Source organism: Castor canadensis, chromosome 16 (genome assembly GCF_047511655.1).
Source record: "Castor canadensis chromosome 16, mCasCan1.hap1v2, whole genome shotgun sequence".
NCBI lineage: Eukaryota > Metazoa > Chordata > Mammalia > Rodentia > Castoridae > Castor > Castor canadensis.
The window spans coordinates 27,694,021-27,940,512 of NC_133401.1; the positions used below are offsets into that span (position 1 = coordinate 27,694,021).

The 246,492-nt window shown below is 48.4% G+C and overlaps 12 protein-coding genes, 1 long non-coding RNA gene and 1 pseudogene across 35 annotated transcripts; 2 read left to right on the forward strand and 12 right to left on the reverse strand.

Moving 5' to 3' along the window:
• Window positions 1–10,481: 10,481 nt before the first annotated feature.
• LOC141417918 (leukocyte immunoglobulin-like receptor subfamily A member 5) lies at window positions 10,482–21,626 on the forward strand. Its single transcript, XM_074057378.1, has 7 exons — window positions 10,482–10,515; window positions 10,611–10,746; window positions 12,371–12,505; window positions 12,886–12,949; window positions 15,362–15,506; window positions 20,663–20,959; window positions 21,472–21,626. The coding sequence occupies exons 1-7, from the start codon at window positions 10,482–10,484 to the stop codon at window positions 21,624–21,626; spliced, it is 966 nt and encodes a 321-aa protein (XP_073913479.1).
• Window positions 18,336–18,456, reverse strand: LOC141418248 (U2 spliceosomal RNA; annotated as a pseudogene).
• An 11,300-nt stretch (window positions 21,627–32,926) lies between the features above and the next one.
• On the reverse strand, window positions 32,927–36,987 carry LOC109696276 (uncharacterized). Its single transcript, XR_002213302.2, has 3 exons — window positions 36,649–36,987; window positions 36,418–36,453; window positions 32,927–33,153 (listed from the first exon to the last, which is right to left on the reverse strand). It is a non-coding gene; the product is annotated as an uncharacterized lncRNA (long non-coding RNA).
• A 6,347-nt stretch (window positions 36,988–43,334) lies between these two features.
• On the reverse strand, window positions 43,335–66,125 carry Rdh13 (retinol dehydrogenase 13). 3 transcript variants are annotated; one of them, XM_020179277.2, is made up of 7 exons: window positions 65,920–66,125; window positions 61,954–62,072; window positions 59,397–59,552; window positions 54,762–54,866; window positions 50,896–51,108; window positions 49,802–49,903; window positions 43,339–48,731 (listed from the first exon to the last, which is right to left on the reverse strand). In XM_020179277.2, the coding sequence occupies exons 1-7, from the start codon at window positions 65,982–65,984 to the stop codon at window positions 48,502–48,504; spliced, it is 990 nt and encodes a 329-aa protein (XP_020034866.1). In that variant the 5' UTR covers window positions 65,985–66,125; the 3' UTR covers window positions 43,339–48,501. The 3 variants fall into 3 exon arrangements, with proteins under 3 accessions (XP_020034867.1, XP_073914367.1, XP_020034866.1); XM_020179278.2 differs by lacking the exon at window positions 61,954–62,072 and having other exon boundaries at window positions 43,335–48,731; window positions 65,920–66,091; XM_074058266.1 differs by lacking the exon at window positions 54,762–54,866 and having other exon boundaries at window positions 43,337–48,731.
• A 10,366-nt stretch (window positions 66,126–76,491) lies between these two features.
• Eps8l1 (EPS8 signaling adaptor L1) lies at window positions 76,492–87,154 on the forward strand. 5 transcript variants are annotated; one of them, XM_074058276.1, is made up of 20 exons: window positions 76,518–76,622; window positions 77,082–77,137; window positions 78,499–78,539; window positions 78,900–78,958; window positions 79,551–79,712; window positions 79,987–80,136; window positions 80,649–80,731; window positions 81,130–81,391; window positions 81,715–81,841; window positions 82,047–82,135; window positions 82,224–82,298; window positions 82,402–82,550; window positions 83,200–83,341; window positions 83,453–83,481; window positions 85,241–85,373; window positions 85,467–85,598; window positions 85,810–85,918; window positions 86,071–86,245; window positions 86,568–86,700; window positions 86,787–87,154. In XM_074058276.1, exons 2-20 carry the CDS (start codon window positions 77,121–77,123, stop codon window positions 86,871–86,873), a joined length of 2,154 nt encoding a protein of 717 aa, XP_073914377.1. In that variant the 5' UTR covers window positions 76,518–76,622; window positions 77,082–77,120; the 3' UTR covers window positions 86,874–87,154. The 5 variants fall into 5 exon arrangements, with proteins under 5 accessions (XP_073914376.1, XP_073914377.1, XP_020034868.1 ...); XM_020179279.2 differs by lacking the exon at window positions 76,518–76,622 and adding an exon at window positions 76,629–76,735; XM_074058275.1 differs by having other exon boundaries at window positions 76,492–76,622; window positions 83,200–83,481.
• A 2,456-nt stretch (window positions 87,155–89,610) lies between these two features.
• Ppp1r12c (protein phosphatase 1 regulatory subunit 12C) lies at window positions 89,611–110,242 on the reverse strand. Of its 7 annotated transcripts, none has more exons than XM_074058271.1 (22): window positions 109,820–110,242; window positions 106,085–106,215; window positions 105,887–106,005; window positions 98,250–98,409; window positions 95,231–95,375; window positions 95,068–95,142; window positions 94,192–94,265; window positions 93,986–94,113; window positions 93,633–93,706; window positions 93,221–93,379; window positions 93,075–93,142; window positions 92,390–92,521; window positions 92,085–92,175; window positions 91,781–91,864; window positions 91,648–91,708; window positions 91,409–91,494; window positions 91,292–91,332; window positions 91,102–91,174; window positions 90,862–90,966; window positions 90,531–90,581; window positions 90,335–90,385; window positions 89,611–90,256 (listed from the first exon to the last, which is right to left on the reverse strand). In XM_074058271.1, exons 1-22 carry the CDS (start codon window positions 110,138–110,140, stop codon window positions 90,170–90,172), a joined length of 2,316 nt encoding a protein of 771 aa, XP_073914372.1. In that variant the 5' UTR covers window positions 110,141–110,242; the 3' UTR covers window positions 89,611–90,169. The 7 variants fall into 7 exon arrangements, with proteins under 7 accessions (XP_073914372.1, XP_020034858.2, XP_073914373.1 ...); XM_020179269.2 differs by having other exon boundaries at window positions 91,102–91,204; window positions 91,790–91,864; window positions 109,820–110,241; XM_074058272.1 differs by having other exon boundaries at window positions 91,409–91,491; window positions 109,820–110,241.
• Window positions 110,243–114,915: 4,673 nt separating this feature from the next.
• On the reverse strand, window positions 114,916–128,223 carry Tnnt1 (troponin T1, slow skeletal type). 5 transcript variants are annotated; one of them, XM_020179259.2, is made up of 14 exons: window positions 126,949–128,223; window positions 125,477–125,519; window positions 125,353–125,366; window positions 125,011–125,037; window positions 124,742–124,774; window positions 123,882–123,903; window positions 121,295–121,358; window positions 120,970–121,086; window positions 120,711–120,788; window positions 119,455–119,568; window positions 119,087–119,196; window positions 116,359–116,449; window positions 116,220–116,260; window positions 114,916–115,050 (listed from the first exon to the last, which is right to left on the reverse strand). In XM_020179259.2, the coding sequence occupies exons 2-14, from the start codon at window positions 125,506–125,508 to the stop codon at window positions 115,005–115,007; spliced, it is 789 nt and encodes a 262-aa protein (XP_020034848.1). In that variant the 5' UTR covers window positions 125,509–125,519; window positions 126,949–128,223; the 3' UTR covers window positions 114,916–115,004. The 5 variants fall into 5 exon arrangements, with proteins under 5 accessions (XP_020034848.1, XP_073914369.1, XP_073914368.1 ...); XM_074058268.1 differs by having other exon boundaries at window positions 123,882–123,900; window positions 125,477–128,223; XM_074058267.1 differs by having other exon boundaries at window positions 125,477–128,223.
• Window positions 128,224–128,365: 142 nt separating this feature from the next.
• Tnni3 (troponin I3, cardiac type) lies at window positions 128,366–132,260 on the reverse strand. Its single transcript, XM_020179276.2, has 8 exons — window positions 132,101–132,260; window positions 131,805–131,817; window positions 131,597–131,683; window positions 131,150–131,191; window positions 130,824–130,955; window positions 130,020–130,109; window positions 129,334–129,510; window positions 128,366–128,516 (listed from the first exon to the last, which is right to left on the reverse strand). The coding sequence occupies exons 1-8, from the start codon at window positions 132,109–132,111 to the stop codon at window positions 128,433–128,435; spliced, it is 636 nt and encodes a 211-aa protein (XP_020034865.2). The 5' UTR covers window positions 132,112–132,260; the 3' UTR covers window positions 128,366–128,432.
• A 740-nt stretch (window positions 132,261–133,000) lies between these two features.
• Dnaaf3 (dynein axonemal assembly factor 3) lies at window positions 133,001–140,071 on the reverse strand. Its single transcript, XM_020179248.2, has 12 exons — window positions 139,652–140,071; window positions 139,482–139,586; window positions 139,060–139,202; window positions 138,551–138,644; window positions 136,449–136,606; window positions 136,010–136,192; window positions 135,781–135,906; window positions 135,554–135,676; window positions 135,134–135,251; window positions 134,210–134,321; window positions 133,978–134,052; window positions 133,001–133,898 (listed from the first exon to the last, which is right to left on the reverse strand). The coding sequence occupies exons 1-12, from the start codon at window positions 139,800–139,802 to the stop codon at window positions 133,505–133,507; spliced, it is 1,782 nt and encodes a 593-aa protein (XP_020034837.2). The 5' UTR covers window positions 139,803–140,071; the 3' UTR covers window positions 133,001–133,504.
• Window positions 140,072–146,666: 6,595 nt separating this feature from the next.
• Window positions 146,667–153,665, reverse strand: Syt5 (synaptotagmin 5). 4 transcript variants are annotated; one of them, XM_074058279.1, is made up of 9 exons: window positions 153,496–153,665; window positions 152,375–152,509; window positions 151,776–151,948; window positions 149,864–149,983; window positions 149,569–149,736; window positions 149,054–149,221; window positions 148,674–148,788; window positions 148,278–148,411; window positions 146,667–147,601 (listed from the first exon to the last, which is right to left on the reverse strand). In XM_074058279.1, exons 2-9 carry the CDS (start codon window positions 152,451–152,453, stop codon window positions 147,401–147,403), a joined length of 1,158 nt encoding a protein of 385 aa, XP_073914380.1. In that variant the 5' UTR covers window positions 152,454–152,509; window positions 153,496–153,665; the 3' UTR covers window positions 146,667–147,400. The 4 variants fall into 4 exon arrangements, with proteins under 4 accessions (XP_073914380.1, XP_073914379.1, XP_073914378.1 ...); XM_074058278.1 differs by having other exon boundaries at window positions 148,674–148,791; window positions 152,375–152,504; window positions 153,496–153,663; XM_074058277.1 differs by having other exon boundaries at window positions 148,674–148,791; window positions 153,496–153,663.
• Window positions 153,666–154,170: 505 nt separating this feature from the next.
• Window positions 154,171–175,693, reverse strand: Ptprh (protein tyrosine phosphatase receptor type H). The gene is made up of 20 exons (XM_074058281.1): window positions 175,544–175,693; window positions 174,675–174,708; window positions 173,981–174,247; window positions 172,505–172,771; window positions 171,426–171,692; window positions 170,059–170,325; window positions 168,691–168,957; window positions 167,612–167,878; window positions 166,246–166,512; window positions 163,968–164,234; window positions 162,634–162,709; window positions 162,496–162,543; window positions 159,047–159,137; window positions 158,084–158,174; window positions 157,723–157,799; window positions 157,476–157,610; window positions 156,379–156,501; window positions 156,081–156,241; window positions 154,945–155,080; window positions 154,171–154,859 (listed from the first exon to the last, which is right to left on the reverse strand). The coding sequence occupies exons 1-20, from the start codon at window positions 175,592–175,594 to the stop codon at window positions 154,710–154,712; spliced, it is 3,309 nt and encodes a 1,102-aa protein (XP_073914382.1). The 5' UTR covers window positions 175,595–175,693; the 3' UTR covers window positions 154,171–154,709.
• Window positions 175,694–186,011: 10,318 nt separating this feature from the next.
• Tmem86b (transmembrane protein 86B) lies at window positions 186,012–190,650 on the reverse strand. The gene is made up of 4 exons (XM_020179251.2): window positions 189,876–190,650; window positions 189,204–189,450; window positions 188,118–188,515; window positions 186,012–186,580 (listed from the first exon to the last, which is right to left on the reverse strand). Exons 1-3 carry the CDS (start codon window positions 189,921–189,923, stop codon window positions 188,133–188,135), a joined length of 678 nt encoding a protein of 225 aa, XP_020034840.1. The 5' UTR covers window positions 189,924–190,650; the 3' UTR covers window positions 186,012–186,580; window positions 188,118–188,132.
• Window positions 190,651–190,804: 154 nt separating this feature from the next.
• Window positions 190,805–219,303, reverse strand: Ppp6r1 (protein phosphatase 6 regulatory subunit 1). Of its 3 annotated transcripts, none has more exons than XM_074058282.1 (24): window positions 219,195–219,303; window positions 208,485–208,717; window positions 206,157–206,343; window positions 205,936–206,073; window positions 205,789–205,854; window positions 204,584–204,696; window positions 204,385–204,498; window positions 203,953–204,115; window positions 203,708–203,860; window positions 203,498–203,632; window positions 202,914–202,978; window positions 202,674–202,789; window positions 202,491–202,576; window positions 202,286–202,375; window positions 202,098–202,195; window positions 199,260–199,317; window positions 198,997–199,172; window positions 193,006–193,139; window positions 192,742–192,913; window positions 192,543–192,613; window positions 192,345–192,426; window positions 191,808–191,918; window positions 191,643–191,714; window positions 190,805–191,556 (listed from the first exon to the last, which is right to left on the reverse strand). In XM_074058282.1, exons 2-24 carry the CDS (start codon window positions 208,709–208,711, stop codon window positions 191,553–191,555), a joined length of 2,631 nt encoding a protein of 876 aa, XP_073914383.1. In that variant the 5' UTR covers window positions 208,712–208,717; window positions 219,195–219,303; the 3' UTR covers window positions 190,805–191,552. The 3 variants fall into 3 exon arrangements, with proteins under 3 accessions (XP_073914383.1, XP_020034838.1, XP_073914384.1); XM_020179249.2 differs by lacking the exon at window positions 219,195–219,303 and adding an exon at window positions 218,726–218,853; XM_074058283.1 differs by lacking the exon at window positions 191,808–191,918.
• A 3,339-nt stretch (window positions 219,304–222,642) lies between these two features.
• Window positions 222,643–242,099, reverse strand: Hspbp1 (HSPA (Hsp70) binding protein 1). Of its 2 annotated transcripts, none has more exons than XM_020179272.2 (8): window positions 241,912–242,099; window positions 241,284–241,582; window positions 238,084–238,288; window positions 235,528–235,752; window positions 229,032–229,187; window positions 228,844–228,940; window positions 228,207–228,318; window positions 222,643–223,093 (listed from the first exon to the last, which is right to left on the reverse strand). In XM_020179272.2, exons 2-8 carry the CDS (start codon window positions 241,485–241,487, stop codon window positions 223,019–223,021), a joined length of 1,074 nt encoding a protein of 357 aa, XP_020034861.1. In that variant the 5' UTR covers window positions 241,488–241,582; window positions 241,912–242,099; the 3' UTR covers window positions 222,643–223,018. The 2 variants fall into 2 exon arrangements, with proteins under 2 accessions (XP_020034861.1, XP_020034862.1); XM_020179273.2 differs by having other exon boundaries at window positions 241,284–241,585.
• Window positions 242,100–246,492: the final 4,393 nt, after the last annotated feature.

Consider the following 246,492-nt stretch of genomic DNA (forward strand, 5'->3'; position numbering starts at 1 on the left):
AAAGATCCACTCCACCCCTGTTTCTCCACCTGGACCCACTCTGGTGTCCTGAGCTCAGAGTTGGGCTCACGCATGGCAGGGTGGATCCTTCTCACCAGGTCCTTCTCTATTTCAGTGTCTTTTCTGGAGCAGAGGACTTGGGCATTCACTGATGAGTTTCTCCTCCTTTCTAATCCTAGGCAGGTCTGCATTTGTTTGGTTGAGTGAGGGAGGATTTGAAGACCCCCTGTGCTGATCTGGAGATGAAATTTGTCCTCCTGTGCCATGCACCCTCTCTCCACTTTGCTTTCAGTCCTTGGTATTGGATTCTCTTTTGGGTTAGGGATTCTCCCCAGCACATTTAATATTGTGCCAATAAACATCTGAGGTAGAAATTGACAATTCAGTCACAGAAGACAAGGGATGCTTGCACAGATCCATGTCTCCTGAGAATGTGGACTTCAGTGTGTCTTGTGTCTTTTTCCATCTACACTCACCTTGGCTGCTTCTGAGTCTCTTACTGATGTATCTCCTGAGGAAAACAAACTGTTTTCAGGACAGATTTGAAATGAATGCAGACCTTAGCTGCTGTGATTTTGTGACCCTCTAAAAGCTACCTTTTTTTCCTCCTCTGAGCCCAGTTCTTCCTTCTTGAATGGCAAAGTAACAAAGTTTTTCTCAGTGAAGATAGAATGTGTGTGCAATGGGAAGCAGTGCTTTCCTCCTATGATTACTGTAGTGCAAATTTTTCAGTTGTTTGATAGGATCATTTGTATTTTCATATTTTCATACACTATTCTTAGCTCAATATATATATGATATTCATTTTCTTTCTTAAACTTCTCCTAGAGCTATATCCATTGCTATGTAATTTGTTTGAGACACAGTCTCATTATATATTCTAGGCTGGTCTTGAACATATGATCATTCTGCCTCAGCCTCCTAAGTGCTGGAATCACAGGTGCATGCCACCATACTTGATTTCATTACTTCTCTTCCTCCTTCTCCCCCTTTGCTCTGTTCCTGAGGATTGAACCCAGGACCACATGCTCACCAGTCAGTTACTCTACCACTTAGCCATACCCCACTCATTTTGCTTTTAGTTTGTTTTTAGATAGGGGCTCTTGCTTTTGCTCAGGAGGACCTGGGGCCATGATCCTTCTACCTCCAAAGTAGTTGTTACCATTGGCATGCATCACAACACCTGGCCATTCATTTCTTCGTGGTACAGGTGCTCTGTCATGTGAGCCACACATCTAGCCCTATTTCTCCTTAATTTAAATATATTAGGTCCTGGCTTTGACCCAGATTCTTGTATGTGCACAAGATAGGGCCCTGATTACCCAGAAACACTCTTATCCTCTAATGGAAGAAAAATAACATTAGTAAGATGTATCAAAATATTCTTTGCCTGTACTGGGGTTTGAATTCAGGACCATGCACTTCTACACAGGCACTGTACCACTTGAATCACATACCAGGCCCTTTTTGCTTTAGGTATTTTTCAAATATAGTCTCTAATTTATACCCAGGCTGGCATAATTTATCTGTGATCCTACCATTTTTGCGTCTTCTGTGGCTGGAATGACAAACACATGCCATGTCCAGCTTTTTTTTGGTCAAGATGAGGTCTCATAAACAGTTTGGCCAGGGCTGGCCTCGAAATGCAAACCTCCCAATCTCTGCCTCCCCAGTAGCTGGGATTGCAGGCATGGATCACTGCGCTTGGCAAAAATGCATCATTTTGATGTGCTGTGTGGAGAATGGTGAATGCTAAGGAGAAATATAAAAGTGGAAAGGTCATGGCAGTTTGTGGGGTCGGGGGACAAACTGCAGTAAAGGGAGGTGTTCCAGTCCTGTGAGTTAGAACAATGTCCAAGGGGGAGGCTGGAGCCATGTGGAGGAGCACCACTTTGCAGGGAAAGGAACCTGACAACGTTGGTGTGACCTTGACTGGGGCCAGTGTATGTGTAGTGATGGCAATGGGAGAGGGATGAGGTCGGAGGTCACACTCAGCCACACAGCCAATGCTAACTTTGTGAATGAGAACAGAGCCATGGAGCTATGGGTGAAGGGTGGAAGTGATTTACTTATTCATATAAGATCCGAGGCCTCAGTGTGAGAATGGGAATGGGGAGGAGGTCAGGGCTATGTGGAAGAAGGTGAAAGAGTAAGACATGGTTAGATGATCAAATAAGATGCAATGTCCATTGCCCCAGAACACTAGGGACAGAAGAGGTGACAAGAAACTCCACCCACAGGTCATTCCCTGGCTGGATGGGAGAAGAGGAGAGAAGTCAGTCAGCAGAGTGCCCTGCATTGGCAAGGAAGGCTGAGAGTGGGTTAGGTGTTTTAGAATATTCCAGAAGTTCAAACTTGAACATAATTAATTGAAACTTCTCATTGGAGGTGACTGTTTCATACTTGCATGAACTTGTGTGAAGTCAGGTGAGGGACGTGAACACATAGGTGGATAGATGAATGTATAAACACAACAGGTAGATACTTGGCTGATAGATGTAGGTGAGAGATAGTCAGATGATAGATGTTAAATATGAAAATAGCTAAAAGATAGATGACAGACAGGTGATAGATACATGACACATAGATGATACACACCGTTGGGATGACCCAGGATGGTGTATTTGCAAAAAAGGTACACAGTTGGAGGTATTGGGAGGTATTGAGCCCAGAGTCACTTCACAGTGTGTGGTTAAGAGTTGAAGAACAAAGCCAGGAAATAGAGACAGAGCATCTGCTGGGGACATTTAGAACATGGCTCCTAGAAGATAAACCAAGGTCTCACGTGTTAGTCTGTGTGCTGCCACAAACTAAGGTCTAATAAATGACCCCCCCATCTTCCAGGTGAAGGGTGGGTGCACCTCTATTGACCTCAGTCACCAGTCATGGTGTGGTGTGGTCCAGGTTCATGCCCAGGGTCACAGCTCAGATCCTGGCCTCTAACCCAGCACCGCAGGAGGAGACAGTCGAGGGCCCCAATATGAGATGATATTTGATATTTGATATTTGAGTTTTTGTTCTATTTCTGTTCAGGGTTATCATCACAGCCCTCCATATGGGCACTGCCAGGAAATGCGATTTTAGAGAACAGTCCTGTGACCATCTTCTGCAGGTTTCCTCCAGGGGTGACTCAGCTGGGTCTACATCATGCAAAATCAGCAGGACAGAGTTATGATCCAACCCATGTGGAGCCAAAGAGGTGGCCAAGTTCTTTTTCCAGAATGTGACAAGGGACAAGTCAGGGATTTACCACTGTGACTACTGGAAGAAAGAAGCCAGGTCAGGACACAGTGACCCCATGTCTCTGATGGTAACAGGTGAGTGACAAGTCAAGGACAATGTCTCCCAACCCCAGTCTCTATTGTCAACCTCACTGGACCAGATGGGTCCATCACAGGGCCTGCCAAGTATCTCTGTCCCCTGTGTCTGGGTCCTACCCTCCCTCTGTGCTGACTGTGGTCCCAGCTCCCTTCAGCAAGGCAGCTACAGCCCCTAGGGGATGCAGCTCATGTGTATAGAACCCAGCTTTCCTTATGTACAGTCAGCCACTTTCTGCTCCTGGCTCATGGAAAAGAAGGCAGATGTGTTTTTGTCCTTGTGATCCTTGTAAATGAACAAGGGTGAAATCCTTCTTGTCTACATCCTTCCGTCAGTCCAGACCTTGAGAATGGTGGTTATTTAAATAATGGTTTTAATAATAGATTTCATTCACTCCCAGGTATCTACAAGATCAAACTCTCCCTGACTGCTCATCCCGGTTCCCAGGTGGCCTCAGGAGGTACCGTGACTCTCCTTTCTCACATATCTGATTCCTATGATATCCACTCTGTGCAGAGATGCAGGAGCTTCTTTCCTCCTGAACTGCTCCAGTCAGTCCAACAACACATTCCTCATTTCTCCTGTGACCCAGGACCAGAGGGGACCTATAGATGCTATGGCTCTTTTACTACCAACATGTCCTGGTGGTCATTGCCCAGTGACCCCCTTGAGCTTTCAATCACAGGTGAGTAACTCTCTGGCTGGGCACATCAACTAAGTGTCAGAAGGAGAAGTGAACCTCAGGGCCTGTGTGCTGAGTCTCACCTTGTACAAGGTGCTGCATGAGATGGGCTGTCCTGAGTACTGTGAGCCCAAGACCCTTTGTGGTCCTCACCACACCCTTCCCAATGTGTGTGCCTACAGACATGGTGGGTAAAGGGAACAGGAGAGGTCCTGGCAAGAGGTTCTTCTCTCAAGACACATTTGTCCTAGAATGTTCTGTGTCATAGAAAGTTGGCAATGTTGCCCTCTATAACTTACCGTGATTAACCAAGTCCAGGGAGGGGAGAGTTGGACAAAAAATGACCAAAAGTGACTGTCATGGATTTTGTCATCCATTGAATTATCCTATAAGAATATAAGGTCATATGTGAACATTCAGTATTACCTTACCTGCTTTTATACCTGGGGTTGCAACTCTAGGTTAAGTATTCTATTCTGCTGGCATATTTACATGTGAGTAATAGTCTTTTGTAATGACAAGAAAATAGCACTATACAGAAAATCTAAAATATGAGTGGTTGTGTGGATAGGGAAGAAGAGGAAGGAGTTGGTGATAGTGAAGACAGGAAGGTTACTTATTGTAGCTGGCTAAAAATGGTTTAGGTAATCATAAGATGAATAAACGCTGAGAAAAAGTACATATTGAACATGTAAATGCTCCTGTGCCTTCTGTGGATTCTTGGATATGTATGAAAATCCCAGAAACCTTATATTCAAGATATATAACAGTTAAGAAACATATATTTTCTATTTAGGTTCTGAAATCCATGGCTTCTGCATTTTTGATCCTAAAATATTAAAATGTTAGTATATAGTTTTAATTGGCTGACTTCCTTCTTTTTGTCCCTATATAAGATGATTGTGCATTAGTGGCTCCTATGTTGGATTTCAGTGAATGGATTCATAAGTTTACATTGTTAAAATTGTGCTTTTGATCAACAAAATCTTCCTCTTAAACATGGTGCCCCTTTCTGCCCCATGCAACCTACTGTTAATCAGTAAACAAATGTTTTAATTTTTTAAATATATATTTTTGATTCTTCATATGTTAATAACATGATAGGATTTCATTGTGATAATTCCATGCATGCATTCAATGTACCTTGAACAAGTTCAGCCCCTCCATTATATTCCCATCCTCCCTCCTTCCTCTCCCCATCTTTCAAACAGTGTTCGGTGGGTTTCATTTTGCTGTCTTCATCTGTAGATACGTAGTGTACTTCTATCCTCCTCACCCTTCACTATCCTTTCCTTTCTCCACCCCCTCCTCCCATTGATCCCCCTCCAAGAGTCCCTTACATATAGTCATGTCCCTTTATTATGTTATTATCATCATCATCCTTTTAGGTCTAGTTTCCACAAATGAGTGAGAACATGCAATATTTGGCCATCTGAGCTTGGCTTAGCTCACTCAACATGATAATCTCCAGTTCCATCCATTTTCCTGCAAATGACATATTTTCATTTTTCTTTATGACTAGGTAATATTGCATGGAATATTTTCTTTATCCATTCAATGATTGTTGGGAGCCTCGGCTGATTTCACAGTTTGGGTATTATGAAGAGAGATAAAATAAACATGAGTGAGCAGGTGTTTCTTGTGTATTGATTTACAATCCTTTGGATATATGCCTAAGAGTGGTATAACAAGACTATAAAGTAGGTATAGACCTATCAGTTTTCTGAGGAACCTCCATACTGATTTCCATAGTGGTTGCACTAGTTTACATTCCCACCAACAGTGTATGAGGGTTCCTTTTCCCATATCCCCACCAGCATTTGTTTGTTTTCTTGACATTTGCCAATCTGACTAGAGTGAGATGGAATTTCAGTGCAGTTTTTATTTGAATTTCCTTTATAGTTAAGGATTTGAACATTCCTTAATGTATTTATTACCCATTTGTAATTTCTTCTTATAAGAATTGTCTATTCAATTCATCTGCCCATCTGTTACTTGGATTATTTGTTCTTCTGCTGCTTAGGGGAGTTTTTTAGCTGTTTATATGTTCTGAATATTAATCCCTTATCTGCTGAGTAGCTGGTGAAGATTTTCTCCCATTCTGTGAGTTGTCTGAATCTTTTGATAAGAAGATTTGATGCAGTACTATTTGTCAAGTCTTGCTCTTATTTCCTGGGCAATTAGAATCCTATTCAGAAAATAATTACATATGTCCATATCTTCCAGAGTTTTCCCTATTTTTTTCCTGCAGTACTTTTAATGTTTGAGTTCTTACATTAAGATTTTGATCACTTTAGAGTTGATTTCCACTCTTCTGCATGTAGGTAGCCAGTTTTCCTAGGGGCATTCATTGAACAGACTGCTTTTTCTCCAATGTCAGAGATCAGATGGCTATCGCTGTGTGGTTTTTATTTCTGGGTCTTCTATTCTGTTTTATTGGTCTTCAAGTCTGTTTTTGAATCAGTACCATGCTGTATTTTTTTTCTATGGCTCTGAAGTATAATTTGAAGTCTGCTATTGTAGTACCTCCAGCATTTCTCCTTTTGCTCAGGATTACTTTTGATATTTGAAGTCATTTATGTATGAATTTTGCAATTGCTTTTTCTATTTCTGTGAAGAATGACAGTGGGATTTGATGGAAAATGCATTGAATCTGTAGGTTGCTTTCTGTAGGATAGTAATTTTCATGATATTAATTCTGCCAATCCATAAGCATGCAAGAACTTTCCATCTTCTAATATCTTCTTCGATTTCCTTCTTTGGGGTTTTACAGTTTTCATTGTAGAGGTCTTACCTCCTTGGTTAAGTTTAATGCTAGGTATTTTATTTTTAAAAACTATTGTGAATGAGATTGTTTTCCTAGTTTCTTTCTCAGACTGTTCATTGTTGGTGTATAGAAAAACTACTGATTTCCATTTGTTGATTTTTATATCCTGCTATATTTCCAAAAGTGCTTTTCAGATTTAGGAGTTTTTTGCTAGAATCTTTAAAATCTTTTAAGTATAGAATCATATCATTTTCAAATAGGGATAATCTTGACTTCTTCCTTCTCTATTTCAGACTCTTATTTCTTTCTTTTACCTTACTGTTCTGGCTAGCAATTTCAATACTACATTGAATGAGAATGGGAAGAGTGTACATCCTTGTCTCAATCCTGACTTTACAGGAAATGGTTGAAGTTTTTCCCCTTTAATATGGATGTTGGCTGTAGACTTGTCATATATAGTCTTTATTATGTTGAGGTACATTCCTTCTATTCCTGGTTTCTTCAGAGGTTTTATCATGAAAGGATGTTGAATTTTATCAAAGGCTTTTTCTACATCAATTGAGATGACCATGTGATTTTTTTTTGTCCTTCATTCTGTTTGTGTGCTGTATTACATTTATTGGTTTAGGTTTGTTGAACCATCTTTGCATCTTTGATCACATACAACGTGATCATGGTGTATGATTTTTTTATTGTGTTGTTGGATTTGGTTTGCAAGTAAAATACTTGAGAATTTTTTGAATCTATGTTCATTAAAGAGATTGGTCTATAATTGTCTTTTGTTGGTATTTTCTTCCTGTCTGGTTTTAAAATGAGTGTAATACAGGCTTCATAGAATGAGTCTGGCAGTGTTCCTTCCCTTCCTTTTTCCTAGAACAGTTTGAGGAGTGTTGTTAGTTTCTTTAAAGGTGTGGTAGAATTCAGCAGTGAATATATCAGTCCTGAACTTTTCTTTGTTGGGATGCTAATTACTACTTCAATTTCATTACTTGTTATAGTTCCATTTAAATGTTTCAATTTTGGTAAGTTAAATGCATCTAGAAACTTATCCATTTGTTACAGATTTCCTAGTTTGGATATAGGTTTTCAAAGTATTCCTTCATGACCCTCTGAGTTTCATTGATATTTGTTGTAATACACCCTTTTCATATTTGATTTTATTAATTTGGCTCTTTTCCCTCTTCCTTTAAGTCAGATTGGCTAAAGGTTTATTGATCTTTATTACCATGCATTTTTTTCTTCACTACCACCCTGTAAATTAGGCATTTAACACACAAGGAAGCAATCACCAAATGTAACACAAAGCATTTGGACCCTTTAGTTATCTGAAATTAACTGAGGGCTTCCTATTCCACTCCGTGAAAAGTAGAAATGGTAAAATTAGGAAGAGATTTTCTTTGTAAGTTAGTTTTCATAACAAAATTGTGTTAAATCAATTTGTGTCTAATTGAAATTTCTGCGTTCCTTTTTTAATCATTATCATCTCTGATCTGTATTCCCTTCTATCAACTAAAAATCAAGTTGAAATTTTTCTTTCAAAAAAATTGAAGTTAAAACATCAAGAACTTCAATGTGCTATGGAGGGGTTCCATTTTGGTCATGTCTGTTTGGAGTCCTAGAGAACTCCTGTACCAAGATGGGCTCCTTGTTTTCAAGACCTCCAGAGTACCTCAGTCTCAATCAGAAGACCCTTTCTCAAGATGGTGCCTTATCACAGCTCTCTGAGGTATAGAAAATGAAGGGTTGTCTTGTCTGATGCTGACTGGACTATCACACTGGAGAAGTCACTGCCCTGTCAGATTCGCACACTAGGGTAGAGGTTTGCAAGTAGTATGATTTTTGTCCCACAGCTAAGCTGCCTAGCTTACCTTAGGGTGGAGGATTTGGGTTCCCCGCTCCTGGGGGACCTGGGAATAGAGCTGCAGAATGTTTCTTAGTCTACTCTGTCGCTTTTCTGTTTCACCATATTTTTCAGCTGTCCTGTCCCTCTTTTGTGGTTCTTCATGCTCTTCCTCACTTTTGCTCTTCTGTATATAGTGTCCTCATTTTATAAAATAATTTTATAATGCGAATAAAATAATTTTAAAATGTGAATTCTCTCCTTTTTCTATTCTTCCTGTCTTCCATCTTGCCATAGTTTTCAAAGTTGTCCTTCTAGTTATATTCTTCTGTATCTTCTTTAATATCACCAGTAAAATTCTTCCTCCCAGTTAGAGGGACCCCAGGCTTTCAGAACTTCTTTAGAAATAGTTCTTTGGGTCCACTACACACCCATCAACCTTGTATAGTCAAGCACATGTTGCTGCATGCACCTCCTCGACACAAGAGTGAGTCACAAAACAAAGCTCAGGAATTTTTTTATTGGGGGGAGCTCTCATTACCAAACAACTTATGATTGTTCCCCATGTCTCAAAATGTTCTCTCTTTTAAAAAGTTTATTAGTGTATATTAACTGTACAAAGGGGTTACATTGTGATATTTCTGTACATGTATACAATGTACATTGGCCAAATTCACCCCCCCATCACTATTATTCCCCTCTCTTCATTATTTTATAATCTCAGTGGGCTTCATTATGCCCACTAATGAAGTGTATGTGTAAGTATCATACACATAAGGTACTTCCATCGTATTTGGAAGTACCAAATTCCAAACTCTCTTTTTTGAGAGAGTTTTTATTCCATCACTCTTTTTTTTCTCACTACCACCTCCTGTTCTTGCTCTATCTAACAGTCCCCTTTTTAACATTCATGTATTATTATTATTATTATTATCATTATTTAGGTTTATACTCCCCATGAAAGAAAACATGCAATATTTGTCTTTCTCAGTCTGGTTTACTGTGCTCAACATGATGGTGGTTGGTTCCATCCATTTTCCTGAAAATGACAGAATTTCATTGTTCTTTATGGCCAAATAATACTCAATTGTGTGTGTGTGTGTGTGTGTGTGTATCACATTTTCATTATCCACTTATCATTTGATCCACCCACACTGATGCCATAGTTCTGCTATTGTGAATGGTGCTGCTATAAACGTGGGTGTGCAGGTGTCTCTATTGGATGCTGACCTACACTTCTTCAGATATATACTTAACAATGGCAGGGTCATGATGCAGGTCTGCTTTTAGTTTCTTGAGGAACCTCCATACTGATTTCCATTGTGGCTGTAAACTGTTCTTTTAGACTCTCACCTATAGTGTCAAAACTCAGAACATCAATAAACAGCTTTCTGACCTGATCTGATCCTTTGGATCATGGCTTCCTCCCACTCCTGCTGGTGGCAAAAGCCACCTCCAGGCTGGGGGTGACCAAGCAGTGGTTTTATCTGCTTTGGTTTTTGTATTCCTTCTGGACTGTCAGAGAAAAGTTCTCACAAGTACTTTTTGTCTTTTTTTTTACTAGCATGTATTAATTGTACAAAGGGGCTTCATTGTGATACTTCCACACATAATGCCCTCTATTTCTCATACATTCTTAACTGGCATCTTCTCAGATCTTACTTATCTCCCAAATCTATGTTTCTCTGAACACAATCCAGAAATCATGAAAGCAACATAGTCGGCTGGCTCTGAGAGCAGGATGGGCCCAAGGCTGTACCTCTTCCTGTGATTGTCATGTGACATCCTGGAGATAAAATGCTCTTCCCACAGACTGCCAGCATACCCTATGCATGATCTCTGTCCTTCTGTCTGTGCTGGGCCCTGGTAGAGCCATGGTCCACACCTTCTTCACCCTGTTCTACCTTGGTGAGTGCTGGGAGAGACAGTAGGTGGGAGCTGAAGTGACTGTCCCTGACTCTAGTGTCTGCTTTTACTCAAGTGGTCATCCTCTTCTACTCCAGCTCTGCGCTGGCCCCCAGATACCAGCTCACAGACCCAGCCCAAGACTGTAAACCGGGAGCTGGGAGAAGTCCCCATCACCAGCCTTTCTCTCTCTTTCAGGACTGCATCTGAATCATGGAATCTGGGCACAGGATGGTAAGTCCATCTCCCAAGCCCCTGGGTCCTTCTGTCACACAAGGTAACTTGATCTTGCCTGGCCAGAGGAACTGAAGGGGCTTCAACCTTCAGCCACAGGGGCCTACAGAACTCACAGCCTCCTTTCCCAGCCAGACTTGGGTATCCTCTGGCTTCCCTGCACCACATAGGCAGTGTCTGGTCAAGACAGGGAGAAATCGCCTGCCCTCCACAGTTCTACATGGACAGCAGGGGGACCCCCAAAATGCCCTCAGGTTGAGGGAAGGCAGGACTGAGGCTGACACAGGACATAGAGATGTGGATGGACCTGCCAGTCAGATGGCTCATCTTGGCTGCCACTCTCCTCTCTGTGTCTCCAAGGGACATGTTCTTGTGGGGGAAGGTGTTCTGGCCCTGAGGGCAGATGTACATGGAAGTTTTGGCTTCACATTTGCAAATTGTGAAGCCCTAGCAACCCAGTAGTCTGATTGGATCCTGGCCCTGCATTTCATGATGGGATGATGTTTGGGTGGGACTTATGATAGTGCTTGTAAAACTTTTTTTATCAGTTCTGCAAGTCATGTGGGTAAGGAATGAGGTCTGGGTTGTTATAGCAATGACCAAAAATGACCCAATACATCAAGGTCACCATGACAATTACTCTCAACGTCTGTAGCTCAGGGCTTGTATTCCAACCAAAAGTTTGGGCCAACATTCTGTCTTGACCATATGTGTCTCCAATTCACTTAGGATGAGGAGTAATTTTTAGATAATGAGTATACAATTTATTTAACATTCATGCTTCATTAAGATATGAGCAATATGGCAATTTTACTGGAGAGAAGGATTGACGCTACCTAGAATATGACTGCTTGCTGGGATTTAGCAATAGAGTTTAGTCACATGTATCAGTAATTAAGTACTTTATCAAATAAAAAACAGCAAATAAAATGCATTCAAATCAAAAGCCATTTTGTTCAGAGTAGTGACACACAATACAGACATATGTGCTGGCTTAACATAATTGGCTGATTTTATACATCACTTATGTCTTATAATCCACAAGTATACTATTAAATGATAGAGAATGTCTAATAAAACCAATTTTGAAGAACTAGCAAACACATTTCTAAGAAAGATTTTACAGACCCACATGTTTTATATCTAGACCAACAGTGTAAATTGGGATTCATTGGCACACAAGTGAGTATTGAGGACAGGAAACAAGCTGAAGTCACACAGGGCTGGTACATGAGCTGCTGTGGTCTGAGAACTGAGTCTTTCAGTCACTGCACAATTTAGATGTTGGGGAAATGAGAAGAACACAGAGAAGGAGCACCCAAGGAAGCAGATCAGTAAAAGCTCATGGAGTCCAGGAACACAACAAAGACAGTGTTGCATGGAGGACTGATCTATTGTGTCAAATATTGCTAATGCAGGCAGGTTCTACCATTATTCCCATTTTATAGACAAAGAGCACAGAAAAGAAAGTTCTTGACCAAGATCCCAGACATAGGAAATGGTAGAGCCAGGATTCAAACCTGAGAAGGGTGTCTCCAGTTCCCAAGAGCTGATCCACTGCTCAGAACAAAGGGGAGTTCCTGACATCCAGATGTTCTGAAATGCTCAGTTGTCTCTCTTCCAGGACTCCATCCATGCCTTCCATCTGGGCCACACCTGGTCTTGTGGTTCTGCAGGGGAGCTCTGTGTCCATCTTCTGTGGAGGACCTCCTGGGACAACCCAGCATCGTCTGAAGCAAGCAGGCAGCTCTCGAGAATGGTACAAAGAAGATCCAAAGGAATCCCAGGACAAGGCTGAGTTCTTCTTTCAAAATGTCATGTCTAGCCATGCAGGGTCTTATTTCTGCCAGTATGAGAAGCAGTCTAACTGGTCAGAGAGCAGCAACCTACTGTAGCTGAGAGTCACAGGTAAAGACTTCACCCCATCCTTATCTCTGGAGCTGAGACAAGGGTAAAGTACATCCTACCCTGCCCTTGTCTCTGGTATCTGCTCCACACATGCCATGTCAGTTCTCTTCTCCCATCCCAGACTCCCTTACTCTCTGCCATTGCTCTCTTACTGTTGTCAGCTACCCTGTCTTCCTCAATGCCTGGCCCCATTTTGGTCATGAAATCTCTGGGGAACTGTGCTTCTTGTAGGCATCCTGGGGCACTTAAGTTCTCAGCTCAATACCAGGATGCAGTGTCAGAATCGGGGTCTTGGGCAAGTAGAGACAAGTGAGGGAATTTCTGGACCACTGCCATCATTTTATGGTGGAGGTTCCCAGAGTGAGGTCCCCAGACCACCTGCAACCACTTGTTAGAAATGAAGATGGGGTAAATTAAACACTTTCTGCACAGAAAAAGATACAATCACCAGTGAAGAGACAGAATAGAGAAAGTCTTTCCTGCTCTTCATCTGACAAGGGAAAAATATCCAGATTATAAAAAGAGCTCCAAAAATTAAAGAACAAATAATCCAACCTGTAAGTGGATAAATGAATTGAGTAGACAGTTCTCAGAAGTACAAATGGGTAATAAATACATGATGCAATGTTCGACATCCTTAACCACAAATAAAATACAAACAAAACCACAATGAGATTCCATCTTCCCCCAGAAAGAATGGCTGTTATCAAGAAAACAAATAACAAAAAATGCTAGCAAGGATATGGGGGGAAAGAAGCCTCAAATCCTATTGGTGGGAATGTAAATTGGTGCAGTTGCTATGGAAATCAGTATGGCAGTTCCTCAAAAAACTAAAAAAAGAACTTCTATATCATCCTGCTATACCACTCTTGGGCATATACCTAAAGGAATCAAAGTCTCCATTCATAGAGACACCTGAACACCCATGTTCATAGCAGCATTATTCATAATAACCAAACTATGGAATCAGCCTATAACGGAAATGTGACATATATACAAAATGGAGTACTATTCAGCCATAAACAAGAATGAAATGATGTCATGTTCAGGAAAATGGATGTAACTGGAGATCATCATGTTAAGTGAAATAAACCAGACTGAGAAAGACAGATAGCACATGTTTTCTCTCATATTCAGAATCTATATTAAAACAAAAGACATGAAAACAGAAGGGAAACGACTGGAGGGAAGGAGCAGCAGGAGGAGGGAGGGGGACAAGAGAAGGTGACAAGGGAGAAAAGAAGAAAGAGAAATGAGGGGGCAAATATGATTAAAGTACCTTATATGCATGTATGAAAATCTCACAATGAAACCCCTTAATCTGTACAACTTAATATATGTTAATAAAAATGAAGATGCTGGTATACGCCCTGAAGAATTGAAAGCAGAGACCCAAATCTATGCATCTCTGTGTTCACAAAGGCAAGCTTCCAAAACTTGGGAACAAACCCATATGTCCATCAACACCCAAAAAAAGGAATGAAATAAATAGCACAATGAAACCCACTAAAAACTGTTTTTATAAAGGTGTGGGAGAGGATGAGAAAGAGTAATAGAGGAATGACTTTGATCAAAGTACATTATGTGTATGTACAGAAATATCACAATGAAACACTTGTGTACAATTAATTAATCTACAGTCATGAAAATTTTTTTAAAAGAAATGAAGTACTGACATATGCTGTGATATGGATGAAGCTTGAACCCAACAGAGTGAGTACAGGAGGCAGAGGAAAGAAGACTTGGGTGATTCCATCCTGTGTGAAAAATCCAAAATAGGAAACTCATAGAGACAGAGGCTGATTGGTGGTTGCCTGGGGCCAGTTGCCAATCAGGAGTGGATGTTTCAAGGGTACAGAGTTTCCTTTAGGTGATAAAAATAGTTTGGGACTGGAGAGGGGTGGTTCATGTAGGATATTGCAAATGTACTAACATGCGACTGAATTAATCACTTTAAAATGATTAAGTTTTTGCTTTCTTAATTTTTTTTCTTGCTGTGTACCCCAGGCTTCCCTCAAACTCAAAACCCTCCTGCCTCAGCCTCCTAAGTGCCAGGATTGCAGGTGTGAACCATCATGCCCAGCACTAATTTTTTTTCCAGTACTAGAGATTGAACCCAAGACCTTGACCATGCTAGGCAAATATTGTGCCACTTGAACAACACCCTTAAACCTTTTGCTTGTATTTTTGTTCTTGAGATACAGTCTCACTAGACTGCAAACTCATGATTCTCCTGCTTCCACCCCCCGTTTGCTGGTATTACAGGCTGCAACACCATGGCCAGTTAAAGTGGTTAACTTTATGTTGCGGGAATTTCGCCTCAATTAAGAAAAAAGAAATGTAATTATTGGACTTCCTCTAGACCTACTGATATGGCAACTCTTGAAGAAGCCCTAGTATTTGTGGTTTAACATACTCCTCAGGGGTTTCTGAGTCTGGCTCAGGGCTGACACTGACCACTGCTGTGGTCATGGAAGGAGAGAGGAATGTCCCCAGCCTCAAGCCCTTTGCAAATTCAATCCCTGTCTCAGCCCTGTTACAGGAGAAGATGGCTTCCTTGTAACACCAAGTTACTCCTTACTTCCAGATGTCTTCAAGGACAAACCCACCCTCTCTACCCAGCCAAGCCCAATGGTGACTTTAGGAGGAAATGTGACCCTTCACTGTCACTTGCAGAACATCTATGAGACATTCATTCTGTCCAAAGAAGAAAAATCAACCTTTCTTCGAGTCCATCCAAGAAGGCCAGGAGTTCCTCATATCCCCCGTCTTCCAGGCCCATGCAGGTTTGCTCAATGGCTCCCGCCATGAGTGGTCAACCCCCAGTGACTTCCTGGAGGTGCTTGTCACAGGTAGGAAACTGCAGTTCAACCCAAGGCCCCTGAACCCAAGGACACCACGTGGGTCCTCTTCTCTGGGTGATGCTAGGCTGTGTTCAATGCAGGTTTTATTATTCAGGTGTAGTGAGGCTAAAGGATCAGGAAATATTTCCACAGAGTTCCTAGGGAGAGGAGTGGCCATGCCATCCAAGGCCACATGTGGAGGCAGGACTGGTCTAAATGTGGAAAAAGTCCACTCCTGGGCATATATCCAAAGGAATATAAGTCACATATAATAGAGATACCTGCACATCCATGTTTATAGCAGCACTGTTCACAATAGCCAAGCTGCGGAATCAGCCTAGGTGTCCATCAACTGATGGATGGATGAAGAAAATGTGGAGTAGTATTCAGCCATAAAAGAATTAAATGATGCCATTTTCAGGAAAATGAATGGATCCGGAGTTTAGGTGAAATAAGCCAGACTGAGAAAGACAGATAGCACACGTTCTCTCTCATAGCTGAGTCTAGACCTTAAAAAAAGAAAAAAGTCACTCCCACCCCAGAGACAACCTGCTTTCAGTCTTCATTGTTACTGTTGTTTGTGGGACTGGGGTTTGAACTCCGGACTTTGCACTTGCAGAGCTAGCATTCTGCCACTTGAGCCCCACCTCCAGTCCATTTTGCTCTGGTTATTTTGGAGGTGAGGTCTCTTAAGTAGCTAGGATTACAGGTGTGAGCCACTGGTGCCCAGCTTCACTTTCAGTCTATTAAAAGTGTATTCCTTTCCTAATAAATATTACCATCACTTTCATTAAAAAAAAAGGATGACACAAGGGGACTGTTTGAGAGTGGGAACTAGGGGCAAGGAGGGAGGTGAAAGGACAGGATGAAATGAAGAGTGGATTTGATTGAAGTTTTCATGCACATGTATGAAAATAAAATAATGGAACCTGTTAAAATTTGTTTTAAAAGGGAGGATACAGGGACAAGAAAGAGTAACCAATTTGATCAAAGTATATTGTATGCAAGTGTAGAAGCATCACAATGAAACCCATTTGTACAATTAATATGAGCTAAAATAAAAAAGAGAAGTAAAAATGCAGAAAGAGTGAGGGGGAGCAGAGCTGGACCCTTTTCTGTGGTTTCTGTGGGAAATGTAGGACAAGCAGCCTTGGCTTGTTCCATTTGAATGACTTTGTGGACTCTGGGGTGCAGGGGCTGCCCCGAGTAGTCTGGCATCTGGCTCTCGGGTGGATAGGACAGAAGAATATTGCTACCTGAACTGAGTGTGATGTCTGGTGGGGGGAATGGGCTCTTGATTGGTTAGATATGCACATGTGTTGTTTGCTCTCTCTAAGAGTCAGTCAGCAAACCTGGGAGGAGCAATGTCCCCAGGGTGCATCAGGCCCACAAGCTGCCCAAGCATCAAGAACACAGAAGATAAGAAAACACAGTCGATATTCAAGCAACAGAGCTGCCCTTCAGGCTCTCTCAGACAAGCATGAGAGGGACAATAAAAGCAATGAAGTTTATGCCTCCACAGGGACACGCAGCTGAGTGGGTTGGGGACATCAGAAGAGGTTTCCTAGGCAAAGTGGGTCTTGAGGGATGAGTAGGAGTTCATGATAAGATGAGCAGGACCCACATCAAGGAAACCACCAAGAAAAGGCAAACAGAAGAATTACCCCACAGCTAGGAAGCCACACTGCTGGGTGAGTGGTGAAAGCAGGAAGTGGGAGGGTTTTCAGGAATGAGTCTCCAAGTCAGGAAGCTGCTTGTGACAGCTGGGAAGACTACGTGTGGGTGGAAGAAAACGTTAGATAGTTGACAGGTACCCACCACTACATCCTAAATCTAAGCTGCAGCCAGGAGCTTACCCCAGGGCCCCATGCTGTACGCCAGTTTCTCAGCTCTCAGTCAGGGGGAGATTGGCCCCATCAGAGGACATTCGACAATTTCTGGGGACACTTTGTGTTGTCATGACTAGGGTGCCAGACTGGCATCTGGTGGGTGGAGGCACAGCACAGTGATCCAAGCCCAATGTTTTGTTTGACATTTCAGTGGACATCAAACAGGATTTTTTTATTGTACAAAATGATGAGTTTCATTATGACATTTTCACACACGTATGCAATGTACTTTAATTATTCACCCCCATCTCCCTCTCCTGTCCCCCCTCTCCTCTCCCACTGCCCCTCAGTTACCCCCTTTTGGACTCATGTCTTCTGTTTGTTTGTTTTTAGATCTAGATTCTGCATATGAGAGAAAACATGCAATATTTTTCTGAGTCTGTCTTATTTTGCTTAACATAATGATCTCTGGTTCCATCCATTTTCCTGAAAATGGCATGACTCATTCTTCTTTGTGACTGAATAATACTCCATTGTGTATATACACCACATTTTCTTGATTCATTCATGCATTGATGGGCACCTAGGCTGATTCCATAACTTGTCTATTATAAATAGTGCTATGATAAACATGGGTGTGCAGGTGTTTCTATTGTATGCTGACTTTCACTCCTTCAGGTATATGTCCAGGAGTGGTATAGCAGAATCATATGGTAGGTCTATTTTTAGTTTTTTGAGGACCCTTCATACTGACTTCCTTAGTGGGAAATGTAATTCAGCTTCCTACCAATAGTGTATGAGGGCTCCTTTCCCCACATCCTTGCCAGAATTTGTTGTTATTTGTTTTCTTCAAGATACCCATCAAATAAGATTTTCTAGCTTAATTCACAAAGAGATCTTTATCACCCCCAACGCTCATCCCCCAGTCGTCCCTTCTCAGCAGACGAAATCGCCATTCCTGAGCTGCTCAACTTGGAACAAGAGAAGTCCCTTTGGATGGCTGTCTTTCAGAAGTTACATTTTTTTCTCACCTGTTATTCTGAAAAAAAAAAACCGTTCATAATCTACTTTTATTAAACTGATAAGAACAGATACTACACTTGATCTTAGCCAAAAGGCCAAGAAGCGATATAATCTACTTTTATAATTCACTGTCATCAGGCATGGGCCCTGTCGATTATTTCTGGTGATGGTTGGTTGTTGATTCAGTTTTATGATTGTAATGAGTAGTCATGAACCCAGGGCTCAGCTCAAAACCCAGGACCTTGCTTCTGCCCCTATCCCAAGAGAACCCAAATCTCCAATCCATTTTGCCCACTTGTTTGCTTTTCTGTTTATGTAGTTTTTTAGCATCTGTGGGGACCCTACCACACATACATTTGGAGGTGACCTTCACTTCATAAATAGGGTATCATGTGTCTTAGAATTTTTCATGTCATATCTCATGGTCAAGACCCACGTTTACTGGAGTGATGTTGTTTTCAACATCACTAAGTGATGCTAAGTGCAGTTTCTTTTTTAGTTGGTGGTGGTGCTGCTGGGATCGAACCCTGGGCATCACATATGCAAAGTACACGCTTTACCATTGAACTACACCTGGTTTGGAAAAACTAAAAAAAAAAGGAATAGAATAATATTTCATGGCATGTAAAAAAATCATATGAAACCTAAGCTTATTGTCCATGAATAGGTATATTGGAATATGGCCAGGCACATTCATTTACATATCATTGATGGCTGGTTACTCACTACAAGAACAGAGTTGAATAGTCATGACAGAGACCACATAGCCTATAAAGCTTAAGATATTTACTACCTGGTACTTTCCAGGAAAGCTTTGTCCATCCCTCTTCTGGAATATTTCACAGTACACCTAGCATCTGTGAAGAAGCCTTTCATTTCTATAAGATTTTTTAAAGTTTCTGTTTGAAAGGGAGCTTCTTCATCCATTTTGATTTTTTTTGACTATTCCAAAAGTTTATTTGACAAAAAGTTGAATATAAAAATGTACATGACCCAATTTTTACATCCTAGTGAAACAGATCTTTTGGAGAGGGGACATGGGTTTCCCTGCTGAACAGCAATTAGATTCATACCAGGACTTCAAACACAAAGATAGTATTTCCTGGTATTACTATCACTCTAATTGTTCTATTACCCATATTTATCCATCACAAGAGTCATAAAAGGACCAAATACCCGCAATATTCCTTGAATATTTTTTTGAGACAGAGTTGTGCTATAATAGCCCAGGTTGGCCTCAAACTCCCAAGGGATTACAGATGTGAACCACTATACATGGCTTACTCCATTTAATTTCAATGATGTCCATAAATTTTTTCAGATAAGGAAGCTGACTTTGCTCGTGGTGTCCACTCAGCAGTCTCAGAGATGCACTGAAACTGAATGTTGTTTTTGAGCATAGTGTGAGGTAGGGATTTCAGTGGGTATTTGTTCTACTGAGGAGGGACACAGAGGCAATATGTCATGTGGTGCTGAGTGTTTTGAAGAAAGACAAAGCAAGATAAGGAAATCAAGCACAATGGTGGTGCTTTTTGATTCAGTGGTAAGCAAAGACCACCACCACCAATAAAGTAGTTACTGAGCTAGGGAGCGTGTAGGGAAATGACAGGTCAGCAAGAGACATGCAAAAGACCAAGGGTAGACTGTACTTGGTATATTCAATAAAGAACAGGCCGACAGCCTATTCATTCCTGGTGAAATAGAACATTCCTGAAATTGGCTCAAATCCCTACTGGTCACTTACCTGTCTGGAGATCAGGACACACATGAGGGACCCCAGGGAGATCACAGAGGTTAAGACAAGGAAGTTCAAGAATCACCTTCTCCCATGGCTGGATTATAGACTATAAAGTCATAGCAGCAATGGAGTAACAGGACCTTGATTGTGTATGCTTATGGTCACCATGGTGAGAACAGTAGAGAGTGGAAGGGGGGGTAAGAGAGGGGGAGAGAGAGAGGAGAGAGGGAGAGAGAGAGAGAGAGAGAGAGAGAGAGAGAGAGAGAGAGAGAGATGAAGAAGGAGGAGGAGAAGGAGGAGGGAAGAAAGAAGAAAGAAAAGAGAAAAAGAAGGAAAGAAAGAAAGAAAGATGAGGAGGAGTAGAGAGAGAGGGGAAGGAAGGGGGAGGGAGGGAAGGAAAGGAAAGAAGGGAGGGGAGAGAGAGAGAAGGCGAAAAGGAGGGGAAGAGGGAGAGAGAGACAGAGAAGCAGAGAAGAGCAGAGCCTCTGAGTGAGAGAAGACAAAGCACAAGAGGCCAGATACTCAGTGAAGTGAACAACTGCACCACCAACTCACCTTGGCCTTCTTTCCCACAGGAATGTACAAAAAGCCACAGCTGTCAGCTCTACGGGGCCCCTCCATGACACAGCATGAGAAGATCCTGCAGTGTCACTCAGAGACTTGGTTTGATGTGTTCCTTCTGTCTCGGGATGACAGCACAAACTATAGCCAGTGCCTCAAATCTCAGTATAAACAAGGGTTCTTTCAGGCCAACTTTACCTTGGGCTCCAAGTGGAAGACCCGTAGGGACACCTACAGATGCTACGGTTCTCAAAGCTTCTTCCCCTCCTTGTGGTCAGACCCCAGCAAGTCTCTGACATTCTTGGGAAGAGGTGAGGAGCCCAGACACTGCCCTGTGTTCTCTGTAGGTTCTTAGGCTGTCCACTCACTGTCCTATGTCCAGAGGAAACCCTGTGGCTGAGGGGTTAAACAGAGCCCCAGGAGACAGAGTGAGGGGTACACAGTAGGATGGAGGGGTGACCCCTCAGAAGTACCAGTGAAAGTTACCTTGGGCAAACCAGCTGTGGGAGAAGATGGTCCCTGACACTCCCTGTCTAACTCCCATGATTTTCCCTAGTTCCTCATGTATGTCCCAGTCCCCAGACAGATAAATGACAAGTAGGGATTTGGGCCAATTTCAGCACCTATTCACCCTCTTGGCACAAGAAGCAACCTACACAACTGTACATGGCAGCCTGGGAATCAGAGAGGGGGGTCCTTACTGGAGGCATAACCAGGTTTCCATGTTTTGGTTCTGGAGCATTAATTCTCCTACCATTCTCTCTCTCTCTCTCTCTCTCTCTCTCTCTCTCTCTCTCTCTCTCTCTCTCTCTCTCTTCTGCAGGATCTGTCAGAGTGAATGTGGTCAGACTGAGCCTTGGTGCTATGTTTCTGCTGCTCCTAATGGGGATCATGGTGGAGGCCTGGCTCAGCCAGGAGGACCTCCACAGAGCAATCAAGAGACCCCCTGCACTGCCTGGTTGGGATGGAGTCTTGTGATGGATACTTTCACATCAACTTGACTGAGCTATGGGTGCCCAGATTAAACGTGATTCTGTCTGTGTCTGTCAGTGGATTTAGTAATGTCCATCACCCTCTTCAGTGGTGGGCACCATCCAATCCAGCAAAGGCACAGACAGACAGTGAATTCCTCTCCTTTTCTTGCCTCACTGCTTGAGATGGGACATCTTGTCTCAACTTCTCTAATTTCTGGACTTGGGTTTATAAAATTGGCTTCCTAGTTCTCAGGTCTTTGGAGTTGGACTGAATTACACCACTGGTCTTTCTGGGTCTCCAGCTTGCAGAAGGAAGACCATGGGAGTGTTAGCCTCCATCGTTGCCTGAGCCAGTGCCTCTCAGTAGACCTCCCTATATTTTCTATTGGTTCCATTTCTCTGGAGAATACTGACTAATATAAGCAATATGATCATATCGATTGATGTAGGAAAAGCACTTGGCAAAATTCAACACTTACTTGTGATAAAAATTTCACAACCTGATGAAAAGCCATCTACAAAGCATCTACCACACAGAATGGTGGCTTTCCCCCTGCCATCAGGAATAAGACAGGGATGTCCCATTTCTGTTCAACATTGTACTAGAATACTAGCAAGAGCAGTCAGACAAGAAAAAAGAAACAAAAGGCATAAAAACCAAAAAAGAAGTAAAACTATATTTTCAGATGACATGATCCTATAGAAACCCCAAAGACTACAGCAAGAAAACCTGTTTGAACTAATAAATGAATTCAATAAAATTGAAAGATACAAAATCAACTTACCAAAACCAGTTCATTTCTATACATGAATAACTTATCCAAAAAAGCAAATCAAGACAACAATCCCATTTATGATATCACAAAGTATTGAAGAATAAATTTCACCAAGGACAACTGGCAGAGTGGCCCAAGTGCTACAGTACCTGCCTAGCAAGAGTCAGGCCCTGAGTTTCAAACCCCAGTACCACCAAAAAAAAAATAGAACCTTAAAATTTGACCAAGGAAGTGAAAAAGATGCACACTGAAACCCTAAAACCCTAATGAAAGAAATTGAGGGAGACAGAAGTAAGTGAAAAAGATATCATTTTGTGGGGGTAAGGGGGTCAATACTGGGGATTGAACCCAGGGCCTTATGCTTGAGCTATGCTCCCAGCCTGAAATATATCCTTTGTGAGTTAATTTTTGTGTGAGGTGTGAAGTGTAGGTTGAGGTTCTTTTTATTGCAATGGACATCCAACTCTTTCAACATCATTTGCTCAGTGCATTCTCCTCTTCTCTAGTAAATTGTTTTGGATCCTTTGTCAGAAAATCAATTGTCCCTCTTTGTATCCACTTATTTTTGGACTTTCTTCTTTCAGGATCTATGCGATTACCTTTCTCGCGCACACACCGCACTGTCTTTTTTTTTTTTCATTTTTCTTTTATTATTCATATGTGTATACAAGGATTGGTTCATTTCTCCCCACTGACCCCACCCCCTCCCTTACCACCCACTCCGCCCCCTCCCTCTCCCCCCCCCCAATACCCAGCAGAAACTATTTTGCCCTTATTTCTAATTTTGTTGTAGAGGGAGTATATGCAATAATAGGAAGGAACAAGGGTTTTTGCTGGTTGAGATAAGGATAGCTATACAGTGAGTTGACTCACATTGATTTCCTGTGCGTGGGTGTTACCTTCTAGGTTAATTCTTTTTGATCTCACCTTTTCTCTAGTACCTGTTCCCCTTTTCCTATTGGCCTCAGTTACTTTAAGGTATCTGCTTTAGTTTCTCTGCGTTGAGGGCAACAAATGCTAGCTAGTTTTTTAGGTGTCTTACCTATCCTCACCCCTTCCTTGTGTGCTCTCGTTTTTATCATGTGCTCATAGTCCAATCCCATTGTTGTGTTTGCCCTTGATCTAATGTCCACATATGAGGGAGAACATATGATTTTTGGTCTTTTGGGCCAGGCTAACCTCACTCAGAATGATGTTCTCCAATTCCATCCATTTACCAGCGAATGATAACATTTCGTTCTTCTTCATGGCTGCATAAAATTCCATTGTGTATAGATACCACATTTTCTTAATCCATTCGTCAGTGCTGGGGCATCTTGGCTGTTTCCATAACTTGGCTATTGTGAATAGTGCCGCAATAAACATGGATGTGCAGGTGCCTCTGGAGTAACAGTCTTTTGGGTATATCCCCAAGAGTGGTATTGCTGGATCAAATGGTAGATCGATGTCCAGCTTTTTAAGTAGCCTCCAAATTTTTTTCCAGAGTGGTTGTACTAGTTTACATTCCCACCAACAGTGTAAGAGGGTTCCTTTTTCCCCGCATTCTCACCAACACCTGTTGTTGGTGGTGTTGCTAATGATGGCTATTCTAACAGGGGTGAGGTGGAATCTTAGCGTGGTTTTAATTTGCATTTCCTTTATTGCTAGAGATGGTGAGCATTTTTTCATGTGTTTTTTGGCCATTTGAATTTCTTCTTTTGAGAAAGTTCTGTTTAGTTCACGTGCCCATTTCTTTATTGGTTCATTAGTTTTGGGAGAATTTAGTTTTTTAAGTTCCCTGTATATTCTGGTTATCAGTCCTTTGTCTGATGTATAGTTGGCAAATATTTTCTCCCACTCTGTGGGTGTTCTCTTCAGTTTAGAGACCATTTCTTTTGATGAACAGAAGCTTTTTGTTTTATGAGGTCCCATTTATCTATGCTATCTCTTAGTTGCTGTGCTGCTGGGGTTTCATTGAGAAAGTTCTTACCTATACCTACTAACTCCAGAGTATTTCCTACTCTTTCTTGTATCAACTTAAGAGTTTGGGGTCTGATTTTAAGATCCTTGATCCATTTTGAGTTAATCTTGGTATAGGGTGATATACATGGATCTAGTTTCAGTTTTTTGCAGACTGCTAACCAGTTTTCCCAGCAGTTTTTGTTGAAGAGGCTGCTATTTCTCCATCGTATATTTTTAGTTCCTTTGTCAAAGATAAGTTGCTTATAGTTGTGTGGCTTCATATCTGGATCCTCTATTCTGTTCCACTGGTCTTCATGTCTGTTTTTGTGCCAGTACCATGCTGTTTTTATTGTTATTGCTTTGTAATACAGTTTGAAGTCAGGTATTGTGATACCTCCTGCATTGTTCTTTTGACTGAGTATTGCCTTGGCTATTCGTGGCCTCTTGTGTTTCCATATAAATTTCACAGTAGATTTTTCGATCTCTTTAATGAATGTCATTGGAATTTTGATGGGAATTGCATTAAACATGTAGATTACTTTGGGGAGTATCGACATTTTTACTATGTTGATTCTACCAATCCATGAGCATGGGAGATCTCTCCACTTTCTATAGTCTTCATCAATCTCTTTCTTCAGAAGTGTATAGTTTTCCTTGTAGAGGTCTTTCACATCTTTTGTTAGGTTTACACCTAGGTATTTGATTTTGTTTGAGGCTATTGTAAATGGAATTGTTTTCATACATTCTTTTTCAGTTTGCTCATTGTTAGTGTATAGAAATGCTAATGATTTTTCTATGTTGATTTTATATCCTGCTACCTTGCTATAGCTATTGATGATGTCTAGAAGCTTCTGAGTAGAGTTTTTTGGGTCTTTAAGGTACAGGATCATGTCGTCTGCAAATAGGGATATTTTGACAGTTTCTTTACCTATTTGTATGCCTTTTATTCCTTCTTCTTGCCTAATTGCTCTGGCTAGGAATTCCAGTACTATGTTGAATAGGAGTGGAGAGAGTGGGCATCCTTGTCTGGTTCCTGATTTTAGAGGGAATGGTTTTAATTTTTCTCCGTTAAGTATAATGCTGGCTGTAGGTTTGTCATATATAGCTTTTATAATGTTGAGGAACTTTCCTTCTATTCCTAGTTTTCTTAGAGCTTTTATCATGAAATGATGTTGGATCTTATCAAAGGCTTTTTCTGCATCTATTGAGATGATCAAGTGGTTTTTGTCTTTGCTTCTGTTAATGTGGTTTGTTACATTTATTGATTTTCGTATGTTGAACCACCCCTGCATCCCTGGGATGAAGCCTACTTGGTCATGGTGAATAATCTTTTTGATGTGTTGCTGAATTCGGTTTGCCATTATTTTGTTGAGGATTTTTGCATCAATGTTCATTAAGGAGATTGGCCTATAGTTCTCCTTTTTGGAGGTGTCTTTGCCTGGTTTTGGGATAAGTGTAATACTGGCTTCATAAAATGTGTTTGGCAGTTTTCCTTCCCTTTCTATTTCATGGAACAGTTTAAGGAGGGTTGGTATCAGTTCTTCTTTAAAGATCTGATAGGATTCAGCAGAGAATCCATCAGGTCCTGGACTTTTCTTTTTGGGGAGACTCTTGATTGCTGCTTCAATTTCATTTTGTGTTATAGGTCTATTCAGGTGATTAATTTCCTCTTGGTTCAGTTTTGGATGATCATATGTATCTAGAAATCTGTCCATTTCTTTTAGATTTTCAAATTTATTTGAATATAGGTTCTCAAAGTAGCCTCTGATGATTTCCTGGACTTCCATGGTGTTTGTTGTTATCTCCCCTTTTGCATTCCTGATTCTACTAATTTGGGTTTTTTCTCTCCTCATTTTAGTCAGGTTTGCCAGGGGTCTATCGATCTTGTTTATTTTTTCAAAGAACCAACTTTTTGTTTCATTAATTCTTTGTATGGTTTTTTTTGGTTTCTATTTCGTTGATTTCAGCTCTTATTTTTATTATTTCTCTCCTTCTATTTGTTTTGGGATTTGCTTGTTCTTGTTTTTCTAGGAGTTTGAGATGTATCATTAGGTCATTGATTTGGGATCTTTCAATCTTTTTAATATATGCACTCATGGCTATAAACTTTCCTCTCAAGACTGCCTTAGCTGTGTCCCATAGGTTCTGGTAGGTTGTGTTTTCATTTTCATTGACTTCCAGGAACTTTTTAATTTCCTCTTTTATTGCATCGATGATCCATTCTTCATTAAGTAATGAGTTATTTAGTTTCCAGCTGTTTGCATATTTTTTGTCTTTACTTTTGTGGTTGAGTTCTACTTTTACTGCATTGTGGTCAGATAGTATGCACGGTATTATTTCTATTTTCTTATATTTGCTGAGGCTTGCTTTGTGCCCTAGGATATGATCTATTTTGGAGAAGGTTCCATGGGCTGCTGAGAAGAATGTATATTGTGTAGAGGTTGGATGAAATGTTCTGTAGACATCTACTAGGTCCATTTGATCTATTGCATATTTTAGATCTTGGATTTCTTTATTGAGTTTTTATTTGGATGACCTATCTATTGATGATAATGGGGTGTTAAAGTCTCCCACAACCACTGTGTTGGCGTTTACATACGCTTTTAGGTCTTTCTGGGTATGTTTGATGAAATTGGGTGTGTTGACATTGGGTGCGTACAGATTGATGATTATTATTTCCTTTTGGTCTATTTCCCCTTTTATTAGTATGGAATGTCCTTCTTTATCTCGTTTGATCAATGTAGGTTTGAAGTCTACTTTGTCAGAGATAAGTATTGCTACTCCTGCCTGTTTTCGGGGGCCATTGGCTTGGTAAATCTTCTTCCAGCCTTTCATCCTAAGCATATGCTTATTTCTGTCGGTGAGATGAGTCTCCTGTAAGCAACAAATTTTTGGATATTCTTTTTTAATCCATTTTGTCAAACAGTGTCTTTTGATGGGTGAATTAAGTCCATTAACATTAAGCATTAGTTAGGTATGTGGTGATTCCTGCCATTTAGTTGTCTTAGTTGTTTGAAGGTTTGATTGTGTGTACCTAACTTGATGTTACTCTCTACTGTCTTGCTTTTTCTTATCCTGTGGTTTGGTGCTGCCTGCCTTTTCATGGTTAAGTTGGGTGTCACTTTCTGTGTGCAGGATCCCTTGCAGAATCTTTTGTAATGGTGACTTTGTGGTCACATATTGTTTTAGTTTCTGCTTATCATGGAAGACTTTTCTTGCTCCATCTATTTTGAATGATAGCTTTGCTGGGTAGAGTATCCTGGGGTTGAAGTTATTTTCATTCAGTGCCTGGAAGATCTCACTCCATGCTCTTCTTGCTTTTAATGTTTCTGTTGAGAAGTCTGCTGTGATTTTGATGGGTTTACCTTTGTATGTTACTTGTTTTTTCTCTCTTACAGCCTTAAATATTATTTCCTTAGTTTCTGAACTTGTTGTTTTAATGATGATATGTCGTGGAGTAGTTCTATTTTGATCTGGTCTGTTTGGTGTCCTGGAGGCCTCTTGCATTTGTATGGGAATATCTTTCTCTAGATTTGGGAAATTTTCCGTTATTATTTTGTTGAATATATTACGCATTCCCTTCGCTTGCACCTCTTCTCCTTCTTCGATGCCCGTGATTCTCAAGTTTGGTCTTTTGATGGAGTCGGTGAGTTCTTGCATTTTCTTTTCACAAGTCTTGAGTTGTTTAATTAATAGTTCTTCAGTTTTTCCTTTAATTACCATTTCATCTTCAAGTTCTGTATTCTGTCTTCTGTTTGTTCTATTCTGCTGGATTGGCCTTCCGTTTTGTTTTGCAGTTCTGTTTCGTTCTTTTTTCTGAGGTTTTCCATATCCTGGCAGTTTTCTTCTTTAATGTTGTCTATTTTTGTCCTGAGTTCATTTATACATTTATTCATTGTGTTCTCTCTTTCACTTTGGTGTTTATACAGTGCTTCTATGGTTTCCTTTATTTCTTCTTTTGCTTTTTCAAATTCTCTATTTTTATTGTCTTGGAATTTCTTGAGTGTCTCCTGTACATTTTGGTTGACCCTATCCAGTATCATCTCTATAAAATTCTCATTGAGTACTTGTAGTATGTCTTCTTTTAAATTATTCTTGTGGGCTTCATTGGGTCCTTTGGCATAGTTTATCTTCATTTTGTTGGAGTCTGGATCTGAGTTTCTGTTCTCTTCATTCCCCTCTGGTTCCTGTACTAATTTTTTGCTGTGGGGAAACTGGTTTGCCTGTTTTTTTCTGTCTTCCCGTCATTGTCCTTGGTGTTGTTACTGTCCCTGTACTGTGTGCAATTAAGTACTTTCTAGCTTGTAATAATAACAATGGTAATATTTAGAATAGAAGGATGAGCTGAGATGGAAAGCAAGAAGTTAAAGAAAAGGGGAAAACAAATATACAGACAAGAGGGAGAAAGCAGAACAAGGTATCAGACAAGAGAGTTTCGAAGGTATAAACAGGGAGTGTTAGTGTACTAATCGACAGTAAGCTGGTCCGCGTCTTCCCAAGCTGTATGGGCGCTGGCCACTGGCGGCCCCGGGGGCCCTCCTCGTTTCTCCGTTTAACGTGAAGTGGAGATTCTCTGCACCGGCTCTAGCCGCCATCTTGGAGTCTCTCCGCACTGTCTTGATTACTGTGAAAGTTTGTAGCAGTATCACTTATAACAGCAAAAAAGCAATGACATTTCCTAACATCTCAAAATAAACAACCCAAATGTCTATCAACTAGCATTTGATTGTATCAGTCTGATGGGTTATAATCACATTTGGGTATACCTCTACAATGGAATTTAACCAGACAATAAAAAGAAATGTAGCATTTCCTCAAAATTTTAGAACAGAAACTGGACATGATGTTCAAACCTGTCATCCCAGTTCCTCATGAGGTAGAGGCAGGAAATTGTGAGGCAAGACTAGGTGAAATTAATGAACGCTGTCTCAAAATCAAAATACAAAACACATCGTTCTTGTTCTCACTCTGGAGACAACTCACTTTTAGTCTCTTGAAAGTGTATTTCTTTCTTAATAAACATTACTATTACTTTGACTACAAAAAAAAATACTAAAGAAAAGGGCTGGGGTGGGGCTCTAGAGGTAAAGGACTTCCCCAGCAGGTGAGAGACCCTGGGCTCAATCTCCAGTACAGCAAAAATAAAAAATTAAGAATAGAATTAGTAAGAGAAAAGAGACCTGGTGTTTAAAGGGTGTCACAAATGAGCAAAATTTCAAATGCCTGTACAATTTGATTCAGTGACTTTATTTCCAGGAAGACATCCAATTTACACTGGAAGAAATGCAAAATGAACCCTGCCCAAGGCAGTATAGTAGCATTATCTCTAAGAGAAAATGATGGGGGACTACCTACCACTTTTCTCTGTTTTCAAAATATATATACATATATATGTGTGTGTGTGTGTGTGTGTGTGTGTAATCTATTTTGTATTAATTATTGGTTTTCCTAGGAGCACTGGGGTTTGAACTCAGGGCCTCATGGTTGCTAGAAAGGAATTCTACCACTTGAGCCACGTGGTAGCCCTTTTTTGCTTTAGTTATTTCTCAGGTAGGGTCTTGCACTTTTGCCTAGGGCTGGCCTCAGACTGTGATCCTCCTACCTATGGCCTCCCATGTAGCTGAAATCACAAGCCTGCACCACCACACCCGGCTTATTGACTGAGATGGAGGTCTTTTGCTAATTTATTTTGCCCAGTCTGACCTCAAACAATGATCCTCCTGAGTAGCTGGGATTACAAGTGAGTCCCTACACCTGGGCTTAATTATGGTTTTAATTATACAAGTTTCCATATTCTTGTGGCATTAAATTTGTTTGATTAACACATGATAATTGGACATACTTATGGGCCACATTGTGATGTTTCAATATATGTAATGATCAAATCAAGATAATCACAATAATATATTTTATGAATAACCAGAAGAAAGGAACTTGAAGGCTCCAATCACAAAGTAATGATAAGAACAAGGAAACAAATTTATTTGGAAGTTTGCCTCTGTGAACACAGAGGTGCATGGATTTGGTTCTCTGCTTTCAATTCTTCAGGGTGTATACCAGCATCTTCATTTTTATTAACATATATTAAATTGTACAGATTAAGGGGTTTCATTGTGACATTTTCATACATGTATATAAGGTACTTTGATCATATTTGCCCCCTCATTGCTCTTTCTTCTTTTCTCCCTCACCACCTTCTCTTATCCCCCTCCCTCCTCCTGCTGCCTCTTCCCCCAAATATTTCCCCTTCTGTTCTCATGTTTTTTGTTGTAATCTAGATTCTGAATATGAGAGAAAACTTGTGCTATCTGTCTTTCTCAGTCTGGTTTATTTCACTTAACATGATGATCTCCAGTTCCATCCATTTTCCTGAAAATGACATCATTTCGTTCTTGTTTATGGCTGAATAGTACTCCATTTTGTATATATGTCACATTTCCTTTATTTGTTCATCATTGATGGATACTTAGGCTGATTCCACAGTTTGGCTATTATAAATAGTGCTGCTTTAAACATGGGACTGCAGGTGTCTCTAATGTATGCTGACCTCCATTCCTTTGTGTATATGTCCAGGATGGTAGGATATTATGAAAGTTCTACTTTTAGTTTAGGTTTTCATAGTGGCTGCACTAATTTATATTCCCACTAACAGTGTATGAGGGTTCTCTGTTCCCCCACATCCTCACCAGCAATTGTTTTCTTTTTTCCTTTTTGGTGGGGGGGTGGCACTGAGGTTTGAACTCAAGGCTTCACACTTGCAAGAAGGCACTCTACTGCTTGAACCACATCTCTAGTCCATTTTGCTCTGGCCATTTTGGAAATGGAGTATCAAGAACTATTTGCCCAGGCTAGCCTTAAACTGTGGTCCTCCTGATCTCAGCCTCCCAAGTAGCTAGGATTAAAGATGTGACCCACCAGTGCCTGGTTCCAGCTTGTTTTCCTGATGACAGTCATTCACTGCAGTGAGATGGAATCTCAGTGTGATTTTATTTGAATTCCTTTATGGCTACGGATATTGAGCACTGCTTCATGTATTATTAGCCATTTGTACTTCTTCTGAGAACCGTTTGCTCAATTTATTTGTCCATTTATGCATTGGATTTTTTGTGACATTTTGGAAGAACTCAGCCTTGTCCTGTTATTCCTTTGGCTCTTCTTTGTATAATTCTTGAGAGCTGCCTGCTTGATTTAGATGATGCTGGGTTGTCCCAGGAGGTCCTCCACAGAAGATGGACACAGTGCTCCCCTGCAGAACCACCGGACCAGGTGTGGCCCAGATGGAAGGCATGGATGGAGTCACTGGAAGAGAGACAACTGAGCATTTCAGAACATCTGGATGTCAAGAAATCTCCTTTGTTCTGAGCAGTGGATCAGCTCTTGGGAACTGGAGACACCCTTCCCAGGTTTGAATCCTCATTCTGCCACTTCCTATGTCTGAGACCTTAGTCAAGGACTTTCCTCTCTGTGCTCAGTCTCTTTGTCTATAAAATGGGAATAAAGGTAGAACCTGCCTTCATCAGTAGTATTTGACACAATAGATCAGTCCTCCATGCAACACTGCCTTTGTTTTGTTCCTGGACTCCATGTGCTCTTGGCTCATCTCCTATTTCCCTGGATGCTCCTTCTCTGTGTTCTTCTCATTTCCCCAGCATCTAAATTGTGCAGTGACTGTACCACTGAGCTACATCCCCAGCCCTTAGTATTTGTCATGCAGCCCTGGTTGGTCTCAAACTTGTGATCCTCCTTCTCTGCCTCCTGAATGCTGAGATTACAGGCATGTGCCACCACACCTAGCTTCTTTTAGTTTTTTGACGGCTGTGATGATGCTATCTGAGGCATCTAGACAGGGAGTCCTGGGGTGACTGGTGGGGTTCACGAGTAAGAGGATAGGGCACGTGCCCTTGGTCGTATGGACTTCCTTCCCTTTGGAGCAGGGCAAGGTCAAAGGAGAACCCAAGTGGGGTCTTCTCAGGAACAGGTACCCATATTCCTGAGTCTATGAGCAGGGCACAGCTCTACCTCATGGCCTTTGCATTTACTGTTTCCTCTACCTGGAATGTTTTTCTCTAGATACCCTTTTTTTTTCTTTTGAAACCACAGCTTCATGCATACTAAGCAAGCACTCCACCACTGAGATACATCCTCAGTCCTCCCTTAACTCCCTGTGTGGCTTGCTGCTACATCTTCTTCAACTGTTAAAAGAATTAGTCAGCCCTTCAGGGAAGATTTCTGTGGTTCCCTTTTTCTACATGCACATCCTCACACCTGGGAATCATCTTTCGCCACCATGTTTTTCTTCATAGCACATAACAACATCAAACTTATTTGTCAAGCCATCGCTATTTCTCTTATGGTCCGTCTCCCTATAATTACAATTCAAGCTCCATACTTGGTAGATAGTACTTTATCTTATTCACTCCTGTGCACCCCAAAAAAGTGTCAACCTGAGCTACATAGTGAGACTCTATCTTGAAACATATTTTAAAACCAAAAGAGTAAGTGCTGAGTGTCTCACAGGAATGACACAGAGATTAAATGGTGTATTTCCATGTAATGGGCTTAAAATAGTGCCTAAAACATGGTCAGATTTTAATAAATGCTACTTGGTAATTACTTTTATAAGTAAACACACAAATAATAAATATTCATGGGGAGAAATAAGATTCACTTGATGTGGATCTCTGAGACTAATCTTCAGTTGCCTGGCAATGAGTTTGTTGGAACTGATGGTCACCTGGCTCTACAGTAACAGAGTCCTGCTGCCAAACTCAACTTCCCAGTTCTCCATGTACCAGTGGCTCTCTCAGCCCTGCTCTGAAAGACAAGGTCATGAGTGAAATCATTTTGGTGCAAACAATCTGTTCATTGGGAACTCAACACCATTCTCAAGCTTGCCAACATGTATTATTGGACTGTATGCTACAGCTGACACCAATGGCCTATCCAGACACCTCCCCAGAGAACACCCAAGAAAGGGAGCTCCTGTGTCCATTGGTTTTGTGCTGGCCAATTTCCACCTTCTCCAGGAAGTTTCGTTGTTGTCTGAGTCCATTATGCTACTCGGACGACATGTGTGCAGGATGCACAGACACCTAGTAGTGGAATTTTTTTAAACTCCTCATCTCAAAGGATAAGGAGACATGAACTTGGCTGACTTTCTTTAATTCCTGGGATGAGATGGTTTTGAAGGCAGCTCTCGCTGTTGCTGAATAGGACACTCACAATATACATTGTGCTTGTTTGGGAATATTTGAACCTTGTCCTAATGCTCATAACAGATCAGAAATACAGATTTTTAACAACATACAAGAGAGACACCTGCACATCCATGTTTATAACTGCACTGTTCACAATTGCCAAGATGTGGAATCAGCCCAGGTGCCCAAAAAATGCTGAATGGATAAAGAAAATGTGGTATATATACACCATGGAGTATTATCCAGCCATAAAGAATGAAATTCTGCCATTTGCAGGAAAAGGGATGGAACTGGAGATCATCATGTTTTGTGAGATAAGCCAAGCTCAAAAAATGCCAAATATCATGTTTTTGCTCATATGTGGAATGTAGATCTAAAATTATGATGATGATGATATTGATGATGATGAAGAAGAAGATAATGGCATTTGAGTATAAAGGAGGGATTGTCTGGAGAAGATCAGTGGGGGAAAGGAAAAGGAGAGAGTACTGGAAGGTGAAGAGGCTCAAAGTATGTATGAAGATACTGTAATGAAATCTACCAAATACTGTTTGAAAAGGGAAGAGAAGGGAGGATGTTAAGGGAGTGCAGTGGAGGGGGTAAACTTGTTTTCATCTATGAATCTTTTATTCATCTATGAATATTGTATTCATCTATGGAATTATCACTTTGGGTTTGGTTTGGTTTGGTCTTATCATATTATTATTAAACTGGGGGGGGTCCATTGTGACATTTACAAAACTGCTTGCAATAAATCTTAGTCAAATCCACCCCCTCCATCATTCAATGAAACCATTTGTACTATTAAAGTATGCTTAATAAAAAATAGTATAAAAAGGAAAAAGAAATACAGACTTTGGTAGCAAAGCAATGTTAGTTGTGAGGTCTCATGAGAAAAATCACAGGCTTTGTCCTCTTTAGACTGGGTATAAAGCATGGGGTCTGCAAAATCTTCCTTGGAAATGTGTTTGCTAGCTTACAAAAATGGTCCTGTTAGATTTTTGTGGTGGCACTGTCTGGCTAGACAGGTGCTCTACCACTTGAGCCACTCTTCTAGCCCACGTTAGATATTCTTTATCACTTGCAGACTAAAAGATATAAATGAAGCCCTGAGTTCAAACCCCAGTACTACCAAAAATTAAAAATAAGAAACAAAAGTGCTGTATAAACATCAGCCAATTACATTAAACCAGTATATCTGCCTTTACTGTGTGTCATTAGCCTGAATAGAAGGAACTTTGAAGATTTTTTAGAAAGCATTTGAATGAAATTTACTTGGTATTTTATTTATTTGATAAAGCACTTAATTACCTCTGAGTGTGACTAAGTACTGTTGCTAAACCCCACCAAGCTGGGGAGCTTCAACCCCCTCCCCAGTAAAATTGCCATAATAGTCATATAATGAAGCCTGAATGTTAAGTAAGTTGTATATTAACTTTCTACTCATCCCAAATGAATACAAGACACGTGTGGTCAAGACAGAACATTTACCCAAATTTTTGGATGGGACACAAGCCCTGGGCTACATACGTTGAGAGTGATTGCCACGGTGACCTTGATATATTGGGTCATTTTTGGTCATTTCTCTAACAACCCAGACCTCATTCCCTATCCACATGACTTCTAGAACTGATTTTAAAAAAGTTTTACCAGCCAAGATGCCCCACCACCGACGAATGGATTAAGAAAATGTGGTATCTATACACAATGGAATTTTATGCAGCCATGAAGAAGAATGAAATGTTATCATTTGCTGGTAAATGGATGGAATTGGAGAACATCATTCTGAGTGAGGTTAGCCTGGCCCAAAAGACCAAAAATCGCATGTTCTCCCTCATATGTGGACATTAGATCAAGGGCAAACACAACAAGGGGATTGGACTATGAGCACATGATAAAAGCGAGAGCACACAAGGGAGGAATGAGGATAGGTAAGACACCTAAAAAATTAGCTAGCATTTGTTACCCTTAATGCAGAGAAACTAAAGCAGATACCTTAAAAGCAACTGAGGCCAATAGGAAAAGGGGACCAAGAACTAGAGAAAAGGTGAGATCAGAAAGAATTAACCTAGAAGGTAACACCCACGCACAGGAAATCAATGTGAGTCAATGCCCTGTATAGCTATCCTTATCTCAACCAGCAAAAACCCTTGGTCCTTCCTATTATTGCGTATACTCTCTCTACAACAAAATTAGAAATAAGGGCAAAATAGTTTCTGCTGGGTATTGAGGGGGTGGGGGCAGAGTGGGTGGTAAGGGAGGGGGTGGGGGCAGGGGGGAGAAATGACCCAAGCCTTGTATGCACATATGAATAATAAAATAAAATAAAATAAAAAATAAAAAAAGTTTTACAAGCACTATCATAAGTCCCACCCAAACATCATCCCATCATGAAATGCAGGGCCAGGATCCAATCAGACTACTGGGTTGCTAGGGCTTCACAATTTGCAAATGTGAAGCCAAAACTTCCATGTACATCTGCCCTCAGGGCCAGAACACCTTCCCCCACAAGAACATGTCCCTTGGAGACACAGAGAGGAGAGTGGCAGCCAAGATGAGCCATCTGACTGGCAGGTCCATCCACATCTCTATGTCCTGTGTCAGCCTCAGTCCTGCCTTCCCTCAACCTGAGGGCATTTTGGGGGTCCCCCTGCTGTCCATGTAGAACTGTGGAGGGCAGGCGATTTCTCCCTGTCTTGACCAGACACTGCCTATGTGGTGCAGGGAAGCCAGAGGATACCCAAGTCTGGCTGGGAAAGGAGGCTGTGAGTTCTGTAGGCCCCTGTGGCTGAAGGTTGAAGCCCCTTCAGTTCCTCTGGCCAGGCAAGATCAAGTTACCTTGTGTGACAGAAGGACCCAGGGGCTTGGGAGATGGACTTACCATCCTGTGCCCAGATTCCATGACTCAGATGCAGTCCTGAAAGAGAGAGAAAGGCTGGTGATGGGGACTTCTCCCAGCTCCCGGTTTACAGTCTTGGGCTGGGTCTGTGAGCTGGTATCTGGGGGCCAGCGCAGAGCTGGAGTAGAAGACGATGACCACTTGAGTAAAAGCAGACACTAGAGTCAGGGACAGTCACCTCAGCTCCCACCTACTGTCTCTCCCAGCACTCACCAAGGTAGAACAGGGTGAAGAAGGTGTGGACCATGGCTCTACCAGAGCCCAGCACAGACAGAAGGACAGAGATCATGCATAGGGTATGCTGGCAGTCTGTGGGTAAAGCCTTTTGTCACCAGGATGTCACATGACACTCACAGGAAGAGGTACATCTTGGGCCCCATCTTACCCTCGGATCTAGCCAACTATGTTACTTTCACAACTTCTGGATTGTGGTCAGAGAATCAGATTTGGGAGATATACAAGATCTGAGCAGATCCCAGTTCAGTTAAGAACCTATGAGAAGCTGGGCACCAGTAGCTCACATCCGTAATCCTAGCTACTTGGAAGGTTGAGATGAAGAGGATTGTAGTTTGAGTCCACCCAGGACAAATAGTTTGTAAGACCCCAAAATAACCAGAACAAAATGAACTGGAGGTGTGGCTCAAGCAGCAGAGCACTTGTTTTGCAAGTGCAAAGCCCTGAGTTCAAACTCATTTCACCAAAAATGAGAAATGGAAGGGGTGAGTTTGATCAAAGTACATTATATTCATACATGGAAATATAGCAGTGAAGTCCCTATGAACAATTAAAAAAACTATGAGAACTCTGCTTTGACAGGCCAGAAGGAATTAAAAGAAAGAAAGAAAGAAAAAAGCAGAATAGAGGTAAAACCACTGCCCAGTCACCCCCAGCAGCAGCAGACAGAGGTCACAGTCCAGAGGATCCAGAGCAGGTGAGAAAGCTGTTTATTGGTCTGAGCTTTGCAAGTAAGTCCTCAACTTCAAATAGAATGAGAACTCAGAGGGTTGGCAGCTAGACCAAGCCCTGTGTAGGACTTGGGTTAAAATTAATGTCTTGGAATTTCATAGAGGCAGAGAACAGAGGTTCCCAGGAGCTGGGAGGGAGGAAGGAACAGGGAGATAGTGTTTAGTGGGTACAGAGTTTCTATTTGGGATAATGAGAAAGATTTGAGAACAGATATAGTGATGGTTGCGCAATCTTGTGGATTACTTAAGACCACAGAGGTATAAACCTAATAATGTTTAAGATACTAAATTTTATGTTATGTATATTTTAAAAATAAATTTTAAGCCAGGCACAGGTGGCTCATGCCTGTAATCCTAGCTACTCAGGAGGCAGAAATCAGAAAAATATCAGTTTGAAAGTAGGCCAGGTAAATAATTCGTGAGGCCCTATCTTGAAAATACACAAAAAAAGATTGGTGGAGTGACTCAAGTGGTAGAGCACCTGCCTAGCGAGCATGAGGCCCTGAGTTCAAACTCCAGTACCACAAAAAAAAGTTACACATATGGTAAATTTTATACTCACAAACATCCTTCTATAATAAAAGTGTAACATATATTATCTATATGTTATTAAATAAATGTACACATATTGGACACAAATCAAGAGTCCCCCATTCACACATGATCCTGGTTCTCTTGCATTTACTTCACATCAAACCCAAGGTCTTGCCTGATCCAGAAACCCTTCCCTGTCTGGACTACACCCCATCTCCAGGCCTACCTCCTCAAAACCCATAGAGTTCATCTCATCCCTGCAGGGCAAGTAAAGGTCAAAGGACAATCCGGAGCCACAGACCCAGCTCCACCAACTCAGATGGAGTAGCTCACCACTCAGCTTCAAATGGCTCGTCTGCATGAGGCCCGTGAATAGCCAGGGGGGTGGAGCCTACCGTGAGCCTCCTGCAACCAGAGCAAGGACAAATATTTGCTCCACAATGGAAGAAGAAAGGTCAGTCCAAGGATAGGAAGCACTGTGAGTAAAGGCAGAGAGAAACCAGGGGACAAACGTCCAGCAATCCAGAAACTCTCACTTCAGCAGTCTCCTAACACTGACCTCTCACCTTGGGCCTCTCCTGCTCTAAGCCCATCTGTGGCTCCCAGGTCAGAACCCAGTGCAGAGACAGAAGTAGACATGGGGCTGGTGGAGTGACTCAAGTGGAATAACACTTTCCTAGCAAGTGTGAGGCCATGAGTTTAAACCCCAGTACCACCAAAAAAATAAAAACATAGAAAGAAAAAAAAAGTAGACATGCCAGAGAGACCCAGGAGTCCTTATTATGGCATATCATGTGACTCCTGAGAAAGGGAAATGGTTCCTCCTTCCAACCACATCCTACCAAGCCTGGCTCTGGCCTCCCCATGCCCTCTGGTAGACTGAAGTCTTCACAGTGCTCTCTGATGGCTGCACTGAGTGAGACGAGAACAAGGAAGTGTGGGAGCTATGCAGACTCCAGTCACATGTGCACATCACAAGAGACCCTGGAGGGGAAGACCCTGCCTGGTGGTCCTCAGCTGAAGGTGATTTTGTTCCCCCAGCCCCACCCCCACCCAGGGACATTCAGCAATGTCAGGGAGGGAGCAGAAGGTCATTTGAGTTGTCAATTTTTGTTCTTCTTTGGTATTTTGTTTTATTTTGTTTTTCATTTGTATATATTTGGGGCAGCAAAATTATGGGTTTTTTTTTAATCAGGTATGGTGGCACATGTTTGCAGTTTCAGCACTTGGGAGACTGAGACAAGTTCAAAGCTAGCTGAGATACATAGTGAGTTTGAGGACAGCTTAGGCTACATGGCAAGACTCTGTCCCAAAAGTAAATAAATAAAGCCAGGCATGGTGACTCGAGCCTGTAATTCCAGCTACTCAGAAGATGATCAGAAGGACAGTAGTTTGAAGCCAGCCCGGGAAAAAAGTTAGTGTGACCCCATCTCAATCAATAAACTGGGCATGGTGGTCATATCTGTGATTCCAGCGACACTGGAGGACATAGGCAGGAGGATATTGGTCCCAGCTGGCAAAATCATGAGACCCGACCTGAAAAATGACCTTAAGCCAAAAAAGACAAAGGGTGTGGATCAAGTGATAGAGCGCCTGCCTAGCAAGCCAAGATCCTGAATTCAAACCCCAGCCCCACCCAAAAAAAAAAGAAACAGATTTACATCACGATCTGGCCAATCCACTCAAATGAATTTTGAGGTTCTCATTCTTGTGTCATTTTGTGGCAGCGAATGATAAAGAATGATTTTATCTATTATACATTTCTGTTAAGCCTGAAGTGTGCTGATTTGCACATTTCTTATTAAATTCACTACTAAATGTGCAATGCGCTAAAAAAATTTTCAATCCAAGGGTGCCCTCTACTGTCGATGCTGTGAACTTCAGTCTTACCCCACGACATCTCTGAAGGGACTGTGTCCTTGATTTTTTTTGTTTTGTTTTGTTTTGAAATTTTCTAGGGCTGGAGGCATGGCTCAAGTGGTACAGCATCTGCCTAGCAAGCGCAAAGCCCTGAGTTTAAATCCCAGCACTACAAAAATTAAAATAAAATGTTAGCAAATCAAACCCAAGATTGAAATTTTCTAAATTTCTCTCCCTTTCTCTTTTCCCTTCACCAGGCAATGTTCAAAAGGTGTCTCTCATTGGCTTATAGCTCCATGTTTCTCCAGACACTGCCGTCCTCCTGACTGCATATCTATAAGCCTTTCCCTGCAGTCTGCTCAGGTCTCCTGGATGCTTGTTTCCACACACCTCAGGTGGAGTTCTGCCTTCTGGTGGTGGTGTCAGGACAGCTTTAGTCTGGCCACTATGGCCTGCCTTCTGTCCTTCACCCAGCTTTTCTCAAAATGTTCCTGTGGTAGCTATATGATTCATCCATGTAATGAAATCATAAAGAGGCATCAAAATGCGTCAGCTCTCTTTGCAGTAATGTGAAACCATCTTCAAGATCTACTGCCAGCCACTGGGAAAGGAAAGGGGGAAGGGAGGATAAGAGAGAGTAATGGAACAGGAGCCACCAGTGGTTCACACCTGTAAATAGGAAAGATTGTGGTGTGAAGACAACCCAGTCAGGTAGTTTTTGAGACTCCCCCCACCCCCATCTCAATCAATTGCTGGGTGCAGTGGTGCACACATGTCATCCTAAGCTACATGGGAAGCTGAGATGGGGGGGATGGCATTTCCAGGGCAGAAATATTTTCAAGACCCAATCTCTCTATGTGGGGGGGGGGGTCATCCAATCCAGGCCAGCCTGGACAAACAGTGAAACCCTATATCCAATATAACCAGAGCAAAAAGGGCTAGAGGTGTGATTCAAGTGGTAGAGTACCTGCCTCACAAGTAAGTGAAAAGACCTGTGTTCAAACCTCAGTACTGTCAAAAAAAAAGTGGGGGGGAGTGAACATGATCAAAGTATGTTATATGGATATTTGAAAATATCACAATGCAACTCCTTACTTTACACAATTAATACATACTAATAAAAATAATAATTTAAAAGTATAAAAACAAAAACAGTCTATTACCAAATGAAAATAGCAATAGATATACCATATATCTACATATATATAGATATAGATATCATGCAAAAAGTGAAATCCTACATCCAAAGTAAACAAAATTCCTCTGCAGCTCTCGTTTTTCTTGGCACAGTCTCCCTTGCTCTTCTTGACCCACCCGTCCCTTTTCAATTCAGCCTACTACCAGTTGGCTAAGGAATGGCCTTTTTACTGTCCTTTTACCTCCTAAAAAGTTGTCAAGCTGACCTGATGTCTAGCCGATGAGATCCTCCCAACTTCCATGTCCACATCTCTTGCCGTCTGTGCCAGGATCCCAGCCAACTCTCAGCGGTGTCCATTTCTCTTTCAAGTTCCTCTTGTCCCCACCGTGAATTACATCAGCGCCACTGGGGGTGGGGCCAAGTGACCTGGGTTGTGCTACTGCCTGGTCCAGTGTGTTGGGATGACAGGCATGGATTGTTCAATGAGGCAGTTGGAAGTATAAATAAAATAATAAATCACACCCTGTAAACATTTTCAAGTGAAAATCTATTCTCTTCATTAATATTCTATTCTAATATAGCTGTCTGCTTTCCAAAATATTTCATATTTATTTATTTAATCTTCAGTGCAACATATTTAGCCATCTAGAATTTTTACTCACTGATTAAGCATTCATTATTATGTGTGTGTGTCCCTCTCTCCCGCCACCTTCCCTTCTTCTCCTCCTCCTTCTACTTCCTCTCTCTATAGTTCCTTCTCCTCCTCCTCCTCCTCCTCCTCCTCCTCCTTCTCCTTCCTCCTCTTCTTCCTCCTCCTCCTCCTCTTCCTCCTACTTCTCTCTCTCTTTCCTCCCTCCTTCTTTCTCTCCCTCCCTCCATCTCTCTTCCTCCCTCCCTTTCAGGGTCTGTGGAGCCCAGGCTGTCCTCAGACTCTCTGTCCTCCTATCTCCACTGGAATTATAGACATGCATCATCACACCCGCTATTAGTGGTTTGCAACTGAAGGTTATTTGGAGCTCTGAGGAACAAGTTGCAAAGCCTGGGGAAATTTGGGGTAGTTGCACCTGGGAGGGGTATTGCTACTGTCTCTAGAATGTAAAGACCAGAGATGCTGCAAAACATCCTACAATGCACAGCACAGGATTGCCCAGCTCTGAATGTCCATAATGCCAGTGGAGAAAGTTGGCTTTAATTCCATTACCTCTTGGCATTGCCTGGGGAATAGTTATGAGTTTTACGATGAGCACATGAGTTAGGACGACTCAATCAAGTGGAAATAGGAGTGCTTCTCTCCCACTGTTCTGAAACCAGAAAGCAAGTGCCCCAAGTTGACTCTGGACCCATATTGTGACCCCAAAGACATGGCATTAACTTCCTTTAGCTGTTATAACAAAATACCATGAATCTGACTGCTTAAACAACATACAATTACTCTCTATATTCAGTTTCAGGAGACAGAAATCTGAAACTGAAGTGTCCAGAGTATCACACAGCCTCCAGAAGCCTCGGGGGAATCTGTTCCTTCTCCTTTGCAGTTTCGGGAAGATCCAGGTGTTCTTTGGTTTGGGTCTGTGTCACTTTGTCCTCTGCCTCCATTTTCACATGGCCTCCTCCTCTGCCACCTCCACATCTACTCCTTTTCCATTTCTTGTAGGAACACTCGTGCTATTGCTCTACCCAGACACTCCAGAATGACCCCATCTCAAAACCTTTCATTACATCTTGCAAAAAGCCTTTTCCATACTAGCTCACCTCATTCACAGGTAACAATGGTTACTTGTCCTCCTCCTTCCTCCCATTGGCCCCTCCCTTCTGCTTACATGTCTTTTTGGCATATTATTCAGCCATACAAAAATAACAAAATTGGCCAGGTGCAGTGATTGGCACCTGTGATTCTAACTACTGAGGATTGCAGTTTAAGGCCAGTCTTGGAAAAAAGTTAGCATTTCTCCATCTCAGCCAATAAGCCAGGCGTGGTGGCGTATGCCTGTGGTCTCAGATACTCAGGAGGCCATAGTAGAAGGATCATAGTCCAAGGTGTGCCCTAAGTAAAAACCTGAGAGCCTATCCAAAAAATAAAAGCAAAAAAGGGCTGGTGGCTCAAGTGATAGAGTACCTGCCTAGAGTGCCCTGAGTTCAAACTCCAGTACAACCAAAAAAAATTATGTCATTTGCAGGAAAATGGGTGGAATTAGAGATTATCATGTTAAGTGAAAGTAGCCAGACTGAGAAAGACAAGTATTTATTTTTCTCTCACATATGGAATTTATTTAGAAAAAGAGAGAAAGAGAGAGGAAGGGAGGGAGGGAGGGAGGGAGGGAGGGAGGGAGGGAGGGAGGGAGGGAGGAAAGAAAAAGAATCTTGAAGATGTCACAGAACCAAAAGCCTGCCTTAACTCCTGACTTCTACTTTCATGAACTAATGTTCCTTCTGACTTGAGCCTGTCATGCTATTCAGTATTTCACCATCTGTGAGAGGTGCACCCTGGTCCATTAGAAGAGATGATGGTAAAAGGACTAGACCAGCTTAGGAGGCTCCCAGATGGACTGAGCATTAACCCGTTAGCTGCTGAACCATGGAGGGGTCTAGGGAGGAGCCAAGGAAAGCATTTGGTAGGCTTAAGGAGAGCAGCTACTTAATTGGATGCAAGTCAACCAAAAACACGTTACTATCGTTCCCATTCTATTGGCTGGGCTCTATCACATGACTTCATGTGATTCTGGGAAATGTAGTTTATCATTTACTAGGCAGCTTGTGCATGGCTAAAAATTCTATTACTGGAAAAGAAATGAAGTAGGTTTCATCGTATTTTGATATTTCTACAACTGGTGAGGCCATACAAATGCATACAAGTTAAACATCAGCCCAACTTGTGCCTTCTGCGTGTCCCCTGTCACTGGCAGCACAAGACAGCTGCACAGAATTCCCAGCTCCAAACTGTGAGGTTGTTACTGACTTCCCTTCCTTTCGGTGATGAGCCAACACACACAGTCTTTTCATGTTTGGCTTCTCAGTCTGTTGCTTTGTCACAATCTCCTCTCTGGACTTTTTTTTTTTTCAGGTAGATTTTACCTCTTTAATCTGCTATCACTAGGTTTGCAAGCCACCTCAAAGCTTTCAGGATTGTGCTGTGAACGGTTGTCTGTGGTATTTGGGGATTCTCAGTTTGGGAAAGGAAGTGGATGTTGGTCATTAGGGTTTGTGGTTAGAATCAGCCACATTGCAGAAGTCTGCACAAAAGACAAATCCTTGTGCGATCAACTGCCCGGGTAGCCTGGGCTCCATAATAATTTAGACGTATAACCCCCAAGACAGTGGGTTTTGGATGACTTGAATTCCAACTCCCCTCTTACTAAAATGACCCAAGTAAAATAATAAGTAGGGAGTGAGGAATTAGTGACAGAAATCTGTTTGTTTCAATTGATTTGACAGCAAAAAACATTGGTGGAAATAACCAGATGTGATGGTTCATACTTATAATCCCAGCACTTGGGATGCTGAGGCAGGAGGATCATGAGTTCCAGACATGTCAGTTTGGGCTACATAGGGAGACCCTGTTTCAAAAAAAAAATAGTGGAGTTGATTCACCATAATTTAAGCAGATCAGAATTAATAGGAATTATATCAAGAAAGTTCAGCAAGTCAAGGGGAAACTTTAAGAGGCAGATTTCAAAAGGCACAGTGTGGTAGTCAGAACAACAGCCCATTCCAACAGTATCCACATCCTAATATCAAGAACCTATGAATACATTACTCTACCTGGCCAAGGTGCCAGATGTTGATGGGATTAAGGTTTATGTGGTCAGCTGACTTTAAAACAAGATTTTTGTGGATTATCCAGGTGAACTCGAGATACATAGAGTCCTTAAATAGGAATGAGAAGGACAGGAGGGTCAGAACCAAAGAGACAGCATCACAAGAAGGACTCGATTCAGTGCAGCCACGTACGAAGATGGAGGAAGAGGCTCCAAGGCAAGGACTGCAGGGTATGGACGACCTCTAGAGGTCCACAGTTTTCCCTCTCCCTGGGAATCACACAGGATGCTCCCAATTCCTACAACAAGGAAGAGATTCTTTATGGGAATTACATCACAACTATAGAGGCTGAGAAGTCCCTGTGAAAGGCAAGCTAGAGACCCAGGGAAGGCAGAGGTGGGTGCAATTTGGTCCAAAGCCAAAAGCCTGGAAACCCAATTTTACTTTTTTTTTTTTGCACTGTGTATTTTTAATCTAATAAATCACAAGTTTACACACCCAGGTTGATAGCACCGTTATTCACAGTAGCACGAACAGGGACACAACCCAAGTGTCCATCATGATGAATAAACACAATGTGGTCTCTCCATACGATGGATACTACTCAGCCCTAAGAGAAATGAAAGTCTGACCCTTACTGCAACATGAACCTTGAAGAAGTCATGCTAAGTGAAATAAGCCAGGCACAAGGACCAATGCTATAGGATTTCATTTATATGAGATGCCCAGATGAGTCAAATTCACAGAGATGGAAAAAATGTTGATTACCAGGGGGTGGGGGGGGAGAGAAGTAGGGACAGAGCTTGAGTTTTGCAAGATGAAAGAATTCTGGATATGGATGGTGGTGACAACTGCACAAGGAAGTGATTTTAATGACACTCAGTTTCACAATCTAAAATGGTAACAATGTTATGTTTACCACAACTAGTGTTATAATAAATCAACCCCCCAGTTGAATCCAGTGTGTTCAGAGAGCCTGGGGTTTTAAGGTTGTCCTCTGCCTACCTGTGTGGTAGAAGTGTTTCTCACACTTTGCTTTTCAATGATCCCATAGTCAGAAATAGATAATTTAGACAGGAGAAAGACAGATGGTAGACAAATACAGAAGCATACATATGATAGATACATAACAGACAGATGATAGACAATGACAGATGCAGAGATACAAATATATAGATATTTGACAGATGACAGATATAATAGATATATAGAGATACACAGCTAGATATTATAAACCATTAATAGATGATGAATATGATAAATGCATAGGTAAGATAGAAAGGTAGATTAGATATTTGACAGACTGATGGTAGATATATAGATAAGTTGATAGATGAGATAGATGACAGAAAGATAGGTTATCATAGATGACAGATTGATTGATAGATGATATATCCATACTGTCTTGTGGTGGACCAGCTCTTAAGGGAGCCACTCATAATTCCCATCTTCTGGTGTTCGTACTCTGGAAGTCTGCTCCTCTTAGTTGACCCTACCACTTGCTCCTAACTAACAGAAAACAGCAAGTTTACTGGCATGGTTACTGGTATGAGTGATTCAGTTTCTCCCAGGTCACTGGACTAAGGGTCCTAGTCTCCCTGGTGACTGGCTTCTCCATGGGACAGCTCACCCAACAGTAGCTGTCCCATCAGAGGAGCTGAGAGGGCAGGAGAGGGCACCAGCAACACGGCATTCCTCTCCTGTGGATGCATTGTCCCCTTTGCCTTGTCCTAGGTCCTGCCCACATGCACAGGGAGAGAGCGGTAAAGGGCACGAACACAGGGAGGTGGGCATTGCTGGGAGCTTTGTGGGGAACTGCCACCAGAGTGGGGGCATCCCAAGTGCATCATGGGCCACTGTGGTATAACAAGGTAACAAAAAGAAAACAAGCTGCATTTATGAAGTAGTGAGCAAGGAGTTCAATTTCCCCCCTACCACCACCCCTCTTCTCAGCACAGTGGACATATGGAGTGGACCATTCTCTGGATTTGTCTGGGGTTGTAGGATGAGTTACACCCCTGGCTTCCATGATAACCCAAAGTATGTTTCTGTATCTTGATCACTGACCTTTATGGAGGCCCTTCAATTCTGTACCCCAGCACCTCACCCCAATCCCTACCTTTGCTTTTTTTGGGGGGGGGGCAGGGGCAATATGGGATTTGAACTCAGTGTCTCAAGCTTGCTAGGCAGGTGCTCTACTACTTGAGGCATGCCTCCACCTCTTTTTGCTTTAGCTCTTTTCAGATAGGGTCTCAGGTTTTTGCCCAGGCTGGCCTGGACCACAATCCTACCTATGACCTCCAGTGTAGTGGGAATGACAGGCACACACCACAATTATTGACATGGGATCCCACTAATTTTTTGCCTGGGCTGGCCTCCTAATCTCTGCCTCCCGAGCAGGATTACAGGCAAAGTCATTGCACCTGGATCCCTGCCCCATTTCTACAGATGTCTCCTGAGAGACCCAGACTTCAGTGATCACTGCCATGTGCACAGAGATGTGCCTTCCATCTGTACAAAGTCTGAAGAGCTGCTGGTTTGTTGCCTTGACACTATATAGGTTGACATATTGGTTTCCTATAAGGAATAACTAAACCAGTTATATGTTCTGCTCATTGGCACTTCCCCACTCATGGAGGAAAAAATAAAACCAATGACTCAAATAAATCTGGGATTTTATCATTATTATTATTATTATTATTATTACTATTATTATTATTAAAATATAAGTTTGAAAACCTGAGATTAAAATTGCCACAGGAAAAAGAGGGCAGGTCATGATCCCTGGTAATCCTGGTCCTCAGTGACAGCAGCTGTGGATTTCACTCCACATCTTCCTGAGCAATTTGGTGGTAACAAGGCCAGGATCAGTGTCTCCCAGCGCCTCAGTCCAGGGCCTGGCACACGGAAGGTCCTCGGTAAACATTTGCCAACAAGGGACACAGAGCTGCCTTTCACAGAGCTCATTCATCACCACACCATCCATGAGGTGGTAGTTATTCTGCACAGTTTACAGTTGGAGAGCCCAGGCTCAGAGATGAGACAGACGTGTACAGGTCCCACAGGGAACCATGACTATCAGACAACCTGTTCTTAACAGTGCACCAAACACTCCACCACTATCTCTCCTGACATTGCCCACAACCAGAGGGGCTGATGCCACTCTTGGTCAGTCCCCTTAGACTCCAAATGGAGGCCCCTGATGGCCCAGCCGCCCACTGACAGCAGGGTACATCATGGCAGCCACCCGGAGTCAGGGACCCTCTGGCAATCCAATTTGCTGCGGCCAGCTAACAGAAAGAGGGGGCCACACTGCCCCTACAGGGTAATGAGGGCATGGCAGTCAGCATCCTTGGTCTTCAGATTCATAGTGCCAACGCTGCCCCTAGAGGATGAAGAAGAATGGCATCTAGTATCCAGTGCCCTTTGTCTTCAGGCTCACACAGTGCAACACTGCCCCTAGAGGATGAGGGTGAGGGCAGAGCAGCCAGCACCCTTAATCTTCAGGTACAGAGGCTGTGGCATGCAGCTTCCTTGGTCTTGAGGCTCACATGGTACCAACACTGCCCCCAGAGGATGATAAGGGCACGGGAGCCAGCATCCTTGGGTTTTCAGGTTCACAGTGTCAACACTGTGTGAACAGGATGATTACGACCTGGTACCCAGCATCCTTGCTCTGGAGGCTGGGTCCACTCTGCCCCTTAGAGGATGATAAAGGCATGGCTGGCAGCATCCTTGGCCTTCCTTGCAGTCCCATCCTGGGTCAGACACAGATGGCTTTCAAACCTGTTCCAGACATTATCTGGGGAGAGCCTACCCCTTCACAGAAGATCCACGGGACACATCCAAGCCCACCAAGCGAGTACTTTCAGCCCAGAGCCTCCGGGCTATCTCCTCATCTTCAGCCTCAGGAGCTGGAGCCTTCTCTTTGAGTCCATCAAAGTACTTTCCAGAAACACCCTCCAGTTCCTCTGCCACCGCCAAGTAGGTGCTAGGCTGGGCCGCCAGTTGGGGGCTCTTGAACAGCAGCCAGAAGAAAGGCCCTGCAATCAGCACAGAGAACTCAGTCCACCCACACTTGGGAAGATACAAGAGCCCACAACACTGTCAGGGAGCCCAAACCCCAAGGCCAGAAGCTGCGCTGGAGTCCCCCGGAGCCCACCTCCAGGTCTTTGCCCTTCCCTGGCAAATGAAGGGAACCTGGAGTTCCCTTCCCTTACCACACCCAGGCACATCCCTCCAAATGCAGAGACCAACCCAAAAGCTGCCTCCCCCAGGAAGCCTTTATGGAATCTCCCAGGAAAATGGAAGCTCTTACTCCTCTGGGTCAACCCAAGCCCCAAACCCTCGCCTACCCCATCCTTCCTGGAGATAATGTTTACCTCCTGAATGCATCTGGTGGGACGCAGCCTAGAAGTCTTGACACCTAGCACACACCCACTAAATGTTTCTCAGTGTGGTAAATACCAGTTACAAAAGTCTATTTATGCAGCCTACAATCTGGGCCATGCACTTGTGGGCCCTTTCACAGGAGGTCCCACCTAATCCTAACAGGTGGGTCCTATTATGGCTCTTGCTGTGCAGATGAGGAAACTGAGGCTCAAAGAGAGGAAGGCAGTAGGGCATGGTGGTACATGCCTGTAATTCCAGCACTCTGAAGGTGGAGGCAGAAAAACTGAGTTTGAGGCCAGCCTGGGCTATGGAGCAAGTATGAGGCCAGCCTGGGTTGCAGAGCAAGACCCTGCCTCATTAAGTAATTAATTAGAAACAAAGAGGGTAGGGCATTTCCCTGGGTGGCTCAGCTAGTTTGGGGAGAAGCTGCAGTTACCCTGAGCATAGTCTGGCTCCAGGATCCAGCTCTATGTCTTTCCCCCTCCAAGTCATGGCTTCTCACAAACCAGTGGGGCTCTGACCTATTTCCTGGGCATGTTACAAGGCTGGCAGACCAGATCGACAAACAAAAGTGACTCATTCTCTATAGCAGAAAGACACAGGGGGGGAGGCAGAAAGAAGTAAAGCCAGGGACAGTCTCTGGGTGAGGGTCCTGGGCCCCACACTGAGAGGACAAGGGTAGAGGGTTCTATGAGGGACTCCAGGCTGGGAGGGGACTTACCAAGCATGAAGCTGGAGAAGGCAGAGTTATGCATGCCAGTATGTCTGCCCAGCTCTGTCCTGGCCACACCAGGGTGCACAGCATTGACGGTCACACCTGTGCCTGGAGAAAATAAAAAGAATGAGGGATAAGAGGCAAGCAGATGCGAGTTCATTCCTTTCCTGGGAGCAGCACCCCACACCAAGCTCTGGTCTTCCCCATCCTACGCTGTTTCCAAAACTGGAATCCACACCACCCCTCTTGCTCTGAAACCCCAGAGTCAAGTGGATTCATCATGCAAGGCAGCTCTGTTGCATGGCTGCCCTGAGAACAGGGCAGCCTGTTGTAGAGGCTTGAACAGACCCACGCCACTGGGCTTCATCACTCCGGCCAGAGTCTGAAGCAGTGGACCAGGTGGCATCTGATGCTGCAGTTATGACCAGCTCCCAGGTAAGGCTGGCACTGATGGCCACAGACCACCTCTGAGAAGCAAGGGCCTAAGGCAGCTCTCTCAACCTCAGCACAGTGCACACTGTGGATTGGAGACCTGGGCTGCAGGGAATGGAGGACCTGTGCTGGAGGGGATGCGGACCTGGGCTGGAAGAGATGGGGACCTGAGCTGGAAGGAATGGGGGACCTGGGCTGGAAGGGATGGGGACCTGGGCTGAAGGGGATGGGGGACCTGGGCTGGAAGGGATGGGAGACCATCCTATGCATTGAAGGACATTGAGCAGCATCCCTGGTTCAGCCCACTAGAAGCCAGGAGCATCCTATCCCATCCTGCTGTGATAACCATGTCTGCAGACACTGACATATGTCCCCAGAGACCAAAATCACTCCCAACTGAGAACCACTGGCTTAGAGCACCAGAGGCTAACAAGCCTGTCCAAAGTAAGCAAAAAGGAGCCTGGTGAGGGAAGGTCAACTAGAAATGGAAGGCAATCATTAGAACAGTGATGGATTGGCAATGTCTGCCTCCAGCATGGAACGGGGCAAGGTAGTATGAGTGCCATCCTTTTGACCACACTGTCTGGAGCTACTGCTTGCCCAGGGTCACAGAAAAGCTGCTCAAAGGAAAGGGAAGAGGGAAACCTACAAGTTTTGCCCTCGCACACCTTGCAGCTGCCGGCTCAGCTCCTTGGTGAAGAGGACAACAGCCATCTTGCTCTGGCAGTAGGCTTCTTTGGTATTATACTTCCTTTTCTGCCAGTTCAAGTCATCGAAGTCTATATGCCCAGCAATGTGGGCCAAGGATGAAACATTGATGATCCGTGAAGGGGCTGAGGCTTTCAGCTTGTCCAGCAGCAAGTTTGTCAGAAGGAAGTGACCTGGATGAAGGATGACAAGAAAAAAAAATTTTTTTTTTGCAGCACTAGGGTTTGAACTCAGGGTTTTTCACTTTGAGGCAGGTGTTCTATCACTTGAGCTACACCTCCATACCAAAAGTGGTTGTTCTGTTCTATTTTTTGTTCCCATCAGTAACATATGAGCCTCCTGTTTCTCTAATAGTGCTTGTTATTATCTTTTTTAATCATAGACATTCTAGTGAAGGTAAAATGGCATCTCTTTATGGTTCTAATTTGGTTTGTTCAAATTAATTTATTTTTAAATGACAAATTTTTTTTTTTAGTACTAGGGTTTGAACTTGGCCTTGTGCTTGCCAGGCAGGTGCTCTACCATAGTCACCATGTTGTACAACACGTCTTTTGAACTATTTCTTCCAATCTAACTGAAGTTTTGGTCCTTTGCCAATATATCCCCATTCTTACACACACACACACACACACACACACACACACACACCAGCCTCTGTAACCACCATCCCACTCTTCTTCAGATGTTCAACTCTCTTACATTTCATAGACAAGTGATATCAGGCAGTATTTGCCTTTCTGTGCCTGGCTTGCTTCCTGTAACACAATGTCCTCCAGGTTATTGGTGTGGCCAATGACAATGTATACATTTTCCTTACCCATGCATCCATGGTTGATGACCAGTTAAGTGGGCACAGTGCTGCAGTAAGCATGGGGGTACAGATGTCTTTCTGACAGACTGATCTCACTTCAGATACACAGTGGGATCACTGAGTTGGGGTAATTGTTACTGAATATTCACTACATACCTAGGACCAGACTAAGACATTTTACCCTCCCCATGATTGACAGTTCTGCTCTCTAGGGACACTTGTGTCTGTTGACACTATGGGTTATCACAACTGAAAGAAAATGGGGCTGCTACTAGTATCTGGTGAGTAAAGGCCAGGGGTACTACTAAGTACCTAAAAAACACAGGGCAGTCTCCACCACAGAGAATTACTTGGTCCCAAATATCAAGCCCTACAATAAACTCTATTGGACAAGAGACATCCTGTCTCCCAAAATCCTTTCTCCATTTCTTTCTGAGGAATAGAATTTTTAGCCATGTACAAGAGGCCCAGTCAATGACTGACTACATTTCCCATACTCTCTTGCAGCAGTGAGATCACCTGACTGCACCCAGCCAATAGAATGTGAGTGATAGAAACATGTTATTCATTGAACTGTGTCTACCCCCCCACCCCCCAAAAAAATGGAATTCTAACCTCTACTACCTCAGAATGTGACCACATTAGGAAACAGGGTCTTTACAATATTTAAGTTAAAATGAGTTACTTGGAGTGAGCCCTAATCCAGTACAACTGGAGCCTTTATACAAAGGGTTCCCCTTTTGGAATTTTTTTTTTCTTTTTCTTTTCAGTGCTAAGGATAAAACCCATGGCATTCCATATGCTAGCCAAGCTTGAGCTACACCCCCAGGGCTTTAGATTCCCTCTTTTGGGACACAGACCCTCACACAGGGAGAAGCTAATGGAAGAGAAAGGCAGGTATTTGGGTAATGCCTTTGTGAGCCAGGCAAAACTGAAGAAATCCAGAAACCCACTGGTAGACAGGAAAGAGGCCTGGAACAACCCTCAGAAGGAACCATTCCTGCTAACACCTTGATTTTTAACTTCTCACCTCCAGAACCATTACAGCAAACTTCTGTTGTCTAAGCTTCCCAGTTTGTGGTGCTTTGTTGTGGCAGCTCTAGAAAATTAATCCACATGGGCAACTTTCAGTCCACAGCTTTTCTCCCACTTTCCTCCTTCCCACTGGCAGGAACAAGGACTTGGAAATGAGCCATCTAAGTCCATGGGACAGAGACAGCTTAAAGATACCAAACAAGGGTGTGAGGAGTCTAAAACCCAAGAAGTTCAAAGGGCCAACTCCTCATATGGCGTGGACTTCCAAGAAAAAAATGACCTGTTTTTTGTTGTTGTAGTTGTCACTGTTGTTCTTTGGAGGGTTAAACTCAGGGCCTTGCACTTGCTAGGCAGGCGCTCTACCACTTGAGCAGCTCATGTTTTTGCCTGGGACTGGCCTGGAAAGCAATCCTCTTATTTAAGCCTCCTGCATAGCTAGGACGACAGATGCATATCACCATGTCTCATGAGTAGCTAGGGTTAGAGGCATGAGCCACCATGCCTGGATTATAATCTGTCTTCATTAATCCCCCCTGTTGTGGGATCATCAGTTCAGCAATTGAACCCAAGTGTCCTGTATAACTAATCTACAGATGCTAACAATTCCAACTTTGCAGATGACAGGGAGGAACAGAAATGCCAGGTCCTTTCACCTTGGTCACACAGCTCACAAGCACACAGTAGGAATGCAAACTGGCCCCTTTGATTCCAGACCCTACTTCCTCTGTGGAGCAGCTCTTCCCATTGTACCCAGTAGTATCTCCTGGGTGCCCACTGTGTGTTGAGCGTCATGCAAGTTCTAGAGACAGAGCACATAACAAGACAAATCCTGGTGCTCAAGGAACCTGCATCCTGGTAGGGCAGACAATCAAGAAAACAAACAATGAATGAAACAGATGGGATGGAGAATATGCAGCAGATCAGCTCTGCAGAAGGCAGCCAGCAGAGGCCACACTAGGGGAAAAGCATTTGCCCTGGGATCCAGGTATACAGGGACCCAGTAAGGCCACCTCAGGCAGAAATAAAGGCAAAAACAAGGCTGTGAGACCTCAAGAAGAAAAGGGTTGGAGGATGGAGGAGAGGGAGGCAGCCCAGGGTGCTGGAGCACAGGGAGGTAGGCAGGGCTGGGAGAGGAGCACACAGAGGGACACCGACCAGCAAGAGGGCCTGTGGACTGTCAGGAGTCACAGTTCTCTCATGACTGAACCCAGCCGCCCACCCAATGTCCATCTCCCCTCACCCTAAAAACAGAACTCCAGTGTCACCAAGGATGACATGGACAGACTCACAGAATGAGTGAAAAACAGACTGAATGAAATCACCTATTATTAATATATGACAAATCAAAAAAGTTTTTTAAAGACAGTGGGACAGAGATGGAGGACAGATGGATGGATATTGTGGACAGATGGTCAGAAACTAAGGACAGACTGATGGATGGAAACATCATATGGTTCTCTGGACAGAAGGACAAAAGGCCAGGGGGCAGATGAAGTGTCAGAATGACTGAGCATCCAAACAACAGAAGGACAGGAACCTGGGCTGCCATAATCCACGAGGGACTGCCCAGCTGCCTGGAGAATACAGCAAAGTTGCCAAACATAGTGGCTCACGCCTGCAATCCCAACTACTCGGGAGGCAGAGATCAGCAGATCACAGTTCAAAGCCAGTCCAGGCAAAAATTTCACAAGACCCCATCTCAACCAATAAGAGTTGAGTGTGGTGGTGCATGCTTACAATCCCAGCTATGTAGAGAGCATAAATAGGAGGATCACGGTGCCGGCCAGCCCAGACATAAATGTGAGACTCTATTCAAAAAATGACTAAAGGGCTGGTAGAGTGACTCAAGTGGTGGAGTGCTTCCTATGGTACTGAGTTCAAACCCCAGTACCATAAAAAAAAAAAAAAGAACGGAGCAGGGTCCCCCAGAGCAGGTGAGTCCCCCACAGAGCTCACTCTCATCCTCAGCCTAGAACTCACCCAGGTGGTTGACACCAAACTGCATCTCAAAGCCGTCCTCGGTGGTCCAGTGTGGGCACCGCATCACAGCCGCATTGTTGACCAGAATGTCCACTCGCTCCTCCTCTGGAAGACAGAGGTGAGGACAATGCATCAGGCCAATAGCAGTCCACACCAACCTGAGGGCTGGACAGTGTCCTGCACATTCCTGTCCACCTGGAGCCTGGGAAGGTGGCCTATTTTGGAAAACAAGGTCTTTGCAGAGATAATCTAATCCCATCAGGATGAGTCAGAGTATGGGCCCTGATCCAACAGCACTGGTGTCCTTCTAAGAAGGGAAACCACACAGTTACAACCCACTGGAACAAGGCCTCGTGACAGTGGAGGCAGAGACTGGAAGGATGCAGCTGCAATCTCTGGATCCACAGCCACTACCAGAGGCTAGAGAAGCAGTAAAGGATTCAGCCAGAGGCTCAGAGGGAGCATGGCCCTGCCGACACCTTGAGGTCACAATTCTGGCCTCCAAAACTGTGAGCACGACCTCCCTCACCAGGATTGAGCATGCAGTTTGATATGGAAGCCCCAGAACACTTGCAAACACACCCTTTCAAGCTTGGAGGTCTGCCTGCATGGGTCTTGGAGCTCAGGCAGGGGTTACTCACAGGAGCCCAAGCTACAGGCAATGGTGCCGTCCTCAGCCCAACCCTAACCCTTCACCTGTGCGAATGGAGGACACTCACAGGGGGAGCCTCAGTTTCCTCATCTGTAGCCTTCCCTTACCCACTCCACCCCCCATGCCTGTAGACTGGAGTCTGCAGTCTTCTGCTCCCTACCACCCCATGCCAGTTTGCATGAACAAAGGCTGCAGGAACAAAGAACCACAAACCGGAAGCTCAAACAGCAGCAGCTTGTGGTCTGGGTTGCCAAGGCTGCAAACCCAAGGTCAAGGTCAGATGCGGCAGGACTGGCTCCTGCTAAGGCTGAGGGTAGATGGCCAACTTCTCTCTGTTTCTCTTCCCATTGTCATCCCCTGTGCACAGCTATCCGTTCCCCCTTTTTTTTTTAATTTTTTTTTTTTGCAGCAGGCCCTCACATTTAAGTCCTCTACCACTTGAGTCATATTCCAGTCCCTTTGCTTTTAGTTTGTGTTGCAGGGAGGGGGTCTCAAGCTTTTGCCTAGGCAGCTGGCCTAGGACTCCATCCTGTTAGCTATGCCTCCCAAGTAACTGAGATCACAGGTGTGTACACGTGCTCAGCTCCCAACTTCCCCTTTATGAGGACAAAAGAGATATTGAATATGGCCAACCCTAAGGAGTTCACTTCATCCTGATTACCTCTAGAGAAACTCTGTCTCCAAACAAGGTCACATGCTGAAGTACTGGAGGTCAGAGTTCCAATGTTTCTTTGGGGTGAACACAACTGAACCCATAACACCCCCAAAGAGGTTATCCTCTAATGGAGATGAGAAATTGGGTGTCTAGCACCTAACAGCCAGGGGCTACGATCTCCTTCTTCACTTGGGGAAAGGGCAGTACAGCACATAAGTCAAGAACACAAGGACAGGGCTGAGGGTATGGCTCAAGTGGTAGAGCACCTGCCTAGTAAGCACAAAGCCCTGAGTTCAAACCCCAGTACCACAAAAAAAAAAAAAAAGAACACAAGCTCTGGAGTCAGCCAAACAAGGGTTCAAATCTTGTCTACTCCAACCAGCTGTATGACCCTGGCCAGGTCACATATCTTCTCTGTGACTTAGTTTCCCCTTTGTTTAAAAAAATAGGGTAATAGCACCAGCCTGATAGAAACATATAATTATTACTAATCCAACAAGTATCTTCTAAGCACCTGTTATCAGGCACTGGAAATACAGGGTGGACAAGACAGCCAAGGTCCCGGCCTTCCTGGAACAGGCATTCCAGCATGGCTGAGACCAAACACACAAGAGAATGCTCCAGTGATAAGAGCCGTGAGGAAAGCAAATAGTAGGTATGACGAGAACGCTAGTGGTGCTGGACAGGAGGTCAGGAGATGTAGGACCAGAGGATGAGACAGAACTGGCCTTTCAAGGCCCAGGAAAGGCAGTCCAGGCAAAGGGTATGGCATAAGCCAAGGTCCTGTGGCCAGGACAAGACACCAGGAAACCTCCTCAGATTTGTTCCATTGTGTTTTATTTGGGAATAACTTCATTATGCCTCATTTTTTAAAGCAGGAGATACACATAAAATTTACCATCCTCCAAGACTACTCACAGAGAAGTGGTGAGAGCAAACAGTCAGCCAGAGCCCCGTGGAGTCCAAAGCAACCAAGACAGGATAGTAAGCTGTGTGCAGCAGTCTCCGACACAGAATGGGGGAGTGAACGGGTTGGGGGGGCAGCAGAAGGCCAATGACATTCTCCCATTTGTATTTAAAAATGGAAGGGAAGTCAGGCATCAGTGGCTCATGCCTATAATCCCAGCTACTTGAAAGACAGAGACAGGAGGATCACAAGTTCAACACCAGACTGAGCAAAAGTAGAGGTAAGACTATCTCAAAAAAATAAAATAAAAATTAAAAGACTGGGGGCTCAAACAGTAGAGCACTTGCCTAGCGTGCACAAGGCCATGAGTTCAATCCCCAGCACTGAAAAAAAAAGACTGATTGGAGACACATATACATGTTTGCCTTAAAAATACTTAAAGTATCGTCAAAAGGACACACAAGAAGCTGGTATGCTGAACGCATTTTGAAGTTTCTGACATTTGTTTAATCATGGAGACGTTCCTATTCAAAACACTGATGTGTAAACAGCTTCGATGGCATCCAGTAGGAAGCAAAAATGTGCCTCGGTGTGACAGAGGGGCAGAAGACACCAGACCCGCCCCAGGTGTGGAAACAGGACACTGCAGAGAACAGGGACCTCCCAGGACTCCATCCTCTGCCTACTGGTCCTCCATCTGCACAAGTATCATCCATGATCTGTGAGACCAGGTTCTCCTGACTCATCTGTGTCCCTGGCACCACAGACACAGGCTGCCAGCCAGAAAGCCTCAAGAACAACAATGGGTCAGAGTTCCCGCCCTTGTTCATGTGCCCACCTCCACCCTCCACCTTCAGAGTTCAGCTTATCACTGAGGCCTGATGTAACCTTGCTACGCCACTCACCCTGCCACTTACTGCCCCAAAGCACCGTGACTGTCTCCCTGCCCCTGACTCTGAGTCCCTCTTTTGATTTCTGTCTTCCAACCAAAGCACATGTGCCATGTTTTTCTCACCAAAGTATACCCACTACTTAGTTCACCATCCTGCACAGGTGGGCTTTAGCATCAATAATCTGCTATGAGTTGAACTGCAGCCCCCAAAAAGACACGGGGGTGTGGCTCAGTGATAGAGCACTTGCCTAGCATGCACAAGGCCCTGGGTTCCATCCCCAGCACCACCAAAAAAACAAAAATTTAAGGAACCTCTGGAAAAACTGGAGACTGAGTAACTACAGTCAGTCCTGTGGGGAACTCCAAATCCACATGATCGACTCCCCCCTCCATGAAAACCCTGGACACAAGGCTCGGTGAAACACCGTGGTTGGTGATCCATCACTGCTGATGGAAGTATCTATCCAGATACTTTCACACAATTCCACTGGAAGGGGAGCTCCACTGGGAGCTCACACCTCTTCCCTCGGCCGATCCTAAGCCGTGTCCTTTCCTGCAATGGACTATAATGCTAAGTGTAACAGCTCAGTTCTCCCTGAGTCCTTTCAGGCAATCATCATACTTGAGGGGGGTTCTTGGGGACCCCCCAACAACACCTCTGGGAATCCAGGCTCCCAGACTCTGGCCAGAGGCCAACTCACACGCAAGTTTTCTACAGACAGCAACCCCAAGCCTGCGTTTCCTGCACACCCAATAAATGTCTTGCAATCTGATCCCAGCTTGACTTCCAATTCTGGTGTGACCCAAGCTAACACAGAAGGAGCTCTCAAGAGTAGGAAGCAGCGAATGTTTCCTAAAAAGCCCAGCCAGCAATATTGATGCCTCACAGGCCATACAGCCAGGCCCATCCTCAGGAGGACAAGAGCAGCCACAGGCAATATGTAAATCAGCAGCCGTGACTATATTCCAAAAAAATTTTACTTATGAGTCAGGCGGCAGTGTCTCATGCCTGAAACTCTTGCTACTCCAGAGGCAGAAATTGGGAGGATCAAGGTTCACAGCCTGCCCAGGCAAAAAGTTCAGGAGCCCACATCTCAGCCAATAAAAAGTTGGGCATGGTGGTACACACCTGTCATCCCAGCTACATGGGAAACATAAATAAAAGGATCAAGGTCCAGGCCACCCTGGGTATAAAATCAAGACCCTGTATGAAAAATAATTGAAGCAAACAAGGGCTGGCAGCATGGGTCAAGTGGCAGAGCTCTGAGCTCAAACCAAAGCATCATGAACTTTATTAGTGGACACTGAAGTCTGAATTTCATATGATTTTCACCTGTCATTCTTTTGACTTTTTTCAATGCTTTAAGATGTAAATATGAAAATGTAAACTAAAACTGAAATATTCACTCACAGGCTGTTCAAAATAAGCTGTGCTGGTCAAACCTCTGCTCTAGGACTCATCCAGAGCACGGCCCTAGGCGCCAGCCACCCCAGACCTCCTCTAGCAAGGCCAGCATGCCCCCGCCTACCTTTGATGATCTTCGCTGCAAACTCTCGGATGGACTTGAGGGAGGCCAAGTCTAGGTGACGGGCATTGACGCGGTGGTTGAGTGTCTCTCCACGAATGTCCTTCGCTGCCGCCTCACACTTCTCCATGTCACGACAGGCCAAGATGATGTTGCCTCCTAGAAGTTGAGGATAAGAACACATTTTAAAAAAAAAACCTATACCTACCTACCTACCTAAGAACTGTAAAAGCATACACCCACACCAAAATGCTACATGGATGTTCACAGCAGCATGTCACAGTAGCCAAAAGATGTAAATAACCCAAACACCCATCCACACAACAGTGGATACGAAGAATCAAGGTATGGTGGTGCACTTCTGTAATCCCAACTACTTGGAAGATGAAGGTAGGAAAAGGCTGCCTTGAGCAAAAAATGTGACAACCTCCCTGAAAAATAACTGAAGTGTAAAGGCTCAAATGATAAAGCAAGCTCAAGGCCAGTACTGCCCCCAAAAAAAAGAATGAACCATGAACACAGGAAACAAATGAAATTATTACACTCAGGGACAACCAGGCACAAAAGCCATGTACTGTATGGCTGCATTCATGGCAAACATTCAGAACAGGCAAATCCAGACACAGAAAGCAGAGGAGCCGGTTCCCTAGGACGGAGCGAGAGTGTGATGGCCAGAGTAGATCAAGGTTTCCTTTGATGTGATAAAAATGTTCTTAAGTTGCTTGTGGTGATGGCTGCCCACCTTGGAAATATACAAATCACTGAACTGTACATTTAAATGAGTGAATTGTGCAGGATGTGAAGTAGACACTCCGAGACTTACCATGGTTTCACATCCTGATAAACCCATCGTAGACTGAAGATGTCACAGGTTGAAAATGCATTCGACACCACTCACCTCTACAGCATCCTTCCTGAGCCCAGCCTACTGGAGCATACTTAGAGCACATATGGGCAAAATCACCCCACACAAAGCCTGTTGTATAAGAAAGTATCCAATGCCTCATGTAATTTACTGAACACTGTACTGAAAGTGAAACATAGAAAGCTGTGTGTGTACACTCTCAAGCTACTGTAAAACTGAAACTCATCAAGTCAACTCATCCTAAGTAAGGGAGCACTTGTGTACCTCAATAAATCTGTTATGTTGTTGTCACTGTCTTTGTTGTTTGCACTTTTAGGGAATGAACCCAGGGACATGAGCTTGTAGGTAAGTGTTCTAACCACTCGAGATATGACCCCAGCCCTAAAATTCTTTTTAATTAGAAAATAGAGACCAGAAAACAGGCTTGAGCAATAGATGGAAGGCCATAATCTTGTCACTCTGAATCTGTGTGGTTTTTTTCTACCCACAGCTGGACCTGGCTGCCTCATACACACCCCGCCAGTCTTTCACACAAACCATGTCCAAATTGGACCTCAAAGGACTGCACACACCCCATCAGCCCTTCACTTGCTGAACCCCACCCTCAGGTCTGCTCATCCACCCAGGGCAGCCTGACCTGGGACAGAGCTGTTGTCTCTGCAATGTCCTGCTCGCCTTTTCTTACAGTCTTTGGAAGACTCATGGCCCCACACCCCGTGTGATGCTGTGGGACTGTCCATCACGGTCCCCCAGCATTGATCTCAGATGGACAGGCACCTCATGGTCAGGTCATCAGAAACCATTTCCCTCAGCACCCTTCCTCCATGAGCCCACAAAAGGTTACCATCTCCTTCCAACTCCCAGCCTTCTGCCCACCCAGTACCCAGCTGATGGCATCTCTGTCGTCCAGTGGATCAAACTAAAAACCCAGACTCCTCCCTTCCCAGACCTGACCCAACAAGGAACCCCATGGATTCTAACTTCTAAAATGCCTGACCAGTAAGCCTGGAACAACCTCAGGTCAGGTCCTGACTCGTGACCTCCAACCCTCGCCCCTACCAGACCATTAGGACTGAGTCTGACTGCAGGAGGAAAGACAGAGAAAAACCAACTGTATCCTCCAAGACCCCTCAACCATCCCTCATCTCTCCAGCTACAGGAGCCCTTTTGGCTTAACCTAGTGTGTTTGGTTTCTGCTACTTACAACCACAAGAATCCACTGACCTCAACATCCCATAGAAAAGCAAACACTCTACCTGCTGATCCTCTTGGTGATAACAGAGTTTGAACTCAGGGCCTCACACATATTAAGCAGGTGCTCTACCACTTGAGCCACAACCCCAGCCCTTTGGGTTATTTTTGAGTCAGGGTCTCACATTTATGCCCAGGCCAACCTGGGCATCACCCTTCCATTTGTGCTTTCCTGAGTAGCTGGAAGGACAAGCACATACCATTACATCCAGCTTTTATTGGTTAAGATGGGGTCTCATTTTCGTGTCGGGGTTATTTCACTTAGCACAATGTCCTCGAGGTTCACCCATGTTGTTAGAATTTCCTTCCTTTCTGAGGCTGAATAATTTTCCATTGTCTGGATGGACCACATTTTGTTTATACCTTTGGCTACTGTAAACAATGCTGCTATGAACACAGGCATGCAAGTATATTTCTGGAACCCAAAAGTAGGTGGGATTTTACCTCTCTTAGCCAGTTCCAAGGCAGTGTATTTCCCAATGCCTGTGTTGGCACCCGTTACAATGACCGTCTTCCCAGGTATGGTGGACTTGCTAGGGCAAACCCCGCCGGTGACATAGTCCCTGGAGGCAAGAAACACAACATTCAGCTCCATCTGTGTGTCTACTCTCACCCTATGTACAACAAGGGACTGTGTGATCTCAGCCAAATGACCCCCCAAACTCACATCACCCATCCAAAAGATAGAAACAACATATAACACGTAGGGTCCTTGTCATGTTCTTTGTAAAGGACTTGACTTAGGCAGGTATAGTGGTGCACACCTATAATCCCAGCTACTTGGAAAGGAGAGACTGGGAGGCTCATGGTTCAAGGCAAGCCAAGGGAAAAAGTTAGTGAGACCATATCTAAACCAACAAGCTAGGTGCAATGTGCGTGCCTGTCATGCCAGCTATGCAGCAGGCATAGGTAGGAGAATCGTGCTCTGTAGGAGGCCAGCCCCAGACAAAACCACGAGACACTATCTGAAAAATAACTAAAACAAAAATGGGCTGAGGACAGCCAGATGCCAGTGGTTCACACCTGTAATCCTAACTACTTGGGAGGCTGAGATCAGGAAGATCGTAGTTCAAGATCAGCCCAGGCAAATAGAACCCATCTCCAAAATAACCAGAGCAAAATGAACTAGAGGTATGGCTCAAGCAGTAGAGCACCTGCTTTTCAAGTGCCTGCTTTGTGAGTGTGAAGTCCTGGGTTCAAACCCAAGACCCACAAAAAAAAAAGAAAAAAAGAGGCCAGGGAACAAGGCTTACATGGTAGAGTACCTACTTAGCAAGTTCGAGGCTCTGAGTTCAAACCCCAGTATTAGCAAAAAGTGGGGGCTCATCCTGGTATGAAGGAAATCACCATGAAGAGACAAGCACTGTATGAGTGTCCTATAGTTGCTGTAACAAATGACCCCAAACTCAGTTAAAACTACACAAATTCATCATCACTGTTCTACAGGTAGTAAGTCTGAAACAGGTTTCACTGGGATGAATCTAGGTGTGGGCAGGGATGGTTCCTGCTGGAGGCTCTGGGGACAATCTGCTCCCACATTCCTCGGCTCTCAGCCCCTCCCCCTCTTCAAGGTACACCACTATGACCTCTGCTTCCATCTCTCCATCTCCTTCTCTGACACTGGCCCTCCTGCCTCCCTCTTATAAGGACCTGAAAGATTACATTGGGCTTTCCTGATAATCCAGGATAATCTCACAGTCTCAAAATCCCTAACTTAAAACACACCTGCAAAGTCGCCTTTGATCCATTAGGTAACATATCCACAGGTTTTAAGGATTAGGATGTGACATTTTTAAGGATATTCACACCCATATTCCACAGAAGCAAGCTAATGTCCAGCAGGAAAAAGTTAGCCAACAAACCACCACCACAAGCATAAAAAGAAGGGCACTGTAAAAATATGGTGGCTACCAGCCCTTAACTAAAGGCTAATTTTTCTTTAAATTAATTAAAAGTTTACAGGCATTCTTGATGCTCCATAGTCAATTATGGTCAGTGGCTATTACAGTGGACAGATAATCCCCACCATCACAGAAAGTTCTTCTAGACAATGCTGGTTTAGAATGCTTGGGAGCTGCTGCGTTTAGTGGCGCACGCTTCTAATCCCAGCTACTTGGGACATAGAGACAGGAAGATTATGGTTCAAGGATGAAAAACCAAAAGCGCAAAGGACTAGGGCATGGCTCGAGTGGTAGAGTGCTTAGGCAAGTGCAAGGCCCTGAGTTCAAACCCCAGTACTACCAAAAACAAAAAATTTACTCTCAATGATTTTTAAGACCACAATACATGGCTATTAACTATACTCACCATGTTGTATAACAGATCTGGTCATTTAGTTCTGATTAGGAGATATATTTATCTGTTGCAAATTTTAAATCTCAAAATCTTCCTTTCACCTGTGTCCCAGTTAACCCACTTCCTATGTCTCCAACAGACATTGCTAGGCTTTTGTTCATTGTTTTTGAACTCTTCTTTCTTTCCAGTTGTCTTTATTGTATAAAGTATACAGCACACAAAATTTGCTATCATATCCACTTGAAAAATGGATAGTTAGGTGGTATTAAATATATTCCTAATCATCACCACCATCTCCAGAACTCTTTCCCCTCCCTCCCAGGGTCTCACTGTGCAGTCCTGGCTGGTCTAGAACATTACGATCTTCCTGCTCACCCTTCCAAGTGTGGGAACTACAGGCACCAGGCCAAAACTCTTCTCATCTTGTAAAACTGAAGCCCTGAGTAGAGTATTGTGGCACACATGGAGGCTAAGGCAAGAGAGTCTCAAGTTCAAGCCCAGCCTGGGTTACAGAGCAAGACACTGTCTCAAAAAAAATGCCTAAAACCTTATCCCCATTAAACACTAACTTCCCCACCTGCCACCATCCCATTTCTGGCAACCACAACTCTTTGGTCTCTAGGAATGTGTCTACTTCACTTATTATTCTTTAGCACATTAGTGACATCACCAGTCAGCAAATTCAGTCAGCTGCACTTATCCTATGCACACCTGCATGCCTTTGGAGCATCCTTCGTGCTCACCTTGGTTACACCCTCCATCTGGGCCAGAGAACCCACTAAGCACATTTATTCTCATGCTCAAAACTCACAAAAGACTTCCACCAATGTCAAGTGCAACACTTGATATGGTTCATCTGTCTCCTGGAACACCTGCACCCTGGCCAGGTCCAGTACATAAGAGGCCTGGGGAAATAGCTAAGCATATGAAGACTCTGTTTCCAAGATACAAAAAGTAAAATACAAATTGGTAGAAATACTACTTGAGTCACTCCACCAGCCCTTTTTTGTGTGATGGGTTTTTTCGAGATAGGGTCTCAGGAACTATATGCCTGGGCTGGCTTCGAACTTCGATCCTCCTGATCTCTGCCTCCTGAGTAGCTAGGATTACAGGCATGAACCACCAGTGCCCAGCGGAAAGATTTTTTAATAAGGGCTTTTTAAGGGTTAGGGTTAAGAAATCAGCCCTTGCCTAAACTATCACAGGAGAGTCTACTAGTATTTGCTCATGGTGATCTAGCCTTAGGTTTTAAAACTATAAGCTTGCATTCTCTCTGGCCCACTTGTGAACATTGTTTCTATGTGCTAGTATATATCCATGAGTTACATTCATTCAGTGCTATTCCTAACTGCAGAAAGCAAATAACCTAATCAATAGGACAGATGGGTTACAGTGTAGCCACAGAATCAAAGTCTCCAACATCCAAAGTCTGCAAGAACATATATAGACACTCACACTTTGATGCTAAATGAAAAGCAGGAAATGAAACAGGATTACAAGTGTACACAGTAGTGGACAAACTGGGTTCCTAAATCAGAAAGTCCTGGGATCCAAAGAGGACTTCCCATTCACCAGGAACAAGGAAAGCGATTTTCCCTGGTGCAGAATAAATGTTAGTTACTATTCTGCACATTCAATATAATCCCAAATATCTTAGGAAGAGAAGAAAAAACAGGAGGGAAGAGGAAAGGAAGACGAAAAGATATATAGATATATACATACATACACACACATATATATAATAACTTTTCTTTGAGTTGTACAAACCTATTTCTTTAATTTTGGATTAAGTTTGGGTGACATTTTCCCTACTAGGCCAGCAGGTAACAAAGGAAGTGTTTAATAAATATTGGCTAAATGAACTGATTGATCAATTAAAGTCAGGAAGGAATGAACCAAAACGCTCAAAAGGGCCTGGCCCCACCCCTTCCTCTGAGTGACCTTCAGCCAGTGACCTGCTCTCCGCAGGCCACTAGCGGAGAGCCGCTCGCGTCTGGAAGGACATTGCTGGTGGGTGGCAACGGGACTCCAGGGCTAGTGAGGATGGGCGACCCTCCCCACTGTCGTTGTCCTTCCGCTGCCCACCAGCGCGCACCGGTGCCGGCCGGTACTCACTTGAACAGCACGGCGCCACCCACCATGGTGCCCAGCACCGACACCGGCAGCAGGTAACGGTTCATGCCAGGCAGAGGCCAAGGGCGCCCGCCGATGTGTCAGCAGGCTGCAGCCTGAGGTCTCCGAAGCAGAGCGCGCGGCTGGAGATCGAGCGACAACGAGCAAGACCCCACGCGGGCTCCAGAACCCGGCAGTGCGGGGCGTGGTCTGAGCCTGGAGGCGGGGCCACAGAGACTCGACCTATGTAGGCGGCCCTTTGGGCTCCTGGGAATTCTGGGAATTGTAGTTTTGGGAGTCATGGGTGGACAGGATCAAATGACGTCAGTTCTGGATTTTAAAAAAAACTGTTCCGTTCCCGCCGCCTCCCTTGCCAGACTGCAACCCTCAGGGACTATATCAGCCTGCTTCCTTATCTAAAACTTTGCTAGTAATTGTACCGTGCTCATAGATTGTGGGGAAAATGAGAAGTTCCGTGCTCAAATACTGAGAACTAAGTGCGGAGTTGGGGGTGGGGGGGAACGGGGTGCAAAGGGGGTGTGGGGACATCTGTAATCCCAGCAGAGGCAGAGGTTCGAGAGTTCAAGGTCATCCTGAACTGCATAACTGGTCCCTGTCTCAAAAAAAGACATAGGAACAAAAGGTATGGGGCGTGGCCTAGCACTAGCCTTCAATCCCCAGTGTTCCGAAAGTGACCAAAAACAACCTCTGACCTAGTCAGGGGTACAATGGAGGAGGGCCGGGGCCTGAACCTCTGGGTCTGAGGGAAGAGGGCTGGGATCTGCACCCCTACTTCCGAGGGAGGAGGACTGGGTTCTGGACTCGGGTCTGAGGGAGGAGGGCTGGGGTCTGGACTCCTGTGTCTGAGGGAAGAGGGTTGGGGTCTGGACTCGGGGTCTGAGGGAGGAGAGCTGGTACCAAAACCCCTGGCTTGAGGGAGGGGGGCTGAGGCCTGGACCCAGGTCTGAAGGGGGAATACCGTGTCATTTAAAAATAGTGTACTGAGCGGGGCACCAGTGGCTCATACCCATAATCCTAACTACTCAGGAGGCAAAGATCAGGAGGATTTCAGTTCAAAGCCAGCCCAGGCAAATAGTCTGTAAGACCCTATCTCAAAAAAACCCATCCCAAAAAAAAGGGCTGATGTGGCTCAAGGTGTAGGCCCTAAGTTCAAACCCCATTACCACAAAAAAAAAAAAAAAATAGTGTACTGGGTTTCCTTCCAGCCCTGAAAAAGGGGAAGGATTAAAAGGAAGGATGGAGGGAGGATAAAGAGGCAGGGCATATCTCTGAGTGGTGGAGAGCTTGCTGGTACTCATTCAGACAGTGAAGAGAATGTATATCAGTTGTCCACTGGCAGAGTTGAAGGTTGTGACAGTGCCTGGTGTGGTCAGACATGGGAAAACTCCCCGTGATGGGAGTGCCCACTGAAACCCATCCAGCTACCTGTCTCAAAACGACCCATGCATATGTTTGACCTAGCCGTTCCCACCATGTAAGAATTTATGCTAAGGGAGTATGACTGGTCATTCAGAAGCATCCATAGGAATGTTCCTCAGTCTTTATTATTATTATTATTATTATTATTGCACAGGGATTCATTGTGACATTTACAAAGGTTTTACTGTATATCATAGTTGAATTCACCCCCTGCATCATTCTCCTTGATTCTCACAGTCTTATGTCTCCCTTGCTCATACTGAGATACAACTGGCAAATAAATCACCCTCAATATCCCTCTGTAGGCAAGTGTTCACTCAACTCCTTCCAGCAATTATTTAGCACCCACTGTATCCCAGACACTAAGCTAGGCACGGGCAACTCAGGAACAAGACAGATGTGGTCCCCACCCTCGCATATCCTCTGAAGATAACAGTAAAGTTTAAGCCATCTGTGTGTGTTTTACACACACACAAGCTACAGCTTCAAGGAACTCAAAATTTTAAGAATTTCTTTTTCTTTTTTTTTTTCCTGTGTAAGGAGTTGAACTCAGGGCCTTGCACTTGTTTGGCAGGTGCTCTGCCACTTGAGCCACTCCCGCAGTCCTTTTTCCTTTAGCTAGTTTAAATAGGGTCTCACATTCATGTGCTAGCCAACCTGGACCTTGATCCTCCTATTTATGCTTCCCTCATAGCTAGGATACCAGGCACAAACCACCATGCCTAGCTTTTCATTTGTTGAGATGGGATCTCATGAACTTTTTTTTTTTTTTTTTTTTGTGAGACTGGGGTCTGAACTCAGGGCTTCACATTTGCAAAGCAGGTGCTCTACCACTTGAGCCACAACTCCAGATCATTTTGCTCTGGTTATTTTGAAGATAGGGTCTCTGGAACTATTTGTCCAGGCTGGCCTTGAATCTTGATCATCCAATCTCAGCCTCCCAACTAGCTAGGATTATAGAGGTGAGCCACCAGCACCTGGAAAAAGCTTAAGAATTTCTCCTCACAAACATAAACCCCTGAGTTTAAACACCATACCCCCAAAAAAAGAAAAGAATTTCTATGTGTCTTTTCATTTACCAACAATGCAAGGGGAAAAGCAGGCTGACTTTAAATTTATTTACATGCTCACATGGATATTTTTATAGAGTGTAAAAAGACCACTAAAATATTCTATGTGAGTTATTTGCCAGGTAGAGTGATGGTGATTCTGTTCTTTTTCACACTTTGTTCATCTCAGTTTTCTCCTTCTTGGATAATGGTTTCTTTCAATTCAGGTGAAACCATCCCAAGAGGTACTGAAAGGTCACTGTTAAGAAGCTGGGTGCCACAACCCATAGTCCATTGATAACAGATGGGCAAATAAGATGTAGACTCTACAAATGGTGAAATTTGGGGGGGTTGGTACTGGGATTTGAACTCAAGACCTTGTGCTTGCTAGGCAGGCACTCTACTACTTGATCCACATCCTTCAACAATCCCCCTTCTGATCTATGTCTTTTGTTTTAATCTAGATTCTGCAGATGAGAGAAAATGTATATTTGTGTTGTTTCCTTAACATGATGATCTCCAGTTCCATCCATTTTCCTGCAAATGACATAATTTCATTCTTGTTTATGGCTGAATAGCACTCCACTGTATTTATATACCACTTTTTCTTAACACATTCATTTGTTGGTGGGCACTTAGGCTGATTGCATAGGTTGGCTGTTGTGAATAGTGCTGCCATAAACATGGGTGTGCAGGTGTCTCTATTGTATGCTGACTTACATACATACAGTGGAGTATTACCCAGCCTGCCTGAAAAGGAAATTCTGACACAAGCCAACCACATGGATGACTTGTGGACCTTTTAAGTGAAATAAGCCAGTCACCCACAGCATGATCCCACTTCTTTTTGGGTGTGTGTTCAGTACTGGGGATTGAACTCAGGACCTCAAGAATGCTAGGCAAGCACTCTAAGATGTAAACCACAGCCCTAGGACTTTGTTGTTGTTGTTGTTGTCTTGTCTTTAGTTTATCCGGGTAGGTGTCAAACTCACAATCCTCCTGCCTCTGCCTCCCAAGTAGCTGGTATTACAGGTATGTACCACTCCACCCAGCTTTGGTTTTCCTTCTGTGCAGTACCTAAAGGAGTGAAAATCACAGACAGACACCAGGGTGGTGGTTGTCAGGGGCTGTCGAGGGGGAGTTAGGGTTTATGGAGTGCAGAGTTCTGAGATGGAGGGTGGTGAGGATTGTACTCAGTGCAAATGGGCTTCACACCACTGAACGTACACTGAAGATAGTTATGGTAGGAAATTTTATGTTCTGTGTCTTGTACCACACCTAGAAATAAAAAAATGCAAGAACTAAATACCACACACATGCGGTTCTGGTGCTGATTCTCTGTTGGTGGTACTGCAGTTTGGACTCCGGCCTTTGCACTTGCAAGGCAGGCACTCTGCTGCTTGAGCCACGTCCCCAGCCCTCAGGTACAGATTCTCTTGATGCTGAGAAAAGCATCTTCCACCCCTCTTGGTACTTTTTTCTCCTTTTCTGTAAACTGGGGCCCTTATACCATATACTTCCAGGCAGAAGTCAACAAACGTTTTCTAAAAAGGGCCCAGTAGTAATTTCTGCTTTGCTGGCCATTCAGGTGCAGCCTCTGTGCTGTAGAAACTGGAAGCAGCCATAGATGATATACAAGCAAATGAACATGGTTGTGTGCCAATAAAACTTTATTTAGAAAAACAAGTAGGGGGCCAGAGTTTGCTAGCTCCTCTCATAGAATTTAAGAAGGATGACATGAAATAATTCATGAGAAGGACCTAACCCAAAGTGAGTGCCAGAGCATTGCTGGCTGTTAACTTTGATGTTAAACAGAGAGTGACACATGTAAATTCCTTGCTCTGAAGGCCTCCTACCCAATTCCCAGACACACCCAACCTGGTTGCAGTGTCTGTTGGGGCTCCTAGTAGGCTGCAACTTTGATGGTGTTAACAGGTGGTAGGTGGGTGCTGTCCTGGGTGCTGAGAAGATTCTCCCACACTGCCCTGTGATTTCCCCAACAGATGGAGCAGGGTACCCAGGTCTGTCTCTCTCTCCTTCTTGCTCTCAATCTCCCTCTCAGTCTCTCTCTCTCCTCCTCCTCTCTCTCTTATCTTTTTTATGATTATTTTTTATTAGCATATATTAGTTATATAAAGGAGTTTCATTGTGATATTTCCATACATGCATTAAATGTTTTCAACCAGACTCATCCCCATCACCCTCTCTTATCCCCTCCCCCTTCCTACTGATTCTCCCTCCAACAGTCCCCCCTTTCATACATACATGAAATGAATGTATATATATGTGTGTGTATGTATATATAAATATTAAATGTAATATATACACACAACAAATTATATATATATATATATATATATATATATATATATATATGCACACGCACACACACATTTTTCTGTCTAGATTCTGCATGTGACAGAAAACTTGATATTTGTCTTTCTGAGTCTAGCTTGTGATGCTTAACATGGTGATTTCCAGTTCCATCCTTTTTCCTGCAAACCATATAGTTTCATTCTTCTTTATGGATGAATAATAGTCCATTGTATGTGTGTATATACATATATATATATATGTATCTCACATTTTCTTCACCGTTCATCTATTGATGGACAGCTAGGCTGATTCCACAGCTTGGCTGTTGTGAATACTGCTGCAATAAACCTGGGTTTGCAGGTGTCTCTACTGACATATACACATCTTGAGAGCCTTTTGCTGACAGGTAAGCCTTTTGCAGGACAGACTGGGTAGAAATAAGGACAGGTGGCCAAGGAGCCCATTGTCCTTGACTCCAGCGGTTCATTCCTGGCCAGACACTGACCCTGATCACAGTATTAATATTTGTACCCTATTTTTTTAGGGGGTGGGACTAGGATTTTAACTCAGGGCTTCTCACTGACAAGCAGGCACTCTACCACTTTAGCCACACCTCCAGTCCATTTTGCTGTGGTTATTTTGGAGATGGCATCTCTCCAACTATTTGCCCAGGCTGGCCTTGAACCTCAATCCTCCTGATCTCAATCTTTCAAGTAGCTAGGATTACAGGAGTGAGCCACCAGGACCCACTTATTTGTGACCAATTTACAGAGGAAGAAACTGGGGTTCAGAGTGCTTGGAGCCAGGGCTGGAGGCATGACTCCAGTAGTAGAGCACCTGCCTAGCAAGCATGAGGCCCTGAGTTCAATCCCCAGGACTGCCAAAATGTGAGTTGACTAACCCAGGATCCACATTCACGTCTACTGGGGTCCTGCCTCCTTCACTGCCCCTGGCCAGGCTCTGGATCCTCCAGTTTCAGGAAGGGGCTGAGGCGCCAGCCCACCCTTGTCCCTCCCAGAGAGCAAACAGCTCCCCCACCACCACCGCCCCGAGCCTGCTCCTGGGCCTCCTCATCTTGCACAGCCGGTTCTCAAGGCCAACGCCCCATCTCCAGACTCCAGGGGAAACCTGCCCTGTCCCTCAGCCTGGTGACGGGACCTGCTCCCTCCTGCCTGAGAGACCCCACCCCCGGGCACCTGTCTTGCAGCCTGCTTTGGTCTCCCCTCCCCAATCAGCCAGGAGCACCCTGACACTCAGGCTTGGGCCAAACCCATTTGAGCAACTCAGTTGTGACCGTCATGTCCACAGCTGCTTGTCTCCCTCAAGCCACACCCCTGCAGACTGTCCAGGTCTGAAATCCTCTCCACATTCTTCAGTGCTCTCCAAATCCAGGTCAAGGCTCCTGTGCCACCTCTGAGGAAGCCTTCTGGAGCCACCCCACCCAAGTGCCACCTCTGCCCGTCCCTTCCTCACTCCATTTTTTTACCTCTGCTTCCTTTTCTCCCAAAGGCTCACCGCCATTTGTTTATGTTCCTTGTCCCACCACACCCAGTTCGATGAAATCACAGGGGCTCAGTTCTCAACCACTGAGGCAGCAGGTGTCTCCAGCATGATTGGCACACAGTAGGTGCTCAGCTATTTATTACTACTTTGCATATGCCACTCCCAATGCTCAAGGTGTTGTCTTTATCAAACTCCTATGCATCCTTCAAAGTCCCATCTAGTTATCACTTAGCCAGGGAAGGCTTCCTTGCCTCCCACACGCACCCTGCATTAAGGGCTTTATCTGAGGATAACACGTCATGCCCTGTGTCACCTCTATTTGTGCACAAACTCCAAAAATCACAACTGTGCACATCGGCAGAGTTTTGTTTCCTTAGTAAGTCTTGCTTCTTCAGAGCAAAGAGTCAGGCACAAATTAGGTGTATGTATTGAATGACCAAATTATATGTATATATAAGTATACATATGTATATGTATATATATAACATATGTATATGTATATACATATGTATTATGTATATATAAGCCAGCCCTCAGATTTTTTTTATAACTTCCACCCTCCTTCCACAATATGTCATAACTCCCATTTGTAGTACATTTGATAGCTCTCCTTGTGGTAGAATTTCAGTTCCACAGTCTGGGGAATGTAATTTGGCGGGGTGGGGGGGGTGTCCTGGGGATAACGGAGGCCAGGGGGGATACTTGCCGATATAAAGAAGATCGGTATATTAAGTCTATATGTCGTTTCTAGAATTCCCAACCCAGAGGAGGAAGAGCCCAACTCCTGAACCAAATCCAGGCTGGGCAAGGAGGGAAACTCAGACCCAGAGAGTTCTACCTGCACTTGGCAGGAGGCCCTCCAAGCACAATGGGTAGGCACAGGGTGAAAGAGAACAGCTGGCCAGGACAGATTTCCCTGAAGAGTTTCCAAGGAAGAGATTTACAGCTGCCACCCTGGACAGACTGAGTCAGGGTGTGCAGAGCTGGGCCCCGCAGATATTTGGGAACCAAAGCTACAGTCTGGAGAGAGGGAGGGGCCCCCATTGTGGCCAGGCAAGGAGGAAAGAGGCTCAGGGCCAGGAATGAGGGCGGAGCTCGGGTTTCAGTATCAGCTCCTGTTCCAGAGACTAGTATTGCTGGGGAGATGAGATGGGGACATCAGACATTGTCCCCAGTGAGAAGCTAGGGCTGTTCCTCCTGCCTCAGCTCAGGGGTCCAGACTCCAGTTCCTCCTCCTTTAGATCTAGAGGTCCAGACCCCAGCCTTCCTTCTTCAGATCCCAGGATTCCAGACTCCAGCCCCCTCCATCCCTAAGATCCAGGAGCCCAGCCCTCCCTCAGACCCTGGAATTGGATCCCTGACTCACACCACACACCTCTGCTCATAACGACCAGGGCCTGGGTTCACCCAGACCTGTATTTGTGTCACAGCACCGGGCCACTCTGACCTTTGGCTAGGGCTACTCACCCTGAGCCTGTGTTGTTTCCTCTGTTGGAGTTCGGAGTGGTTCTCTGCCCCTTCCTCTGTGCATGTGGTTGGAGCCTCTGCTGAGTGCATAGCACAGCAGGCTCAGACCCCAGTCCCTACCCTTCACTGTCTATCCCCTTGGCACCCAACCCACTGTTCTGGGTGTGTCTGACCCTCCTTTCCTGGGATTCTGCTCTCACCCTCCCAGCTCTCAGGACCTCTGCAGCACTCTGTGTCCCCATTGTCATAGCTATAAGCAGAACGGCCACTGGTTCCATCCTTGCTCACAGTAATCTGTGCTTCCTCTTTGCAGGGCACTGTGGTAGGAGCTCTCAGGAGCCTAATGAATCCTCCTCCCGACATAGGGTTTGGTTTACCTTTGGGGTCCTGGGGCACAGAGAGACGTAATTGTTTTCCCAGGGTTACACAACTGGCACAGGGCAGGTTCACAGAGTGGTACAGAGGGCAGATGAGAAGGCAGAGGGTCTACATGGTATGGCACGTGTCCAGCCATCTCCTTCCTGTATTAGTTGTGTGACTGTAGACAGGTTACTTCGTTTGTGCCCCCGTTATCTCATCTGCAGAATGGGGATGGTTGGATCCTTTTCATAGCATGTCGTGAGGATTATGCACGTGCACCCACTTATAACATCCTAAGAAGACAACATCAGAGCACAATAACTGTTATCAAACTCTTAAGTGGTAAAGCAAGGGTTCAAAGGCACATCTGCCTGCTGTATGTGCCATTACACTACACCATGTTTGTTTCTTTGTCCTTGTGCTTTTTGTCCCTGTCAATCCAGAGCAAGAACGTGCCTCACTCGGCATAGACTGTGTGTTGAATGAAGCAATGAGGCACAAGCTCACCAAATGCCCAAAGCTCAGTGCTAACCACAAAGCTCACTCTAGCGTGTTCTATGTGCCCATTCCGTGGGCTCCAGGTAGATTGGAGAATGAAACAGACCAAACTTTTTGCCCTTCTAAAGCTGACACTCTGATTGGGGCAACACAAAGTAAACATAATGAACAGGAAGACAGTGTTAAGGTAATAAGTGTTCTGGGGATAAATAAACCAAGGAAAAGGGAAAGAGACAACAAAGAAGGGGAGGACAGAAGATGCTGTGATTTAAAATAGGATGGCCAGTCAGACCTTTATGAGAAGGTGAGCACCTGGAGGAGATGAGGGGGCAAGCCATGAGGATATGCTGCAGAAGATAGATCCATGCAGAGAGAACAGCAAGTGAAAAGGTCCTGAGGCAGGATGGGGCTTGCAGTTCAAGGAGCAAGAAGTGAGACACTGATGAGGGCAGAGGAGGAAGAGACAAGGTCAGAGCTGTGTCTCAAATCTTAGTTAGATTCACCTCCTCCGTGGTTCTCCTCCTTCCCCTCCCCCTTCTTAGAATAATTTCAACAGGTTTCACTCCTCGATTTTCATATATTCATACAAAATACAGCCACCATATTCACCCTCATTCTCCCTTTCCTTGTACCTCCCTTTTCCATTGATCCCCACTGGTCTTCTTATTTTTAAGTATATATGGATGATCCAAGGGAGTTTTGCCTTGGTACTTCAGGCTGGTATACATCGTGCTTTAATAAAATTAACATCCTCACCATTACTTACTCATTATCATCATACTCCCCTAATATTCAACAAGTTACAGTACAGTGCATTATATTATGTTCATATATAGATGGATTGTTTCAGTACTTTTCATTCTGTAACATTTTCTTTACCTCTCCTGCCTCCTATAGTCCCCTCAAAACAGACTCACAAATACAATTTTGTTCTCTCTCTCAATGTGTGTGTGTGTGTGTGTACATATACATATGATCATATATGTATCTGTATATATTTAACTTACAGGCCTAGCTTCCATATATGAGGGAAAACATGTGACCTTTGACTTTTTGAGCCTGGCCTAACATGAAGTTCTCCAGTTTCATCCATTTATCTGCAAACAACATAATTTCATTCTTCTTTATGGCTGAATAAAACTCCATTGTGTATAAATACCACATTTTTTTTAATCCACTCATCAGTCATAGGACAAGATACCCATTTTTATCCAAGGAGAAGTGAGGTGCCACTGGCAGATTTTGAGCCTAGGAACATGAGCCACAGGACTGAGGCTACAGGCTGGGGTTGGGTACTGAGCAGAGAGAAGGCTGTCAGGTCCAAGACAGAGAAAGCAGTGGCCACATCCAGGTGGGAACCACTGATACTGGGGAGGGCTAGCCTTGGACCTGAGAAAGCTGCTTATTTCTGTGAAGTACCTGGAGCTGGCCAGAGTACTTGAAGAACTAAATTTTAGCCAGAAACACTAGGGAGCAATTTGTTTGCTTGTTTATTCTGTGAGACATGGTCTCCCTATGCAGTCCAGACTGGCCTCAAACTCCCAGCCCACCTGCCTCAGCCTCCCAAGTGCTCAGATTACAGGCGTAAACTATCACACCCAGCTACCACAGACAATTTTTGAGGGAAATTTTCAAAGGAAAAGGGAAGGGGATGAATGGGGTCCAGGGTCCCTAGAGATAGTAACCATGGACAGGAGGAGTCCCCAGAGCCAGGACAAACGGTGGCCCTGGAGACAAAGTCAGTTTGACATCCCCTCTTCCAGCTCACTCCCTGTGAGCAGGCATAGTGAACAGTAGCCTAACCTATCTAGATTTCAACTTCCTCCATGGGTCAAGTGGAAATCAAACCTCCACCCCACGCCCAGTTATTAGGAGAGCACACAGGAAGTATTTAACTCCTGACTGATGTGTGAACAAGGGTGACATCAAATTATTGTTGTTGTTATTGTTTTGTTGTCACAACGGACACAAATTGGACACAAATCATTTGCCGGCTCCCCCGAAGGCCTACCCAGCTCCCTCTTAGGACTATCTGCCAGCCCCGCCCCTGGGCCAGCTCAGCCAGGCAGCCAGGTGAGTGCTCAGGTATGCGGAGGCCTGACACACTGGGAGGGGGCAGAGGAGGGGCTGAGTCTGGAAGGGAGAGAGAAGCAGAGGGCTGAGAGCAAAGCAGAATCTGAAGGAAGGTGAGGAGCTCAGAGTCCTGTGGGGACACACTGGGGTCTGGAGCCTTGGTTCTGAGGGAGGAAGGCTGAGGCCTGGACCCCTGGATCTGAGGAAAGAAGGCTGGGCCTGGACCTCTGGGTCTGAGGGAGGAGGGCTGGGTCTGAGGGAGGAGGGCTGGGATCTGGACCCCTGGGTCTGAGGGAGGAGGGCTGGGGCCTGGACTCCTGAGATGGAGGGAGCAAGAGATGGGTCTGGAACCCTGGGTCTGAGAGAGCTGAGCCTGGATCCTAGTCTGAGGGAGGAGGGGCTGGGTAGGGACTAGGTCCCTGAAGCCAGGTCAGGCGCTCACATCTTCACTGGCTGCAGGGCACTTCCAGGTGGACAGGAGCACTCCATCTCAGCACCATGAGCACCACCACAGGGTAAGTGCTGCTTCCTCTTGCCCCCAGCAATCCCTCCCCCCCCCCGCACCTCCCCCACACCTGCAGATCCTGTTTCTGCAGCCCAGACTGTGGACTCTAAGGAGGAAGGAGCTGCCCAGCTTGTGTGGTTAGGAGTAGACAGAGCAGAGTTCAGATCTCAGAGCTCACACTTAGCAGGGGTGTGACCCTGGCAGGGGGCTGTCACCTCATGGAGCCCCCATCTCCTCCTGTATGAAACAGGGACAATTTTGAGATTTGACAGGATAAGACATGTATAGGACTGAGTAGAATGTCACTACAACAGGTGCTCAGAGGTTCCTGTGGATACCGCTTTGGTTATTGTCCTTATCTTAAATATTGACCCTTCACTGCAAAATCAGGGCTATTGTAATGAGACTCAAGTCTCCCAGAGGAAGCAGGGAGGACAAAGAGAGATGCGTTGAAACAGCTGCATGGGACAGAGGGAGCTCTCCACCCCATGAGGTCAACAAATTGTGAGGATACTTGACAAGCAGGAGCAGGGCAAAGGTCAGAACTTTAGCTAAAAGGACATCTTAGTCCATCTCACCCCGACATCCCAGCTCTGAGCTTCTGATTTCCAGAGAAATGAAGATTTAAGAATTCTTGTAATGGCCAGGCACTAAGTGACTCACACCTATAATCCTAGTTACTTGGGATACTGAGGTCAGGAGGATAGTGGTTCAAGGCCAACCCCGGCAAAGAGTTTGTAAGACTCCATATCCAAAATAATCAGAGTAAAATGGACTGGAGGTGGGCTCAAGTGGTAGAGTGCCTGCATTGCAAGCATGAAGCCCTGAGTTCAAACCCCAGACCTACCAAAAAAAAAAAAAAAAGAATTTTTGCAAATGGTGACCTTAAAGGAATTGGGGGACAGGAGATAGAGAAGGATTTGGGGTGGGAGGGGAGGAAGATAATTTCCTGCTAAAGCCATTATATTAATTCCCATGTATTGAGCAACCGCTGTGTGCCAAGCCCTTTGCATCATCATAACAAGGGCTGCAAAATCCTCCACCTGTACCATTGGGTTGAATTTGTGCAACAGCCCCACCAGACCAATGCTATCTTACAGAAAGAGAAACTGAGGCCAGAGGGATTAAGTTTCCTGCCCAGGGTCATCTGACAAGAAAACACAGAGGATTAGAGCCCAGGACTGCATGACAGTGGAGGCCACACTCCCTGTCATATTAAACATCAGCTTTGGCCCTGCCCTTCCTGGCTTGCCTTGAAATCCTACATGGCTCCCCATTACCTTCTAAGGAAATCTGTGCTGCTCAGCCTGGCATTGTGCAGAATCTGCCCCTCAAACCCACAGTATTCTCACCTCTCCTTTCCTTCACCAGCCCAGAAGCTGCTCCCAAGCCAAGTGCCAAGTCTATCTATGGTGAGCTGGGGGTCAAAGGGCACTGAGAACCTGAAATGAGAGTGTTGGGAAAAGAGGGGCTGGGGTTTGGACCCCTGGGTGTGAGGGAGGAAGCTGGGTTCTGGACCTCTGTGTGTGAGGAGGAGGCTGGGATCTGGACCCCTGGGTCTGAGGGAGGAGGCTGGGCCTGGACCCCTGGGTCTGAGGGAGGAGGCTGGGCTGGACCCCTGGGTCTGAGGGAGGAGGCTGGGCCTGGACCCCTGGGTCTGAGGGAGGAGGCTGGGCCTGGACCCCTGGGTCTGAGGGAGGAGGCTGGGCCTGGTCCCCTGGGTCTGAGGGAGGAGGCTGGGCCTGGCTCTCAGTCCATTCTGCCCCCTGCAGAGCAAAGGAAGCGTTACTCCACTGTGGTTATGGCCGATGTGTCCCAGTACCACGTCAATGTAAGTCTGAGGTCTGTGTTTTTGCAGGGATCTCTTGAGGGAGAGCTCTGTCTGTAGAGTAGAACTGTTGAAAACAGCAGGGCCAAGCCTGTGTGGCTGTTCACACCTGTAATCCCAGCACTCAGGAGCCTGAGGCAGAAAGATCATGAGTTCAAGGCCAACCTGGGTTACATAGTGAGACCCTGTCTCAAAAAAAAAAAAAACCACAAAAATCCACTGACTTTTCCTCTGGACCAGCTCCTGCGATGAATGCAGGGACAAATCAGCTGCAATCCTGGAACAGTCGGGGGGCAGACATGGCCCAGAGGTACTGGAAAGGGTGGCAGGTCTAAAGGAGACCAAAGGAGGCACAGAACGGGACTAAATATAATCCAGACGGGTGTTCTCCCTTGAGAAGCCTGCAGTCTTGGTGAGAAGACAGCCCCCAATGCCAGCCTCTCTGATGACAGAGGATGCTGGAGCAGGGGCTAAATTGGGAGCAGGTAGTCAAGGAAGGCTTCTTGAAGGAGGTGCGATTAGTCTGAGGCTGGAAATCTGACATCAAGGGTCTGCCACCATCTCCGTCTCACTGCTTTTTTCCCACTGATGCCAGCACCTAGTGACATTCTGCCTGGGCGAGGAGGATGGTGTGCACACTGTGGAGGATGCCTCCAGGAAGCTGGCCGTCATGGACAGCCAGGGCCGCGTCTGGGCACAGGAGATGCTACTGCGAGTGTCCCCTGACCATGTCAAGCTGCTCGACCCTGTCTCCAAGGTGCCAAAGGGGCACGTGAGCGGGAAGGGTGATTGGGCTGAGGTCTGAGTGTGAATTTTCGGCTCCCACACGTCCTTCCCCTGGGAACTTTGGCATGGGCTCCTAGCCCTCTTTTTGAGCCTGCTAGCCTCACCTATTAAAGGGGGTGTCACCTCCTAACCCCCTCTCCTCATGAGGTTGCCCTGCCCAAATTCCCCGTCTCCTGGGCACTGCTGAGTCATTTGGTAGTATTACCGACCTCAGGCCTCCGTTTACCCTGCTGTCCCACCCGCAGGAGGAGCTGGAGATGTACCCGCTGGGTGCCATAGTGCGCTGCGACGCGGTGGTACCACCAGGTCGCAGCCGCTCACTGCTGCTCCTGGTGTGTCAGGAGCCTGAGCGCTCGCAGCCGGACGTGCATTTCTTCCAGGGGCGGAGCCTCGGAGTGAGTGGGCGGGGGCTCCCGGCGACAGTGGGCAGGGCTTCTTGCTGGGGGCGGGGCCTTGGGGCAAAGGGGGTAGGGGCGATGGAAGGGGGCGTGGCCTAGGAAAGGTTCTGGAAAGGAGTGGAGTTGGGCGGGGCTTCTGTACTCAGGGCGGGGCCTGGGGCAAACGCGGGGGTCTGCGGCAAGGGAAGGGGCGTGGCTTAGGAAAGAGTTTCTGGAAAGGGATTTGCGTACAGGTTGGACTCTGCACCAAAACAGAATGTGAGTGTGGGATGAAGACGACACGAACAGAATAAGGGAGGAAGGGTCTGGGGAGCCGGGGTGATGTCGTCTAGGCGAGGAACCACCCATACTGAATCTGCATGAACAGATTTAGGATGAGGGCGCGTGTCCAGGCATGCACATGCATGGGTCCTGGGCCAGTGAAGCTGAGCCAGTGAATTGATCAGGGGCGTAACCTGGGAGGGCAGTGGGAGGGGCCGGGATGTGTGGCCTAACAGTGTGATTGGCAGGCGGAGCTGATCCGAGAGGACATCCAGGGGGCTCTGCACAATTACCGGTCGGGCCGCGGGGAGCGCAGGGCGGCGGCGCTCAGGTGAGGAGCCTGGGCTAGAATCAGAATGGGAGAGGCAAAGGGAGGCAGGGGTCTCTGGGAAGCGGATTACCCCTCTCTGGACTTCAGTCTCCTCATTTGAGAAAGAGGTTTATACTAATAGTCTAAACAGAACGAGTTTTGAATGGAGGAGGGGATCAAGCAAGCCCTAGTCAGGTCTTACCTGTACCACCCAGACATGTTGACTCCTCCCCAGGACTTACTTTCTCCTGTCCTGGTCCTCGGTTTCTCCTCCCCTGTCCGTTACCCTTCCCAAATCGGTTTTCTCCCTACGATTGACATCTTCGAACCTCAAGTGTCTCTCGTACTGACCCACGAAATTCTCCCTCCATGGCCCCCCTTGGTTGATCCAGCCTTAGTTTCCCCTTCTCCCTCCGCAGGGCCACTCAGGAGGAGCTGCAGCGCGGCCCCTCGCCCGCAGCCGAGACCCCACCTCTGCAGCGCCGTCCGTCGGTCCGCGCAGTGATCAGCACCGTGGAGCCGGCCGGGGCCCGAGGGCGACCCCAGGTGGAATCCATCCTCGAGGCGGAGGAGGCAGGGAGACCTGGCCCTGCGCGCACCGCCAGCATACCCGTCCCGGCCTCCCCGGACCTGGGCCCGCGAGGTCCTGAGCTGTCCAGTCTGCAGGCTGAGCGGGAAGTGGTGAGAGCGGCGAGGCCAGCCTCGGGGGCGGGGCTAGACGTAGGTGGGACGGGTTTGGCAGAGTCCCACGTCAATCAAATCGGATCTGGGGGTGGAGCTGGGGAATGTCGAGGCCTGGTTAGCAGTCGAGGTGTTGGGCTCGGGGGTGGGGCTCTGCTTTAAGGGCGTGGTCAGAGTCCTAGGGGGTGGAGCCTGTCAGGGGACCTGGTCCGACCTAGGGGCGTGTCTAGGCGCTTAAGTGCAGGGCCTGGACAGATAAAAGAGTCTGGGACTCAGAGTCGCTGCGTGTGACTCAGGATCTCCACGTATGCCCTCCTCTTCAGGACATCCTGAACCACGTGTTCGACGACGTGGAGAGCTTCGTATCCAGGCTGCAGAAGTCGGCAGAGGCAGCTCGCGTGTTGGAGCACCGGGAACGCGGCCGGAGGACGCGGCGCCGGGCAGCTGGGGGTAATGGACTCCCCGTGGGATCCCAAGCATTCTCTTTCTAATCACCCCCAAATGTCCTCCTTTTCCGGGGCCTCCCTCCCGCCGCCTGCAAGGTCTGATCTCATGGCCCTCTCTCTGGGTGTCTACCCTTCTCCGGCTCTATCTGACGCTGTCCCGGTGCCCCCCCAACACCCCCCCCACTACCGCATCTTTTCCCCACTCACAGAGGGCCTGTTGACGCTGCGGGCTAAGCCGCCCTCGGAGGCCGAGTACACCGACGTGCTTCAGAAAATCAAGTATGCCTTCAGCCTGTTGGTGAGAACGCGTCCACCCCTGGGCTTAGGGGGACTACAGGACAGTGACCCTGACCTGTCCACACACTAACAACCTCTCTCTACCAAAGGCCCGGTTGCGCGGCAACATCGCTAACCCCTCCTCCCCAGAGCTGCTGCACTTTCTGTTCGGACCTCTGCAGATGGTGAGACCCGCCTACCAGAGCTCAGGTCCTCCTGCTGCAGAGGAATGGTGGGGTTCAACTTCTAGAGGGTCTGGTGGCAGGCTCACGCCTGGTCTCCTGGCAGATTGTGAACACATCAGGCGGTCCTGAGTTCGCGAGCAGCGTGCGACGGCCGCACCTGACGGCCGAGGCCGTGATGCTGCTGCGAGACAATGTCACCCCTCGTGAAAACGCGCTCTGGACCTCGCTTGGGGACTCGTGGACCCTCCCAGGGTAAGGGGCGGGGCTGAAGGACAGAGGATATGGGAGGTGGAAAGTGGCGGGATTAGGCCTGGAAAATTAGATGCGGGATTTATCTAGGGTGTGGCTAAAGAAACTAAGGAGGGATCGGGACCTAGGATGCAAATGCCAGGATTCGATTGGAAGAAAAGATAGAAATTAGCGTGGAGACCACGCTAACCAGACAATCAGATTGGAAGAAAAGGCGGGACTTAGAGAAATACACCTGAACTACAGGAAAGAGGGCGGGGCTTAGGTGAACGGGGCGGGGTTCCATGGAAGACACAGGGTTTATAGAAGGCGTGGCCTATAAATTAGTTTGGAGTCTGACCTTGGAGGTTTAGGGGTAGGGGTGGAGCCAGAGAGCCGGCAAGGTAAAAGCGCAGGGTGTAAGTAGCAAGAAAATAATTAGAAACCCGGTGTGGCATCAGAGGTGAGATTTACAGGCTGGGCGGTGCACTAGAATGGGATGGATGTATTTAGGAACATAATTGATGTCGTAAGTGGAGCTTAAAGGTAGGGAAGGGGCAGGGCTGGGCGAAGAGGGGCGGAGTTAGGGGAAGAGGGAAAAACATTGTGAAACCAACCAGCCAACCACAGTTCTAAAGCCCAGCTGAACCATTGGTCTGGTCCCTGGCTGCAGGCTGGAGCTGCCCCTGGAGGAAGGAGCCCCATACAGCCCCGAGTTCTACAGCGGCTGGGAGCCCCCGGCCACTGACCCTCAGGGCCGCGCCTGGGAGGACCCAGTGGAGAAACAGCTACAACACGAGCGGCGGCGCCAGCAGGTGAGGCTGAGGCTACCAGGGAGCACTAGGCTCCTCCAGGCGACACAGCAGGGCCCGGATCAGGAAGCCCAGGGCGCGGCCTGCCTGACTCCAAGCTCTTACTTCCCGCAGCAAAGCGCCCCCCAAGTCGCTATCAATGGGTAAGTGTTTGTCCCACAGTGGGCAGGGGCGTCCGGGAGGGGAGCGTCCCGGGGGCTCCCGGCGCTGACTCCGCACCCCTCTTTTCTTTCTTTTTCCTTCCATCTTCCCGGCTCTTCGCAGGTGGGTGAGGTGGTGAAGAGGCGGGGTCGGGGCTGGGATGGGTGGGGGAGGAGTAGGGAGGGAAGAAGTGAGCCCAAACTTTTGGGTCCAGGGGAGAAGGGAATGGAGGCCCAGATTCTTAGGGCTAAGGCAGGAAGGGGTTGGGAGTGGGTAAGTTTGAGAGCTTGGACCTTGGGCCCTCAAAAGGCTGGAAGAACGCAGTTTTGGTGTTCTGGGCCTGGGCAGCTCCATGCAGAGGACAGAGCCCTAGGTGTTAGGGAAAAGAGACTGGGTATTAGGACGTTTTAAAGAACTCAGATCTGGTGCTTCAGACCCTGGAGACTCAGACTGAAACTTCAAGGGTTTAGGGCAAGTTTCTGGGAAAGTTAAGAAGTAGTGATGTCTCAGGGCCCCTAACAGTGGTAAAGGCTGGAGGTCGAACTTTTGGTTTCTGGAAGGCTTAAAAAAAAATTATATATATATGAAATCCCTGCTGGGTAAGGGCTGGGAGGCTGTCCCTGATAAAAGAGTGAGAAAATAGAAGTTTGAGAACTAGATTCCTGCCTAGATCCCTGGAAAGGAATGCAAATCTATGGTTCGACCAAGCTGTGGGACTCAGGGTCTTGGGGTGGGGGGCGGGCGGGAAGCAGAGGCAGGTAGAGTCTCTAGGGTCCTTGGACAAGTAGGGGGCAGCGTGGAGGCAATGTGAGATGAGAAAAAAATAAACCAGTGAGGCTGGAGGTGACTGGGGGTCTGGGTGAGGGCCCAAGCAGAGGGTCTCAGCACCAACAGCTTGCCAGGACCTGCTGGCCTCACACAGGGGGCGCTGCGGCCCTGAAGACCCCCCCTCTCTCCTGTTCAGGTAGGCCTGATCTGAGCTGAGGTCCCTCTTACTCGGGGGTTCAGAGCCAACTCTCTCCCAGGCTGCCAGGTGTTGTGGCAACCCCTCTCTGCCCCTCTGTGCTTAAGAATCTTGAGCTTCACACCTGTAGCTTTTCACTCATGTTCTTTGCCAGGGAAACAGGAATAATCATAATCCCTCTCGGGAAGGGTGACAAGTTTATGATATCATAATGGGTAGCTAGCAAAGAGCTCAGGGCTGTGGCCCAGCATTGGTTCAAATGCAGCAGTGTGCACAGCAAGGCAGAGTTATTCTGATGTGGACTGCCTGGAGCCAGTCCAGCCATGCCTCTCTCTTTCTCCTGACTTTTGTATCACTGTGCCCCAGCCTCCCCCCTATGCAAATGGAGACTATAATGAGGACTGGGGCAGAGGGTCACGTTTATGGTTCAGGAGGATCAAATCAGCTAATATATACAACAGATCTTTTACAAGGCTCACCATGTAGTTCTATATAAGTTTAACTATTATTTTCACTATGCTCATGAGTAACCCAGCAGATGCTCAGTAAATAGCATCTAGCTATATGTTCCTAGATGAGGTATAAAACGGAAGTGATGATAGTATATCCCATCATATGCTTACAGCACAGTGCCAGGTAAGGAAGGAAGAAGCAATCTCAAATCTCTATTAACACGTTAACCTTGACTCCCGCTATGGCCCCTGCTTGACTCTAACCCCTGCTCACACTGGCACCTTATAGCCCAGACTAGCGAGGCTGTCTGACTCCTTATCTCCATCCCTCCCAATTCTCCTCAGTCACCAAGATCCGGAGCTGGAAGCTGAGCCCCAGCTGCAGCCAGAACCAGCAGGAAAGTGGGTCCTATGTAATTATGACTTCCAGGCCCGCAATAGCAGTGAGCTTTCCGTCAACCATCGGGACGTGTTGCAGGTCAGAGGTGTGGGGGTCTGAGAGGTTGCAATCAACCAGTCCAGCCCTAGCAGCAGACCCTGAACCTGAATTTTCTCCTCATACCCCACTCAGGTCCTGGATGACAAGCGCAAGTGGTGGAAGGTTCGGGACCAACAGGGCCAGGAGGGATATGTACCCTATAATATCCTGACACCCCACCCTGGACCCCGGATGGACCGCAACCAAAGCAATGCTCGAAGCCTGGTGAGCCATGGCAGATTCATGTCTTCAGGGAGGAAAGGCTGCGAGCCAGATCTGAATCCTGGAAATGAGGGATATGAAGATCAGGTGTCAGAATATTGATGGAGGAGTGGACTGGAGGTTCAGAAGTTTAGGGGGGAGGAGGGGGAAGCAAGGCGGGGGGAGGACTAGGAGTCCTCTCCCTGACCCAGGTACTGTCCCTATCCCCTTTTAGGAGAACAGCTCTCTGCCTCCCCCACCAGCCCCTGCTCCGCCCCCTGCTCAGGTTCGGCCCCACTGGACCAGCTGCGACAGTCTCAACAACTTGGACCCCAGCGAGAAGGGTGAGTGGTGGGGCACCCCTTCCGGGCAGTGGTCTTTGACCTTCTTTGACCTTGCTTTCCAGACAGGGAAGCCGAGGCACCCCACCTTCTGCCTCAGCACCCCTCGCCCTGAGTGCATACTCCCTCCCTCCCTCCCGGTTTCCCGGCCACAGAGAAATTCTCCCAGATGCTCAGTGTCAACGAGGAACTACAGGCGCGCCTGGCCCAAGGCCGCTCGGGGCCTAGCCGCGCAACCCCGGGACCCCGCACCTCAGAGCCGCTGCTCAGCCCGCGCTCCGACGCCTCGGAGGTCCGCACCTGGCTGCAGGCCAAGGGCTTTAGCTCGGGGTGAGTGGGACCAGGAAGCAGTTCCGAGAGAGATACGGGATCTGTGAGAAGATGGGGACTGTGGAGACCATGGAGAGAAGGGGTCAGTTGGTCCAAAGCGGAGTCTGGTTGCAACACCCAATGACTGGCTGCAATTGGAGTCCCCGGGGAAGTTCCGCCCCTTTCTAAAGCCGACTTTGGCAGCGCCCTACTCCAGCGCGAGAGCTAGGATGCTGTTTATTGGACAAACGGCTAGGCGGGTGTGATCTGATGGGTAGGGTTGAGGGGGCTTGAACGCTGATTGGCCGGCAGGCCTGACCACGCCCCCGCTGCCCTTGTTCAGGACGGTGGACGCGCTGGGCGTGCTGACCGGCGCGCAGCTTTTCTCCCTGCAAAAGGAAGAGTTGCGTGCAGTGAGCCCTGAGGAAGGGGCGCGAGTGTACAGCCAAATCACCGTGCATCGTGCGCTGCTGGAGGTGAGCGGGGGCCGCTCATCCCCGGGCCGGAACGGGGTTCGCCGAGGGCTGGGACGCACAGGTCCTGATTTCCACCTGTCCTCCAGGACAAAAAGAAAGTGTCAGAGCTGGAGGCGGTGATGGAGAAGCAAAAGAAGAAAGTGGAAGGCGAGACCAAAACGGAGATCATCTGACCCTTCCCGGCCCCTTCACACGAAGTGATGAACTAGCGGGTTCCCCGCGCCCCGAGGGACAACAGACGCCGGACTGCCCCCGCCAGTGGAAGTGGATTCCCGCAGGGCCGCCGGCCTGTTCCCGCCCTAATGCGCAGACTCTGCAGCCCTCGGGAGCCGTGCGGACCCGCGGGGTAGAGAGACAATTTGTGATTATGGAAAGCACCTAGGGGGCCTGGAGAGGCTCGCCCGAGCGCTGCGCATTGTGATATGCTGCCCAGTCTATAAACAGCCCCCTCTTAGCAGGCCGTGTCACCTGCTGTCCTCTCTAACCGGCCAGCTATCAGGAACCTGCCGCACGCCATGGCCACAGCCTCAGGGGAAGGGAGAGGCCCCAGCTTCTCAGGTTTCTCTCTCTGAACCCTCCTCCAACCCGGAAACCCCAACCCAGGCTTCCTCCCGACCTCCTCGCCGCCATTCTGTCCTCCAGCTCAGCCTGCTCTTCTGTGCATCCCTTCCTGGCTTCTCAATGCTCCCTTAGCCACCCATAGCCTTGCTTTGGGTCCTGGAATGTTTGCCTCCCAGCCTCTCTTGCCCCATCGCTCACCACCTTATTCCCCCCGCATTACGGTCCTGCTCTTCTCCACTCTGAACCCTTCATTTAGCCGAGGGACTACGCACCTGCTGCTTCTGCTGGTGGGAACAGCTTTTCTCTGCCTGATGAATTCCTATTCAGTCTTCCTGGCCCAGCTCAAATACCCACTCTGGGGAGCCCTGTCCTCATCTTCCAGTCTACTATCCCAGCACCCACTTCTGTCTTATCCCAACCTTCTACCAGAGGTCTAGCCATGGACAACTGGCTGCCTCCTAAGCATGCCGCGGGCTGCTAGCCCTATGAAATACTACCTGTAAACTTCCTGCCCCCTCAAGAACTACTAGCTCCTTTTCCCTCTGGCAAGCCCAACGACTTGTCATATCCGGGTGGCTGGTGAGGGCTGGTTATCTCTGGATCCCACCCTTTTTCGGTCCTCCAACTTAAGGAAGAATGGCCCTTGCTCTCCCTGTCGTGGCCCCTCCTGGGTGCATCCTGGTAGCACCCACCGCCCAGGCCCCACCAGCATCAAGAGTCTCCAGCACCTCTTGGCGCTGTTTTTTACCTGTGCCACCAGATGGCACTCTCCCAAGATCAGACAGAATCAGAAACAGCCTGGGACAGACAGGAGCCTCATTCAGTCCCCACATTGATGCATTTCCCTTTCCCTCTGACACCCGGGCCACAGATCTCCAGGACTCCTTCTCACATCAGTGCCCATGTCTCTTGACTTCCTGTGACCCATGAGACGAAATCTAAGCTCCAGCACAGCAGTTGATGGCCTGTGACTGCCAGGCTCCAGCCATCTGCTTCCTGGAGTACCCTGGCTTTGTGGTATTCAATCATTGCCTGGGGTGCCACCCCTCACATCCTCGTTTAGTTTTGGGGGTCTCGCCGTGTAGCCTAGGTTGGCCTCCACTTGGCAATCCCCCTGCCTTGGCCTTCCCAGTGCTGGGATTTGAAGGCATGTCCCATCATGCCCAGCTGCTACCCCTCATTTCCAGTAGAAAAAGCAGAAATGCAAGCGGTTCCAATGCTCTGCCTCCCCAACAAGCCTCTCTGGCTGCCATAGTCCAGGCACAGATGAGTGACCTAATGAACACACAAGCCATGGAAACATCCCAGTGTTCCTGGGTCTGACCTCTTCTCACCTCTCCATTGTGGCTCACAAGTCTGAGCCACAATCTCTTACTGGGATCTCACCCTTAGCTGGTCAGTCTATCCATCACCTGCTACTCCCAGTCTATTCTCAGTGCAGCAGCCAGAGGATACTGTTAAAACCCAAGTCAGATGAAGGCCTGGTAATCAAGCCTCAGAGCTCCAGTTCCTACACAGCAGCTGTCACTTATTTAACTTCATCCCCTGTTACTTCCTTCCAGCCAGTATGGCTTCCTACTGCACCTCAATGTCAGGCCCACTTCTGCCCCACAGCCTTTGCATATGCAGTTCTCACCATCCAAAGGACTTCCCTCACTCCCTGTCATTCAAATATCTGCCTGTACCAGCTTTTCCTTGAGACCTACCTGTCTCAGACCATCCTGCACAAAATACACACATGTGCATGCACACATGTATACACACACACACACACACACACACACACCTCCCTATCCCCTTTCTCTGCTGCTTCTCCCATAGCACTACCACCTGAAATGTGTCACTGGCTGCATCCCCTCCTAGAGTGCACTAGATCTGGGTCCATCTTGATCCCTACAAAACAGCAGTAGGTGGACCAGGACCTGGCTGTGGAGTACGTCCACAACTACTGAATGGGTGAGCGATGACTGCTCCTCCTGCTCTACTCCAGCCACTGCTGCCATGCAGAACTGAAGCCCTCCTATTGCCACAGCTTCCTGTTTCCAAAAGCCAAGCTCCAGATCTTTCATGCAAATTATCCCAAATGTTAAATGTCAGCAATTGACTCCCCTGCCCCATATTCACAGCCCCCATGGTCCAATAGTCCTGTCCAGCTGACCCTCCTACCTCCCCTGTGATCGCTTCAGCCTGGCTGTGGGCCTTTGCTCCAACTGGTTGCTTGTTCCAAAGCCCCTGCCCCCTACCTGTAAGCAAACTCCTTCACCCCTCCCAGACGGCCCAGTAGTTTGGTCACGGACACACACAAGCTGAGAATCAAAGAAACAGCACCCCACCCCTGGCTGGGGATGATGTCACTGAGTGGCAATGTCATGACTTTTATTTGTGGCGCCTGTGCTTTACCTCGAAAATACCTTCTCCCCCTCCTCAGACAATGGGTGGGGAGGGGGCAGCAAAAAATAGAAGACATTCCTCCCTATTGCACATGGACCCTATATACAGGCCCACCTGGCAGAGGCCGGCGGGACTCTTGGCACATCCTGGAGCTCTGCTCAGGAGGGGAACGGTGCTGGGGTGGTATCACATGTGAGGTGGGACCCCCCAGGGCAGTACTCTGGTCCTGGCTATTGATCCTTGCACTTCTTGGTCCTTGCTTCCTTCCTGGTCCCATCTCCATCCCTGGTCCCCTTGGCAACATCCCCCTACCTGGCTCTGCCTCCCACCTCCTTCCTGGCCTCAGAGGCCCCATTGGATCCAGGGGACTCTGCTTCCTTCCAGATCCTGAGGTCCCAAGAGGTGGTTATGGCTTCTCAGCGACTTCCCCCAGAACCCTGTCACTCGTTCACATGGGGGAAGGGGTGCGTGTGTCAGAAGCAGCTGTATAAATACGGGTGCGGGGACTCCTGCAGAGTCACTTGGATAGTTTGCTGATGACACGGATCAGCGCTGCATTCTCATCCTTGAGCCGCTGGTTGTCAGCCCGGAGGTCAGACAGGGCCTGGTGCACAGGACAGGGTCAGCTAGGCCATCTGGGGCAGGCTAGGCCCCACTCACAGCCCCCCACCTGAGCACCTACCTTCAACTCCTCCTCCAGCTCTGCTGCCTTGCGCTCCAGGGCCCTGCGCTCCTGGAATGCACAGGACAAGTTCAGAAGCCAAATGTAGCTCGAACTCAGGGTAGGTAAAGTCAGGGGGCATAGTGGCCCTAAAGTCCAGACCCACACAGGGATAATCTGGGGACACAGTGGCCCCCACCCAGCAGCCCCAACTCACAAATCTCTCTAGCTCCAGGAGGGCAGGCCTTTCAGCGAAGCGTTCCTGCCGCTGGAGAGTTCAGAAAAGGAACAAGGTCAGGACAGACAAGCCAGCATTGCTGTGAGGGGCAGCCCAGACTCCTGGGACAGACCTGCCTCACCCACCAGTCAGACCAGAAGCCCAGCTCCACAACCCATACCCACCCTAAAAATCTGAGACCAGCTGGAACACTCCATAGCTCAGGCCCAGCTACCCAGAGTCCCTAGTCATGTCCCTTACCACTGGGCCTGGCCTCCTGGAGGTCCGAAGCATGGCCAGCTCCTGGAGCTGCAGGCCTCAGCATCCCTACCTGTGTGGCCCGCTCAAGCTCCACCTTGAGTTGCGCCAGCTTCAGCGTGGTTTCCGTCAGAGCCTCACGAAGCCGCTCATTCTCTTTGCGCAGCTCTGCATACAGCTGGTGGTATGAAGGTAGGCAGGGTAAAGGACGGCCGGGAAAAGGGCAGGACATGGGCCTCCCGCAGGTGGAGCCATGGAGCAGCCCAACAGTTAAATGAGGCTGGCAGGGGGGATGTGGGGTGGGACCTTGCACCTTCCTGAAGCCCCCATCGGGCTGTTCGGGTTCTGGCTCAGGTTCTAGGCAGAGGTCCCGCTGTGATCGCTGCCTGCGGGCCAAGGGACCACCATCAGAAGTGCTGTACAGAAGGCATAACAGATCAGGTACTGTCAGGTACTCAGTCAGTCCCAACTGACAGACCCAGGCCTCCCCAACCCCAGCCTACCTGCATTCAGGGCTGCAGTCTGCTGGCTCCGCCTCCTCACCCTATGGAAGGTGAGAGGGGTCAGCCCAGTCCCCATACCCACCACCCCGCCAGCTCTGCCCACCTGAGTGCCCTCACCTCTGCAGGCCCCCTACGCTCCTTGCCAATCTTGCGGTGCTCTCTGGACACCTGTGGTCCCTGGCCCTGCCCATCGGGCGCCTCTGCTGGGGAACAGGCAGGAATCAGCCCAGACACCTCTAGAGAGGACCCATCTATGATGTGGGGGCCTCCCCATCTGGTGTGGGGGTCCTATCCAGGCCCCCAGGAAACAGGAAGGGTGGATCTGGGAAAACAACTTCCCAGAAGGTGGACCTCACCTCTCTGGGCAGGGCCCTCAGAGTTCTCCACTCCAGGGACACGAGGCCTCCTAGAAGGGTCCTGCAGGAAGGAGGAGCGTGGTCAGGACCAGGGGCTGGTACCACACACTGCCCTTCACCTGATCCCACTCACCAGGCTCACCAGGGACAACTTCTCTTGCTCTGGGGCCTTTCCTGCAGCCTTCTCTGCTTCCTTCAGGTCTGTCAGAGTCACACCCTGGCAGGGAGAAAGGATATTCAGGGGACAGGGACTGGCCTCTGTGGAGACCCAGGACACCAGACCCCAACCCGCCTCCCCCAGAGGTCCAGGCCCCAGCTCTCCTCCCTCAGACCCAGGGGTCCAGGCCCCAGCTCTCCTCCCTCACACCCAGGGGTCCAGGCCCCAGCCCTCCTCCCTCAGACCCGAAGCCCAGCCCAGCCCACCCCACCCCCCACACCTGTGTGGACCTCCGAGACTGGCGCATGAGGCGGGAGCGAGCTTTCCGCTGGGATTCAGACTCCTCATCCCGCACGGGCATCTGGTAGGACCTGAGTGAAGGACCCAAAGTCAGGGAGTGTTCCTTGGGACTCTGCCCCCTCCAAGGATTCACCCTCCAGGATGGTCTCATTATGGAAGACAGGATGTCACCTCTCAGCAGACCTGGACAAACTCCTGCAGGAGCTCACCAAAAGCCCCGGGGACCCCCAAGCAATGTAGCTTATCTCCCTGCTGGGGGCCAATACTGCTGTCCTGCCACTTTACCTCCGACGGTCTCGGGAGTCTGCTAGGGATGCAGCAGAGGCTGTGGGGACATTTAGCTTCACTGGGGATCCAGGCTCCTTCCTGAACGGAGGAGTGGAGCTCTCCAGGGGAGGAGGCTTGGCCATCTCAGACCTGTGTGGATTCAGTCATTCATTCAATAAATACTACTCTGGCTGGAGTTATGTACCCGGCACTGACTTGCTGCCGAAAGCAAAAGAAACATATAGTCTATTTCTGCTGCGACAGTCAACTCTGAGCACAAGAGACACATAAACAGCTGCCATAAAATGGTCAAGTAGTGCAGGGGGAAGATAAAGCACTTTGGAAGAAAAAAGCAGAACAAGGCTGGGGAACAGGAGGGTGTGCACATCCATCAATGGGAGACAGCCAGTCACGGTAGGTCTCAGAGATCTTAACAGACCCGAGGGAACAGGAAGGGATAGAGCTGGCCCCCAGGTGTGAAAGGGACAGAGCAAAGGCCCTGGGGCAGGAGAGCAAGGTGGGAAGAGGGGGTAAAGGGAGGCCATCTCTCTGTGGCCTCTGAAGTTTTATTGTGGGCACTTATTTGATGCACCAAAAGGGCAAGTTTGACACTGTGGCAGGAGGGAAGCAGATGGGTTTGCTCAGGATCATGCTGCTAGCTGAGCCCAGACCTGCCACCACCCTGCGGGACCCTGGTACTCACAGGGCAGAGGGCTCTGGCACCCTCCGGGAGAGGGTAGGGGTAATTCTGGCAAGACGGGGTTCCTTGGCCTGCAGGGAGAGAAGAGTAGGAAAGGATATTCTCCACCTCAAGGCAGGGACTAGGCCCTGCCAACTCACCCCACCCACCTGACTGGAGGTCCCTTCCAGCCGAGAGGAGGAAGCTGAACGCTGCAGCCCAGCTTCAGAAGCTCCTTCAGCCCCCTGCCTTTCTGGGGGACCGAGGGAACCAGAGCTGCCTGTCTTCTGGAGGCCAAACCGCCTGGAGAGGGAGGCCTCTTCTGGCAGCTGCAGAAAATGGAGGCTGCAGTCATGGAAAAGGTACCTCTCCTCAGAGAGGTCAAGTGCTAACCCAGAAGTTCCACACCAAGTCCAACCTTACCAGCCCCAAGGAAATACCCCAAGGAAAGGCGCTCATTTGTCTGGGAAGACCTGGGACCCGAGCCCTCACCGTGCCTTTTTAACAGACAGTGAAGACCTTCCAGTACCCCTCTCCCCCACCTCCAAGTTTCACATAGTCTCTCAGTGCAGTTGGACTCACCACTGAGCTCTTAGGGCCAGGGGACGGCAGGGAAGAAACTCCATTGAGGGCTCTCAGTTCTGTATGGAGTTGTTCTGTGGTGCAGGAACATGGATGTAGGTCAGTATGCCAGCTGCCTCTGAGACTCAGAGACCCCAGTACTCTTCCTTCAGACCCAGGAGTCCAGGTCCCGCCCTCCTCCCTCAGACCTAGGAGTACAGGACCCAGACTTTTTTCACCGACCCAGGGGTCCAGACCCCAGCTCTCCTCCCTCAGACCCAGGAATTCAAGACCCAGTCCTTCTCCCTTAGACTCAGAGGTCCAGACTGCAGACTTCCTCCCTCAGACCCAGGGGTCTGGTCTCTAGCCCCCACCTGTGGGGCCTTCTTCTCCCTCATCCTCATCCCGAATGGAGAGCTCCCCTGCCCCACCAGGCCGGCGCTCCTTAGACAAATCCTGGAGGGAGATCTTCTCACGGCTGCTCAGGCGACACACAGAGCTCCTGGGGGAAGGACAGTGTGCTGATGTCCAAGTCTGGGGGCCTCCAGCACCACCCCCCCCAGTCCAGGGCTCCTCGTACCTCCTGTGTCTGCTGCTGGAGGGTCCCTGGGACTCTTGGCCTCTGCTCTGAGAGGCATCCTTTTGGTTCCGAAGCTGGGAGAAAGAAAGGGGTTGCTGAGAAGGGTAGCATACACAACCTGTCCTGGTACCCTGGTGCCACCACACACAGCTATCCTGATCACGCCTTGTGTAGGACACACTGGCCATAGGGAGGTCAGTTCCCTGGACAGCACACAGGGCCTGTAGCCATCTCAAGTATTCCCAGCCTAGTCAGCACCATCTGGAAAAGGTGTCCTAATGCAGCTGCCCAAAGCCACCACACGCAGTGACCCATACGTCATCAGCCTCCAGTCTCATCCTGAGAGAAGCCTGTTCACCTCCCAGGGCCGATGTGCTCAGCCCTCCTCCCTAAACCTCAATGAACCCAGGATGCAGGTAAGCACTTCGCTGCCCCAAGTCTGGACAGCTGGCTGCTTGCTTCCTTACAGCTTGCTCCCAACTCTTCACTTTGTTTCCAAACCTCTGTGCCTTCCAACAGCAGTGCCCACCAGGAATGCCACTCATCCTCCCTGTCCCAGCACCTCTGGGTGCCTCAGGACTCATGTCTGCTGGCAAGTGCCCCCGCAATGGCCTGGCTGGCTCCCAATCCAGGCCATCTGCCTGATGGATTCCAGGGGTGACAAGTCCAGCCTGAGTCTGCTATGTCCTCACTGGGCAGGCAGGAAGCACTGTGACCAGTCCACCCTTCCAGAGGTGCCCCTGTTCGCAACCCTCTGCTGAGGTTGGGTCACTAGGCAGGAACAACAGGTCCTTGGGGCAGAGGATGTCAGGAGACAAGGACATCCCCTCCCCTGGGAGCTGTCAAGAGAAGAGGGAGCCTGGTCCTGAGACTTACATCCTCCTGTTTCCGGGCCAATTCTTCCAATAGGCTCAGTACTTCCTCGTCAGCCAGGTCACAAGGACGCTGACCCTGGATGGGGGAGGATTGAGAAAGATGATGAAGAAGGTGCAGGAGCTTCTGTCCCCCATCCCACCCTGCCACCTGGCACCACCCTCACCGCGTGGGTCAGCGAGTCCATGCCTCCACCATGCTCAGCCAGCAGGCGGCAAGCATCCTCCACACCCCAGTGGGCTGCTGCGTGCAGGGGGGTCCAGCCATCTCCATCCCGAAGCTCTGGGTCATAGCCAGCTTGGAGGAGCAGCCTGAGGGCCAGGGGGGCTAGGGTCAAAGGCCAAGATGGGGTATCTGGGCCAAGGGCTGATTGTGGCCAGCCGGACCAGTTGTTACAACATTTGAACATTCCTAGATTGTCTAGTCAGAGGTACCACCCCAAGTTCCTCCCACAAGTGACTCTTGGGCCACCCAGCCTTGACCCTCCCTTGGACCAGCAGCTAAAAGCTAAGCCCTAGCTAGCAGGTGGCCTCCAAAACCTGTTCGTCATGTTCACAGGGGCCAACGCTCAGGATCAGCCTGCTTATGGACTGGAGGTAGCAGTAGTGGGAGGCAGGAGGTGGATGCCCAGCCCCTAAGACTGTGAAGAGGATGAGACCCCAAAGGGTTCTGGGACCACAGCTGGCCCGGAGTGGTGGTGCTCAGCAGTGTCATGCTACCTGTCCCTGGCCCTGGAGACATGTCTACTCTTCATAACTTAGGAGTGGGCACTGATAGCATCTAAAGGGTGGGGTCAGGGATGCTGCTTAACATCATACAGCACACAGACTGGTCACACCTCAGCATGATCCGACCCAAAATAGTGATGCTAAGGGCCAGTAATGCTGGCCCTGCCGACTCTCTGCCAGAAAAATGACCAGAACCTTAAACCATTCAGTGTGGGAAAGGCAGAACAAATCCAGGGGGCTCTCCAAACTCAGCATGGGGAAAGACGTGCTTATTTTCAGGGAACTACAATGAGATCCTATATCCATGAGAAAAGACCCTCATAAGCACGATGGGCGGATTGCGATGCCTCCCAGATATGAGAGACACAAGGTCATCCATGCGGCCCTGCAGCCTCCCTCGCCTCTCCCCCACTTCCTGGCCATCTCTCCATGTGCCCATGCCTCTAGCCTCTGCATTAGATGTTCTCTCTGCCTGGTGAGTGACCTTGGGCCCTGCGGCATGTCACATGGCTATCCCTAATCACAGTCACCACATCCTCACCCAGCTGTTTCCTGACCACTATATCTCTCACAGGCCCTCCCCACCACCCTCCTTTTCTCCCATCACCCTATCGACACCCTCCCGAGCCCAAAGTTCTCAACTGGTACACTGTTGCCCCAGGGACAGTGGCAGTGTCTGGAGTCCTTTTCTCACACCTGGGCAGGGTGCTCCTGGCATCTGGAAGGCAGAGGCCAAGGATGCCACTCAGCACAGGACAACCCCAAAACAGAATGGATGACCTGGCCTAACACATCTGTCCCCGATGCGGGTATGCATTACTTGTGGGCCCAGATCTGTCTTGCTTGACACTGTGCCCCTAGCACCTGCCAGGTGTCTTCACCTCTGCTCCCCCTTATCTTTAATGAGGAGGAGCCAAATGTATCTTACACACAGTCAAAACTAATCAATTAACTAATAGCAAAGTGGTCAAGAGATCTTAATGTAAACACGAACCCATACAGTGAAATTTTTCCCAGGGCTGGGGACAGAGCCCAGTGCCTCATGAATTCTAGGCAAAGTGCTCTATTATGGAACTACATCCCCAGCTCCTTGGGGAGTATTTCTAAGTCCGAGGTGCTCCAGTCTGTGACAGAGAATGAGGCTGCTGCAAATATGAACATTTTCTCCCTTTAATAACAACTTTTGGCTGGACACAGGGTCACCTGGTGGCTAAAGACTGATGTCCCAGTGTCCCTGCAGCTATATGGTCAGATGACTAGGGTCTGGTAAGTGGAATGCCAGCATTAAGGGGTCCATGCCACTTCTGGACAGTTCTCTTAAAAGGGACAGATGTCCATCCTCTCTCACTGCTGGCTGGGATGTGGATGCAATGTCAGGAGACAAGGCAGTCACAGCGGACTTACAAGTGGAAGCCCTGGTGAAGGGCACAGCATCCACGCTGGTCATCAGACCACTGAACCTGGCCACTTAGAGTATCCTGTCCCCCTGGCCATGGGATGGGCTCAGGGCTGGGCATCAGACCCAGAACTTTTGCTGGAACTATAGAGGACGGAGTGCTCTATGCCAGGAACTGGGGCTAATAAGCAGCCCTCACAGCAAGGCTACAATCCTGGTGCTGGCAAGGGTGATCTTAATCTCCCCCAAGAAAACCTGCCTATCACTTGAGCCATGCCTCCAGCCCTGAAAACCTGCCTAAAAATTAATCAACACAGAGGTGAGCAGAGAGATGGAGGGCTTTGTCTTACCTCCTTTTCATGCTATATAATAAAATGCAACATCACAGAAGAGGGCAAAGGGAACTGAAAAGAGAGTGGGGAGCTTGAGGATGGGGCCTGGAACCAACTACTCCACCACAAAAGGAAAAGACAGTCAAACGGGACAAAGTAACACCTAAAATGGAGGTGACAATGACCGGAAAGGATTATGGACTATAATATTTAAAATATGTGCACCAAGTAACCTAGCTTTCAAATATGTAAAATAACTACAAGAACTCAGGGAGAAACAGGCAGTCACAACTGTTTCAAGAAAGGCTAACATACCTCTCACAGTACCTGACAGAATAAGCAAAGGGAATTTGCCAGGACTAAGAGGTTTCAACAGCAGTTACAAAGGTGACCTAGTAACTACAGGGAATGCTGCTCCTGACACCATTCTCTTCCAGCTTAAATACACTGGGGTGTAAAAAAAACCTCCACAAATTCAACAAGCTGTGATCACATCACCCATCTTGACTGTAACACAACCAGTAATGAAATGACAAGTAGAAAATCCCATACATTTGAAATTAAGGTCATACTTCTAAATGATCCTTGGGTCAAAGGTCACTGATTAAAAAATGTTTTGTGCTGAGTGACAATGAAAAGGGCAACATGTCCATACTGTGGATTTGTCTAAAGGTGTATTTAGAGGGCTACATAAACCAAAAGGAAAGGAAAAGAGCAAGATCTGCTCACCTCATCACCTCAATGTAGCCCTTGGCAGCGGCCACATGCAGGGCAGAGGCCCCAGTGCGGGGGTGCCGGGCCTCTGGCATGGCACCCCCATTCAGCCAGCACCTGGTGTCATGAAGCAGCAACTCTTCCTCAGCCCGCTTGGCTGCCTCCACATCCACACCTGGGAGGATGAACAGGTTACAGGTGGTTCCACCCTGTGCTGACCACAGTTCAGTCTCTCTCACTGTGTTCTCCTCTGGAACTTGGAAGGCCTGGACAAACCCAGTGTTTCCCAACTGTGCTCTGTGCAGACCTGGGTACCACTAAGGATCTCTGAGACACTGCTCAAGGCCGCAAGAATTTTTCTTAGTGGTACTAAGGTTTGAACTCAGGGCCTCACGCTTGCTAGGCAGGTGCTCTACCACTTGAGCCACATCTGCAGCCCTTTTCTGCTTTAGTTATTTTTCAGATAGGGTTTTGTGGTTTTGCCCTGGGCCAGCCTCAGACTGCAGTCCTCCTACATATGGCCTCCCTTATAGCTGGGAATAAAGGCATGAGCTACCTCACCTGGCAGGGATCCATCTTTTATTTTTTTAAACATAAAACCTAAAGTGCATTGAGCAAATCCAGCATTTGACTGCATTGGACTCTTCCTATCACTATCAATACAATCTGTAACCTTGCACCTTCATACACGTTATCACTGTGTCACCAATACCCCTCCTGAGTAGGACTAAGTACTCATGTCATTAGGGCAGCATGTTCTCTCCCACCCAGTGTGCTGCTACCTGTAGCCAGAACAGCAGCACTCACTCTCCAGTCATTTCCATCATGGTACGTCACCACTGCGCTGCACTCAGATAGAACAGGCAGGCTATGACCTACAATCAAATCCAAGTTCATTCTGGATCAAAGCCACTGAGGCTGAAGTCTTACATAACCATCAACTTCACTGAGAGTCCTCCCTCCTCTGTGTGCTGTGAACCATTGAGACAGGAGGCAAAAGACTCCTTCCTAGAGAATGTTTGCTCCATTCCCTCCTGGGAAGGTTCGTATTGCTTTTCTCAATCGTGAGGCTTTTCACTTAACAAAGTGCTGCACAGAGCTAAGCTGTCCTATACAACACCTGCCAGCATGAGCTCCTGAAGTGGAGCTGGTGCAAACCAAGATTCTACAAGTGGAAAATGCACACTGGATCTTGCAGCATGGACAAGCAGGGGAAAGTGACCTGGGAATCGTTTTTCTACTGATTACATGTTGGAATGGATATACTGTGTTAAATGATACACACCTATTTTGGTAGCATATTAATAAAATTAAGGCTGGGGATATAGCTCAGTGTACAGGGCTTGCTGAGCATGTGAAAGACCCTGGGTTTGATCATCAGTACCAAAAAAAAAAAAAAAAAAACATTAATTTCATCTCATCTGTTTCTTTTTTTTTTCACCTGTTTTTTTTTTGTTTTCAAATCCATCAACTTGATATTTTTTGAGACAGTCTCACTGTAGCCCAGGCTGGCTTAGAACTGATAAGCCTCTTGCCTCCTGAGCGGTGGGATAACAGGTATGTACCACCACACCCAGTTACCAACTTGAAAAATTTAAACTACATTTGTAGCTCACATGCCAGTGCTCATGTAGCACTAGCAAAGAGCTTTAGGTACCACCAGCCAGTTTTTAAAAACAAATGCAGATTGCTAGAGGCATGCCTCGAGTGATTGAGCGCGCCTAGCAAGCATAAAGACCTGAGTTCAAATCCCAGTTTAAACTTCTATCATAAAGTTATAGATGGGACCCGAGAAACACAGTCCTGAAAGCTGAGTTAAGTGTAGACAGGGCTGCAGTTTGGTGCCACTTGGGAGCACCTATATACTATGGCTTCAACTCCAAAGGGATCACCACTAGGGCTCCTAGCTGGCTGGGAGGACCTGGCAATTCCAAGTCTGGGCAGTGACAACCCATCTCATGGACCCCTGAAGAGCACTGGGACAGACTGGGATCCCACCCTCATCCCCCCACCCCCCAATACTTCCTTAAAGGATGCCAACTACAGTTCCGTCCAATTACAGCTGAGTGTGACTTCGCAGAGGGAGAGGGTATTTTCTGACTTTCAGTGTTCTTTTTGGGCTTTTTTGGCTTTTTGTTTTGCAGAACTGGGGCTTGAACTCAGGGCCTACACCTTGAGCCACTCCACCAGCCCTTTTTGTGATGGGTTTTTTCGAGATAGGGTCTCACCAATTATTTGCCTGGGCTGGCTTCAAACTGCAATCCTCCTGATCTCTGCCTCCTGAGTAGCTAGGATTACAGGCAAAAGCCACCGGAGACCAGCAGACTTTCAGTGTTCTTGTACGTGTTCATGTGCACCTTTCTGCAATCTGCTGTGCCTTTGACATGTGCTGAGGTCTGTCTGTGTTTATAGATCACACTCCTGACTAAGGGCTGGCAAAATGCAGTCCATAGGTGCTGGGCTACTTATTTGTGCTTTTACTTTGTGTTGAAGTGGTGGTAAAACAATCACAAAACAAGAATTGGGGATGTAGCTCAGTAGCTGTTTGCCTAGCATGTGCAAGGCCCTGGGTTTGATTCCCTGTACCACATACACACACACACACACACACACACACACACACACACACACCACAAAACACACACACACACACACACACCACAAAACACACACACACACACACACACCACAAAACACAAAACAAACTGGCCACCAGTGGTTCACAACTATAACCTATTCAGGAGGCTGAGATGAAGAGGATCATGGTGTGAGGGCAAACAGTTCTCAAGACTCCATCTCCAAAATAACCAGAGCAAAACGGACTGGAGACGTAGCTCAAAGGTAGAGTAACTGCTTTGCGAATGGCTGCTTTGCAAGGACAGATCCCTGAGTTCAAACCCTAATCCCACCAAAAAAAACCTGATAAAATTTAAAAAAACACAAAACACAGCAATCTCACCATTTGAAAGGGCACAATCAGGCCGCACTTAGGAATCTCATAGTGCTGTGTGACCCTCACCATTACCTACCTCCTGAACTTTTTCACCATCCCAAACGAAAACCTTGCACTCCTTAGGCCAACCTTCCCCAGCCCTGCATCACAACCCTGTTCTAGAGCCTGCCTGTTTCTGAAAAACAAGATCTTTCTTTTTTTTTTTCAACTGGGATTTGAATTCAGGGCCTTCACCTTGAGCCAGTCCACCAGCCCGTTTTTTGTGCTGAGTTTTTTTTGAGATAGGGTCTCTTGAACTATTTGTCTGGGCTGCCTTTGAATCATGATCCTCCTGATCTCTGCCTCCTGAGTAGCTGGGATTACAGGTGAAAACAAAGTTCTCATGGCATTCAGCCATGCTGTTCTTTCTCATACTGTCCCCAGATGCTTTCCCTCCACAACAGTAGTAGTGGGCAAGTAGTAGTATGGGGCAAGTAGTTGTGATAGAGGCATTGTGTCCCTGGTTGCCTGAAAGTCACTGTCCAGCCCTCTACAAGGGGCTCAGTTGAGCCCTGCTGGGATCACTGCCTTACTAGCCCATCCACACGGGCAGAGACCTCTCAGTGCCATAGCCCCTTCAGACTATTGGGGAATGCACCACTAGAGTAAGAAAGTGGCTGTCACTGGCAACATTCAACCAGCCAGAAATATGCCTTCCACTACTGCCCTTGCCAATACTTAGAACTGACAGTTTGTGCCAGCCTTTAGTGTTGTACCCACACCCATCTGCCCTGGACAGTGGGACTCCAAGTGGGGCTGTTTGCATTTTCCAGAGGCACTTGCTACCCAGTTCCATATCCTGGTGCAAAATGGCCAGAAAGGGTCCCTTTTCCACAGGCCCTGGTGCTCAGGACTGTCCCAGGGCAGGTGGCACCTGTAGGCAGACTGGCCTGGACCTGCTAGCACCCATTCTCCCCTCAGTAACCACAGCTTGACTTTCTCACCCACTTTTGCCCCACTTGGATCCAATGGGACTCTGCTCAAAGCCTGGTCCAGCATGGGCACATCACCAGGCCTGACCATTCCCTTGCCACAGGGATGGGCTCAGGCTAGCATGCGACCAAGGTGTCCTAGTGAGCATCAGAGAAAGGACTGAGTGTCTCACCTGGGCATGAGCCTGCACATAAGGAGCAATGCTATCGCTTCTCTAAAAGAACCTGCCCCAGAACATAGCCAGGCAGTCAGCAGTGACGGGGAGGGGCTTTTGACTTGTGCTCCTGGATCAAACTATGCTGGAAGCCCACATAACTCCCTGTGGTTACCTAACCCTGTAAACTGTCATTTTAAAAGAACTGTGGCAAAACAAACCATGATTTACTATCTTAAACATTTTTAAGTCCACAGTCTGGTGGCATTAAGTAGTCACAGTGCTGTGTGATCAGCACCACCATCCATTGCCAACTTTTTAATCTTAAAAGACTGAAACTCTGCCCCCACTAAATAATACCCCTATCCCCTTCCCCCCAGCCCTGGTGACCACCATTTGACTGTCTCATTATTTTTTCATTTTGTTTATCCATCCACTGATGGACTTTTAGGTTACTTCACCTCTGGGCTATTGTACCTTTCTCTTTCTTCTTTTGTTTTTTTTGTTTGTTTGTTTGGGGGCACTGAGGTATGAACTCAGGACCTCATGCTTGTTAAGGCAGGTGCTCTTACTGCTTGAGCCACTCTGCCAGCACTTTTTTTTGTGTGTGTGTGTGACACTTTTTTTCAAGATAAGGTCTCACAAACTATTTTCCCAGGCTGGCTTTAAACCAGCCTGATCTCTGCCTCCTCAGTAGCTAGGATTATAGGTATGAGCCACTGGTCCCCGGAGGCTGTACCTTTTATCTTTATCTGTGACTCTGAGGCTGGAGCCCAGGGCCTCGCACATGCTAGGAAAGTGCCCTGCCACTAAGCCACGCCCCCAGCCCTGGGCTACTGTAAATATGCTTTGAATACCCAGTGCACTGCCTTTTTTTGGCCTGAGTCAGATTGGAATGAGCCTCTGGTACTTAGAAAGAGCTGTGCCTAACAAGCAGTAGAGCCAACTAGACCAGAGGCCTTGAGTTGAACAAGAAGCAGGCTGCAGGCCCTCTCACCCAACAGCAGACTCCAAGACAGTGTTGAGATAGGGACAGGGACACCCTGGAACAGACACCTATCTAGATGCCCAGCACCCTGGGGACTCTCCATCTGCTAGCAGTGCCTGTCCCTCTGGGGGCAGGGGGGGGGGGGCGCGAATGCCTGCAATCCAGGTCCTTCTGACCACACCCACACCCACATGAAGTCAAGCATTGTAAACAGAGCAGTGGCCTTGAAATCCAGACCGTGGTCTCCACAGTGGCATCCACCCTATCCATGCTGAGGGTCTTCCCAGCAGTGCCACTGGCCTTTATTCCTGGATGATCCTTCATGCCAGGGGCCCCCAGTCATACCCATCCTCGGCCTTCTCCTTGCTCTCACAGAAGGGGAACAAAACCAGTCTGAGAGGCTGATGCCAGCTATAAGCAATTTCTACAGAAAAACATAAACAACTGAGAGTCATGGACCACCTGGAGGCCATTCTCAGGCCCCCCAAGTCTGGGGACACCAAAGCAGCCTCAAAGCTCCATCATGCAGACTTCTTCTCCAGCACCACAAATAAAACAAATAAAAAATACAGTGCTTAATCTTTTTTTTTTTTTTTGGTGGCACTGGGGTTTGAACTCAGGGCTTCATGCTTGCAAAGCAGGTCCTCTATCACTTGAGCCACACCTCTAGTCCATTTTGTCTGGTTATTGTGGAAATGGGGTCTTGGGAACTATTTGCCCAGGCTGGCCTTGAACCTCATCCTCCTGATCTCAGCTTCCCAAGTAGCTAGGATTACAGATGTGAGCCAACAGCACCTGACGCAGAGTTGACTCTTGTCACAAAAAGAATACCCAGGTCCAGGCTGAGGAATGGCACAGGCTGGCAGGCTTCACAAATGCTGCTGTGCAGAGCTGGGTAGGCAGGCAGGAGCTGAACCACACAGAGAGACTATAGACCCAGGAGAAGCCACCAGAGCAGTATGACCTGAGGCTGCTGCAGAACCCAGAATACCACCTCCCCTTCCTGCTGTGGGCCGTAGCAGCACAGCCCTGCTGTAGGAGGTGCCAGCAGAACATGACAGGCAAAGTTAGTGTCTGCAGCACGGTCTTCAAGGGTCTTGGGAATGGGAGGGACAAAGGGAAGAAAAAAATGACATGTGTCTGTGTGCACGGGAGGAAAGGAGGAATAAGACGGCATGACAGCCAGACCAGTCTGCACAATGTCATTCCACCACCACAAAATGTCCCAAAAAGACAAGGCAGATCAATGGCCATGAGGGCTGGGGAGGGGGACAGCATGCAGGGTTCCTTTTAGGGACAATGAAAGCGTTTTCATATCATTGTGGTGTTGACTGCACAGCTGGGAAGCACCACACACCACTGAACCATTCTCTTTAGCCAGTGAGCTGTCAGGGTGTGTGAGATGTAACTCTAAGACTGCACCAAAAAAAATAACCAGTAAGCCTTGGCAAAAGTCACACAGGTATTCACCATACTTCTGCTGCAATTTTTCTGTAAGCCTGAAGTTTTTCCAAAATAGTCAGGAGAGGGGAAACGAGGGACTGTATCCCAGGAGGGCTCCCAACCTCTAATCTCTACTGCCTGGCCCACAGCCACCTGACATTCAACATGCCAACACTGAGCTCCTGTGCCTTTCCACCCTAGGTAGCAGTGTGGGAGGGCAGAGGAGCCAACTCTGGGCGACACTTCCCAGGATCAGCTCTTCCTTGGCCTCCCTCACCTGCTCACAAGTCCTCCAGGCTGCCCCCCAGGCACACTTCCCACCCACGCCCAAGGAGCCCTGACAAGGGATGGGTATCATCTGTGTTTTATCACCTAAGGAACCTAACCTTCAGGAACACACCTACTGCCAGATGATAGTCACCTGCAGTGCCAGAACTGAACCCACCAAGTTGGCTTCGGAAGCCACTTGAAACCCAGGGCTCTTCCAGAGAGTCCCACTGCTGTGCCTCACTCCCAGAGGTCCACGAAAGCCACTCAGCTCCCCAAATCCTGTCCTTCTAGACCCTGCCCTGGAGAGCTGAGAGCCTCCAGTGACACACCACTAGCCTTGGACGTTTATTTGTACCCCAAGAGAACCTGCTGTAAGCAACATATCCCCCCCAGGAAACAAACACTGCCACACAAACTGGGGGTTCTTGGACACCAGTGGAAGCAGCCCAGAGGTACAGGGGCCCGCGGAGCTCAGAGAGAGCAGTCCTGAAGCCCCCTGCATGCATGCTTCCACTCCACATAGTAAAGACCCCACTTCCCCACAAATGCAATGGAGTCCCATAGTACTGCTCAGGCCTCTTGGACATGCCCTCTCTCTTGGCATCAGACCTCCTCAGTTACTCAGGGGTGAAATGACAACTCTGAAAGATCTGCTCTTACTCTGTGCCCAGCTATGTCACGAAAGCTTTCTACAGTGACAATTCCCTTTCCTAAGGTCTCAGCAACCCTGGGGTCAGTGTCTCCACACCTGTTTCATGGGGGAGGAAACCAAGGCCCAAAGACAATCAGAGTCCTAGTAAGCAGTCTAGGTCATGGAGCCCAGGTGGCCTGATTCCAAGCTCTGGACCTGCATCTGACAACCAGAGGCTCACCTCGTTGGGCAATCTCTGCCTTCAGCAGCCCCTCCATGGCATCTGACTCGGCCAGGTCCAGGGGCAGGTCCCCATCACTGTTGACAGCGGCGATGTTGGCCCCATGGCTCAGGAGGTACCTGGGGGCAAGGCGAGGTCAGGCTGCCAGGTCCAGGCCGCCACCCAGCCAAGGCCCTGCCCACCCCACCCTCACCTCACCTGGCAATGTCCAGGTACCCACAGGAGGCAGCTACATGCAGGGGTGTCCAGCCTTCGTTGTCTGCCTGGTTCACAGTGGCACCCTGCTCCACCAGGAAGCGCACCACCTCCAGGTTCTCATCGATGCAGGCCTGAAGGTGGGACAGGCCTGTGAGCTCTCCCCTCGTCCAGGACTCCCAGTAACAGGTGAGGAAAACAACCCTGATGGTCTCTAGTGCCAGCCCTGAGGCCCCTACAGCTACGGCTATTTAAGATACCCCTGGCTGCCCCATGGTTAGATCAGCTGGACATACGGAGTTTAGTGGAGACCTTGAGTGGACTCCAGCAACTGAAGAGGGAAGGGATGAAGATTACTTTTATTTATTTATTTTTATTTTTATTTTGTGGTTCTGGGGTTTGAACTCAAGGCCTCATGCTTGCTAGGCAGGCACTTTAACTGCTTGAGCCACTCCACCAGCCCAAGGGATAGAGACTCTAAACATACCTGAGATAGAACACAACCCACAATCTACCTGCAGAATGGGACTTCCAGTGCTCAGACCATGAAAGAGGCTCTTCTTCCCTCAAGCTAGCCAGGTCCTTTTAAGGGGCAGGGCTGAAAAACACATCCTCCAAGACAATCCCTGGGGAGAGCCCAAGGCTATGCAGGGTTGTCAAGTCCAAATTCAGGCTGAGTAGTGATAGTACGTAGCATGCAAGACACCCTGAGTTCCACCCAAAGCATGACAAAAAACAAAACAAAATAACAATGTGCACATATAAACACACACACATACACACAACACCTCTGGGTCAAAGCAAGGGCATGGGGCAGGAGTAACAAGGAGGGTAAGTGGGCTGTGTTCCCTGTGCCTAGGGCCTGAGCAGTGGAGCTCTCAAGCGCTGAGGGCCTACTAAGCACAGGGGTTTATTATACCATTTTTTCTAACTCCCTGTCCTTGGGAACTGAAAGCTCAGGGAGACAAAAACCCTCACCCAAGTTGGCACAGGGCTCAAGGTGGGAGGAGAGAGTCAGCCCAGGTCCCTGTGGAGTGGCTAGACTCCTGGGTTCTCAGGATTAATTAACCCCCCAATTCCCTCACTACCCCAAAGCCACCCATCTGGAGAAGGGGGGAGGAAGCTACGAGGGCCAAGAGCATGAAGTCATGGAAACTCAGGCTGAGAGGGGGGTCACACGTGCCCTGGGAACGGGATGAACTCTGGGCTCCGTTTATTTCCACCCTGTTGTCATGGCGAAGGGGGGGGGGGACGTGCCAGCGGCAAGCAGGGATATGGGCCTTTCCCTTTCAAGGACCTGGCCCAGCACAGGCATTCATGTGGAAGATGCCTAAGACTGGGCACCAGGGACCCAGGAATCCAGGCCCTCCTACCTCAGACTCAGGAGTACAGACCCCAGCCCTCCTCCCTCAGACTGGGAGTCCAGGTCCAGTCCTCCTCCCTCAGACTCCTGAGTTCTGGCTCCTCCTACTCCAGACCCCAGACTCCTAGCCATAAATGCACCGGCAACTTGAAAAGAGAAGAATGTGCCAGCTTTGCCCCAAGTTGGGGCCTGAGGACTGGGAACATATCATAGCAGGGGGCTATGCTTGGCAAATGGCCTAGGATTCAGGACAGAAAATGCAGCCCCAGGTAGAGAAGTCAGTTGAGACTCTGGAGTCACCAGACAGCATGACCACTGTTCCTATTTTCCTGGGACTGGAAGTCCCTGTGTCCAGGGACTTTCAATGTGAAAACCAGGCTCGTCCCAGGCAATCAGCATAACCCAAACCTGCACCACACCACTCTGCCTTGCTTGCTGGTCATATGGGCTTAGGCAGAACTTCTCCCCTCTGAGTCTCAGACCGCTCCAAAACTTCAGGCCTCCTTCAAGGCCCTGGAGAATGACTTTGCCAATGTCTCCTTAAGGTGAGAGCAGAGTCCCATGTGGAAGGCCACCTGACAGGCAAGCCAGAGAGACCTCTTGCACAATCTAGGTCAAGGAAGTGGGACTAGGAGCCTCCAGGAGTGCAGAGGATGGGGTTCAGTGAACACCAGGGCCAGGAGCTCCTGCAAGGGAAGGCAAGGAGGGCCAGAGGCCTGGAGAATAGTAGAGGAAGGGAGGCACCAAAGCCTGAGACCCAAAGAAAGGCCTCAGGAGGAAAGAACCTAAGTAGCGGAAAATGTCCCAGACGGCAATAGGGCTTCTGTAGAAAAGGGATCAAGGTAGGGAAAGAAGGGGGCAGGGCAACATCTCCCCAGCGAACACCTGGGACGCATCAGGGCCTGGAAGGGAGTTTTCTACACATGACCCAGAAAATGGGAGTTTGCCACAGTGGAGGAAGCTGCTCACCAGGACCTGGGAAGTGAATCAACACTGGGAGGCAGGAGGCAAGGCCTGAGGATGGAGGCTCTTCTGTGGGTAAGCTTGTTCCCAATGGCTCCAACTGGAGGTGAGGGGGGGTACATACAGAGAGAGCCCTGGGAATATGAGAAGGCCATTGCCTGGGACACAGGAATGTTGGAGGCAGCAATCAGGGTATCTTGGAGGGGACATGGGGTTGTGGAAGGGTTTTAGAACCCTTGAGGTGACAGGACAAGGGGCTAGGAGACAGTACATAAGTCTTTGAGAAGGGGAAGTTACCCAAGTCAAAAGAGTAAGAGGTGACCCAAGGTCGGAAGAAGTAGTGAACTCCTGTAATCCCAGCACTTAGGAGGCAAGAGGATCTCAAGTTTGAAGGCATCCTGGGCTCCACAGTGAAACGCTGTCTCAAGAAAAGCAGGTGCCCCAAATCCACAGAAAGAGATGATGTGAGGGGGTGTGTGGGCAATAACACTGAGAGGATAGAGAAGTGGTCCAAAGTCTACAAGAAGGAGTGCTCTGAGGTTGGCCAGAAGGGCCCAATGTAGGCTGGGGATGTAGTTCAGTGGTAAAGTGCTTCTCCAGCATCCCCGGCACAGCCAAAAAAAAAAAAAAAAGGGAGGGGCGGAGAACAAAAAGAAAAGAGAAAGGTGCTGATACATGCCTAGCCAGGGGAAAGGAAAAGAGAGAAAAGGAGAAACATCTCTGTGAGAAGGTCCATGGTGGAGGCCAGAGACAAAAGACTGAGTCAAGAGGGCATCAGGGTAAGGGGCAGGAAAGAGACAGATCTTGAAAAGACCAACAGGGATAGCACCTGCTTCAAGGAATAGAGAAAGAATTGGCTCAGCAAAGATCAGCCTTTAGCAACACCAGATAGCAAAGGTCAAAGGTGTGGTGTGCCAGAAGAAACCTGAAGGAAGTAGCCCTGAAGGACCTGGGCCTAGCCAAAGAGGTGACCCAGGCCAGACTACGGGAGAAAGAGAACGGGGTCCAGTGACAGAGAAGGATTTATCCTAGTGACAGAAGTACCTGCTTGGAGGCGGAACCTGAGCCAGTGTGGGCAGAGCTGTAAAAGGTAAGTGGTACCAACACAGGAAAGAGATAACAGCTGCAGAGAAGAGGTGGCAAAGACAGAAGGAGTAAAGGCCTCTTGAGTTCTGGGGGAGGGCAGCGCAAAGTGACAACGGCCAGGACCAGTGGGACGGACGGACCACAGTAAGCAATAAGAGATGCTTGGGGTCCGGGAGAAGGCAGTTCGGCGTGGCAGAGACCACGGCCAGGGACAGAGAGAAAGGAGTTCCAGGTGGGATAGCCACGGGGGTCAGCACAGGACATCAAAGCCTGGGGCCCGGGGACGACGGGCAGCGGTGGCGCAGACCGAGGGGGGCGGCGCTGACCTGATGCAGGGCGCTGATGCCGTCGGCGTTGGTGGAGTCGAGCACGGCGCGGGCGGGCGGCGAGGCGGCGGGGTCGGACTCCACGCCGGGGCCGGGATCCGCCGCCCGCAGCATCAGGCGCGCCTCGTCCAGGTCTCCGCCTGCACAGGCCGCCAGGAACTCGGCGGCCCTCTCGAAGCGGACGGTACGGGCACGCCGCTCCCCGGGGCCCTGCTCGGCGCTCGCCCGCACTCCCCACTGCCGAAGCTGCTCCTGCCGCCGCTCCCGGGCGGCTGCTGCCGCCGCTCCCGGGCCTGCCGTCGGGCCGTCCTCCCCAGACATCGCGCCGCCCGCCCGCCCAGCGAGCGAGCTAGCGAGCTCTCAGCGTCGAAAAGCCGCCGCTACTGCAGCCCGCCCGCCCCGAGGGCCGCCGGGAACTGCCGTTCTTCTCGTACCGCCCAGGGATCTCCCGGCGCCCGCCCGGCGTGGTGATGTCATGACACCGCCCCCCACAGTGCTCTGGGAAATGGAGTCCGCAATACCAAGGGAATACTGCCTGACAGATAGGCTAGGGGCGGGGAAGAAGACCGGACGCAGGGAGCGCTGGGAAATGTAGTCTATTAAGAAGTTGCTCGCTATATCCCTAGGCACATTAGGAAATCGGAGCTCCAAGGCATCAAATGGCTGCCCAGGGCATTCTGGGAAATGTAGTGCACTATATGAGAGACGGAAAAGCCGATTTCCCCACCCCACCTCACCCTCGCTTTCGCCCCGCAACCCCTTCTTCCCAGGCGAGCCGGGAACCGGCGAGAATGACTGTGGGGAGGGGGGGGGTGGAGAGATTCTGAAAGATATAGAACTACATTCTCCTTACATTTTATCAACTTTCCATAGACTATATATTTACTTTATTTGCCCCCCTTCAACTAAATGCAAACTCTACGAGAGCGGTGATTTCTTGTCTTCTCTACACTATGTATTCTCAATGCGTAAGACTGAGCCTAGATTATTGCGATAGAAAACGTTTTCTGGAATGAATAAATGAATTGACAACCTAAGACGTGAGAAACTCCAGGGCCTATGGGAAATTGAGTCTTCAACCCAGAGCCATTAAAGACAATCACTTCCAAGCAGGCCCGGACGACTGCCCACAGTATGTTGGGTAATAAAGTTCGCGGTGTAAATGTCAGGTCAATCCGCTAACAACCTAGCACTCTGGGAAATGTAGTCCTCAAGGCCACACCCCTAAAGGCTCAGCTAGGTAAGGCCCAGGATACCCCGGGAAAGAAATGCCCAGAGTCAATAATACCTCTTCTGCACCCACCAGGGGCCGTGGAGCCCTCTGGGAAGTGTAGTCCACGCTCTAGCACACTCTCACGGCATACTGGGATTTGTAGGCACGGGCCAGGTGCTCCAATAGGTATGCAAGGCCAGTCTTAGATATAAGCACACCTTGACTTTCATATTAAGTACCGTTCACCTAAATCCAATTTGGGAAAGTTAGACACTTTGCAACAGGAAGAGACCTACAAAAATCACAGAGAAAACCCAAAATCTGGACAGAGCCAATAAACTTTTTCCCAAGAGATATTGAAGCGCCCTATTCCACTCTTAAGTCCTCAGAAAAATAAACTACAAATGCTGTAAGGCCTGAGGAGGGCTGGCCACAGTTACAAAGGGACAGTTCTGTGGATCTTGAGATCCACGCACTTTACACACACAGCAGCAACCTCCTTCCCCCAGGAAGGAAAGAAGTGTGTTATTGTGTGTGGTGAATTCTATGTGTTTCTCTGCCTCTGTAATTAGGACACAAAATTGTGTGTATTTGTGATCTTGGCTGTGACTGGGGTGTGTTGTTTATGAGGATTTGCTTTTATGTTTGTAAATGTTCGTGTAAATATTCCTTTGTATATTTTCGTGACTGTGATTGTTTATTTTCGAGTAACAGTTTGGGTTATGTGGTCAACCCATCCAATGATCTGTGGGATGAGCTCTCACCATAAGCTCTATTAGCGACCATAAATGGCATCAACTAATCCTGCTAACTTTAGGACTACTGCTATTTTAAAATCCTATTCTATTATAATGGGTAGGAATTCTGAAATAGATGATAGGGATCCGCCTATCCCTGGGACTCTGGGACAGGTATTAAGCATTGTTAAATACTGTCAAAGTACTGTTACTGATAAACCTTTGGATTTTTATTTTTCCTTTAAATGTTTTTGAAATATTGGGGGCTAAGGATACTTTACTCAGTAGTTACATCTGCTAGACCCTTCCCTGGGACCCTGGCTCCCTTGAACAAAGGATTGCCAGTTAGGCAGCCAGACTGCCTTCATGCCAGCACCACCCACTTTGAACCCAAAGCACAACTCAAGCTCCAGAAGACACTGCCCCAGCAAGAGGCTTGCATCACACTTTTGCCACCACAGCAGCCACTTCCACCCAGGTGTGTGGGGTGGGGAGCACTTCCTTCCTCTGGTAGCCCAGCACAAGACCTGTGACCAGTGCAAACAAAATCCTTCATTTGCAAAAGGACTGGTGATAGGAACTGTGCCATGATTGGTGCAAACACAATCCCTCATTTGCATGAAGGGGCTGCCATCCTTGTCATAACTCCTAGCTATATAAGCAGCTACTTAGCTCAGTATGTGAGCAGCTGGGAGGACCCTCCCCCACCCCTTCCTGTGCTGCTCCTCAGAGTTGCAACATTTGGTCTCAATGAAGACTACTTTTTTTTTTTGTAGTACTGGGACTTGAACTCAGGGCTTACAACTTGAGTCACTCCACCTTCTATTTTTGTGAAGGGTTTTTTGAGATAGGATCTTGCAGAACTGTTTGCCTGGGAATGTCTTCAAACTGCAATCCTCCTGATCTCTGCCTCCTGAGTAGTTAGGATTACAGGCATGAGCCACTGGCACCCAGCAAAGACTACTCTTGAGTTCTCTTCCTCACCTACTTTTGGCTTTCATCATTACTAGAATGGCTGAGCTGGTGATATGAAGAAAATGCAAGGCTGGTGACTGATATCATCCAGAGGAAACTGACAGGAGCAGCCAATGGGGCAGGCAGTGAGTGGTGAGAGTGAAAGTGAGACTGACATAGGAACTGGAGGACTGGATTCCCAAGGGAGGCAAGAAAGAGCAGTAACAATATTTAGTGAGGCCTGAGGCCAGGAACACACCCCGCAATGCTACCCTCACTGTTGTCCACTGCTGCTGTTGACTGCAAGCACCTGCTGAGGGCCCAGAATAACCAAAGGACTTCTTGTCTCCTACCCAGCCACCTGGCTTGTGACAGTTCCAGACAGTTCCAGCTCTAAATCTGAATTTTTTTTTTTTTTGGCAGTACTGGGGATTTGAACTCAGGGTCTTGTGCTTTCTAGGCAAGTGCTCTTACCACTTAAGCCACTCCACCAGCCCTGTGTTATTTTCGAGATAGGGTTTCATGAACTATCTGCCTGGGCTGGCAAGAACGATTCTCCTGATCTACAGGCATGAGGCACCAGTGCCTGGCTTGGATTTGAATCTTATCTCTGGCCACTTCCTGTCTCTGTGACCTGGGACTAGTCTGTGTCCCTGCCTCTTAGAGTTGTAGAGATAAGCCTTCTGAAGGGCGGATGATGTCTGCTGTGTAATGCATGTTGTATCCCACTGAATAAAATTTTCTTAGGACCTCTTCAATTTACAATAGTGAAGGGTTTTTTTTCACTTTTCAAGCCTTCTGTCTTTCCTCGACACAAGAATTTTGGTGCTTAACCTTGGAACTGCAGGCCCTTCTCACTGGTGAAAATAACCTCAGAAAGATAAAACAAAGAAAATGTCCCCTTGTCCCCTGTGGTGGCAGAAAAACAGGCACTAGTCTGCAACATAAAGATGGTTCAGATAAGGAGGTAAACAGAGAACATCTTCCCCAAAGAAACCAGTGCAGAGAGATAAGCTAATCTGATCTGCTATTTTAAAACTGTCCTTCGAAGAGTTATTTGCACAAATGTACAGCTTTAATTTAAGAGATAATTATTTTAACAAGGACACCGATGGCTGGCCTTCCTGTGACCATCACTATACTAAAACTCGGTCCCCAAAGTCACACCAACGGGAAGGAGACCCTGAACCTTGTTAGTCTTTTGAAGAGTGACCTCGTCACAAATGTCACCCTTAGCTATCAGGACAGAAAGAAGCCCTCTTCCAAGGGCAATGTTGGGCCACAGCCATTACAGAAAAGGGACCGTATCCCAGTGTGTAGGACCGCATCTTCCAGATCTGTTAGCGTAGCCTGGTTCCTACCCAGTGTCTGACATACACATCCCTGTCCCCTCTTTTCCAAAGGGCAAATGATTATTATCTTTTAAATGAACTCTTTAATCAGATGAAGTTTAATTCATTCATTAATTTTTCTGGCGGTGCTGGGGAATCAAACCCAGGGCCTCAAGCATGATAGGCAAGTACTCTACCACTGAGCTGTACCTCCCTCCATATTATATCATTATTATTATTATTATTATTATTATTATCATACTACACTTGTCCTCTTTCTTTTCCACCATTGCACTTAGACACCAAGAACTTTATATGTTTATAGGATGCAAAACCATCCTATAAACCCTGACTAATAGGTCTGCTCTGACCTTAAGAACCTGGTCTGAGCCTGGCGCCAGTGGCTCATACCTATAACCCTAGCTACTCAGGAAGCAGAGATCAGGAGGATCACAGTTTGAAGCCAACCCTGGTCGTGAGACCATATCTAGAAAAAAAAATCACAATAAAGGGCTGATGGAGCAGCTCAAGTGGTAGAGCACCTGCCTAGCAAGTGTGAAGCCCTGAGTTCAAACCCCAGTGCCACAAAAAAAAAAAAATGCTTCTGTAAACAGTGGAGGGCAGGTGTTCATGTAGGTGTGTTTTGTTTCTCTTGCACTAGGAGAGGAACTGCTAGAGCTTTTGGTGGCTCTGCGTCACCTTTTCAGGAGCTGCCAGACCGTTTTCCAAAGCACTGTTCATATCACATTCCCACCAGCAGTGTGGGCAGTGCCAACTTGACACCATTTTAGGGAGTGTCGATGAGGTCAGTAATGTGTCAGTTCCCCCGCATGTCCAGTTCACAGTGCTAACACCACCAAGAACTCAGAAGAGCATTTATTTGGAGCTACAAATGGGACAAACTCGGGTGGCTCCTGGGGGCCTCACAGTGGGCTGGGGTCTTGGCCTCCTCACTTCCAGCGGCCTCCAACACGGCCCTTCCCAGCCCCCTTGCGGCTGTGGGAGAAGAAGCTGGCGTCAGGAAGGGGGGTCCTCCAGCACCCCCACTCCAGGAGGGCCAGGATTTAATTCAGCAAGTCCATCCCACAAAGCCCTGGCCCCAGCCAGAGAAGGCAGTGAGCAGAGGGCGTCAATGTCACCTCTTTTAGGTTCAGTGATGGGTAGATGGTGGGTGGCACATGGGGTTGACATTTGGGGGTGACTTCAGGATGTTCATACTGGCTTATGAGTATAAGGGGTCAGATGGGGAAAGAAGGATAATGGGAGAGTGGATGATAGCCTGTAATCCCAGCTACTCAGGAGGCACAGATCAGGAGGATCATGGCTAAAGGACTAGCCTGGGCAAAAAGTTAGTGAGACCTCCTCGTCTCAACCAATAAGCCAGGCATGGCAGCACACGCCTGTGATCCCAAGTATGTGCAAGGCTGTAGGTAGAAGGATCATGATCTGGGGCCAGCCCTGAGCAAAAACAAGAGACCCTATCTGGAAAACAAGTAAAGCAAAAAAGGGCTGGAGGTGTGGCTTAAGTACAAAACAAAAAAAGGAAGGTAGGGGATGAAAACAGAATGAAATAGGAGTAGATACTGAGTGAGAAGCAGAAAGAAGGAGAGAGAGCCGCTTTGTCAAGCAAGGCTGGGCCCTCAAAGTGGGTTCAGTGCATTGAGCAGCACCCCTGGGCTCTGCCCACTGGATGCCAGCATCCCATGTCCACTTGTGACAACCAAAGATGTCCCAACAGGGCTGGGGTGGGGCTCAGTGGTGGAGGGCTTGCCACTCACAGGGCCCTGGGTTCAATCCCCACCACTTCAAAGGAAGGAAGAAAGGAAGGCAAGAAGGAGGGAGGGAGAGGGGATGGAAAGTAGGATTGGAAGGGAGGGAAGGGAAGGGAGGGAAGGGAAGGGAGGGGAGGGGAGGGGAGGGGAGGGGAGGGAAGGGAAGGGAGGGAAAGGTCCAGCAGCTCCAAAGGTCCCTGGATCAAGATGTCTGCTCCCACCCCCAGGAGAGTCACAGACTTAGAAAAGGGACTGAGAGCTAAGAGACAGAGCAGAAAGAGAAGGACAAAGTTGTGTCCTAGAGAAGCGACGAAGACAGGAGAGGGGAAGAGACCCAGAGGGCCTGGGCAGGAGGCCAAAGAGGGAGGGGAGCCCGGGTGGGAGCACACTTACAACTTCTGCGCATGGCTGATGCGGTTGTACAGCACGTTGATCTGTGGGTGGAGAGAGAGGCTGGGACTATGTGGGGACAGCGCCCATCCCACCCTGCCGCCCTGCTGATCTGACCTCAGCAGAAGCAGGTCTAACACACCTCATATTTCTGCTGCTTCAGCTTCTCCATCAGGTCAAACTTCTCAGACTCCAGCTGGTGGATCCAGTTGGACAGCTCCTGGGCCTTCTCCCTGGCAGGGCAGGAGGGCTGTGATGGGGAGGAGCCAGGCCATGCCCTCAGCCCAGAGAGGTCAGATCTCAGCTGCTAGAGGCCAAACATATTCCTAACTGATAAAAATTCACTGTATCAAACTGTCATGGGCTGAGGTAACCCCTGCACAGCATACAGAAAACACTTGGTGAAGCTGTTACTGCTCATCTTGTTATTACTATTATTGGTGGGACTGGGGTTTGAACTCAAGGCTTCACACTTGCAAAGCAGGCGTTCTACCACTTGAGCCACACCTCCAGTCCATTTTGCTCTGATTATTTTGGAGATGGGGGGTCTTGAGTACTATTTGTCTGGGCTGGCCTCAAACCATGATCCTCTCAACTTCAGCCTCTTCAGTGGTACCGGACTTCATTTTATTATTTTTAGAAAATTCTCGTGGTACTGGATGTTGAATGGAGTCGCTCTCTCATGTACTAAGCAGACACTTTACCACTGAGCTACATCCAAGCTTTTCTTGTTTTGTTTGTTTTTTGGCAGTACTGGGATTTGAACTCAGGGTTTCACTCTTGCTAGGCGGACACTCTTACCGCTTGAGCCACTCTGCCAGCCCCCTTTTCTGGTTCTTTGACACCTGGTCTGGCTATTCAGTCTGGACTGTCCTTGAACTCACAATCCTCTTGTCTCTGCCTCCCACACACTGGGATTACAGACATGTACCACCATACCTACCATTTATATTCACTTTATTATCACTAGTATACCTTATTTTCTTTTGACCACTTATGGCTTTCCAGTGCCCTCTCTCCCCTCCATCAAAGGGTTTACCCATCCAAGGATTCAACCAACTGGAGATTTTAAATACTTGAAAAAAAAAAACCCTGAATTTATAGTGAGCATGTACAGGTTTTTCTATCACTATTCCCTAAGCAACACAGGATTGCCACTATTTATATAGCATTTACATTATTCAGCACTGTAAGTCACCCGAGGTAATGTAGGGCACACAGGAGGACATGTGCAGGCTCCATCCAAACACTACCCCAGGCTGCGCAGGCCACCTGAGCCTGCATGGGTTGTGATATCAGAGGGAGTCCAGAACCCAATCACCCATAGATACTAAGGGACCACTGTATTTTATCGAAAAGTAATGCAGGTGTTGAGTGTAGTGATGCACATCTGTAATTCCAGCACTCAAGAGACTGAGGCAGAGCCGGCTCATGCCTGTAATCCTAGCTACTCAGGAGACAGAGAACAGGAGGATTGCGGTTCAAAGCCAGCCTGGGCAAATGGTTTGCAAGACTCTATCTCAAAAAAAACCCATTATTAAACAAAGGGGAAGGGCTGGTAGTGTGGCTCAAGGTGTAAATCCCTGAAAAAAAAAAAAAGGAGGCAGGAGGATCTCAAGTTGGAAGTCAGCCTCAGCTACATAACAAAACCCTGTATCAAAAAAACAAGGGCTGGGCTAGGCACTAGTGGTTTACACCTGTAATCCGAGCTACTTAGAAAGCTGAGAGCTGGAGGACTGAGGTTGGAGGCCAACTCGAGGAAAATACTTTGTGAGACCCCATAACCAGAGCAAAATGGACTGGAGGTGTGGCTCAAGTGATAGTGTCTGCTTTGCAAGCAGAAAGCCCTGAGTTCAAACCCCAGTCCCACCAAAAGAAAAGAAAGAAATGCATTGTGTCCACAGTAGGGAGACACATAGCTGAAAAGACTCCCAAGCACCTACTGTGCAAGAGTCGCCCCAGTGCTGCATTCAGCATCCCACTCAAGGAGTTTGATGTCAACATGCTATGAGTGCATACACCGTGGCCGTGGGCAAGCGCTGAATCTTCCCCTGTACCAGCAAAGCCAAGAGATGGCCACACCAGGCAGCTTGGGTTCCAGTCCCACTCTTACTACATTTGCTCACTGTGCAACCCTGGAAAGGTTACTTTATCTCTCTGTGTTTTGTGTTCTTCCCTGTCAACACGAGGATGTTAATAGTATCTGCAAGTTGGCCATAGGAAGCTGCTAGCTATTCTGACTGTCTCACTGACCCCGACAATTCTGTGAGGTAGCTTTTGATATCATATCTGTATTTTACCCATTAGGAACAAGAGCCCCAGAGAAGTTAAATTAAATGCACGATGTCAGAGTCGCTTCAGAGTTGAGTTCTGAGTGTGGCTCCCAAACTCAGGGGAGTTTCTGATGTTTAGAGCTAAGTCCCAGCCAAAGGACATCAAGTCACAGTGAGGTCCCCAAAGGAGAGGCCAGTGCAACATCCCTACCCATGAGAGGCAGGCTGTCCTGGTAACTGGGCAGGAAGGGGACAGAGTCCCACCGGACAGGGGCCAGCTGGAAAATTCTCAGACCTGGCATTCACTTAGATAAAAGCAGGGCCCATTCTGAGCACCTATAGCACATCAAGTGACACAACTGTCTTCATCTGGGGAAACCAGTTATCTGGCTCCCTGACTCTACAGGCCACACCAATCACACAAGTGGGTCTCCATGCTAGTGACATATTTCACACAGGAGGCATTAAGGGCCCAGAGCCAGGGTGCCACTTGCCCAAAATGACAAGGCACAAGGTGAGAACTCAAGACATCACCCACACACATGAGTGACAGCCCGTGAACACTCAGGTCACTGTGCACTGAGCCCTGGCACCTACCTGAGCTGGTCCTCCCCCAGGTAGTCAATGTTCAAAGGCTTCTTCCGCTCAGACAAGATGCGAAGTTTCATCTCCCGTCCAGTCTGCCGCTTCCCACGCTTCTGCTCTGCCTGGAGGGGAGGGGACTGTGCTGAGGGATGGATCTTGCAGAAACCCCACTAGAGGGGCCGGAGTTCCTCGTTGCCACATCCCCAAATGCAATGGTCCAGACCCCACAACCCCTCCCTCAATTCAGGAGTCCAGGCCTCAGTCCTCCTTCCTCAGACCCAGGTGCCCAGACCCCAGCCTCCTCCACAAGACCAGGGGTCTGGGTCTGCATTCCCTCCTTCCTCAGAACAAGGACATCAGGCTCTGTAGGCCAATCTCACCTTGACCAGGTAACCCCCAAAGTGGGCGCCCATGTTAGACAGAACCTTCTTCTTCTTGGCGTCATCCTCCGCTCTCTTCTTGGCTTCCTCCTCCTCCTTCCGCATCTTCTCCTCCTGGGGGAACAGAGGGCTCACCAGTGGGCCCCTCCAGGACTGAGGGAGGAGGGCCCTGTGATGTGGTATGGGGGCTCAGCTCTGTCCTGAGTGAAGTTAGGGTGATGCAGTGTCCATCACACTCCATGCCCAACAGCAAGTATTGGGGAAAAAATGCAGGATTCCCCCTCCTTGCCCTTCTAGGACTGACTGCAGGACCACCTTTGAGCTCCTTCCCCTCTATACAAAAATTAAAATGTAAGGTTACTAGGAAAGCAGACTCACACCTGTAATCCCAGATACTCAGGAGGCAGAGTTCAGGAGGACTGTGGTTCCAGGCCAGCCTGGGCAAAAAGTTTGCAAGACCCCATCTCAACCAAAAAAAGCTGAGCATGGTGGTGCATGCCTGTCAACCCAGCTATAAATAGGACGACTGTAGTTCAGGCTGTCCTGGGCATAAACATGAAACTCTGTTGGAAAAATAACTAAAGCAAAAAGGGCTAAAGGTGTGGCCCAAGGGTTAAAGCACTTGCCTAGTAAGTGTGAGACCCCTGGATTTAATCCCCAGTACCACAAGAAAAAGAGCGGGCAAGTTTGAGTAAGGACCCATCTCTTTTTAATTTTTTTTCTGACCCTTTCTTAATTCCAGCATGGGTTTTGTACCTCCAAGAGTCAAACCAAGGTGTTCTAACGTCCTCCCCCAACTGGCCAGGGACTAGCTCCCTGGTGAACAGGATGCTCCCAAGATTTGCCCAGAAAAGAAGACTTCAAGGCAGAGTTTCTGGAGGCCACCCTTGTGGCCAGCCATTGTAACTTGCCTGGGACCAATGAGGTGCAGGATTTTCAGAACTAAAACCAGGGAAGTCCCTGACAAATGAGGACTTGGTCACCTGAGTATCCTCAGGAGAAAAACTCAGTCTTTGTGACAGCATTTGAATCCCTTGATCCAGCCATGCCTGAAGTAAGCCCAGCCCTGAATATTTTATTTATATAAGCCAATAAAAATCCCTCTCTCCTGAATCCAGTAATGGTTGGGAATTCCATCCCTTGCAATAGAAAGACCCTTAAGTAACACTTCACAGGGGCTTTCTCAAACCCACAGAGAATATCAGAATTAACGACTGAAGTGACATTTGGCCTCCCAGGGCTGTGGAGGCACCCACCGCCAGTTTAGCCTGGCGCTCCCGCTCCTTCTCAGTTCTGAAGCGCTGTTGCTCTGCTCTCTCTGCCCGGCGCCGCTCCTGGGGGATGGAAGAGAATAAAGGGGGTGCAGAGACCAGCCCCCCCACTCATCCCTCCCCACCTCAAGCAGGTCAAAAGCAGAGGTTTGAGGATTGGTGGATTTCCAAAAGTATCCTTCAAGCTCCAGAGCAGGGCATGGGGTGCAGGAGGGATGTGGGGACCCCGGGCTCCCCCACTCACAATGCGATCTTTCAATGCAATGAGCTCCTCCTCCTCCTTCTTGCGTTGCTCAAAGTGCACATCAATGAGCGTCTGTAGCTCCAGCAGGTCCTTCTCCATGCGCTTCCTATGGATGTCCTGCAGGAGGCGACCACTGTGACCCTGCACAGAGCACCACCCTCCCCTCCCCCCCACACCTCTGTACAGGGTCACACCCACCCCCCAGCAAGAAGCGATGATTGAGAGTTTCCAGCAGGTGGCTGACATGGGGGACTATTGCAAGCACAGGCTTCCCAAGCCAGAGTGTCTGTTCCAATGGGCCTGGGTTGGGACAGCTGTCACTTACATCGAAGTCCACACGCTCCCCTTCTGGGATCTTGGGGGGGATCAAAGGAGGCACCACAGGACGGCTGTGTGGACAGAAGGAGATGAAGGCCCTCAGCAGGCTGATCTACCTAACCCCAGTGGTAACCCCACACACTGTGCAAAATGACACCCGCATAGTCACCCAGGTGCCTGAGCCCCTGGATGTACTCAGTCCCCGCTGAGCCCAAATGTCAGTAAAACACACAGGGCAGATTCCAAGGACTTGGTGCAAAACAAGAAAGATGTTCACTAAACATGCTTTGGTTTGGGGTTTGGTTTTTTTGTTGTTGTTGTTTATTTGTTTATTTAGTTTGTTGGGTTTTGAGACAGGGTCTTGCTATGTAGTGGTCCTCCACCCCCAGCCTCCCAAGTATGGAATCATGCCCACCCAACATGTTACATGTACGATAACATTTGGATATATTAGGTTGAATAAAATATGCTATGATGAGCCACCTCACGCCTGTAATCCTAGCTACTTGGGAGTCTGAGATCATGAGGATCATGGTTCAAGACCAGCCTGGGTAAATAGTTCTTCAGATCCCATCTCCAAAATAACCAGAGCAAAATGGACTGGAGGTGATGCTCAAGTGGTAGAGCACCTGCCTAGCAGGCAAGAGGCGCTGAGTTCAATCCCCAGTACCTCCAATAACAAATAAAAACCTGGGCTAAGCACACACTTTCCTACTGAGCTACACCCCCAGCCCCTCCTATGCACTTTAAATCATCTGTACATAATTTATCATCTCTAACACTATGCAAATGCTATGCACCTGGGGAACAACAAGAAAAAAATCTGCACATGTTCGGTACATGTGCAATTTTTTTAAGGGTTTTTTTTTTTTTCAGTACTGGGGATTGAGCCCAGAGGCTTGCACCTGCTAGGCAAGTGCTCTACCACTTGAGCCACACCCTAGTCCTTTTGTTTGTATTTTGATTTTGAGACAAAGTCTCAGTAACTTCCTAGGCTGGTCTTGAACTCATGGTCTTCCTGCCTCTGCTCCTGAGTGGCTAGGATTACAGGCGTGTACCACCATGACCAGCTCACATGCAATAGTTTTTGATCTCTCTGATCTGAGGTTGGTGCCATCCATGGATGCTGAGCCTGTGGATACAGAGGCCACTGTACTGAACACACACCAAGTCCATCCCCAGCCCAGACACTTCCTGAACATGTCACACCTCCCACACCCCACACCCCAGTGCAGCTCAGCAGTTTCTGCTAGGTGGAGGGGCATCCACTGTCTATTTTGTTCCTCACATGCTCCCTCCTTTCCCCAACAGCTCAACAATCCCACCTGCTGTTCCTCTTCTGGAATCTCTCCGTTTGTCCCCTCTTTTCCATCCATGGTCCCTTCCCTAACCCAGGCCTCTTTCCCTTGCACCATTCTCCAGCCTCCTTTCTGGCCTCCCTATCTTGTGACTGCCTCTCATTCACCTCTGACTCCAGAGACACCTTCCTAAAACCCAGACCTAACCAGGTGGCTTCTCTGCTCAGAATTTTTCCTCAACTCGGAAGGAAGTTCATGCCCTTCCTTCTCTGGCTGAATCTCCTCTCTTCACTGAGGAGACATTACCTGTCCATGTTCTGTGCTTCCCCACCCCTGGGCCTTTGCACATGCTATGTCTCTGCCTGTAACATCCTTCCTGGACACATGGCACCCCAAGTGGCCTCAGCTGCTCCACAAACCTTCCCTGACCCCCAAGCATGTCTGTGCTCTCTCACAAAGTCAGAGCCTGCACCTCCACTCCTCAAATCCTTTCCATGGCTCCCTAGTACTTGGTCTACCACAGCCCGGCCCCTTGAACCTGATACTCTAGCTACAATGAAATTAGCACCACTGCAAATCTGGGCCCAGGGGATTTCTGCTTTCACTTTTCTCTTGCACTTGGACTGCTGTTTCTTGAATCTCCAAACTTTGGCCCCAGTAGCACCTCCTCCAGGTCTCCTCTCAGCCCAGTGAGCTCCCACAGCCTCCACTTAGGATCTTCGTCATCGCAGGGACCCAGGTTTGTATCTGTGGCCTGGATTGTTTTATACGCAGCCAGGAGGTATTGCATACAACACACGGCTTTCTCTGCTAACAGTGTCACTGCCACTTCCTTCAGGCATCACATCCTCTGGGAAGCATTCATTGATTGTCTTGGTGTGGCATCTGGGCTCTCATCACTGTATCTGAGCTGTGAACAGGGTCTGCCCAGCTGAACACCAAGGGAAGTTCCCTTTGCTGGAAGAAGGCAGGGTTGGCTGTGTTCTCTTTTAGTTCAGTTCCTCTCCTCTGCCTATCTCTGGAGATTGGGGAACCCTTAAGAGAATGCCCAGCTGGGAGCTGGTGGTCACACCTATAATCCTAGCTACTCAAGAAGCAGAGGTCAGGAGGATCGCAGTTCAAAGCCAGCCTGGGCAAATTCACAAGACCCTATCTTGAAAAAAAAAAAAATCACCAAAAAGGGCTGGTGGAATGATTCAAGCTGTAGGCCCTGAGTTCAAGGCCCAGTACTGTTAAAAAAAAAAAAAAAAGAGGCTACCCAATTGGGCCCCCACCCAGACTCCCTTAGGTTCTCACCTGGGTTTGGGGCGCTCCTCTTCTGATGGCAATAGGGGGACATAAAGAGAGAATTATTTCAGGGGGGCCTGACACACCCTGGGGAGAAACCCCAAGCCTTGGTCCCCAGGAGCCCAGGGAAGCACCCTAAAGTCCTGAGCTGGGGGAGAAGAAAAGGGAGAAGGGAAGCTGGGGTGTCCATGAGGGAGGAAGACGGTCACACGCATGAGATATACATTCAGCACTGGTATGGGGACCCCACATACACACTTTCTGGAAACCCAAGAATCCAAACCCTCAGACCCGCCCCCCTATTATATACCCAAAGCTCTGCCCTCCTACATGGAGATGTAACTCAGGGGCGAGCGATTCCCTAGCACGACTTCCATCCCCAGCACCATTTTAAAAAATTAGCAATGGGGGAATCCCAATCCCTCTCTTCATTCAATGACCCCAGAACTCTCTCCCCAGCCCCCTCCACCATTGGAACACAGACTCCCCAATCCTTTCTGCAACCCTAAAGTTCAGACCCCAACCTTTGAATGTATATGGGGAAGAGAAATAACAGACAAGGCCTGGGGCGGAGAGGAGGGGGCGCGGGGCGCCTCTCCCCAAACACCCAACCGGTCCATAAGCACTGCGCCAGGATGGAGCGCCAGGCGTAGGCGCCGGTCCCTTTAAGGAAGGGAAGTGGTTAAAGCCGCGCAGGGCTGTTTCCCTTCACGGCCACGAGGGGGCGCAGAGCCCTCAAGGCTTAAAGGACCACGCGGGGCGGGTTACCCCGGAGCGGAGGAGGGGTGCTGGTGGGGGGCGGGCCGGATGATGTCGGGGTCCTCCGGCCCCCCGAAATCGGTCTCGGGAAGCGAAGCAGCCACGGTTACCTCGCTCTGCCACCGGCTCCGGCTCCTCGGGGGCTGGGAGGGGGTTGGGAGGAGAAGCGGTAGGTTTGGGGGTGCAGGGAGGGGTACAGCCACGCAAGGGTGCGGGAGGGAGAAGGGAAAAACGGAGAGGTTGTTAAAGGATGGCTCAAGGCCGCGGTCCCCCCACACCCTCCCGCCTTCACCCTGGACCCAAGCACCCCTAGCCCAGACCCACACACACACACACCAGTACCCTAAGTCCAGTTCAAACCTGAAAGGTCCAGCCTCACCTTCCTCCTCCTCCGCAGCCTCCTCTTCTGGAAGGGGTGGGGGCAGGCAAGAGAGGGGTTAGGAGCTCAGTGTGGGGGTGGGGTGGTGGACAAAATAGAACAAGTGGCCAGCGAGTGACCACAGTGAACTAAGAGGCCTGGCCACCCCTCCGGTCCCTGGTTGCAAAGAGATCATGAACACTGCCACTGGCTGTGCCCAGGTCGCACTGGGAGCCCCGATAAGGTGGGCCTGGGGTCTGGAGCGTCCTACTTCCCACCCAAAGTGCCACACCTATTCTAGCCTCCTACAAACCAAGATTCAGGGGCATCCCCCACCCCCAGGCCGTCCCAATCTCCACTCACCTTCTGCCTGCTCCCTGAGGACACCAAAGTGGGGAAGAGACAGAGAGGAGACAGTTAGACAACTGGGGATAAGAGGGGCTCTCCATGGTGCTAGCCCCCCACTACTCCTGCCATCATCACTCACTCCTCATAGTCTTGCTCTTCCGTGTCTGACATCCTGTAGTGACCTAAAGACCAGAGAGAAGACTGAGTTGGGTGAGGTCCCCAAGGAGGAAAAACTGGTGGCCTGGACCCATAGGTCTGAGGGAAGAGGCTGGGGCCTGGACTCCTGAGTCTAAGGAGGAAGGCTGGGGTCTGGACCCCTGGGTCTGGGAAAGGAGGGCTGGGGCCTGGAGCCATGGATCTGAGGGAGGAGATTTGGGTCCTGGACCCCTAAGTCTGGGAGAGGAGGGCTGGGGCCTGGAACCCTGGGTCTGGGGGAGCAGGCTAGGGCCTGGGCCCCTGAGTCTGAGGGAGGAGGGCTGGGGTCTGAGGGAGGAGGACTGGGCCCTCGTCCTGGGAGGGCAGAGCTGAGGGAAGAGAGCAGGGGGCCCAGGCATGGAACTTGGCTCCAGTGTAGCACTAAGGCTGCATGCAGGCCCACCCCTTCACACAGCTGTTCTCTTTTGTCCTGTGACAGATCCAAGGGAACCTGATCTGGTAGGGGTTAGGAGGTATTGGAGAAGGACAGTGGCCTGAAGACAATAGCTGCCCCACCCCTGGTGCTATTTTCGGGCATGTCGTAGATGGTGAAACAGAGGACATTTCCTAAGAAGGATTTGAGAAGGGGGGCTTCTGGGACAATTGGGCACACTGTCCCTCTCCTAGCCCAGCCCCCACTTTGGCTGGGGTTCCTTGCACCTGTCTCCTTTCACCTTCACCCTCCTCTGTGGGGAGGGTTGTACACCATCAAAAGCAGCTTCAGTTCACACACCTCATCCGACTCCTAAATACTTAGACTCCCCATCTCTGTGACCCCCCCAGGCCTCAAGGTGCCCAGGTTAAAACCCCCAAAATCCTAATATGCACAGCCCCTGAGATTCTGGTGTCTGAGACCAGTACCACCTTATAGCACCAGATTCTGAGAACCCCATTTCACAATAGTCTGGTTATGGGACCAGATACCCTAAAACTACCAGCTCTCAAGACTTCAATACTGAAACATGAAGGTATAAGACCCCTTCCCAAAAAAACCTGGTCCCCAAACTCAGAGATCCAATTCACAATACCCAAGGTTCATACTTCTGATCTATAAGACTTCAGATTCTGATATTCTAACTCCTAAAACCCAAGAGTGAGACCCTTCCCCAGTCCTGATACTCTCAGAGCCCAAGTCCCCAAACCTAACACCTGACTGTTTGAACTCCAAGCCCTCATACCCCTTATTTATGATATTCACATAAATATCTCTGATATTCACAGAGCTTCTCAGGCCTCTGCAATCCTAAAGAGGCACCCCCCAGGTTCTATAACCCACAAATTGTAATACTTTGCCCTTAATCCCAAGTTCTCCCAAAGTCTGAAGTTCCCAAGCTCCCCACTGCCATCTTCACATTCCCCTCCATAGCTCTTCTCCACCTTTCTCCTGCCCCCCAACCTCTCCCAGAACCCTGTTACCTAAGGCTGGGTCCACAGATGCTTAAACCGTAGTATGAGCCTCGCAGCGAGTGTGGCAGCTGACACATCCCTGGGTTTATAGCTGGACACTCAGCCCCGCCCAGGGTCAGAGGAGGGGGAGAGAATTCCTTTGCTCAAACACAAGTTCCCCAGCTCAGAGACTGCCCTGCCAACTCTGGCTCCAGATTCAGGGTCCAAGGACCTCCTGGCTGCTCCAAGATCCTCCCACACCCCCATCAGCGCCACCCTGGAGTCCAGGCTGGGTCAGGCATCCCCACCCCAAGCTCCCTTATAGCACCCAGCGCCCTGTGCTTTCACATTCCCAGGCTGGACACACATACAATCCTTGGTGAATGCTTAATGACAAAAGGAGTACATCTCTCTGTCCCCCCTCTCTGTGTCCCCCTGGGCCTCCATTTCTCTTTTCTTAAGCCATTTCTGTGGTCTGTCTCTTGCCTCCATGGCTTCCATCTGTATATATGTGTCCTCTCTCTGCCTTTGTCCATCTGTCTCCCCCTCCCTACCCCCACCCCTTTGTCTGCCACCAGGATTCCACCCGGGTGACAACAGGCACTAAAGCTGGGAAGCAGGTGTGGGGTGGGGGGAAGGGGAGAGGATGGGGTGTGAACTAGGCTGGTGAGACCTCACCGTGTCACCCCTCCCCCCTCCATTTGACACAGATCTTTTTTGGTATCCTTCTTCCCTCCCTTTCCAGCCAAGCCATGACCTTGAACTCTAGGGAAGCCAGCCCAGAAAACAGGCTTCCTCATCCCTCTGTGCCTCTCAGTACCTCCTTCCCTCATGGTCTCTAACTTTGTGTGTTTGTATCTAGAGTCTCTTTTTCCTCTCTGGCTTGGGTTCCTTCTGCAGCTTCCATCTCTGTTGGGACTTCTCAGTATGTTCTCCACTCTGTGTGGCTCTCCATGGTTTTGTCTCTGCACTTCTGTGGGTGTTTCCGTGTCTTTGCCCCTCTCCATGTCAGTGGCTGTTGGTGGTCACTCTCTCTGCAGTTCCGTCTGCCTATAACTCTGTTTTTGTCTCCCTTTGTCTCTGCATTTCTGTGCCTGGGCCATGTGTCTATCTTTCTAGATCTTTCTGAGTGTCTGTGTCTCTGTACCTTCTTGGGGATCCCTATTATCTATAGCTGCTCTGTTAGTACATCTGTCTGTTTTTTTCTTTTTGCACTACTTTCTTCTGTCTTTTTCTTTCCTCTCTCTTAGGTCTTTGGCTCAGATTCCGTCACTGCATGCCTCTCTGTGTCTCTCTTTTGGACTTGCATGCACTGTGCCCTCTGCAGAGGAGTTAAGAACTCCTCATGTTAGAAGCCAAGCTGGCCTCTGACCCCCCTGTATGGCTTTGGGGGACAGTTTTCCCATCTTTCTCATGCCTAAGACCCAGTGTAGCAGACACATGGTCATTTCCGGCTCAGGGAGAAGCTTTATTTCTCAGGGCCACTCTGAGAGCTGGGTGGAGAGCAGGCAGGCTCAGCCCTCAAACTTTTTCTTACGGCCCTCCATTCCACTCAGTGCATCGATGTTCTTACGCCAGTCTCCCACCTCTCGGTTTTCCTGGGGGGACAGGGTCAGAGGTTAGGGTCTCTTCCTGTCTCCAGCTTCCACATATCCTCCACCTGCCCCTATGCTTGCTGGGCTACTCTACTCCAGATACCTATTCAAGAATCTGTTTCTGGATCACTTGCCATCCACTCCAATAATCCCACACACTTCCTGTCTCTTTCACTGCATTTCCTGTCTGCTTCCTTACCGCTTCTCTTCCTAGTACACTCCTGTTTTTACCTTCTTTCTTCCCTTATGCACTTCCTGTCTTCCCCATACACTTCCTGTCTTCTTTGGTACTTCGTCACTTCCTATTACTCTTCTGTCATCACTTTTCCACTTCCTGTCTTCCTCACATACTTCCTGTCTTCTTCATATACTTCCTGTCATACTCATACACTTCCGGTCTGCTTCCATACTTCTCTTCCTAGTATACTCCTGTCTTTCCCTTCTTTCTTCCCTTATGTACTTCCTGTCTTCCTCACATACTTCCTGTCTGCTTCTGCACTTCTCTTCCTAGTATACTTCTGATTTTCCCTTCCTTATTCCCTCATGTATTTCTTTTCTTTTTCATGGACTTCCTATAGCCCCCATAAACTTCCTGACTCTGCAACTTTCTCTCTCCCTAATGCACTTCCTGCCTTCCCCTTTCACTTCCTGTCTTTCACTTGCATTTCCTGTGTCCCTCTCATACTACTCATTGAGGACCCTTTACCAGCTGCTTTTCAACTCAATTCCAAGAACAGTTGCCCTCAGGTTAGGCCCTAGAGTCATTATCCCTCACAGCCTTTCCCCCCAGGACCCCCTTTCCTGACTAGCCCACACTCACCTTCTCAGTGTCCTCTTTTTTCACCTGCTTGAGGTGAGCCCTCAGGTCCAAGGACTCCTTAGCCCGGGTCCCAAGCAATGCCTGCATCATGGCATCAGCAGAGATCCGCACCCTTCGCAGAGTGGGCCGCTTAAACTTGCCACGAAGGTCAAAGATCTTCTGGGTCAGATCTGCAATCTGATGGCAGCCATACGGGGAGTGGAGCCCCTCCATCTGCTTCTCCCCAGAACACCACTCTTCTACTCCACACTCTTTTCCTATCCCTTCCCTGCCTTCTAGTACCTAAGCCTCGAACACCCTTCCAGCTCAGGTCCTGGGTTCAGATCTCTAATCCTGGAACTTAGTGCTCTCCCAGATGTGCCCCAGCCTCACCTCTCAAAAATTCTGACACATGATGGTCCAGTGAGGTGTAAATCACAACTTCCTGTCCCCTGCCTGAGCCATTTACCAATACTCAATGCTCCAATCATACAGTTCCACAAACATATTCATGCTTCCTGGGCCTCTGGTCTTATGTGAGCTGTCTCCTTAGCCAAAGTCTATGCATATCCCTGTCCCCACCTCCTCAAGATTTATCATGAATCTCCTGGGATCTGTAACCAAAAGCAGTTGCAACAGTCATCCTGAGATTCCAGTCGGGGAATATCACCCTACCGTAAGGGTGCCAAGTACCCAGTGCTTCCCACCTCTGTTATGTTCTTAGTAACTTTTGCCTCCACATCATATCTCTCTTCATCCACCTTGTCTACCCGGGCGTGGAGCTGTCGGCATAAGTCCTGTTGGAAGAAAATGTGTATTCTGGGGAAAACTAGAGACTGGGACTCCTAAGTCGAGGGAGAAAGGCTGGGGTCTGGACCTCTGGGTCTGAGGGAGGAGGGCTGGACCTGGACTCTTAGGTCTGAAGGAGGAGGGCAGGGCCTGTACTTCTGGGTCTGAGGGAGAAGGGCTGGGATCTGGACACGGGTCTGAAGGAGGAGGACCAGGGCCTGGACTCCTGAGTTTGAGGGAGATCTGGGACCTGGACTGCTGGTTCTCAGGGATGAGGTCTGGACTCCTGGGTCTATGGACGAGGGCCGGGACCCCTGAGTCTGAAGCAAAAGTTTGGAACCTGGATTCCAGAGAAACTACAAATAAAGAGGTCTAGGAGTCAGAAGGCCTGAGAGTTTGGCCATTTATGTCTAGAGGAACCAAATTCTGGATTTTGAGATTGCAGGTGGCTGCCATCTGGACTTGTGCTTTCCCAAGGTCCTTCCCACCATGACACTTCAGATCTTCCTCCTTAACCCTTCCTTGCTCCATGTCATCCTGGCAAAGAACTCTAAGATTTTCAAGAAAACTGCAGTTGAAGCTGAGGATGTCCCCAGGGAGACGAAGCCCTATTTCTGAGCAGAAGGGGTGATACCGCCTCTTGTCCTGAGTCCTTAAGAGATGAAAGACTAGGAGCCTCAGGTCCCAGGCTGGGCAGGAAGCCGTGTCTCCTGAGCCAGTACCTGCAGCTCGGCGAAGCCCAGCCCAGCCAGCTCCAGAGGCGGGCAACGGATGCTCAGAGCGCGTCCTTTCTCTCCGCGCCGCTCCTCCGCCTCCCGCTCCAGCTCCTGCTTTGCAATCTGCAGCATTAGGATCTGCAGAGGAGTTGGTGGACACATCAGGCCCCAGAAGTGGAGGGATTAAGCTCTGCCCGGGTTTTCCGAAGGCTCAGTCAAATCCTTCGTTCCAAAGCTCGGCCCTGCCCCAAGGAAAGCCACGCCTCCAAACGAACAAGCTCCTCCCATCTTCTCACCCACCCGAAGTTCCGCCCCCCTGAGGACATCTTTACCTTCAGCTGCAATTTTCTTGAGGCAGAGATCTTAGACTTTTTCTACCAGGGTGACATGGAGCAAGGAAAGGTCAAAGAAGGACGGGGAGAGATTTGAAATCACTCCCACCCCGTCAAGCAGATTCAGATTCCGGCCGTCCTCGAACTTGAAGCCACGCCCTCTCTGTCCCTTTCACCAATTTCGGGCTCTGATTCTATCTAGGCTCCGCCCATCCACCCCCTAATCAATCCTGTGGACAGCGGAGCTCCGCCCACAGGCAGCTGCTACCAATCCGAACCTGCCCCTGTCTGAAATTCCGCCCCACTGATCTTGGCTCCACCTGCGATCTAAGCCCCACCCCATCGAAACTCTGGCTCCGCCCCAACTTCCCAAGGTGCTGGATTCCAAATCCAAGCCAGCGAAGCCCCGACCAGCTCTGGCCCCGCCCCGCGTTGGTCCCGCCCCACCTTGGCATGCGGTTCGGTAGCATAGGCGCGGTAGTTGGCAGAGGAGCGGCGTCGCACCGGGGGTGGCACGGGTCTGCGTTCCCCAGCCTGGGGGTGAAGGTGTGGGCCGCGTCACCACTGAGAGGCCCCAGTCTTCTCCTGGGGCTGCAACCTTCCGCCCCGATCCCCCCTGCAGCACACACTCAGCGCTTTAGCCCATAGCACTCACCGCGTCACTGCTCCTGGAGGGGGAGGAACAGGGGAGAAGAGGTTAATGGCGATCTGTATCATGTTTTCCCCCTAAAGGACGCCAGACGCCCTTTTGATAAGTTGGGGCCACCAGCTCCCTCTCCCTCGGGTCCCAGCAATCTAATTCCCAAATTCTTGTCTCATTTCTACCCAGGCGCCCTAACCTCTGCCTCCCCTCTCAGGCCGGGTGTCCACCCTCTTAGCTCTTACCCTCTAAGGGACCCTGGAGATCACCCCCTCTCATACTTCTTCCCTTCGGTACCAAGCTTCACTCACTCGTCAGCCATGCCAAGACTCAGGCCGGGGTCGTGGGAGGCAGAGAAGGAGGCAAGAGATTCAGTGGGGGGGCGTCCGGGGTGACCTTGGAGGTCCCAGGATGTTTTGGTCTCCTCTGGTCTGCTCAAACCTCAATGAGGACACTGAGATAAGGGGCAGAGGACAGAGCCTAAATATACTGCTGTCTCCTCCCCTACCCAGGATGGGAGATAACGGGGGCGCGTGAGGGGCGGGGCGGGCGGAGCTCCAGCTGGATCACCCTGCCACTTTGGTGTCAGGGACACCAGACCCCTCCTGTACACTCAGACAAAGTTCGGTCTCCAACCCCCTTCTCCCTCAAACCCAAGATTCCAAACCCCAGAACCTCCTCCCTCAGACCCTAGAGTCAGACACCCAGCCCTACTCTCTCAAACTCAGGACTCCAGGCCCCAGTCGTCCTCCTTCAAATCCAAGACTCCAGGCCCCATCTCTTCTCTCTCAGGCTCAGGAATCAAACATCCAGCCCTCTTCCCTCAGACCCAGGAGTCCAGATCCCAGCCCTCCTCCCTCAGATACAGGGGTCTAGACCCCATACCTCCTCTCTCAGACCCAGTGATCCAGGTCCCAGTCCTTCACTAAACTGCCATCTTCATAAGAGCTAGAACTTCCTCTCTGCCCCAGCCCCCTCCCTTTTAGGGTCAGTTTCAGGGACCAAACTCATCAACCACTCAATACACATTGTTGATTAGTTTGAGAATGTAGGTGTGGAACCCCAGGCTCTCGGCCTAAGGCATTGAGAAATCCACCGCCTTGGAAACCCAAAAGTCCGGTTTCTGTCTCTATGCCTTCCCCTCTCAGCCCTGGAGACAGACTGTGAACAGGGAAGACTTTCAGACACACAGACAAGAAAGAGGACCCAAAATCTCTTTATTGGAACCACTTGGGAGCAAACCAGGCCCCAGGAAGGAGACCCCACACCCCCAGTTAGAAATGGGGTGCCTGGAGAGAAGAGCAAGAGGTAGAGGCTCTGAGACACAGGGTCAGATCTCTAAACTGGGTTTAGAGGTAGAACTCAGAATTCTGAGAGGGCAATCTAGGTTCCCAGGCATAGAATGTAGAATCCCAGAAATGGAATTTGAAATTCTGGCTGTACACCTCTGGGGCACAGAGTAAAAACTAGCATTCTAGCAGTGGGTTTAAAATTATATGCTCTGGTTCTAATCCTGGGACCCGCCTTAAAAATGGGGTGCTTGCTTGGTCTGGGAGGGGGGTGGTTCAGTCAAATTGTAGTTTTGAAAGCGGACTCACTATAGGTATGGACAGAATCTCTCCACATAGGGCCCTCCTAGAGTGGACCTTGAGACTCTGAGGAACACTGGAGGATTTAGGGGGGTGGGGCTCGACCTTCTGGAGAGGGGCCAGGTCCTACTTGGTCAGGCTCATTGCTTCTGGAGGCGGGGCCAGATTCTCCTGGGGCGGGCTCATTGCTTCTGGAGTCTTGTCCAGATCCTGGTTTATTGCTCCTGGGGGCTTGGCCAGGTCCTCCTGCTGCGGCCTCATTGCTCCTGGGGGCTTGGCCAGGTCCTCCTGGGGTGGGCTCATTGATTCTGGAGATGGAGCAAGGATGTCACAGGTTTGATGTCCGGATTTCACAGCTGGGTCGACGCTGTCCTGAGCAGAGTCCCCCGACTTGTAGAAGCGCGCGAAGGTCTCCGAGGGGCTGGCCCCAGTCTGCGGGGCAAACCCAGCCGCCTGCGCTAGCTCTCCTACCCGGGAGGAGAATGCCTGCAGCTGCTCAGGCCGCAGGTCTACCAGGTACCTGGAGTCGGGAAATGGCCTGTGAGCAATCCGGCTTTAAACCCAGCCCCATCTTCCCGCCCTTCCTTCCGCTGGCTCACCGGGCTAATTCTACAACCAGGTTGCCTCCAGGGGCCACGCAGGCTCCAAGTTCAGGGCTGAGAAGATGGACCATCCTGCAGAGAGGAAAGGGGAGGGTTTAGGATACTGGCTCCTCAGGGGTGTCGGGGGTGGGGACCTAGAGGGGAGGGGGCGGGGTAAGGCTGCGATGCAGCAGTCCTGGGTGGGAGGAGGGAGGGGCTGAGGCCGGTCCTGGGGCTCTGTCCTCCTTACCCACTGGCGACATAGAGAAGCTGGAACCGGCCCTGGTAGCAGTCCTTATGGTGAAGAGTCTGAGCAGAACCCAAGGATAGGAAGTGGACTGTGAAGAATTCCTGAGTGGGCACTGCTGGGAAAGAGCAGAAGGGGGTCATCTCTGGATGGTGGGGCAATGAGGGGCCGAAACTCAAAGGGACAGACAGAGATATGCAGTGCTGAGCATAACAGTCTGGCCTAGAACTCATGACTTTGCCTCTGCCTGGAATTACAGAGGTGTACCACAAGGCCTGGCCCTTGTCCTACACAGCCACTCCACCAACCTTTTTTTGTGATGAGTTTTTTCGAGACAGGGTTTCATGAACTATTTGCCCAGGCTGACTGGAAACCTCCATCCTCCTGATCTCTGCCTCCTGAGCAGGATTACAGACAAGAACTACCAGCACCCACTTTGGCCCTTGTCCTTCTTAAAAGGCCCCTTTCATTTTTTTCTCTGGGGTGAATTCCTGCAAAAAGAGCCTGGGAAGGTCAGCCCAGGAGGCAGGCATGTACCAGCAGCAACTGAAACTCAAAAAAAGAAAGCAAGTGGGTGACCTAGGGCCACACGGGGCATCCTCTGTAGAAGGAAACAGACCCAGGGAGGGTCAGGTGAGGGAACGGTTAGAGAGGGGCACAGCTGGAATCCAGGCAGGGGAGGGTGTTTAAAGGGGAGCTGGATAGTTAGCTCCCTGTTAGATGTCAGCAGCAAGCTGAGAATTCTACTACTGGAATTCACAATCCTAAGGATGGTGCCAGGGTTTAGGAAAAAGGAGAGAAACACAAAGGAAGAAAAAAGAGACAAATATAAAGGAGAGGTCACTTGCCCAGCATCCCAAACCAGCTCCATCCACCCTTGGATTTGAAGACTGAAGTTCTTCAACCTGGAGACCGAAGTCCCCTTACCTGAAGCGGATGGCTCAGAGCTACCCTCTGGGATCCCCTGGCCGGTTCTGGGGCGCCCCCAGGCGGCCACCTCTCGTAACAGCTCTGTCACATTGTGCTGCGTGATCTCACCAGCGGTCTGGGGAGGAGAGAAGGGGCGTGGGCAGACGCTGCAACTAGGCTGTCGGGGACGGAACTTACAGTCGGTGGGGATGGGGCAGCTAACTCCCAGGACTATGATTCCCGGCATTCTTGCATTCCCAGGGCTGGTTTAGGACAGAGCCCACAGAAGGGCGCGGCCCAGGATGCTGGGGGCAGAACCTGTTACTTGGATGGAGGCGCCTCCCTAAAACTAGGAGTAGGACCCCTGGGCAGAGGGGGGAGCCTGGAAGGCGGAGGGCAGGGTACAGGCCCCCAGCACCAGCATTACCCAACCCACACCTTAACCGGCTGTCCATTGTTGGTCCGCAGGAGGCTCTGGTCGTCTGTCTCGATGCCGAAGGCCACGAAGGGCCCTGTAGCAATGTCCCCCCAGTACCCACGCGCTGCCACTCGCTCCCCATGCTGGAAAAGCAGGGAGACAAGAGGCAGGTGGAATTCATTTGGGGACCCTGACTCCTGGATCCTTAAAAAACAGGAGTAGACCAAGCCAGGCAGTGGACACCCACGTGGCTCAGGAGACGACCAGACGCCAGGGTCCTGTTGGGCAAGTGGTAAGCGCAGGAGTCTCTTAGTTCAAAGGCTACGCCTGTGTCCCGCCAGCGTCGGAATTCATGGGTGTGGATGACTTGGGCCTAGGGTAGAGGTGGGGAAGCAGAGAGGCCTAGGTGGACCTGGCATGCCCTCCTCCCTCAGGTCATGTCCAGGACATGGGCTCCCAGCCCCCAGCCCCCTTACCCCGCGGTCGTGCAGCTTCATGCGCAGGTCCCAGTCGCTGACACCGCGCCTGGCATCGTAGCGCGAGCCCAGGTAGTGGCGCAGCCGCGAGTCCCAGAGCCGGCTCATGGGGAAGGCCTCGGGTCCCTTCTCGCCGCCAGACCAGAAGCGGAACACGGCCTCTAGAGCGTCCCGCTCGCGGAACTGCGTGGCCAGACAAGCGTGGAGGGAGAGATGGGGAGTGAGGCATGCACAGAGAGCGACTTCTCCCGCGCAACCCCTCCAACCTTCCACCCAGGAGGTGGGAAACTGAGGCTCTGGGAGAAGAAACCACCCCCTACCCTAGTCGGAAGGGCTGGGATACGAACTCCCGCACCCCAGCCAGCTCCATCAACGTGAATCCTTTGGACCACCCATTTCCATTCTCCCGATCCCGGACAGAGGCGGGCAGGAACGGCACCTTGAGCGGGCCGAGACTGAGCCAGGGAAGATGCTCTGCCAGGCGGTCGGGCTCCGGGACCAGGTGCGCCAGGTGGCCGGCCTGGGTGCGCACGAAGGCGGCCACCTGGGGGCGCAGCAGCGCGTTCCCCCACAGCTCCAGGAAGGTCTCGCTCCGCTCTGGGGGGAAGGGGAAAATAACTGGGGGGCGGGGAGGAAGGCCGAGGATTGAGCCCAGAAATCAGACCCTTACTTCATAGTCACATAGTGTGCATAAGGAACCCATCTTGGTAACTACAACAAGAAGAATAACTTATTCCCTGAATCTAAATTTCATGTTTAAACGTCCCTCGTCTTTAAAATAGAAAAAGGTGAGCTCTAGATTTACCTACAGGTGAGATATACGTGTATTTTAAAATGTTGAGTTGCAGATTAGCTCAGTGACAGAGCACTTGCTTAGAATACGAGGTTTGATCCCCAGCACAAAAAAGGAAAACACAAAAAGTCATAGTGCTAAATCATTTCAGCTTAGTTTAAGAATCTTTCTTTGGGTTTTTTGTTTGTTTGTTTGAGACAGGGTCTTGATTGAAGGCCAGGCTGCACTGAGAATTCAAGATTCTCCAGCCTCAGCCTCCTTAGTGCTGGCAGTGCAGGCATGTCACACCACACCTGGCTCTTTAAGAACTTCCTAAACCGGGTGCAAGTGGCTCACACCTGTAATCCTAGCTACTCAGGAGGCAGAGATCAGAAGGGTTCCAGCCCAGGCAAATAGTTTGTGAGATCCTATCTCAAAAATACCCAACACAACACCAGGCTGGTGGAGTGGCTGTCTAGCAGCTATGAGGCCATAAGTTCTCAGTACTGTAAACAAACAAACAAAAAAAAACACCTTATAAGAAAGAACTGTGTACCTTTACATATTTATATATGTGATAGTTCTATATAGTTTCATTTTATACTTATGTCTATATAAATTGTTTCATTTTAGTTAAGAACCTTATAAAGAAAGCTATATGCCTTTAGTTACATTAGTTTAGTTCTAGTTGTTTAAGATATTTAAAACATGCTGGCCAAAAGGGGCTCATGCCTGTGATTCTAGCTACTCAGGAGACAGAGATCAAGAGGATCACAATTGGAAGCCAACCCAAGCAAATACTTCTCCAGACCCTTTCTCAAAATTACCCATTACAAAAAACGGCTGACACAGTGGCTCAAATTGTGGAGTACTTGCCTAGCAAGTATGAAGCCTTGAGTTCAAACCCCAGTACCACCAAAGGAAAAAAAAAAGAAATTTAAAATAAGGCATATTGTGCACTGAATTTCCTATGTTATTAATGGCAATGACCATGTATAATCATGATAAAAATAATTGCTCAAATGTACTGAGCTGATGGTATAAACTAAGCACTATGCACTTTTCACCGAATCCTCACAAGAAAGGAACTTTTAGGATTCCTGTTTTATAAATGTAGAAATGAGACCCAGAAAAGGGTAGATTCTAGCCCCAGGACACACAGCAAGCAAGGCAGGATCTGATGGCAGCCTGTGTGAGCAGAGGCTTTGCTCCAGGGACCAGGCTGAAGTTGGTCCCAGGAAATGATCACTTTCTGCCTCCCCACATCTGGGGGACTTGACACCTCAGAGAAATCTCCTGATCTCCTTTGTCCTTCTCCCATGGAAGGTTTTGGGTGTTTACATGGTGTCATACACTGTTCTGAGAGTTCCCTGAGATTTTCTCTTACAATCCTATGTGGCTCTACTGATTTACATGTGGGAAAAGGTAAAACCCTAAGATTTCAAATGATGAAACAGGGGACAATAATCAACGCACTTTGCTGTTTTGGTTTGGTTTTGGTTTTGGCAGTACTAGGCTTTGCACTTGCTGGGCAAGTGCTCTACCACTTGAACCCCAATCCCAGCCCTTTTTTGCTTTAGCTTATTTTTCAGGTAGGCCTAGGGCTAGCCTCAGACTATGATTCTCTCAACTTTCCCTCCTTTGTAGCTGGGATTACAGGCATGTACCACCACACCCGGCTCAAAGTTTTTAAGCACACTGTTGAAAGGCCTCCCCTGTAGGGAGCGAAACGTAACTGGAGTCAGAATTCCTGGGTCCTAGTAACTGACCTTGGAGCCCCATCTTCTCGGGCTCCTCCAGGGCTAGGCTGAAGATCAGCATGTGTCGAGCCACAGTTTCCAGATTATTCTCTAGCACATAGAACTGGAAGGATGAACAGGGCAGAACAATTCTGAGACCTGCATCTTGGTCCCTTCCTTCCACGGACCTAAGAATCCTTTACGCCAGTCTTCCACCACCCCCTCACCCCCCACCGCGACCCCCACACCCAACCACAGGAATCTGAGCCCTCAGAACCTTCCTCCTTCCCACCAATACCAGAGGCCGGATCCTCAGGCTTTTCCTCCATCTGAAACCCAGGAGTCTCCAGCCCCTTGCTACCCAAGACCATGGGTTCCAGCTCCCAGTTTCCACTCCTCCAGATCCTGGAGTCCAGGCACCAGCCCCTTTGTCCTTGGACCTAGAGTTTTTAAATTCCAACCCCTGTTCCCTGTAGGACTCGGGAATCTGGGCTCTGAACTTCATCCTCCTCCTTCCACACCCCAGAATTCCAGCTCACGTTGAACCTCCTTCGAGGCCAGAGCGCAGCCCGGGCCAGGGTCCGCAGCAGGTGTCGCCCATCCACGGAGCCCAGCAGCAACACGTCCAGCTCGGGGGTCTTGTGCGCTGTATCTGCCTGACAGTTCGGATCCAGAGGAGGACCTGGCAAGACGACAGCGGTGTGGGGCTGGTGGCCATCAGAGCGTCCCCTGCCGCGTCTCCTAGAACTACAGACACAAGTCCAGCAGGCCTTGCCCTGGGCTTGGGTTCCAAAGGCAGCAATGCCTCTTCTGGATTTGCAAGTCTTCAGAGAGGACTCCGAGGCGCGCCCCCTGCTGTTGAACTGTGGAAAATGTTGGCACGGCCCCTGCCATGGATGCTGGGCCTAAAGATCCTATGGGCGCCCTTTGTCTCAGACCTTGTGTGGTCCTGGGAACTCACTTTCAGCTTGAAGGTCCAGCGCCGGGGACAGGCCCCACCAGGACACCGAGCCGAAGCCCGTGCCGGAGCCCGCAGGCGTGGTCATCGCCCTGCGAAACAAACATCCTGGGAACCCCACTCTGGTACACCACATTCGTCTCTCACCGCCCCTCACCTCTCGTCCCTCTCACCTTTATCCTTCCAAATACACCAGGATGGTCCCCTCTGTCCCTGTCGCGTACTGTGTGCGGGACCTTGCCTCAGTTCAACTGCTACCCAGAGGCCCGCCCCTTTTGACCAATCAGCCAATAGGAGCATGCAGGATTGTACAGTAGCGATCATCTAACCAATGAAGGTGAAGATGACCAGCCCATTAGGAACTTTTGGCCAATAGGAACGCAGAGGGACGGCCTGCAAGGCGAGCCAGAGAGGAGCTTGAGGACGCGGTTGTCGTGACAACGGGGCGGAGGCGAGACGGGATCTGGGGCCGTGGCATTTCTGGGACGATCTGGTGGGCTGCTTCACATTAAGACAAAAATGAACGGAATCCTGATGAATCCAAAATTACAGTACTTTTTTGGGGGGGGATAGGCGTGGTACTGTGGTTTGAACTCAGGGCCTCACGCTTGCTAGGCAGTCACTCTACTACTTGAGCCATTCCACCAACCCTCTGATGTACCCAAAATGAAGTGAGGTGGTCTAGACTTCAGACTGCAGATCTCTGTTACCTTTGCCTTCACACCCTTGGTCTGCCTTAACGCAAGCCTTCTAACCAGGTGGAAAACAGGACACCTGCTCTTCTATAAATTTTCAGGAATTTTGCAAGTGGGTTGCTACTTATACTCGCTATTGAAGACTAAACTCCGGCTGGAGGTGTGGCTTAAGTGATAGAATGCCTGCCTGGGAAGCGCGAGGTCCTGAATTCAAACCCCAGTATACCCTTCCCCCAATTAAACACTGTAATCATACAATTAAATATATTACGTTAAAATAAAGGTTAAAAATAATCAAAATTTATGACTTCCTGTTTTGCTATATTTTGCTACTATGGATACTCTTGAATTATTTGCATTTATACTATTTTTAGGTCTGGGAGGCGTAGCTCACTGGTCAAGCACTTGCCTAGCATGTAAAACCCATGGGTTAGATCCCAGCACCGCAATGTATATACACGTATCGTATATACTACGGAATATTAAAGTTACTAAATTTATATCTGTAATCTAAGTACAACACAAAAAATCAAATCAATAAATTACAGTTACTGCCTGGCTGTTTGTATAAATAAGTTTTGTTAGAACTGGGGTCAGGATTCTGGTGAGGAAGTTGTGTAAGTGCACGGTCAGAGCCCATGTTTAATTTTTTTTTTTCAGTACTGGAGTTTGAACGCAGGGCCAGTTCACCAGCCCTTTTTTGTAATGGGTTTTTTTGAGATAGGGTCTCGTGACTGTTTGCCTGGGCTGGCTTCCACCCACGATCCTCTTGATCTCTGCCTTCCGACTAGCTAGGATTACAAGAGTGAGCCAACTCCACACAAAAAAATTTTTATATTTGGACTGAGGGGGAGAGACAATGGGGGCAATGTAAATAATGTACAATATGTCTAATTGGAATTGTCACTATGAATATCCCCTGTGTAATGAGTATAACCTAATAAAAAATTTATAATAATAAAAAAGAAATATCCTAAAGAGTGTTTATATTTTATCCTGTAAGTTTTTTGGTATTAATTTTTTTTTTTTGCTTTGAACTCAGGGCCTACACCTGGAGCCACTCCACCTGCCCTTTTTTTATGAAGTATTTTTTTTCAAGATAAGGTCTCTCAAACTATTTGCCTGGGCTGGCTTTGAACCTTGATCCTCCTGATCTCTGCCTCCTGAATACCTAGGATTACAGGCATGAGCCACCAGTGCCAGGCAATTAATTTTTGAAGCAGGGTCTCACTATGTAGACAAAGCTGACCTCTAATTTACAATCCTCCTACCTTCATCCTCTGAGATTACAGCTGTGTATTGCCATGCCTGCCTGGCCTTAAGTTTTCATTTAAAAAGAATACTGCAGCACATATGAATAAAATAAAAATAAAAAATAAAATAAAAATAAATGTTCCCAAAAAAAAGAACACCGCACTATAAGCATGGTGTAAGCCAGGCACCGTGGCTCACACCTGTAATCCTAGCTACTCAGGAGGAAGAGATCAGGAGGATCATGGTTCAAAGCCAGCTCTGGCAAATAACTCATGAGACCCTATCTGGAAAAAAAAACCATCAAAAAAAAAAAAAGGGCTGGTGGAGTGGCTCAAGGTATAGGCCCTGTGTTCAAACCCCAGTACCTCAAGAAAAAAAAAAAAAACATGGTGAGGTAGACGCAGGAAGATATTGAATAAAAGGCTAGCCTGGACTGCATAGTGAGACACCGTCTCAAAAACACAAACAATGGGGGTGCTCTAACCAATGTACAATATAAGCACATTTGGAATTGACAATATGAATCCCCCCTGTGTAATGAATATATCCTAATAAAAATTATATATATAAAAAAACCTAAACAAGCCAAGCATGGTGGCTCACACCTGTCATCCTAGCTACTCAGGAAGCAGAGGTCAGTAGGATCAAGATTCAAAGCCAGCCCAGACAAATAGTTCACACCCTATCTCGAAAAATACCCAACCAAAAACTGACCAGCAAAATGGCTCAAGTGTTAGAGTGCAAGCTTAGCAAGCATCAGGCCCTGAGTTCAAACTCCAATACCACCCAAAAAAAACCACAAAAAAAAAAGACTCTATCTGAATAACTAAAGCAAAAAGGACTGGGGCTCAGGTGTCTAAACACTTTCCTAGTAAGAACAAGGCCCTCAGTTCAAACCCCAGTACAACCAAGAATAGATAGATAGATGATGTCTAGATAGATAGATAGAGAGAGAGAGAGATAAATAGACTTCTAAATGATGATAGATTATGTAGATGATTGATAGGTAGATTGATGATTGATAGTTGATTGATAGGTAGACAAATGATAGATAAATAGATTGATAGACATCTAAATGATAGATAAACAGACATCTAGATGATAGATTAGATAGACAGGTAGATGGATCAACAGATCGATTGATAGATTAGACTGATAAATTGATTGATAGATTAGATAGATTGATTTATTGATAGATAGATGATTAATAGATGCATATAGACATCCAGATAGATAGATAGATAGACAGATGCAGACATCCAGATGATTGATAGATTAATTTGTAGATAGATGATTAATAGATAGGTAGACATCTAGAAGATAGATAGATAGACAGACAGACAGATAGATAGACCTGAGGAGCTCCTGCAGTGCTGTGCTAGGAGGCCTGTCTTCTTTTTTTTGTGGTACTGGGGCTTGAGCTCAGGGCCTCACGCTTGCTAGATACTAGGCAGGCACTCTACCACGTGAGCCACTCCACCAGCCCAAGGCCTGTCTTCTCAATTCTACATTCAGTGACTTCACATTGGTGACTTGTAATCAATTCTGGCAGGACTCCAGGGTGTAAGAAACTTGGTAAGACAGGAGAAGTGCACCAGGTCCCCTCCAGGCACTGTTCCCTCCTCTAACACCCTCCATCGCTCTTCCCCCACTCTCCAGCCAAGTCCTGCTGCACTTCCAACTTTCCACTGAGTGTCTTTGCAGCAGGATGGCCACTGTCCATTGCTTCATCTTCAGGGGACCAGACAACAGGACACTTGATAGTGGTCTTCGGTGTCAGGTATGCCTGGATCTACATCCTGACCCAGTCTCTTGCTGGCTGAGCTGCCTCGGCCAAGTGACTAACCTTGCTGAGTATCTCAGCGTTAATCATGTCTGCCACAGAGAATGGAGATCAGGGAAGAAGCCCTGAGGAGCTCAGGGCCTGGCACTGGGCAGTTCTCCATGGGTTGTAGTTGATGTCATTACTGCTTAACTGTGGTCCTGAGCCCCCTGTGAGGCAGGGGCTTTGTGAGACACATCTCCCTCTGCCCACAGCAGCCTAATTCCTGGCTCTGTCCAGGAAGGCCTAATGCCTTTCATTCCTGTTACCACACTCCCACCAACATGTGGAGGACCCAGAGTGACTGTGAAACAAATCAAACCATGATAACTCTTACAATCCTCATGAGAATGTATAACTCTCCAAGGTGATGGTGACCATAAGAGGCCACTTCACTATATGGATATCAACACATCATGTCAAAGCCAGGCATGGTGGTATGCGCCTGTAATCCCAGCACTCAGGAAGCTGAGGCAGGAAGATCTCCAGTTCAAGACCAGCCTGGGCTACACAGCAAGACCCTGTCTCAAAAAAAAACCAAAAACAAAATCATGTTGTACACCTCAAATATATACAATACAAAATAAAATACAATATAAAATTTTAGGATAAATTCAGAATAGTGCATAAATTGCCTAAAAAGAAAAAGAAGGAAAACATAATAAATATTGTTCAGGAAAGATTTTGATTGATTTTTTTTCCAAGTTACAAAATGTCAACATATCTGCTAGGTTCTAGTGTCTCACACCTATAATCCTAGCTACTCAGGAGGCAGAGATCAGGAGGATCGAGGTTCGATGACAGCCTGGGCAAATAGTTTGTGAGATTCTATCTCAAAAATACACATCACAAAAAAGGGCTGGTGGAGCGGCTCAAGCGCCTGCCTAACAAGTGTGAGGCCCTGAGTTCAAACCCCAGTACCACCAAAACAAAAAAAAAAAGTCTGCATATTTTTATGGAAAAGACTTAGCCCCTTCACCAAAGCAAACCAGTTAGAGTTAACCTGTGTATTAATTTTACTTGTAGCTAGATGAGGTGGCTCACACCTGTAATCCCAGCTATGTGGGAAGTGAATGAGAAAATCTAAGTTTGAGGCCAGCCTGGGGAAAAAGTTACTGAGCCAAAAAAAAAGAGCTGGGGGCATGGCTCCAGTGGTAAGGCACCTGCCAAGCAAACCCCAGTGCCACAAAAAGAAAAAATTTTTCTTTTACTTGTTGGCAAAATGCAGAACTGCCCAATTAGAACCACCGGTGGCTCACACCTGTAATCCTAGGAGGCAGAGAGTACTCAGGAGGCAGAGATCAGGAGGATTGTGGTTCAAAGCCAGCCCAGGCAAATAGTTCATGAGACCAAATCTCAAAAAAAAAAAAAAAATCACTAAAAGGGCTGGCAGAGTGGCTCAAGATGAAGGCCCTGAGTTCAAGACTCAGTATCAAAAAAAAAAAAAAGAATAAAACAAGTATTCATCATAGCTTATGTTAAGCAAATATTATCACTAGTGCTGAGTCCTAAGGTGGTCCTGTGGGAGTTGTTCCCTCATCAGCATTAGAGGGTCATGTGAACTGTGAGCTCATGAATGTTGATGTGGACACCAAATTGTTCTCCTCCAAGATCAAAGTTAAACACTGTAAACCCAATGATCAATTGTAGCAGACCAATGGAAAAAAAAAAGTTAAGTGCTTTGTAGAAACAGGAAATGCAAAATAAAACAAAGCACCTAAAAGCCCTCCTGGAGCCTGTCACCATCCCCAGGAAAACTCCCATCTCCTTAGCTGCCTCCCAGGCTCTGCACGATCTCTCTGGTCAGCCACACCACACAACCCTCTTGTCCTCCCCTCCAGCCACACTGGCCTCCCGAGCCTGGAGAACCCAAGCTTGCTCCTGCCTCAGGGTTCTTGCAACTTGGGGGTCCTTCTGCCTGGAATTCTCTACTCTTTCATTTTCATCATTATTATTATTATAGCATACACCGGGCACAATGCCTGGATTTCCATCAAGTCTAGGAGGAAGGGGAGTGTGTGATACCATGAATTGTATGCAGTACATTCAACCATCACATTACCTTCATCCAGAACTTTTTTTTCCCCCAGTGGGACTGGGATTTAAACTCAGGGCTTCACATTTGCAAAGCAGGCACTCTACCACTTGAGCCACACCTCCAGTTCATTTTGCTCTGGTTATTTTGGAGATGGGGCGCGTGTCTCATGAACTATTTGCCCAGGCTGGCCTTGAACCAAGATCCTCCTAATCTTAGCCTCCCCAGTAGCTAGGATTACAGGTGTGAGCTAACAGCAACCAGCCAGAACATTCTTATCACCCCAAACTGTAACACCATGCCTTCTGCCCACTCACCTCCCATTTCTCTCTTTCCCCCTCCTTGCCACCCCTTGGTCACCACTAACTTATTTACTGTCTGTCTCTATGGATCCTTCAATTCTGGACATTTCGTGTAGATGGAACTGGACAGTATTGCAGCCTTTATGTGTGGCATCTTTCTCTAAGAACACTAATTTGCAGATTCATCCATTTCATGCTGAAGCATAAATTAGTACTTCATTCCTTTGGTGGGTAAATAATATTCCACTGTGTTTCTCCCATGTGTTTGCAAGTTTCATTCCTCCTTGTCATTCAAGTCACAGCCCAAACCTCATGTTCTCAGAAAGCCTGCCTCTGGCCACAATTTCTATACTATCTCAGCCCTCACTGAGGGCTGGTATGGATGGCTATGTGTAATTTTCTTTTTTATTGGTCTGCTTTGTTGTTGAGATAGAGAACCAGAGGTCCCTATGTCATTGTCTAAATTAGAACCAGTTCAATCCCATGATTTAAAGACAGTCTTCTTGACTATATGATTATGAGCACATTAATTCTCTGGCCCTAATTTGCAACTGGGAATAAAACTTATGTTTATTTCATGAGGTGGTTGTGAGGGTTTTTACTGACAGTGGTAGCAGTAATAATATATAGTCTGTCTTCATAAGGATACCCCACCCTCACACACATGAAAAATTACAGCATTCATTTGAGTAAATTTTTAAAAGTCTCATAGACATCATAACCCATGATGATCTGGGTTTATGATCAGACTTCCCCTTTCTCATTAGCTACAAGGAAGCTCTGGGGCAAGTTTATACTCTGCCCCTTTTCTAGTTCATAGGAGTACTTTTTGCCCCATTTTCCACCTCAGAAGCTCAGAAAGCTTCCTTGCCAAACTGCATAGAACTTTGTTCCCCCTACCCCAAAGCCTATTAGGATGAGATGAAAGAGAAGCCAATGAAATAATTATTTTCCTAGAAACAAACTGGGAGGCAGAATCTGTTGTAAGAAGAATGAGGTGAAATTGGAATCACTGGCTTTGCCTGAACGAATAACTATTCTTTCTCCCAATCTCTGGAGATTGCAATCTGAAACTATAAACTGGTTCCCTGATGAGAGTAAGTCACTCAGGGTAGGGTCTGTATTTGTTTCTTATCTGGGAACACAACCTCTTAACAGAAGCTGATACATAGACCTCCGGGAAGAGGGAATGGATGGATGATTGAAGGAAAGAGAAAGGGAGGAGGATGCAAACTGATTATGAAAACCTATGTGACCCTGGATGAGGCAGGGAATTTCCCCTGACACAGCAAGCTCACAGCAGGTATTTCACAACTTTTTCAGATGAGGAAACTGAAGCTCAGGGGCTGAGTGAATGAGTAAGTGGAGGAGGGGATGAACTTCTGGGCAGATTGCTGCCCTGGTGCTCTTCATGCCTGTACATGAGGTTCCCTCTTGGACCCCCCAGTCCCTGCCTGCCCCCATCAAGGAGCACAGGCCATGCCTCCCAAGTCAGGGGCTGTGGATTTATTTGATCCCAGGAGCAGTGCAGGGGTGGGAGGGGTACTGAGTGGAGAAAGCAGAGGGTGGGACCCTGGTAGGGGGAGACCAGACCCTTTCCCTACAAGGGGTCCCTGGAGTTTGTGGGTATGTGCATGGTGGGGGGAGGGGTTGGAAAGTTGTCCCTAGTGACCAGCATAGTGGCAGTGAGAAGGCAGGAATGGGCCAGCCAATAGGGGAGTGGGAAGGAGCTACTGGGGAGAGGCCTGAAGGTAGGACTGGGCTGGGCTTGGGCCAAGCTCTGGGGTCTGGGGTCAGGTGCTTAGGGGAGGGTATCAGGGTGCAGGTGGCGGCCTCGCTCGGTCAGGAGGCCGCAGGGAGTGCCACTGGGCGATGGGCCGCCGGGGGTTGGCCAGCATATCAGCCCAGTGTCGCAGGCCAGCCCCACCAGCTGCCGCTCCCACCGCCACCCTCCCGATGGCTTCGTTCTTGCCCAGCTTGTCATAGTCCAGCACTGTCAGCTCCACCTGGACCTTCTGGGGTGGATGGGAGGAAAAGGAGACAGGAGGGTGAGGGAAGGAGGCATGCAGAGAGGGGGCTCAGGTTCCCCTGCTAAAGACATCTCCCTGTGACCATACTTCGGAGGGCCCTTGCTAGAGGAGCTCGAGGTAGGGGTGGCAGGTGGAAGGGACAGATGGAGCCTGGAGCCCGCAGTGAGAAGACACTCTGGAGCTTTCTAAGGTGATAAACCCTAAGACCCCACTGCTAAGGGGCTGCTAGAGCCTCTTCAGGGAACAGCCCTCTCAGAGGAGCAAATCTTCAGGACTGACATGGGTGCAGGGCCCAAGCCTCAGGCCTGGACAGGCCAGGTCCCTAAAAGGGTGAGGGGAAGTCTCTTTAGTAACCTGTCCTTGAGGGGTGCGGCATCCTGTCCTAAGGGGCAGGGCATCCTGGTCCTAGGGGGAGGGGCATCCTGGTCTCTCTTAGAGGAGAAGGTATCCAAGCCTAACTTTTAGAAGACTCTTCCATTAGTGGTCTGGGCCTCCTGATCCTCACTGGAGAAAACAGACTGACAACATAACCCCAGAACCAACCTTGGTTTCTAGGGTGATGCTAAAAGTCTTCCTTCTGCTTGGAATAAGGCTTCCCAAGGGGCCAGGGGCTCTGTGGAAAGGCTATTTTAGCAGAGGCAGGGGACAGGCCACAGCTCACCTGGACTTGGTCACAGGGCACCTCAAAGCTGAAGGCCTCATTGTAATAGGGGTTAAGAGTGTTCTTCTTGATGGTGGTTTTCTTCTTTCGTACCTTTTTGCCACCCTGCAGCAGGTGGACCTTGACATAGGGATCTAGGGAAAGGGAGAAGTAGTCTTTTGGCCCCGCTGCAGAGTTCAGGGGGATTAGACTGTCAGAAACGAATGAGGACTCTCTTTGAGCCTTCTTAACGACCCTCCATACCCCTCAGGTGCACAAATCGAACCTCCTATACCCTCCCACCACAGCCTGAGACTCTGTCAACCCCAAGAGACCCCCAGAGCAGCTAGCAGTACCTTAGCGAGAACCTCCCCTCCCCATCCCACCCTACACCGCATGTCTTTGCTTCCCACATACCTGACAGTCCTCCTACATCCATCTTTTTCAGGTTTTTAGCCTCCAGGACGATGACGGTGAGCTTCCCGGCCGTGGGGACATAACGGAGAGAGAAGCAGATGTCCCCTAGTTTCTCCTGCTGAAAGAGGGTATGGAACCTGTCACTAGAACCTGGGCTCCACATCCATCCTCTCCTACCTTTCTTTCCTCCCCACGCCTTGGAATTGAATGGTCCAGAATTAACCACCTGGTTATCAATCTATTTCTTGGAGCCAGCCCTCTGAAACAGGTGCAAGGGCTGCAGCCCTGAGGGTTTGGAGGCCCTGTGATCTGATTGGCCCAGGGTTGCGATGGGCGGGGCCTAAGGGGGTGGGTCTAGGGGCAGGGCCAAGCATAGTCACCTCCTCCTTCGGAGTTGCCTGCAGCTCCCGCCAGGCCTGCACCGGCCGCCCCAAGTCCACCGAGCTCATAGGGACCCGCACCTCCCCGATGGCATCGTTGCGGGAGAAGCGATCGAAGTCATACACCGCCATGACCAGCACCCTGCCCCCTAGCTCCACATACGGGACCTGAGCGGAGGACAACCAGAGAATACAAGGTCGAGGTAGGATCAAAGAGAAAGAGAGGTATAGTATATTCAGATGAAAGGGGTCAAGTGGGCCAATGAGGGTCCAAAGGGAACAGGTTAGGGGGGTAAAAATGGAACCCAAATCACAGAGCCCAAGGGCCAAGGCAACAGACAGTTCTAGGGTCAATAGTGCCCCAAGGGGACAATTCAAGGTTCTGTGCAATACCCTCAGAGCTAGTAGATACTATCTGAGCTATGGCTGCCTCCAGAAAAAGCGAAGAGTCTGTCCTCAGGTCCCAGGGACTGCGAGCAGGTGTGGACAATGGGACAATGGCCTTAGGTGCTCACCTTGAAGGCAAAGGTCTCCCCAAAGTGTGGATTCAGCGTCTGCCGATGCACTTTGGTCTCGTGCCGCCTCCGCTTGTCTGGCAGCAGGTAGACACTAACATAGGGGTCAGAAGAACCTCCCAGGTCCAAGGCCGCCAACCTCTCAGCTTGCAGGATGCCCACCAGCAGCTACAGGTGCCCAGGCACAGAACAGGGGACCCTGGTCTTAGGCTCCCTCCCAGGGCCTCCCCTGGAAAGGGTCTGGAAACCCTGGGAACCTTCCCTCCCACCCCCCCACCCCCACCTCCACACGCACCTGGCCACTCTGGAAGTCATAATCCAGTGAATACTGCAGTCGTCCTAGCTCTTGCTTCTCTGACACCTCCTGCCCTGGCCCAGGTGGTGTCGGATCCAGGTCCTCCACCTCTGGCTGTACCTGAGAGAGTCAAAGGCAAGAACAGGTGAAGTCCCCCCTGAGCAGTGTCCTCTGGGCACAGAAGCCATGAAAGGCTCACAGATCCCTCCCTTGGGCTATAGCTAATCACTTGAAGGCTAAGCAGAGTCTGATTCCTGATGTCTGCCACAGGCAGGAGAGAGATATAACAATTCAGATACAGCATATTCTCAACATTTGATTAGTAATATCTGCTATGGGCAGGGAATAAATGTACTAACACACAGGTGCATTTGTCATGCTTAGACTAGAACAAGAGCTGGTAGTGTCTTTCTGTCCACAGGAACTATGCTGAAAACTATTTCACAGCTGATGAACGGATTAGGGTAGTAGTCCACATTGCCATGTTGTTGATTTTGCCACAGTGAAACATGGAGGAGAAATGGCAAATTTACTGTGTGCTTGACATTCTGCAGAACAAGAACAGCTGCAGTCTTCTCCTTCACCCATGCTCACATCAGTTCTCAAAATTCAATGTCAGCTGGGTGTCGGTGGCTTACACCTGTAATCCTAGCTATTCAGGAGGCAGAAATCAGAAGGATCATGGTTCGAAGCCAGTCTGGGCGAGACCCTATCTCATAAAAACCCTTCACAAAAAAGAGCTGGTGGAGTGGCTCAAGGTGTAGGCCCTGAGTTCAAACCTCAGTGCCGCACACACACAAAAAAATTCAATGTCAACCAGGATCCCCCTGAGACTTGTGGCAACATACCTGGGGTCACTTCTTTAGGGATTCTGACATGGTGAGTCTGTGTGACATTACATCCAGACTTCACATTTCAACAAATATCGAAACTGATTCTAAGGCAGATGATCTTTGAACATCACTAGCTTAAGGGATAGGAAAGGGTGCTGGGTACCAGAGCCCTAGAGAGAATCCTCATGCATAATTTTAACAGCCACTTGTTGAGAAGGAAGGAGGGAAAATACTAGTTAATGACCATAAAGGTGAAGTTCAGAGAACAACAGTGAATTTCCCAAGATAACGCAGCAGGGAAATGGTTCTTCTGGGTTGGAAGCCCAGGAATCTCTGGCTCCCAGTATTCTACTCTGCACTCAGAGGCCTAAGAGGCAGATCCTTGATGGCCTTTTATTCTCACCCCCATGGCCTCTTCCACCAAGTGCCTCTTCCATTCTGCTGGGGCTGTGGCACCAGCCTCCTTCCTGGTCTCCTGGCCCCAGATCTGTCCTCCATCCTAACTCTGACCTTCCGCTGCCCCTCTCTTGCTCAAATGTGTCTGTAGTTCCCACTTACCCTTGTCACATAGATGGTGCTGAGCTCTCCAGAGTCCTGGTATATCTGTATTCTACAATCAGCTACTGTAAACAACGACTCTGTTCTCTAAATATGCCTCAGAATCTTGATGCTGGCTGTCAGTGCCTGCTTTGACTAGAATGTCCTCTTTGCTCTCAGCTAACTTTGTCTCTTGGGTTCCACACAGAAGTCACCTTCACTAGGAAGCCTCCTCTAACCCTCTAGGCTGTCGGTTGCTTTGTCTGCTATGCTGAAATGCCTGTTCTATCATGAAAATGACCCACACACCACTCCATATTGTGAATGTCTGACTCCCCATCTGGCTAGGAAGTTCTTATGAACAGTGACTAGATCTGATTCATCCCCAGGTCCCCAGAGTCCAGTGGAGAGCTAGACACACAGGGAAGATGGGCGGATACGGTGTGTTTAGGAGGGAAGGGACTAGGGGCTAAAATGGCTAGGCCATTGAGAGGAGCCAGGGTGCAAGAAGAGCAGGGTGGAGGAACTGAGCCAGGCCCCACCTTATCTATGTAGCTCCGGCCCAGCTCCTTCACTTCCTGAAGGTGAACTTGGGCTTGGGCCTGGCTTTTCTTGCCCATCCGCCTCCGACAACGCTTCCGGTAGAGACAGAAACAGCAGCTGAAGACGAGGAGGCCAGAGACCAGTATAATGGTGGCCAGGGCCCAGAGGGGGACTGCAGAGGGGTGAAATCACACATTGAAGTCCTGGGAAGTAGACTGACCAACTCAGTCCGGATTTCATATGGAAGCTGGAATCCTGACCTCATTTTCCCTCCAACCATTTCCATTCTATTTTATTCCCATGTTTCTCCTCCCAATTGACCTCACCTACAGAGCTAGATTCCCTCACCCAGCCTAACACCACCCACATTTGCTTGCGTATTTAGTTCCACCTTCCTTTCCACCCCATTCACCAATCCAAGATCCCATTCCAGGCCACACCCCTTGATCCGCTTCTGGTTTTTCTTGTAAACTTGTGGGCTCCTTTTCCCCTTATTTCATTCAGATTCCCAGCTGCATTTTCTTCCAGCTTGCCACCCCCACCCCAGTACACGCGTGCGGGTCCCACCTCTGGGGTGTCTAGCCCAGTTGCTCCTCACCTGCGCCCTGGCTGATGCGGCTGGAGTCTGGAGGCACGTCGGGCACTGGAGGCCCGGGAGTCGGGGGCTCCGGGAACATGGTGTTGGGGTCCTGTAGTCCCAGCTGCAGAGGCACCCAAGCGCCCTAGCCCTCCACTCCCACCCCAAGCATCCATTGAGTCCTCCGCGCAACAAAGAACCCCATCGGCTTTTTGTGCATGCTGGGAGTTGTAGTCTCAGTCTCTTCGCGAAGAAGGGCTGGCTTTTGAAGATCTAGTTTCATCCCAAAGGGACGCCCCCTACCTCCAAGGCACCCCCATCCCCAGGTATCCTACTGAGTTCTGCTCCTTACTCGCCCTTCGCAATGGCCTTCACCGGAAGTGGGTGCTGGCGAGCGTGGGAACCAGCCGACGGCGTTGCCCAGAGCAACGGCCTTGCTTGACTTAGGCAAGGTGGGAGCAACTTTGGTTGCGGGGCAACGGCCTGTTGCCAGGACAACGGGCGGGGCTGACGCACAGAAGCTGAATCCGGGCGGGGCAGGCTCGCTCCCCACCCTGTTGGTGCCTGGGACCCTCCCCACCCGGGATCAGAATCCCGGGGCGCAGAGAGGACGGAGAGGGGTTGCCCGTGGTCTGTGCGCCCACAGCCAATCTCCTCCCTCCACATCAGACCCTCTCCCTACTCTTGCTGAGGATAGAGTGGGGGGCTGCCCCGGTGTCTCTGTTGGGCCCCCACGTCCATTTCGGCCTATTGGTCTCTTCCGTGCATTCAGAGCTCAGTCTTCACACCTGTTCTCATGAACGTTTCGGTCTCCATTTCTTCAAATAGGTAGTCTTCCCCATTCTGTCTGTCCCCATCCGGCTGTCCCTCTCGTCGTCTGCGTCTCTGCTGCCCTCTACCTGTTCTCTGGCCTCTGTCTCCCAGGGTCTCTCCCATGGCCTTCTGTCTATCCTCCCTCTCTTCCTTCCCCTACCTCCTGTCTCTTTGTTTCCACGTTTCGGGCTCCAATCTCCCACCCCCTCTGTTGATCCTTCCCAGCATCCCTCCACCCACTGCCCACCCTCCCCCCTCCCACACACAACTGGTCCCTGTAGGGATGGGACTAAGATGTGGCTTGGGCAGAGGGTCTCAGCAGTTCCTACCTGCTGGCCAGCTGGTCTGATCCCTTCTGGAGGCACTGAGGCGCTGGCCCGCGGGGAGCCCGCCCCCGCACGTGGGCTAGTGGCGCTGTCCCAGGTGCTAATCGCGGAGCTCAGCTGGGCAGGGGCGCAGCTGAGCCGAGCGGGCCGTGCGCGCGCGTGTGTGAGTCTGTGCGCTGTTCCGTGTTCCGTCCTGGGGAAGGAAAAACGCCCCGCCCCGTCCCTCGGCCCGCCCCACCCGGGAACCACCATGGCGCCCACAGATGTTGATCCTAGTACCCTAGAATGTTCTGCCTTTTGGTCCAACCACATTGATCCCTGACCCACCCACCCCGCAAGAAATAAAACACACATTTCGTACAGTCCAAAGAACTGGTGACAGCACCCAATCCTAGGACTCAAGTATTCAGGTACCCAGATCCGCAAGGCCAGGTCATCAAAGCTATTGACTCCCAGACATCACCTTCCCCCAGCACAGGCCCTCCAGGAGCCAAACGTCGTGTCCCCGCCTCCAACCAACACAGAGGTCTGGACCCCCACCCTTCTCCAAGACATTCAATCACCTGAACTCACATTTTTCAGGTGCTAAACTATAGGTCCCTCAAATTCCCCCCTTGGAATGTTTGCTGAGGACCTAACTCCCACCCCAATGTTATCTTCAGACCCAAATATCACCTGGAGCATCCACTTCTAAGGAGCAAAGTTATTTTAATAAATTATGATACAGAAGGAAAATATGTGCAGACAGTGGGGTGCAAGGTGAGCTCCTTCAACCTCAGATCACAGAAGACTGACCAAGTTTCTGAAGTAAAAGTGGGGCAGAATCCTGCCTGCCCTAGTTTGTGAGGTCATCACAATTCCAGACTTTGATTCCATCCTTCCTCAGAACCCAGGTTCCAGCCTGTTTCCTTGAAAACCCAGAGCTGGGGCCACAGTTGCCTCCTTCCTCAAAGAACTAGGAAACCCACCTACTGCCCCTCTCCTCCTTCAAGGAACCAAGAATCCAGATCCCGACTCCCCAGGACTCATGAGTTGGAGCCCACCAGACCCCTGTTCTCTTGGAAAACAGGAGTTTTGGTTTTCAGTCCTCTCTTCTCCAACAGAGTGGGGGAGTCTGAGACCTCAGTCCTCTGTCTTCTTGGGGTTCCAGGAATCTGGGCTCCAGTGGGGATTCGGAGCTTGCGTATAGCTCGATCAGACTCAGCACCCCGCACAGCTTAGACCTCCAACTCCTGGGCCCGGATAGCAGCTATGTTCTCATAAACGAGGTTTGACACATCCTCGTACACGGCCTCCTTCTGGACGGGATCTGAGGCTGACTGTTGGAGGTACCTCAGGATGCACTGATGCAGGAACACATACTGGGCCTGGGGAGGAGGCACAGGAATGAAGGGGGCTTCCCCAGGGTTCCACGTTCCCCACCCCACCTATGCACCTCAGGATCCTCATCACCTCTGTCTGCACCATGAGTGGGCGGCTCTCTCTCATCTTCTTCACAAAGCTGAAGGGCCCCACGAGACCCTCGCACTCCAGCTGCCGGAGCAGGACATCCAGGGCGATTAGGGTGCCTGTTCGGCCCACGCCAGCACTAGGCAGAGAGGAGGTGAGGGTCAGGCCAAGGGAGGGAAAGGAAGTCTGCAGTCTTGGCTAATGGGAGGTGGTGTTTTTTGGAGCACCTGGGTATCCGAGCATTGGACAAGACACAGTTGAAGTGGGGATTGCTTAATTTAGTAGAAAGTCATAATGCTAATTATGGCTAGATTTCTTTCTGTCTGCTAGGTCCTATTCTGCGTGGTCTTTTCACTCCTCCCAGGCTAAGAATAGGATCTATTAGCACTCCCATTTTACAGAGGACGAAATAGAAGCTGAGAAAGGCAAAGTCAGGTTTTCCAGGCTATGCAGCTAATAGGTGCAGAACTGGGTTCAAACACAGAAAAATGAACACCTGAGCTAATCATTAAAAAAAAAAACACTTTGTGGTATTAGGGGTTGAAATCAGGGCCTTGTGCTTGCTAGATAAGTATTCTGCCACTTGAGCCACACCTCCAGCCCTTTTTTCTGTATTTTTCAGAATAGGATCTTACGTCTTTGCCCAGGATGGCCTCTAGGTAGCTAGGATTACAAGTGTGAAATACACACCCAGCCCTAATCATCTTAATTAACTCCTATGCACCTGCATTTGGGTAGGGACATGTGACACTAGGAACATCTCCAGAAGATACTATTTGAGAACAGAGCCAGTCTGAACACAGTGCAGCAAAGTGTGCTACAGGGCTCCACCAGGGACACCAGGCAGAAATGAACCCCAGCTTGGCACTTGCTACTCTCTTCGAACCCAATAACTTCAGTTCCCTCTAACACAGGGAGAAAGCCCTTTGTTGTGAGTTTGTACCAAGAATCAGGAAGACTGTGGCTGTCAGTGTCCCATAAATGCCAACCATCATCATAACAGCACCCCAGTTTCAGAGGCCATTGCCCTGGAGTAATGCCTTATAACTCCCCTTGATCTTCTGCATTCACCTCTTCATTCTCTGTAAGTTCCCAGGGACCATCTTCCAGGGAGTGGAAGAGGCTCTGGTGGTCCTCACCTGCAATGTACAATGGGTGGACCTCCCCCTGTGTTCTGGTCCAGCCACAGCCGCAGCGTCTTCCAGAAAGCCAGCAAGGGGTCTGGGGAGTGGGGGACACCATGGTCTGGCCAGGCCAGATAGTGGAACTGGCGCACAGCTAGGGACTTCTGCTTCTCCATCTGGAAGGAGGGAGAGGTGGGGAGGGAGGGCACATAGGTTCCAGTGACCTGGTTTCTACACCTGATGGCGGATTCCCCAGGGTGCATTGCAGGGAGATCTCATGGAGGAAGTTCTGGGAGGGGTTGGAGGGACTCACATGGAGAAGCTGCAGGTTCCTCACTGTCCAGTTCTCAGTCACCTCCTCACCCACCAGGGTCACCTGCAGGTGCCCATAGGTGCAAGGCTGAGCATCCAGAGGCCAATAATGTTCACATTTCACCTGAGAGAGCATAAGAGAAGTCAGAGTACAGGAGCTCCTCTACCCATGGCTCTTCTACTCCAGGTGGGGAGATGTCCCCTGCCCTGGCAATGAGACAGGACCCTCGGGGGTCCAGGTAAAGATGCCCTCCAGCCAGGAGGATCCCTCCATCCCAAGGTCAGGGGATTAGCTCCACCCTGGTATAGTATGGATGTGTCCCCCTCAGAAAAGTTTATATATTGGAAACCTCATCCCCAAATTCATGTTAATAGTAATTGGAGGCGAGACCTTTGAGAAGTAATTAGGATTAGATGAGATCACAGGGTGGGGCCCCCATGATAGTATTTGTGACTTTATAAGAAGAGAAAGAGAAAAAAAAAAGAAAGCTGGGTGTGGTGGTACATGTCTGTGATACCAGAACTCCAGAGGTTGAGGTGGAAAGATCAGGAACTTGAGTTGGAAGCAGCCTGGGCTACACAGTGAGATACTGTCTCAAAAAACCAAAACAAAACAAAAGGAAGATGAGGAGAAAGAAAAGGAAGAGGAGGAGGAGGAAGAAGAAGAGGAGGAGGAAGAGAAGGAGGACGAAGAAGAAGAGGAGGAGGAGGACACCTGAGCTAACAAGTTTTCTCTGTCTCTGTATGTTTTCTACCATGTGTTACAGCAAGGAAGCCTTGGTCAGATGCCAGCACCATGCTCTTGGACTTCCCAGCATCTGGGAATGAGACCAGGAGACACATTAGCCTCTGTTCTTTATAAACTATTTGGTCCACGGTATTCACTTATAGCAACAGAAAACAGACTAGGAGACCCACATACATGGACCAGCGGGCATCCTGGAGGTGGAGGGGAGGGGGTCCATGTTGAAGATGACTGGGGTCATACTGGAGTAATCGAGAGTGTGGGTGACAGGCTTCACTGAGTCAGTGTCTGGGTGGGGCAAGGTCATAGGGTGGCCCTCAAAGGTCAGCACCAGGACAGAAACCTCCTCTCACCCGGCCAGATTCCATACAGTTGGTCAGCATGATCAGGGTGTGACTCTGCTGTTCCCACACCAGATGCCAGAAGTCACCCACAGTCTGGGGCAGGGGGCCCTGGGCTGCAATGAACTCCTTGTTGCTCTGGAGACCCTGGTTGAGGGAAGCAGTCATGTTAGGAGGCCATCAGATGTCCCCCACACACACCTCCAGTCTTGTCTTCCCAGGTTCCCTGAGCATCCTTCCAGCCTCCACCCAACCTTACAGGCATGAAGCTGGCATTGATGTAGTCAGAGCTTGACTCCTTGTGGAAGGAATTCAGTGGTACCCGGGACCAGTCATCTAGAAGAAGACACAGCATCAACAACAGAGAGAGAGACCCAGAGACAAGTCTGAGACCCAAGGATGGAAGTCACACTCAGGTGCTGACAGATACTGGTAGCTATGTAGGGTGTGAGACAGACACAGGCACCTCAGCTAGGGGAATGCGGCCAGGAGGACTCTTGGGGGCAGGGGCACCAGGGGGAGGAGTTCTGACTCTCACAGGGGATAAGAGATGGAGAACAGGAAAGGGGTGTTGACAGGATTGGAGCTTGGGACAAAGATAGCAGAAAGTCAGTACTCACAGGGCAGCACATTTCTGTAGCGGTTCTTAGCCATGTTCTCGGGAGTAGATGCCACTGTCTGATACTGGTCGTGGCCTACCAGGGCCAGTTGCTAGGGACAGAGGTGGAAGCAGAGGGGGTGGGTGGTGTTGGATTTTCTCTATCTTCTCCAGAGCTCCCCTTACCCTCCCCTCTATTTATCCTGAGGACCATGGGATTCTGTGGCACCCACAAAAACAGGAACTGTGTGACCACCACCTTGTGGGGCACCTGAAAGGATTTAGGAGGAAGCTGGAGACTTCTTTAGGTAGGCAAGAGAGCAGGAGCCATGGCAAAGCAGACCACCCAGTAAGTGTGTGGGGTCACTGTAGGATTAACCCAAGTACCCATCATTGCTTTTAAGATTTCAATGAGTTGAGGGCTAGATGTCACACCTGTAATTCCAGCTATCAGGAGGCAGAGATAGCAAGATTGCCATCCGGACTGACCCAGCAAAAATGAAAGACCCTCTCTAAAAACAAAGCAAAGCACAGAGAGCTGTGCGCATGGCTCAAGTGGTAGAGCATCTGCCTAACAAGAGTGAAGCCCTGAGTTCAAACCCCAGAACTGCGGAAAAAAAAAAATGAAACCATGCCTGAGAATTTCTACATAATTGAAAAAAATACCAGGCATGGTGGTGCACACCTGTAATCCCCGTACTTGGGAGGTGGAGGCAAAAGGATCTCAAGTTTGAAGCCAACCTGGGCTATGTTGCAGAGGCGAGGTTGTTCTGAGCTACATAGTGATACCCTGTCTCAAAAAAAACCAAACAAACAAGGACTAGAGCACATGCAAGGCCTTGGGTTTGAGCCCCAGAATGGCAAAAGAAAAAAAAAGTAAAGGAAAAGATGTGTTGCTGCTTTTGCTTAATCTCAAAGAGTGCCAGGAGGGAGGTCTGGACAGGTTGGGGGCGCATGGATCTCAGCCCTGCCACCATCACCCCACCTGGTACTCCTCTGCAAATCCATAGTTGCTGTCCTTCTCGTTTTGCCTGACGTGATCAGCAAAGTCTTTGGCCAGGATGTCCCCTGAGAAGCTGAGGCGGGGGGAGGGGAGAATTAACTTCCTTTAATTCCAAATTTTGTGCATAAAAGAAATCCCACTTCTGGGTATAGACTCCAAAGAAATGAAAGCAGATTTGAAGAGATGCTTGAAGACTCATGTCATAGCAACATTGCTCACAATGGCCCAAAAGTGGAAGCCACTCAAGGGTCCATCAATGGATGTATGATAAACACGGTGTGATCTATCTGCATGATGGAATATTATTCAGCCTTAAAAAGGAAAAAGATTGCACACATGCTACTATATGGATGAACCTTGAGGACATTGTGCTAAGTGAAGTAAGCCAGTCTTCAAAAAGACAATATATGATTCCACTTATTTGATGGACCTCCCGAAGTTGAATTTAAGTAGAACAGTGGTTGTTGGGCCAGCAGGAGGGAGAGAGGGGGTTAGTGTTAGTTTTGCAAGATGAAGAATTCACCCCTTTGTGAGCAAGGGAAGGGAAGAAAACCAGTTTTCATAAGAAGTTTGAGTATGAAAGTGTTTTACTATTATTTAAGTAGTGAGGCCAGCACCTCGGAAGGTGACTGACATTGAAAAAATAACTTGTGGACTGGGCATTAGTGGCTCATGCCTAGTTACTTGAGGGGCTGGGATCAGCCTAGGCAGCTGTTCCTTTTTGCGCCTGCCCACCCTTCCATCTAGAGTGCATTTTTCTTTGAACTAATAAACCTGCTCCTGCTTAAGTCTCCTCTGAGTCTGACTTTACATTCTTTCTCTGATGGGAACAAGAACTTCCTGGCCCCTGGACCTTGTGATTTGAATCTGATGACACCAACATGCAGAACAAAATCTTTTTTATTCCTCTTCTTTTTGGGCTTCATTTTCACCATTCCTGGATTCTGGGGAAAGATCTTTTCCAAAATTACTGCTGGCCTCCCCATCTCTAATGCCAAAGATCACATCTCAGACCACACCCTGCCGGACTTCCAGCAACATTTAGCATGACTGGCTGGGCCTTCCTCCTTTGTCTGGGTTCACCCTCTTCTTGAACACTTCCTCCTGCTTCACCCCTGCTCTCTGGCTTCTGCTTGTCCATATCCTGAGTGAGGCACTCTTCCTCTGTCCACCATAAAAGGTAAAGTGTACCCCAGAGCCTCCTTTCTCACTGGACACTCCTTTCTCACAGGGTGTTGTCCTCTGCTGTAGCTCCACTTTTTAGGGAGGGCACAGTAATAGGGTTTTGAACTCAGAGCCTTGTGCTTGCTAAGCAGGTGCTCTACCACTTAAGTCATGCCCCCAGCTCTTTTTGCTTTAGTTATTTTCTGGATAGGATCTTTTTTTTTTTCTTTCTTTCTTGTTTTGGGACGTAACCCAGGGCTCCACGAGTGCTAGGCCTACTATCCCCATCCCCACCCTCTCAGCAATGTTTTAATTATTTATGTATTTACTTATGTACTCATTCATTTATGTAAATATTTGTTTATTTGCTTAGTGGTGCTAGGGTTTGAACTCAGGTCTTCATGATTGCTAGACAGGCCACAACCCCCCGACTCTGAAGGGTTTTTTTTTCTTTTTTTTTTTTTTTAAGTTTTAGACAAAATCTATGAATCTAGAAGCCATGATCTACAATCAGTTCAGTGTCCTACCTAGGCAATTCTGCTTTCTCAGGTTGTGCCGCCTATAGGTGTTCTGAGATACACAGGTGGGTTTTAACAGCTTTTAATGCATCTATTTTTGTCTTTGTTATGACTGTGGATAGGATCTTGTGTTTTTGCCCAGGGTCAGCCTGGGACTCAATCTTTCTACCTAAGGCCTCCCACACAGCTGGGATGACAGGTGTGCTTCCTCACCTGGCTTATTGATTGAGCTTGGAGTCTCACTAATATTTTGCCCAGGCTGGCCTTGAACTATGATCCTCTTGACCTCCACCTCCTGAGTAGCTGGAATTCCAGGTGAGAGCCACACTGCCTGGCTGGAGCTTCATTTTTTATCTATACATAGTGCGAATTCTGAACCCCCATCACCAGTTACCATTCCTCACTCTTCTGAGTTTCAGAGCTATTTTCTCACCCACATCCTGGACTTTCTGAAGAATTTTCACACTAGGATATCCAAACACAGACAGGATTCTGGTAGCTGATCTGAGCCTGCAGGTATTTCTGCTGTTTTAACACTAGGTGGAGTACTTGATCTAGATTTCCAACTCTGCTGCAGATTTGTGAGTTGAAAATAAACTGGGGTGTGGCAGGTGTGATAGAGTGTTTACCAGGTGCAAAGTACAGAGTTAAATCCCCAGTACTGCCAAATAAAAATTTTTAAAAAATCACAGGAATGTGGAGGAATGGCTATTCAGGTGGCTCTGTAACTAACCCCTAATAAACTCATTTACTCAACCTGGACTTGTCCGAGACCTCCTTTGGGATGTTGGTACCAACCCAATTTGGAGGCAGATGTTTCTTTTAAGTCTCCCCAGGAAACTCACACAATATCCCACTCCTTTTCTTATTTCCTTTAGGCCTATTCTCAAATGTCTTCTTCCTAATCATTTGCTTAGCAAGGCTTTTCCTCTAGTTTTAACACCCTATCTAAAATATTATTCTGCCTTCTCTGTCCTCTCCTCTGGTTTTATTTTGTCTCCCAAAATATATCAAAGTTTTGCTATGTTCCCTACTTTTTTTTTTTAGCAGTACTGGGGTTTGAACTTAGGACTTGAGCCACTTGAACCACACTTCCAGTCCTGTTAGCTTGCTTTTTCATGTCTTCGTATGCTAGACTGTAAGTTTCATAAGGGCAGAATCTTTTTTTAATTTGCTGTTTCCTTGAAGACTGCCTGATACACTTCAGCTGCTTGGTTAATTTGTTTGCTTGTTTTAGCGGTACTAGGGTTTGAACTCAGGGCCTCACACTTGTTAGGCAGGTGCCTACTAATTGAGCCACTCCACCAGCCCTTTTATCTATTGGGTATTTTCCATTCCTTGAACTATAATCCTCCTGATCTCTGTCTCCTGAGTAGCTAGGATTACAGGGATGAGCCACCAGCACATGGGAAAATTTTGGAGGGGGGCAGGTGAGACTGGGGTTTGAACTCAGGGCTTTGTGCTTACAAAGCAGGCACTCTATGACTTGAGATACAGCTCCAGTCTTTAGCTGATATTTGATGGATGAGTGAATGAATGAATGAATTCCTGGAGCTGAAACAGGAATTGACTCCAGACACTGGCCCAGGCTGAGTCACCATGAAGGGGCTGTGGTACCTGTTGCAGAGGACCTGAGTGCCTCTTGATCAGTGGATAAACTCACTGATCCTACCCTCTGGCCTGTCCAATGACCAGCAAACAGCCCTTGAACTGGCCATGTCCCCTCCTTCCCCCACATCCTCTGCTCACCTGAGCATAAGATCCTTGGGTTCTTCCTTCTGATGGTTCTTCTTATTCCTAGAGGAAGGACATTGGGATTAAGGCTCAGAGCATGAAGCTGGAACCCAGCTCACAATCTCCAGGAGACAGTTCTGTACCAAGTCTCACCTCTTGCTCAGGAAGAAAATCAGCAGGCTCACCAGGATGAGAAGCAGGAGGACACCCACAACTCCAGCAATGACCACTAGGGGAGGAGGCATAGAGATCCATTAGAGTCCCGGAGATCTCCTACCTCTGTCCTCAGCCAGCACCATGCTCAGAGGCCTGCAGCAAAGATACTAAAGGAAAGGACAAACTGTCCACATAAAGCCCTGTGCATTCAACTTTCTCTAGGAGAGGTGTTTAAATCAAATACATACTCTCTCTCTCTCTCTCTCTCTCTCTCCAGGATCTCACTATGTAACCCAAACTAGTCTTGAACTCAAGATTCTCCTGCTTCATCCTCCCACATGCTGAAATTAAAGGTGTCCACTACCATGTCTAACCCAAATACATCATTTTCTAAGCTGACTTGGTAGCTAAAGAATGACATCCCCTTCCTTGACCCAACCAGTGGCTCCACAAGGGCAAGATTACCCCAGGGGACACTGTACAACATCCACAGACATTTTTGGTTGTCACAGCTTGATGGTGGGGTGTTACTGGCATCTGACTGATGGAGGCCAGAGATGTTGATCACTACCCTACACACACAGGACAGTCCATCACAGCAAAGACTGATTGAATCCTACAAGTCCATACTGCAGAGGCTGAGCAAACCCTTCACTGATGGAGAAGCCATTCCCTGGCATTGATGGCTTCAGCTTTTTCCCAGGAGCAAGGCCTGGTCTTCTCAGAGGGTCCTACTAGTTAGGGGAAGCTCAATACCCAGAGAATGAGGCAGGTGAACCAAGAGTCTGAGGTCATAGACTCTTTCCTGGTGTTCCAGACCAGGAAAGAAAGAAGAAAAGAAAGAAAAGGAAAGGAAGAGAGAGAGAGAGAGAAAGAAAGAGAGAGAGGAAGAGAGAGAGAAAGAAAGAGAAAAGCGAGAAAGAGAGGAAGGGAGGAAGGGAAGGAAGAAAGAAAAGAAAAAAAAAGAAAGAGGGCCAGGCATGGTGGTGAGCACCTGTAATCCCTACTACTCAGGAAGTAGGGTTAGGAGGATCAAGGTCCAAGACCAGTCCACATAAAAGTGCTAGACCCTATCTGAGAAACAAAAAGCAAAAGGACTGAGGATGTGGTTCAAGTGATAGAGGGGTTTCCTAATAAGCTTGAGGTTCTGAGTACAGGAGGGAGAGCAGGGGAGAGAGAGAGAGAGATCTAAAATTGAGAGTGGTGATGGCTGTGCAACATTGCGAGTATACTAAAAGTCATTGCACCAGACAGACAGACAGACAGACAAAAGAGCCCCATGGACTTCCTCTCAGCAAGTTCTGAAAGGTCATCCCTGGCTCTCTGCTCACCTGTGCTGTCTGTGTAGCAGGTCACAAAAGTAGATGGTGCCCTTAATTCATCCCAAACAGTGGTGATGGTAGCTGTGTAGGCTTGAGCCGGCCCGAGGCCTGGCACGACCACATCTTTCATACACGAAGATTTGTTCTGGGAGCTCCTCTGCTCACCCACCTCCAACTCAAAGGTGTCGTAGCTCCCAGAGGGGCAGGACCAGGTCAGGATGACTGCATAGCCCCCAGAGGTGCTGACACAAGAGGTGATGTTGGCAGAGGCTGGAGCTGAGTGAAAGAACAAGAGGAGTCAGTCTCGAAGGTGGTTTTCCACCCCCACCCCCAGTCACGTCAACTCTGGGAGCTAGCCCATCCCTTCCTCTACAAACTCAAGCAGCTGATCTTCTGTTCACCCCAAACCCCCTCAAACTAAACCCCATGACCTGTGTCACTGCAGCTTATGAAGACATGGACCCTGTAGTCCATGCCCTCAAGATCTGACCTAAGCCCAGTCATCCAGGTAAAGGGAGGAGGGTGGAGCATCTCATCGGTGTGGAGCTGGCTGCACCACTCCTCTCTGCCCACACACTGAAGTTGTAGAAAGTGCCAGGCTCCAGGGCCTCCACCTCATACCAAGTGTCATTGGTTCTGACCATGGAGTTGTCCAAATGTCCTTGGGGATTTTCTTTACTGATCCAATGGACCTCATAGGTATAGACCTGAGAGTGGAGATCTGCAGGGGCCTCCCACCTCAGAGTCACCGAGTTTTTGGTCTGATTTTCTTTCTGCAGAAGTATGACCTCGTTGGGAATTGAGAAGTGAGGACAGAGCCTTAAGGGGTATGTTCTCAAAGAACTGCTTCCCTGAGCCTGCTTGCCTTCCCCCAACCCCTGCCATAGCAAAGCCCACATGTCCAACTTATCCATTGCTCTAGTGACTGAGATTGGAGCCACAGAGAAGAATCTAGAAACCCAAGGCCTGGTGAGGACCAGGATCACCAGGATCTCTCTGCCCTCTGGCTGCAGCCTTGGGTCCACTCCATCTCTTTTCTTTCTTCCCAAATAGATACAAGTCCCCTCAAACTACAACCCCCATGAAGCCTTGAAGTCTCTGTATCACTGAGTTTATGAAGTTCTAATTCCATGGTATAATGAGATTTGAAGTCCACTTACCTATCTCTGACCTACCAAGTCTGACCTTCTCTAATTGTGTCTCCCATGGTCATCCAGGGGCAAGGTCACTTCTCTGAGTCGCTAGAGGGAGCTGCCAATTTGAGGGGTTTTTTAGCCCCAAAGGCTAAGGATTAAACACTTTCAGGATCCATCACCAAGAGTGAATCTAATCTCTGGAGTAATTTTATTCTTCTCATACTTGTGACCATGTATAGACTGAGGTGAGACTCTTGGTTCATCTAATTCACTTGACCCAGCTCTGATTACAGACGGGCTGGTGACAATAGTTTGGGTTCGGTTCCTGTAAGAACCAACTAGTCTGTAGTCACACTAGCTTTTCTTGAGCGCAACAAGTCCATTTACAAAGACAGAAAGACAGAACCCATCATTTTGTTTTTGTTACTTTTTTGGCAGTATTGGGGTTTAATCAGGGCTGTTCTACCACTTGAGCCAGGTCCCCAGTCATTTTTGCTCTGGTTATTTTGGAGACAAGGTCTCTCTTTTTGTCTAGGTCAGACTGAACTTCGATCCTCCTATTTAAGCTTCCTACTGTTGCTGGGATGACACCTCACCCAGCTATTGGTTGAGACCGGGTCTTGTGAACTATTTGCCCAGGTTAGCCTGGAACTGCAATCCTCCTGATCGCAGCCTCTCAAGCAGCTATGAATAAAGGTGTGTGCCACCAGTGCCCGGCAACCCCATCATCTTGAAACCCCTGGGGTTTCAAGAATGGTAATTCCTAGGAACAGAACCTAAAACTTCAAACTCCAAGGATAGGGTTACTGAGTTTTCTTCATCTAACAGGAAGCCACCCTGCACCTCGCCCATCATTTCCCTTGCCCCATCCCAATAGGGCTGAGACCAAAACTAGACAGTGTCACACCAGTGGCCTCAGTGAGGGTACTGGGATAACCTCTGATTTTGTTCCTCTCGGCCCAGATGGTGAGGGTGTACAGACTCCCTGCTTCCAGTGCCTTCAGTGTGATTCTGGTATCTGAAGTGTTCTGGGTCCCAGCAGCAGAGTGTCCTCCTAAGCCCATGAGATCCAGTAGGTGTAGTTGGGATGACTGGGGCCCAGAAGACCTGTCTAGGTAAAGATGATGGAGCATAAAAATGGTTGCTCTTACCTGTGGCAGCATTGAGAGTCTCCTTGGAGCTGTTGGCCCCTTCTCTTTCTGCCCACACAGAAAATTCATATGAAGACCCAGGATTGAGTCCATCCACTGTGATGCTGGTGTTTGTTGTGTGTTGGATCTCATTTCTGTCACCATCTCTAAACCACTGGACCCAGTAGGTGAGGCTCATGGGGTCTGGGCCTTCAGGAACATCCCAGAGCAGGGTGATGGAGGTGTTTGTCTGAGTCTCCACCCTCAGGTGTCTCACTGGATTTGGAGCTGAAAATAGAAACAGGAGTGGGATCAGTTGTAGCCCAGATCCTCAAATTATCCATCCTTTTCTGAAGTCTGAGATCCAGAGGGGAGAGGTGGATGGTTGGAACCTGCACAGTCCAATATGGTGGCACAAGTTGTGAGGGACTGTTGAGCTCCTGTGATGTGGCTTGTTACAACTTTGATGTGTGTGAGAGTAAAACACACAGAGTTGGGAAGAAATGGAGTGAAATTAAGAATGTCAAATCTCATTGGTCCTTTTTATATTGACTACATGCTGAAATTGTGCCACATGAAATCTGTCATGGTGATATGTTTCACCTATTTCTTTCTTTCTTTTTCTTGTTTTTTTCAGTACTAGGGTTTCAGCTCAGTGCCTTACTCTACCACTTGAACCACACCACCAGTCCTTTTGTGTTGAGGATTTTTTTTTAAATTGATAATATTTATTTTAAAATTAAAAGATAGTATTTAAGTTATATATTTTTCGGTGGTATAGGGGCTTGAACTCAGGGCCTTGTGCTTGCTAAGCAGGTGCTGTACCACTTGAGACACGCCACCAGCCCTTAGTTATTTTTCAGATAGGGTCTCACACATTTTGCCTGATCCTCCTACATATGCCTCCCACATAGCTGGGTGACAGATGTGTGCCATCACGGCTAATCTAGGTTTCTTTTTTTTTTTTTTTTTTCATTTTTCGTGTGTTGAGGATTTTTGAGGTAGAAACTCACTTTTGTGCCCTGGACCATAATTTTACTATTTGTGCTTCCCAGTGTAGATAGAATGACAGGTGTGTACCATTGCACTAGTCATTTGTTAAGTGGGATCTGGCAAATGTTTTGCCTTGGCTGGCCTTGAACTGCGATCCTCCTGATCTCTCTCTCCTAAGTAGCTAGGATTATAGGTGTGAGCCATTGCACTTGTGTACCTATTTCTTTTAATTCTATTTTGATGTGGCTGACAGAACATGGAAATTTACATGTGTGGATTCCATTATATTTCTGCTGGATCACAGAGCCTGTGATACACCATCTCCTGTCACTAGGCAATCACCTTGTGCCAAATCCATTTAAAGGTGAAAGAACACAACAGTGGTTGCTCTTACCTGTGGCAGCACTGAGAGTCTCCTTGGAGCTGTTGGCCCCTTCTCTTTCTGCCCACACAGAAAATTCATATGAAGACCCAGGATTGAGTCCATCCACTGTGATGCTGGTGTTTGTTGTGTGTTGGATCTCATTTCTATCACCATCTCTAAACCACTGGACCCAGTAGGTGAGGCTCATGGGGTCTGGGCCTTCAGGAACATCCCAGAGCAGGGTGATGGAGGTGTTTGTCTGAGTCTCCACCCTCAGGTGTCTCACTGGATTTGGAGCTGAAAATAGAAACAGGAGTGGGATCAGTTGTAGCCCAGATCCTCAAATTATCCATCCTTTTCTGAAGTCTGAGATCCAGAGGGGGGAAGTGGATGGTTGGAACCTGCACAGTCCAATATGGTGGCACAAGTTGTGAGGGACTGTTGAGCTCCTGTGATGTGGCTTGTTACAACTTTGATGTGTGTGAGAGTAAAACACACAGAGCTGGGAAGAAATGGAGTGAAATTAAGAATGTCAAATCTCATTGGTCCTTTTTATATTGACTACATGCTGAAATTGTGCCACATGAAATCTGTCATGGTGATATGTTTCACCTACTTCTTTCTTTCTTTTTCTTGTTTTTTTCAGTACTAGGGTTTCAGCTCAGTGCCTTACTCTACCACTTGAACCACACCACCAGTCCTTTTGTGTTGAGGATTTTTGAGGTAGAAACTCACTTTTGTGCCCTGGACCATAATTTTACTATTTGTGCTTCCCAGTGTAGATAGGATGACAGGTGTGTACCATTGCACTAGTCATTTGTTAAGTGGGATCTGGCAAATGTTTTGCCTTGGCTGGCCTTGAACTGCGATCCTCCTGATCTCTCTCTCCTAAGTAGCTAGGATTATAGGTGTGAGCCATTGCACTTGTGTACCTATTTCTTTTACTTCTATTTTGATGTGGCTGACAGAACATGGAAATTTACATGTGTGGATTCCATTATATTTCTGCTGGATCACAGAGCCTGTGATACACCATCTCCTGTCACTAGGCAATCACCTTGTGCCAAATCCATTTAAAGGTGAAAGAACACAACAGTGGTTGCTCTTACCTGTGGCAGCACTGAGAGTCTCCTTGGAGCTGTTGGCCCCTTCTCTTTCTGCCCACACAGAAAATTCATATGAAGACCCAGGATTGAGTCCATCCACTGTGATGCTGGTGTTTGTTGTGTGTTGGATCTCATTTCTGTCACCATCTCTAAACCACTGGACCCAGTAGGTGAGGCTCATGGGGTCTGGGCCTTCAGGAACATCCCAGAGCAGGGTGATGGAGGTGTTTGTCTGAGTCTCCACCCTCAGGTGTCTCACTGGATTTGGAGCTGAAAATAGAAACAGGAGTGGGATCAGTTGTAGCCCAGATCCTCAAATTATCCATCCTTTTCTGAAGTCTGAGATCCAGAGGGGGGAAGTGGATGGTTGGAACCTGCACAGTCCAATATGGTGGCACAAGTTGTGAGGGACTGTTGAGCTCCTGTGATGTGGCTTGTTACAACTTTGATGTGTGTGAGAGTAAAACACACAGAGTTGGGAAGAAATGGAGTGAAATTAAGAATGTCAAATCTCATTGGTCCTTTTTATATTGACTACATGCTGAAATTGTGCCACATGAAATCTGTCATGGTGATATGTTTCACCTATTTCTTTCTTTCTTTTTCTTGTTTTTTTCAGTACTAGGGTTTCAGCTCAGTGCCTTACTCTACCACTTGAACCACACCACCAGTCCTTTTGTGTTGAGGATTTTTTTTTTAAATTGATAATATTTATTTTAAAATTAAAAGATAGTATTTAAGTTATATATTTTTCGGTGGTATAGGGGCTTGAACTCAGGGCCTTGTGCTTGCTAAGCAGGTGCTGTACCACTTGAGACACGCCACCAGCCCTTAGTTATTTTTCAGATAGGGTCTCACACATTTTGCCTGATCCTCCTACATATGCCTCCCACATAGTTGGGTGACAGATGTGTGCCATCACGGCTGATCTAGGTTTCTTTTTTTTTTTTTTTTTTTCATTTTTCGTGTGTTGAGGATTTTTGAGGTAGAAACTCACTTTTGTGCCCTGGACCATAATTTTACTATTTGTGCTTCCCAGTGTAGATAGGATGACAGGTGTGTACCATTGCACTAGTCATTTGTTAAGTGGGATCTGGCAAATGTTTTGCCTTGGCTGGCCTTGAACTGCGATCCTCCTGATCTCTCTCTCCTAAGTAGCTAGGATTATAGGTGTGAGCCATTGCACTTGTGTACCTATTTCTTTTAATTCTATTTTGATGTGGCTGACAGAACATGGAAATTTACATGTGTGGATTCCATTATATTTCTGCTGGATCACAGAGCCTGTGATACACCATCTCCTGTCACTAGGCAATCACCTTGTGCCAAATCCATTTAAAGGTGAAAGAACACAACAGTGGTTGCTCTTACCTGTGGCAGCACTGAGAGTCTCCTTGGAGCTGTTGGCCCCTTCTCTTTCTGCCCACACAGAAAATTCATATGAAGACCCAGGATTGAGTCCATCCACTGTGATGCTGGTGTTTGTTGCATGTTGGATCTCATTTCTGTCACCATCTCTAAACCACTGGACCCAGTAGGTGAGGCTCATGGGGTCTGGGCCTTCAGGAACATCCCAGAGCAGGGTGATGGAGGTGTTTGTCTGAGTCTCCACCCTCAGGTGTCTCACTGGATTTGGAGCTGAAAATAGAAACAGGAGTGGGATCAGTTGTAGCCCCGGATCCTCAAATTATCCATCCATTTTTGATGCCTGGGACCGAGGTTGGGGAGGTGGATGGTTGGAACCTGCACAGTCCAATATGGTGGCACAAGTTGTGAGGGACTGTTGAGCTCCTGTGATGTGGCTTGTTACAACTTTGATGTGTGTGAGAGTAAAACACACAGAGTTGGGAAGAAATGGAGTGAAATTAAGAATGTCAAATCTCATTGGTCCTTTTTATATTGACTACATGCTGAAATTGTGCCACATGAAATCTGTCATGGTGATATGTTTCACCTATTTCTTTCTTTCTTTTTCTTGTTTTTTTCAGTACTAGGGTTTCAGCTCAGTGCCTTACTCTACCACTTGAACCACACCACCAGTCCTTTTGTGTTGAGGATTTTTTTTTAAATTGATAATATTTATTTTAAAATTAAAAGATAGTATTTAAGTTATATATTTTTCGGTGGTATAGGGGCTTGAACTCAGGGCCTTGTGCTTGCTAAGCAGGTGCTGTACCACTTGAGACACGCCACCAGCCCTTAGTTATTTTTCAGATAGGGTCTCACACATTTTGCCTGATCCTCCTACATATGCCTCCCACATAGCTGGGTGACAGATGTGTGCCATCACGGCTGATCTAGGTTTCTTTTTTTTTTTTTTTTTTCATTTTTCGTGTGTTGAGGATTTTTGAGGTAGAAACTCACTTTTGTGCCCTGGACCATAATTTTACTATTTGTGCTTCCCAGTGTAGATAGGATGACAGGTGTGTACCATTGCACTAGTCATTTGTTAAGTGGGATCTGGCAAATGTTTTGCCTTGGCTGGCCTTGAACTGCGATCCTCCTGATCTCTCTCTCCTAAGTAGCTAGGATTATAGGTGTGAGCCATTGCACTTGTGTACCTATTTCTTTTAATTCTATTTTGATGTGGCTGACAGAACATGGAAATTTACATGTGTGGATTCCATTATATTTCTGCTGGATCACAGAGCCTGTGATACACCATCTCCTGTCACTAGGCAATCACCTTGTGCCAAATCCATTTAAAGGTGAAAGAACACAACAGTGGTTGCTCTTACCTGTGGCAGCACTGAGAGTCTCCTTAGAGCTGTTGGCCCCTTCTCTTTCTGCCCACACAGAAAATTCATATGAAGACCCAGGATTGAGTCCATCCACTGTGATGCTGGTGTTTGTTGTGTGTTGGATCTCATTTCTGTCACCATCTCTAAACCACTGGACCCAGTAGGTGAGGCTCATGGGGTCTGGGCCTTCAGGAACATCCCAGAGCAGGGTGATGGAGGTGTTTGTCTGAGTCTCCACCCTCAGGTGTCTCACTGGATTTGGAGCTGAAAATAGAAACAGGAGTGGGATCAGTTGTAGCCCAGATCCTCAAATTATCCATCCTTTTCTGAAGTCTGAGATCCAGAGGGGGGAAGTGGATGGTTGGAACCTGCACAGTCCAATATGGTGGCACAAGTTGTGAGGGACTGTTGAGCTCCTGTGATGTGGCTTGTTACAACTTTGATGTGTGTGAGAGTAAAACACACAGAGTTGGGAAGAAATGGAGTGAAATTAAGAATGTCAAATCTCATTGGTCCTTTTTATATTGACTACATGCTGAAATTGTGCCACATGAAATCTGTCATGGTGATATGTTTCACCTATTTCTTTCTTTCTTTTTCTTGTTTTTTTCAGTACTAGGGTTTCAGCTCAGTGCCTTACTCTACCACTTGAACCACACCACCAGTCCTTTTGTGTTGAGGATTTTTGAGGTAGAAACTCACTTTTGTGCCCTGGACCATAATTTTACTATTTGTGCTTCCCAGTGTAGATAGGATGACAGGTGTGTACCATTGCACTAGTCATTTGTTAAGTGGGATCTGGCAAATGTTTTGCCTTGGCTGGCCTTGAACTGCGATCCTCCTGATCTCTCTCTCCTAAGTAGCTAGGATTATAGGTGTGAGCCATTGCACTTGTGTACCTATTTCTTTTACTTCTATTTTGATGTGGCTGACAGAACATGGAAATTTACATGTGTGGATTCCATTATATTTCTGCTGGATCACAGAGCCTGTGATACACCATCTCCTGTCACTAGGCAATCACCTTGTGCCAAATCCATTTAAAAGTGAAAGAACACAACAGTGGTTGCTCTTACCTGTGGCAGCACTGAGAGTCTCCTTGGAGCTGTTGGCCCCTTCTCTTTCTGCCCACACAGAAAATTCATATGAAGACCCAGGATTGAGTCCATCCACTGTGATGCTGGTGTTTGTTGCGTGTTGGATCTCATTTCTGTCACCATCTCTAAACCACTGGACCCAGTAGGTGAGGCTCATGGGGTCTGGGCCTTCAGGAACATCCCAGAGCAGGGTGATGGAGGTGTTTGTCTGAGTCTCCACCCTCAGGTGTCTCACTGGATTTGGAGCTGAAAATAGAAACAGGAGTGGGATCAGTTGTAGCCCCGGATCCTCAAATTATCCATCCATTTTTGATGCCTGGGACCGAGGTTGGGGAGGTGGATGGTTGGAACCTGTGCAGTCCAATTTGATGGCACAAGTTGTGAGGGACTGTTGAGCTCCTGTGATATGGCTTGTTGCCTCTTTGATTTGTGCTAGAGTAAAACACACTGAGCTGGGAAGAAATGGTGTGAACCGATGAATGTCATGTCAGATCGCCTGTGACTGAGACCATTAAGTAATTATTCAGACCTCTCCTCCTGCTCCCAGTTCCTCCTCATATTAAACCCAATGCACATGTCTGCACAGGGAACATAGGTTGAAATGCTGTCTTGTGTCTGCCCAATGTTTGCCTGTTCAACGTAATAATCTCCTTTCCCTGCCTTCCACCAAAAGAAAAAAAGTCAAATTTTACTGAGGACTTGTTGACCTGATACTGCTTGGATCTTTTGGACCACAGGAAGTACCACAGGATCGATGATCCATTTCACATGTTTCTTTTCCTCTGTTTTGATGTAGCTGATAGAAAGTAGAAATTTAAATGTGACTTTGTCAGATTTGTTTTTTTAATCAGGATATATTTGCTGTATTGGGGGGATTCATTGTGACAATTCCAAATAGGCTTATATTGTACATTGGTAGATCACCCCCACTGTCTTTCCCCGTTATATTTCTATTCAGTCACCAAGCCTGCCCCCTTCTCCTCTCAGTTCTTAGCTACCCTCTACCACCTCCCTTTAACAAAAAAAGGATAAAAAGCCAGGCGTGGTGATGTACATGTGTAATCCCAGCACTCAGGAGACTGAGGTAGGAGGACTGTGAGTTTTAGGCTAACATGGGCTACACAGCCTGACCCTGTTTCCAAAACAGCTGGCATGATAGTACACTGCTGTATTCCCAGCTAAAGCCAAAGGAGGAGGATCATAGTCCAAGGGCAGCCTGGGCAAAAGAGCAAGTTTCTATTTGAAAAAGAAACTTAAAAACCAAAAGTACTGCAACCTGGCTCAGGAAATAGAGTGCATATCTAGCAAGTGTGAATTCCTGGGTTCAATTGCCAATACTGACCTCCCGCTAAAAAAAGAATGAAAGAAAGGAAGGGAGAAAGAGAAAGGAAAGGAACAGGAAGAGGAAGAGGAAGAAACTGAAAAAAGAAAGAACACAACAGTGGTTGCTCTTACCTGTGGCAGCATTGAGAGTCTCCTTGGAGCTGTTGGCCCCTTCTCTTTCTGCCCACACAGAAAATTCATATGAAGACCCAGGACTGAGTCCATCCACTGTGATGCTGGTGTTTGTTGTGTGTTGGGTCTCATTTCTGTCACCATCTCTAAACCACTGGACCCAGTAGGTGAGGTTCATGGCGTCTGGGCCTTCAGGAACATCCCAGCGCAGGGTGATGGAGGTGTTTGTCTGAGTCTCCACCCCCAGGTTTCTCACTCCGTTGGGGGCTGAGAATTGGGATGAGAGTTTGTATGAGCAAAGCACAGATTCTCCCACACCCCTATACCCTTTTTTTTGTGGGGGGTGGTTCTAGAGTTTGAACTCAGGGTCTCACACTTGCTAGGCAGGCACTCTTCCACTTGAGCCACTTGGCCAGCCCTGTTTTTGTGTTGGGTATTTTCAAGATAGGGTGTCTCTAACTATTTGTCCAGGCTGGCTTCGAACTGAAATCCTCCTTATCGCTGCCTCTGGAGTAGCTAAGATTACAGAGGTGAGCCACCAGAACTTGGCTAACCCTACACCCTTGCCCTGAGGCCAGGCGGGCCACTTCCTGTCAGCCGTGGACCACCATACTGCATTGAGTTTCCAACAGGGGCACAAGACTCAAGGTCCCATCATTTTGTACGGACAGTGATTTCACATGGGTTCACTCACCAGCCGCCCTGACCCCTGTCCAGCTGTACAGACCCTGGAAAAAGACGAGGAAGACGGAGTTAGACAATAAGCCTCACCAACCTGCACCCACATGAGATCATGGGATTAGCAAGGCTGCCCACAACTCTCCTGCTCCCTGTCCCCCACCTCCATTGGTCAACCCACTGAGGAGAGGAGTGTGGGCTGGGCTCTGATGAAGGTCACCCTAACTTCCATGTTCTCTAGGTGGGAAGGTCATGCATGCTGGGGGTGGAGTTCCAGGGACTCAGGAGTTGAGGTTGGCTCCATGATAAGAGCAAGAGATAAAATGAACACTTTCAGTTTCTGAAAAACACAGCCTTGGAGATTGGGGGCAGGGAGGCAGTCATCAGGGAATAGAGAAAGAAAACAAAACTGGAGTCTGGTCCCAGATAGGGGGTCTGAGGGAGGAGGGCTGGGGCCTGGACCCTGGATCTGAGGGAGGAGGGCTGGGGCCTGGACCCCTGGGTCTGCAGGAGGAAAGTTGAGGCCTGTATCCCTGTATCTGAGGGAGGAGGGCCGGGATCTGGACCCTGGATCTGAGGGAGGAGGGCTGGGGCCTGGACTCCTGGGTCTGAGGGAGGAGACTGGGGTCAGGACTCCTGGGTCTGAGGGAGGAGGGCTGGGGCCTGGACCCTGTGTCTGAGGGAGGAGGCTGAGGCTTATCTACTATAAGATGTCTCCATTTTCCTCCCAATTCCAATCCTCCTTCCTTCTCCAGGGCACGACACCCCCTGCCTCTGGGTCCAGGCTAAGGGACCTTGTTCCCTCATCCCTGGGAGTGTGGATTCTGTCCCCAAGCCTGTCTTCCCTCAGAACCCAGGCTCTGCCCAGGGCAGAGGAGGACTTACCAGTAGCACCAGGCTCCCCAAGGCCCTGAGGCCCCCAACAGCCCTAGCCATATGTCCAGACACTGGGGTGAGCAGGAGAGGACACAGGAGTCCCGGCTCTTGTCCCTCCACCTGCTGGACTTTAAACTCAAGAATTTCCCTTTTGACAGCCCATTGGTGGGGCCAGAGGCTAGTGCAGGAAGGGGAGGAGGAGGAAGTAGAGGTTCTGAGCGTGAGAGCCCAGCCTCAGCCCTGCCCAGTCCTGACCCATCCCTCACCCTCTGCTTCTTGCCCTGACAGGGACACTCTTTATTCTCTTCTCTGCCCTGTCTGGAATCCTCAGCCCCCAACCTCACTCTGTTTTGTCTCACAAAATCACCTTCTCAGTTGAAGGAACCCCGCCTCCCGAAAGTAATGGCACTACTTCCTGCTGCTGTATACAGATGCACCATGCAGACCCCAGACATGCTGGGAGAGCTGGAAGCTGTGAGATGGTGGCACATCTTGATCAGCTTGGGGTCTGGATCCCATGATCCATTGGTGGCTCTGGGTTTGATGCAGGCACTGGCCCTGTCCCCTCTCTCTGTCCTTCCTCACAGGCCCTTGCAGCTCCCACAGATGGCCTCTGATGCTTCCCTGGCTTTTGCATATGCCGTGTCCCCATGTCCCCACATCCCCACCAGGTATGTTGCCCCACTGTCCTCTGACACTCTCATTCCTGATCTGCTGGGATTCAGCTCAGAAACCACCCACTGCCTTCTTGGTCTGGTCTGGACCCAGGGCTGAATTTGTCACACATGCTATACCAATTACATTGGTTTACAGTCTACCTGTGACTTTCCGAAAGTGACTTCAACTCATGATGACTCAGATTTCTCTTGTATAAAAAATGGGCACAACCCCTTGAAGGAGTTAGTAAAATACACACAGAAAGTCCTAGCACAAGCTGGGTGGGGTAGCTCGTGCCTGTAATCCCAGAAGGCAAGAAGATGGAAGAGTTCCAGGCCAGCCTGGGCTACATAGTGACATCCTGTCTAAAAAAAAAAAAAAAAATCGTGACTACTCAGTGCAGCATTTGAATAATATTGATTAACTTGGGGAACGTTTTCCTGACTTATGAAAAAAATATCTTGCTGGGTGTTATGGCACACACCTGTAATCTCAGCACTTGGGAAGCTGAAGCAGGAGGAACCCAAGTTCAAGGCCAGCCTGGGCACCAGTGGTTCATGCCTGTAATCCCAGCTACTCAGGAGGCAGAGATCAGGAGGATCTCAGTTAGAAGTCAGCCCAGGGAAAATAGTTCAAGAGACCCTGTCTCGAAAAAACCCTTCACAAAAAAATAGCTGGTGGAGTGGCTCAAGATGTAGGCTCCAAGTTTAAACCCCAGTACTGAAAAAAAATTTTTAATTAAAAAAAAAACTTACTTTATGCTCACCTACTTCTGCTAGACAGTTATGCAGTGAATCGGGTAGTGTTTATTCACAAAAAATAAAAAGAGTCAGGTGCCGGTGACTCACGCCTGTAATCCCAACTACTCAGGAGGCAGAGATCAGGAGGATCACGGTTCAAAGCCAACCGGGGAAAATAGTTCGGGAGACTTTATGTCAAAAAATACCATTACAAAAAAGGGCTGGCAGAGTGGCTCAAGGTGAAGGCCCTGTGTTCAAACTCCAGTGCTGCAAAAAATTAATAATAAATAAAATAGAAAGAGGAAATCTTATCTGCCTGAAAAAGGCAATATGGACATAGCAATGGTTTACTGCTGTGTGGCATATCAGTCCGAGCCCTAGTGGCCTTAACAATGTTAAGCATTTGTGATTGATCTTCAGGTTCTGGGTTCTGGGACTCCAGTGGTGCCCTGGCAGAGCAGTTCTGGCTCAGAGTTTGCCTGGGGCTGGTATCAAGATGCCGCTGGGGGCAGATGCCATGGTTCACACCTGTGATCTTAGTTATTTGGGAGGCTAAAAATCTGGAGGATCATGAGACCCCATCTTCAAAATAACCAGAGCAAAATGGACTGGAGATGTGGCTCACATAGTAGAGTGCTTGCTTTGTAAGCGTGAAGCCCTGAGTTCAAATTCCAGTCAGAGAGAGAGAGAGAGAGAGAAATTAAGCATGGGAGAAAAACAGAGAAAGAAACCTGAGTGGCTGGTAGGGGAGGGGACCCATTGCTCTCTGAGAGAGAAAATGACTTCCCCAAAATAGTGGTGAGAACTAAGTTATGTGGTCTCTGTCATGTTTTTCCCCAGTGCAGGAGATTGCACCCAGAACCTCACACATGCTAGGCAAACACTCTACCACTTGAACCATACTCCCAGCCCTTTGTTTGCATTTTGTTTTTGAGATAGTCTTGCTATGTTTTACTGGTCTGGCCTCGAACTCTTGAGTTGCTGGGAATACAGGCATACACCACCATGCCCCACTGGGATATCTCTTTAAACAACATATGTTTTCTGAGTATAAAAAGTACTTACTGGTGTTGTGGGTGTGGCTCAAGTGGTAGAGCACCTGCCTGGCCTGAGTTCAAATGCCAGTACTGCCAATTAAAAAAAATGCTTGCACAGTGAAAATTTTAATCAGATTCTTGCCCCCAAAATTAAAATTCCTACCACTGTAGGGCATTCAGGAATGGTCTGGGGCAAAGTGTGCAGATAAAGGAATGCCTACATCCCAGGGATAAGCAATAAGGGGGTTGGGGTGCAAAGTCCAGCCCTGGAGGCAAAGTTGAATCCTGGGGTAATGACCGCTCCAGGCCTTGCTTCCTCCTGTGACTCAGGGACAAGATCATAGTCTGAGATGTTCCCAGAGCAGGGCAATGAGTGCTGGTTCCTGATTTCCCCTTCCCCCTTGTAACCTGGCTTCACAAACAGGGGTTGTCATTACAGAAAATGGCAAGGGACAGCAAACGTTTGTTGAATGACTACCAGGTACCAACATGGTATGGCAGCCAACTCTGTCTGTGGCCCTCACTTTCTGCTGACCTCGCACTTCTGTGCAGTGCCCTCCCACAAGGAACAGGATGGCAACAGTGCAAACATAGGCGTGTGCCTGTGAGGCAAGGCTGTAATGACGCTGGGGCCACTTCTGCCTTGCTGTCTCTCTGGGATTAGTGCTCTGCAGAAGCTGTGCTGTGAGGACATCGGAGATGGCCGTGGGAGGTGCACATGGTGAAGATCTGAAGCTCCTGCCCACACCTATGTGTGTCACTGAGGTCTTCTAACGAATGCAGCCTCGGGGACATATTTTTTTTTAGTGGGACTGGGATTTGAACTCAGGGCTTCAGGCTTGCAAAGCAGGTGCTCTACTGCTTGAGTCACACCTCCAGTCCATTTTGCTGTGGTTATTTTAGAGATGGAGATCTTGTGAACTATTTGCCTAGACTGGCTTCACACAGTGATCCTTCAGATCTCAGCCTACCAAGTTGCTAAGATTACAGGCGTGAACCACTGGAGCCTGTTCTTCCTTCCTTCCTTCCTCCATCCCTCCCTTCCTCCTTTCCTTCCCTCCCCCTTCTGGATCTTCTTCAACATGTAAACATGAAAAGTTTTCTTATCCAAAATCCACCTTCTGTCAGTTGTGGGTGACACGCACCTGTAATCCCAGCACTCAAGACATGGAGGCAGTTCTTTTAAACAAAGGCAATATAACTTTCAATGGTATGTAACTTCTGCCTAGGGACACTGTGAGTCTCTTTTCTGTACAGAACGGACTCACTGATGTTTACTGACACCTGTCCCCGAATGTAGTCAGCCCTTAACTGCCCACCATAGTGACAGTCCAAAATAGAGGGTCACCTAAGAGTTAAAAATAGCTACAGATATAAACACCTAGAGGCAAAGTAAGCATAAGATTCTGTCACTTTTCCAAATGAAAAGTTAGATTCTTTATCCTTCCTGCTGCACATGGCAGGGTCCCTCCTGATGCTGCTATCATTGCAAATGTTCAGGTCACACCTTCTGTACCAGATTTCTCTCTTCCAGAATGAAAGCCTTTAGGACCCAAATCATGAGACAAGAGGGGTCATGAATGAGATCTCCAGGAACAACCCAGGTCTCCATGAGAAACCTTAATTGTCATGGACAATGATTCAGACACCTTGTGTCCAAATGAGTCCCAAGGGAAAGAAGTAGGAGAGACAATTTCCCCTCGTAGGTAGGGTCTGCTACCCCTTGTCAGCTCGAGGCAGATACTGAAGATGGACAGCCGCCCCCACTCAGGAAACCCAGAAAATAATTTTTTGGAATTTTAACTCTCAGGGGAAATTTGAGGCAGGCTAAATTAGGGACTCATAGAAAAAATTAGATTAACCATGCTTTGGCTCAGGAACCACCCTCACCTGGCTGAGAACCACCCATGCCCCTCCCCAGTCACTACTGGGTGGGAATCTCCTTGTTCTCCCCTTCCCATAGGTTACCATAGGTTTTAAAACACCTAAAGAGCAGAAACATGCTCTCGACTTCCAACTTCCACCTGGGCTTCACCATACTTTCCCTTTGTATTTCCCTCCCCTAACTTTTAATAAATTCCATTTACAACCCCCCTCCAAAAAAAAGAGAGATAGAGACAGGAGGATTTTGAGTTCAAGACCAGTATTAGTGAGACCCTGTCTCAAAAATCCAAAATAAGAGGAAAAAAAATAACCCACCTTAGGTCTGGAGATATGGATCAAGGGGCATTTGCCTAGCAAGAGTAAGGACCTGGATTCAAAACACTAGTGCTTCCCCCCAAAATAAGAACAAAAGAAAAGATTCCCCCACCTTGTCTAGTGCTGCCTCCACCCCCTGGCTTCTTAATGCCTCATGGAACAGGCTGCCTGTGCACCAGGAAGACACGTAAGGTCATTCCTGTCCTCTTTGAGAACAGAAATCCCCATGGAGTCACTGAAGGAAGCCCCTCTTAGCACAACCCTTCCACCTCAAGTTCTTTTCAGCCCCTCTTAGCAACCCAATGAGCATAATGGAATACCCATGTATATGATGACAATTTTCTGTACCTCTGGCAAGCAAGGACCAGCCATGAGTCACCACAGGGTGGCACCACAATGCCACAGCTCATGTTCCCTGGGAGCAGAGCCTCAGACCAGCTTTCTAGGAGAAAGGGTGTGAGGGAGTAGTATGAGATGGAGAAGAAGTTGCTGAGTGAGGGTATGACCTCACTCGGGAGACCATAGGGACAAGGGTCTTATCTTTGCACCATGATCTTTGTGAATTCCTCAGGGACGAGTTCCAAAATCTCCCTGACAGGATGTCTTTCTGTTTGGTCAACAGCAATTCTCAGTGGGGTGCTGGTAGCTCAAGCCTGTAATCCTAGCTACTTAGGAGGTTGAGATTGGGAGGATCACAGTTTGAGGTCAGCCTAAGCAAATAGTTTGTGAGACCCCCCCATCTCCAGAATAACCAGAGCAAAGGGGTCTGGAGGAGTGGCTCAAGCAGTAAACACTCAAAAAGCAATTCTCTTGGGAACAGAGCATCTGTGAGCTGGGGTCAGTGCTTGGTGCCTGTAAAGGAGACGTGTGGAGCACTGATAGCCACCCAGTCACCAGCTCTGAGTTAGTTCTGACTCAGAACCACCTCAATGCATTTCCTTCAGGACAGACTCACTGATATGAATCTGTGACTTTTAACATCCCCACCCCACCCCGGCCAGTTTTTCCTGGAGGCCAGTTTTCAGGTGATAGGGCATTTGGGAAAGGGAAAGTCAAATTGCTAGACCCTGACTCTTATTCAGTTATTTGAATGGGTGCAAATGGCACTGGGTAGTCTGCTTTACTGGGGTTTGGGCGGTTCAGGTAAGGAATGGAAGACTGACCAGAACACCCCCAGCAGGTGCTGTGGGCTGTAAAAACCCTGGGCTTAGATCACAAGTTCCTCAGCATGAAGGTGGAATAGACTTACTCATAAAATGGGTTCCTGATCTATAATGTGGGATCTGTGATGGTAGAAAGGAGAATTAGGGGTCCCTAGGACTTTTCCACCCATCCTGAATAGTAAACCCAGGGAAATAACAGATCAGTGTCACCATGCACCTTGGAAGAATTGGGGGAGGCGCTTTGGGGGGGGGGTCTGTAACCTCTTCTCATGAAAGAGCTGATGGACTTTTTTTCTTGACAAGACCAGGGTTTGAACTCTGGGAATTTGTGCTTGCAAAGCAGGTGGTCTGCCACTTGAGCCATACCTCCAGTTCATTTTGCTTTGGTTATTTTGGAGATGGCAGTGGTGGTGGTGGTGGGGGGTATCTCAGGAACAAATTCCCTGGGCTGTCCTCAAACCTCAAAGCCTCCCAAGTAGCTAGGATTACAGGTGTGAGCCACCAGTGCCCAGAATGGTACCCAGAATGCCATGGATCTTGGAGAATGGAAGTGAAAACTGTTTGGGGGTGATACCTTCAATGGCAGCTGGTGTAACCAATGTGGGGTATCCTTCTGCAAATGACTCTACCCTGTAACTTGTTATTTAGCAAAGGAACTAGAAACTATTTTTTTTTCATGACTGGGGTTTGAGCCCAGGGCTTACACCTTGAGCCACTCCACCAGCCCTTTTTTGTGAAGGTTCTTTTTTTTTTTTTTTAAATAAGGTCTTGAGAACTATTTCCCCAGGCTGGCTTCAAACGTCAATCTTCCTAATCTCTGCCTCCTGAGTAGATAAGATTATAGGCGTGAGCCATCGGCACCCGGCCTAGAAAACGTGTTTTACTTCTATAGTGATTAACCCCCAAAAGTTTTCTTCCATCCAACTGGACATGCCGGGACTGTCTCCCTTGTCTCTGGGACCTACATCATTTTATCAACCCCTATGTCATCATGCTGGCCCTCCTCACACTTAGGTAGCAGTGTATTCTCCCTGGAATAGACACCCACAGGAACCTCCTAGTTTCTCAGTAAATATTTGTCGACTGGACATATAAATGAAATCATTCCCTTCATATTTGATTTTGTGGCTCTGCTCTCTGCCCACCTCACCAGCCTCTCTTCTTAACTTTACTCTGGCTACACTGAAGTCCCTGTTGTTTTTTTTTTCCTCAAGGCATCAGGTGCTTACAAACCCCAGGGTCTTTGCACAAGCTGTTCCTCTGCTTGGCAACTTCTTTCTCCACCAGCCATTGTCTACTTCTCCATCTACTCCTGGTTGACCCCAGATACAGTTAGCTACTCACTCCTGTGTTTACAGCATCACTAAGCAAATCCTATTGTAATACTTGGCATTGTCTGTGGCTTTGCCAATTTTTCCTTTGTTTTGGCAGTACTAGAATTTGAACTCAGGTTCTTACACTTGCTAGGCAGATACTCTGCCACTTGAGCCACTCTGCCAGACCCTATTGGTCCTTTCTTTTATCAGAGTGCCTCAGGAAAGAGACAAGCTTTTCCTATTCATCTCTGAGACACAAGGCCAATTCCACACCTGGAAACTGATGAAGGTTCAAGAAATATCACTTCAGCCAGGCATGGGGTGCACACCTGTAATCCCAGCTATTGAGGAGGTGGAGATGGAAAGATTGAGTTTGAGGCCAGCTCAGACAAATTTAGCAAGACCCCACCTCAAGAACAAAATATAGAAAAGTTCTGGGAATGTGGCTCAGGTGGTAGAGCACATGCCTCCCATGCACAAGACACTGGGTTCAGTCCCTGGTACCACAGTTGGATCCAAGCCATACTGGATTATCCAAGTTTGCTGTTGGGATCCAGCTCTGCAACTACCATGTCCCCTGGACTCTGACCTGGGGTTAGATCTCCTTTGATCTCAAGAGTCAGACCCAATCCTTCCTGCAAGGTCTTCCAGTCCATTTGCTTCCTGCCTGATCTTTGCACACACACCCCACTGCTCACTCCTTCACCTAAACCTGCCACACTTGCCCTCTTCCTGGTCATGCCTGGGGGGAGCCAGAATTGAAATACCCAGAAAATGACCGGAACCCTACTGTGGAAGTCAGGCCCTGCTATCACCCCTCCTCACAAACTGAAGCAAGAAGTGAGGTAGATTCTGGGAAGGAAGACAGGGGGCAGGAGTGTCCTGGTGGCAGTCTGCCTTTGGATGCTGGAAGGTGCACATGTACAGCTGTGAGGAGGGCAGAGGCTGAAGCCAGAACGCCCCAGAGAATGCCTGGGAGCTGCTGCACTCTAAATCAAAATCTCAGTGCCTTCTGTGCAGACGCTAGTCCTCCACCCCATACACAGCACACTCCAGGCATCCCCCTTGGAAGCTGGGATCACAGTAGACCACAAGAAAGCAGCTGTGACCACAAGGCTACAGCAGGGAACCTGCCCCACCTCTTTTTCTTTCCAGACTTTGAGACTTGATCCTAACAACCAGGGCTTCCCGGTACTGTCCTTGATGCTGACATGGTTCTGAACTGAGGTCCCAGGATAGCAGGTGTTGGTCCTCATGGAAAAGCACAACAAACTTGCCAAGCACTGACTGAAGTGGAGAACACAGTACAAGTCCTAAGTGAATCCTGCTGACTCATGGCCAAAGCACCCTGCACCCAAGAGAGGCCTTCGTGATGAGAACACAGGGCCACTTAGTGAGGCAGGGGATGGCACTGTGGCAGGTTTGTCGGGGGTAGGGCAGGGCTGGGATGGCCGTATCATCCTCATTCAGGTTTTCATCAATGGTGCCAGCCACTTTCTAGGACAGGCCATCAAGTCTCCCTGTGCCCCACCCCTGAGGGAGGATCAAGCAAGAGTAGGAATTTTGTCAGAATCAGCCAGACACAGAAAACATTGATTAAAACATTTAAATAGCTGGTGGAGTAGTTCAAGTGGTAGAGTGCATGCCTAGCAAGCATGAGGCCATGAGTTCGAGCCCTAGTACTGCAAAAGAAAAAAAATTTTAAATACACTGCCCTGAGTGGCATAAGCCAGGACCCCACACAACCCTACTCCCGACAACTACAGGAGTAACATCCTTTAGCATGGGGTCCTCAAGATCTCTGCTTCAGCTCTACAGAAGCAATAGTTTGACAGTCAAGTGTCCATGTGTTGTGCCTTGGATGTTGGTGCCTCCTCATGTCAAAACCTAACCCCCAAGATGGAGTCATGAGGATGGAGTCCTCTGGAATGAGCGACCTTCTAAGGAGCTTGTTTGTTCATTTGCCTCTTCCACCATGGAAGGACACATAGAAGATACCATCTGTGAGGAACAGGCTCTCACCAACACTGAATCTACTGATACCTTGAACTTGGATTTGCCAGCCTCCAGACCTGTGAGCAATAAACTTTTTCTTTTATTCATATGTGCATACAATGTTTGGGTCATTGCTCCCTGCTTCACAATAAACTTCTGTAGTTTATAAGTTACCCAGTCTAAGATATTTTGTTACAACAGCCTGAACAAAACGAGGGGCCATTACAGACTGATGAAGAAGCACTTTCAGTATCACTCCTGGTTTAAGTAAGGATGCAAAACTCTGGGTGAGACCAGGGAGGTGGAAGGAAGGGGTAGCATGAAGTCAACTGCACAAATGAAAGGGGAAGGGACCAGACTTGGCGGGTGTACGGGTAGGGAGAGGTCAGGTAGTAAGGTCAAGAGATTGAGGGAGTTCTCAGGCAGGCAGTCTGGAGAGCACAGGCCACTCATGAAGAGTGAGATTTTCAGATTAGTCAGAAAGAATGTGGGAACAAAGATGGAAGAGGCAGGACCATGGGCAAAGGGTCTGGACAGTTTTCCAGAGAAGTTGTACAAATGGCCAAGGAGCACATGCAGAGCTGTTCAGCATGGTAGCCATCGAAAACATGGAGCTCAAAACTGCAGTGAGACACCGCCTCACACAACCATTACCATGACTATAGATAAACCCAGGGCTGGGGGTATGGCTCAACTTGTGGAGCACCTGCTTAACAAGCACAAGGCCCTGAGTTCAAACCCCAGTACTGCCAAAAATAAAGATCCACAGATAACAATTATGGTGAAGGTGTGGAGAAATTAGAACCCCTGTGCACTGTTGGGGGGACTGTAAAATGGTGCTACTGCTGTGGAATAGTATAGGGGTTCTTCAATGTGTTAAAAATTGACAAAACAAAAATAAAAGGCTGGGAGCACAGCTCAAGTGCTAGAGTGCTAATATTCGCCCCAAGTTCAATCTTCAATACCATAAAAGAAATATTGAAAAAAAAAGTGTTAAGCTAATGTTTAATGCACAGCTGTCATGCCAGTTACTCAGGAGGTAGAGGTAGAGGATCATGAGTTTGAGGCCAGCCAGGGCATAATAGCAAGACCCTGTCTCAAAAACAAAATAAGAACAAAAGGGCTGGGGTAAGCTCTGTGACAAAACACTTGCCTGGCATGTGCAAGGCCCTGTGTCAGTCCCCAGCATGCAAACAAACAAAAAATTGGGCAAGTGGAATTGGTCAAGTGGTAGAGCACCTGCCTGGCAAGCATGAAGCCCTGAGTTCAAACCCCAATACCACCAAAAATAAATAAATAAATAAATAAAATTGACTACCACACGCAATCCCACTTCTGAATACATAGGCAAAAGAACTCAAAACAAGGTCTCAAAAAGGTATTTGCATGTTCAGTCATAACAGCATTATTCATGACAGCTAGAATGTGGAAGGAACCCACGTGTCCATTAATCCACTAATATACGAGCCACCTGTGGTATATACACACAAAGGAGTACTGCTCAGCTTTAAAAAGGAAGGAAATTCTGATACACGCTGCACAGTGAACCTTGAAGACGCTATGCTATGTGTCTTTAGATATTATTCCTCTTCTATGAGATGCTTAAAATAGTCAAGCTTACAGAGGAGGAGGAGCGAGGATAGGGAGTTGATGTTTAATGAGTATGGTTTCAGTTCTGCAAAATGAAGAGCGTTCTGGAGATGGATGGGGGTGGTGGTTCAATGTTCTGCAGGCATGTTAATACCACTGGACTGTACACTTGAAAACGGCTAAGCTGGTAAATTGTGTATCATGTGCATTTTATCACACAAACACACACACACAAATGGAGAATAATCAGCTTTCTGCAGCTTTACTCCTTGATGTCAGTGGCCACCGAATCACGTGAGGAACTGATGTCAGTAGTGCTGCTTTTGAATATGAAGAATGGAGATGGACACTGTTAAGAGAAAACCAAATTAAAAAAAAAAACACACACTGAGATACCACTTCACATGTATGGTGCTATAGCTCAGTTCTTAAGTGTCCCCCAAAGCCCATGTGTTAAAGGCATGGTGGCCTCGGTGGTGCTACTTAGGATATGGTGGAGCCTTTAGGAGGTGGGGCTTAGTGGGAGGTCTTTAGGTCACTGGGGGTTGGTCCTCAAAGGGAATTGTGGGACCCATCTTTCTTCCTTCTTCCCAGTCATGTAAGCAGTTTTCCTCCACTATGGGCCCCCACCATGATGTGTTGCTTCTCTATAGGCCTAAAAGCAACAGGGCCAGTCAGGCGCTGGATAGCTCACATCTGTAATCCTAGCTACTAGGGAGGCAGAGATCAGGAGGATCAGAGATCAAAGCCAGCCCTGGCAAATAGGTCACGAGACCCTACCTCAAAAAACAACCATCATAAAAAAAGGGGCTGGTGAAGTGGCTCAAGATGTAGGCACTGAGTTCAAACCCCAGTACCACACACACACACAAAAGCAACAAGGCCAACCAATCACAGACTAGAACCTCCAAAGCTGTAAGCCAAAATAACCTTTCTCTAAATTGATTCTCAGGTATGTGCTATAATGACAAAAATCTCTCCTTTCTCCTCTCTACTAAGAGTTCCTAAACATCTGTCATGAATATACAAGTCTCCCTTCTGCTGTCAGAGTCCCTTATAAGCACATATCATAGACAGGAAGTCCAGTCAGGTCTTGGGGAGCAGCTATGACACCATCATGTCCTCAGATGCAGAACCTGAGGCCCAAAGAGGGTCAGTGGCTTGCCAAAGTCATACTGCTGAGGGCCGTACCTGGGTTCTTCCTTTTCTATTGCCACTCCCTTGTTATTTATCCCTTCCTCACCAAGTTCCCTCATCTCCTCCTCTGATACTACTGACTATAGTAGGTTGTGTTCCCTAAAAAGACGTCTTTCCTGGCCTCAGTTTGTACAGCCTTCACCTGTAACAAGGGGAGAACAACCCCATCCCCACCAGAGAACTTGCTTGGGCACCAAGCCTGGTTTATGGGGTCCAATCAAGATATTTGTTTGAGAAGCAGAGGCAGGAAGATTGCAAGCTCGAGGGCAGCCTGGGCTACATGGCAAGACCCTGTCTCAAAAACAAAACAAAAATACAGATGTGTGCTATGAACTGTGATCATTCCTCCCTGTCATCCTTCCCAAAATAATGGTAACACTGACATTTCAATGCCCACTTTACTCAGGCAATGAAAAAACATATTCAGAGCAGTGGGAAGGGGCAGTCGGATGGGGAAGGCTGACTAGGAACAGGACGCAGGCATGGTGGGGAGGACAGGATATGGGTCAGGTTGAGAAGCCTGGAATCCAGGATCAGAACCAGGGAAGGTAGCTGGAATCCAATCATGGATTTGGAATTGTCAAATGTACACGAATGTCATGAGCATCCAGAAGCTCTGCTGTTGTGGGTGTCTCGGGTGGCCCAGTTTTGGAGGCCCAAGTCCTTGTGGGAGGGGAGTGGACACTCACCTGTTTGGGCCCTCATCAGTGCATCTTGAGCCCTGGGCTCCTCAGGGCTGACAGGGCAATAAGGACCTGGGCTGCATAGTAGGTGGTCATGGTCAGCAGGCGGGCATAAAGCAGGGGCTGAGCAAAGTTGTCCCAGGCTAGCACACCATCAGAGAATGCAAAGAGCAGAGCACCCCAGCTGGCGCTCCCACCCTGGGCCATGCCACGCCACAGCATGGTGGTCAGGACCAAGCTGTAGGCGCCTACAGGTTGAACCATGTTTGGCTCCAGGTGTAGCAGGAGGAGGCTGTAGTACGCAACAGAGACCACGATGGTGAACAACAGCAAGCCCAACTTCAGGGGAGAGAGGCCGAAGGCCCAGAAGTAGAGGACGTGGGCGGCAGCAAAGGCAGCCGTGCCTGAGGAGAGAGAGGTGGGGCAACTGATAGGTAAGAGCCATCCTTGGAACTGCCCAAGTCATCTGCTTCTCTCTGGTGCCTTGACCACTGCCAGGTGAAGGAAAGAAATCCCCAAGCACCAGCTCCCACCTTTGCCATGCCACCACCATATCACCTGCCCAGATTGCAAAGCTGGATCATGGATGGTTTCCTAATTCTCCCACCCTCAGATGCTCCACCTGCTCTAGAAGCAGTGGGAATGATCTTAAAATGCTTGCTCCGCTGAAGTATCTGTCAACTCCCCATCTTGTTCTGTGAGGCCCCACACTCTTGATCTGCCAACCACTCTACTCTAGCCACCCTGACCTGTGTGGACAAAGGCTCTCATATGCTGCCACCCCAGGGTCTTTGCCCATCCTTCTGACCCCCATACACACAGCACCTCCTTCAAGACCTTCCCTAATCACCACTTCCTTGGCAAGGCCTTCCTCTATCACTGACACTCTCATTTTCCTCCATGCTACTCCCTGCCTTCCAAACAAATACTGCCTGATCCCAGCCCTGCCTGGGCCATGAGCTGCTGGTCACCACTGCCTCCTGGTGTCTCTGATCACAGCTTGGCTCAGCACAAGAGCTCAAGGGGACCCAACTGCATCCCAGGCTCACGTCCCAGTGTCAACTCAGGCTCCTCCATGAGGTCCCTGCTCACCGTGGAGGAAGGTCTCAGGCCAGATGAGGCAGGCATCCCCCACAGCTGAGCACACAAGGGCTCCCTGGAGGAGCCAGGTGTAGGCCCTGCCAGGAGCCACAGCCCACAGGAATACAGCCAGGCAGAGCACAGGCAAGCACTTGACTAAGGCGCTGAGAAAAGATGGCTGGTCCTCTGGAATCCAGACGAGGAAGTAGATGGAGCAGGTGAGAATGAAGGGGCTCAGCCACCTGAGGACCTGTTGGTGCTTTGGGCAGGGGAGAGTGAGCTGCTAAGTCTTCTGCACTCAGTCCAGCCTCCAGCCCTTTTGGGGGTCAGACCTGGCCAGTGCCAGGTCTCTCTGTGGACATGGTGAAGCATGGCTATAATCCTAGCACTTGGAAGACTGGGGCAGGAGGATCGTGAGTTTGAGGCTAGCCTGTCTCAAAAACAAAAAGTTCTCCCAGCTTCTATCCTGCCCCACCTCACCCCCAGACCTGAGCTGTCCAGGCTGAACCTACTCAGGGATCAGGATCTTCTGCCTCCCTGGTGACCTGGTCACCCAGGCCTCCTGCCCGCAAGGACCAAGAACTCAGTCCCCCAGGACGCGGTCTCCTAGGAGGGGCACAGGGTGGGGGATAGGGCGACCCTAATTAACTTCCCAGCCCACCCCCTACCTCTGCAGGCTCTCACTTGGACTAAGAGTGTCTTCAGGGTCAGCTCCTCTTTCCTAGGATCCATGTTGGCCTATGACATGCAGAGTGGCCTATATCTGAGAACTGGTGGCTTCAAGGAGCAGAGGGGAGGCCTTGTTACACGTTAACCCAAAGAGTGTCCTGTGGACTCTGGGACTGATAACAGGGTTTAGGGAGATGCTGCCCCCACCAGGGTGGTGGCCTTGTCTGGCACCTGCTGATAAGGTGCCCATGGGGACTCAAGGATCCCTCCACCCCCCACAGCCCCTTCCCAGCAAGGGACCTGGCCACCTCCTTTTGTCTGCTAGCAGTCAGGAGGTCTACAACTGCTCCTCCCATTATCCTTTGGCCAGCCAATCAGAAGAGACAATGCAAGGTTCCATAGAGTAGAGAAGCTGGGGAGGTGCCCATCCCCAGGACTAGCCTGGAGGTGAGAACAGGGACTCCTGCTTCTCCCTGCTGAGGGGTGCCCCACCACACACGCTGGCTGAATGAAAATTGAATTACATCCAGCCTACAGGCCTGGATGTCACCAGGAACAGGTTTCCCTCAATGATAGTGGTATACTGATTCTTCCCTGACCTTCCCCTGACCTCACCACCAGGCCATTATGACACCTACACTCAGGCACAAGGCAGCTTCCCTCCTTCTCCCTGCCCTCTGAAGCCCCCAGGCCCCCAGATTTCCCAGCAGGTCAAGGTTGTGGAGGTCAAGCAGGTCAGGCTGGGAGCCTGCCTGTGAAGAACAGGCACCTGAGGGAATGCACACCAGGGACAGAAGGGTCCCTTCCTTCTCAGATCCATGCTTCTTTTCAACATATCACCCTCCCTCCAACCCCATCCCTAGAGTGTTGTCCAACAAAGGTCACAGCCTCTCCTGGGACTCACTCCAACCCCAGTCCCAGAACTCAACATCTCACCACCAGGATCGTAAACTGTCTTCCTTTATTTATATTTGCAATATGAAATAGAAGCTCAGACGAACACACACACACTCAGCCAGCCTGGGGGAGGGAGCTGGGACAAGGCCACTTGGCAGCAGGGCTGGGACCCCAGGCCCTTAGGGCACAGGGGGCCCAGCCAACCCAATTCAAGGCCTGGGGATGTTGCCAGGGAGGCCCCGCTCCCCCAGGGCCAGGTGCCTGGGTCAAAGTGCAGGATGTGGGCAAAGGCACGGCCTCACTTGAGCCCTGACGCCCTCACCAGCTGCCCCCCAAGGTGGACCTGAGCTGAAAGGCCAGGCGTGGGCGTCTGCACCAGAGCATGGAGCATGGGATGGGTACACAGGCAGTAGCCTCGAGACCTCCAGTGCCAATCCCCACTGGGACAGCCAGGGAGATTGTGCTTCGGAGTCATTGGCCCAGTACAGCATCCTTGCTTCCTTTCTCACTCTTCTCCCTCAATATATATATAATATATAATATACGGTTCTCTCTCCTTTCTCTCTATGTGACTCTCTATCTTTATTCTAGGAGGCAAAGCTCCGTAATTTCTCTTCTCAGTGCAAATGGGGTGGGTGAATGGGGCCTGTCTCCCTGGCACCAGCCTCCTGGCAGTCCAGAGGAGACAATGTGGGGACAGGGTGAGGGGAGCAGGGGGCAATCAAGGACCCAACCTGCCTCACCCGGGGGTCCATGGGGAGGACAGAGGATTTAGCCACTGCTGCCCCCAGGCAGCTACCTAGGAAAAGAGGGAAACAACTGTGAGAGTCTAGCAGTCCCATTTCACACACCACCCCCACCACCCCAGTCTGTAGCCACACTCACTGGGAGCCCGGGAAGACAGGACCTCCTGGAGCAGAGCCATTGGGCATTGGAGCAGACTCACTGGCCTGGGCACTGTCAGGGGGAGAGAGGGGACCAACAGTCACTTCTGTCCCATCTCACCCACCACCACCCCACCCATTCTAGGGAGACTGCCTCACTGCTCACCTCTGGCTTTCGGGAAGCCCCAAGGGCTCTGGGCTCTTTTGCCCCTCCATAGTCTGGGGGGGCTGCTGGGCCCCGGAGGCTGGGACAGAGGTAGCGGGGTCTCTGGTTGCACTGTGGGCAAGACCAGTGAGGCTGTTAACTCCTCACCTATTACCTGCAGATATTCTCACAGCCCAGCCTGCCTGAAGGAGCCTCCGGTGAGAGTGGGACAGGCACCGAGTAGGTGCTCAGAAACCATACAGATACCTATGAGGATGCAGATGGCAGAGTGCGGTGGGGCCACGCACCCCAGGGGCTGTCCCCTTGCAGCCACTGTGCACCCAACTCCTTCTGATTCCTCTCACGCTCCTGGAAACCTTTCCTAACTCTGGGGCTACAAGGACCACTGTGTGAACTCTGACCCCACACATGTATTCACTAAACAAACAACCCACAGGCATAAGGCAGCTCTTGGACAAAATAGCCCAGAGCCCACCTCAGCAGGGAGGCTTGGCTTGCCCCTCACCCCCAAGTACCCAGATGGGACCCACTGGTCACCTGTCCAAGGAGCTGGGGGCGGAGCGCATCCCATGCAAGGTGGCCTGGAGGTTCTCGACACTAACCAAGGCCTGGCAGGGGGCTATGGAGGAAGGAGACAGACCATATTTCAGTTGCCACCTCCCTGCAAGCTCACACCTGGCCAGGCTGTAAACAGCCTGAGACAGTACTCAGGCCCTTGGTGGGGGAGGGCCTCACCCAAGGACTCTGCTAATTTGCTGCTATCTGTGGCTTCCTGAGGTGCTGAGGGGGAAGTGGCATCCTGAGACCTGGGAGGCGAGAGAAAAACCCAAAAGCATGACTGGGGTTAGCACCTGAGCCTGAGACAGGACCACGACTCTGGACTGCCTCCTTGTCCAGATATCTGAGACATGCCCATCTGCCTGTAAGTCCCCACCTGAGCTGCAGGGCATTGTGGGCTGGAGGGCTGACCGGGGTCTGGTCAGGGGGTGTGTTGAGGGGCCTAGTCGGGGCTGCAGGCCCAGATTGCAGCTTCTCCTCCTTGGAGACTCGAGGACCCATCGGGTTGTCCATAGGCACTGTGTTGAAGTCGGCTCTCCAGTTTGGGCCTGGGGCAGAGGTGGGGAAGCAGGGACAAGAGGGTGAGCTCATGATAGCAAATTACCCATGTGTCCCTGACCATAAGCCACCCTACACTTACCAGGAGGCTGAGGGCTGGGGCTGGAGCAGAAGGGAAGGCCAGCCCCCACACTGGCTGCCCGGCCATCCCCTTCCTCTTCATCATCTTCTTCCTCGTCCTCCTCATCATCCTCGCTGTCCGTGCTGCCTGCACTCCTGCCCCAGACACCACTTCATTAGGTGGCCATGCAGGGAAAGGTTACTGACCAACTCCCATCCCACTGCAGCCAAGAGCCATAGGGCAGACAGATGATGTTAAAAGAGGACAGGGAGAACTTGGGGAAGATCCTGGGTGCTTAAGAGTATGAGGATACTGGGAGAGGCCAGTGGGGAAGGTGAGTCCTGGGTCATATGGTAGGAACCTGAGTGAACTGAGCACAAGAACAGAGACGGCATCTCCACCATGTCCTCCAGGGCTGGAGGGGCCCTCAGGTAATGTCAAAACTCAGCCACGACGACAGACAACGCCACCAACTCTCAAGTCACCTGTGACTACCAGCAGCGTCATCTACCACTCCAGGCTTTCCACCTCCTCATCCATGTTCTGAACACACTCTTCCTCCAATTAGAAACTCCAGAAAAGCAAGACGGCTGGACTTTTGTCCCTGCTGTACTCTTAACCCTAAGAACATCAGGCCACCCAGTTGCTCCAAAACAGCTTGAATGTTGACTGACAGACAACTCATGACCACAAGGAAAATCCCAACAACCTACTTTCCATCAACTGGGGAAGGATTAAGCCAACAACAGTCATCCCTGGGTATCCGTGGGGGAATGAACACCAAAATCCAAGGACGGTCAAGTTCCTTATATAAAATGGCTTCATACATCCAAAAAAGAGAACTACAGGCCAATCTCCTTACTGAACATCGATGCAAATCCTCAATAAAATAATGACAAACCGAATCCAACAACATATCAGAAAGATCAGTCACCACAACCAAGTCAACTTCATCCCAGAGATGCAGGGATGGTTCAACATACACAAATCCATAAATATAATACAGCACATTAAGAAAAGACAAAAATGACATGATCATCTCAATAGATGCAGAAAAAGCCTTTGGTAATATTCAACACCACTTCATGATAAAATCTCTAAGAAAACTGGGATTAGATGAACCTCAAATAGTATAAAGGCGACATACGACAAACTTATAGCCAACATCATACTTAATGAGGAAGAACTGAAACCATTCCCCCTAAACTTAGGAACAAGAAAACGGTGCCCATTCTCCCCACTCCTATTCAACATAGTCCTGAAATTCCTAGCCAGAGCAATAAGGCAAGAAGAAGAAATAAAAGGAATACAAATAGGTAAAGAAACTGTCAAAGTATCCCTATTTGCAGATGACATGATCCTATACCTCAAAGACCCAAAAAACTCCACCCAAAAACTTCTAGACACCATAAACAGCTTCAGCAATGTAGCAGGATACAAAATCAACTTATAAAAATCAGTAACCTTTCTATACACCAACAATGAACAAACTGAGAAAGAATATAGGAGAACAATTCCATTTACAATAGCCTCAAAAAAAAAAAAAATCAAATACTTAGGAATAAACTTAGCGAAGGATGTAAATGACCTCTACAAGGAAAACTACAAACCACTGAAGAAAGAGATCAAGGAAGACTCCAGAAGATGGAAAGATCTTCCATGCTCATGGATTGGCAGAATCAACATCATAAAAAGGGCTATACTACCAAAAGCAATCTACATGTTCAATGCAATTCCCATCAAAATCCCACTGACATTCATCACAGAGATTGAAATATCTACCCTAAAGTTAATTTGGAAACACAAAAGACCACAAATTGCCAAGGCAATACTGAGCAAAAAGAGCAATGTTGGAGGTATCACAACACCCGACTTCAAACTATACTACAGAGCCACAACAATAAAAAACAGCCTGGTACTGGCACAAAAACAGATACGAAGACCAGAGGAACAGAACAGAGGACCCAGATATGAATCCACACAGTTATACCCACCTTATTTTTGACAAAGGTGCTAAAAACATACAATGGAGAAAAGACAGTCTCTTCAACAAATTGTGCTGGGAAAAGTGGCTATATGCCTGCAGAAAACTGAAACTAGATCTGTGACTGTCACCCTGTACTAGTATCAACTCAAAGTGGATTAAGAACCCTTAATATCACACACGAAACCTTACAGTTTGTACAGGAAAAAGCAGGGAATACCCTGGAAACAGTAGGTATAGGTGAGGACTTCCTCAGTTCAACTCCAGCAGGCCAGCAACTAAGAGAAAGGATGGACAAATGGGACTACATGAAATTAAAAAGCTTCTGCACAACACAAAAAATGGTTTCTAAATTCTAGACCACCCACAGAGTGGGAGAAAATATTTGCTAGCTATACATCAGACAAAGGACTGATAACCAGAATATACAGAAAGCTCAAAAAGCTAAACTCCCCCAAAATCAATGAACCAATAAAGAAGTGGTCAACTGAACTAAACAGAACTTTTTCTAAGGAAGATACCCAAATGGCCAAAAAAATACAAGAAAAAGTGCTCACCATCCCTGGACATAAAAGAAATGCAAATCAAAACTACACTAAGAGGGGAGAGGGAACAGGAGGAGGGGCAGAGGGGAGAAATGGCCCAAACAATGTATGCACATATGAATAAATGAATAAAAAAAAAAAAAACAAAAAACACACACCAAGATTCCACACCTCACTCCTGTTAGAATGGCTATCATCAAGACCATCACCAGTAAATGCTGGTGAGGATATAGGGAAGAAGGAACCCTCATACACTGCTGGTGGTAATGTAAGCTAGTACAACCACTTTGGAAAACATTATGAAAGCGCCTTAAAAAACCCAACACAGTCTGCCATGATCCAGCAATACCACTCCTAGGGATATACCTGAAGGAATGCAACATAAGTTATTACAAAAGTACCTGCACACCCATGTTTATTGCAGCACTATTCACAATAGCCAAGCTATGGAAACAGCCAAGATGCCCCACTACTGATGAATGGATCAAGAAAATGTGGTATTTATATACAACAGAATTTTACTCAGCCACAAAGAATGAAATTTTGTCATTCGCAAGTGAATGGATGGAACTGGAGAATATCATCTTAAGCGAAGTTAGCCAGGCTCTGAAGGCCAAAAATCGCATGTTCTCCCTCATATGAGGATTACAGACCCAAAACAAATGCAGTAATATTACTGGACATGGGTCACTCACTAAGGGTACATGCATGGGAGAGATAGGGAAAAGAAAGGAAACCTAAAACTTTAATGTGGTTGATGTGCTCCCTGTTGAGGAGCAAATAAAGTAATCTAAAATTGGCAGAGGTCACTATGGGAAGAGGACCAGGAAGTAGTAAAGAGATCTGGTAGAGATGAACCAATGTGGGTTGCAACACACAAGCGCATGGAAGAAACACTAGGACTCTCTCTGTATAGCTATCTTTATTCCAAACTAGCAAAAAGATACGTCTTTCTTATTATCTCTTATGTTTTCTCTTTAACAAAATCAAAGAACTGTGTGGAACAGGTTCTGCCTGGAAGCGGGGGTCAGGTGAAAGGGGGTACAAACAATGTATACACATGTAAGTAAATGTAAAAGCGATATATATAATAAGAGAAAAATACAATAAAATGGTGTCACAATTGCACATAACCTCTGCACGTCCCTTCATTAATTTTAAATCATCTTTAGATTACTTATAATTGCTAATACCATGTAAATTCAAATAGTTTTTGTACTAGGGAATGATCACAAGCAAAAAAAGTCTGTACATGTTTAGTACATAAGGAACTTTTTCCAGAATATTTTCAATCCACAGTTGGTTAAATCTGCAGATGTAGAATCCACACAAATATCTGACTGCACTATTTCTTTCTGAGTTTTTTTTTTGGTGGTACTGGGGATTAACTCAGGGCCTTACACTTGCCCAGGCAGGAGCTCTACCACTTGAGCCATGCCTCTAGCCCCTGACTGGACAATTCTAAAATGTCAACTACTTGTTGGTTCAACATGTTATTGACAATTTTAACTGGAAACACACACATCTGTATACAGTTAAAATGCAAATCCAACAATTGAAGGTGGAAAGAACTCCCTCAACCTGATAAGAGGCATCTACAAACCTATGGGCAATAGCAGACTGACTGACGGACAGTCAATGTTCTCCCAAATCAGGAACAAAACAAGGATGGCTACTCTTGGCACTTCAGTTCAACACCGTGCTTCAGGCTCTCGTCAGGGAACTTAGCAAAAAAGGAAAGAAAAGGCACCTAGACTACAAAGAAAAATGTAAAACTCTCTTCAACAGAGACATGATCTTCTATGTAGAAAATCCTGAGTCCACTAAAACTATCAGAATAAATGAGTTGCTGGAGACAAGATCAATATACAGAAACTTTACAACACACAATTCCAAAATGATTTCAAGAAAACTTCACTTATGATAGCATCAAAAAGAGTAAAGTACTTAGGAATAAATTCAACAAAAGAACCTATGCCACAAACTAAAAACTATAAGACATTGCTGAAAGAAACTAAAGACCTAAATAAACAAACACCCTCCAACACTTGTTGGCAGATCTGAAGATGCAATACTGTTAGAATGGCTATCTACCTAAATTGTCCTCAAAGTGCATGAAATCCCCAGAACTCTAGGGTGGCTTCTTTTTTGAAACTGACAAGCTGACCCTAAAACTCAAGGATTCCAAATAGTCAAAACAATCTTGAAAATGAATAAAGTTGTAAGAGTCATAGTTCCCATTTCAAAACTTACTACACAGAAAAAGCAATGAAGACAATGTGTCTTGGTAAACAGGCAGGCATGCAGACTGATAGAACAGAATAGAGGACAGAAATAAGCCTTCAAACACATGCTCAAAGGTATCTTACAAGTGTACCAAAAATGTTCAATGGAGAAAGAAGAGCCACTTCAGCAACTGGTGTTGGGAAAATCAGTCACAGGCAAAAGAATGAAGTAGGACCCTCACTCACACCATATACAAAAATTAATTCAAAATGGATTTAAAAACTCATTGTAAGAGCTGGCCATACAAAATACAAGAAAACAGGAGTAAATCATCATGTTGGATTTGGCAATGACACCTAAGAAGATGTCTGCAGCAGCCTACTTATGATGGAGAACAAGAATCTGTCTAGACGTTTGTTTACTGTAGAACCAGTAAATCAACTCAGCTAGTTCCCTCTATGGCAGCCCTCCACATGGCTACAGAAGCGAAGCCCAGACACACCAACCAGATGGGTGGATCTCATGAGTGAATCCCTGGACAAAGGAAGCATCAGTGAGCAACCTTTACCTGAAAATACAAAATCATAAATGCTCCAAAACCCACACCACCTGTGGTCCCAAGCATTTCAGATAAAGAATGCTCAATCTGTACTGTACGATGATGTGAAGGGGAACAAGAGGCAAAGCTGATCTATGGAGCAAAATGTCCGGACAGTAATACCCTTGGGAGGGAGGACAACAGCCAGCAGAGGGAACTGGGAGGGGCTGGCTCCTAGATCTAGGTGCTGACAAAAGGTTTTCCATTTGGCTGTGCATGTAGGGTTTGTACACTTATCTGTATGCATGTTACAAGTCAACTATAACATTAACACAACATCCTCATTTTCAAAACACAACACTCTTATCTTCAAGTCATAGAGCAAAGGTTCAGAGTAGCTCAGGAGCTGGCAGAAGTACACGACACAAATCCGTTTGGTCACAGTGACTGCAGTACAAAACTGACCACAACCTAATCTGTAAGGGATGTAACATGTCCCATCTTCCCCCTTTACTGGAAAAGGTGTCTGAGAGCTCACCCAGGACCGCAAGTGGTTTCCCAGGCTCTTTTTCCTTTTGTATCTGAATTGGGTTTTTATCAATCACAATGAAAGGGCCCCAACTAATATACTGATATCCCTTCCCAATTTTCACAAGTCCAACACATCGGAAGAGTCCTGCAGCTCCCTAAGCAGTGGGAGCACAAAGAGGGGGACTCACCGGACACCAGGGGGCTGGCCTGTGCGGACTGCCCTCACTGGCTGGCTACCCTGCCAAGCACCGTATTCTCCATCTGACTCCGCTGAGCCCTGGCCCTCCTCCTCCTCATCTTCCTCATCATCATCAAACTGCTGGATGCGATCCTTATAGCATATCTCGAGCAGGTTGGCATTGGGCTGTGGGAGCAAGGCAGGAAGATGGGCTGTGATGCTGCAGCCCACTCATGCACCCCACCAGCCACAACATGGATGGGCAGCACTCACATTCTCATCATCAGCATTGAGGGAGAAGGTGATGTTGGCCGTCTTGTCAAATGGTGCACTAGGAGAGAAGGCAGAGGTGTGGTGAGACAGCCATGGGGTGAGGGCAGCAAAGGATGAGTCCACGTCCTCTTCCTTCACTCACTCAACACATAGCAACCCTCATTACTCAAATTTGTCTACTCTCTAAAACATGATTGTATCCCTAGACTCAATACTCACAGTGCTCTCTGGTCACTGGTGAGAGTTGGATTAATAAATCACCTGTCTCATATTCCCAGCGATCTGTTCTCAAGGGAAGTATCTTTATCTCTACCCTCCAACATCAAAGTAGCCTCCTTCATGTGCCCAGAGGACAGGACAGAGGGAGCCTGCAGTGCAGGAAGCTGTGGCAGGACAGGTCTGAATCCTACTCCAGCACCTGTCTGCGGGACACTCTAGAGCAACACTTCCAAATTACATCTCGTTAGTAACATCAAGGAAACAGAATCTACCTTTGATGAGTGCTTTCAAGGATTTAAAACCATAACCTATGTAAGAGTTTTAAAGACAACTCCATGTCTCCCCTCAAAACAATGGTTCTGGTTGTACTGGTGCAGGGTTCATAGCCACCATGCACAAAACAAGCCAGGGAAAAGTGAGAACAGGACACACCCAGTTCAGCCATCTTACTGTGTAGGTCTCCAGCTAAGAATCAACAAGAAATGCAAGGGAAACCATTTGCTTACTCATATCAGGGTATATTTGGTTTGTGGCTACTGTGCTCTTTCTTGTCTTTGGTGACAAAGCACAGTGCCAGTGAAGAAGCAGGTCCCAGCCAGGAACTGCCCACCTGGAAAATACCCAACAGAGCCAGACACCAGTTGCTCACACCTATAACCCCAGCTACTCAGGAGGCAGAGATCGGGAGGATTGCAGTTCAGAGCCAGCTCAGGCAAATAATTCACAAGACCCTATCTCAAAAAAAACCCATCATGAAACAGGGCAGGTGGAGTGACTCAAGGTGTAGGCCCTGAGTTCAAAACTCAGAACGGCAAATTAAAAAAAAAAAAAAACAAAAGAATGCTGACCATGTGCACTGATGCAGCAAGACCATGTGAATCAGACAGATCTACAGTGTGTTGTTAAAATTCTAAATATGGGCAAAAAGAATCACCTTTGGAACTTAAAAAACTCAGGCCAGGATCCCACCACTCCAATCATGAGGCGCTCGCTCAGCTGGCACAGGGCACAGTGAGTCCACTCGCATCCACCTCCCACTGTCACTGAACCAGCACACGCACCTTTGTTCAACTCTTCCCAAGAACCCCAGAGAAATGCAACTCCTAGATTTAGAGATGAAACCCACACCCTTAAAATACTGACACACATTCCTAAAAAGGCCTGGTTGGTTTGTCCCCTCCTAGCAGAGCCTGATGCAGCTTTACAACATTGCCTGCTTGCTTTGAGTCTTCTACCCACTTTTTCTACCTTCTAGAATGCTGGTCTTTCTCCCATTGTGTGGTAACAGCACTTTCTACACAGGGTCCATGCTCTGCCCAAGGGTGAGGGGTACTTCTTAAGTTCAGGAAACTTGATTATCCACCACTGACTTGGTGCCAGATGCTGCTCACACAACAGATGTTGCTCATGGGCTCCATTCTCTCAACAACTCTACAAGGGGAAGTGTCCTTATCTCCTCCCAAAAATTAAAGCAGTGGAGGAGAGCCCATCCAGGGTCAGGCAGCCCAGCCAATTTCCACACTGCATCAAAGCAGGCACCTCTTAGCTGCCTCTCAACTGCCTGAGCATCTCCTGCAACTGGAACCCTGAAGGGCAGCATCTTACCCTAAGATTACACATCTACCCAGTTTCACTCCTAGAACTCCTTCATGAGTTTGATTTTTCCCATGGTGAAAGAGAAAGTAATACAGCTTTGTCCTAAAAGCACAGCTGGTCATCCCAATACCATCCACCAAGAAGTCAGCCCACCCCATCAGGCTAGGATCAGGTTTTTACTTGAGTGCCTTCCCCAAGTTCTTAGTACAGGGCCCTGATCAACAAGAGGCCCAAATCCTTGGCAGAGAAGCAACAAACACAGGATCCCGTGGCCACATTTAAGGAGACCTCTGTCCAACTATGCACACAGAAGGCCACAGCTGACTGTAGCCTATCATGTGTTCCTGTGCTGTGCTGCACAGGGACCATGGCATGGCTGTGGCAGCAATCCAGCTCCCACAGCAATGAGCTATGTCTCAGGGTCTCAGTTTACTTGGTTGTAATGGGCTCAAAAGCTCTGCTCAAAGGGTGGCAGTTGGGATTATCACGAAATGACACCTGAGGTGCATCTAAACTACCCTTGGTGACGATGTGGATGCCCACTCCACACTCCACCAAGCCAGCCCTCTTCATCTGCTGCAGGGAGCCTTCATATCCAGCCCTCTCATGGCAGTATCTACTTTTCAAATTAACACTGTGGATTCATGCTCCACAAGTCATCTCATTGAGGCACCATTCCCTGCACTGTACCCTGTGCTCCAGGAGTAGAGACCTGTTCTTCGTCCTCAGCATGGAGGACGTTTGCACCTCACACTCACAGCCTTCAATGTGGGGAAGGAAGACTTGCTGCAGAACTGGGGCTCTAACAGGAGGTGAATGCACCAGGCCATGGCCAGTGTGAGCCCAGAAGCAGTGGCTTCAGGATGGGCCATGGTGCACAAACAAGCGATCAAAGGAAAGAGATGCACACAGGCTCACATGCCATCACAAGGTGGGCAGCACCCTCATCTCGTACAGGGACACACAAGCACATGTGCTGCCACTGGCAGGGCAGAGCCCCAACCTCCCATGGGAAACACTCACTTCACACTTTCCTCCTGCTCCCCAAATTCTTCATCATTAAAGCCAAAGTGGTCAATGAAGGCAGAGGTCATGCGTTGCATCTGGAAGTCCATGAAGGCCTGCAAGAGGCATAGAAGTTGGGGCTGGAAGGGTGCCGAGTAGGAGGGGTTCTCCCCATCCTGTGCAGGCAGGTGCAGCCCTGGACCCACCTGTTGTAGCACAGCTTCCTCAGGGAAGTTGAACTCCTTCAGCCGGTCATCTTCATCATCACTGGAGGAGTGCAGGTGGTGGGTGTTCACCTGGGGACAGCATGATGGAGGGTGGTCAGGGTCTGCTAGAGCCCCCTGAACAAGGGCAGGAACTGAATCAAAGAGGAGAGGCACAGGAGCTGCTGCAGCAGACACTGAACCTCACCAGATCCACGGTGTTCTTCTTGTTGGTCTCAGCCAGGGGTCCTGACACAAATGCCTCCCACCGCTCGTGCTGCTCAGCCGGCAGCTCTGCACACATGGGGATGGAGAGAATGTGAGGTGTCCCTCTCAGTCTCCAACCCTTCCCACTCCCCATGTCACAACTTCAGCCAGCCCCATGCCTCACCCTTCAGCAGCTGTTCCAGCTGCTCAGCGTTGGGTCCCTGCTCTGTGTTCTGCACCAAGGCGTTGGCCACTCGTGTCAGGTGACCCATGTAGCCCTTCCTTGGGCCCCCCCCAGACCTGAGTGTGAAGGCCACAGCTGGATGGCAGGCTGGAAGCCAGGGTATTCAGGACTCCAGCCCATCCTCCCAGTGCCTTGTCTTCCCTCTGCCCCATCCACCCCACAGGAAGGCACTGTGCTCACTGCATGCGGTCATTCTCCTCCCAGGATGTCAGGATCCGCTCCACTAGGCGGCAATGCTGCAGCAACTGTGAAGAAACAGAACAGGGTTGGCCTGAGAGAGTGCACGCACCAGGGTAGGATACTTACTAAGCAAAGCATACTTCAGGCCCAGAGGCAGACGACGCTGGTCTCTGGCTTTTGCTTGATTTTGGTTTTTTAAGACACAAGGTCTCTCTATGTAGTCCTACCTTAGCCTCCTGAGTGTTAGGACTAAAGATGTGCACCACCGTATCAGTTGTGAGTCCCTGACTTTCTACGTGGAGCGTGTGACACATGTGCACACATGAACAGACGTGCACATGGACTCAGCCACTCTCCTGCTCACAGGCCCGCCCCCCCCAGCATCCTCGCCCCTACTGCCTATTGCTGTCATGGCATTGGTGCATAATTCCCTTTTCTTTCCAGCTGTCTCTCCCTCACACAGCATAGGTGCTGACACCTGATACTGTCCAACAAACACAAAAGGGGCAGAGGATAGGCCTCTGGGGAGAGTGTGCCCTCAGGTACAGGTCTCCAAGGGAGGAGAAAAGGGAACCCCGGCTCACATGTTTCACGACAGGGTTCGGGACAGGTGTCTCAAAGCTGCTGTCAGAAGAGAACCCTGAGCTCAGCATGGCACTCACACACAACTCCACTTGAGCATGCAGGAAGTTGTTGAAGACGTAGTGGAAGAAAAGGTCCTAGAGTGGAGGCACAGGTTGGCACTAGAGATGCACCACCCCCCACCCCCAGCCCTCTGTTCCCATCCTCTATACCAGCAAGGTGTTGGGCACGTCCAGCACTAGGAGCTCCTGCGTTAGGGTGGCATCATTGGCACTCAGGGCACTGGCCAGGAGTTTGACCACGTGCAGCCTCATGTTGCCCAGGGGTGGGGCCAGGCTGCCCCATGTCATCTGCAGGGGCTCCAGCTGCAGATGCATGGGAGGCTCAGTTTCCGAGGGCCATCTTCTCTTCCATCCCCACCTCCCCTCAGGACCACAATGATCCCCACGTCCCCAACCTTGGGAGGCTCGAGCAGGAGTTGGTGAAAGTGGCCAAGCCGTGGGCGCAGGGCGTGCAGGGCACCTGTGCTGGACACCACACTATCCAGGGCCCCCTGTGCCAGGAGTTCCAGCTGCCCATCCGCACTGCTGAAGAAGTTGTTCATGGTCACGGACTCAGACCTGCAGCAGGGCAGGATCAAGGGCAGAGTGAGCCAGACAGGCCTGTGCAAGAGCAAAACTGCAGCCTCATACCCACAAGACACAAAGTCAAGACAAGCAGGACAGAGAAGAGGGTGGGGGGAAAGGGGCAGGCCTCTGGCTGGGGAAGGACAGGGAGCCTGGGCCTGCCACAATTTGCACGGTGGCCACCAAAACCTTCCTCTAAATCTGAGGAGCTGCAAAGCCACGCAGGCAGGGGCAGTGTGCCATCTCTGGCCAGCATTCCTCACCTTGGCCTCCTGGGCTCCAGTAGGGTCAGCAGTACCTGGATCCCACTGACGATGACAGACTGACTCTGTTCCCCCTCAAACATGTTGCTCAGGAGCTGCTCGATGGTCTCCTGCCTGGGGAGAGGGTTCAGAGTGAAGGGCCAGGACTCTCCAGGACAGCTCCCCTCCCTGAGCCTTGGCACCTGTCCTGCAAACCCACTTCTCCAGGGTGGCCAACAGCTGGTCTGGCTCCGGGCTCTCCTGGCCTTGGATCATCTGCTCCCGGCTCAGTCGGATGATGTCGCACAGGGACTGAGATGCATTGGAATGTTGCTAGGGAGGGGGGAGACAGCACCCAAAATGAGCTGACCTTCGGAGAAGGGTGGTTACGAACTGGGACATGCGCTACAAAGGAGAGAGCACAGAGGTACCAAAGGCTTCCAGAAAGGAGAGATGCATACCCACACACTCAGCACTACCTAAAACCAGATGCCCATCAACTGGTGAACGGAAAGCTAAGCATATATAGCTTATCCATGCCGCAGGGTTATTACTCAGCCAAGAAAAGGAATGAGGCACTGACATATGCTAAAATGAGGGTGAATCTTTTTTTTTTTTTTTTTTGCGATACTGGGGCTTGAACTCAGGGCCTTCACCTTGAGCCACTCCACCAGCCCATTTTTTTTTTTTTTTTAATGAAGGGTTTTTTGAGATAGGGTCTTGTGAACTATTTGCCCAGGCTGGTTCTGAACCGCAATCCTCCTGATCTCTGCCTCCTGAGTAGCTAGGATTACAGGCGTGAGTCATTGGCACCCCGCAAATCTTTTTCTTTAGACAGTACTGGGATCAAAACCAGGGCCTTGTATATTCTTGACAAGTGCTCTACAGTTGAACTACACCCCAGCCCAAGGATGAGCCTCAAAAACACTGCCAAGAGAAAGAAGCTGGACACACAAGATGGCATAACGTATGATCCCATTTGCAGGACATACATAGGACAAGTGAATAAGGAAACAGAAAGTGGTCTGGCTGCCATGGGCAGAATGGTAAGGGAAACTGAGAGGGGCTGTCAATGGTCACAGGATTTCTTTTCTGAAGCATGAAAAATACTGCAAATTTGTGGTGACAGTTACACAACACTGAATATACTGAAAGTCACAGAATCATAAGCTTCAGTGGGTGAGTAGTACAGAATGTCAGACAACTCAATAATGCTGCTACAAAAAGGGAAAGAGAAGCACAAGGAGAGCAACAGATGTAACTCAACAGGCAGTGATCACACCTCAGGCCCCTCATAGGCATGTGGGAGGACATGGACACATGGCTACTCAGTGCTCCCTTTTCTCATCATTCATCTTTTCAAGGGGGCAAGTGGAGTGAGGGCAGGGATGGAGGGAATTGGTGAGAGAAGCCAGAGAGACTCACATTGTCATCCTTCGATGGGTGGATCTGCTCAATGAGTCGCTGGACAATCTTCTCCTCATTGAGCCACTGAGGGATGAGGATAGGGCTGCATTAGGTTTCTAACCACCTGCCCCCCACTCTCCCCGCCCTGGAGCAGGCCCTCCTCACATTGAAAACGTCCTGCCGCAGCTGGGGCCGCTCCACGCAGGTGAGCAGGCGCAGAAGAAGGTCCATGATAGCTGAGGTGCCTATGTGCCGCAGTAGCAGGTCCACAAAGTCATCCTTCTTGCGCAGGAAGGACACAAGCTGGGGGCAGAGGGCTGTGTCATGGTACAGGGTCCCAGATTCCATATTCCCACCCCATCTAGGTGCCAAGGGGCAGCAGGCACCTGGTCTGTCTTGCGGTTGATGAGGATACCCATGACCTTGCTGAAAAAGCTGGCAAGCAGTGGGTTGAGGCTGCCACTGCTCTGCAGGAAGCCGTAGAGTCGGTTTAGGAGGGACTCATCTGCTCCCAGGGCATCATTGATCTGGGGCACATCAGAGGTCAGGATCTCACAGGCCACACTGGGGTACCTGAGAGACAAGCATGATGGGTAGGGTTTCAGAGAGGGGGCAGAAGGCCCCACCCTCCTGCCCATGCCAGGCACTGGGCTCATGGGGTCACATGTCCAGCCAACAGAAGTAAAGGGGAACCAAAAGCCCCCCTGTGCCCTCCCCAGGCCTCTGTGAGACTCCACCAAGCCAATCCACTACCTTGATCCTGGTCCTGTAGCAACTGACCTACTGACCACTAAAATTTCCATCCTTCCTGACATTTGCATGTCCAGCCCTGTATTGCCCTAGTTCAGGCAGACTCTCTCCTTGCCATGTGAGCCTCCCCACCCACCCTCAGGCTACCTTTCTGACCCTGTAAACTCATCTCCTTGTCTCCCTTCTTCAAACATACTCAACACACATGACAGTTCCAGGACAAGGGCCCACAGTGGCACACAAGGTCCCGTGGGACCACCATTTGCTCCAAGTCTAACAAAAACTATGGGGGAGAGACCCTTTCAGTGCCCCTTCCCCTGGAAAGCAGGCTCCTTAGGGCAGGACAGGGAACCTAGGGACCAGCAGGGTACAAGTGTCAAGATGGAGGTTGCCTCAGTGTCCACAGCCCACTGGATGAGGAAGTAAAAGTAGATGAGCAAGAGAGAGGACGTAACTAAAGAAAAGGCCAGAGCAAAGAAGGAAGATACCCAGTGGGATGCGGGTGACACCTGACAGAAAGTTATCTAGGAGCACAAGAGACACTCTGTGCCTTCCCACAAAGGGGCCAGCAGCAGTAAGGGAACAATCATGCCATAAGCTCCACAACTGGCACTACCTTGCCATGTTCCCCATAGAATGGGCAAACTGAGAAGTAGCCATCATTCCCACCCATCTGACTCAAGATCTCCAGGACAGAAGTCATAGAGCAAGACAGAGGGCAACGCCGCAAACTGGGTGGATAGTTGGGAAAGGCACAGATGTAAGGACAGTGGAAGGATCTTGCAGGAGCAGCAAAATAGGGAAAAGCAGCAAAACTAGGGAACACAGTCCCAAGTCCCCAGCAGGGCCCTGTCTACCTGGTCCTGCCTCTCCCAAGCCCACACCCTTGTGCCCCATGCATGTGGCAGTAGAGAGGAGAAGCCATGCCTCCTCCACCTACAAAGAGCTCCTCAGGCCATGAACAATGGTCACCAAGGATGGGTAGGAGGAATATGCAGCAATGCCCTCTCAAGGCTCAAAATCCCAAAGAGACATAATAAAGAACCTCAGGTTGAAAAGACATGGTCTGGAGTCTGGGGTTTGCTTTACACCACACAGGGAGCCCACAGGATCTCTCAAGGAGTACATGGATCAGGAATACAGCAAGCCAAGGATAATCTCAGTAGGACCCTACTCCTCACTCTCAATGAAAAAGACACACTTTTTCCCCCATTGGTTTGACTCAATCTTTAGAGAATGATGTTGAAAAAAGGCCAGTCCCAAAAGGTTACGTACTCTGTGATACACTTCATAACACTTCCAGATGATACAATTTTATGAATAGAGGACACACTGGTGGTTACCAACAGCTATGATAGAGGTGGGCATGGTTATAAATGGGCATAGGAGACTCCTTATGGTGACAGAAGTGTTGAAGATACTGTAGTGGTGTGGATATAAACCTAGGAAGGTGGTAAACTTAATCCCTGCACAGACACAAGTGAGTGTAAGTAAAACGGGGAGCCTCATTTCAACAGGGTACAGGTTGACTGTATCCGTGTTATCATCCCCACAGATACCCTACTAGAGATCTGCAAAACGTCACTGCTGGGGGAAACCAAGCAATATCTACTAGAAATATATTATCTCCGACAACTGGGTTGATTCTACAGTTAACCTCAGAAAAGATTTTAACTGCTAAAAAGACACTAAGGAAAAAAAGTAGAGAATAGTTAATAAGTGAAATGAGATTGGCAAAACATCAAGTCTTGTCAAGGCTGGGGAAGGGTTGGTGGCACACATCTGAGTATGTCTGGAGAATCCCATTACACAAAGCCTTTTGAAGTGGTCTGCAGCAGGGGGTGAGGGGATGTCTACACCCAGGGAAGCTGTGTGCCCCTGGGAAGAGTCTGGTTCTTCCTGTGTTGGTTCCTCATTCCCAAGTCCCAGTTACGGAGTCCAGGGTGGGAGAGGAGGGGGCTCACTTGTAGCGCAGCCGTTCCTCGCCACTGGCTGGTGGCTCCTGGGTGACCCAGGCCACCATGGCCTGCAGGTGGGGTGGTTGCAGCAAGAAGTCCAGCAGCTTGCGGTTGACGACCTTGCACTCCTGCAGCACGTCCTCCTCATCCAGCAGCTCGGGCAGGCTCAGGTCCTCCCGCTCCAGCAGTGTGTCTAGGTGCGAGCTTGTGTGCAGGTCAAACTTCCAAAACATGGCGCCCTGCAGACACCACAATTATCCAGTCAGATACATTTGGGATCCCTGCCTGGATGAGGCACCGGCCACAGCTACCACTCTCAGGTCAAGCCTGCCCCTCCTGGTGCTGCCTGCTAGCTCAGTACTGCCATCACACATGCTCAACGCTCTGACCAAGACTCCAAGCCACCTTCCCTGCAGTCCAAGGGGTCACTCACATCCAAGGCCAACTGTCTGACCACCCTCAGCCTAAGGCCTAGTGAAGTCCTCAGTGTGGACCATGCAGGGCCTGCCAGGAGGCTAAACACTACAGAGTAACCTCAACCCACCCCCACAAGCCATGTCCACTGTCAACACATCTGGGCAGGGACACCACATGAAATTCTGCCTTTGGATTTACTTCATTTGATTTGTATTTACTGAACAAATTCAAATGCCCCATGACCTCCAGTGCACAGCTGCTGCCCAGCCCAGCAAATCACTCATGGCTGCTTGCAAAGTATGGGTGGTAACAGGGTGGGGGGGGGAGGAAGTCTGCACATCTCGAGGCTGTGGCTGTTGCCTGGACACCACACACACAAACACACCCCAACCATCCTCTCACCACCCCACGCCCAGGCCTGGGACAGGGAAGAGGAAAGTTGGGGGGAAGGGACAACTTTTGTCCTGGTCAGTTGGCTTCCAGACCAGGCAGTAATCAGGGGCCAAAGGAACCTATGCTAGGATAAACAGTAGAAAAATTAAGTGGGCTACCAACACCTGGCACCTTAGCCACCTTGGCACAGGTAACTAACCAGCAATGAGGATAGCACACATGGAGACTAATCAGACACCAGATGATGGTGCTGTCCTCAGCCCGACTTGCACTAAGGCATCACTCCTCAAAAGAAGCCTATAAGGCTCCAGAAACCATCAACCTGTGCTTGTGCTTATTCAAAAACTATGCACATGACACCCAAGCCACAACCACCCCCACAGAAGCTGTCACCACGCCATCAAATGGGATTTTGGGGGGAGGGGTGCTGAACCCAGGTAAATTGGAAGACTTCCCAGGCCTCACAAGCCACCTGGCCCCAAGGATAGTACCTATGTAACTCATGCCACAGGTGCTGACCAGTTATGCTCTTTTATCTGTCTCCTAAGGGCCACACAACCATCTGAGCCACAGGCCACTGCTGCCACAGACCCACCTCAGGGAAGCTAGGATATCACAGTGTCAGCATGGTAGGCTGAGGGTGCCTCCAACTAGGCACATAGACACTAAGTCCCTTTCCTATGATGTCCTCCACACCATCTCTACCTGACTCTTCCATCCAGGTCCAGCCATTCCCCCTGCACAGACTGTCTCCAATACCCACTGCTCTGAAACCTAAGCGACTGCCAAGCCCCAGGAAGGACACACAAATAAGAGTCCCAGGCCCAAGTGAGACTTCTGGGATCAGGGCAGAGCTAGCCAAACTATGGGCTCAGCAGGTGGATGGCTTCCCGACCCTAGTCCCTTTCCAAGACATTACCAGCACCCAGCTCTTGTCTATGCCACAGCATGAAGACTGAGGCAGGAACCTCTTAGGCTGGAACTTGCTTCCTGGCCATCCATCACCTCAGTTACTCTACACAGCTCTATGGGGCATGCTGTGGGTTCCTAAGCCTTGGCAGATGACTCCAACTGAAGGTGGAGTGGAGGAAAAAGTTCTGTGATAGACAACAGTTATGATGGAAAGGTGTGGGTAGAGGAGACAGTAGCAGGGTCCAGCCCAAGGCAGGGTGGGAACAATAGAGAGCCTCATTCCTTTGTAGGCCTCCCAGGTTCTAATCCACAGCACTTGGAGACTGGCACTGTAGCTCACCACTGCAGGCTGCTTTCCCAATAATCATTCTAAAGCACAAACTTTAATGCCTTGTGTTCGTTCTGACCAACAGCCTTATAATGGGTCCCCTAGTTCTGGGTTGAGGACCCCCAGGCCTGGCCCCTGCCCATTCCCAGTTTCCCCTCTACTGTGCCCCACCTGCACCTACTCAGTAACATGCAATCCCCAAGTGTGCACACCAGGCTCTCACACCCCTCCTTGGTCCCTTCAGCTAACTGACTGACCACCATCCCTCACAGAGCTCTGATCCCATCGCCCCAGGGAGCTATGCCTGGAATCCCCTCCCCTAGAGCTGACTCCAGGCTACCTGTGCTCCTGTAGCTGTTCTCTGAGTGGAAGGGAGCCTTCTTCACAGGCTATAGACCCCAAGAAGATCCCTGGAGTTATGTGACTGCCCCCAGCATGTACCATGTGCTTGATGTCCAGAAGGCCTCCAGGGTCTTTGTGGGGGAAAGCATCCCCTGGACACCTCAGATGATAACACTGGCTGCAGCACGAAGCCCTTTTGCTGCACCCTTCCAAAAACTTCACAGCCATTACCTTAACCAACTCTTACAACTATCCTCTCCAAGGAAGGAAGTGCTGGCTCCAACTCACAGGTGAAGAAACTAAGGCACACCAAGGTAACTGCCCAAGCCCAGATCTGAGGGCTGATGAACAGTGGAGCCAGCACTCAACCCCTGAAGGTGAATTCTAACAACACAGCAGCCTTCTCCCCAGCACAGCGCCTTCTGGGATGGATGGACAAGTGAAGTAAGCCTGCTGATCCCAGCACTTGCTCTGCCTCAGGGACAGCTGGCCACAGCAGTCTCTGACCTGCTGTTACCAGGGAGCTTCTCATTTCCAGGCTGACCTTCCTGGTTCTCAAGGGAACTTGGCAAGACACTAAGCACTGTATCTACCCTGTACCAGCACCGAATGCTTATTCAACAGACACTTGAATTGAGGGTAGAAGGCCATGGTCCTTATGCCCTTCGTGACCCAGTTGTGAACACAGCCCATCCGCTGTCCCTCACTAGAACACACAGCCACTCAGATATCTCAGCTCTCCTCCAACCAGGTACCACAAGAAATCTAGACGGCTTCTCAGGGCTTCCCCATCCAGATCCAAGCCCTGCCAACCCTCCTCCTCCCCTCTGCCTGCATGACCACCCTCCACACCTTCCCAGAGTCTCCAAACTCTCTCCAGCTTATCTTTGCTGAATGGGCAATCAGACCCCTAGTGACCTCACGCTGTTCTCAAATACCTCCTAGAAACCTAGAAATACCTTGGCATTTCCAGCTTCTTTCATGCTGTGTCCTCAATTACCCTACCACTGCCCTTCATTGTTTCCAGAACATGCTAAGCTTGGGTCTACCTCAGTGACTGTGTTCCAACAACTGATTTCTTCTCATCCCTCAGGACTCTTGCTAAACGTTCTTCTTTCAAAGGGGCCTTCACCAATCAGCCTAACCAAACCAGCCACTGGTCCTGCCTTTGTCTCCCTGGGAAGTATGCTTTGAGCAGCACAGAGTTTACCACTGCCTGTAAGCACCTCTGTCACACCATGATGATGCACTTGCAGTACACATGTGATGACTTTAAGGGCATTTCCCCCCAAACCTTCCTCTTTGTTACTGTGATGCCCAGTAACATACTGTGATGTCCTCCTCAGGGGACTCTCTTCCCTACTTCACATCTCACTTAATAATGAACAATCAGGTCAACCAAGCACCCCTCACAGATGAGAAAAATAAGGCCCAGTAAAGATGACTTTCCAGCCCAAAGCACTAACAGCAGGGAGGGGTAGGGAGGAGCAGGGTGGAGACAGATTTCCTGATATGGGTGTACCTGGGACCAGAATAATCTCAAGGGGCAACCGCCAAATTAATCATGACTGCTAATTTCCGGCCAAAGCCCATGCAGTGGGAAGCAACAAGAAGTTCAACATGATGAGCACACAGCCTTTCTACAACGGAGGCTGTTTCACACGGCAGTGAAATCAGGCATGGCAGAAAGCTGCCCTGACCAGGTGAAGGAAAGCAGGTGCTAAGAGTTATCCATTGTATAGTCCCACTAACATGACATGTCCAGAACAGACAAATCCATAGACAAAACAGAAGTTTTCAGGAACTAGGGGAGTTGTGATAATCACTGCTAATGAAGACAGCTTCCTTTGGGGGTAATTTTCTAAAATGTTCTAAAATCAATTGTGAGAGAAAGAAAAACAAATAAAAATTGTAGTAATGACTCTACAAAATTGTGAATATACTAGGAACCACTGAATCATACACTTCAATGGATAAATTGTACAGTGTATGACAAAAACTGTTAGCAAGGGCTGGAGGCATGGTTCAAGTGGTAGAACACCACCTAGCAAGCACGAAGCCCTGAGTTCGAACTCCAGTACCACAAAAAAAGAAAGAAAAAAACCCTGTTACCAAAGAAACAAAAGTTGTCCAAGGCTGCCATATTGAGGCCAGATTCAGGCCTGATGCTACACACCAGCCACTCCAGGGCTGATGACAAGGTACCAGCTAGCCCAGCAGAGCTGAAACTCATGAAGACTCTGCTTTGAGGAGCTCACCCAGATTATCCCTTCCCCATCCCTCACTAAGGACATCCTTGAGGTAAGAAAGCCCTCCTCCACAGTGGGATGTAGGTCCAGGACAGGGCAAAGCCAACATCTGTGGAGAACCCAGGCACCTGCCCTTTCAACACCTTGACTCCCCCATCAAGACACAAGGGGAAGAATTCTCATTGTTCTCAGAGGAACAGAGCTACCAAGAGGGAGAATCTAGACAATGTGCCCTGGTCTGACAGAAGGCAGAAATTCTCACAGCTCAGGCCCATCCACTCACTCACTTCTAAGAAACCTGGCTAGAGGGCACAGGCCACAATCTCTACCCTTGAAACTTCCTATCTCTGCTCCAACCTTACCACCCATTTTGGGGAACAAGTCAGGCTTCCCTCCCACAGCTGCCTTCCCAGAGAACTGGGCTGGGGCCATGGAACAAGTTGGGAGGTACTAGCTAGTGTGATGTGTGGTACTGGGGGCCAACGAATGAGCCTTGGCCCCAAGAGCAAAAGGCATCCTCTTAAACTCTCAACCTCAGGTCATTCTTCCAAAATCAGAAGTAGGCTGAAAGAATTAAATGCAACTGAGTAGGGGGTCAACACTCTCCAACATTGAGAACATTGGTTCTCCGGCTATAAACACAATGAAGATGCAAATACAGAATAGAGGAGAAGAAAAAAAAAAAAACAAACAAAAACAACTTCCCCCGACCACAAACTGTTCATCCACTCTGGCCTCAAGCCCTGACTCTTGGCACCCACCTTCTCACTTAACGGTACGTGCTGGAATCAGGCAAGATGGGTGGGTTTCTTTCTCACTCTAACTAGGTGAACCTGGGCCTCATTTAACCAGCTGTAAAAGAGGGACACAGACCATCAGTGAGTGCTGCCATTTATATGCACTAATAAGGCAGGTGGTCCTGACACAATGGTATCTGGCAGGGTGGGCCCCTTGCTGGCTGTTCCTGAGACCATGTCCTGACACTTTACAACTGTCAGTCACTATCCCAAGGGTGACAGTACTCAAAACAAAAAAAGCAGCAGAGACTCATGTTTGCCCAGGTGACTCAAGTACTTTTCTTCAGATCATTCAAATGCTAAGGCAGGCACCACACACCCCGCCACCCCCACCCACCCTTTGCAATTTTCAGCAACTTCAAGAAAACGGAAGTGACTACCACTGGTTTTTAGAGACGGTTTGAAAACCATGACTCTGGCTACAAACGGAAGAAGGGGAAATCGTAAATGAGAAGGGAAGCCATTAAAAACGAAAACTAACTCTGTCTCTCCTGCAGCCCTACACCATCACCTCTGGTTTCTTGTTTTGCTGTGCTGTTCTAATGCCTGCAACACCAGCTATCCCTCTTAGCAGGTTCCCAGGTCCAGCCCCTTCCCTTGGCTTGGACAGGGCCTCACTGAGGTTTCTACACTGCTGGTGCCAGCACTGTCCCTCAAACACAGCTCAGTCTGCCAGGGAACCCATGGGCAGGTCCTTTATTTGCCAATCCTTCCTAACCTACCCTGGCCACCAAGCATATGGGAATGGAGGTCAAGGGCAAATAAGCCTCTAGGAGGGCCTTCAAAGACAGCCACCTGAGCACCCTGAGGATCAGCAGAGGCTCCAGCATCAGGACAGGCCCACAGGTCAACTGGCTGTCCTGGGAGAGGAAGAGAACCCCTTACCAGGAGCAGACCCACCAGTTCCTTAAAAGGCTGGGGGTTCAGAGACAACAAAATCTTCTGCCCCTAAATTCTTCTAATGCTAGTCAGCTCTTGGCCAAATCTGGAAAGGGGGTTTGGTTATCTTTTTTTTTTTTTTTTTTTTTTTGCGGTACTAGACTTTTAACTCAGGGTCTCACACTTGCTAGGCAGGTGCTCTACCATGGAAAGGGGATTTGGGACACTCAATTCCAAAGATGGAACCACCTTATGAGCAGGGCCTACAATGTGCATAGCTGCAGAGCATACCACCATCCTGGTAAGGCAGGCAGGCACTGAAGACAACCATTTGGAAGAAGGGGTCACATGGAACAATGGGATGGGACTTTCCTATGGCTTGGCAAAGCCTGGCGGGGAGGGATCCCACTTACAGAGCAATTCAGGCACCTCCCCATCTGATCCCAGAACCAACCTCCCAGGGGAAGTAGCAGCTCAGGCTCAACTCCATGGGATGGTTAGGAAACAGAGTCTGAGGACATTTGGCCAAGGACTGGGAAGGGAACTCAAAAGACTCAAATTCAGGTGGAGTGGCTCAAGTGGTAGAGTGCCTGCCTAGCAAGCATGAGGCCCTCAGTTCAAACCTTAGTACTGCAAAAGACTCAAATTCAGGATTCATCCCCTGGACTGGCCACAGATTTAAAGGAAAAAAGAAAATGACCAATGAACAGGTTTGAAATAGTCCTTGGAAAAACAGGGGGAAGCTGCCTGTGGTGGTGAACATCTATAAACCTAGCACTCATGCTGAGGCATGAGGGTCAAGAGTTGAAGGGCAACCTGGGTTATAAGGACCATGCGCACCAACTATATATAGGTAGCATATCTCCCACCCCACCCCCTTCCACTTATGATAACCAAAAAACATCTCCAGATATAGGTAAAAGTACCCTGGGTACCCTGGGGACTTTTTTGCCCAGTGTGGACTCAAACTCCTGGGCTCAAGTGATCTTCCTGCCTCAGCCTCCCAAGTACCTGACATTACAAGCACACCACACTGCACCTAACCAGGGCTCAAATCTCTCTCTCCAAACTAAAATCTTTGTGTGACCTAGACCAAGAACCTAACCTCACTCAGGCTCAGTTTCCTCATCTGGGAAATACCTCACAGATGGAGTTATTATAAGACATAACCTTTTATCCTGTAGGATAAAACTGATGCAAAACTGAGCCATAAAACTGACACAAACAGGGAAAGACATGGTGTGGCATGTGGAGGAGTACTCTCACTAACCAGAGTGTCCAGGCCTCTCACCTCACCTCTTGCTGCAAGGCTAATGGCATAGGCACTCAACACTTGTGCCTGACCTGACTACTCTCAGCCCCAGCTGGGCTGCTCCCTCCATCTTCCCTATAGCAATTTGAGCCTGACTAGCTCCTCCTGGGTCCATCAGGCCTGTACACACCACTTCCTTCAAAAAGTCTCCCAGGGCCTGTTTCCACAGCACCCCATGGCCACTTTGTGACAGCATATGCACCTCAGCTCTGTGACAAGATGTGCCTGTTTAGGCATTTGCCTCCCCTGGAGATGCCAATTTCCCAGGATCCAGCATTATTCACTGTATCCAAAGGTCCAAAGCTAAAGGTAGTTGTTGAAGTAATGAAAACTGAAGCCAGAGGGGAAAAAAGATCTGCAAAGGTCACCTGCCCATGGATCTTGAGTGGAAAAATAAAGGTGGTGTGGGGATAAGGAGGTTATCCTCTAATGTAAACAGTAGATGACCAACAAAAACGAACCACAAAAAAGATGAAAGTAAATCAAAATACACAGTAGCCACTCACAAGTCCCAACAGAGCAGATAAGCCCAAATTATACACGATACTCAAGGAACAAAGCAGGGTTTTCTGCCCATTGGCACTACTGACATTTGGGGCTGAATAAGTATTTGTGATGAGGGAATTGTCCTGTGTACTGCAGGAGGCTGAACAGCATCCCTGATCTTGATGTCCACCAACTAGATGTTGGTAGCATAGCCCCTCCCCCTGAGCTGTGACAACAAAAAAAAAATCTCCAGATATTGGCAAATGTCCCCTGGGGGACAAAATCAACACTACCACCCCATAAGAACTACTGAAAGCTGGAGGTATTAGCTCAACTGGTAGGGCACTTGCCTTGCAAGCAAGAGGCCCTGGTTCAATCCCCAATATTGAAAAAAACAAAACCAAAAAAAGAACTACTGAAATACATTATCCCAAAGCAAATAGTAATCCTAAGAGCTACTGATCCTGGTGTACACACTGCGCCCTGCATCCTGAACAGGCATCTACAGACATCACCGTTAATCACCACAACCACCCTATGTGGAGAGCACTCCTATTATCCCCACTTAAGGTGAGAAGGAGGCACAGAGCCCTTGAACAACTTGTCCAAGAACTCACCACTTGCAAAGGCAGAGCCAGAGAACACGAACCTAGATCTGACAAATATTCTTACTTAGAACAATCAGCCTTCACTGCCTCTTCATTATCCCAGTCCCAAGACTAGTAACTGAGCTTAGATAAAATGATACAGGTAGGTAAATTCTTATTTTTTCCTTAAACAACAAAAAGCACAGCACTTTAAACAGAACAAGCCAACTTCAACTGCCATTCCACCACTAGAAAGTGTATGTGGCAAGGTATGGCAAGCATTTCCATATGTACTGTACACATTACTATGTGGGATGTGTATACAAACGATGCATGTGAGTCCTTGCAACATTTGCCTCGGTGCTCACTCCCCCTCAGGCTGGAAGCAAGCCCACTGCAAGTTTCTTTACAACTCTAAACCCAGTACCACATCTGACAGACAAGACACAGCTTCCTTTCCAGAGGATCTTGCCTTCCAGACAGGTGTCATGGCAATAGCTGCCTCCTCAGTACAGATGCGCATGCACCTGTGTATGTGTGTGTGTGTGTGCTCTTGTGTGTAAAAAAGAGCCAGCCAGAAAGACCCTAACCAGAGGGCCCAGTCAAGGCCCTAGGCAAGCAACCCATCTACCCTCAATCACACAGCCCACCCAGGGCTCCTCCACGTTCCCACCTTCACGTATTTGCACGTGCTGTTTCTTCCGCACGGAAGGCCCTTCTTCCCACTCTCCATCTGTTAACTCCTACTCAGTCTTCCCAACCAGAAAAAGCCACCCATCCGGGCAGTCTCGCCAGTCTCTCCCACTCTGGGGCCTGATGCAGCAACGCCCTGGGTAACCTCCATCACAACACACGGTGATTGTGACTGTCCAACCCTACCTTTGTCTCCCCAGGGGCCCAGCACCAGGCTCCCCGCCCTGCCCTCAGCAGGCCTCATCTCACCCGAAAACAGTGGCTCCTGTGCCTCTTCATCATAAGAAGTCAGGCACAGCCAGGGGCAGAAGAGCCAAGGTGAAGGGAAAGCCCAAGGGTGAAGTCAGAGAAGCTAAGGGGCCCAAGAAGGTTGGTGAGAGTGAATGAGGGTGGCACAGAGATGGAGGCAGAAAGAGGGAAGAGGGATCTAAGGAGGAAAACCCGAAAGCACCCAAGGGAAGAAAGGGGGGGTGGTGAGCTGTCCAGGAGTCCCAGGCGGGAGGGCAGATAAAGTGGGTCCCAGTACGGGATGGTGAGAACGGGCTGAGAAAAGGGAGTGGGGAATGGCCGGGGTGGGGGTGGGGGGGCAGACTAAGACTTGGGGGTACTAAGGGGAAGAGACAGAGCCTTAGGATATAGAGGGTCGAGACTTACGGGGGTAACCAAGAAACTTGGGGTGAACGAGGAGAGACTTAAGGGAATAAGAGGAAAGACACTAGTCGCCTTGAGGACGATAAAGGAAGACTGAGCGACTTTGGGGACTGAGAAAAGAACCCTGGGTGGGAGAGAGAGGACCCCGAAGGGAGGAGGGGCGGGCTGGGAAAGGAGCCGGGACCCGGAATTCGCGCTCACCTGCGCGGGGGGGCGGCGGCTCCTCGCACTCGGGGCTCATCGGGGCGCCCCCCTCGCCCCGCCGCCGGCGGCTCCGGCCCTGTCGCGGGGCCGGGTGCGTGGGGCGGGGGTGGCGCTGGGGTCGCGCGCAGGCGCCTGGACCGAGGCTCACGGGCCCGCGCACGCGCCCTCAGGTCGGGGGCCCCCCCGCGCGCCGAGTCCCGCTGATTTCGGGGTTCGCAAATCTGCGCGGGGGCTTCGAGGGTCCGCGGAAAGGTGGGCGCGCTCGTTCGATGGCGGTGCTATGAGGCCGGTCGCGAGGGCCCGCGCAAAGCACCTCCGGGGGCAGGGACTGGGGATGGGGGGAGCAAGGGGGAAGTCGCCCCGACTTCTCCAGACAAGCCCGCGTCCGCGGACAAGGAAAACGTCCTCCTCCGCAACCCGAACAGGCCACAGAATTGAGCAGCGGCCGACGGAGGCCGAAACCCACTTCCTCAGTCGCAGCGTTCCCCGAAGAGACTGGATTTCCCGGCTCCGCAGTCTGTCTCAGGGCCTCTGGCGCCCGGCTCCCTCCGCCACTGTCCCACAATGCCCCGGGAGCGGGAGGACATGGGAGGCCCCGCCCTCTCGCCGCCGTCTCGGTGCGCAGGTGCGCTATGGACCGCGCGGTCAAACAGGCAATACGCATGCGCTCCAGGCTCGGCTCTCCGACCTCGCCCACTCCGGAACTTCTCTGCGGCCCGAGCGTCTGCGCCGGTTGGTGCCAACGGTCTCTCCCTGAATAAACCCGGACGACCCACTGCGCATGCGTAGCCTCTCTAGGCCTCCGTTCGAGTAATCCTGTTCCAGGATTTCTCTCCCCTTTCTATTCGAAAAGCGATTCGCCACTCATTTTCTGCCAATCACAGTTCTGTTTTGGCTCTAGGGTTAACTGCTGAGGACTCCATCCCGGCTTTTTCCTCTACCCACGCCCGGGGGCTTTTGTTCCATCTGTTTCTGTTACAACCGGTCCGCCGTTCCACGGACTGACCTGGGTCCCGCTCCGGCCATTGGTCAGACCGGGTCTTGATCTTCACTGTTGCCAGTTCCTGCACAAAGCCTCCTCTAAAAATGACACCCGAAGGGACCTCCTATGTCTTGTATCAGTATTCACTAAGTACCCATCCGACTCTGAGCTTCAATATCCCCAAGTCTATAGCCCCCGCGCTGCTCATAACTTAGAGGCTAGTTGTACGGTTTAGATGAGTAAGTGCATGTAAGAAACTTTTTTTTTAAACCCGTGGACTGATGTTTTTCATTTCAGGGACGTTTTTCTGAATGTTTGCATATCGTTCTAGTTCTGTGCATTTGTCCTTCCCACGTTAACGCCTCTAATGGCTTTAATCTTTGTCATTTTCACCTGCATTCGCTGATTAACACTTGCCGGTACTTTTTTTTTAACCAAGTTGCTTCTGGTCCTTGCTATTTCTAGCGTATTCGTTTTCACATGTGTTGCTTGGCCCTTGTATCAGCCAGCTAGTGCTGTGTGACAGACCACCTCAGTGGCATGGATCATGTTCACAGCTTGGAGTTGCAAGTACCAAGGGGAAATTTGGTAAGATTGATTCTGTTCCCTGTGTCTCATGCTGCCCAGAGCATCTAACAAAATGCAGGTGCTCAAAAGACCAAGTTCGTCTGGCACCCACCATTGCTCTTTTCTTTAATCCTAGCTATTTGGGAGGCTGAGATCCTGATGATCATGGTTTGAAGCCAGCCCAGGCAAACAGTTCACAAGACCCCCCATCTCAAAAATAACCAAAGCAAAATGGACTGGAGATGCGGCTCAAGCGGTAGAGCGCCTGCTTGATGCACTTGTGAAGTCCTGATGAGCTCAAACCCCTTCCCCACCCCACCCCACCCCACCCCCCAAAAGGAGAGACAATATTTGAAGTTTCTGGTGGCCTCACATTTGCCACCACCCATTGGTCAAAGTAAGTCACATGGTCAGGCCCAACACAAAGAGCAGGAGCATAAACTCCACTCACATGGGAACAATGTAGTCATCCCACAGAGGTGGGATGGAAGGGAGGGAATATTTATTGCACAGCCTAGTTTACCACAAGGTCTCAGTTTGTTTCCTCAGGTTTGCCAATCTTGCACTTTTATCTTTGCTGTCTCATTTTAAAGTGAACCCAGGTTCCTAATGTTACACAGTTAAAAGCAACTGTGAAAATTTTCCAGAGAAACAGAACCAATAGAATATTTGTTTATAAAGTGATTTATGGTGAGGGACTGGCCTGCATGAGAAGGCCCAAGAACACCAGCAGTGTCATTCCAGTCCAAGCCCAAAAGCCAGAGAATCAGGGAACCTAATTTGAGTCCTAAGGCCCCAAACCCAGGAGTAGTCAAGTCCAAGGACAGAAGATGGATGATCCAGTGCACACAGAGTAAATCTGCCATCCCTTCACCTTTTTCTATTTGAGCCTTCAGTGAATTGCAAGATGTCCTCCCGCATTAGTGAGAACAGGTCTTTACTGATCACTTTCAGAAGTAACATTTATGTTACTATCTGGGCATCCATTAGCCCAGTCACATTGACACTTAAAATTTAACCAACACAGAGAAGCATTTCTTCTGCTTCTTGCTTCTGTGTTGGGATTCTTTGTCTTTTGCCCAGCATTTGCTTATTTTTCCCCAGTGTGATGGCATTTTTGCCAAGTTGTAACACACTGTCTCAGGAACTGAAGGGCAGGAGAGGATGGCTATGTTCACCCTGAAAAGCCAGGAACACATTCCCTCCCTGGAAAGCTGCAGGGACTGAAATCTGTGTCCACAGAGATGACACTGTTACTGGTATCAGAACTGGAACTTCTTGAAGTTCCAATTTTAATAATCGGGAAGCAGTCCCCATTGTTTCCTTTTCCACATGAAGAAACTTCTCTTAGTGTCTCTCCTGGCCTCTCCACCCCTTGCAGAGGACACAGAATTATTCACTCAGATGGGCATTGTAGATCAGCCCTTCAGCTCTCCTTCCACTTGGAGCCAGTCTGCCACAGCATGCCTGTACTCTGGCCTGCTCCCTGCCATCCAAGGGGACGTCTGTACTTGCCTGGCTTCCTGCCACTAGCCTGAATGAAGGAGCAGCAGGACTGATACCATGTTGTCTATGGCTCTAACAGTAATAAGGGTGACATTTGATCAGTTTTCAGATCCTGCAGCTGCCTCTCAATTTATCATGAATTTGGGGGGAGAGGTGAAAATAACCCAAACTCCAAATCAACACAGAAATCCCAAACCACCTGACATCAATGATCCTGAGGGTTGGTGGAGCGGCTCAAGTGGTAGAGTGCCTACCTAGCAATAAGCTTGGCATAGTATGGCACTCGAAAACCAGAATACAAAGAAACCTAGTTTTGGGATTATCCCAAGTCTGAAACCACCCTAGGCTCAGCTTCCTCTTTTGAAAAATAGCATCAGTCAGAAAGACTCTGGGTACAAATGACAAAACTTCCTTTAAACAAGTTTATTAAGGGGGATGGGGCACTCTTCAAATGTCTGAGAAAGCAAGTCTGGATTAATGCTCTGCAGTCAAAACAAACCCCACACCCAACTACAAGCCTGCTCCTAAGACACATCAGCACCCAACCAGAAGCTCCCCCACCCCCCAAGCCAGGTGCATCTGTTCTCTGCCCTGGACAGAATGAATGCAGTCTAGCCAAGCCTCTTCCATCACTTTCCCTCACAGTCCTCAGCCCCCTCGCCATGAGTTCTGATTGGTGAGGCAGGAGTCACATGACTATCCTGCTTGCAAAGGATGCTGGGAAAGAAAATGGCTTCTAACTTAGGACATCAAGTCAAACTTAGAATTCAGGGATGCTGGGTAGCCAAAAAGGAGTACAGAAATGTCCCTCCCCCTACTCCCCAACAGAGGCTAGAAGATGAAAGGAGACAGCTCTGTGGATGATAAACAGCAACACTTTTATTATTCCTCCAATGGCTCCACAAGTCCCCTATGTTCATGCTTCTCCTGCCCTCCCTCAAGCACCCTCCAGAGGAAGTGACAATGGCAGCGGCAGTGGAAGGCAGGAGGAGGAGAAACAATTTTATTGGAAGAACAGTGCAGACATGAGGGGGGTGAGATATAGCATGGGGACATGGTCCAAGGAGCCAGCACCTTTCTCAGAAACCCCTCCAGGGGTCTGTCCAAAGACAGGCTGGCACACCCAGGCCCAGGCACCACCAAGGTACTGTAATCCCTTGGGAGATGGCATCGTGGGAGGGAGGGAGGCAGGAGGCCTGGGGTTCCCACAAAAGAGGGCAAGAAACCAACTGGTTTCACCGATCCATGCTGTCATCCGTCGGGCTGGAGAAACAGGTCTGTAGCAGCTTTTCGCAGAACTCCAGCTCCTCCTGGATTATGGGCAAGGGGGCAGTCCTGAGTGTAGAGGCCAACCCTCCCTCCAGCACACACAGCAGCTGGAACAACTGCTCTTCACTCCTGGTTACCACCTGCCCACCCCAGAAGCCACAAAGACTCTGCAGACCCCTGCTCAGATCCATGACTCACTTTCCCTTCTCACTGGTTTCTCAACTAGTGGGAGAACCTAAGGTCTCCCACTCTGGTCTATCCTCATACCAAGCTTCTTAGGCCTTTTCTAATTCTGAGACATTCACCCCATTTGCTCCCTACTCAAAACCTCTTCCAGATACAAACCCCAGAGGCCAGGAAAGGTTAAAACACATAAATATAAATGATGCCTCCAGGCAGAAAAACAAGCTGGGAAAAAAGACTTGTGATTCCTATCACAAAGGTCTCACATACTTAATGATAACAAGCTTTAAAAAAATCTGGGCACCAGTGGCCAGTGGCTCATGCCTGTAAATCCTACCTACTCAGGAGGCACAAGGATCACAGTGTGAGGCCAGCCTCAGGCAAATAGTTCAGGAGACCCTATCTCAAAAAAACCCTCACAAACAAGGCTGGTGGAGTGGCTTAAGCAGTAGAGCACCTGCCTTGCAAGAGTGAATCCCCGAGTTCAAGCCCCAGTACTGCAAAAAAAAAAAAAAAAAAAAATCCATTTTAGGGCAGGAGGTATGGCTCAAAAAAAAAACAAAAACACCACACAAAACAAAGCCCCTAGTGGATAAATGGGCAAAGGACACAAATAAATGATTCACAAGAAAAAGATACCAGCTTCACTCATAGGAGAAATGTGAACTGAGAAAAGGTCACACGGGATGGGGAGCTGGGCACTGTCATCGTTGCGGAGTGTGGAAGGGCTGAGCCTCCATGGAAAGCAACTTGGTATGTCATCTTTGACAGACCTAACCCCAGCCATTTCCTTCTTGAAATGCGTTCTGCAGACATACATATACAAAATAACATATACAAAAGGATTTTTAGGGGGAGGGGATATATTGAGATTTGGTAGGCAAGTGCTCTATCACTTGAGCCATGCCCCCAGTCCTATAAAAGTTTATTTCTTATAACAGTGTTTGTAATGATGAAAGAAAACAACCTACACTTCCTTTAAGAAATGGTTACATCAGTTGGGTATGGTGGAACATACTTGTAATCCCAGCTACTTGGGAGGAAGGGGTAGGAGGATCACAGTCTAAGGCCAAATCAGGAAAAAGTGCAAGACCCTAACTGAAAACAAACTAAAAGCAAAACGGCTTTAAGTTTAAGGCATGGTTTAAGTGAGAGAGAAATAGCAAGCTGGAGGCCCTGATGCGAAATCCCACTACCACCAAAAAAAAGGGTTATCTCAAAGAAGCCATCCACACCACACCACACCATACCACACAGCTGTAATGAGAGAGGAAGGAGCCACAGGACGAGGCACAGTGCATGCAGTAGTTGTTAGTAACTGGAGTAAGGTCAGGGACAGAATAGTGGTCATGAGAGGCTAACTTTGCATGAAATAGAAGAATTTATATGCACCTTTGCTCAGATGTGCACCTGTCTTAGGAAGAACAGGAGAAACTGGGAAAGGTTTCTGGCAGTTAAGGCAGTTAAGGGTATGAGAGAGAGAGGGGCTTTTCACTGTTTAACCCTCCTGTGGGGGTCAAAAAACATTAGGAGGGTTGAAGGTATAGCTCAGTGCCCAGTATGTGTGAGGCCCTGGGTTCAACCTCCAGCACCACAAAAAAAAAATTTAATTCTACCCAATGCCCACAAAGATATCCACAAAAGAGCACTGGCTCATACATGATCCAGTAACCTTATAAATACATAATTGAATTCCATAAAAATTAAAGTAGGGAGGAGGGGGGCAGGGGCAGGGGGGAGAAACGGCCCAAACAATGTATGCACATATGAATAAATGAATTTTAAAAACTTAAAAATGAAAAAAAATAAAATATATCTATAATATACTTTTTTTTTCATACTGGGCCTTGAACTCAGGGCCTACACCTCAAGCCACTCCACCAGCCCCTTTTTGTGAAGGGTTTTTTTGAGATAGGGGCTCATGAACCATGCCAGGGCTGGCTTCGAACTGCAATCCTCCTGATCTCTGCCTCCTGAGTAGCTAGGATTACAGGTGTGAGCCACCAGCGCCTGGCTGATCTATATTTTTAAACTCTGAAAAATTTCCAAGACACAAACATAGACACATGGGAAGGAATGTCATGTAAAACAGAGAGAAGAAAGGCCAGGTGTGGTGGTACACACTTGTAATCCCAGGAACAGGTAGGAGGACAAAGTTCCAAGGATGGCCCTTGGCAAAAACACAAGACTTTATCCAAAGAATAAATAAAGTACAAAAGAGCTGGGCTGTGACTCAAGTGGTAGAGCACCTTCCTAGCAAGCATCAGGCCTTGAGTTCAAACCTCAGTACCACTGAAAAAAGGGAAGGGGAGGGGCATACTTGTAATCCTAGCTACTCAGAATGCAATGATCAAGAGGACTGGGGTTCAAAGCCAGCCCTGGCAAATAGTTCTCAAGATACGGTGACAAAAAAGAGCTGGTGGAGTGGCTCAAGGTTTAAACTCTGGGTTCAAACCTCAGTACCACCAAAAAAAAGAAACCCACAGACGGTAAACCAAGGGCTGGCACAGATGGATAACAGTACTATAAGCTACAGAGGCAAGGAAGGCTCTTCAGAAAAAACAGGTTCCTGCAGACACTTTGATTTTGGATTTCTGGCCTATAAAACTGGATAAATTTGCTTTAAGACATTCAACTAGTGTTATAACTGTATAATACTTGTTTTTTCAATATCTAGTAGCAACATTTAAAATAGTGCCACAGAGTAAACAACTGCAGCAGCTCACTATCATAAGCAAACAACTAACTCTAAAAGTAAACATGTAAACTTTTGGAAAGTACAGTGTTTTATATGTAATTTTGTGTTCATGTTTTGGAACCCAATATAATTTAAATGAGAATTGCTTTCAATAAAGTGTACACCACATTTAAAAAGGAAAAAAGACATTCATCTGCAGCTGAGCTGGGATGTAGCTCAGTGGTAGAACACTTGCCTCGCAGTCTCAAGGCTGGGGTTCAATTGCCAAAAACCAAACAAACAATGACATTCAGTCTGTGGCAGTTTGCCACAGCAGCCACAGGACACTAATTCGTTAACTGTATGGTACGGTTTGGATATACAAAGGCTCACGTGCTGGTAGCACTATTAAGATCAAGATGGTGACTGGACCTCATGGATGGATTAACCCACTGAGGAATTCGCAGGGGGCCTGGTTGGAAGAGTAGTTCCCTGACTCCCTCCTGTCACCATAAAGGTGGGCAGCCTCCTCTATCATAGGCTCCTGCTGATGTTCTGCTCACCACAGGCCCAATGCAATAGAGCCAGCTGATCATGGGCTGCAACCTCTGAACTGAGCAAAGGCACCTCTCTTCTCCTTTAAGTTGACTTACTCAGGTATTTTGTCACAGTGACTAAAGGTGACTAACATACCCTACCTAAAGTGACAACACCCAGCATCCTCTATGCCCTCAACAGTTTCATTTTTCTTTATTGTAGTTCTAACTCCCTGATACCCTATAATATAAAACAGTACATATTAAACTACATATATTATATACACTACATGGGTGTTTCTCTATTTCTTTTTGGGTTTTTCAGACAAGATCTCCCTATGTAGTCCAGGCTGTACTTAAAACTCGAGATTCTCCTGCTCAGCCTCCTGAATACTGGGATTATAGGTGCATGGCACCATGCCCAGTTCTATGCCTATTTTTATGTGTTTCTATTACCACACATTTAAGTTCCCTCATAGGGAGGATGTTTCATGGATCAAATAGTAGAACACTTGCCTAACATGTGTGAGGTTCTAGGTTTAATCCCCAGTACCAGAAAAAAAAAAATTATCACTCCACAAGCCTATGAGTATACAGGCTGTACTTGTCTTTGTTCCCCAGTGCCCTGGTCAGAGCCTGGCACATGGGCTGCCTGCTACCTGATAAATGGAAGGAGTCCACAGTGTACATGTCAAAACTCACATCACATTATATACATATTTTTTGGCGGGGGTGGGGGAACTGAAGTTTGAACTCAGGGTCTTGTGCTTGCTAAGCAGGTGCTCTGCCACTTGAGCCATGCCTCCAGACCCAAAACAACTTTTTTTTTTTAAAGAAAGTAAAAACAAGTATTTAATTCACCTGAGGCCACTACCATGGGTGATGGGCACCTCCAGGTTGGCCTCCTTGGTGGGCACAAGGTCTACCACACTGGAAGCTCAGGGGATGCCTGAGCAGTGCAAATGCAGTGCATGCCAACCCACATGCTCCCCGCCTGAGATCCCAGGCCACGCCACAGCCTGGAGCAGACCCCAGCAAGAAGAGTTGGGAGCCATGTGTCCTGCCTCTCTTAGGCCCCCCTGCCTGTACCCCTCTGAACCCATGCCATGTCACTGAGTAGGGGACTAAACAGAACGGACATCCCAGGAGGTTGAGCACCTTTGCTAAGCTTGACTTTGCAAAAGTGCCAACATTGAAGCAGCAAGTATTTCAAACAATAAATGAGTTACTCACTCATTCACTGAATTATTAATTTCAATTACTGAATAACTATGGATACTTAATTGTGATTAATCATTCTTACCCATTTAATGAACTATGATTTATCTACTTAATTACATATCTAAGGAGTTATCACATTTTTGTTACATATTACCTAAACAATTAAATAACCATCATTTACTTTTTTTTTGAGAAAGAGTCTTGCTATGTTTCCCAGGCTGACCTGGAAATCACAGACCTCCTGCCTCAGCCTTCCAAGTGCTGGGTTTACAGGTATGAGTCACTGCCCCTAGTTATCATTCACTTATTTCTTATCAACCTAATGAGAATATGCAGTTGGATTTTCCTCCCCTCCACACTGTCTCCCCTACACTGACGCAGCACAGGGCACAGGGAGGCTGCCATAAATGTCTGCTGAGTGCTGAGGAAAAAACAGGGACAGAAAACAAGGAAAGAAAAAAAACAAGTAAAGGACCCTGGGACAGGGCCTGCGCCCCTCTCGGCCCGGTGCACAACCGGTCCACCCAGCTCCCACACCTGGTACTCCTCGTGTTGCTGCAGCAGCTCACAGCGGTGGCGCAGAAGCTCCTCCAGGCCCAGCTCAGGCTCCCGGCACTCGCGTATGCCCTGGGGGAAGTCTGTCACCAGGCTGTAGGGACAAGGGAGCAGCCTTTAGGATGCCCTTCTGCCACACAGACCAGGGTACAGTTCTGCTGCCCACCCCCACTTCTCCCATGGGAGCCAGGGTTAGTTGCTGCCCTGCATTGGGCCTCAGTTTGTCCATCTGCAAAATGGACCCCAGGCTGACCCACACTGCCCAGGGATTACAATGCCACCAGTATAAAACAGTGCTTAGCATGGTGCCTGGCATGGCACTAACTCTCATGGACCGACACTGGCTCAGCTGCTCCACCCATCATTGCTTAAACACAAATCTGCTCTACTGTTTGTGTGTGTGTGTGTGGTGGGGGGAGTAACAAAGACTTCAACCTCCAGGCAGATAAGGAAACAGGCTATGTGTTTCCTGGTCCACTGTAGCTCCGCACTCTTCATCCCCCACAGGAAAGGTACCAAGCTCTGAGTCCGCAGGCAGGATGAGACTGGTGGGCAGGTGCCTGAGCTGCTCAGGCTGTGAGAACCCACCCTAGGCCCATCACCCTAGGGCCCAGCGCACCTGCACAGGGCTCCAAGCACATGCTCGTGGAAAGGGCTATGTTCTGTCCGCACGAGGGCCACCAGCTGCTGAACCATCCCCATGGAGCACAGGGTCCCTGTGGGAAGGGGTGTGGGAGTCAAGTAGTCCCCACACCACCCAAGCCCCCCATGCCTGTCCTAATCCAGGATATTTCAATGGCTGCCCACCTTTGTGTTCGGGGTGGCCCACCAGCAGGTTCTGCAGCAGGAATGCCGACTTGACCTTGAGCTTCTGCACCTGCTGCTGCATGGCCCGCATGAGCACAGAGAAGCCATCCAAGCGGAGAAACTGCAGCAACCCAGCCTCCTGCTCCCGGACAAGGCCTGCGGGGAGGGGTAGGGCCTTGAGGTCACAGTCACCATTGCCACCGCCACCACCATCAGCACTACCACCACCATCGTTACAATCATCAGCACTACCACATCAGAAATCATGATTATTACCATCATCACTATCAGTCACCATCACCACCTCATCACCACCATCACAATTATCATCACTACCACAGTTATAACCATCACTGTCATCATCACCATCATCACCACCATCACCATCACTGTCACCATCACCACAGTCATCACCATCATCACCATCACCATCACTACCACCATCACTATCTTCATCACTTTCCATGGACCTGTGTTACATAAGCATTATGTTTATTGGAAATACTTTTGGAGGTATAATTCATAATCCATAACTTTTTTATTTTTTATTTATGTATTTTTTGGCAGCACTAGGATTTGAACTCAGGGCCTCAGGCTTGGTAGGCAGGCACACTTACCACTTGAGTCACACCAGTAGCACTTTCTTGTTATTGGTTTTCTCGAGATAGGGTCTTGTTAACTATTTGCCCGACTGGCTTGGAAACTTGATCCTCCTGATCTCTGTCTCCGAGTAGCTAGGATACAGGAATGAGCCACTGGTACTCGCTATAACTACTTTTTTTGCGGTACTGGGGTTTGAACTCATAGCCTTCACCTTGAGCCACTCCACCAGCCCTATTTTTTGTTTGAAGGGTTTTTCAAGACAGGGTCTTGTAGAACTATTTGCCTGGGTTGGCTTTGAACCGAACTGATCTCTGCCTCCTGAGTAGCTGGGATTACTGGCATGAGCCACCGGTGCCCAGCTAACTTTACCTTTTTGAAAGTGTATACTCAGTGGTTAGTATATTCACAAAGTGTGTAACTATCACCATCATCTAATTCTGTCTAGAACATTTTTATCATGAAAGTACCAATTAGCAGTCACTCCCAATTTCCTCTCCCCCTATCCATGAAACCATGGGTCTAATTTCTGTCTGTATCTATTTGCCTATCCTGAACATTTCATATAGATAGACTCACACAATATGTGGCCTTTTGGATCTGGCTTCATTCACTCAAGCCTCATGTTTTCGAAGTCCATCATGTCATAAATACCATCAGTACTTTATCTCTTTTTATCTCACAAATACCATACAGGTGGGTGCTCTCAGATTCCCACATTAAGGATGAGGAAACTGAGGCCCAGAGAGTCCTTTATCCTGAGGGCAAGGAGAACTCCAGAAGGCCCCCGAGCAGGGAAAGAGCGTGGAGGGGGTGGGTATCTACAGGGACATCAGTTCTTGGGCAGGCTCTGGCCTGGGCTGCCAGGACAGACTAGAGCACTAGTAACTCACAGCTTTAACTAAATACCTGACGTGACAAGTGTGAAGGAGGAATCGAGCTGTTTGTTTCAAGTTCAAGTCATTTCAACATAAGATAAAAAACCTGAAGTGGTGTAAGATATTCACATTAAACACAACTTCACTGTTTTGGTCCAGTTATACTTCATGCCAGCCACTGAAAATGAGCTGTCTGAACTGAGAGGTGCTTTAAGTGTAAATGCACATCAGGTTTTGAAGACTTAGCATGACAAAAAGATAAAAGTATATCCATATCAGGCCTGGCATGGTGGCTAACATCTGCAATCCCAGGTACTTCAGAGGTAGAGATCAGGAAGATAGTGGTTTGAGGCCCCAACTCAGGGAAAAAAGTGAGACTCCATCTCAACCAATAATAAAAGCCAGGCATCATGTTTAACACTTGTAATCCCAACTACATGGGAGACCTTAGTAGAAGGATCTCAGTTCCAGGCTGGCTCAGGCAAAAAAAAGTAAACAGGGCAGGGGACCATGGTTCAAGTGGTAGAGTGCCTGCCTAGCAAGCACAAGGCTCTGTGTTCAACACCACCAGGACGACCAAAAAAACAAATAAATACCATATGGATTATGTGTTTAAATGACAATCATTTTTTAAAAAATAGAAGAGCCAGCCTGTGGGGAGTGAAGAGAGTTGCCCCCACCTTCAACATGGCCTCTACCCTAGGGTTTCTCCAGCTATACAGTGCACACTCTGTGCTGGGGAGCTGCCTTGAGCACTGTTTACTCACCAGAAGTCACCAGAGTTGTGACCACTGGAAACATCCCCAGGCATTTCCCTGGAGGACACAGTTGCTTCCTTTGAGAACACAGCTCCCTCCTGCTCCACCTCCCCTCCTGCCTGGGTTACTAACACAGCCCCTGCCTCATCTCCCACCTCCCCCCTCCTCTCCATGCAGCTGCGGAAGCCACTGTTTTCAAATGAAATCCGAGGCCCCTACCATGGTCAATACTTTATTTAGTGCTAAAAATAAATGAGCTCACAAGTCGTATAATAACATGGAAGAACCTTCAATACCTGTGACTAAGGGAAAAGCCAATCTTGAAAAAGCCACATACTGCAGGGTTCCAACTACACAACATCTGGAAATGTCAAAACTCTGGAGACGTGGAAAGATGAGGGGTGTGATGAACAGGTACAGCACAGTGGGTTTTAGGGCAGTGAAACTACTCTGCATGACAGCATGTGAGTCCATGTCACCAGACTCTTGTCCAAACCCACAGCATGTGCAAGACAAGCCTGAACCTAACATGAGCTATGGACTCTGGGTGACTAGGATGTATCTGTGAACTCATTGTCTGTAGAACATGCAGGCACTGGTGGGGAAGCTAAGAAGGAGGGAGGCTGCATGTGGGATGCAGGGTACATAGGAAACCTTCGCATCTTCCACTCAGTGTGGCTGTGAACCTAAAACTACTCTAGTGGTAGAGTGCCTATCTAGCATGGACAGGCCCTGGGTTTGATCCCCAGCACTGCAAAACAAAATAGCTCCTTGTGGAGCCAGGCACCAGTGGCTCACACCTATAATCCTAGCTACTCAGAAGGCAGAGATTAGGAGAATTGTGGTTCAAAGCCAATCCAGACAAATAGATTGCGAGACACTATCTCAAAAACACCTTTACAAGAAAAGGGCTAATGGAGTAGCTCAAGGTGTAGGCTCTGAGTTCAGGCCTCAGTACTGCAAAAAAAAATCCTTGTGGCAGTTGAAGGGGCAGTTGAAGGCAGCCCTGGCAAATACTTTGTGAAACCCCATCTCCAAAATAACCAGAGCAAAATGGACTGGAGGAGTGACTCAAGTGCTGAGTGGCTGCTTTGCAAGCGTGAAGCCTTGAGTTCAAACCTCAGTCCCACCATAAAAAAAAAATCCTAAGAAGACAAAAAGGGGAAGTGCATGTGTGTTTCCCCACCCACTCCCAGACCCTCCCCACCACAGGCCCTCCCACTTGCAGGCCTCCAAAAACTCCCTCTGAGTCCTTCTGAATCCCTTCTCTGTGGAAACAAAGAGCCACTTACAAGAGTGAAGTGACAGGGCAGACAAGTCTGTGCCCTCACGGGAGGGGCAATGAGTGCAGTAATGTCACCCTCAGGCAGCAGGAATAGCCCACGTGACTAGTCCTGAAACAAGCACTGGGCTGAGAGCTTGCCAAAGTGGCCACAAAGCCACATGACAGCATACTCTAAAGCCACTAAAGATATACCAGATACTACTGAATGAAGTGCTTCAAAATGGTTATGTGAAATTTACTTCCAAAGAATGGCAGTGTGGCTCCTACAGCACAGCCCTGCATCTCAGATGGGGGTCTCTGGGAAAGAAGCCATGCTGTGAAGAAACTCAAGCAGCCCAGGGCTCCTTGCCACAGCCAATACCCGCTTCCCCCTCATCCTCCTCAGAGGGTGCATGGGGGCTGAAAGGTGGCACCGCCTGCAGTGAGAGCAGGCTATTCCCAACTCCTGCCCCACAGAAGCAGTGAAAGATGACAAGCTACTAGTGTGTGGAAAAGAAAGAGGGCTAAGGCAGCTCAAGGTGCACAGTCTAGATGATCTGCTTCCAGGTATATGCAAATGAACAGGAGCAAGACAGGCACCTGCGTGCATGTCTGTGTTACTGCACTAAAACACACAACACATCTCACATCACACATGTGCAGCACACACCCCACACACCCTACACCCACATCATACACACACACCACACACAGTACAAACCTCACACCATACATAAACATACCAAATACTCCACACCATGCAAGAGCACCTCACACCACAGACACGTGCCAGACACACACACCACACCCCCACACCGCACACCCATCATACACACACACACACCAGATGCCACACATGCCACACTCCACACCCATCATACACACACCAGATGCACACAGACCCCACCACCACCCACCCCACATCAGACACATACACCTTGCATACCCCACACCATACAAGTGTACCAGACAACACAGACCCCACACACCAACTGTACCAGACATGTACAGACCATGCACACTCCACACTATACACGTGACACACACATGCCACACACCCCATACACTCTACACCATACAAGTGCACCAGACACACACAGACTACACACCACACACCATACAACTGTACTAGACACACACCAGACATTCCCCTTGCCCTCATGTGTTCACAGATCTGTTAAAGTCTCTAGGACAGAAACATGTACCGTGATTTCCTCCAAAAAAGGACCTAGTGGCATGGAACAGGGGATATTACCTGTTGCACAGTACCATGACCATCTCCTAGATCTTCTAACTACTGTATTTACTATCCTTTATAAAATAAAAGCTATTAGGAAAGAACTCTCCTGGCCCTCCACACCCCACCCAGGCTCTGGCAGCTCTGGGGCACCTAGTCCTTCTCTCTGCCCTGGTGGCTGTGCTGTCCTGTGTGTCTGTTCCTTGTCTCCCTAGTTTGACCATGACTTTCCAACCACTGCCTCCCCCAGGAATCCTTCCCGCTCCCTCTAGGACTCTTCCTCCCTCTGGGCCTGTCCCACCCAACCCACTCTGGTCCTCTAGTAACTCTGTGCCCAGGCCTGTCAGCCCACCTCTGATGGAACAGGTCTGTGGAAAGCAGGGCTAGGATATAGGGGAGAAGGATAGGGGATGTTAGGGCCCTCCTCCATGCCCCCTTTCAATGACAACATATGGCTGCTGGAGCTAAGAAACAGCCAAACTCAAACAGGTAAGCAAGGAGTCACCTCATGATCCAGCAAGTTCATCCCCAGATATGTGCCCCAAGAACGAAAATGCGTGTCCACACAGCACAGCAGCCAAGAGATTGAAACAACCCAGACATCCATCTGTTGATGGACGGATAAACAAAATGTGCTGAATCCACACTGTGGAATGTTGTCCAGCCATAAAAAGGAATGAGGTACTGACGCAGGCCACAATAGGGATGAATCCTGTGGTCAGTGAAAGAATCCAGACACAAAAAGCCACACGGGGTAGGAGTCTGCTTATAGCAAAACCCAGGATCTGCAAATCCTTAGACACAGTAAAGGAGACAGAGGATGCCGGGCCTGGGGGAGTGTGAGAAAGGACTGCCTAATGTCCATGGGTCTCATTTGGGGTGACTGAAGCATTCTGGGAGTAGGCAGGGGTTGCACAGTCTTGTGAATATACTAAAAGTACTAAGTTGCATACTCTAAAAGGATAAATTTGTAATCTGAGAATTATATTCCAATAAAGCTGTTTAAAAAGATGGAAACTGCCAGTGGGGACCCTAGCATAGACAGGCACCCACCACACAGGGCAGAACTGCTAGGCTTGGGCCTTGTGTCCTTGCTGGGCCTCTTAAGCCTGATATGGCAGGGATACGTTCATCCCTACCTCAGAGGGCTGTCACATGTGTGAGGACTGGGGACTCAATGGCACTAGTTTACATCCTGTTCCCAACCTGGTCCATTTCCCAATCAAGTCTCTGCCTTAGTTTCCTGGGACTCAGGATGAACACAGTTCCTACCTCACAGGCCCATAAGAACAAGCAGCATTCATGCAGGGCGGGGTTGGTCCACCACCGAGGCATGCTGCAATGTTTGCAGGCAGTTTTAGTGTCATAACTGGAGGATGCTCCTGTATCTCCAACAGGTGGAGGCCAGGAATGCAGCTCAACATTGCACAGGCACAGGATGGTCTCCAAGGCAGAGAATGACCTAGCCCCATACACGGGCAGTGCTGAGGCTGAGACCATGACCTGAACAAGATGCTCAGGCTGAATCTCAGAATATCACCTGTCACCATGGTCCCTACATTGTTGGCCTCTGGATCTCTGACTGTCAGGGGCTCAGGTGAGCTCACTGCTCTGTTCCCACACCCAGTGCACAGTCCCAGCAAGTGCAGGAAGTCAAGGGATAGCAGAAGCGCCCCTCCCTCGGCCCCCAGTGGATCCCCAGTGGATTTGGCCAGCACTGACCCAGGCCCCCTCCCCTGAGCACCCCTGGGACACTCACAGGAGATGGCGAAGAGGGCCTTGACGCGTACCGTGTCGCAGGAGTCCCGGTCAAGCAGCCGTAGCAGCTTGCGCAGGGCACCAAGGCCCAGGACCTGCTCCTGAATGGCTGCCACATTCTGACTGCATGTGCCAATGAGCTGTGCTGCCCGCCACCGCAGCCCAGCAGACCCCGCCTCCAGGTATCGGCCCACCAGCAGGTGCATGCCTGACAGCTGGCAGAAATCTGTGTAGAAAATGGGAAGAGAATCATGGGTTAAGGGCTGAACTATGCCTCCCACCATATTCACAGGTTGATGTACTAACCTTCTGAGAATGTGAATGAATGGGAACAGGGTCTATGGAGAGGGACTGATTAATAAGTATATACTAAATGCCACGGAACTATAAATCTGAAAAATGCTTAATTATGTTTTGTGAGTTTTATCTCAATAAATAGTAATAATAGTGCCAGGTATAGTGGTGTACATTTGTAATCCCACCTATGTAGGAGGTGAATATAGAAGAAGCATGGTCTGAGGCATGCCTGGGCAAAAACTATAACACCCTACCTGAAAAAGAAACAACAAGAAAAAAAGGCTGGATGCATGGCTTAAGTGACTGAGTGCTTGCCTAGCAAGCACAAGGCACTAAGTTCAGTACTACCAAAAAAAAAAAAAAAAAAAAAGTGGCACTAATATGACTCAAAAATCAAAACAGTGCTGGGTGCTGGGAATTCACACTACTCAGGAGGCAGAGATTAGGAGGATCTGGTTTGAAGCAAATAATTCACAAGACCCTATCTCAAAAATACCCAACACGTAAAAGGGTTGGTGGAGTGGCTCAAGTGGCAGAGTGCCTGCCTTGCAAGCATGAGGTCCTGAGTTCAAACCCTAGTACCACCAAAGAAGAAAAAAACACAATAGTACCAATAAGTGAGTAAACAACCATGTTACAGAATGTTACCTGCAGTCTATCTTCATCAGCATTGTGTATCCTTACTAAGAAAAACAAAGAAGTCAGGCATGATGCTGCCTATCTATAATTCCAGCACTCAGGTGGCTGAGACAGGAGGATCTCAGGATCAGACTATTTCAAAAACAAACAAGTCAGGTGCCAGTGGCCTATGCCTGTAATCCTAGCTACTCAGGAGGCAGAGATCAGGAGGATTGGGTTTCAAAGCCAGCCCAGGCAAATAGTTTGTAAGACCCTATCTTGAAAATAACCAACACACAGCACCCTCTCTTGGGATACCCCCACAACTCTGGAAGCTCTACTCTCCCACTTTACACTTTCCTATTTTAATAAACTCTCCCGCTTTCCTCGGAAAAAAAAAAGGGAGGGGAGGGAAAGAAAAGGGAGGGGAGGGAAAGGAAAGGGAGGAGAGGGGAAGGGAAGGGAAGGGTGAGAAGAAATATACCCAGCACAAATAAAAGAATTGATGGAGTGGCTCAAATGGTACAGCACCTGCCTAGCAAGTATAAGGCCATGAGTTCAAATCCCAGTGCCGCAAAAAAATATATACATATACCTATATATGCATGTATGTGCATGTGTGTATGCATGTTCATGTACACAGAGAGGTGACCAGGGAGGAAGTGATCTTTGGCATTAACTCTCATGGTGACTAGTGAGGTGTGAAAGTCACTGCCACTGCTGTGGGTGGGGAGAGCACAGTGCTCAGCACATGGCAGCAGCTCAATAGAGATCCCCTGATCGAGTGAAAATGGAAATGAAAGAGCAGTCCTTGAAAGCCATCCTGTGGTTGGGGCGGGGCGCTCCTGGAATACAGAGGCCTTCCCAGGCTTCAACCTGTCCATCCTTGATTCCTCAGCCTGCGTACTGGCTCTGGGCCTGGAGCTGCACAAACTGAGGCCCCTGTGGTTCTCACATCCATCCTCACCTGAACATGGACATGAGCAGGGACTCCAAGAACTTCAGGACCTGCCCAACTTCACAGTGCCACACAGCAGCACAGCCTGGACCATGGTCCAAGGAAGGGATGCACCAAACCCTCAGCCTCAACAACAGCACACACTGCCCCTCCAAGAGAAGCAAAGTCTCACTTGGCATTCACCTGCTCAAACCTACAAGCTCTGCTGCACAGAATACACCCCAGTGAGTACCTTGGCCTTCCAGGCCAATTCTGAACATGACAGGCACATTCCCATCTCAGCACATCTGCACCAGCTATTCCTGCTGCTTGGAATGCATTTTGCAGATAATCCCATGACTCACAACCTCACCTCAGTTCTCAGTTCTCTAATCAAATGCTGCCCCTTGGAGAGGCCTGACCTGACCACTCCACCCACTGCCCCACCTCTCATACCCTAGGAAATGGTGGTGGGTTCCCAGGAGACCAGGAGGGAGATGACTTATCAGGGAAGTAGCCAACAGAACCCACCACCAGGCTGGCTATGTGTGATGAGAAAAGGGGCCTGCTCCTCACAGCAATGGATGGGAGAGTATGGAAGTTGGGAGGGGGCTGATGGTGTGGTCCTCAAGAAAAGGGACAAGGGCTGAGCTGCTTGGGACATGGGCAGAAGGGAAAGGACGTTGGTTGGGAATGAGGAGGTACCTGCGGCATTGTCCATGTTCTCACACAGGTCAGCCAGCAGCTCCAGGGACCCCTCACGTTCCTGCTGGTCAGAGGCCAGCTCGGCTTCTCCAGCAGTGGAGGGTGTGGGCTGGGACAGCACTCGGAGGCAGCTCTTCATCTGCTCCACCTCCTCTCGCTGACCTCGGAAGGCGGCCGACATGGCCTCCTGCAACCACTGGCGCCTCTGCAGGATGAGGGTGGGGAGAGCAACAGACATCAATAAGTGATTACTTAGGGAGCCACATCATCAGCAGGTGTCTAGGAGCATCTTTTTTGTTGTTTTTGTTTTTGGAGACAGAGTCTCCCTATGTAGTCCAGACTGGCCTTGAACTCATGATCCTCCTGCCTCAGCCTCCAAAGTGCACCACTACACTCAGCTCTAGGGGGCATCATTTCCATTCACAGACTCTTTTCTAGGCACTAGGGACTTGGTCCTGAGTCACACAAGTAGAAACTCATGGGGTGGGGCTCACATTCTGGTGGGAGAGTACACTACAGAGCATGAATAGCATGTAATATGGTGCTGTGACTGAGCAGGGAGGAGGATCAGCAGAGCCAAGGTGGGGCAGCAGAGTTCCACAGCGTGTCTTAGAAAGGACATATGTGAGTAAAGAGTAAGCAAGAACCTGGGCACAGAAGCATGTACCTGTCATCTCAGCTACATGGGAGGCTGAGATCAGGAAGATCACGGTTCAAGACCTGTCCTGGCAAAAAGGTCTGAAGACCCCTATCTCAACAGAAAAATCTGGACCTGGTGGTGCATATCTGTCATCACAGCTATTGGAGAAAAAGTAAAATAGCAGGATTGTGGTCCAGGCTAGCTAGACAAAAAGCGAGACCCTATCTCAAAAATAACCAGAGCAACAACTGCATTTTTGGGCTACTGGAGTGGCTCAAATGGTAGAGAGCCTGCCTGGCAAGCATGAGGCCCTGAGTTCAATCCCCAGTACCACCAAAATAAATAACCAGAGCAAAGAGGCCTGAAGATGTAGCTCAAGTGGTGATGTGGCTCAGTGGTAAGGTGCCTGCCTAGCAAGCATGGAGTCCTAAATACAACCCCCATTGCTGCCAAATAAGTTAGGAAAGCCAGGAAGCAGAATGTGCTATGGCACACCTATAATCCCAAGAGACAGAGACAGCAGGATTACAAGTTCAAGGCCAGTTTAGGCAAAGTTAGTAAGACCCTGTGTCAGAAATAAAATACAAATGAAAAGGCTGGGAGCATAGCTCAGCAGTATAAGCACTTCCCTAGCATGTGCAAGGCCCTAGATTCAAGACCTAGCACCATTAAAAAAAAGAAGCTGGTGAGGGAGGAGTCAGGCAGATACCTAGGAGAAGAACAACAGAGAGAACAAGAGGATGATAGGGCTGAAGCAGAGTGAGTGAAGGAGGAAGGAGGAAGGGATAGAAGGTGAGGGAGTGAAGGATACCCTGGGAGCAAACCAGGTCAGGTCTTGTGGACTGTCATAAAAACATCTGGATTTTGCTCTAAATAAGATGAGGCACTAGGAGGTTCTGAACAGAGGAGAGAGGAGATAGACTGGCAGAGGCTGGAAGACTCAGAAGGAGGCTGAGGCAGTGATCCAGGCAAAGAGAGCTGATACGAAAAGAAGGGGCAGGGTAAGAGTGTTGGGGAGCTGAGATTCTAGACTTCTTTTTGAAAAACAAGCTAATATGATTAGCTGAGATGTGATGTGAGGGGGAGAAGAGGGGAAAGAGAGGACAGGGGAGGGGAGGGGAGGGAAGGGGAGAAAGAGAGGTGTCAAGAAAAACTCCAAGGTTTTTATCCTGCACAACTAGGAGGAGACGGAAAGGCAGCAGGACAGCAAGTTTGGAGGGGGAATAGCAGATGAGAGTTCACTTTCCATCCTGTTAAACATGAGAATCTCTTATACATCCAGGTAAAATACCAAGAAGGCTCCCTGAAATTCAGGGCAGAGGTCCAACTTAGACCTAAGAGTTTCTCAAGCTTAGCTCTATTGACACTCTGATCACTCTGTGGGGTGGTGACAGTCCTATGAACTCCAGGATGTTGAACAGAGCCCCTGGCCTGTACCCACTAGCAGCCAATATCACCCTCCTGCCAGTTCTAACAACCAAGAATGTCACCACTCATTGCCAATGTCCTCTGAGGAATAAAGTTTCTCAGTGGACCACCACTGGCCTCCAGATACAAATTTGAGACTTGTCAGGGTTAAGTTTCAGCATGACATGGAATCACAAAAAAACTGAGTATGGGGAAGAGAAGAGATCCCAGGCTCAGTGGGGACAGGGGGGAAAAAGAGAGAGATTCCAGGACTGAGTCCTGATGTACTCCATCATTAAGAGGCTGAGGAGACCAGGCACAGTGGCACCAGGCTGTCTTGCTAGCTAGCTACTCAGGAAGTGGAGATTGGGAGGATCAAGCTTGGAGTCCAGCCTGAGCAAAAAGTTCCCAGAGACTCCAACTCTCTGTAATCACAGTCATAGTCTTCAACTATGATTTCCTTCCTCATTGTTGCAAAGTTCCCATGACATGATGTATATAAGCAGATTAGCACAATGTTTCATGTACAGTGACTACCAGCTAAACATTACATATAATAATGCTACCAAATCTTCAAAACAATTCTGAGATATTATTGTTAGTCCCAACACACAGATGCAAAAAACTGAGATACAGAAAGGTTGTGATTTACCCAAGCAAGGTCACAGTCAACAACTAGCAAAATCTGAAGTCAAGCTGTGCAATGCCCTGTGTGCAGCCCTACATAACTGGAACCTCAGATCCACTCTATGAAGTATTGTTATTCTTACCATCATCAATTTGTAAATGAATAAAGAACTTGAGACTCAAAAGATTAAGTAACAAACCAAGGTCACATGATTGGACAACACTGAATCCAGATCTGTCTGGCTCTGGAGAACCCTTGCATGGTTTTGTTGTTGCTGTTGTTTTGCTTTGTTTCTGCCTTCTAGATCAGTGCTGTGATCCAGGGATCAGTCCCCTCAGACACTTGATATCTGACCTTCAACCTACAATGACCCCACTTAGCACAAATACAGCCCACCATGCCTCCACATCTAGACTCCTGCCTCCCACCCAGAAAGACCCAACTTTTAGCTTTCCAGGCCACACTTTCCAAGACACCTCTGTCCCCAGGCCAGTCATCTCAACTTCCTGGGTTCCCAAACTTTACCTCCTCACTCATGGGTTCCGGAGGGGTATCTGGCTCCTCAGAGCCCGCCGTGATGGCCATCTGCAGCAGGCCTTGGAGGCTACGTGGGGGCCGGGGAGTGCCGGAACCCCCCTCCGAGGAGCCGCTGCCCCCCGACGAGCAACCCTGCGAGGCCGGGGGCAATGCCAGGGGGAGGCGACTGCCCCCCGAGCCTTTGTCTGCCATGGACCGTTTGTGAAGGAGGGAAGAATGTGTTGAGGAGAGAAGATGGTCACCGCTGAGACAGCTCTGACGTCCTGATGGGTTGACTTCTGGGGGGTCTGCTGAGAAGGTGGAGTTTTAGGAGTGCTCGGCGCCCCGCCATGACCCCAAACTACTCTGCCAACACCTCCCCTTGGCCATAGCGCCCTTTCCTTCATACCAATAGGACCCTTCCCCAAAGCCCTAAGTCCCTCCTTCATCCCTAGCAACAGGCCCCACCCACTATCCCTGGCAACAACCCCCTCACCCCAACTCCACAGCGTGCGTCCCTGTCTCTTAGCAACCCAATGCCCCGCCTCCATTGCAATAAGATCTCCCTTCAGTTTCCTTAGCAACAAGTCTCCTCCCATCTCTCCAAAGAGGGGCGCCACAGCCGGGCAGATCTCACCTTCCCGGGCCTCGAGCCACCACCGCACCTAAAGACAGAGTCGCCTGCACTTGACTCTGCTGGGCGTCGCCATCTTGGCCGGAAATTGCGCACGGTCTCACCCGGAAGTTCCTGACGCACCTACCAGCCTTCGCGCAGTAAATGAGGCTGAGGCCATTTGCCCGGCTCTAAGCCCTTCCCTTTGGCACATACCGCATTGGGCCCCGCCCCTCCCGGCCAAGCCCCGCCTCCTCGCTTGGCCCCGGTCTTTATACTCGCGCTCCTAGTCTAAGCCCCGCCCCTCCAGCCCTGTTTGCATACCTTAGCGATCTCACTTCCTTTTCCCTATTACAAGCTCCACCCCTGCTCCGTGTAGGCCCCGCCCACTCCTGTGCGCCTCTCCCCTGTTCTAGGCCTTTCCTCCACTTTCAATTAAGCCCCGCCTCTGCCCTAAGCCTCGCCCCAGCGTATAGGCCACGCCCCCTTTGCAGCTCCAGACGTGTGTGTGGTCCCTGGTTCTCACAAAATCTGGTTTTACCCCATCTTGTACTGGAGCTTTGGGATCTCACTCTTAATAACTGGCCTATACAGCTCTAGGCACAGCCTCTCAGCCTCAGTTTACCCATTCATCAAATGGGGCTACAGTGTGAACCTTTCAACCATCTCTCATAGTCTCCTCCCTGACAGCCAGGTGCAGAGGAGGGGATTCTGTAGACCTGTAGTAGAGTCAGGAAGTAAAATGACCCCAGAGCCTGGGTCAGGATTCAGAGCGCCAAAGGAGTCTAGGAACTTGCTAGGGCAGGCTGGTCTGCAGGGGTGTGGGCCTGATCTGGGAGAGGGAGGAGGTATTTGCGTTGGGTTGGCTTAAAGAAACATAATCCATCAGATGGGGCTGCAGTCAGTCACAGAAGTATGGGGCCCCTGTGGCCTTGTTTTGCAGGAAAGACTTTAGGAAGAGATGGGAACAGCAAACAGGCTTGATGTGTGTGGAATTTGTAGCTCTGTAATGGGGTCTGGGCCTGTGGGTACTTCCTATTGCTGTTGTTAGGAAATTATCAAAAACTTATCTTGCAGTTCTGGAGGCCAGAAGTCCAAAATGAGTGTCACTAAGCCAAAGTCAAGGCGTCGGCAGGTTTATTATTTTTTTTCCCATATAGGGTTTTGAACTCAGTGCCTCATATTATGTTATGCAAACACTACTATGCAAGCCATGCCCCCAGCTCTTTGTGCCTTTGTTATTTGTCTTTTCCTTTTCTTTTTGTGGTACTGGGACTTGAAGTCAGGACCTACACCTTGAGCCACTCCACCAGCCCTTTTCTGTGTGTGTGTGAAGAGTTTGTTAATGACATGGTCTTGTGAACTATTTGCCTGGGCTGGCTTCGAACCTCAATCCTCCTGATTTCTTCCTCCTAAGTAGCTAGGATTACAGATGTGAGCCACCAGCGCCAGGCACTTAGTTATTTTTCATGTAGCAAGCATCTCCTGTTTTTTTGCCTGGTTGGCCTTGATCCTCCTACTTATGCTTTCCCCTTATCTGGAATTGCAGGGATGATGACCATGCCACCTTCTTTTTTGAGATTGGGGTCTTGTTAACTTTTTGCTAACATTTCACCTGGGTTGGTCTTGAATCGCAATCGTCCCAATCTCTGCTTCCCAAGTAGCTGGAATTACAGATGTGATACACTGTGCCTGGTTCCTTCTGTCTTTTCATTATTTATATATTTATCTACTTATGGTGGTACTGGGGTTGGACCTCAGGCCTCATTCTTGCTAAGCAGGGACTCTACCACTGGAGTCATGCCCCACAAGCCAGCCAGGATTCCTTCTCGAGAATTTTCCTTACCCCTAAGAGCCTCTAGAAGCTACTTTCCTTCCTTAGCTCCTGGCCAAACCATTCTGACCCCTGCTTGCATCTTCTCTGACTCTGACCCCTCCTTCATCCCTCTTACAAGGATCTTGTGATGACATTGGGCCCACCCAGGCAAGCAGGATATGCTCTCAACATCCTTAACTCTCTCACATCTGCAAAGTTATTTGGCCGTATAAGGGAACATATTCACAGGTTCTGGGAACTAGGAGGTAGGTGTCTGTGTACTGGTCTATCTCTAATGTATATGGATGTATTGTCATGTCTAATACCATCTAATGAGCTAGGCGTTGGTGGCTCATGCCTATCATCTTAGCTACCCAGGCAGAAATCAGGAGGATTGAGGTTCAAAGCCAGCTCAGGCAAATAGTTCTCAAGACCTGTCTCGAGACCTATCTAAAAAAGGGCTGGTGGAGGTGCTGAGTTCAAGCCCTTGTACCACACACACACACACAAAAAAACACCTAATGTGTAAATGTATATACAAAATGTAATTGTAAATGATGTGTGTGTGTGTATGTGTGTTTGTGTGTGTGTGTGTGTATGATTGCCATGCTAGTAGCTTAGATGAAAATTTCTGTGTACCCTATGAAAGCCATAGGCTTAAACCAGGGCATGATGAGGCATGGCTATAATCTCAGCACTCAGGAGGCTTGTAAGTTCAAGGCCAGCCTGTCTACAAATGAGACTGTCTCAAAACAAACAAACAAACAAATGACTTTACAATGACATATAAACAGTATAATCATACAGCTATCTATAGGGAGGCACTTTGGAGTGAAGGGGCCCTATTATTTACAGAATACCGGGTATAACCCAAGGACATATGGTCACCTGCTTCTAAGGTCATATGGATCTGCTTCTTCATTTCCTCTCCATCTGCCTTGCTACTCCTGTCAGGCCACACTGGGCCCTTTAAACTGTCTTTTATTTTGTTTTGGGGTGGATTTTTTTTGGCAGCATTGGGGTTTGAACTCAGGGCCTCACTCTTGCTAGGCAGGTGCTCTTAGCACTTCAGCCACTCTACCAGCAATACACTAGCCCCTTCAATGTTTCTAGGATACCAGGCACACTCCTGCTTCAGGACCTTTGCACTTGATGTTTCTACTGTCTTGATTTCTTCTTGCTTTTATCTGTATGTTTCACCTTATCTAACACCTACCCCACTGAAAGAACACTTCCTAACCCCCTACCCTACATAGTCACCTCTTCAGCACAAATCATGATGGCCTGACAATATCTAGTGACATGTTACCTTGCTGATCAGCTGCCTCTTCCACAAGCATGGGACCTCCATAGAGCAGGGATTTCTTTTGATTTAATTCCTGCCATATCCTTACCAACTGGAGCAGTGCCTTCTTCAGGTTTGGCACTCAAAAATAGATCCGTGGAATTAGGGTGGTTAAGTAGGCTTGGGCAATGGAACCTAAAGGCTCACGGGTACAATCTACAGGGGATTTGTGGATTCTGCCCAGGATGACCATGGACCTGTGGATGTGGGCAGTAGGATGTATAGATGGTACTGGGACCCACAGGAAGATAAATGACAAGGACAAAATACATGAGGGTCTCAGGAGGTTCTAGAAGTTTCTCTGTAGTAGCAGGAGAATCTAAAATCACCTTGGGCTGTGGGTAAATATTTAACAACTTCTGAGAAATTGCTTTTGCTAGAAGTGGAGACTATTGACTTGGACCTGCAAGTGCTCTGCCTCCATCTTGCATCTGTCTCCTTTGCTCTGAGCCTTGTTTTCTGCAGTCACCTTGGGTTGGGGAAGGACAGGCTGATGGATAAACATCTTGTGACAAGAGTCAAAACTACCCCCCAGGCAACAATGACTGCTTTATCCAGACAAGGCCCTTATCCAGACAAGAAATTGAAACCTATCCTGTCTCAATTTCTTTTTTTTTTTTGATGGACTAGGGTTTGAACTTAGGGCTTCATATTTGCAAAGTGAATACTCTACCTTGAGCCACATCTCTTGTCCATTTTGGAGATGGAGTCTAACAAAATATTTCCCTGGGCTGGACTCGAACCGTGATCCTTCTGATTTCAGTCCTCAATAGCTAGGATTACAGGCATCAATTTCTCCTTTTTTTTTTGGTGGTACTTAGATTTGAACTCAGGGCCTCACACTTGCTAGGCAGGAGCTTTACCACCTGAGCCACACCTCCAGCCCCCAATCTGCCCATACCATTGTCCCAGAGTGCTTAATAATGATGCATACTTCTAACCTCTTCTCCAGTTCTTCCTCTATATAAACCCAAAGCTCATGCCTGTACCCCGAAGATGGGCTAAAGTGCTGCTCTACCTCTGCCTCTCCTATGGAGACGCTGTGTAATAAACCTTTCTTTGAACTTCCCTGTTCCTATTTGGTGTATTGGGGTGAGTGGCCAGACTTGAGATGTTGGACCCCCCAGAGTCAGGCCTCTGCTCTAGAAGTCCAGTTACAGACATGGGACCCTAGAGCTGGTAGGGACTCAGACCTTGCCCAAGGAGACCTAAGTGGTGATCTTGGGGGGCCTGGGGAAACACATAATTCTTGGGTCACCAAATCCCTTCCCTTTTCTGCTTTTGCCTCTGGTGTCCTCTGCCCTTCCAGTCTGTCCCCATCTTTCCCCAGGATCAGTCCCTCGACCTGTGTGTGCTCCTTGTACCCCTGGCAGTCCCTGCCTGTACCCTTCTTTCCTTCCTTCTCTTTTTCTAGCTCTTTGCATTTGTCTCCGCCTGTCTGTCT

Coding starts and splice junctions, on each gene's coding strand:
- LOC141417918 (XM_074057378.1), top strand. CDS start 10,482: ATGGTCCACACCTTCTTCACCCTGTTCTACCTTG. Junction 12,506..12,885: donor GCAGGCAGCTCTCGAGAATG/GTACAAAGAAGA, acceptor TGCTTCTTGTAG/GCATCCTGGGGCACTTAAGT. Junction 20,960..21,471: donor TCTGACATTCTTGGGAAGAG/GTGAGGAGCCCA, acceptor TCTCTTCTGCAG/GATCTGTCAGAGTGAATGTG.
- Rdh13 (XM_020179277.2), bottom strand. CDS start 65,984: ATGAACCGTTACCTGCTGCCGGTGTCGGTGCTGGGCACCATGGTGGGT. Junction 49,904..50,895: donor GCTGAGCCGGCAGCTGCAAG/GTGTGCGAGGGC, acceptor TATTTTCTCCAG/GCACAGGTGTGACCGTCAAT. Junction 48,732..49,801: donor CTTCTCCAGCTTCATGCTTG/GTAAGTCCCCTC, acceptor TGCTGATTGCAG/GGCCTTTCTTCTGGCTGCTG.
- Eps8l1 (XM_074058275.1), top strand. Junction 78,540..78,899: donor AAGTGCCAAGTCTATCTATG/GTGAGCTGGGGG, acceptor TGCCCCCTGCAG/AGCAAAGGAAGCGTTACTCC. Junction 85,919..86,070: donor CTTGGACCCCAGCGAGAAGG/GTGAGTGGTGGG, acceptor TCCCGGCCACAG/AGAAATTCTCCCAGATGCTC.
- Ppp1r12c (XM_020179267.2), bottom strand. CDS start 110,140: ATGTCTGGGGAGGACGGCCCGACGGCAGGCCCGGGAGCGGCGGCAGCA. Junction 91,205..91,291: donor GACTGCAGCCCTGAATGCAG/GTAGGCTGGGGT, acceptor CCTTCTGTACAG/CACTTCTGATGGTGGTCCCT. Junction 90,257..90,334: donor AGCTGGAGGAGGAGTTGAAG/GTAGGTGCTCAG, acceptor CCTGTGCACCAG/GCCCTGTCTGACCTCCGGGC.
- Tnnt1 (XM_074058267.1), bottom strand. CDS start 125,691: ATGGCTCCAGGCCCCAGCCCTCCTTTCCCAGACCCAGGGGTCCAGACC. Junction 119,569..120,710: donor AGCGCCAGGCTAAACTGGCG/GTGGGTGCCTCC, acceptor CTGTTCCCCCAG/GAGGAGAAGATGCGGAAGGA. Junction 115,051..116,219: donor ATCAGCCATGCGCAGAAGTT/GTAAGTGTGCTC, acceptor CTTCTCCCACAG/CCGCAAGGGGGCTGGGAAGG.
- Tnni3 (XM_020179276.2), bottom strand. Junction 130,956..131,149: donor CAAGAAAATTGCAGCTGAAG/GTAAAGATGTCC, acceptor ACTCCTCTGCAG/ATCCTAATGCTGCAGATTGC. Junction 128,517..129,333: donor AAAAAGAGGACACTGAGAAG/GTGAGTGTGGGC, acceptor CTGTCCCCCCAG/GAAAACCGAGAGGTGGGAGA.
- Dnaaf3 (XM_020179248.2), bottom strand. CDS start 139,802: ATGATCGCTACTGTACAATCCTGCATGCTCCTATTGGCTGATTGGTCA. Junction 136,607..138,550: donor CGAGAAGATGGGGCTCCAAG/GTCAGTTACTAG, acceptor CCTTCCCCCCAG/AGCGGAGCGAGACCTTCCTG. Junction 135,907..136,009: donor TGAAGCTGCACGACCGCGGG/GTAAGGGGGCTG, acceptor CCTCTACCCTAG/GCCCAAGTCATCCACACCCA.
- Syt5 (XM_074058278.1), bottom strand. CDS start 152,453: ATGTTCCCGGAGCCCCCGACTCCCGGGCCTCCAGTGCCCGACGTGCCT. Junction 148,792..149,053: donor AGGCAACTCCGAAGGAGGAG/GTGACTATGCTT, acceptor ACCCTCTTTCAG/CAGGAGAAACTAGGGGACAT. Junction 148,412..148,673: donor GGATGTAGGAGGACTGTCAG/GTATGTGGGAAG, acceptor CCCTTTCCCTAG/ATCCCTATGTCAAGGTCCAC.
- Ptprh (XM_074058281.1), bottom strand. CDS start 175,594: ATGGCTAGGGCTGTTGGGGGCCTCAGGGCCTTGGGGAGCCTGGTGCTA. Junction 164,235..166,245: donor GACTCTCAATGCTGCCACAG/GTAAGAGCAACC, acceptor TCTTTCACTCAG/CTCCAGCCTCTGCCAACATC. Junction 159,138..162,495: donor CCCAAGGATCTTATGCTCAG/GTGAGCAGAGGA, acceptor CCCCCGCCTCAG/CTTCTCAGGGGACATCCTGG.
- Tmem86b (XM_020179251.2), bottom strand. CDS start 189,923: ATGGATCCTAGGAAAGAGGAGCTGACCCTGAAGACACTCTTAGTCCAA. Junction 189,451..189,875: donor TGAAGACACTCTTAGTCCAA/GTGAGAGCCTGC, acceptor CCCTGCCCAAAG/CACCAACAGGTCCTCAGGTG. Junction 188,516..189,203: donor GCCTGAGACCTTCCTCCACG/GTGAGCAGGGAC, acceptor CTCTCTCCTCAG/GCACGGCTGCCTTTGCTGCC.
- Ppp6r1 (XM_074058282.1), bottom strand. CDS start 208,711: ATGTTTTGGAAGTTTGACCTGCACACAAGCTCGCACCTAGACACACTG. Junction 203,861..203,952: donor TCCTGCTCGAGCCTCCCAAG/GTTGGGGACGTG, acceptor ATGCATCTGCAG/CTGGAGCCCCTGCAGATGAC. Junction 199,318..202,097: donor GAGCAGGAGGAAAGTGTGAA/GTGAGTGTTTCC, acceptor CTTCTCTCCTAG/TGCACCATTTGACAAGACGG.
- Hspbp1 (XM_020179272.2), bottom strand. CDS start 241,487: ATGGCAGACAAAGGCTCGGGGGGCAGTCGCCTCCCCCTGGCATTGCCC. Junction 228,941..229,031: donor GGGCCACCCCGAACACAAAG/GTGGGCAGCCAT, acceptor CCCTTCCCACAG/GGACCCTGTGCTCCATGGGG. Junction 223,094..228,206: donor AGCAACACGAGGAGTACCAG/GTGTGGGAGCTG, acceptor CCCATAATCCAG/GAGGAGCTGGAGTTCTGCGA.